At 38.8% G+C, this 288,358-nt stretch overlaps 9 protein-coding genes and 1 long non-coding RNA gene across 12 annotated transcripts in view; 6 read left to right on the forward strand and 4 right to left on the reverse strand.

Annotated features, from left to right (window-relative positions):
* Positions 1-3,017: 3,017 nt before the first annotated feature.
* ascc3 (activating signal cointegrator 1 complex subunit 3) lies at positions 3,018-151,902 on the forward strand. Its single transcript, XM_026926265.3, has 42 exons — positions 3,018-3,151; positions 7,524-7,669; positions 14,728-14,878; positions 17,001-17,578; positions 21,196-21,316; positions 30,757-30,955; positions 33,468-33,603; positions 34,131-34,256; positions 57,733-57,936; positions 59,117-59,257; positions 69,230-69,394; positions 76,389-76,565; positions 79,147-79,218; positions 96,583-96,717; positions 111,823-112,014; positions 112,154-112,378; positions 113,088-113,207; positions 113,430-113,594; positions 114,940-115,026; positions 115,168-115,344; positions 117,445-117,670; positions 118,401-118,555; positions 121,060-121,158; positions 122,733-122,901; positions 123,075-123,295; positions 124,821-124,906; positions 125,026-125,192; positions 125,395-125,540; positions 126,235-126,355; positions 126,886-127,028; positions 129,845-129,982; positions 130,218-130,338; positions 130,424-130,556; positions 130,644-130,769; positions 136,424-136,535; positions 137,199-137,333; positions 143,375-143,599; positions 146,483-146,634; positions 147,867-148,017; positions 149,715-149,921; positions 150,681-150,856; positions 150,942-151,902. The coding sequence occupies exons 2-42, from the start codon at positions 7,580-7,582 to the stop codon at positions 151,087-151,089; spliced, it is 6,618 nt and encodes a 2,205-aa protein (XP_026782066.3). The 5' UTR covers positions 3,018-3,151; positions 7,524-7,579; the 3' UTR covers positions 151,090-151,902.
* A 2,277-nt stretch (positions 151,903-154,179) lies between these two features.
* Positions 154,180-170,478, forward strand: sim1a (SIM bHLH transcription factor 1a). The gene is made up of 12 exons (XM_026926040.3): positions 154,180-154,688; positions 154,955-155,596; positions 160,430-160,512; positions 161,100-161,189; positions 161,299-161,407; positions 161,529-161,614; positions 162,013-162,212; positions 162,604-162,710; positions 163,664-163,811; positions 167,301-167,466; positions 167,585-167,990; positions 168,182-170,478. Exons 2-12 carry the CDS (start codon positions 155,422-155,424, stop codon positions 168,886-168,888), a joined length of 2,277 nt encoding a protein of 758 aa, XP_026781841.1. The 5' UTR covers positions 154,180-154,688; positions 154,955-155,421; the 3' UTR covers positions 168,889-170,478.
* A 31,764-nt stretch (positions 170,479-202,242) lies between these two features.
* LOC113534222 (cytochrome b5 reductase 4) lies at positions 202,243-209,842 on the forward strand. Its single transcript, XM_053237490.1, has 16 exons — positions 202,243-202,708; positions 202,963-203,116; positions 203,893-203,993; positions 204,238-204,322; positions 204,718-204,753; positions 204,920-204,992; positions 205,266-205,323; positions 205,500-205,593; positions 206,678-206,710; positions 207,086-207,208; positions 207,329-207,469; positions 207,614-207,763; positions 208,047-208,197; positions 208,643-208,729; positions 208,884-209,045; positions 209,330-209,842. The coding sequence occupies exons 1-16, from the start codon at positions 202,628-202,630 to the stop codon at positions 209,382-209,384; spliced, it is 1,584 nt and encodes a 527-aa protein (XP_053093465.1). The 5' UTR covers positions 202,243-202,627; the 3' UTR covers positions 209,385-209,842.
* Positions 209,843-212,538: 2,696 nt separating this feature from the next.
* LOC113534046 (ATP-dependent zinc metalloprotease YME1L1) lies at positions 212,539-223,779 on the forward strand. 2 transcript variants are annotated; one of them, XM_026926628.3, is made up of 18 exons: positions 212,539-212,698; positions 213,862-214,005; positions 216,806-216,989; positions 217,157-217,258; positions 217,449-217,558; positions 217,726-217,873; positions 218,117-218,224; positions 218,755-218,928; positions 219,021-219,173; positions 219,320-219,452; positions 219,543-219,605; positions 220,166-220,278; positions 220,371-220,526; positions 220,633-220,784; positions 221,025-221,151; positions 221,230-221,303; positions 222,391-222,477; positions 222,578-223,779. In XM_026926628.3, exons 1-18 carry the CDS (start codon positions 212,666-212,668, stop codon positions 222,719-222,721), a joined length of 2,205 nt encoding a protein of 734 aa, XP_026782429.1. In that variant the 5' UTR covers positions 212,539-212,665; the 3' UTR covers positions 222,722-223,779. The 2 variants fall into 2 exon arrangements, with proteins under 2 accessions (XP_026782429.1, XP_026782430.1); XM_026926629.3 differs by having other exon boundaries at positions 218,117-218,200.
* A 1,114-nt stretch (positions 223,780-224,893) lies between these two features.
* On the forward strand, positions 224,894-233,862 carry pks1 (polyketide synthase 1). Its single transcript, XM_053242335.1, has 6 exons — positions 224,894-224,942; positions 224,984-225,179; positions 226,025-226,185; positions 226,346-226,549; positions 227,221-227,402; positions 227,506-233,862. Exons 1-6 carry the CDS (start codon positions 224,894-224,896, stop codon positions 232,978-232,980), a joined length of 6,267 nt encoding a protein of 2,088 aa, XP_053098310.1. The 3' UTR covers positions 232,981-233,862.
* A 675-nt stretch (positions 233,863-234,537) lies between these two features.
* fasn2 (fatty acid synthase 2) lies at positions 234,538-244,604 on the reverse strand. The gene is given in 8 exon segments (XM_026926732.3): positions 234,538-235,952; positions 235,954-241,022; positions 241,119-241,300; positions 242,215-242,421; positions 242,567-242,727; positions 244,156-244,309; positions 244,416-244,496; positions 244,576-244,604. Coding segments are annotated over 7 exon segments (6,306 nt in total). The 5' UTR covers positions 244,474-244,496; positions 244,576-244,604; the 3' UTR covers positions 234,538-235,477.
* A 2,579-nt stretch (positions 244,605-247,183) lies between these two features.
* Positions 247,184-253,420, reverse strand: rdh12l (retinol dehydrogenase 12, like). 2 transcript variants are annotated; one of them, XM_053233315.1, is made up of 7 exons: positions 253,098-253,420; positions 252,285-252,397; positions 251,905-252,060; positions 249,111-249,215; positions 248,809-249,018; positions 248,492-248,684; positions 247,184-248,369 (listed from the first exon to the last, which is right to left on the reverse strand). In XM_053233315.1, exons 1-7 carry the CDS (start codon positions 253,115-253,117, stop codon positions 248,267-248,269), a joined length of 900 nt encoding a protein of 299 aa, XP_053089290.1. In that variant the 5' UTR covers positions 253,118-253,420; the 3' UTR covers positions 247,184-248,266. The 2 variants fall into 2 exon arrangements, with proteins under 2 accessions (XP_053089290.1, XP_026782364.1); XM_026926563.3 differs by lacking the exon at positions 253,098-253,420 and adding an exon at positions 252,639-253,066.
* Positions 253,143-253,934, forward strand: LOC117596900 (uncharacterized). Its single transcript, XR_004577891.2, has 2 exons — positions 253,143-253,274; positions 253,763-253,934. It is a non-coding gene; the product is annotated as an uncharacterized LOC117596900 (long non-coding RNA).
* Positions 253,935-254,727: 793 nt separating this feature from the next.
* ddx61 (DEAD (Asp-Glu-Ala-Asp) box helicase 61) lies at positions 254,728-268,530 on the reverse strand. The gene is made up of 14 exons (XM_026926832.3): positions 268,365-268,530; positions 265,728-266,594; positions 265,575-265,638; positions 262,827-262,931; positions 262,150-262,279; positions 261,612-261,758; positions 261,335-261,429; positions 260,996-261,118; positions 260,482-260,610; positions 259,453-259,569; positions 259,246-259,309; positions 259,045-259,146; positions 256,133-256,335; positions 254,728-255,724 (listed from the first exon to the last, which is right to left on the reverse strand). Exons 2-13 carry the CDS (start codon positions 265,886-265,888, stop codon positions 256,136-256,138), a joined length of 1,437 nt encoding a protein of 478 aa, XP_026782633.1. The 5' UTR covers positions 265,889-266,594; positions 268,365-268,530; the 3' UTR covers positions 254,728-255,724; positions 256,133-256,135.
* Positions 268,531-270,314: 1,784 nt separating this feature from the next.
* bcl3 (BCL3 transcription coactivator) overlaps positions 270,315-288,358 on the reverse strand; it is a 22,727-nt gene continuing 4,683 nt past the window's right edge. Inside the window, exons 3-9 of the mRNA XM_026925944.3 lie at positions 282,709-282,817; positions 278,648-278,864; positions 275,414-275,502; positions 275,076-275,153; positions 274,410-274,577; positions 273,965-274,031; positions 270,315-272,663 (exon numbers count right to left, since the gene is read on the reverse strand). Coding sequence (XP_026781745.3) covers positions 272,122-272,663; positions 273,965-274,031; positions 274,410-274,577; positions 275,076-275,153; positions 275,414-275,502; positions 278,648-278,864; positions 282,709-282,817 — 1,270 coding nt within the window. The 3' untranslated portion in view covers positions 270,315-272,121. The remainder of the gene's footprint in view (positions 272,664-273,964; positions 274,032-274,409; positions 274,578-275,075; positions 275,154-275,413; positions 275,503-278,647; positions 278,865-282,708; positions 282,818-288,358) is intronic.

Consider the following 288,358-nt stretch of genomic DNA (forward strand, 5'->3'; position numbering starts at 1 on the left):
TAATTACTTGAAATATAGACATCACAGAAAACATCTGATTTGCTTTGGACTATAAATTGTATTTGGTCCATATTTCATGAATTCATTGTTTCATTCATTTTCCTTCTACTTTTCCTGGTGTGAGTTGTGGTGACAACAGGCTGAGGTCAGCCCAGACTTCTCTATCCCCAGCCACAGATTCCGGGTCCTCCTGGGGGATCCCCAGACATTCCCAAGCCAAGTGTGATCTCCCCAGTGGATCCTGGTCCTTACAGCTCAGCTGGGAGCTATCCTTGTAACGTGCCCAAAACATCACAATTGGCTTCGCCTCTATCCCAAGGCTCTCATGGATTATAAACCTCCTAGTCCTATCATGGAGAGTAAGCCCTGCAACCTTGCAGTGGAACCTCATTTCCACTTTCTCGGCCACTACCCACAGCTCATGACTGCTGCTAAGGAAAGGGACATAAATTAACTAGAAAACAGAGAACGTTGTCTGCAAACTGAGCATCTGCTTCAACAACACAGAGCAGTACAGTGATGGCAGCACTGCTGCTTCAGACACAATCAGTTTGTCAATCTTATTTTTCCATCGCTAAGATCTCAAGGTACTTAAACTCCAGGGGCAAAGTCTTTCCCCTCACTTGAAGGGAGCATCCTACTCTTTTCTGGGACAGATGGTGCCATGTGAACATCATCATCTGCAAATTACAGGGATGATATTTATAGCCCCTCATGTTGGACACCTCTCCAACCTTAGCTGTCTTGATGTCCTGCCCATGAAAACCACAGGCATGAAGACAAGACAAACACTTGACAGAGTCTGACACCCAATTTAAATTATTTCTACTTAGGGATGCCAAAGATGCAGACACAACTCTCACTGCACTCATACAGAAAGCAGATGACACAAAGTAGCAATCCAGATACCCCGTACTCCTGCAGTACCTCCCACAATAAATGTTGAGGCTCACAATCATATGTCTTCTCCAAATCCACAAAACACATTCAGACTGGATTATCATACTCCCATGACACCTGCCAAATCCGTGCAACAGTAAACAGCTGGTGCACTGCTCCATAGCTTGTGCAGAACCTGCATTTTTCCTTTTGAATCCTAGGTTTAACTACCAGATGGAGTCTCCTCTACAAAACCCTGGCATAGACTTTTCCTGGGAAGCTGAGGAGTGTGATTCCCCTAAAACTGGAACACATCTGCTGGTCACTTTTTTTTTTTAAAATAGGTACCACTATCCCATTTTGCCAGTCCACAGGCATTCCCCCAGATCTCCAGTCAAAACTGAAGAGGTGAGTTACCCAACAACCTCAACACTGTCCAGTGCCATCAACATCTCGGACCCAATCTCATCCAACCAATGAAGCTGTCTAACTCCTATAGTAACATGAGCAAAAGACTACAAAATACCAGAGATTTCTGGCACTGGTACCTTAAAAGGGGATCGTTAGGATCTCTATTTATTTGACCTCTCCCCTCAGATACGTTCACCAAAAGTGGATCTACTGGGAGCGTTAATTTCTTGGTGACATAGCCTTACCGTTCACTAGACACATAAGCCCCTTCACCATGACATGATCTCGAGCCACAAAGGGGTTGGTCTGTGATTAAATACTAAAATACTGCCAGTTCCCTAGAGGATTACATCAATAAAAGGTAAAACCAATGATTTGAACATTTCACCCTACTGCACTAGTATAGCTAAAGCATGTGGACCTAGCCACTCTGGTGAAGGCTGTGACCTAGACTCAGAACTGAACCCAGGTTCTGTGATTTGTTGTTTAAACCAATAAATCTTATTTGTGATACATTTAGTTACAATAGCTTATATGTTAACCATTCACTGACTGTGTCTAATTTTGTCTTGTATTAACAGTATCCCTCATACTGTGCTCTTCGCTTTGTGCCAAAATTCAAATTCAGCAAATTCAATTCAATTCCACTTTCTGTGTTTCCCATGTACTGTCAGTTTTTAAATGACAAAGTAGAAATACAGATTATACAATATTTAGACATATCAAGACAAATCTGACTCTAGGACAATTTCTGTTTGCAATACATTTAAATCTTATAAACAAACCTTGTATATAAAAATCTCATATTCAGGGTCGAGGTGGATACGGAGCCTATCCTGGGAGCGAGCTGGGGACACACCTGGGATGGTACACCATTCCATCGCAGGACACCATGCACACACATTCACACACTCGTTCACAACTAGGGGCAGTTTAGCGTAGCCAATCCACCTAGTGTCACGCTTTTGGGAAGTGGGAGGAAACAGGAAAACCTGCAGGAAACCCACGTGGACACGGGAAGAGCATGTAAAACTCTGCACAGACATTAACCTGAGTTCAGGATTGAACTGGGGACCCTGGAGCTGTGAGTTAGCAATCTCATCCAATCTAATTTAATCCAATCCAATCTAATCTAATCAACACACATTTTTTATTTTATTGTTTTATCTCAGTTTATTTCATCATACCTGTGTATTATTCCTTAATATATTTGTATTATTAAACTGCTGGAAAAAAAACAAAACAATAGAAACCAATATAGAAATTCTAATGGTTTCCACTACGAATAGCATCACAAACATCAGCTAACCATTAAAACCATTACCATTACTGGTCCTTAATGGTATCTACTAGACATAACATGCCACCAATAGAAGGCAACAAATTACCAGTAGAGACCCACAGGGACCATTACAGCTTCCATTAAAACCAACACAATTCCCATTATAACCATTAAAATCCATTATAAATTCTATGAGGGTTTCTACTGTTTTTTTCAGCAGGGTATTATTATTATTATTATTATTATTATTATTATTATTTACAGTCATTTAAACGTATTTGAAGCGTTCGCCTTGCTGTCTCCAAACTTTTTAATTTTTTTAATTAAAAAGTTTTAATTCAGATTTTGCTTCTGGCGCACTATTTACTTTATGTTTCCGCATACGTCGTACGAATGGATATTGTAGTCAATAAAACCGAAACTGTCTGTTTCAAGTAACGTAGCTGGGAAGCCTAGAACACTACAATACCCACAAAACCTTGCGGCTCATGCGGTCTCTGAATACACGCAGCATTCGGCTAGCTGAGGCGCCTGCTGAAACTGACTGCACATTGGATTGATTGAGAACTGCTAAGTGAGGTCTGGATGGCTGAAATATCTTTCAGTTTTTCAGTGTATTTAAGAATTGACAAGCTTGCTGAAATGTCATTTAAGTTATGGAAAATTTTTAAGACATGAGAAAAACGCGGTATTGTTTATAGGCTTAGCTTTAGCTTTGGCTAAACAAGTACCTGGCTGACAAACTGCAATATGTTGTCATTCTGAAAGTCCATATGTAGCTATAGCTAATGTATAACATTAGCTAGCCAGCTGTAATGCCCTGTTGTATGCCCTATTTTTAGAAACTAGTTAGCTAGGAGGCTAAAGAGGCTAAAGAGGCGTTTATTAATAGTGTTTGGACTTTGATACCGGTGTTCTGACTGAACTAGTAGCTAGGTAGAAGGACAACTAGCTGACCTAAGTGTGGTGTAGGTGTTCAGTTAACACTAGTTTCAGTTCGAGCTGTGTAGAAGTTATATAAGCCAGTAGGGTACTTTAGAGTTTTGCCTCATTTTGTGCTGTTTTTTGCATTCATACAACTACACAATAACTGTGATGAAGGACTAGCTTTTTTGTGTGCACTTCATACATCTCATTTTAATACAACATTTGACCTCTGTCATAAACACTTGTTGTAAGGGTCATGGTTGTGCAAGTTGCACTTGATCATTAGTAGGCTTTATGTGTGATAGGGGCCCAATAACTTACCTTAAACCCCAGAAGATTTGCTTCTCTGCTGTTTTAAACGTCATCTGTATTTTATTGTGTTGCATTTTTCCCTCCTCTTTTCTCACAAGATAGAACAGAATCTTTGCCAACATGTCAATTCCAGTGGGATGTCTATGTACTCAGGTTATTTTCACTGGTAATAAGAGATATTTGAGAATGATCTTTCCATAAAATCTGTTACATTGTCGATTGGCTAGTTATGATATTATCATTATAAGCTGACAAAAGAGTAGCTGCAAGGAAAAGTGGCACTGACCCAAAATACACTGTACCAACCCAAGCTATGATGTGTAGTAATAATAAGTCAACTTTTTGAGTTTTTGAAGTTAGGATTAAATTCATGTGATCAGTCAAACAGGCGAACTGTAAGAACTCAATAATGAATAATAACTTTTGTAATGGGACTTGTAATTTGATGACTATAGTAACCCAACAAACAAAACAACAGTCGCCATAGCTATGCTTCCTGGACCCCACTTTGAGAATTAATACTCCAGAGAAATCCTAATCATTCAAAGAAAATTCTTCTTTTGGGGGAATGATGGGTGGACATCCACACCACAGTCTGTTGCAGAACATCCCATAAAACTTCAAGATGTTGGTGACTGGACAGCTAACTGAGGCATTGGGTTTCTTCTATTTGTTTAGCCTTTTGTTTGTAGCACAACGTGAAAAGGAGATAAAGATTTTCCGTGTAAAAATGTACATGCACGCATAATTAATCTAAAACAGTTCGGTTTGATTACTCAAACCAGCGCTGGAGGTCAGACGCATTTGAACCATTTTTAAAAAATACACATTCAGCTGTCCTTCCAATCCTGTCATAACTTACATTTTTCATGACTGCAGAAGATTACTAAGAAATGCCACAAACTCTTTTGAATAAAACAACCGAAAATGAAGAATGGTACAGGAAGTTGGTGGTCAAATGTTTTAAGATGATTTGCATATTAATGCATGACACAGCATCAGTTGTTCATCGGCCGAGTTGTAGTCAAGTGTAAATGCATATAGTTAAGATCTTATTAGATTATGATCCAGATAAACTGGGTCACTGATGTTGTGCTTAAATCTGCCAGATATTTCTGACACTTAAGTCATCTAGTGTTTAGCAGCAAGTGTCAGTTGCTTGCGGTGGAGCTTTGATACTGTTCCTCTTTGCATTGTGTCCATGTTATTCCGTAATTTCCCATGCTCGTTTTGCAGTTTTGCTGTGAGAGGTGTGTGCAATTTGGATATTGATTGTTCCCTCTTGGATTATTCTTTAGGTTAAATTAGTAAAATGTGTTAGGCCAAACTCCATTCTAAATTACGGCCTACTCTCTTTCTTTGTAAGACGACTAATTCAGACAAAGCCAAATAGTGAATTCTGTTGCTTACTAATCACGCTCACTCGGAGTAAGTACATTATTTACTCATGCAGTTTGCTCATCCAGGCAAACTCCATCCTGACTGATTAAAAATGCGTTTCAGATCTGCAGCTTTCTAATAGCTTTTCTGTGGACTCTTTCAAAGTTATTACACAGTTCTAGCTGGAGAATGGGTTTCCCTTTATGTCTCACTCCCTCTGACATGCACAGATACATGTTAATCTTCAAAATTCATAAATGCAGCTGTGAAAGCTCAATCCAGTGATCTAATGAACTATTAAATGCTTAATTTAATTAAAGATCAGACTTCAGTCATCTTATTTGTTGGAGTGCAATGCAAACAATATTTTGAGTATTTAAAGAAGTACTATTTTTTTTTCCTTTTGTTATTTTATGGTAATATACAAATTAGGGCTGTGTGATATGAAGATATTATACTATTTCCATCTCAGTGGTATTTTCTGATCTTTTGTTACTCATATTGTAACTCAAGTGTGTTTTGTTACTAGTTGTTTCTTTCCCCTCCTTTAAGTTACATTTTTTTACACATTAAATTAAAATATTGTGTTTCAGAATGTGGTACTGTAGGAATTTAAGATGGAAAAACATGTAGGCTAATATGAAGGTTCTGAGTTGCTGTGAGTTGCCCTGACATTCCTGTGATAGTGGCACTCAGTCAGTGTCATGTCAGGGGCGTTGGGACAAAATTAGTGAGAAAATTGTGTGTATATGTCATACACCAAATCGGATGCGTCAAATATCATCAGTCTCCAAATTCAAACACAAAAGAAGTATGACTACATAGTGACTGGCTGGAGCCTCAGGCAGTCAGAAAAGTGAGAGACTGATCAAGTCCAATATAATCAATAATAAGAAAATGGGTTTGGGTGAGATAAAATTTGAGCTTTTTTCTTGCTAAACAGGTAAGGTATTTATTTGTTCTATAACTTCATAGGAAGCTAGTGAATGCTAGTAAGGTGATTTATCCTTGATGTGAAATTTGTACCATTTGCCTAGTTCGAAAGTTGTTTTAGCTAAAGGGAGAACAATATTGAGTGGCGAGAGGGCATCTAGTTTGATCTGATGTTTTTTTTTCTGTGTGTTTTTACTCCAAAGTTGTTATATTGCCATCAATATATGTAGTATTTTAGTGATCAGGCATGATAGTTTCGCTCTCTCTGTATTTTATCCAGCTAGCTAATACCTCTGAGATGGAAGTAGCTTCAGGTAAAGCCCCTGTATTCACCTTGTGGTCTGACTTTGAGTGGTGTGCTGTGTGATTACAGCAGAGCAAATCCTTACCCTTTAACCAGGGTGTATATTTTAGCTAGATAACATTAGGTGCCTAGTTCTTTATGTAGGTTATGTGCTGTTTTTGATTCTGCACAATGGGCACAGTCACACCATGGTATCTGACAGTCATAGTAAGAGCTAACTGGCTGACTCTAGTTAAAAGATGAGCTCTTGTTGAAAGAAAGATTTGTTTTTTTATCTAATACTCAGTAAATGTTAGATACATCATTGTGCACATTTTACTGTAGCTATAATGAAAAAAAAGTTTTTACATCCATAAACATTCCAGTTATTTATTCCACACACATTTGATGATAAGCCGTTTGTGATCATCTTGTAGAGCAAGCTGTCAGTTGGTTTTTCGTCTTTTTAAACTCCATTTTGTGAGGTTCTCACACTAATGAAAGAACTCATTAAGCTTCCAGTACACCCGCCTTTCACTTTCTGTACTGACTTTTATTTCTATCCTGGGAATGTCCAGTTATCTACTGTTTCACTAAGAGAGCTGCTGTAATAATTAATAAGCTTTGGGGAGCAAAGGCAACAAACAGTGCTGTTGAGAGTAAAATAACTTGTTTTTCCTAATCAATCTGTACATAGATGAAGGAGTTTAGTTTTACATTACTGAAATTCCCTGTGAAATTGATTGATTTGACAGCATGCATGTGGTAATGGTGTAAACAAATAATCTGAACACTGTTGACCAAAAGCGCTTAAACCATGTTTAATTTTAAGCATGTTTTCGGTTACTAATAAAAGAGATGAATTTACATTAGGTATTTTACTTGGTAATGAGAAGTGTGGTAATCATGGGACTGATAGTTTCAATTATTAGTTTTTTTATTCATGGGTGTTCATAGCTCTCTAGTGACCAGCAAAGTTCTTGAAAGATAAGGCTTAAAAGGAAATAACACATAATACAGGATGTAACACAATCAGAGGTAACTCATGACTTGAGATGAATCCTGATCTGTAAAGCAGTCACATTAATATTCAGCATTGCTGGTTTTTCCTAACAGGCACTTTTACTGCATGACTACATCTTCCCGCCGATGGTTGACTGAGCGGCAGAGCTATGGCTCCTCCTCGGCTTACCGGTGCATTGCGCTCTTTCTCCACGGTTAGCAAGCAGGAGGACCTCTCACTCGAGCTGTGTGATTTAAAGGCAAGGCACAACTTGTTTTCAGAACAAATATTTCTGTTTTAATTACATTCTCATTTTCTGAAAACGCTATCTAAGTCGTGTATACATGGTTGAATGCTATTTGTTATGTTAATATATTGTCCCTGTTTTCACATACTGATAATCTTATATAATCTATATATGCAGTTCAGGGGCATAGGCATTTTGATATCTTAGTAGTTATTAGTAAAAGGCAGCAATTTTGCATAGCTTTAGACAGCAAAACAAGTCTTCCTAAAAAAAAAAAAAAAAGTTTGTCAGGTTAAGAAGCATGGATTTTCTTTTGTCACAATTTGCTCTGTTTGTCCCAATTTATCTAAAAAACTACAGTACAGAATAGTCCTGGTCGATTTTCGCGATTAATTTGGTTAATTCATATTAATGTTTTAATGCAATTTTCAAAAATGTTCTAATCACAATTGTACATGTTTATATATGTATGTGCAATACAAAATGAGATAATACAAAATACCAGTGTGAAATGAGAATTACAAAATGCTAGTAATACAAACTGAGGTAAATGCAAAATACTATTATGGATTAGGAAATGACCTCATATTTATCTGTGAAATATTAGAATGTAATAAATGAGATCATAACAAAAAATGAAATAGAAAATGAGATACTTGGGAAATACTAGTAAGTAATACAAAAAGAGAATTACAAAATACTAGTATGAAATGCAAAATAAGGTAATTATAACATACTATGATGGAGTAGAAAATGATAGTTACAAAATAATAGTATAAATACAAAATGAGATAATTACAAAATACTATGATGAAATAGAAAATAAGATAATTCCAAAACTATTGCAAACTATTTTATAGCAGCAATATTGGCGGCAAAAAGGAGTTCCATAATAAAGAGTGACTGATGCAGCTTTGTAATGTGCAGGTGTGCAATCTTTTTGAGTCATACTGGGTTAGGTGTTTGACTAGCCCAGGTGAGAGTTGGAAGGCAGCAGGGTGTTGAGTAATCTAACTGCCTCAGGGAAGAAACTGTTATGGAGTCTGCTGGTGGTGGCACGGATGCTCCTGTTCCTTCTGCCAGATGGCAGGAGGGTGAATAGTCCATCACAGGGGTGAGAGGGGTACTGGTGGGTTTACGGATACAGCGGTTGTTGTATGAGATTTCGATGGTGGGTAGAGAAACTCCAATGATCTTTTTAGCTGTTCTCACAATTTGCTGTAGGGTCTTGCGGTCAGAGGCTGTGCAGTTCGTGTACCACACGGTGATACAGCTGGTCAGTACGCTCTCTATCGTCTCTCTGTAGGTGGGTGAGGATGGGAGGGGGGAGTTTGGCTCTCTTCAGACTCCATAGAAAGTGGAGGTGCTGCTGGGCCTTTTTGGCTAGGCAGGTGGTGTTGAGAGTCCAGGGGAAGTCCTCCATCATGTGCACACCAAGAAACTTGGAGCTTTTGACTCTCTCCACAGTTGTTTTGTTGATGTGCAGTGGTGACTGGTCTACTCAGGTCCTTCTGAAGTAAACAATCATCTATTTAGTCTTCTCAGCATTAAGAGATAGACTGTTGTCTCTACACCATTCTGCGAGCAGGTTCACCTCCTCTCTGTACGCTGACTCATCATTGTTGCTGATGAGGCCCACAACTGTAGTGTCATCAGCATACTTGATGATGTGATTTGAACTGTACTTTGCAGCACAATTATGAGTCAGCAGGGTAAACAGCAGTGGACTGAGCACGCAGCCCTGGGGAGCACTGGTGATCAGTGTGGTGGTGCTCGAGGTGGAGTTGCCGATCCTGACGGACTGGGGTCTCCCAGTCAAAAAGTCCAGAATCTAGTTGCTGAGGGAGGTGTTCAAACCCAGCAGGCTCAGCTTTGTTATCCATTTCCGTTGGATGATTGTGTTGAATGCTGAACTGAAGTCTATGAACAGCATCCTTATATAGTCACAGCTATAAGGATGTCCAGACGGGTCAGAGAAAGGTGGGTGGTAGCAGATATAGCATCTTCTGTTGAGCAGTTGGGATGGTAGGTGTACTGAAAGGGGTCTATTGTGGGAAGACTGCTTTTTATGTGTTTCATGACTAGCTGCTCAAAGCACTTCATAATGATAGGTGTGAGTGCAACCGGCCTGCAGTCATTCAGGCAGGACACAGATGATTTCTTCGGTACAGGGGTGATGGTGGTCATCTTGAAGCACATAGGGACAACCACTTAGCTCAGGGAAATGTCAAAGATGTCTGTGAGTACAGCTGTAAGCTGATCAACACATTCTCTGAGCTCCCCGCCAGGTATGTTGTCAGGACCTGCAGCTTTCCTTGGGTTAACTCTGGTCTTACTGATGCCTACAGCAGACCAAGTACTTGGTTCCTGGGAGTTGGGGTGGTCTTCCCCGCTGGCATGTTGTTCAGTGCTTCAAACCGTGTGTAGAAATTGTTTAGTGCGTCTAGGAACGAGGCGTCACCATCACAGACAAGTGGTGTAGCTTTGTAGTCTGTGATGGCCTGAATTCCTTGTCACATGCGCTTTGTGTCCTTGGTATTTAGGAAGTGGCTGTCGATTCTTTCTGCATAGTTGTGCTTCACATCTTTGATAGCCCAGGACAGATTGGCCCTTGCTGTGCGGTGGGCTGCCTTGTCGACAGACCTGAAGGCAGTGTCTCGGGTATTCAGCAGCGAGCGCACTTCAGCAGTCATCCACGGTTTCTGATTTACATGTATGGTGATGGTCTTGAAGGAAGTCACATCATCTATGCACTTGCTGATGTAGCCAGTCACTGATGCTGTGTATTCCTCCAAGCCTGTGGTGTTGTGGTATGTAGCAGCCTCTCTGAACTTATTCCAGTCTCTGTGTTCAAAGCAGTCCTGAAGTGCTGAGATGGCTCCCTCAGACCAGATTCTCACTTGTTTCAGAACCCTTTGGCACGTTTCAAGAGTGGTCTGTATGCTGGGATTAGCATAACAGAGAGGTGGTTTGACCAACTGATTTGGGATCGGGGTGCAGCCTTGTAAGCACCATGAATGTTTGCGTAAACAAAGTCTAAAGTGTTTGTACCACGGATTGTGAAATCATCATGCTGATGGAATTTTAGTAGCACTTATTTCAGATTTGTGTGGTTAAAGTCTGACAGCAATGAAAAATCTGTCTGTAAGTTACTGATAGCCCCATAGAGGTCACTTAGCGCTTCCCTTGTGTTAGCACCAGGTAAAATATATACCGTGATGATGAGCATGATGTTAAAGTCTCTGGGTGGGTAGCATGGCTGACACTTAAGTCATAAACTCCACCAGCGATGAACAGTAGCTTGAGACCACAACAGCATTCCTGCACCATTCGTTGTTTGTGTAAACACACAGACCACCGCTGTGAGTTTTACCAGACAGTGCTGCTATCCTGTTGGCATGATGTGCGGTTAGCCTGACTAGCTGAATGGCTGTGTCCAGAATGCTGTCATTGAGCCATGTTTCCATAAAAACGCTGCAGTCCCTGACCTCACGCTGGGTAGTTAACTGTAGTCTGAGTAAGTCCAATTTATTGCTGAGGGAGAGAACATTTGGAGAATGGATGGTAGAGCCAGGCAGCTAGGGTTAGTCTTCCGCTGCATTGCACACCATTTCCAGTGCCCTCTATCCCAGCCAGCAGCATCAGGCAATACTGCAGTCCCAGGGCCTGGTTTGCGTAGCAGCCTGAGGTCACATAGCTCTTCCCGCAGTCCACTGTTTATTCTTCCTGAGCTTTGTTCTCCAATGTTCAGGAAAAGTTGGTGATGATAGACATGTTCACCAGTTCTTCTCGTGTACATCACTGGTAAAAGTTTCCCAAGTGGTGTAGATTACATGTAACATCCACCATATTTGTGGACACGTAGTGGCCACTGCATGCTACCGCGCCACCATCTTTGTCGTAAATATCTCAAAATAGTCGTGAAACACAAAATGGTAACAATGCCGAAATACTAATATGTAATTCAAAATGAGATAATTACAAAAGACTAATATGAAATGTAAAATGAGATAATTGCTAAATACCAGTTAGTACTACAAAATGAGATATTTATGAAATACTAGCATATAATACAAAATAAGACAAATACAACATAAAATAAGAAAATAAGATAATTGCAAAATACTAGTATGAAATATAAAATGAGAATTACAGAATCAAGCTAGCAACAATGACAAAATACTAGTAAGTAGTATAAAATGAAATAATTGTGAAAAAACTAGTAATTCTCATTTTATATTTCATACTACATACAAGTGTGTGACACAAAATGAGATCATTGCAAAATACTAGTATGTGATACAAAACAATTGTGAAATACTACTATGTAATAAATAAATAATTTCAGATTACTAGTATGAAACACAAAGTGAAACTAGTAATAATGACAAAATACTAGTCAGTAATACAAAATGAATCTAGTAACTATGACAAAATCCTAGTGTTTTACAAAATGAGACAGCTACAAAATACTAGTATGAAATACAAAATTAGATAGTTGAATACTAGTGTGTCGTACGAAATGAGCTAAACACATTATACTTGTGTGAAATTCAAAATGAGAATTACAAAATACTAATATGTAACAAAATGAGATAATTACAAAGTACTTGCATGAAATACAAGATAATCACAAAATACAAAATATTATCGAGTAATCGAGAATCGAGTAATGATTACAAAATACTAGTATGAAATACAAAATGAGACAATTGTGAAAGACTAGTAAAAACACAAAATGAAGTTAGTAACAATGACAGAATACTAGTATGTAATGCAAAATTACATACTTTAACTAACTAAATATAACTACATATGACTACATAACTAAATATATAAAAAATAACTACAAAATATTATTATAAAATTAAAAATTAGACAATTACAAAATGCTTGCATGTAATATAAAATGAGATAAATAAAAAATACTAGTATGTAATAAAAAATGAGAATTGTTAAATACTAGTATGAAACACAAAATGAAGCTAGTACCAGATTACTAATATGTAAAACAAAATGAGATAATTACAAAACTAGTATGATTGCAAAACACTAGTATGAAATATAAAGTGAGATAATTGTGAAATACTAGTTTGTAATACAAAATGAAATAATTGCAAAATACTAGTGTGTAATACAAAATGAGGCAATTACTAGTATGAAATATATAATTAGATAATGGCTAAATCCTCATGTGAGATGAGGATTACAAAATACTATTATGAAATGGAAAATGAGAATTACAAAATACTAGTATGTAATACAAAGTGAGATATTTACGAACAAAAAGTCTAGTATGAAGTATAAAATGATATATTGGTTTGTAATATAAAACGAGAGTTACGAAATACTAGTATGAAATACAAAATGAAACTAGTAAGGATGACAAAATACTAGTATGATATAAAGTGAGATAATTACAAAATTCTATTATGAAATAGGAAATGAGCTAATTGCAAAATTATAATGCAAAATAATATGTAAAGAGATCATAACAAAATACTAGTATGTAATACAAAATCCAAAGGTTTGAAACATATCATATAAAAATGATATACTTTCAAAATAGTAGTATATAATACAAAATGAAGCTAATAACAATGAGATAATACTAGTATGTAACACAAAATGAAGCTAGTAACAATGACAAAATACTAGTGTGTAATGCAAAATGAAGCTAGTAACAATGACAAAATACTATTATGAAATAGAAATTGAGATAATAGCAAAATACTAGTATGTACTACAATGAAATATTTGCAAAATATTAGTTTCATTCAATATGAAGCTAATATCAAATACAAAATACTAGTAGGTAATACAAAATGATAGAATTACAAAATACTAGAATGAAAAATAGCTAAATACTTGCATATGGTTAAAAAAATGCACCCTGAACTGCAGCCAGCTGCTATTTATATCTCCAATGTAATGTAAATTGAGCCAACAATTTACGTTTAAGGTGCAATATTTGTATATTAGGTACAATATTTGTATGTTAGGTGCAATATTTGTATATTAGGAAGGTAATTGTGTTGTATTGTTTGAGATGTGTGTGTTGAATGTATCGTGATCAAACACCAAGAAAAATTCCTAATACATGTAAATGGATATGACGAATAAAATGATTCTGATTCTAAAAATGAGGCTAGTACCAATTACGAAATACACATATGTAAAACAAAATGAGATATTTGCAAAATACTAGCATGTAATAAAAAATGAGGCTAGTAAGAATTACAAAATGCCAGTATGTCATACAAAATGAGAAGTACACAGTGCTAGTATGAAATAGGAAATGAGAGAATTGTAAAATACTAGTATGTAATACAGAATGAAGCTAGTAATAATTACGAAGTACAAGTATATAAAAAAGTGAGATAATTGCAAAATACTAGTATGTTATCCAAAATGAGATAATTATAAAATACTTGTATTTAATGCAAAATGAGACTAGTAACAATGTTGTTATATATGTTGTGTTCTTCATTTTTCCTTTGTTGTTCTGAGAAATTGAAACCAACCTTTTTTCAGAACGTGTCCACTAGTGAGTAGACTCACGGAAGACTCTTACAAAATTATGTCCTTGAAAATGTATCTCTATTAAACTAGTCCTCTGTTTCTCCTCCATTATTTATAACTTTGTGTTAGACACATTCTCAATCCTTCACTTCCCTCCCCATCTTGTTTTTCCTTAATCAGTCCATCTCCTGACTTCTGGATTTTTAGGAGGAGGTAGATTGTGCTTCTGATTATCTTATATCTGCAGCTTAGCACTAAATTGTTTAAAGTAGCAAACAGTCTTCTTTATGTAAGAGATAAAGACCGTGCTTTATTCTGAGCATACGCTATAACACTGAGATTTCGAAGGCACCATGATGCTTATACAGTGGCGTGGTGTTAAAGGAGTTTATTATCTAAACTTGATGCTAATTCAAAAAGGGCCTTGTCATTGCATTTATATATGAACATTTTACTTATATAAATAATTTGTAATATTCCCTCCAGCTTTAAGCAAAGACACGAAAAGACTTTTGTGATTTGTGATCACGAAAAGATTTCTTTGACAGGCCAAGCGTTTGAAGAGGCAAGAGCTGTTTGGCAGAGAGGGTCTGACCTGGGCAAAGGTTGTCCAGTTTTTCACACAACAACTAGAGAAGAAGGAACAACAGAGAGGATCACAGGAGCTAAAAAATCTTCTTCACGCGGCCAAGCAGATAGGTATAGTATTTAACTGATTTCTAGAAAATTCCTGCATCCTGTCTTATTCCTGACCGATATTGTGTGTTCATTATAAAAGAATTCTTTGGTTGTAAATTAAGACAGGACGTCTTAGATCGCATAATGCGACATGCTCACTGGAGGCCGATTTGGTGCCATTGCGACTTAAGACACAGATGATAGCAAAGTTCTGGCACTGTCAAGAATTTTTCATTAAAAGCTCATAGAGTGTCAGCTGCTACAATGAGTGTCTAAATCCAAACAATATGAGGACAGCATAGGATGACAAGAAACTCACAGGACATCTACAAAAAATACGATCGCGGTAATGGTGAAACTTAGACGAAACATGCTAATGGACCCAAAAATATCCTTATTACTGCAAGCTCACTGTTTATGTGACCTTACATGAGCCCAGATCATGCTGACTGATGAGTGTAGTAATTGTCTTTAATTACAGATATTTCCCTAGAGGATCTTCATAGTATAATCTGTCATTGAAAACATAGTCTGTTATAGAATTCAGTCAAGATAATAATTTTAAAACCAGCTTTAGCCAAATACAAGTGTTATAAACTATATATATTGTTAGAAAGCATGAAGTTAAGGTATACTACACACATCCATATTGAACGTAACCAGTCATAAAGGTGAATGTCAGAACACCGTTAGAGTTCAGCTTTCCTGATGTGTCTAATAATTAGATTAGATGCAAATCCCCCAGAATGCAGTCTTAGTCAAACTGAGCTGCATACTGCATCCTATCACACGACTCATATTACTCTTCTGATCCTGTTGTCAGGGGACAAGGGAGGTAGGTCGCAGGGAAAGCAGCAGGGCATGGATTGCAACATGGCAGGGCTCTCTCTTTTGCTAATCCCACTATAGCTGTTGTGAACGCAAGCAAGACTCTTCTCACAGCAGGCCTGGAGTATTTGCGATAGAAACCAAAGACAAAAGGATCTTTTTTTATTTTGTAACTAAATAGCTGATAAAAGTCTGTGATAAACAGCTCAGTGCTATATAGCAGGATGAAGCCTAGATGCTGCTGTAGCTTAATTAAAAAAAAAAAAACAATTATTTTCTCATTTAAATATCTTTAAAATGTGCTTTGGGGTGTGGTTAAAGATTATCTGTTTCTGAGCCGAAGTGTTACTATGTTCTGTAGAGTACAGGGAGATTGTACTGGAAACTGAAGGTGTATTATGTAAGGACATGCTAGTGTGATGGATGGTTCAGACTGTGTTAATTACTCTATTTTTAAAACCTAATCATGATTGAACAAAAATAACTTTTATTCATATTGTGACTGTTACACTGTAAGGTACTGTACAGTAGAAAAGTCTAACTCTGGGGGAAAAAATGCAATGAAATAACAATGAAGGGAGATTAAAGAGCTGATGAATTGTGGTGATTTTGCTTGAAATCTATTTAAACGCTAAACAGTGTGTGTGATATATCTAACAGGCTTAGGTATAAATCACATAGACAAAGGTTGGACCTAAATAACAAAGCTATTCTAAAATATTACATTTACCATTCCTAATTACAAGGACCAGTGTAAAGTCTAACATTTCTCCTGTACCAAAAGAAAAACCGTTTGCTACAGGTTCTTCAGTGCTGTGGTCTTTGAAAACAAATATTTCTTAGCTGACAAATGTTTGTTACATTATGTGTAGAAAGGTGTGTTTGCACATTCAATACAGCTCACACAGTATCCTCAGTTTGCAAACAGGCCATTCTGAAACATCCCCAACCAGAATAAAGTACTGTTCTCCAAGTTTACATATTTTAAAATGCACAGAAATGAGCAATTACTTATAGACAATGAACGGTATGTAGAAAGTGAACTGCATTCAGAGAATTTTAATTGGCCCGAATCCTTGTCTTCCCATCACTTGGTCATGTTCTCTCCTTTAATTGGACATTCAGCCCTTTTCTTCCCATTATTAAAGATTTCTGTGGCTAGCATTGGGTTTAGGCATTTCCTCAACAGCAAAAGCATGGGCAGTGTAGTGAAAGTGGTTCTAATTGTTCCATCACATCGTACAGAGGCACTTTCTCAATTTGTGGGTCCACAGAATAATCACTGTGCTTCCTATATTCTCTGTGAACTTTGCAGTGAGTACAGATTTCGGACAGGATGCCATTGAAAGTGCTGCAGTCTTCTTGTTCAAGACATTCCACAACAAAGAGCAGGTCAGCCATGAAGAGACCCGGGCCATTAAGCAGATGTTCGGACCTTTCCCGGCCTCAGCAGCTGAAACTGCCTGTGCTGCTGTCAGCCAGCTGGTAGCTCAGCATGGAGAGTCCCAGGTGGAAGCTTTCATCCAGACCCAGACGTTCAACAAGCCTGTAGATCATGGAAAGTCTTTTGGACAGAACATTGCCTTCTCTTTTGACACTTATGCCTTAGATAGTCTAGATATTTTTCCATGGGAGGAGGAAAATAGTGAGGGGCTGAGCCTGGACTTCAACAGCTTCTTGAGCAACCATGCTGGAGGGCGTAGCGCTGGTTTAGAGAGCACTGGAGCACATTCAGTGAGCCAGAGCAGCAGTGCTGACCGTTCCATCCTTAGAAGAGAGGTGGAGAAGTACCTGAGTGGAGGCAACATGGGTTCATCCAGTGTAGAGGAGCTCTGTACCTCACTGTTCGAGATGCTGGCTTCTACCAAGAGTGATGATGAACTTCAGAATGAGGTGAGAGCCAGTGTATATTTACTGTCCTAACTTTTGCTTCAGAGAACGCAGCTATGTAGAGAGCACAGCTCCCCCCACAAAAAAAAAAAAAAACAAACAAAAAAAACATAGTCATCTATTGTTTTAAGGAAAAAACACAATGGGTGTGCTGTTATAGGAAAGTAATCAGTGATAGGGTGGGCCATTACTACCCCAGAGTTGACTCCTTCCATAAATGTTAAACATCTCTTCACAGAAATTTGATTCAAGAATTCAACACCACTGTGGTATAAGCTGATAGTAACAGTTGTGGATTTTCCACAATTATATTAAAAAAATGAACATTGCAGATATTTTCTTATGCCGTCTTATGGCATGTGATTGGAAGGCTGTGGCTTTGGAATCATTATTATTTGAGGAAAATTTCAATCAAATAAAGTTCAAAAGAAAGCACATAACTGACCAGTCAATATCACTCCTTGTGAGAGATATGTATATGTTTGTGGATGTGTAACCATCAGACCCATATGTGGGCCTTCCCCAAACTGTTGCCACAATGTTGGAAGCACAGAACTGTATAGGATGGCTTTGTATGCTGTTAGGGGAGCTGAATCTGGAATGGGATGTTCAAAATGCACATATGGGTGTGATGGTCAGGTGTCCACAAACTTTTGGCCATATAGTGGATATTATAACACTATATAGTTCATTACATCATAATATGCATGGATGTTATTGGTTGCTGCCAAGTCAGATGAGCTAGCAGCAGTTTGGCTCCCCTTTATTGTAGGACATTGGAGAGCAGGGATGTTGGTGCCTGTGGAGATGGAAAGATTTTCTGGATTTGGCCAGTTGGATTTGATGACAGTGGTTAAACTTGGGCTGGACTCTCATCTGTTTGTCACAGACATTTCAGTTCAATATGAAATCAAATGTAATTTAACAAGGATGTGTTGTTCAGCCTCCCTAACTTATTCCTTAGTTTCTTTCTTTCTATATCCTTCTTAATTAGTTGTAATCAGCTGACTGTTGTGCCTCTTGCATTAAACCTCCATCATCTCCCAAGGTCTTAGTGTAGCACCTGAGATATTTTTAATGTTCCTCACGTATTTGACATTTGGAACCTAACTCTCCCACTGGCGTCTTCAGATGTAGAATGCCCTTTGTCTGTGAGCCCACCATGCTTCTCTTTGCAAGTGACTCCAAAGTTAATGGCAAAGTTGAAAGCATTTCCACTTACTGGCCTTAAACTTAACAGAGGTAGAGGGGAGGGCATACAAGTGGTAGAGCCCAGCTTTTTAATATTTTATATTTGTGCTTTAAAAATGACATTTGCTGCAAAAGCAAATGCTACATATTTGAAGTGGGAGAAGAGTAGAGGAGTGAGCCATTAGATGATAAGGATTAAAGGTAATTTACATTAGCATAGAACTGGAATTATGTAAACTGACAGCAGACTTTTTCAACTGATATCTTTGTACTTTATGTATGTTTGTTGTGCTGTAAAACTTTGTACTTTATTACAGTATGAAATGGTGGAATATAAATACAACTTAGGATACAATACAGTTTTCTTGAAATACAGTTTTCTTTTTTGTTGAAAATGCTTTTGTATTAGTAGGAAGAAATACACACACACACACACACACACATACATAAGTGTATATGTATTTTTTTTCAGCATTTTCAACATCATCTAATCTAATGGCTCAATTCAAAAGAAACAAGAAGACAAAGAAGATCTGTTTGTAAATTTATTCTAGTCATACTATTACTATTTAAATGAGTAGCTCACCTTTGGGCACTTTCCCTTTACTCACTGATAATTAATTGATGCTATTTTTCAAAGCTCTGCTTGTAGTTTGAAAGCAATTGTTTAGCTTAGTGTAATGATGGACAGCTCGTGGATTATCTGTCTGTTCTTCTCTTACTTTAAGAAAAACTGAGGAGCTGTTCTAAGGATTTCAGTACTTTTAATCCAGGAAATGGCATCTAGGTATTTCAGATGATCGGATGTTTTAAAAAGGATCAGTTCATAAAAGTACTTGTCTGTCTCACCCCACATTTTTGTTGTTTGGCCACATTTGAAATGAAATGTCTGTCTGTAAGGTTAAAATGTTGAAGGTTATCTTACATATGAGTCTTTTTCCATGAACAGTCAGCTCCAGAATTACTGGGTTTAAAACAGGGTGGGGAAAAAATGCCTTTTGTGGTTAAAAAGCTTGCTCTCTGAAAATATGAGCAAGTAATCTGAGGCCGCTCCTCAATACAGAAACTCTCCAGATCCTACAGTGTACTATATCCTCTGTTGTGGACTCTCCTCTTCAGCCCTGTGGGGTTTAAGTCCAGAGATTGGAATGGCCACATGACAAAAGCTTGGTTCTCTGGTCTTTTAACCATTTTTGTGTGGATTTGGACGTATGTTTTGAATCATTGTCCAGCTGGCAGATCCAATTGTCACTTCTTAGTAGAGGCAATATTTAAAATATTCTAGTACTTACATGGCATCATGGACTCCATGATCCTAACAAGGTTCCCAGGGCCTTTGGAGAAACAGCCCTACATCATCACAGATGCCCCACCATATTTAACAGTGGCGATTATTTTCTCTTGTATATAACCATTCTTCTCTTTAAGCCAAACCCACCTTGAGCGTTCATTGCCAAAAAAAAGCGCTATTTTTGTTTCACCTGACCATAGAATCTGGTTCCAATCAAAGTTCCAGTAGCGTCTGCTGAACTCCAGACCCTAATGTTTGTGGTTAGATGGAGGAAAATGTTTTCGTCTGGCATGCTTTTTGAGTAGATTGTTTGCCTGGAGGTGGTGTCTAATTGTAGATTTCGAAACTTCATGACCCCAGCATGCATTTGCAAATCTCCAAATGTGGTCTGCAGAGAAATTTTTGCCTCTCTAGCCATCTTCCTCACTGTGCGTGGGGGGAAAGTACATATGGTATGGCATGATATGGTCATTTTTCAGGCATGTATGTATTTTTATAGTCAGTGCCTGATTTATGAAAGGCAGCACACTTTTGTCTCATTTCATTTGTGTGTTCTTTAATCTTCCCCATGTTGATGAATGACTAAGGGAATTTAACCCCTGTATCACCTCATATTCCACACCAGTGAAACAGGAGGTTGTGGATGACTGCTTAAGAGCTCCTAAAGAGTTAAAAGTAATATATAAATGATTCAATTACATTTTGTTTATAAAAATATCTAGAGATGCCTATAATTGGGACACATGGTTTTCTTAGAGGGTTTTTAATTCCTCAGAATAAATTTACTTGAATCAAAGGTTTCTCTCATATTTTCAGTGTGGGCTTAAGACAATTAACCACAAAGACATTCTTTTAACCATTTTTTTTACCCATCTTTACCAAGGGTGACAGTAATTCTCAAGCTGACTGTATGTTTTGTTTTTTCTGGTGCTAAGTGCCAGGTGTCTGTGTTCAGCAGACTGTGCAGCAGATGAGATTCTGCTTCAGAATTAGAAATGTGGGAGATAATGACTACCAAGTGCTCATGTTTGGCATATAGAGAGGATGATGTTTTTGGTTGCAGTAAGAATTTATTTTTTCACACATATGTCCTGATGCCCTGATGACTCTATCTCTTTTCTGTGTCTCATACACTCAGCTGTTTGAGTTTCTTGGCCCTGAGGGATTTGAGATGATCTCAACGCTTCTCCAGAAAAGGTCTGATATTGTGGACTCTCTTCTGTCTGCGCCACCAGACAGCAGAGTCAGCTACCCACCCGGTAAGTCGTGTAGTCTGCTAGCTTCAAAACAACAAAGACAAAGCTCAACGAAAAAGACAAAGACAAATGTAATGCTGTTCTCCACAGCGTAATGACAGAACTGCCATACCATGCTCAGCTAATGATTTGATTATAGCATTTATATTGAATGATTAAGTGCACATGCCCCAAAGAAACACAAAAAGGATACTGACACACAAGGCTTTTTAAAAATGCATTTTAACCACAGTGCACTTTATATGGTTTAAGAATAGCAGAGAGTGCCAATAAGGGTGCTCTTACATATGCAGCATTAAGTCTGTTTAAATCCAGTACAGAGTACAGTTTCAGCCTCTTTCCTTCCTACATGCCCCTCAGCCAATGCGTTTGACTTTTTGATTTGTTTGATTTGGTTAGTTAGGTGCGATGTCCAACCAAACCAAATAGAAAAACAACTAAAATTAAAGCTGCAAGCAGCATTTTCAGGGGCCAAGCACCCAGACTCAATGAGCCGCACATTCATAGATTCACTACAATTGTTGCCTAAGCAGAGCCATAACGTTAGGCAAAGGGATTCAAGAGTGATTTGTAGTTTGACTCATGATGTGTATGTTTTGACTACGGACAATGGTGGAATTCTCTGACTGTAGGAGGAATCGTCTAGAACAAATAGGCAGTAGGGTGGCATTGCTGCTGCGGCTGCCGCTAATGCTGTGACCTGTGGTGTTGTCTGTTGCTACTTTGACCTGTGGTCATGATTGTTACTGCTCTGACCTGAAATTTTTTTCTTCTTGCAATTTAAAAACGTCTAAGGTATTTGTTTTTTTTCTCATCAGTCTGTGCCTTTTTTCACACTTCACACAAGAATCTGCACCAGACTTATATCTGTATTTTACTGAGTTTGTTTTTTTTTTAAATTGAAAATTGCTAAATAAAAATGCTATTTAATATTAAACCCTGTCAGTGATGTGTTGTGTGTATAATAGTACATTGAACAGCTAGAATGGCAGTGGACAGTTATTTAGACAGGTCTCAAGATGACGTGGGCCAAATTTGGTCAAGATTGGACAAAATTTGCAGGAGAAGCATTTTTGGCATGTTATTGTAGCTTTTGACCAGTAAGTGGCACTGTCTTGAAATTTGTTGCATAGTCTCAGGTAATGGTCCTGAAGATGCCTACCAAGGTTTGTGTCAGTGCGCAAGGTCATTACTGAGATACAGCCTCACTTCCTTTTTGGCAGCATCACCGTCAGATTTGTTGGCAAACCATTCTTTTGGTAACTTTTGTCCAGGTTGGTCAGACGATGATGTATGCCAAATTTGGTGTTGACTGGATATGTTTTGTAGGAGGAGTAGTGAAAAAAAAGTTTTATGACAAAATCCAAGATGGGTGGCAGGAAGTACACTTGAATTTCAGATGTTGGTGTGTTCACTTCAGCATACTCTAGGGAATTATAGGAAAAAAGAACTGTGAATTTAGCACAAATTCTTCAAATGTTATCAGGGAAAAAAATGAAAGTTGTTACAGTTCTTGACCACAAGGTGGCACAGTCACGGAACTTCTTGTATACATTCAGGGCGTGGCCCTGAAGATACTTAAGTTTTGTGATAATATGTAGATACATTGCTGATCTTCACATCCTGTTTTTTGCATTTGCCAGCACATTACATGAGAATAGTTTTGAATATCAGAATTCCTTTGATGACTTTTGTTCAGACAGATCTCAAGATGATGTGAGCCATATTTGGTGAAGATTGGATAAAATTTGTAGGAGGAATAGCAAAAATGGCAGTTAGATATAAGCATTTTTAGCATGTTATTGTAACTTTTGACCAGTAGGCGAGGCTGGCACTGGTCATGGTCCTGAAGATGCCTACCAGGTTTTGTGTCAGCGGGCAAAGTCGTTAACGAGATACAGCCTCACTTCCTGTTTGGCAGCTTCGCTGTCAGGTTCGTTGGCCCATTATGGAAAAACCATTTGGAATATTCAAAATTCTATCGATAATTTTTGTGAGGCTTACTCTGAAGATGACGTCTGCTAAATTTGGCGATCATCTGACAAAATTTGTCAGAGGAATAGCGAAAAAGAAAAGAAGAAGAAAAAGTAGAATAACAATAAGGTGCCTACGCACCTTCAGTTTTTGGCCCCATAAGTATCAGTTTTGCTCTGATTTGAAATGGACTAATAGATGTGATATTTTTTCCCTCTAATCCATCTACATACATGACTGTCATATTTTGCACAAACATGATATTAGACATTCATATGAAATACGAAGAATAGATTGATATAAATCTGTGTTTGCTTTGTAAAGGCTTTATAAAGTAGTTGCTTGATTCTGGCATCAGATTTTGCATTATTCAGTGTGCCAGGTTATCAGGACTGTGTGCAATATTAATGAACAGATGTATACTTTTCCTGCTGAAAACTCCGGCTTGGTCTGACCAGCTACCAGCTGCCAAAAGACAGAATGCACTGGTAAGAAGATGGAAAGAATTTGAGTTAGAAAATCTCAAACATTTATTAATCAGTTTAATCAAGTGATATGGAAGTTGGCAAAGCCACTGGCTTGACTGGCTAAGACTGTTTTTTGGCAGATGGATTGGGTATTTTAGGACAATTATTCTAAAAAAAAAAAAAAATTCCCAACTGCACAAATGAATAATAAGTATTTATCAAATTTGTGCTTGTCGAATTTTCCGTCCAGAGTCCTTGGAAGAAGCTTACCATTGAACCCTACTATGACATTTTCTTGTATTTCCTCCAGTATTTTATCCATTATCTAAAGAATAGGTCAACATTCAGTGATTTATTTTCAAGAATGTTAAATAGTGATAGAAATCCATTTTGCCTTCTTCCCACTTTAGGTAGGACAGCTTTCACAGTGTCTCTTGCTTCCAGATGATCATATTAATTGGTTCTTTGAGACTCAATGTACGTGATGTTTGCTGACTGCTATTAATGCATTAAGGGCACTTTGATTGTAAGACATTGTAAACCTTGTTGACGATGTGACTAACCTCATTCAGCACCTAGTGCTTAGGCAAGAAAAACCCAGTATAAAGGACTGGAGGTTAATATTGAATTTTTAAAGACTTATATATTGACTTTGCCACACAGGGGTGAATGTGGCAGTAAAACTTTAAAGAGCTCAACACTGCTCTCTTTCATTCCTCTGTCTAATTTTTCTTATATTTCTTTGTATCTCTCTTTCTTTCTGTGTTTCTGCATGTCTGACTTTCTTTCAAATTATCCAGTTTTCTGTTCTAATACTTACTCCAGTTCTATGGCTACAGGCCTGCACTGTCAAAAAGAGCTAATGGGCTCCTGGCTAGTCAAAAAGTTCACTTGCCAGATTGCTTGTGAGATGAGAGTTACCTTGACAACCATGGGTAGAGGTCAAAAGACAGGCTAAAAGCTGCTGATGAAATTGCCCACTCTTTGCATCCCATTAAGAGAGGTGGGTTTTCATTGTGTGGGCTTGTCAAGAGTTGATTAGCTGTAACAGTCCATGCTCTTTTGTAAGGGTCCAAGCATTAAATGTTATGATGCAAAACCTTAACCTTTAACTGAACTTTGTGCATAATTACTAAATAGCTAGATGCAAGGTCAGATTATTGCCTCTGATTTTTCGTTTGATTATCAGTAAACCATATGGACTTCTTCTAATTCAAAATTTCTGTATTTATTTTAATACAGAAGCAATAGACCTTCCGTATACACTGATCAGCTGTTTTCCCAAACCAGCAGTAATCTTTGTTTAGTCTCAGATGTGCTAGACAGATGAGCACCTCATTGAATTAATACTTCATATCCATTTCATCATTGTCATAAAGCCTGCTTACATCTGCAAGATTTTTGCCACAATGTGTTCTGCAGTTATCACTGAAGCTTAGGAAATACAGCAAGTAAGCACACAATCCTTCGCCAAGACTTGGCTCATGTTGTCTTCCTGGTGTTATAACAAGCGTTGGGAAATGTTTTTGCATTATCACTATTGAAGTGTTCAAATATTGTAGCTTTTGACATCAGGTTGTTGGAGGATTGATTCCTTTCCATGAGGGAGTCCATGCTGTAGTTGCTAAGGCAAAATGAATATACACATAGTTAAAAAAAAAAATCACTAATGCTTTTTCTAGGTAATTGCTCCGTAGGGGGTATAATAACTAATCCTGCAACAGAAACATGATGCAAAAATAGCCTCGGTCTCAGGCAGTGTAATGGAGAGCACATGCACTTGTACAGTGAAGCCAAAATCCAGGCAACAGAGGCACATCAAAGAGAGGAAGGAAGAAAAAGTGGTGCAGTTCCACACAAGCCTGGTGTCAGCACAGGACTGTGGAGATACAGATGTGACCATGTCCCAAATGCAGTGCTGACGAAAAGAGAAGAGTTGCCTTTGAGATGGAAATCGCAGGGTGGGCGAGAAGGTGTCAGAGACAGCATGAAAAATTCAAAAGATCCTTTTGAGTATTGATGGGCCATCGCTGTCAGTGAGAGGATGGACAAGCCTAGAACTAGAGTGCAAAGAAATGAGAATCGCAGACTGGAAATATTATTTGGGGGGAAAAAAAAGACGAACTGGCTTTTCCAGAGGAGGTGTAAGAACCAGACGGAAATTTATAATATGACGTGAAAAAGATTCAGATTGGGTTGTTAAAGAGGTAATGACCGACTGGAACTTGTTTTATGCGTTGATTAAAAAGTTAGGGCAATTACAGATTGAGTTTCATTTTACTGCATTTACAATTTTAAAATTGCAAGTAGTAGATTTTTTTTTCTTACTTAATAAGGGTTTCGTCGATTAAAAACTTACTAGCAGAGCATGATAATTTTTTTTAAGCTATGACCTCAGAACAGGTATATCATATTACTGAGAAAACCCATTTGGAGTGATTATCTGTATTTACTATCCTTTCAGTCATTTCAAAGACCCTCACCAACACCTCTTCACTCTGCCCCAATCTCAGTCTGTACGTAAAAAAACATACGTGCTCTGAGAAGAAAATGAAGAGAAATACAGTAAAACTAGAATAAACATTGGCAGGGCTTTGACAAGACAAGGTAATTTATTACTATTGAAGGGGTTGAAGCTAGACACTGAATTAGTGACAATTCTCTTTGACAGATATATAAATACAATCTGTATAGCTTTGAATTGTTTGAATAGATGGCTTTACATAAGCAGGTATATTTTTATCACTTAGAGAGCCAGGTAAGGCAATGCTTTGGATGACCCACCTTCATAAAATATGTATATAGTGCTAGATAACTGCATCAGCCTCTCATGTAGCTAACGATACTAGCAAGCTAACACTGGTAATGACCGTCAGCTGAAAGACTCTTTAAAACGAAGGAAAAAACATAGGACAGCGAAGTCACTCTTGTTCGTTCTTGCAACAGCAAGTCAGTATGCACCAAATTTCATGCATCTGTAGTGTTAGGTTAAAATGCTAACACTGCCCACACGCAGGTGTCAGTTTAATGAGTAAAAAAACGTTTGTCTATGTAACGTATTGTAAACTGATTTGCTGTTAGAAAATCCACACTCGATGTGCTGTTGAGATGTGGGTGATATCAGATTTTTGGTTCTCCTATCAAGCAACGTTAGCATAATGCTAGCTAGGTATTTATCTACTTGTGAGGTGTTATCTTCCTTAATGTAGTATAACAAACGCTGGTACTTTTAGATTCTGGGGGAAGAGCTTTCTGTGCATGAGGTGGAATGGGGCGGTCTGAAGGAGTAAAAATATCATTCCAATCTTGTTCAACTTTACCTTAGTCAAATTTTGACTCATCTTGGCTGATACACCTTTAACAATTAATTTGTGACATGAATGTACTGAGTTTGTGCTTAATAAGCTCTATGCCAAGCCAAAAGACATGTTTGTCATGTTTGTATTAAAAAAAACAATTGGATATGTAGGTACTATTTATAATGGAACACAAGTCTGTTCCATTTATAAACGTTAAAGTCATTAAAGTTAAAGTTCATTAGTATCACATCAATGAATCTAATGGTGAACAATGACTCTAACAGCGATACGTAGGGAAGGCTGGATAATGTAGGGGGAATTATGCTCACAGTAATAAACTAATAGCTTTGGGTCACTTGGAGGCACACAGCTGTTTATAGCCAGGCTGGGAACAGCATGTAAAGATGCAGTTTTCCTCAGTAGTCTGGATAATTAACCATTCTGTTAAATAATAAACCAACAAGCTGCACAGCTGGTGTGTGCTATTTCACCAAGCATATTCAGGATCTCTATATGTGGTTGTATAAATTATTATTAATTAGGTCATCTCCCTGTTCTGTTGATATGACAGCAGAACATGGAGGTTGCTTAATGAATTATGATGAAACCCTTGGTTTATTCATAAGTTAATGCCTGTTAGCTTGCAGCATGACAGAGCAGTTTTCCTGAAGTCTGGGTTGGCTCTTTGTTTTGGCAAAATGAATTAGCTCATAATCAGATTGATTGGTTTCTTTTAAACCTGATTTTTCTGATCACTGTGCACGCCTTGTGTAATTAAGCCTGTTATAAATGTGATAACGCAAATTTTATCTTTATCGCAATTGTTATGTCAAAGGATTGGACAAATCACTAGCCCACTTGCCCAGTACAAGCAGATTTCCAGGCTATTAGCTTTTTATTCATAGTTGCAGACAAGTAGGTTCAGTAGGTAGCTCTTATTTCAGCGCTTTTTTCATCCAGCAGCCAGGGGAAAAAGAAAAGAAAAAAGATACTTCTTGTTGACTTTCACAAATTTCAGTTGATTTTTTTTTTTGTGTGTATTACTTTTGCTAATTAACATCTAGCCACAGCATACTAACCACAAACACTATAGTTTCACACTAGCTACCGTTGACACCTCAGTTCTGAAGAGATTTTTATTATCCTCTTTTTGTCCCAATTTGGTCATTTTCCCTCGTCCCACCCACTAGCTAGCTCTCCTCATCACACAACATCTACCAACCAATGAGAGTGAATGCTAACACGTGCTTCCTCTGAGACACATGAAGCACAGCTGAACACACTCGGAGGAAAGAGCTGTCTACCCTCTTACACATACATGAGCTCACAAATGCCCACACTTGGCTCGTGTCACTCTGACTGACAGGAGAGAAAGTAACACCATCCCTCCTGCCCAGAGAGCATGGCCAGGTTTCTCTCTTGGACTTTGGTCATGGATGACCGTGATATCATCAGGATTTGAACTGGCTGTCTCCTGACGATAGGGCAAATGCTTTTCTGTTTTGCCACCTGGGTGTGAGGTATATCAGTGTTTTGTAATGTAAAACTGATATAGCACCATAATTGTGTTAATATTTTAGGTTTTATCCTGATATATCGTCATCCTGCTGTACCGTAACACCCATAACATAATAGCCTTTCTTCAACTATGTTTACTTTAGTGTTTTCTGTGAATTTGTGTCATATTCATGTGTTTTGTGTCTGAGCAGCTGATATTGCAGCAATATTGTTGACTGGGTTATATTTCATATCTCTCTTTCTCCTGTTACAGCAGTTGCTGTAGTTTTTTCTTACTGTCTTGGGGCCAGACTGCTACACCTGCATCTCCCAGAGAGTCAATGAGATTAGGGATTATTCCTTCCAGGCCTTCCATTCGAGCAGTGTCAACATATCACTGACGGTTTGGCTAATTTAATAGAAAATAAGTAGGCTTTCCTGCTCGCAGTCCTGGGTAATTTCACACTTTCATAAATCCTGTTATTGTCTGATATTTTTGGATATATACTTTCCTCAAATACATTTATCTACGAGAAAAAAATATATGAAAAAATTTAACTGTTTTCAGTCTCTTTAGTAGAGTTTTAGTGTTTGTTTCTCCCTGATATGAAGTGGCTTTATTAAGTTTATACCTGGTTGAATCTGTTGACTTGCATCTAGGCTTTGAATGCTCCGAGAATGAATGGAAGTGATTTTAAGTGGATAAGACAAAGATGTCATTGTGAGCAGGGACGAGCTAACAGTGTCAATTAGACCAAGGCCTGTGTACAATTAACACTGTTGCACTAAAATGTGTCTGGTTAGATCAGCCAGGTCAGTGACAACACATCTGGAAATATGTGGAACTGGAGGGGCTGGTGAATCACACACACACACACACACACACACACACACACACACACCGTTTCCTGTGACACCTTGAGGACACTGGCTGATCCGACCATCTGGCTTTGGGGATCATGTTGATCAGGAGTTTTCATACAGTTTTCTACGTTTCAATGCACAGCTGATGTTATGAATATGAAAAAAGAAAGATTTTGAAAGCTGAGTAAAATTCAGGCAGTAAACATTGGGTAGTGTGTGCGGTGCTTGACGAGTGTAACAAGCACAGCGGAGTTTTACTGCTGGGATGATGACAATCCATCAACCAAAAATAGTGTGCCTGCAGCAGTCCTGAGTATTTTTTGATGTGTTTGAGAGAAACTACTATTAAATAAAAAGTAGTTTTTAAGAATGATTTTCTTTGTTAAATAATTTCTGTTTGAGTGAGTATTAAAGTAATATCGCACAAGCAAGAGTGTGGTTATACTGAATATCAGCACGGCTGTGATTCGGCCATACGCACGAGCTCGCAGGGCAAGTGCCATCGCTAATCACAGCCGTGCTGGTATTCAGTATAACTGCACAATTGCAAGTGCAATATTGTTTTATGCAACAGTTCTATAAACAAGAAATATATGTATTATATATTATATTTATATAAATATAAATAATACTGAGTAAGTGACATTTTGGATACAATATGGCCAAATGTTCTGTTTATTTGTGCTCTGCTAGTGGAAATAGATCTCAAAGAAGCCACACTCACTTTACAGCACGTTGACTAGCTTGCTAGCCAGTTCAGGTTGTTTTGTACATTCCTGTTAAAGGTGCTTCGGGTAAAAATTGGCATCCCTTCTTCCTTTGCATTTTCATCTGACAAGCTTTCATATTTTAAATCAAAAGACGTAAATACTCCTGAAAAGGAGCGTTTGCCATGTCTGCTGATTATGTCGCAAACTCTACTGTAGTACCGGTTTCCAACTAGGAAGTGGAATTTTACGTGGTGAACGATGAGTGGAGTGATACACACAGTGAAAATGTCCCAGTGCGGTTATAGGAAGTATAGGCACTCTTGGAACGCCACTCGACTAATCAGATTAGATGGACTGGAACTAACTGTTGCATAATGAATATTAAAACATTTACACACGGTTATTACATTCTGAATAAGCAGACGTGGAACGAACAGTGAAGCTACCATTAACATAATAATATGTTTTACTGCAATGATGGCGCTATTACACTGTAACTACATTGTTGGTAATATGTTATAAGCAAGTCACTTTTGGCAGACAGTCGATTTTAAAAAGAGACAGTGCTTAAGAAAAGAATTGGCAATTGCATGATTTCATACTGTGTTTTGAACTAGCTTTTTGTTTTGCAGATGGGATGCTTAAAAATGTGGAGTCTGCTAAACCCGCATATGGCTGTCAGGTGACCATTCAGTCTGAGCAGGAGAGGCAGATGATGAAACTCTACCGTCGGGAGGAGAAAAGGGAGAGGAAGAGAGAGAAACGAGGAGATGAGGGTGAACCGTCAGAAGCAGTTTTTCATTTTGACCCTAAGGAGCTGAGACTGCAGAGGTAAACGTATGATCTCTTCCTCACTTTCTCTCTCTCTCTGTTTTTCTGTGGCCCCTCTGATCCTCCTTTTATATTAGAAACAGACACCTCTGTATATTTTTAATCAGAGTGTGGTGTGTTCATTGAAGAGGGGAAAATAAGTACACAATGCAATTTGAAGAGTATCAGTGTTTCATCTTTGCTTGGGTTTACATGCTATGTAGGTGTAGTTATTAGCTAGGTAAATTTCACTGTGCTATCCGAGAAGACACAATAGGCTTTTTTCCCCGGAAGATGTGATAAAGGGAGAAGAAACGGTTTTCTTTCTGTACCAGGTCTCTAAAGAGATTCACTTCCACCAAAGTGGCCCTGTTCTAAGTGAAGCTCATTGTAACTGCACAGATGAGAAGTTAAACCAAAGTGTTCAAAGGCTGTGTTGTGTCACTACACAACTCTGAGGTCAGCAGCATAATCCAGCAGGGTGTGTGTGTGTGTGTGTGTGTGTGTGTGTGTGTGTGTGTGTGTGTGTGTGTGTGTGTGAGAGAGAGAGAGAGAGAGAGAGTGTGAGTGAGGTTTCCAGTGGCAGCTGGAACAGGAACAGGTTAAAGATCTGTTTATTGAAGAAATAAAGGAGTTAACACTTCCAGCTTAGTTACTGTTGATCAGGGGATCTTTAGTAGATTTGCACAATCAATCACTGCGATGTTAGTGCACTTAGACAGAATGCATCGTGTTGGGGAGTAGTTAGCTAAAGCTACCCATGTCACTGTCACTTAGACAGAATGCATCGTGTTGGGGAGTAGTTAGCTAAAGCTACCCATGTCACTGTCACTTAGACAGAATGCATCGTGTTGGGGAGTAGTTAGCTAAAGCTACCCATGTCACTGTCACTTACACAGAATGCATCGTGTTGGGGAGTAGTTAGCTACAAATAGGGATGCTGCTAATACATATGGAGGATAGCACTGTCTGCCTCTTCCACACAGATGAAATCACAGACCCCTGTGATTGGCTGCTGACACTGTGATTGACAGGAGGGAGAGAGTATGTCATCCCGCGCACACAGAGGGCATGGCCGATTTAACTCTCTTGGCTTCTGGCCACGGGTAGCTTTAGCATTATTGTAATTTGAACCTGCGATCTTCGGACAATAGGGCAAAGGCTTTTCTATTTTCAAAATAATATAGCTTTTCCAGTCAAGTTCAGCCAAGCAGCTGTGTACCATGATAAAACGCTGCACTTTTTCACCCGAGTGATGCAACTGAAAAGTGTTTGAATCCAGAGCCATTCGTGGTCAGGAGCAAAAATTGTGTGTGCTTTCTTTATGTTTGTGCATCACTAATCAATTGTGGGGAATCTGTGAGCTCATGTATGCGGAATAGGGTAGATAGCACTTTCCTTCGAGTGGGTTACGTTGCCCTGTGATGCACCAGAGCAGTATTTCAGAAAGATTCGGTGGCTGGGTTCAAGTGTCTCAGAGGAAGCACGTTAGCTTTTGCGCTTCCTGGTTGGTAGTTGTTGTATGATAGGGGAGAGCTGGCTAGTGGGTGGGAATTGGCAGGTGACCGAATGGTGCAGCATATTTCCCTTAACCCATAACCAGTTCAACATTATTATTAAATTAAACAAATTATAATGTGCAAACTATTATATCCATTAGGACCTGAGTTTAGTACTTTTACTTAGTGTAGACTGTGTGTAGGTGCATACACTTCGGCTTGCACAGTCTTGTCTGGAAAATAACAGGATCTCATTACAGATACAGAGGATGCAATCCTGTAATGATGAAAACAAGACTCTTGAGCATCCATGGCCATTATCACTGTTTATGAGCATGCGGGATTCACAGGGCAACACATTACAAACATGTTTGTTTCTCACATACAGTATGTAAACTGGTAAAATGTAAAAAGGTGGGTTGTTTGTTTTGTTGATTTCCTGGCTGGTTAAGATAAGAAGGTGATCAGGAGTGATAACATTAGGCATTGAGTATTTTCTGTTGAATTAATGTGAATTATCGTATGTCCATTAATGTTAATAGTTAGCTAGATATATCTGTTGCTTTTCAGATGATTGCTGTTTTATAATTATGGAATGGTAACTGCTTTACACTGAGTGGTTTACAAATACAAATGCAAAATCTCTTTTTGGCATACCCTGTACAAAGCATTTAAATTTTATTTAGTGCAAGAAATTAGCTGCGAAGTAAAATGAAAATCTCACAGTGGCATTTCCTCACTTTGCCAAAGATACTTCAGTGTAGTTTGTAGTTTGTTTGTTGCTTAGCTCTTTTAAATCATGAATGCTTCTTGCTTGACAATTACAATTAATAGGTATGCATATCAAGAATGACATTATCAGTTTAGACCCTTTTTGGCGAGTGTGAAAGCTGTATTTATTAACCAGGAGCTATCAGTTAATTGTAATGTCAATTCCTGTCACAGTCACACCTATTTCATTATAATATCTTTTCCCTTTACTGTGTTTAGCTGGTCTCTGATGATCTTGTGTGTGTATGTGTGTGTGTCTCCAGAGAGCAGGCATTGCTGACCGCGCGGCGTTCCCCAGTGTTAGGACATCAGAGAGAATATGAGCGCATTCACTACCCTCATGTCTACGATGCTTATGCTGAAGCCAAAAAGACCTCTGCCTTCATCGGAGGCTCCAAGGTAAGGTGTAGCTTTAATTGCTTTAGAGGCTGAGAAAATTGAAACTTTAAATCCTCTATACAACTCTGAATCTTCCCTGAGTAGATTACCTGGATCCTGGTTTTATTAGTCTGTATCATGATATCTTCATTTTAGTTCCTTAAAGGGACTCTTGCAACATAAATGGTTTGCATAAACACTTTTTTCTGTTTGGGAAAACAGGTGTTATTTAGAGCAAGTAGCACTGAGAACATAGGTGTGTGTGTGTGTGTGTTTGTTTGTTTAAAATCTCTTTCAACAGCTTCCATCAGCTTATTTGACAGGAAAGGTAAAAGATGGCCCAGGCCAGCCTGACACATGCAGCTGCAGTGGTTTTGGAGGCTGATGGCTGGCCTTGGCTGCAGTTAGGAGTGTTTGAGTTTGTTGGGGTTGTGGGGAGCTAATGGATGCTAATGGTTCTGTCTCTTTCCCCGGTGGTAAATTGCAACTGGTTTTGGCTAATGCAGCCTGCTGTTGTACTTGTTTGTTGATTTTTGTTTTTGCTGCAGATGCTGCTGCCTGAGAGCATCCGGAGAGAGAATGATAAGATGTTTGAGCAGGTTGAGATCCCACCCAACGAGCCCATGCCTATCGGCTTCCAGGAGAAGCCTGTCTACATCACAGAGCTAGATGAGGTCTGTGTGTGTTTTTTTTTCACTCTTTCTCTCACTCCACACTTATCCATCTCTTTACTTCTCTCAGCAGCATGTTAACATGCAAAGATTTTCATGTATGAAAAAAGCATAAATTCATTTGGCTAGCAGATTCCAGGTGAATTGTTATGCACCCTGAACGTGGCACTCTGTTGAAAATCTCGGTTCAGATGTAACTTTCATGTGACGAGCGACTTGTAGCGTCAGCGTTACCATAGCAGCAAGGAGCATGAGTCCTGACTGTGTTAGTTTAGGATATTAGCTGAGTTTTCAGTCACCCCTTTTTTTTTTTTTGGACAATTTACATAATGATTGTCTAAAGTGAATGTCCTCTAAGTGAGGCAAAAAACATAACGGGGCACGCTGCTACAGGAAATAGCTCTGCTCAGACTCCTAGTGTGCCTCCTTCCGTAAATATTAAATAATCAAATGTCAAATGAACATTCAAATGAAAGTAGTGTAACGAAAGTGTATCATGTTTTTACATAATCTCCATTTTGCTCAATGCAAGCGTTCCAGTGCTTAACAAATGTCTGGATTCCTCTAGAAAAAGATTTATTCAATTCTAATGTATGTCACTCATTTAAGGTTTTTGTTTGTCTCACCCTCTATGTATGATAATTTTAACTTTTAAATAACAACACGTTTTTAATCTGTTTATTATTACTCTTAGATTATATGGCGCACCCTCTGTACAAATCCCTGTCAATGAGCTGTTATTATAGAAACAACAACCTATTAGAACAAGCGATTTGCCTTGGCGTCGGCACTACTGTCAGAGCCTTGCTGTTACGGAAAATTATTCCACACATTCTGACCAATCAGATGAGAGAATTCACCAGCACTGTGGTGTGAATGTCCTTATTAAACAGACAGCGAGAAGAATTGTGGCGGCAGTAAATTTTCATATTCGTCCACATTCATTCTGGTATAGAAAATGTACACTCTCCCAACCATTAAAGCTGATTTATTACCTTTATTATAAACATTAAAATGTATGGTCTAGGAATAAATGCATAAGAAATAAATTCCCTAAAGGGTTTTTTTTAAATCATTTATATGTCCCTTAAAAATCTGGGAAATATCCAACACATAGACAGCTTTATGAAATGATAGTCCGATGCCTGATGCCAGCATGTCATTTATTTTTAAATCATGTGTAACATGGATTGTTTGCTGTATTGGTTTGAGTGCATGACTCGGTACTCAAATGCACACGCATACATAATGGCACACAGATTCAGACTGGCCTCAGAATTCTAATCTTCTTAAAATGTACATATGAGATTTTCTATTTGGATTCTATCTTATCAGATTAGAACGCTGCGTGTAAAGGTAGCTTGTCTTGGCTTTTCAGATTCGTTGTAGTAAAAAGATGTTTCAGTCTTCTACTCATTAGCATCTCATGCTTTTTCCTGGTGTCTCATGCTGTGTAGTAGTAACACAATGACACTATCTATATCTGTTTAGTGCTTCAGATATCTGTATTTGAATTTGAACCAGAAATGGGAGTGGTCTGGAACACTATCACAATATCCCCAGAAATACTTGATAAAAACCAGGGCTGCTGGGAAGTCACAAATTTATTCACAAAATAATAATACTTTTGCAATTGCAGAACATGTGTTTATTTGTCTCCTGAACTTCTACAGTTCCTCGACAATCTTCGTAATTGGTCTCAACCAGACACCCTGTGGAGCTTTCTGGCAAGCTTTCTATGTACTGTGACTGAGTAAGCTAGGGAACTCTCTTTCAAAACAATTGTCTTTCCAAAATCAGGCAACTGATTATAGTTGACATTAATAGCCACCTGTTAATAACAGAATTACCTGGGTTTTTGGATTTGCTGTGTACACTATATGGCCAAATGTTTGTGGACAACTGACCATCACACCCATATTTCGACCTTTCTCAAACCGTTACCACAAAGTTTGAAGCACACAATTGTCTAGAATGTCTTTGTATGCCCTTTGCTGGAATTAAACATGTGCCAGCATGACAATGCCCCTGTGCACAAAGAGAGGTCCATGAGGACATGGTTTGCCAAGGGTGGTGTGGAAGAACTCAAATGGCCTACACAGAGCGCTGACCTCAACCCCAATGAACACCTTTGGGATGAATTGGAATGCCGACTGTGCTCCAGGCCTCCTCGCCTGATGTCAGTGCCTGACTTCACTAATGCTCTTGTGGATAAATGAGCAAATCCCCACAGCCACACTCCAAAATCTAGTGGAAAGCCTTCCCAGAAGAATGGTGAAGGAAGGGACTAAATCTGGAAGGGGCTGTTCAAAAAGCACATATGGGTGTGATGGTCAGGTGTCCACAAACTTTTGGCCATACAGTGTACCAGAAAGATCAGAAAATATTTCTGTGCACACAGTCAGAATCCAGACACAGTGCTGCTGGGGTGCTTGAAGCGCCATCATTATAATGCCCGTATGATTTTCCGGGTAGATTTTCTTTTAATAGTGATAGAGGATGTTCATGAAAAATGCAGAGAACATGCATGTTAATCTTTTTTTTTTATTAATTGAATGATTATTGGAGTCCCATCAGAGATATGCTGGTCTGTGCATAGTGAGTGGTCTGCATGGATCTATATGGAGCAGCAGCTCTATAAATAAAAGCAGGTTTCAGTTTGTATAGAAATAGGGTTTTATTTTGGTGCTCAGTAAGGTAGTGTTTAGATCAGGCTACTGAAGCAAATCACAGAAAATAATAAAAAAAAAATTCTGTGTCTCCTTTTTGTATCTGTTCATTCTGAATAGTATATTCCTATTCAGTTACGTCTCTAAACAATAAATGAATGAATGCTGTATCGTGTTTGCATCCTGTGGGACCTCTAGTACTAACCAGATGCTCTGTAAACCTTTCTGGCAAGCATCCGTAGGGATGAAAAAGAATAGTGCACCTCTTATTCATATCTGTATTTGTATCAGTCTAGGACACATTATCTGTTTAATCTGAATAATGTATTTGCATTTGGTTATGTCCCTATTCTGCAGCCCTATTTGCTTTTTGCCTGCCACTGTAAATGAGTATTTAAGCCACTGGAAAATTGTGTGAAAATAAGTATCTAAGGCTAAGCAGTATGGTTCCTGCACTCCATAGCGTTTAGAGATAATACCGGATTTTACACTCGTTTGTCTGAGGAGTGGGAGTCTGAGAGCAGAATGTATAATTGGAGTGGTACTAGTGAAAAATGTTTGCTCTAAATGGAACCATTCTTGCATTGTATTAGGTCAACCTGTCCTTTAGATCATCTGGTTGTTTAAAAAGTCTTAAAAAGCCTTAGCCTATAGGAGGCCACTGATTACAGAGTCTCAGCCTCCTTTGAGTCTCAGTGGGCGATGACCTTATGTGCCGCGTGTATCCTTTCCTTCCTCTGCGCACTGCTGCCCTTTTATTCTAATCTTAACGACAGGCTTATGTTGGTGGGTTTGTTACAGGATCACAGAGTGTGACGCAACGATCTGTGAAGATTGGGCTTTGAGTGGACTAATTAGTCATGCCTTTTACATGCTTGTTGTATCTGTGTGGTTTGTTGGTTGAGGCTCAGGTGCATATGTTTATGTGAGAGGAAGGAAAGACACAGGTCACCACACAGCCTGTCAGATACAATCTGCATTCAAAACAGTGCCTCAGCCATGAAATCCAGCAATTCCCTGTGTGAACATTGCACTCAGCTGTATGAGCAGACAAAGGCTTCTAGGGGTGGAATTTAGGAGCTCTTACTCAATGCCAAACATACAGCCGATTGCATATGTTTTGGACAGAAAAATGAAGAAGACAAACTAAAGGGTCAGAATTTGATTTGTTTTATATGTTCCTTCATTAGTATAAGTAACAAAATCCACTATTGCTTGGTAAGATATTTATATAATTGTATTTATAACTGCAAAGGTGAAAATATCCATCTATGGTTGATCTGTAGCATTTACAATCTTTAACCTGCTTGCTGCGGGACGCCTCGAACCTGCACTTTTCTGCTTCTTCAGCTAGAGCAGCAGTCAGGCCAAACACGGATAAAATTTTATAAAAGCTAACTCACTAAAGGAAAAAGGATTCAAGACAGGAAAGAGGCACACTTATTTTCGGTAAATGTTACTTTTACTTTGCACTGACTTCTATTTGGATGCGTCTGTCCGAGACTCTTGTTATCTCAGGGACGAGTGGCTGAATGTTTGTAGGATTTAGTTGAGATTGTCATTGTAGCCAACAAATGAACTGAGTAGATTTGTGGAATTGACCCAAACAGGGTCAAAGTCACAGCAAGGTCAAATGTCTAGAATAGTTTTTCTTGAATAGCTTCCTGTCTCTTTGTCATACAGAGATGTGTCCATACTCAGGAACTCAAGGCCAATTTTCTGGCTATTTTTCTGATTTTTGTCATCAGTCCATCTGTGTCCCCATCCATCCATCCAAGATTCTGGATAGTGTGATGTCTCAAGAGCGAGTGGTCGAATGTGGGATTTATATGGAGTTATAACTAGCAAATGAGTTGATTACATTTCCGATCCAAACAAAGTAAAGGTCACATCAGGGTCAAATGTCTGAAATAGTTTTTCTTCAATAGCTTCCTTCATGTTTGTATACAGTATTTTATATATGTATATATGCTTATATTTTATATAAGTGTATATGAAGTGTATTTCTTGCATGTATTAGGAAATACTACACTTGGTGGTGGTGGTGGCTTCTCTGTCGGTGGTGTTGGCATCGAGTTATACTGTTTTTTATTTATTTTTATTTATTTATTTATTTTATTTTATTTTTTTTGTGGACTCATATCTGGGTAGTGAGTATTTTGTATTCCTATTTGAGCAGGCAAGTTGCTTGATTTGTTTGAAATTTTCCTTGCATGCCAAGTCAGCAAATGTCCACAAAAAAGTGGATCAGTAAATACCTTTCACTAAAGATGTAGACAGTGAGTGAGATCGTATACAATATGCCATCGTTATATCATGCCCCTAACTTGCTGATTGATAGATAGTAGTACCGCTTTGGACGGGTGTAGGCTCCAACCAGCATGTGTGAGCAGGGTATTGCTGCAGCGATGCTCATTCAAGAAGAAGAAGTTCATTCAAGAAGAAGTTTTATTTATATAGTGCCTTTCCACAAGCTCAAGGACGCTTAACAGATTCAAAATTCAGGCGAAAAGAAAGGGGCATGGCCGGATATACGTACCATGTCATGTACATGTTCAGGAAAAAACAAAAAAATAAAGAAATAATAATAAAAAAAAAAAACCTGGAAGCTGGTTGCAAGTAGGCTGTAGCAGCTAGTCGCTAGCGTCAGCATTTAGTTAGGTTTTATTTAATTAATTACTTGTTAAAAGGTCAGTAATGCATGCAAAACTGCAGTTGGGACTGAAAATAAACCTAAAGAGTCATTAGCTATAACTACGCTCATTATAAATTTGACGTAAATTATATAAACTATGCTTGCACATGCTCTGTAGTGAACAGAAGCGGAGATACTTATTGAATTCTTGCATAGCAAAGTAGCCCTGATAAACATGTTCCATTTTCTTAATTTAACCCCCCCTTCTTTTGCAAGCGAGGAAGGCTAGCACAGCTTTATCTGTTCAGCAGCATGGACAAGGGAAGCTAGGATGTATCGGAGAAAGATGTTTTGTTGTTCTGCTCCATAGTCAGACAGCAGGCTATTAAGGTTCGGATAGGATACAAAATTGGAGAAAAGGAAACACGTACATATTAGGAGATACAACACAATTTATTTTTGTCAATCTTAAAGCTGCAGGCAGCACATTTCCTGACACACATTTAAATCGTCCAACTTGATAGCCATCATGATAGATGGAATCTGTCAGCGATTCACAAAACTATCCTCTCAAGCGTAATATGGACAGGAACTGGATTGCAGAGCTTTTATTAATTTTGCAACAATTGTATATAGTAATACACTCTGCTATTTGCTCATCAATCCAAACATTTCTGCAGAGTGCAGTTAAGGATCAGTTCAACAGCTACATGTTTTATCATTTATGCTGCTGTTAGCATGGAGCCGTCACCTTCTCCAACATATGCTAGGGTTTTCATGGTCACATACTGGGTTTTCTTTCTGCTTGCTAGGATTTTGTCCTGACTCTGTCCTGACTTTTCACTTGTCCTGACTCTGTTCAAGATCTCTCCAAGATTGCTTGTCAAATTTCTGCCCATTCCTCTTGACATATCTGTTATAAACTATATCATAAATTGCCTTGTTCAAATCCAGTCTGGCGACCAAAGCAAAACTTTTTTTTTCCTTTGAGCTCTTTTCTTTCTTTTTTTTTTTTCTGTTTTCAGTTAATCTTGCTGTATGTTTTAAATTGATTTTTTTTTGTTGCAAGATACCATGTTTTTTTTTTTTCCCCAAGAAATTGGAAAAGGTTTACCCTTCTCTATGAAAGAAGTATAAAATAGATGAAGTGTTAGCCAACATGAATATTCAGCTTTTCTTAAAACTGTGAGAATGTTCTGTTCTGCTATAGCGCAGTCTAAAATACGCCTTTGGCCCTGAACTTGGTGATACGGAAGTCATTTCCAGCAGAGTGGCAAAAAGACAAATCACGCCTGAAACTAGATTCTTGCTTAGGTTTCAACACTATATACTTATGCTTTTGAGAAGCTTTATCTTTGTGGTGATGTATTCGCCTGCAGCTTAAGCAGATTTGCTCTCCTCTTTGGGCCTGATGAAGATTGATATGGAGGCCCTTAAGCTGAGTTCTGCAAATTAACAGAAGAGGAGCAGCAGCTTCGTTCATTTGGTAAAGCTTCTGCAACTCTGAAACAAAGTGCCGTGTTCTTATAAAGTGTCACGGCGGAGCAACTAATAAGTCTTTACATGCTATTAGAGGCTTTCCAAAGGCAGACCAGAGAAGCCTCTCTGTTGTTCTTTTTAAGCGCAGCGTGATTGTCATTTATTGAAAGCTATAATGGGCAACAGGGACATGGTGGCTAGGCGTGCCTTTAATAGCTCTGTGGAACATTAAAAGTGGAGAATTTATTAGAGACCCTTTTTAACTAATGAATCACATGGACTACCATCCCCACATCACACCACTAAAAGCCTTCTTAATTTTGTGAATAAATATGTGGAAGAGTTCCTTCTGGGACTGATGGAGAATTCTCTGTGCACTTTTTTTTTTGACAGATACACATGCACACATATAGGGAAAAGTTATCTTTGTGGTTAATTTGGTGATAGCTGAATAATAATAATAATAATAATTATATTTATATATATATATATATATATATATATATATGTATATATATATATATATATATTTCAATCTGCTAATTTGCTCACTGTAAATATTTGTCATTTCCTAATCTGGACTGCAGAAATAGACAACGAAAAGTGGAATAACACTGTATGCGAGTCTCAGTATGCTTATTTTGCTTAACTGTCTAGATGTGAATACATGTAACACCATATGTGACATTTGTTGGATATAAATGATGATTTCTTTCAGCAGCATGGACAGAAGCAGACTGCTCCGCTCTAGGCTGTACGGCCTCTGCTTGCCCTAATGAAGTTTAATGACCTTAATGCATTTCCAGAAGCGCATATAAATGTTGTAAACGAGTGGATGTTATTTAAAACCTTGCGCATCAGGAGCGTTCACTGCCTGTCCTTTGTATCAGTAACAAGAGTCATTAACTCAAACTATGTGCTCATTTTACTGTAAAAGCTGCAGACAAAGAGCTCCCCGAGTCCGCTCGCACTCCGAGAACTCACAAAAATATGTACCTACTTTAAGAGACCTGTAGTGCTTTGAGGGTGCCGAAGCAGTTACAGAAGTTAGAATAAACTTAACATGAACAAGAGACTACACACTACCTATGTACTTCCACTTCAGAGTGTGTAGGCTGCTGTTGGCTCAATGCTCTGAAGCAAAAACACATCCATAATTAATCCTGCTTGATTGCCTTTTCTGATCCCTTTTTATTCACTGCCTGTGTGTGTGTGTGTGTGTGTGTGTGTGTGTGCGCATGTGTGAGAGAGAGTGAGTGAGATTTATTCAGACATGCAAGGCAGGTGTGTAAGAATAAGAATAGCATGTTAATCTGGCATAGAAATGAACAAACACAGCATATATAAATATAATACTGAGTGTAATGCTTTATTGTTTCAGTTTTCTGTGTTTTAGGAGTTAAATAAACATGAAAGGACACTCTGGTTAAAAAAAAAAATATCCACACACACTTACATCTGTTAAAAACTCTTGTTCTTGGTGATAGAATAATCTTTAGAACAAGCTTTTCCACTTTGAATACTGGGAAGTCTCCAGTCTGATGATCTTGGTGAAGTGGCTGTAACCTTTATTTTTACCTGAAACAATACCGAACCCTTGAGTGGCCGGTACAATGTTTTTTTTTAACTACTAAACTTGAACTTGAGCTAAAATGAGATCTTTTTCATTGTAGCAATCCACTTAACATAGCTATTTAAAATGACCACACTCCAACTGCTTAAATGCTCTTTCACTAGCACAATATGCACAGGAAATACATAGCCATCAATAACAATTAACACAAAATTACAGTGCAAATGTGAGAAAAATTGGACATTCTCTATGTTATGTTAACAGAGCTACAGAGTTAGCTACTACAGGACTCCAGACTAACATTTTTCAGAACCGTCCTGAAACTTTGCTTCTGCTCGAAGCAAAAAAAAAAAAAGTACTTACAAATCTGTGCAAAAAAAAAAAAAAGGCAAAATATGAAACTTTCAATGGTCTTAACAACAAATCATTGGTCAAGAAATTAGCAAGAATTAAACAAATGCACTCCTGTGCCACCATTTGCTCATTTACTTTTGGTGCAGTGAACTGTTTGGGTAAAAGCTAGAAACAGGGAAATTCATTTATATAGTCTTCTTGTACACAAAGGTAGAATCATGATAATGATTAAAATGTTTCATGTAAAATTCAACACATATCAGGGTGTAGAACATTTTCCAAGAATATCTACTGGGACTTTTTGTCCTTAAAAGTGATGCAGCCCATCAAGGGCCTGATAACAAGCTCAGGAATGGAACCAGGATTGATAGAGCAGGGAGAGATCTACAGTATGCAGTGTTGTGAGTCCCATGATAAAGGAGCGAGACGATCTGCTAAAAAAAAAATCTAAATATCATGCAGGGGTTGCAGTCAGAAACCACATAGTCTTTGTTCAGCCATCTGGAGCTATTCTGAAATTTACAAGACCCTAAAGGCAGAGGAACTCCCTATTTCTCTTTCAACTATTAAGAGAATAGGTCAGCGCTTTGAAACAGGTAACGTTGCCAGAAAGAAAGGATCTGGAATGCCCAAAGCCTCATCATGCAGATGACCACCTGCTGTCCCAAAGCCACATCAGCATTGTCTTAGCTGTATGCTTTGGGATGTTGTCATGCTGAAAGGTAAATTATTGCCCCATTCTGAGGTTGTCTGCACTCTGGAGCAAGTTTTCTTCAAGGACCTCTCTATATTTGGCTCCGTTCATCCTTCCCTTAATTCTGACTAGATTCCTAGACCCTCCGACTGAGAAGCACAGCCATAGCATGATGTTGGTACCACCCTTCTTCACTGTAGGTATTAGCCAGTTGATGAGCAGTACCTGGTTGTGCCAGATGTAGCACTTGGGGTTCGGCCCAAAGAGTTCATTTTTTTGTCTCATCAAACCAGAGAATATTTTTCCTCATACTCTGAGTCCTTTAAGTGCCTGACATATGACTTTTTACTCAGGAGCGCCTTCCGTCAAGACACTTTATCATAAAGGGCTGATTGCTGGAGTATTTCTGAAATGTCTTTCTGGCAGGTTCTCCCATCTCTGCAGTAGACTTCTGAAGCTCTGTTAGAGTGGCCATTGGGTTCTTGTTCACCTTCCTGACCGAAGCCCTTTTAACTTGTTTACTGAGTTTGGCCAGATGGTCCTGGTGGTTCTAAACTTCTTCCATTTCACAATGATAGAGACCACTGTGCTCTTGTAAACATTCAAAGCTTTATAAATGGCTTTATATCCTTGCCCAGATCTATGTCTCTACACAATTTGATCGTGGAGGTCTACAGAGAGTTCCTTGGATTTCATGGCCTGGTTTTTGGTCTGACATGCACTGTGAATTGTGAGACCTTACACACACAGGTGTGTGCCTTTCTAAATCATGCGCAATCAGTTGAATTTACCACCATTGGACGCCAGGCCAATACTAGAGACAATTCAAGATAATCAAAACAAACAGAAGGCACCTGCGCTCAAATTGGAGTGCCTTAGCCAAGGGTCTGAATACTTATTTAAATGAGATTTCAGTTTTGTGCTTTTAATAAACCTTGTTTCTTTTTGCTTATCATTGTGTTATTGTGTGTAGATTGAAGGCAAAAAAAGTCTATTTAATCCATAAATTAAATCTGTAACACAATAGAATGTGCAAAAACCGATAGGTTCTGAATACGCTTCAGCCAAACTGTAAGTGCCATGTAATTTACAATATGGTACTTTTATCTCACACTGCTCTGATATTATTACAGAGCTTGTTTTTCTCAATCACTTGTCTGCTCTATAGAAATTTATGTTGCTAATAGGGATCTTTGTATAGATACTACAGTGGTATTAGGGCATAAGTGGCACAACACCACTCTGAGTCTGAGTGTGTTATTCCTTACATTGTAAAATGGCTTCTGTTTTTAACATGCACATAGTAGGACACATTACTTAACTGTTTTGTTTAATAGCCATACGGTTTTTTTATATGGTGTCTTGAATGCTCCAACATGAACAAAGTAGCCAGCTAATTTCTCTCAGCTTAGAACACGCTATTACTGCTGTGGAATAGGTGCAGAGTGACATTTTACATGTGGTAGTCTCTTTTTTTAAATTATATTGCCCGTTTTCTCTCCAACTTGGTCACCAATTCGCACCCATCAGATAGCAATTCCCTATCATACAACAGGTACTGGGGAGGACGAAAGACATGAGGCATCTTTTCTAACTGCTGCATCACATGGTAGCTTAACACACATGGAGAAAACCTGCATGCAGGTGTTCACCGCTGCCCATGTTCAGTCACTGTTACTGACAGGAAAGAGAGAGTGTGTATTCTATCTCTTGCACCCAGAGAGCACAGACAATTCTACTCTCTTTACTGTGACTATAGCATCAGTAGGATTTGAATTTGCGATCTCCTGATGATAGGGTGAACGTTTTTCTGTTGCGCCACTCAGGAGACTCGGGTAATGAGGGCTACCTTAACCAGATCAGAATCTGATCAGTCTTAGCATAGACAATACCAGTCCACTAAAATATGCCTTTAATAGCTCTGATACTGACCAATAAGCAACATGTAATCCACCTATGCTGTTCTGCGTGGAATAAATAATAATGGGAGCAAGAACATAGAGGAGAGCTTGAGTCACGATTAGTAATGTGGCCTGAAAGTTGACACATTGATGTCCACTGTGGCACTTTTTAATAGTAACCCATTGGCACAGTTTTCTGTTTCCTAACTTTTATTTACCTTATATATTTTACAGAGATTAAATGTTATTGCCCTGAAAGCTTCCCAAAATAGATTTGACATCCTCCCTTGCACTATTTTTATCTTTCCCTGGACACCATTAGTCTGAAGCCTTGGCTGATATTATCCTGTGATTCACTTTGCGATGCTTTATGTTACACTGTGCTATAAGCAATTTATGATATTTCAGGTGGATTCAGTGCAGAATTAAATTGGATTTGGTCTTTTTTTTTTTTTTTTTTTTTTACTCTGATATTCGATACACCATTTTCTGCTGATATCTTGCCCGATACCATTACTGGATATCAGATTGGTGCCATCTCTAACTGTTTGATTCCCCCCACCCACCCTCTGGCATCCTAACTAATGCAGAAGCAAGCCAGAGATTAATGGTACAGAAGGCTACAGCTAGTAAGCTGCATATCTGAAAAATTGACCAGATCAGCATTACAGTGGGAGAATGAATTACTCCAGCAACAGAAATAACTCGTCAGATGAGAGGTATTTTGATTTACTGTTGCTCAGAGATATCCAGCTGTGCATTGCTTGACTGAGAGTACACTGTAGAAGAACTGTAGCATAGAGAAGTGCTTAAACTCAAACCTCATTAAACTTAAAAAGTAGCAGGAAGCCACTTAATAATAAGCAGCTCTTCCCAGATTAAGCCAAGCTGAGTAACAGCGTGTTTGTTGCTGGATAATTTTTAAGACGCTTTGGCAGCAGTTAGTCTGTTTGAATTGAGCCCTATGCTGTTTATCCACTTGCATGAAACCCATACATGAAATTAAATCATGTGTTTTAATCATTCATAAACTTAGAAAAAAAAGTTGTTGTTTTATATTGCTTACATATTATCAAGCTCTTGTAAGGATGTCTTGAGTATCGCAAGACATCCATGCATACGTGTCAACCTGACGGGTGGATCTGAGAGCTGGGTAGTCTGGGTGTAATGTGTCAAATAACAACACAAATTATCATAAAGCTAGCATGTTGATATGAATGATAAGAGCACTAGCTGTTTTATTACACTTATGAATGAGCATTCCAGGCCAAATTACTGTTCAAAATTCATTAATAAAAAAATTAAACAAAAATTTAAAATTAATTAATTTAAAAATTTAAAATTTTAAATAAAAATGGACCAAAAATTAGTAAAAGGGTATGCAAATAATAATAATGAATGTTTAAAAATGACATGTATGGCACACAACATTAAGATTTTATCGACTGCAATGTGGGTACGCATTGTTCTAGGCTGGATAAAGTACACACAATGACACTTTAAACTCGATATAACCATGTGCCATAGCATTCCACATTTAATCTTTCACAACGTTTCCTCAAGGCACAGAGTTAACTTACGGAATATGTGACTAACTAAGTTAACTGTCTCCTTTATTGTACCTCCATGCAGTTAGTCGGCTGCATACAGATAACGAGAGGAAAAAATTCTTTTTCCTCTGGCTAAACCGCCGTCTTCCCAAACCGCTGTATAAAACATGCCAAGAAGAGTGTAGTACATTTAGGGGCACAAGAACATTCACACACTTCCCTTGTCATAAATGCTCCAGAGCAAAATGTTAGCAGATACAATATGATATGCTAACGTAAGTGGTCCTATGTTTTAAATTGAGACATACATACCAACCGAAATTAGGCCTGTCACGATAATTACGCTATCGACTTATCATATGATATATGGACATGACCGCAATCATTTTTTGCTGACCTCAATATTGCCCATGGTGTTTACACACGTTTGTTGAATATCTCCAACATTTTAGACATTGATGCTGCTTCTGTCCTCTCATCTGCTCTTTGGCTGTCAAATTAAAATTTGAATTTAAGATAAAAATGCACATTCAAATGCAAAAACTGTGTGCATCCGAATTTAAGATGTGTAGCAAGCCCTAGCACTGATTTAAATTAAAACATACTGTTGAAAAAACGACACACGAGATATCAACAGTGCACTAAGATGTTTTTTGAAGAATAAAACTCTTTCCGTAACAACGCACTAAAACATGAACAATGAAGAACTAAAGCATAAAGACTTCACAATATTGTATGACAATAGTGTACTCATTGTAATAATGTTATTTCAGGAGATCAGGTTTTCACAACAAGGGGAGTTTTCACATGTTTTTGTTGATATATGTTTAAGTTAATATATAAAATGTGTGAATATTTGGTTTAATTTTTGCATTTTCTCGTCAACTAAAATGCCGTCGACTAATATTCTACGCCATTTTAGAGTGAAATTGACTAAATTAATAAATATGACATGATGAAATACTGACTAGATTTAAAGAATATTTTTGTCAGAAGACAAAAAACTATGACTAAAAACAGTGTGAAAATTAACACTGGAACAGGCCTGAGAGAGCCTAGGTTAAATCTTTGGATTTTGTAATTTTACAATTTTATGCACTTTAGTTTAAAAATAAATGCTAACAGCCAGGTTTGTTGTTTGCGATATACAATATAAAATGGCACTGTTTGGTTTGTATTTATTCGTTGTGCTCCCTTGTGGACTGTTGATTTTTTATTTTTTTTTGTACATTCCAATTCCAGTGTCTGAAGCTTCTTCTATTATATTATCATTATATTAGTGGCATTAAATGGTCTTAAAATGACAATAATATAGTTTATCGCAATTATTTCTGGGACAATATATCGTCCAACAAAAGTAGTTATTGTGACCTAACAGGAATGTATGAAAACTGTTGTGATTACAGCTAATATGCTGTTCAAATTTACTTCTACTAATGTACTGCTATTGAGTACTCTAATACGGGCTCATTTCTAGTGCTTTTACTCTGTTGTATATACACCTTCTAAAGTCTTCACTGGGTCACATTTCCTAATTGGTCACCTTGGCTGAAGTCACACATGAGTGCTTCAGCTATGAAACTAGTTTCTCTTTCACAGGGTGCTTGAGTGCACTGTGAATTTTTTTCCTAATTGTTTCACCTCTGGCTTTATTTTCCGAAGAAATTCAAACCCTTTTTTCTTATTCAAAATGTGTTCTTGTGTGGGGGATGGTGTGAAGCAGCTAAATGCCATCAACATTCATGCATATTTAAATATCAAGGAACACTGCAGTGTCCTGCTGTTTTGGCAGCTTTCATTTTGAGGGGGAAAAAAGGTGACAGTCTTCACATTTTAGCTAAATTTGGCCTTTGCTTTTTTTCAGCCATTTTCTAAAGTTAAGCTTGACAGCCAGGTTGTTAATTAATTGTTTTGATAAAAGGCTTATTTTTGCTTAAAATGTAGCTTTGTGTGGAGTTTGAAGGTGAGCGGTGTAGATTGCAGGCTAATGGACATTTATACTTAATTCTTGGGTGGCTTCAGGCTGCAGCGCTGCTCTCGTTTGGATTTGGGTCCTACTTGGACAATTGCCTGACGAAGGCGTGATAAATTGGTCTTCTCTTCCCCCTGCTTTTTACCTCTCTCCCTCGCTTCCTGCAGTTCTGCTGAAGGGAAATGAATGGACCTCCTGTTTGCTGCATCTGCATCTCCCAGCTTGTCAGATATGGCGCATCTGCTGTGTAGGTCTATGTTTTTTTCTGTGTGTGCGTGCGTGTGTATGTGTGTGTGAGTGTTTGTGTTTCAATAAAAAGGGAGTCAGTTTAAATTATGCGCAAGTGTGCATTCGTTTTCTGTGTTTGTGTGTTTGTCACTCAAGCAGGTCATTTTGTGCTGTGTGGGCTTGAGGCAAGCAGATAAGCTGTTTCCTAAAACTGGCAATTAAAACTTGATCAAGTTGTCAATTCAAATGGAATGAAACGGAACCAAAAAGTAATTAAAAGGATAGCATGCAAACGACAACAATTATATCTCTTAGTTTTCTATTACCAAATTTAATTATTTAGCAGCCGCTTATACATGAAAGTGCACTCTCTGTTTTATACACTAATTCCCACAAACGTTTGCACTATGTACACACTGTTAAGATAAGCATCCAAGTTGCTCGTACTATGTGTGTGAGGTTTTTCCTTCTTGTTCACAGTTATAAAACCAGGGTAATTAGAGGAAAAAGACAGAGGAGGTTGGGGTATTTGAGAATTCTTGTAAATTCTCTGCTAGGCTCTATGAGGGTCCAATTAGTGTGTTTAAAGTCACTGGTGAATTGATGGTGTATTCCCACTTCCCCCAGTAAGCACATATGGCCCGATGGCTGAGCATCCACACTGTTAATTAGACTGTCAGTTTGTTTTGGACTCACAGAAGATTGGAAGAAACCCCAAGTTCTCCTCTTAACACACTCACACACACGGGTGAGCTTTATATGGGTCATCAAATGATAGCAGCACAATGCCATTGCTAGCCAGGTGTGGTCATTTGTTAGGTCAGGATTTAGCACTGAGGGTTAATTTTTGTTTTTTAATGTGTGTTTTTGCTCTCTTTGAGAAGGCTAAATGATTAAAAATAGGGAGTTGTTCCACTTGAATGTGCCTCAAGTAAATACTAGAATGTTACTAGCCTATTTCAGTGTTTGTCATAGGTCTGAAATATACTCTGGGGATGGACGGCAGACAGGGCAGGTGGTGGTCTATTTTATGCACATTTTCAGACATTTTGAGTGCTGTGGATATTACTAATAACTGTGACTGTTTGTTTTAATGCCATGTCTTGTCCCTTGGCTCATCTGTACTGGGTTGTGTTAGCTGACCTTCACCCTCACCTTCTCACCTCTCTCCCACATCACTCAGTCAACCTGTCTCACTGCCTGATTCCTGGAACTGACTCAGTGTTAACCTCAATTGTAAACTCACATCAGAATAATATTTAATTAATAATTAATGGAGCTACTAATAGTAGGGTTGTAAAGGAAAAAGCTGTTTGAACCGGAAAAACGATCCAACAATCTCCAATTCGTCTCCAGCACATCGGTTTACAAGCCTAGATCTCCTTCAAAAAGGAAACTGATTAAATACAGATACTGTCATCAAAAATCAATGCTCACTGCCCTGTGTGCACTTAAGCGAGTGAGTAAGACTGTTGCCACTAAGTTGAAAGCACACGATTGTCTAGAATGTCTTTATATTCTGTAGCTTTATGATTTCCCTTCCTGAGACTAAGGGACCCAAACCTGTTTCAATAGTACGATGCCCCTGTGCACAAAGCAGGATCCATAAAGACATGGTTTGCCAAGGTTGATGTGGAAGAATGCGAGTGGCCTGCACATAGCCACTGTATATTTAGGCGGTTGTCAGTTTACCCTGCCGAGACGTCCAAGTGTCACCTATGGATGGAAAACACTTTCTTTTTTTAATCTCTGTAACTCATATTTTTTTACCATCACAGCTGATGTTGATTTCCAAGAAAAAAAATATATAAGTGTGATTAAAGATGTAGCATCAGCTTTCAGGCTTCTTATGTCAACTTCAGTGAATTTCATGAAATATGTAACAAAACATCATCTTAAGCTGTATAGTCTCTTCTTTGAGATGTTTCATTACTAGCATATTTAACAAAAAAGTTGCCCTTAGACATGAGTCGAGGACGGTGATGTCTGCATGCACTGGTGGGGACAGGCTTATTTGATTCACACAGTGTCAAAACACATTATTGTGCTGGTCTGTCTGACAAAAAACCTCCTCATCAATCCCACACTAGCAAGAGATCACTGCAGATCAGTCCTTGTAAATGTAGTTTTAGAGGCCAGATAGTGATGAGAGGTTTAAATCAAAATTTTTTAAATCTACTGTGGTACTAAAATATCTACAAGGAAACTGATGCATTTTTCTTTATACATAACTTGTTGCAAAACTGCTGACATTCGGCCTTGGTTTCTGAACTCCATAAAATGTTTTTTTTTTTTTTTTTTTTTTTTTTTTTTTTTTTGTGCTTTGGAATTGAGTGTCAAGTAAAACTTCTTCAAACATATTTAACATCATGCAAAATCAAGTGCCAAATAACAAAGCTAAATTCTTCTAGAAATGAAGCCCGATTCTTTATTAATTGTCCAGGTCAGTCTTTTTAATTGAGACTGATTGTGACGTTATTCATTCGTTGGTGATTTTTCATATCATTCATGCTAGGTGCTTTCTGTCTATGAAAGAGAAAATATATCATGCAAATTGTCAGTATTGGACTGTTAGATTATCATAAAAATGTGCTACCACTTGATCAAATTACATTTTTTTTATGCTTTTTTGGTTTTAGTTTTAGTTATAAACTTAGCGTATGAAGCCACTTTTTGTGTGTCAGGTTTAAACGGAGCTACTTTTGAAGCTGTTATCTTTTCAGAGTTCATCTAGTACAGTGTTCCATCGCCTCATGTTTAAACACATTGAGTGAAAATGATACTGCGAGATAGACAGCACAAGCTGGTATATAGAACAGCCAAAAACTTTAAGGCCATTAAGGGGACATGCAAAATAAGCTTTATATAGTCCTAATCAGCCCTTGTGAATTTAAACACATTTACCAGCAAATATGGAGCATCTTTTTATGGTTGACCCCTGACCCCGGTGATTATGTCAAGATGTGCAGTGGCTGCTGATGCAGATGGTGTCTGAACACAGGAACGTGACAACAGGGAAAAAGGCTGCTGGAGTTGCTATTTAAATGTATAATTTCTAATTTTGGATTTATTGGCTTTATCAATGGATTGTCAATGTATAATCTATTTTTTTTGTAATTATTGGTGGCTGCACTAACTCCATTTGTAATGTAGATTTGTTTTGATGTCACCTAAATATACACTATATGGCCAAAAGTTAGTGGACATCTGACCATCACACCCACAATTGTATAGAATGTCTTTGTACTGTATGCTGTAGCATTACAATTTGCCTTCACTGGAATTAAGGGACCCAAACCTGTTCTAGCATGACAGTGCTCCTGTGCACAAAGCAAGGTCCAGAAAGACTACAAAGAAAGAACTTGGAGTGGCCTGCGCAGAGCCCTGACCTCAACCCCACTGACCACCTTTAGGATGATTTGGAATGCTGACTGCACCCCAGGCCTCCTCACCCAGTGCGGAGGTGCCTGATCTCACTAATGATCTTGTGGCTAAATGTGCAAATCCCCACAGCCACACTTCAAAATCTTGTGGAAAGCTTTCCCAGAAGAGTGGAGGTTATTATAACAGCAAAACTGTGGGGGCAGTCGTGGCCTAATGGATAGAGAGTTGGATGGGCGCAGCAGCAAAAAAGGCTGTGTGTTCGCGGTGTGTGTGTGTGTGTTCACTACTGTGTGTGTGCACTTGGATGGGTTAAATGCAGAGCACAAATTCCGAGTATGGGTCACCATACTTGGCCACAAGTCACTTCACTTCAGAAGAGGACGAGATCTGGAATGGGATGTTAAACAAGCATATATGGGTGTGATCGGTCAGGTGTCCACATACTTTTGGCCACACATTGTAGTTCTGCGTGTTGCTACATTTGCTGCTTAACTGAATTCCTGGTGTGGTGATATTAGTTATTCTTTTCTTTAAGGGCAAACAAATGTTATCAGGAACAATGGCACACTCTATCCTCACCCAAGGGCATCTGATCAAATGCCTGTTGAGCACTGTGATTACATTCATGCTACCAGCTGGTGCAAGCCTCCTGTGGGTCAAGCTGTGAAAGGCTGCTTTAGGCATGTGCGTCTCTGCAGACCAGTTTCACATGGGTTAGATTTGTCAGTCTTACTATACAACAGGTATGGTATATGTGTGAGGAAATGGATTATCTGTACGTTCTAGATCATTACTCCTGCACCGGTTTTGTCTAAGGGAACGTGTGCATATATTAGCATGATAATACAGATGTGTTTTGGAAGGGCAGAAAACAGAGGGAGGGGAAGGAAGAAACTGAAACAATTTTTGAGATCATGACATAATACAGCGCTGAAGTTCCTCTATGGAAATTCTTCACCAGTGGCAAGTCGGTATTTACAACATGCTTGCATTACCTCAAGGTGAACATTTGGGGCATGCATACATTTGCATGCATTTGCATGTTTAAGGAATGCGAGGACCTCGACGCTTTGTTTCAAACAGACGAAGTCGATAAATCAAAACGAAGTGGGCTGTTAAAATGAGTGCAGCTGTTTGGTCGGCACGGTGACACAATGCTGCGCAGGAAGTGAAAGCGAGAGGACGAGAGCACCATATTCAGGGATGAATATTTATAAGTCAGCACTTTGAGCACCTCCCCTTAAGAAAAATTATTGGTGGGACTATAGAGGCTGGTAGCTCCAGGCTGCTAGGAGAAGTACAAGGATTCACCCTTGTCACTTGTTTACTGAGATGAACAATGAAAATCTCTGCTGCTAAGATCACTAAAGAGAAGCTTTAGAAATCCAGACACACCTGCTACCAGTCTGCTGACACTGGGCCTCATGTATCAGTCTTTTATTGAAGTTGTAAACGTTTTTGTAGGCCAAACCAAACTAAAAATTCCCGCCAGGTCTATAAAATGCTGGTTTTGCTGGTTTTCTTCGTACTCGTGTGTAAGTTGCTAAATAGGAATCAGCCATGAATGTCCAAGCGCAGGAAGCTGAAAAGAGCAAAATAATAAATGGTGAAAGAGTGCTTCTTAAGTGGGGCGTGTGCTAAATTCTAAACAACCCTCCTCCCTGCAGAACAAAAAAGTCAGTGGGGTGGAGTCTGACCTGGTCCAGCTCCTCCTACCTGAGTGGAGCTCAGCGGAGACAGTCCAGGGGTGGAGTTTGTTTCAAGCTGGATAAGTGAGTTTAAAGTATTGTTTCATGTTGTTGTGTGGGTTATGGTTAAGGTTAGGCCTGTAGGAGGAGTTGGATCTGATCCAGCTCCACCCCCTGGACTTTTGGTTCTGCTTTGAGGACTATCTCCTAAATTTTCCAGTAATGCAGTTCAACCATTGCAGCTACGACAGACACATACTAACTCTTCCTCCTTTTATATAAGGCAACATTTATTTTGTCATAATTGTTTGGCTAGTTTTATTTGTCATAATATATTGACTTGTTTAGGATTACTTTATTTCAGGTCATTATTATGGAACAAAATGATAATCATTAAATGTTCTATGTGTGTAATTGAAATATAAAATACAATTACAAATACAATTTGACAGTGTAGTAGATATAGAAAATTTGAGTAATTCAGCTAGTTACATGATTTGAACCCTACCGCTCACATTAGTGAGTCTCCTTATACGTAAATTTACACAAACTCAGTGGATCTGCAAAAGTTTTTATAAACGATTTACAAATAAATTTGTTCGTATTCAGTTTGATAAATGAGGAACAATGTTCTTTTTTTTATAATCATTCATTCTTATCATGCTGCTGCAGGTGATTATGACTACTTGACAGTTAAACAAGCATCAAAACCCATTTGCTCTGGCTTGTCTAGATGAAAATGTTTCTCTCAGTAATGTTGAAGCATACCACATTAGGTCTTCCCCACAAACTCAACCTCAGCGGCCCAGCTTGTCCACCCTACTCCCTCATTTACTCACCTCACAAGTGTTTTCAGCTTGCCTGGAATAAGTGGACACTAATAACGTTGCTCTTTGATGCATTAATAACCTTTTTTTTTTGCCTCTCAGTGTCTATTTCTGCCAGCTTCAAAAGGCGAGAGAGAGAGAGAGAGAATTTCTTCCTTTTTATGAGCATTGGACTGAAACGAGGGAAAGAGGAGAGCAATGACATATTTTTAATGAATTCTTAAATAAATGGCGGTGCCTCCTGAGCCGTAGACATTCCTGACCAGCTGTGTGAAAGAGAAGGGCAGAAAAAGACAGAAAGAGAGAGAAACTGCTGGGTATAGAATGTTAGTAGTTTACATTGTGGTCTTTATATATGGAGGAATTAACAAACTGTGAAATTCAGTGTCCTTCTATCCTACCATGATCTCTTCACATAAAATAAGTTAGACCTGTCTTGCAGGTTTCTCTCTGTAGTTTTGCTAGGAGACAGCGCAGACAGGTCCCGATGGCTTCACTGGTGGAATGATGAGTTATTAATTACAAATGTTATTGCTCTGGGTCACTGTTGGTCTCAGCCTACTGTTAGACTCTAAGGAGCAGAACATGGTGAGAAATATTTCCTCTCAGCAGTAGCTTAAATGTACCTTCTTGAAAGGCTTTTTTTTTTTTTAAATTTCATACCTCTCGTGAGATTAAAGGCTGTCATTTTTGGTGCGTTGTCATGGTGAGGCTGGTCAGCGTAGGAGGTTTGATTGACAGTTCCTAACACCACTCAGAGCAGACCCCTCCTCCACAGACTTGATGACTTTTTGACCTCATCCATTTACTACACCACTGAATGTTTCCGAGAAGCACACAGAGAAACACCAGCTGGAGTTTAATTGGTCCAACACAAGGCGTGGACATATTGCAGTGTACACCAGAGTTGCTTTTGGCTTGTACTTGACTTGGACTGAGAGTCTAGGTTGTTTTCTTGTTTAGAAGATTCGTTTGCAATTCATGACTGGAGATGACGTTGGCGATGAATAGAAGTGGAGAGTCGTTGGACTCTGCCAATACTATCCAGATAGAAGTCTAATTAGCTTTGGACTCGTGGCATAGTACTTGCGTTTTGGCTGATGCTGAAATTGGCCTGTTGCTTTCTCCCTCTCACCATATTTGTCTCACACATGTAGCTGCCCTCCAGCTGGTGGAATAAATAAGTTTAAGATTTGGAAAAGTTTCAACCTAAACAGACCTTACAGAATTTCTGTTTTTAACTGACTGTCAGATTGATGGCTGAACCATGCTGTCTATTAGGAATGGGCAATATGGCCTTCAAATAATTTCATAACAAATCGAGGGTTTATTACTTTGGCAGCATGGTGGCAGAGCACGAAGTTTTGCTGACTTACAGCTCCAGGGTCCTAAGTATGACCTTATGTTATTGTCTGTGTGTAGTTTCGCATGTTCTCCTCATGTCCACATGGGTTTCCTTATGCGATGAATGAATATTTATTATGTAGTGCAGCCATCTGTAACTGATTTGTCCTCAGTGTCAGAAATCAGCCTACTCTCCGTGCTCTTAGTCATGTTTGCTTCTGGTTATGTGCTTGAGGTCTAATTGCTTAACTACTATGTTAATTTCTTAACAGTTTTTCTGCCATGTTGTATTAGTAATTTGTAAATTCTTTCCTTTTGCTAGCACTCACCAACTTGGCCTGTCTTTACAGTAGGAAAAGTGTTCATTATCTAAGATTCTCAATCACCATCTCAATTATCAAAAATGCAAAAGTCTGCTGTCTGGCAAGAATTTCACAAGAATTTTATAAAGCCTGTTGCCTTAAGGGCAGAAAGTTTTTGGCAGAAAGTTTTTGGCAGTTGGATGTGTAGTCTGGCTGTTCTGCTTTCGCTGCGCACGTTGCGTTTAAATGTGAGGTGATGGTGGACTTTATTAGTTACATTAGTAGAATTGAAAGCAGACTGCAGTTTTAACAGAACCTCTTGCAATATGCTACTGTGTAAAGAGATTTTCACACTGGAGGCAACAATTGCTTGTCACATGTTCTCTTTTGATAAGAGGCTGTGGGCACGCAAAGAGAAACCAAAACCTTCTGAGATCTTGTCATGAATATTGCATCAGCTTTGGTCAACATTTCTTTGTTTAACAAACTTGGTTGCTACAGAAGCTGCTGTGACACAAGTGATTTTTCACCTGTTGTGAAATGAAAAGTTTCCTGAGCATGTCTCACGTGTGAAACGAATTTAATTAGTATAGACATTTTTAACCAAATCAATAATATTTAATCTGAAAATGAAGTCATGAATGTGTACTACTAAATTCCGTAAAAAAAAAACCTCACACTGTCAAGCCGTGCTTACGTCAGTATCCCAACATGATTAAATTGTATCATCTTTAAAATTATACTGGTATTATCATGAGCGATATTTTATTGCACACCCCTAATGTCTATCTATTGTCTGCTATTTTCATAGTCTGCTTTACCTACGTGTTTTATGTATACAACCTTCTGTCTGCCTTTCTCACTTCCTTCCTGGTCTAGATTGGACAGCTGGTGTTTAAAGGTATGAAGCGGCTGAACAGGATCCAGTCCATTGTTTTTGAGACGGCCTACAACACCAATGAAAACATGCTGGTGTGTGCTCCCACTGGAGCAGGTAAGACCAACATTGCCATGCTCACGGTTCTGCACGAGATCCGCCAGCACCTACAGCCGGGAGGCGTCATCCGCAAAGACCAGTTTAAGGTATATTACTGTTCCTATATCCCTGCATACAGCTCTAACATCATTCTTGTAGTATTATGGTTTCTCCTTACTCGCACTAACGGGCTTGGCCAAGACCTGTTCCAGCCCTTGTGTTGGAGTGGAATAACTTGAGGGGCCTGCAGAGAGCCCTGACCTCAACCCCACTGAACATCTTTGGGATGAGCTGGAATGCCGACTGCACCCCAGGCCTTCCCTACCTGACATCAGTGCCTGATCTCACTAATGCTTTTGTGGCTAAATGAGCAAATCCCCACAGCCACACTCCAAAATCTAGTGGCAAGCCTCCCTAGAAGAGTGGAGGTTATTATAACAGCAAAAGGGGAACCCACTCCATATTAATGTCCATGGATTTGGAATGGGCAAAACCAACAAGCACATGTGGGTGTGATGGTCAGGTGTGCACATCATTTTGGCCATGTAGTGTATGTTATGGTCATGTAACCTACTAATGATCAAGCATTATAACAATTTTGCCCAAGTATTATAACAAGCACTTATAATAAACATCAAATATTGTATTAAAATACATGTGTATGTAATACGCATTGGAATTTTTAGTGTGACAACCATGTGTACATGGTGAAGACACGCCCATGTCTGTGATTTATACAGAGCTTGTTTATGCTGTGCGAATTAATCAGGTCATCTGGTAACATTACTTGACAGACATATGTCTGGTAATCTTATCTTGGGTAGAGGAGAACAATTAGGCATTTGATATTTTTGTTTCCTTTTCGTTTTTGTTATATACTGTATACAAGGATGTGCAAAGAGACTTTTCCACAAAGAATTCCTAATAAATATTTCCTTTAATTTTCACAGCTGGAAAATTGGTTGATGAATATTGTGATACCATAAAACCATGATTATCCTACTTTGAAAATTTCAAACCATAGCACCCCTAGTTGAGACCTTAAACCAGGTGTAATGTTTCTCTGAAATTTTTTTCACACACACTTTTTCCTGCACACTTTTCCATGATGAGGATGATGATGATGGGTCATCTTTATACATCACCATTAAACTTTCCCCGGCTTCTTGCTCTACTTCATATTGCACTAAATGTTGTATTGTGCCCGTTGCCAAGGAACAAATGATTCCATGATGTTCACTCATTTATCATGGTGTCTTTCTTTTTCCCTCTTGCCTCTATCTATAGATAGTATATGTAGCTCCAATGAAGGCTTTAGCTGCTGAGATGACTAATTACTTCAGTAAGCGCTTGGAGCCACTGGGCATCGCTGTCAAAGAGCTGACAGGCGACATGCAGCTGACCAAAGGGGAAATTCTACGCACTCAGGTAACCCATAGGAAACTACTGCACAGAGAGAAAAGGAAATATTTTTATATTGTGCTTGACTGCTGGTGAGTTGTGCTTTTTACAGTTTTATAATGCTTTATAATTGCTGACATTTTAGATTGCTAACATCTATCTTTATAGACTCCCTCATTAATTTCTTCATTAATCCTCTTTATCTTGAGGATTTTAATGTTATTATTACAATCATTGTTTCAACATGAGGATATAGAACCTAAAGTTCTCATCTTCGGGAGCTGAGATACACAGAACCCAAGGATCTTTCCATTTTATACTGTATGTAAGGAGATTAAACACAATGGGGCATCCTCCTTACATGTTAAATAAATGTGTCCTTACAGAAGGCTTCACCATATTAAGAATTATCCATTTTCTTGGTTAAATAACATTTATTATTAGCCTTAGATTATGTGAAGAGTTACATATAGGCCATATACACTGTATAGCCAAAAGTTAGTGGACACCTGACCATCACACTCATATGTACCAAACTGTTGCCATTAAGCTGAAAGTACACATTGTATAGAATGTCTTTGTATTCTGTAGGTTTAAGATGTTCCCTTCACTGGCACTAAGAGGCCCAAACATTCACAAGCATGACAATGCCCCTGTGCACAAAGTGAGGTTCATGAAGACATGGTTTGCCAAAGTTGGTGTGGAAGAAGTTGAGTGACCTGCACAGAGCTTTGACCTCAACCATACTGAACACCTTTGGGATGAACTGGAATGCTGACTGCACGCGAGGCCTCCTCGCCTGACATCAGTGCCTGATCTCACTAATCCCTTTGAATGAACACAAATTCCCACAGCCATGCTCCAAAATCTAGTGGAAAGCCTTCCCAGAAGAGTGGAGGTTATTATAACAGCAAAGGTGGACTAAATCTAGAATAGGATGTTCAAAAAAGGGTGTGATTGTCAGGTGTCCACAAACTTTGGCTATATATATATATGTTAACTGTGCAGGTGTACAGGTGTTCCTATTAAAGTGGACAGTGAGGGTATATATATACACACCTCTGTTTTGCCATGCAGCTGTCACTGCCATCAGAGCCATGCTGTTATTGAAAATTATTCAACACCTTTATAATAACAAATAAGAATTTAACTATTATGGACTTATATGGTGGCTTGTTAACACAGGTTGTTGCAACAAAGCTTACTATTCTTAAAGCTAAGCAGCAACCTGATTTTTCTATCATGATTGTGTAGAAGGCTATGAAACAGATGCCTCACTGCCACCTGCTGCTGTTCTCTACAGGGCAACCGTGGAAGGAGCTCTGCACCATCAGTAGAGGCTTTTCTACATGACTGTCTCTTTTTCTTATTAGATTTCACCTTAATGATTACTGATTGTTTTCCTAATGGATATTTTAAGCTTTTTTTATTTAGAAATTGGCTTCCAGTCTGTTTAGGAGTTACTTTATAGAATCGTTGACCTCAGAATTAACAATCAATTCCCAGTCCTAGTCTGGCTAAATGAGAGTCAGAGAAAGATGAATGTTTGTATGGATGTAGCTGCGTGAGGGAGATTTTGTGTGTGTGTGTGTGTGTGTGTGTGTGTGTGCGCAATTGTGCATTTGCGCACGCACGCTAATGTATGCAGGTCATCAGGCTGGGTTTGTGTGGTGAGTAGCTGAGGGTATGGATGCTTTCATCAGGGTGAAGCTCCAAAGATAGCAGAAGACAGAAGTGGTAGACTGGTAAAGAGATCAGTTTGGCTTTAGATGCTCTCATGATCAAGAGCCTGACAAACAGGGCTCTTTAAACTCGCTCCGAGAAAATCGCTTTCTTTACAGACATGCTGGTCCTCAACAAAATATTACTTCTTCAACTTTCTCTGTTGTTCTGTCTGCAACCAGATGAAAAAAGATCCTTTTCCTATAGCTTGTGCCCTTACTGTTTAAACTGTTAGAACCCTAATTTTCTAATGTGTTTAAGCTTTTAGAACCAATGTTATAAAATATAATATATAATAAAATATTTTGTGTGTGTATTTTATATATATATATATATATATATATATATATATATATATATATATATATATATATATATATATATACACACACACACACACACACACATTATATATACATATATACAGCTCTGACCCATCGAGGCATGGACTCCACAAGACCTCTGAAGGTGTGCTGTGGTATCTGGCACCTGGCACCAAGACTTAAGCAGCAGATCCTTTAAGTCCTGTATGTTGCGAGGTGCAGTCTCCATGGATGAGACTTGTTTGTCCAGCACATCCCACGGATGCTCGATTGGATTGAGATCTCGGGAAATTGGAGACCAAGTCAACACCTTGAACTCTTTGTCATGTTCCTCAAACCATTCCTGAACAATTTTGCAGTGTGTCAGGACACATTATCCTGCTGCATGAGGTCACTGCCATTAGGGAATACCATTGCCATGAAGGGATGTACTTGTCTGCAGCAATGTTTAGGTAGGTGGTACGTGTCAAAGTAACATCCACATGAATACCAGGACCCAAGGTTTCCCAGCAGAACATTGCCCAGAGCATCACACTGCCTCCGCCAGCTTGCCTTCTTCCCATAGTGCATCCTGATGCCATCTCTTCCCCAGGTAAGCGACGCACCCAGCCATCCACATGATGTATAAGAAAATGTGATTCATCAGACCAGGCCACCTTTTTCCATTGCTCCATGGTCCAGTTCTGAAGCTCACGTTCCCATTGTAGGCGCTTTCGGCAATGGACAGGGGTCAGTATGGGCACTCTGACCAGACTGTGGCTGTGCAGCCCCATACGCAGCAAGCTGCAATGCACTGTACGTTCTGACACCTTTCTATCATAGCCAGCTTTAACTTGTTCAGCAATTTGTGCTACAATAGCTCTTCTGTGAGATTAGACCAGGCAGGCTAGCCTTCACTCCCCACACGCATCAGTGACCCTGTTGCCGTTTCACTGGTTGTCCTTCGTTCGACTTTGGTAGGTACTAACCACTGCATACCAGGAACACCCCACAAGACCTGCCGTTTTGCTCTGACCCAGTCATCTAGTCACCACAATTTGGCCCTTGTCAAAGTCACTGAGATCCTTATGCTTGCCCATTTTTCCTGCTACCAACACATCAAATTCGAGACCTGATTATTCAATTGCTGCCCAATATATCTCAGGTCAGTGGTTTTAATTTAGTGGCTGATCGGTGTGTATAAAATGTGTGCGTATGTGTAAAATTATATATAAGAAGAATAATTATGTGTGTGTAGGTCTGAAGAAAAATCCAGGAAGTAACTGCAGAGTGCTTCAGTATAGGTAGTAGATGTAGTTTTCAGAGGAACGGGGCTTTTCGGAAAAAAATTTCTTCATCAGCTGTGCAACTGAAGTACTTCTGAGGCTGTAAGATGTTAAAACCATTTACTCTACCACCACCAGCCTGAAATATTGACACAGGGCAGGCTGGGTCAGTGGATTCATGCTGTTGACGTTTAATTCCGACCCCGCTATCTGCATATTGCATCAGAAATCTAAATTTGGCAGACCATGCAGTGTTTTTCCAATATTCATCTGTCCTGTGCCTACTGTAGCATCAGATTCCTGTTCTTGGCCCAGAGGAGTGAAACCCATTCTGATCTTCTGCCGTTGTAGCCCTTCCACATTTGTTCGGCGTGTTGTGTGTTCTGAGATGCTTTGCCATTTAGCATGGTTGTAAAGAGTGGTTATTGAGAGAGAGATAGACAGATAGCTATATCTTTCTTGCTTGCTTGCTTTCTTGTTATCTTGTGTTCTGCTTGAAAGCAGTTTGTTTATCTGACAATTTTTAACTGTCAGCTTGTTTTAAACTGTAATTATTATGTAGATGTCACACCTTAAAATAAGTTGTCAGTCTGTGTGTAATTAGTGTGTACTTTTTTGTGAAAGTTGAGTATCCAAATAATAGTTTATGCATAATTTATGTGTAACTACACAGGTAATAAAGAACCTTTAATTTAACGTGGGACAAAAAACGAACAAAATAAAATGACGACGAGATACCAGATTTTTCAGATATAGTGGAGGTTCTTAGATTTTTGAAGCTGATAAAAAATATTGTCAGAACAATTGAATAATCCAGTAACAGTATACAATATGTGTGTCTAATAAAAGATAATATAATATAATACATATAATACAATGATATAGTCTAGTATAGTGTAGTATAGTAACATTCCCAAGGTGTGTTTTTTTTTTTTTGTGTGTGTGTGTTGTTTTTTTTTTTTTAACAGGGCAAGCTACATGTGTCAAAGCTTTAAACAAATCTGAAAACAAAGATAAAATTTCACCACATGATTTCATTAATGAGTTTAGCTCCTTTTCAAAAATAGGCTCTATAATGCCTGTACTATTACAGCCTTTATATATATATATATATATATATATATATATATATATATATATATATATATATATATATATATATATATATATATATATTCATATTCTCCATCTTAGCAACTTTTCCAAGCAAGAAGATGAAAACCGATGAGACTCTCAGGCTTTTGATTGCTCGCTCACTCAGGCATTCTCCCACACTGAACTGATATATCACGGGTGGCAGTGAAGAGTCTGAAACGAGCCCTTATCTTTGTTCGCGAGCTGCATAGCTGAGTGGTGACAGGCCCAGTGAAAGGCCATGTAAAGGATGAGGGTGGCTCCTCTGCAATGAGCAGCTGGGAGAATACAGAGCAATTGGCAGCTGTGCTCTGTGTGCCGTACCCTGGAGAAAGCTCACAGGAGCCCTGTGGAAGCAGATCAGGAAAGAGGCAGGCGTGAGCTACTCACTTGCGCACACACACTGCTCTGTGATGAGACTCTACATAGCCCCCACACAGTGTGACATTATTTAAAGCAGCGTTTCATAAACCCAAGGGGGCGCTAGAGGGGAAAATGCATAAGAAAAGGTCTGGGTCTGTGGAGCTCACTAGCCGATTTAGTGAAGATTCACTTTCGACTGAATTATACCATCGCTGAATGTGGTGAAGGTTGAGCTTATTGGATTGGCATTTCTGAGAGTCAGTATAAGCAGTTATGATAAGAGACATTAATGCTACTCTGAGTGGCCAATTATTTAATGGGCAGGATGAAAAGGTTTGAGTCACTTCTCACTTACATGAGTGTTTCAAACACAGGCAGCAGCGATGTGCCAACCTTCCTCTCTGCATTTTAACGTCAGAGCACACTGCAACAAATTATTGCCCAGAATGACACTTTTTTCATAATAAAAAACTGTGATCAGCCAATTGATATATATTCTGTTTTTCAGCCGAAAGACAAAGCAAGCTGAAGATTTTGACAGAAGCCATACAGCAAGTGTCAAATCTAACACTTTGCACATAACATTAATTAGAATTAGACAGTGATTAAAAATGCTACTTGTTTGCATTGCTCTCAGATGTGCTCAGACAGTTTGATCATCATTTCATGGTTTCTACGAAGGATGAGACAACCTATTTTTGTAAAAAGTTTTTCTGAAATGCGCTGTTTTTTTTTTTTTTTTTTTTTTTTTTTGAAATGTTGTTTACTACATTTAAACCACCCTGCCCCCCTCCCCTTAGAGAGCAGGGCTACTCATTTATCTTCTTTGGGATTGTCAGTTCTGCATCAGTCTGTGTGTGTGTGTGTGTGTGTGTGTGTGTGTGTGTGTGTGTGCGTGCTTCAGATTACCTGCTAGAATAGGCAAGGATATTTCTTATTGAACTTAAAAAGTATGCTGTTGTGGTCATGTCTATGCAGTCACAAAGTGTTTGTTTATAGTGTGCATTTTCCTATGGGTCACTTAACTGTTTATTTGGGCATTAATCGGTCCTATTGTAATGGATAGCTAAAAAAAAACATGTTTAATCACGGCACTTGTACTGCATATGATGACATATCTTTTTTTTAATGGTGCTTAGGGTGCTTTTTAGAGGAAAAAAATAGCTGCTTTAGTTTTGGACTAACAGCATCTGCATCACATGTTGCTTTGCTTAATTAATCAGAAGGGCATCGGAAACATCAGGCATGAGTCATGCCTTATTGAGCTGATGAAGGTGATCATTAGATATTGATCAGTGGAGATCATCATCCCGCTTCACTGAGGACAAGTAGCAGGTTACAGCCTAACAGCGCTTCCATAGACTGTGTCCTTTCTTTAACTTCCACTGTTCTTTTTTTTTTTTTTTTTTTTTTTTTTTTTTTTTAAATATATATCCGTCCTTGTCTCTCTTTCCCCATCTCTGTCTCTCTCTCTCAATCTCACCCCCCACCTCTCTCTCTCTCTCTCTCTTCCCTCCCTTCCTCTCTCTCTCCTCTCTCTCCTCTCTCTCTCTGTCTGTCTGTCTGTCTTCCTCCCTGAGAGCTTGTCACTCTCCAGCACTTGGATTTCAGCACATTGCCTTTTCTCTCATTTTCTTGTTACCATAGAAACTGTTCTACTGTAAAATGCCTCATACAGTGGACACATGGTGATACAAATGTCTTGCCTATTTGACGACTGAGTTTGTGCTGTCAAAGAGACAGGATTGCATTTAGATTGAAATATAATCAAGTCTAAAAAAAAAAAAAAAGGAAGGGTTTCTTCTAAGCAATTAAATTACAAGATGTCATACAAATATGAATTAATGTGGAAGTGGTCTGTTAGGAAATTGAAATAGTGGGATGGCTAAAATAACATGTACCATCAAATGTACAGTATAATGGATGATGGAAAGAAAAACAGCAGAAATTGATGCTCAGTCTCAAGCATTCATCTTGAATCCCTTAAGATGAGATTACATCTGAGACTGAGAAGGTTATGTCCCAATCACAAAGCCTGCGTAAGCATCAAAATGCAGAGAATGGTCTCAGAAACAGTTCTCTCTTAGTCTCTGGTACTACAAGGGAAAAATCTCTTCTACTTCATAACTGTATGATGAAAGAAAAAAAGCCATATATTGCTTGCTTCCATTATTCTGTGAGTGCTGCAAGGATATGAGTCAGTGTAGGCTGACCTTGCCCAGCAAGCCTTTTCTTTTTTCTTTTTCTTCTTTTTTTTTTTTTGCTTGCTGTATTCATACACTCTATCTGTAATGAGTCTCAGAGTTAGGGCATGAACAGTAACCTTCTGTCTCCTTTGCTCACTGTTTTGCTCTTGAGCCCTACTCCCTCCCCCACCTGCTCTGTGGAGCCAGTAAACAATGCTTCTCTGTGTAGAAGGAGGACACATGCAGCATGCAGAGCTGTGCGCTTTGCATCAGCCATTTCCAATGGAGGAAATTGGACATGGTTTTCACATCAAATTTGATGTGATAGAGAAACAGTGAGAATGCTCTGCCTCGCACCTGCCACCAGTGCTGCTGTGCTCACATGCACATGCATGTGTGTGTGTGGGTGTGTGTGTGTGTTTTGTGTGTGTATCTATATATATATTTGACCTGCAGGCTCAGGAAGCAACACGTTCGTGTGCAGGTTCAGCTCAGAGAGCAGCTCTCTCCAGGACTGAAGCTGCTCTCTGGATCGAGCGTGTTTTGAACAGCTGCCAGACTGGCTTTCGAAAGCCCTGGGCCACATTCGCTTCTCTGAAGTTGAGACAGAGGTGAAACATTTCTGAGCTGAACTGTACTTGACTCCGCTGTTTTAAAAAAAAAAATTGCATTGATTCGTTCTTTCTTCCCCATTTCATGTGAACTCATGGGAGTAGTTTGGTTGCTTAATGCAAAATACAACAATCCATAAGCTGACTAAAAGAAGAGACCACAATCTTTGAACTCTAAGGGGCTGTATGTCAAGCTGCAGGAATAAGGAAGATGGTGTGGGTGAAGGGAAAGGAAAGGAAATGGTCTCAGAATGGCTGGAGGAAAAGTAATGGAAAAGATGGAGTGTGCCAGTGAAGCAATGAATGCCTGCCATCTGTGATGTGGAAGATTCATTGTACATCTGATAGCTTGATTAGTACCATGAGTGCTAAATCGAGTGAAAGGGTTGGAGCGTGGCCTGCTCGGAACGACAAAGGGCTTTTAGTGATGAAGCAAGAATTACCATGCAGCTCATGTGAGAGAATATCTTGTGAATGCCATGGATACTCCCAAACAAAAACAAGATTACAAGATAGCGATGTGTAATTCAGGTTTCAGATGTTGGTTTGCTTGCCTCTCTTTTCTCCTCTCTTCTGCTATCTATCTCTCTGATGTTGTAGTCTTTTTTCCCCACAAAGACAGTTAATCTATCGGTTGAATGGGTTTTTCCCTTTTTGCTTATACATTGTCTTTACAAAACATCAGTGCATTGCTACCAGCAAAACAACTCCCTGTTTTTCGCTCTCTCTGCCCACTCTAAAGGCTGATTATGGTTGCCATGGAAACAGTGGGCAGGCTGGGCAAGCATTTGGCAGCAGTGTCAGGTGTGTGTGTGTGTGTGTGTGTGTGTGTATGTGTATGTGTGCACATGTCTTCCTCCGGCCCAGGGTAAATATTTGGCGTTTGCGGGGTAACAGAGTGGCAGGTTTCTTGTGGTGGCAGCTCCACAGAGGGAGTGTTAATTAAGAGATGTAATGTTGTGTTATGGTGTTGTGCTGGGGGAGACCCGGGCACACAGAGCTTTACACATACCTGCACACGTCACTGCCTCTGATGGAGATTCCTCCACAAGCCCTGTAGTGGACACACCCCCAGATCTACCAACCTTCAAGCCATATGAATCTGGAATGACTGACAGTTGTTTCAGTCTTCACGTTTAAACAGAATGTCAAGACTGTTGCGGTGGAGACTGTACTGTGCATATATACAGGGTTTTACGGTAACCACCAGGCACTTGGGGAAAGAGGTGTCACTTATCAGTTTTACTTAAGTAGATGAAGATGCAAGAAAGCACACACTTTCTTTAAATTCTGGACATTTTCCATCCCCCCAACCCCCCACAAAAAAAAAAAAGAAGAAAGAAGCAACAAAAACCTGGCAGATACCATACAACCCTGTATACTGTATGTGCATACTACAGTTTCTATCTTAGACAAGTGATTTGTGAATGAGCTATATCGAAAACGTACTGCTCCCCCTCCCCTTGGTGGGACTAAGTGTCATTCCTCCTCAGGATTGGTAGGTCAGCACACCCAGTCCCCAGACCACCTCTTTGCTGTAATGTTTGGCGATTACTTTTGGATAAAAGCAGAGCATCTACCTCATTGTTCCTTGTGTGTTTTTCCTCATGCCAAGAAAACTCAGACTCCATCGGGCAAAGTGCTTCAATGCCAGCTTACTGGATAAAAACAATCCTTAGCCTTTATAAAGTCCTATACATTCTCTTTCTTTGGCTTTGTACTGTAATTAAAGTGAGCACTTTGGCACGGCTACCTGGGTGCCAGGGCTTCCATTTAGATTAGCGGCAGTCTAATTAACGGCAGAGGCGCACTTTCTGTTCCGGCGCCAGTCTCTAATGGCCAGGCAGATTGATTTAAATGCAAACTAGAGAGGATTTAATGAACTGCTTTTAGTGAAAGTGTTTAACAGGGATTTCCACACTCTCTGACATGTTGGCAAACTCGTGGGCTATAAATTAGGAATTGTTGTGCTTTTCTGCCTAAAATGTTGTTTAATTGCCTTGCAATAACTGTAGGAGATGGGTATTAAATGCTTGTGCTTTGCTAAGATGCATGACATTAGTGTGAAACCATTGTAGATGTTAAAATTCTTGAGATAAAGCTTTGAATATACTTAATTTACTTCTGATGTGCTTGAGAAAATTTGCCTCATATGGTATCGTATGGTTTTGTGGGTCTCTAATTCAGAAGCCATTTCCAACAACCTTGCATGATTAGCTTCAGGCTTATTTGTAGCAGTCCTCAAGGTGTTTCTCAAAAGCCCTATTCAAATCCAACATCCTGCTGATAATTTTAGCATGAAACAATAGCATGAAAGCTCTGTTGGACAGGATCCAGCATGCTCCCCAATCCTTGGTCAGCATAGTTTGAATGACGTTCTGCTTATCTCTTGCAGATGTTGGTGACAACTCCGGAGAAGTGGGATGTGGTGACAAGAAAAAGTGTGGGAGATGTGGCTCTGTCCCAAATTGTTCGCTTGCTTATCTTGGATGAGGTACACCTGCTGCATGAGGACAGAGGACCCGTCTTGGAGAGTCTGGTGGCCAGGACACTGCGGCAGGTGAGCATCCGTAATGCCATCTATGTAATGCTGCACTCACACTGCCAGCAGTTTCATTTTGCCAAACGTCGGCTATCTTTGAGTGATGTAATAATACACAAAAAATCTAACTTTATACGATACACTGGTGTCTCAGTACGAGGTTTCAGTTTTCACTTGATTAAAACATTCAAACATATAAAATTAATAATGACTGTTTGGGTGATCCGTCCAGACTCTTAGAAGCATATAACAAAACAAGGGATGTGCATTAGAATATAAAAAAACAAATGAACATTGCTAATTAAACATTGTTACATTAAATCTATGTCTAAGCTTTGACTGGTGTGCAGGGTTACCAGGTCTGAGCAAAACTGCAGTTCAAAAACCTCACAAGTACACCTGAAATTAACCCAAAAAATTCAGGCATTGGGAAGGAAAAATACATTTTCTCTTTCTAAGTGTTTGCACCTTAATCAACTTAATTTGACCATGCGTACCTTTGTTTCAAAATAATTTCATTTAGCTTTAAAACCATGACATTGGCAATGCTGCTGGTGTGACTTTCAAGGGGGCGTGTCTTAAATCACACAGCTCTCTGTAGCTCAAATGTGTTTTTGAATCCTGTGTTCTCCACTATATCGAATAGTCTCATATCTGCTGCTGTGAACTTCCCAATTGCCGTGCTGATTTCCTGTAACCTGCATTGAATTGTCTGGGAAATGCTGTCTTGAAGCAACAGAGAGAGAGAGGATGAGAGAGAGAGAGAGAGAGAGAGAGAGAGAATGTGTGTGTTTTCATGTTTTCATCTATGTGATGTTGGCACAGGTGCAATGGTATTAGCAATAGCTAGTATTCTAGCATATTAGCATGTGAAAAATGGGGTGCTGTAGCCTTTCCTGATTTGAGATAAAGGAGAAGTTACTTTTCAGAGGGGGAATGTGGGATTGGTTAAGTTTAACTGTTTACTGCAGTCTGGTGAATGTACTGATCAATATGGAAATGTATCGAATCGAGTCTTCGATTATCGATTAATACGATATGTATATATAAATATATAATAATGGTTAAATAATTTTATTTGTCCATGATATTTTATTATGATCGTGATGTTATGAATCAGATCATGAGTTTGAGAATCTATTATACACCATGTTTACTGAATAGTTCACTAGTTCTTGTTTGGTCCATGTTTCGCGTTTGGTTGCCTGTGTGTGTGTGTGTGTCTGGTTGTTTGTGCACTCTCTCCTGCACGATTATGCTGTGTGAGTGACAGAGCTGCACTGATGATGATTGGCAGGCCCCCTTACAGGAATCAGTCTGGCCGTTTGGGATATTAGTATGATTATGCAAATCCTGACAGGTAGAGAGATGTGAGCCTGCGTTCCTGACTATCCCATATCCGTGTTCCGTTCCGCCGAGCTGCAGTCAGGTGTCAATCTCAAGGAGGAAATTAATAAATGAGCTAAAGAGGTATTGTGAAAGGAGACAACCCTCTTGGCGACAGAGTTCCTCAGCAGAGCCTTGTCCTTCCTTTTCCTCTGTTCAAAGTACAAAATAACTCTTTTGTAATTCCGGAGGGTTTTTTATGACGGAAGGAGAGATAAACAGATGAGGACAATGGGAATGAAAGAGACCAACATGAATGAACATACAAGAACTGTAGCTCTTGATAGAGGTGATAAGCTAAACAGTGAAGTACACAATTAGTTGAGCTGAAAAAGTGTAGTAAGTTTGAGATTGTGCAGTTAGCTTTTTATTAATTTGCCCTGACATACATAGTTAACAGAATAAAAGTAAGAAAACCATAAGCATAGCATTATTCCACAAGTATTGGAACAGCAAGGCCAATTCTTTTGTTTTTGCTATACACTGAAGGCATTTGAGTTTGAGATCAAAAGATGTATATGAGACGGTAGATCAGAATTTCAGCTTTCATTTTCTGATTTTCATTTTCTGCATTTCTTTGTAAACTGGCAGATAGAATGTTTGTGTAGACTTCTGAATTCGTTCTGCTGCTACCATGACGAGTTACAACATCAATAAAGATTATTGTGCTTATTGAGATTATTGAAGCATCAGTGCAAGCCAAAGCCATGACACTACCTCTACCGTGCTTGACTGATGAACTGACGTGTTTTGGATCATGAGCAGATCCTTTCTTTCTCCACACTTTGGCCTTTCCATCACTTTGGTAGAGGTTAATCTTGGTTCCAGAACTTTTTAGGGTCATCTTTGTATTTCTTTATGAATTCCAATCTGGACATCCGATTCTTACTGCTGAAGAGCGGTTTGCATCTGGTAGTATGGCCTCTATATTTCTGCTTTCGAAGTCTTCTTTACATGGTGGATTGTGATACCTTCAACCCTGGCCTGCGAAGGTTGTTGGTGATGTCACTGACTGTTGTTTTGTGGTTTTCCTTCACAGTTCTCAGATTGTTTTTGTCATCAACTGCTGCTGTTTTCCTTGGCTGACTTGTTTTATCTCTGGTCATTAGTACACCAGTGATTCCTTCTTTTTCAGGACATTCCAATTGTTAGCTATGCCCAATGCTTGTGCAATGTCTTTGATGGATTTTCCCACTTTTCTCAGCATCAAAATGCCTTGCTTTTCTCCTATAGACAGCTCTCTGGTCTTCATGTAGGTTTATCCTTTTTAACAACAAATGCAGCCTTCACAGGTGAAACCCAGGTGTCAAACCAAGAGTAGACATTCAGAGCTATTAATTATTTAAACAATCAATCTGCTTGCAAAATGGGTGGGTTCAAACAAAAGGGGCCATTTTCTAATTTAACACATCCAGATGTAAAAATAAGGAAATGAAGGCTGAAGTTCGGATCTGTCGTTTTGATCTTCTGATCTCAAACCCATATGTCTTCAGTGTATAGCAGAAACAAAAGAATTGGCCTTGTCATTGCCACCTTTCAGCCGACGGAGCAAATCCCCACAGCCATGCCCCAAAATCTAGTGGAAAGCCTTTCCAGAAGAGTGAAGATTTTTATAACAGCAAAAGGGGACTAAATCTGGAATGGGATGTTCAACAAGCACAAATGGGTGTGATGGTCAGGTGTCCCCAAACTTTTGGCCATATAGTATATGCTATAAGCTAATACCTAGTGAATTTTTAGAGTAACTGTGTAATAGGCTATTGAGAGGGAGCAATATACAGTTGTCCAGCATACAGTCTAGCAGCTTCTTTTGGGCTTTCAGGATTTTAGACCTACTTTTGTAAGACCTGAAACTAGCCAAAAAAATCGGGAAAAGGGACGTATTTTTCTTCTTTTTTTCCTCAGCCTTTGTGTGGGGAAACATGGTCACCATAGTGACCATGATGTACAGACATTACCTACTGCATAATCCCCACTTCCCTCTCCAAATCTTTGCAGAAAGTCTAGGTGGGTTTAAAAAGTTAATAAAGCATTTTCTCATTGGATTGGTGAAATATATTTGTGTTTTCTTAAAGTCAAGGTGTCATCATCTCTTGTAGGCAGCAAAAATCTATTTTGGTTAAAACCCGATTTATCATTATTTTTATCTATTTTCCAGAATTCACGGTTTTCCCAAACATGCACCTATTTGTTGCTTCAGGTTGGGAAACAATTGGGCTTCCCATGTTTTACAATGTGCATGTGTGCAGAATCAAATCCAAAACCAAAAACTTTTTTTTTTTTTTTAAATCTTTGAATTATTGAGATCATGCTTACTAAGCAAGACTTTTGGCTGCAGAAGCAGAAAAATGAGTGGCATTACAAATAAAAGATGGATGAGAGGGGAAACTGCACTAGGTGAAGAGTGGCTTTTTACCTTTAAGGACAGAAAACAAACCTGATGTATAATGCTTGTAGTATCTCTTAAAATCTAGATGATTCTCTGTGCTGGAATTCATTTAGATCAGTGTGGCAACTCAATCTTATTGTAGATCTCTATCTGTTTTAGAGTCAGTGAAGCATGGCACTTATTTTGGCTGTGCTAGCTGAAGCTGCTGGAGACTGTCATTCATAGTGCCCACTCCTCTAGCCCAGCATGCACACTCTGAAACTGTCACAAGCATTAATGATATTTGCCACTTTAGCAGACCCACCTACCTTCTTGGTCCACTAGTAGGTGATGTAGAAGGTGCTTGTTGTTGTAAAACTGCTGTTCTAATGATATATTCTAGTTTTTTCCAATGGCAAGACTCAGCTTTGTCTGTGTGGGCAGTAGTTGGTTGGAGTGGTTTGCATTTCATAGCTCAGGCTGTCAAACTTTTGAGACTTTGCATTTTGCCTCACTTTAGCGATGTTCCCCACTGATTCAGTGACACAGAAACAGATACTCAGAGTATATCTGGAGAAAATGTTCTAATAATTAGAATGCATATTTTTCCAACAGAAGTGGTTTGTTCTTCTTTAGATGTCACATTCACAACATGTAGTCTGATATGCAGTTTGTGTGCTTTTGACCAGAAATATCCAAGTGTCTGAGTATGAAACTAACCTCACTGCAGTAATAGAGACATTATGCCACCATCTTGGCTGAATCAAACCTCTGTGTAGCACACACAACACGCTGTACTATACACAGATTTATGAACAGACAGCGATGTGGCCCATCAAACAACAGCCTCAATAAAGCTAGTGCAAATAAAACCCTTAAAATAAAATACAAAGGTAGGTCTTTACCTTTCAGAAGTTACGTTATCAGGATTTTTTGCAGCAAAGTCCTTGATCAGGTCAGTAACTTTTTTTTTTTTTTTTTTTGGTGCTGACATTGACAATTAGCTAACTCATGTGACTGCACCAAGCCCATGTGACTGCACCATTGTCAAAACTTAGACCAGTAAACACAAGCCAAACATGACAACATGCAAATATATATTTCTTAAAATTAAATATTTAGTCACAGATTTTGGGTAATTTGGGTTTAGCCCATGCATAAGTCCAACCACAACCACTACTGTCAGTAACTGTTTACTACAGAGTGCATCTAGATAGTTGGTTTTCCTGAAAAAACGGTCCATGAGTGTAGATAAATGGTAGATGTAGCTTATAAAGTTGTCACTGAGCATAAATTTTTAGGCTATTTGCAAACTTCAGCATCAGTAAATCTGATTAATACTTATGCTGTAATGCCCATTTAATCTTCTTGACAGGATACGTCTAATTATTTCAATTATTTCTTGAGAAAATAGCATTCTCCATTCTCTCTTCTGTGTCCCCCTCACTACAGCGCAATATTACAAGATACACTACACTGTGGTCAATTTGACAACAGTCAAACACCCCATGCTTTGCAGTGCGACCTTCTTTCTCTTCCTTTTTAACTTGTCGCAGTTATTCTTGTCGCAGTCTTCTTCTTACTAACTGACTTGCCAGTCTTATAGCTAATAATAGGCTAAATCTATTACAGTCACATTGCTGTTTACAGTAACACTTAACTGAAGAGACAGTGATATTTGCAGCAGATAGTGACATTTTGCTCTCTAATTGGGAATATTCGAATAGTCCTTGAATATGTGCTGACTTGCCATTTGTAATCATCAGATCCGCGAGAGGAGCATTTCAAAATGATTTTCAGCAAGTTTAGAGGACCAAAGTTACAGAGTCCTGTTTTAAAGTGAACTTGCACACCTTGGCATCAGCGTCCATGTTTGGCAGAAGTTGATAATACCAGATTGGGGCGAATAATTAATATGTAAATTAGTGGTTAACAGGCAATTAGTGTTAATCGGGCAATAAGCATACTTTATTTTACACCCTGCCCTTTTTCAAATCCTCAGCAGGGGCAAGATCACAAATTTCCTCTGAGGATCATTAATGCTTCCTTTCAGACATAAAAATGCTTTCAGGGAGGCTGTTTATGAAGACAAGCCGCACACTTTTTTTTTTTTTTTTTTTTTAAATAGAGGACACACTGTAAAAGTGTCCTTCATTTTGTGCCAAGGTAAAATACATTAAATGGATCTGGAATGATAGTTTGAGCTGGCTGGTAATATTCTAAATATGAAAACAACATCCAAGGGACAGGTTTTTATAGAAAGCACATTTGAGTGCTAGCAAATAGGAATTGTTATCTTGCATCAGACGGCTTGAGTGGAATAAAGAACGTGACACTTGAAAAATCCCTTGGTCAGGTATGAGTTGCTTGATAAGCTACTGTCTACTCTTAGTCAGTGCAGATGTCTTAATAAGGATTTCTACTGTCAGTCTGACATTGATGAGAAAGCATTACACCTTAAATCAGTGTTGAAACACACCTGATGCTTGAAAACGGATAAAGTGTAGGTATTTGTGTTTGAGGCAGTAAAGGTGAATGGTGCTCTTAGCTGATAGGTAGATGATCAGGAGTGATAAGAAGAATCTAGTGAAAATGGCCTGTGCTGTATTGTTACAGTGGCCTGTGTTATTGTGATATTTCTCACTCTTACTGCCAGATAGGAAGAACTTGTGAGAGTGGTTTAGCTTTGCTTTGTACCTTCAGGCAGTGATTCGGTGTGAGATATCTAGATTACTAAGACAGCTAGTGCATCATATTAAAAGTCTAACCAATCTCCTATGTCAAGTACACAACAAGAGGGACAGCGCTCTCTCTCTGATACACATGTTCTGTCTCTTTCTCTCCATTTCCCTCTTTTATATCTATGAGTGTCCATTTTCTCTTTCTCTCATTCATTACTGTAGAATGCTGTACTTGATGTGACAGTCTGTGCTGTTTGCTTCGTTGGGTCAATCACTGAATAAAATAAATTTGTTGATGAGTGAGTGGCTCAATAAATTCTGACTTTTGTGTGCTTTTCATATTCATAATTAGATCTGTAATGACGGAGTAAGATATTTTATTAAAATGTAAAGCACGTAATGAGCCACTCAACAGTCAAAATAAAGCTGTAGGCTATTTCATCATTCTTGGGCTATATTGAGTAACAGCGTGTTCATTGCTTCACCTGTCTGTATTGGAATACAGTGTAAATCCCATTGTTTTCAAAAAATCTGTCTTTCCATTGGGAGACTGGTGCTACATTGTTTATTTGTGCAGGTGGAGTCAACTCAGAGCATGATTCGCATCCTGGGCCTGTCTGCCACGCTGCCTAATTACTTGGACGTGGCATCATTCCTGCATGTGAATCCGTACATTGGCCTGTTCTTCTTCGACAGCCGCTTTCGCCCTGTTCCCCTTGGACAAACCTTTGTGGGAATTAAGACGACAAATAAGGTAACCTATCTTTTCACCTAATCATTTACTACCATCCTAATGAAACACAGTGTCATGACAGGAGACCTGCCAGCCTTCACACATAGGTGCTCTGCATTTTAACATCAGAGTACACGCTAGTATGAGTTATCACTCAAATATATGACAAAAATTCTTTTTCTCCCCAATGAAAATGGCAAATGAGCTACTCAACATAGGACTCTGCAATGATTGACAGTTGCATAGGTGTTTTGAACTCTCTGATGTTAACTGAAGCCCTGCCACATACACTATGGAAGCCCTGCCACACTCCCCTCACCTAACATTATTATTATTGTTTTGGGCGGTGGTCTTGTTGTGACCCAGTTTTCCAGCTTCAACGATGCGTAGAAGTGGCAAAGAATGTTTTGAGTTCATTAATGTGAAATAAAATCTAGCAATCTATGTTCTACTTAGCTGACATTAGACAAAAATATTGGATAAAAATATTTGATGAAATTTGTCAAAAATGGCACTTTCGGTATCTGTTCGAAAGATAAAAAATGGCTGAAAATTTTGAGCCAAAAAAAAAAAAAACAACCTGACTGGAAAGGCCAGTCAGATATAACACTTTACAAATAATTTTAATGATGATTAGAAAGTGATTAAAAAAGCTGTTTGTTTGCTTTGCTCTCCTGCAACTATTTGAGCAGCAGATCAACTGTGAAAATAACAGCCAAGAGGATTTTACAGTTTTATATATAGATATTAAAAAAATATATAGATTTCACAGTTTTATATATAGATATAAAATAATTTTATGGTTTTATTTATTTACATATATATGGATAGTGACAATTTTTGTAATTTTGCCTCTGTACACCACCACAATGAATCTGAAATGAAGCAATCAAGATGTGATTGAAGTGTAGACTTTCAGCTTTAATTCAAGACTTTTAACAGAAATATTGCATTAACTGTTTAGGAATTACTGCCATTTTTTTTTTTAAGAGTCCCAGGCTCAAAAGTAATTGGACTGATAAGCAGTTTCATGGCCAAGTGTGGCTTGTTTCCTCCTTATTTCATGACAAATTAAGGGTCTAGAGTTGATTCCAAGCATTGAATTTACATTTGATAAAAAAAAAAAAAAAGCCTGCCCAGTTCTGGAACAAGATTAACTTGTACCAGAATGATGGGAAGAGAAGAGTATGGAGAAGGAAAGGAAGGGCTCATGTTCCAAAGCATATCACATCATCTGTCAAACATGGTGGAGGAAGTGTTATGGCATGGGCATGCACGCACTGGGTCACTGGTGTTTATTGATGATGTGATGTGACTGCTGATAGAAGTAACAAGATGAATTCTGAAGCATATAGAGTTATACTTTCTTTTCATATGCACTCAAATGCTGCAAAACTGTTAGGACAGAGCTTTACAGTACAGATGGGTAATGACCCAAAACGTACCACAAAAGGTGACTGACCTCAACCCTATTGAACATGCTTTTCACTTAATGAAGACAAAACTGAAGGTTGAAAGGCCCACAAACAAGCAGCAACTGAAGGCTGGCAAAGCGTCACGCGTTTCCTCAAGGGAGGAAAATCAGCATTTGGTGATGCTCATGGGTCCCAGATTTCAGGCAGTAAATGACTACAAAGGATTTGCATCCAAGTATTAAAAATAATCCTAATATTTATGATTGTTAGTTTGTCCAATTACTTTTGAGTCTGTGTCAGTACTTATAATTAAATTTGTGCCGGAAGTATTGAGTATAACTTTTCAAGAAACAAACACAAATATACAATGAGAAAGAAGAAAAACACTCTGAAACTGGAAACAATGAACTCAGTAGCAAAAATGTAACATGGTCTTCAAACAAACTACACTCTGTGTGAACAGTGTTCTAGGCTTCCTTATTACTGTTCATGATTAATGAATACACTGCCAGAGTTTTCATTTACGGTTTCAAAGTTTCCGTTTATGCTTTGCAAGTTTACGTTCCCCATTCTGGCACAAACCTCTTGTGTGGGTGGACTTAACAGCGATTTACTGTCATTGGCTAGTGACATTTGGATCAACAGCTCCCTCACCTGGAAGTAGAGACTTCAGTGGCGCGAATTTTGGAGAAAATTCTGTATGTGGTTCTCTGTATAGTTATAGTGTTTGCAACGCTATAGAGAGCTCTCAGGAGCGTCTCTACTTCCAGGTCAGGGAGCTGTCTATCCAAATCTCACTAGCCAATGAGAGTAAATCGCTGTTAAGCCCACCCACACGAGTTGTTTGTGCCAGAATGGTAAACGAAAACTTTGAAAGCATAAATGAAAACTCATGGCAGCGCATTCATAAACCATAATTTAGGAAAAGGAAGCTTAGAAAAACTAGAAAAAGAATCCTGTTTATTTGAAGAACATGTTCAATTTTTGCTTAGTTCATAGTCTTCAGTTTCAGAGTGTTTTTATTCTTTCTCATTTTATATTTTTGCTCATTTCTTGAAGTTATGTTCAATACCTTTGGCACATATTTAATTCCATAATTACTCCTCTTCAGGGTTGTCAGGTCTGTGACAGATTTTACAGTGCAGTGCAAACATCCAACATCTGTGTATTCTGTGTGCCATGTTCAGATTCAGCAGCTGCATGACATGGAAGAGGTTTGCTACGACAAAGTGCTGGAGCAAGTTAAAGCTGGACATCAGGTATTGTGTGCGTTCGTTCCCTCTAGTGTCATCATTAACAACAGCTTGAAAGTCACATGTCCTAAAGACTGTTTATTCATGCACAGGTTTCCCTGAAGAGAATAGGGAAAAAAAAATCCACACAAAGTCCATCTCTTGGCAGCTTAATGTAGTTTTATTGAAAAGAATAAAAAGCCCTGGAGTCTGAATATGTCCATTGTAAGAGTCCAAATTCTGATAATGACTTATTAAATCAGATCCAGAGTGGCTCAGTCTGTTCTGTAGCATCTCACAGACTTCTCCACTCCAGGGCAGTTTGTGACTCATGCTTTTTTGCTGAACTCAATTTCAGAGATGCACAAACCACTAAACTAAAAGACACTTACCCACCACATCCATGCCCAGAGAATTATAATTGCTGCTTACTCACTTATTCCTCCTGCTTGATCGAAGATGTTTTTCTTTGATTTCTCAGATTTCTCTCCAGTGTCAATCATTGTCATTTCATGTCCACCCAAACTGTAATCATGAAGTTTGATTGTTGTGAAATGAATGGTGGGCTGCAATAAAGGCGAGTTTTTAGTTTATGGTTTGAAAACAGGTGACCTGTGAGAAACGTAACAATTCAGCCTGCAAGTAAATTATGTCAGTGAGTGATGGGATGACATAAACATAGTCCATATCTCTGTAGAACAGCAGTACACAGTAAGGGTGTCTATTCTGGTCATTCTGACAGCTTGAGTACTCAGGAGATAAAATAAATAATGGCTCCATTTCCAAGGTACAGGCTTTATTCTATATTGTCTAGCATGCTTGTGCACAATATAGATTTGGCTAAAAATAAAGAAATTGACCACATGTGTATAGCAGCCTGGGAAAATCCTTCCACTCCTATATATACTTTCCTATTATATAGTTCTGAAGGCTACAGGCATTCCCGAACTGAAATATTTCTCTTGTGACTCATAGCCAGTATCTAATTACAAAAGAGCTGACTAGGTTTAGGATTGGGCAGTGGTTATTCAGGGGTTAAGGCATTTGGCTACTGATCGAAAGGTCATGAGTTCAAATCCCAGCACCACCAAGCTGCCACTACTGGGCTCTTGAGCAAGGCCCTTAACCCTCAACTGCTCAGGTGAATAAATTAGATAAAATTGAAATATAATGTCCTTTCATGTCTATAAGTCACTCTGGATAAGGGCATCTGCCAAATGCCATAAATGTGACTTAGGCTCATCTTCATTTTTGCTATGGCACATAACTATCAAAGCATGACATTCGTTCTGTGAGGAAATCACACGTAGCTAGCAAGGTTTTAGGCAGACCACCGAGTACTATTTTTACCACTGTGCTTGTTAAACTGACTTCTTACCCAGTGTTATCTTTGCAGGAAAAGCCTAGGCAAGATGAAAAAAGTAAATAAAAACATTTCCACATTGTTATGCTGAAATATAGTTATGGTTTCTTAAAATTGACTTGTCAAACAATATAATAGGCAGAAAAACCCAAATTTGGCCCAAACCTGATTTTTTTTTTTTTTTTTTAATCTTTTTGGCTGTTTGCAACAGCAACATTTGACAGGTTTTTTCCAGACCACCACACATATACTTAAATAATGTTATTTGACTGGCTGGGTTCTTTGGTTTGATCTTTGGTTAATTGAGAGAGGAGGCTGTGTTGTTGTAGTAGTAGAAGTAGAGGTATAAAACAGTTTTCTCTATACTGTTTAAATAGTGCACGATATAGGTTCTGCAACAATTGTGATGTTTTGTATATCAGTGCATTAGTGGTTAGCACGCTTGCATATTCTCCCCGTGCTTCCAGGGTTTCCTTCAGGTACTCCTCTACCAGTCCAAAGACATGTTGTAGGCTGATTGGCATCTCTAAATTGTCTGTAGTGTGTGTGAATAGGTGTGTGTGTGTGTGTGTGTGTGTGTGTGTGTGTGATAGTGCCCTACGATGGATTGGCACCATGTCCAGGGTGTCCCCTGCCTTGTGCCTTCCAGGCTCCAGGCTCCCTGCCACGCTGTGTAGGATAAGCAATACAGAAAATGGATGGATGGATGGAGCAAACATTGCTGTCACTTGACAGTACTTGTGTTAGAAACGCTCAGCATGCACTTCAACAAACATAAAATATAGCTAATCATTATTAACTGTGGAATACGAAAAGATGAGATACAACTTAAAATGCTAAATCGCATGACTGTGTGTGTGTGCGTGTGTTATTTGCTTGCTTGTGTGTACATGCATGTCTGCTTGGCCCTTATGTCTTTTTATCTCCCACACTCACAAACTCAAAAGGGACAGGAAAAGCTGTGAATTCAGCCCTCTCTTATTCTGCCCATCTGCTCACAGTAATGAGCTTCCTGTGTCCCCGTCCACACACACACGCACGTGCACACGCGCACACACACATGCAGACGCTTGGCACATTAGCCGCTTGCATGACAGTCAATACTCAATCATTTTTCTATTTTAAAAATGCTCAATAGTCTGTAGTGATAAAAACTTGTGATAATACAGCCACAACAATCATACTGTGAGGGTTTCACCTGAAGAATGTTTTAAAACTCACTTCATTTCTATGCAGGGCTTATGAAAAAGGAAAGTCCAGTCCTTTAGGTTATAGGATTAAAGTGCTTTTGAATTACAATCTTCTGGCCACAGAGCATGCATCGGCACATCATCACGTAAATCCTTAATAACTCTGAAACTGCATATTGCATCCTTGACTCTTGGCCTGTAGCTATTAAAAGGGAATGATTGCCAATATGAAGTAATGAACATTTGCTTTCAGCACTATGGCTTCACAACGGAGTGATCACTGTTGCAGTTAATTCATTTAATTAGCATTAACGCTACCTGAATACCATTGTCTAAAAAAATCAGTGGAGAGGAAAGATGAAGATGGTAAAAAAGCCAGAGAGGCTAAGCTGAGTGGGCAAGTGAGCATGTGAATTTCTCACCATCTAACAAAATCTGCACTACAATTACAGCCTGCTTATTTATACCATCTGTTTCAAAAAGTTCATACTTTTCGCGACCACGGCCAACATGTTATGCCCACCAACACTCAATAAATAACTCCCAGCCGTAATGCTGGCATTGTAGAATTAGTCTAAATGTTTAATGTGATGATGTTTTTTATGGTTATGTAATTATTCTATGGCAGTGGTGTCAAACACAAATTCTGCCCAGGTAAAATCAGCCTTTAAAGGGCCATAAACTAGCTATTAATTTTTTAGCTTATTATTTATTGTCAGTTAACACTAATAACCTCACAGAAGCTAACAGAAACTCTTCAGCTGTATGCACTATAAGGTGATATCATTTAATAAAGGATTATTAATATATAGTAGGGTTTCCTTCGCTGTGGGGATGTTGACTAGTCAGGGAGATGGAAAAAGCAGTGAGGCAAATGGTAAAGGGATACAGACAGATGGTTAAAAAGCAGTCTCGATGTAATATTTCAGACAAGATGAAACACGTTCTACAGTCAGCTTCACACTGTGTAAGACTACTCTGGGAAAGCAGGCTTTTGCTTTCAAACTACTTTGATATAAATTTGTTTGAAGTATTCTGCACCCATTCGTTTTTCGTTTCGTTTTTAAAAAAAAAAAAAAGACGATTAGTCGGCTAGTCCACTACTTTTTTTTCATTTGGACTGCTACTCTACTACTAAAAATTAACAGTTGTGCAACTTCATATATAGGCTATATCTGTTTTACATATATTGAAAACATATAACGATAAGAAAGAGAATTAAACACTCGCACAGAATTGTATAGTGTATGCTAAGAACGTACACTGATAAGCCATAAGATTAAAACCACCTGCCTAATATTGTGTAGGTCCTCCTTGTGACACCAAAACAGCTCTGACCTGTCGAGGCATGGACTCCACAAGACCTCTGAAGGTGTGCTGTGGTATCTGGCACCTGGCACCAAGACTTTAGCAGCAGATCCTTTAAGTCCTGTATGTTGCGAGGTGCAGCCTCCATGGATGAGACTTGTTTGTCCAGCATATCCCTCAGATGCTCGATCGGATTGAGATCTGGGGAATTTGGAGGCCAAGTCAACACCTTGAACTCTTTATCATGTTCCTCAAACCATTCCTGAACAATTTTGCAGTGTGTCAGGGCGCATTATCCTGCTGAATGAGGCCACTGCCATTAGGGAATACCGTTGCCATGAAGGGATGTACTTGGTCTGCAACAATGTTTAGGTAGGTGGTACGTGTCAAAGTAACATCCACATGAATGCAAGGACCCAAAGTTTCCCAGCAGAACATTGCCCAGAGCATCACACTGCCTCCGCCAGCTTGCCTTCTTCCCATAGTGCATCCTGATGCCATCTCTTCCCCAGGTAAGTGACGCACACACACCTGGCCATCCAAATGATGGAAAAGAAAATGTGATTCATCAGACCCGGCCACCTTCTTCCATTGCTCCATGGTCCAGTTCTGAAGCTCACATGCCTACTGTAGGTGATTTCAGTGGTGGACAGAGGTCAGCATGGGCACTCTGACCAGGCTGCGGCTACTCAGTCCCATACTCAGCAAGCTGTGATGCACTGTGTGTTTTGACACTTTTCTAGCCTGCTTTAACTTTATCAGCAATTTGTGCTACAGTAGCTCTTCTATGGGAACAGACCAAACGGGCTAGCCTTCACTCCCCACACGCATCAGTGAGCATCATGACCTTGTCGTCGATTTACCAGTTTTCTTTCCTTGGATCATTTTTGGTAGGTACTAACCACTGCATACCATGAACACCCCACAAGACCTGCCATTTTGAAGATGCTCTGACCCTGACCTCAAACCATCACAATTTGCCCTTGTCAAAGTCGCTCAGATCCTTACCCATTTTTCCTGCTTCCAACACATCAACTTCGAGAACTGACTGTTCTCTTGCTGTAATGTATCCAACTCCTTGACAGGTGCCATTGTAACGAGATAATCAATGTTATTCATGTTGCCTGTCAGTGGTTTTAATATTATGGCTGATTGGTGTTGTACAGATCCTAAGTCTCCCATCTCTCTTGTCTTTGTGCTCCATCAGCTTTTGTTTTTTCAACGTATCTGTAGGTAGCTACACTGGGCAATGCATTTCGTGATTTGGAGTCAATCACTAAATCAGACTAAAGGCCAAAACCCAATGTATTTCTATATCATTTTTAGACACAAGGCTGATTGCACCAGATGTGCTAATGCTAACCGACATTTCAGCACTGTCATATGCGAGCCCACCCAAACTGTGCAGTGGCTTGAGTGGGAATGAGGGAAGACACTATGCTATGGATCTGCTAGGAATACAATATAGTGTGAAAATGTTAAGCAGTAGTGTACTACGGGCCATCTCAATATTATTTTCTGCAAATTTCTGCAGACCGAATGAAACGAGGCAGTGGGCCGCATTTGGCTCGTGGGCCTTGAGTTTGACATGTGCCATAAATCTACAATATGTAAGCTATAGGAATTCCTTTCTGGTGCAAAAACACTATTGTGAGCTACTCGTTAAGGATTAATCTCATGACTGAGAGGGTACTAAATAAAAGAATAAGCTCTCCTTTCCCTTTAGCAAGGGCTTGTCTTTTATCTAGCATGCTATTGTTAGCTAGGACTGTTTGTGCTTTATTGTGATCTTGGAGCTCTGTGATTGTGACCTGACTGCTGATGCCACAGCCTAACCTTGTTTGTTGAACGGGATCAGAACACAGAGATATTCAGTGTGCTGATGACGCCTATGGCTCTCTGTTAAGCAGTACTAGAAATTAAGGGACGGGTATTTGGCCATAATTCTTTTGGGTATGACGATGCAAGATGTATCTGAGCTGGCGTACGACGTGTGCTTCAAAATTTCCGGCTAATTCAAACCCAACATCTCTGTCTCTCTACATAGAACAGTATTTCCTGGGCAACTCAAGAACATGATGTCTTAGAGTATTTTTTTCTTTCATAAAAAAAAAAAGCACACAGTACTTTTTAAAAGGAAGCTCCGTATGGTTAACTGATTTCTTGTCACTATTTAAAAATCAGTAAATTTTATTAAGCTTGACATAAGATGACCATGTACAGCAAGCCACATTATACCTGTAAAATAAAGCAAACATTTCAGCCTGTTGCTGGCTTTATAAGCCAGGGTCAAGGGAGCTTTTAAAGAGAATGTGCATTTTCACTACACATGCACAGCTGAACTGCTTTTTCATGTGTATTCTGATTAGGACAGTTATGACCATGTGTGAAGTGGGGAAATCTTTTAGAATTTCACTGAATTCAGTATTCAGCCATGTACACTATGCCACCATAACTGGATATATCTATTCATTTTTTTTCTACCAAAGAAGACACTGATTGAGTTCTGTTTTAAGCAGCTGGGGCTGTTATGTGTATCTGCAGTATATTCGTGATTTCTAGGCATGCTGCCATAGCGCCATAGAGAGGAGCTACTCTCTCAGCTTGATATTAAATTGTCAGAACTGCCGGTGACATATATTAATTTCATCTGGGCACATGATGGATGGAATTTTCTTTATGAAATACCCCCTTTAGCTCCTCTGTTGAGACCTGGGCAGGCAGACAGAACATTAATAAGCTTAAGATTTCAGTAACAGCTTGAGCCTTTACTCCCTCAAGGCTTCGACATGATAAAAACAACCCACTAAATAACATTTGTTGCAGAGGTCCCTGGACCTTCTGTAGCTATTTTTTTAAATACAAAAAAAAGAAACATTAGAAGGGGTAAGCGGTAAATATTTTGTTTCTTGAATTTGTTACATTGCTCAATCTTGAAAGAGCTTAGCTATTAGCTGGAAAGCGATTTAGCTGTTTTTGTCAGATTTTATTTTCTAACCCACTTTTTTAAGCTGTGAAGTCATTCAGGATGTTTTGCAAATCTATGGTAACTCAAATAACCACTCTTGACAACCATGGTGACCAGAAAACATATCACAATGCACAACATGTTGAACCTTCAGGCAGATAGGCTACAACAGCAGAAGACCATGTCAGATTCCATGCCTGTCAGGTAAGGATAGGAATCTGGGGCTACAGAGAGCACTGGCTCTCCAAAATTGGACAGTTGAAGATTGGAAAAATTCGCCTGGTCTGATGACTTGATTAGTATAGCCATATGCAGACGGCAGGAGAGTTTGGCTTCAACAGCATGAATCCACTGACCCACCCTGCCTTGTGTCTACAGTTCAGGCTGGCAGTGGTGGTGAACTGATGTGGGGAATGTTTTCTTGGCACACACTGTGTGCCACACAAGCATTGTTTGAATGACACAGTTTATTGGAGTATTCTGCTGTCCACATACATTCCCTTTATGGCCACAGATTACCCATCTTATCCATGCCACAAAGAACTGGCTATTCAGAGAGCAAACGGATTACTATGGTGTTTCTAACACATTTTGGTTCATCAGATTCATGTGCTCAAGCCCACCTTTATCTTGTATCAGAGAGAAACTTTACACAGTGGAAGTCATCTCATAAGCAGTTAGGAGATAATACAGAATCTTATATAAGCGTTTCTCTGCACGATCTAATGTTTAATTGACTTAGAATCCAAGCATCTTCATTTTATACGTAGATGAATACCGTAAATAAATTGCTCATTACTCTAGATCTGGAGTAAGTATCTGTTCATTTTTGCTTCTTAGAGCCTGGGAGTGACTCAGTTTGGTATTATGTTGTGTTTCAGGGCACTGAGTGTCCTCAAGTAGACTGTGGTAGTCCCATATTCTCCTGTGACTTCTAGGCCTTTTCATCAGCAAAAGACACAGTCCATTATATCAGCATGCAGCACCCGGGCTTTTTGGAAATTGAGAAAACCAAGGTGATCTGACCTCCTTATTCTGCTGCAGTTTCACACTGCTGACTGCAAACGGAGTAAATACTGGTGTGGCTGGTGTGGTATACTATACAACATTACATAAAGCTGGAAAGCTGTAGAGACAAGTATAAGAGTGAAATGATTATAGTTAGGGGTATTCATTTACATTTATGGCATTTGGCAGACGCCCTTATCCAGAGCGACTTATGATTATCTCATTTATACAACTGAGCAGTTGAGGGTTAAGGGCCTTGCTCAAGGGCCCAGCAGTGGCAGCTTGGTGGTGCTGGGATTTGAACTCTCAACCTTCCAATCAGAAGTCCAACGTCCAAAGTGCAACTTAAATGGTTCACTTTGGAAATTACAAATATAGTTACTTTTTTCTACCAAACATAATTCTTATACTCCATTTTATTTAGCATGATTTCAGGATAGTGAGAGCATATAAAGCATTTGTCCAAAAAAAAAATAATAATTTTTTTTTCATGCCAATTCATCACAAGAGATTTGACTTCCTTGTTTAGTCACAACTGGCTATCTACTCTCTCAGTTCTGTGGACTACACAGGTAGAAAATGTTTTCTTCTACAACATAAGCAGTGCACTATATGAACAATGGGGAGCAATTTGGGATTCAGACTCATCATTTTCTTAAAGGCTTAGTGATCGGTAATGTGCAGCTATTCTCTATGGCAGCTTCATTACAGTATCACAGATAAGAGACACTAAATAATGCACGTTTTCATCCTTAAGTTTCAAATAGTATTATGAGCTGCTACACAATCCTCCCTGCATTCCATATAATGCAATTATATTATTATCTAATAAGGCTTTGTTAGCTCTGAAAATATTGTGGGTCTTCTTGTTAATTAGCACAAAACACTGGAAAAACAAATTCAGTGATAAATAGCATTAGTATTGTTAAAGAAAAATTCTCTCTAGTGAAATTACAACTTTTTGACATTCATGGAAACAGATTTGTGATTGAAAATCAAACTAGATTAATTAAAAACAGGGTACTTTCGAAGTTTGGTTAACATTTACATGTCATATTATGATATTTGAATAGCCTTGTGTGTCCTGAAAGAGCAACACAATGACACATGACACCATGTCTTGTAATTACAGTATCACAGGGTCAATCACTGCGCATAAACTTGGTGCATATATCGTACATACTTCTACTTATATGTACGAAACTCAGTACACATATTGTTCTCATCGACCTAAACAACTTTCAACTTTCATTAGCTCCGCCCTCGGCCATTTTGGATTTTGTGAAAAGTGCATGCGGTGAACTTTCAAATACTCCTCTTAGGAGATTCAAATGATTGTCACCAAACTTGGTCAGCATTATGCGAAGACATTGAGGATTCCAAACTTGGCGAGGCAATAAATTTATGGTGAAAAAGGGAAACAGGAAGTGTCTCATATCTTCTGAGTGCATTGAGTGATTTAGATGAAACTTGGGCAGTATGTTTGGGACTGGGGGCTGATCACAGGGATGTGCCTATTTTGAGTCAGTCATAACACCACCAGGAAGTGTGTGACTTACAACAGACTTTTCAGTAATCCTCTTATATTTACCCAAATCGCCTCAAACTTGGTCAGAATAATGTCAAAAATGGCTGATATAAAATTGTGAAAGGATTTTTGATATCTTAAATAGTGTTGCGATGGTAACACATCAAACATTAATACTCCTTTTAGGTGTTTTTGATGCTCTTGGCATGCTTAAAATTTCATGAAAGTCATTGTTGGCTGTTAGGTGTAGGCAAAAGCTAAGACATGGGTGTAGAGATTTGTCTAAAGTGGTGTGGTCAGTTTTACCTACTGTCACCAAACTTGGTACATATATTGTTCTCATCAAGCTGGACAACTTTCAAAATAACAGTCATTAGCTCCACCCAACAGGAAGTAGGTCATTTTGGATTTAATGTGAAAAGCACATGTGGTGAACTTTTAAATACTCCTCCTAGAGGATTCATGTGATTGTCACCAAACTTGGTCAACATTATGCCAAGACATTTAAGGTCCTAAACTGCGAAGGGATTTTTGATAGCTCGAACATTTTTGCCGTTGGGAGGCAATACATTTATGGCAAAAAAGGGGAAGCAGGAAGTGTCTCATATCCTCTGCATGCACTGAGTGATTTAGATCATTTGGTATGTTTGGTACTGGGGGTTGAGCACATGGATGTGTCTATAGTGAGTCACGGTCATAGTGCCACCAACTGACAGCAGGAAGTGAGCCACTTAAAACAGGCTTTTAAATAGTCTTCTTATTTTTACCTGAATTGCTTCAAACGTGGTCAGAATAATGTTGAGGCGTGGCTGATGTAAAATTGCGAACACATTACACATACTTTACTTCACTACACTTTACTTCACTACAGTAAACTGATGGCTAATAAGGACAACAACATGTATCTGTTATCTTCTTCATGCATTTTATCACCAAATATTAGCTGTATGTTTGGAAATGGAAGCTGTCGTAAAGCTTTAGACTTGGGCTTAACCTAACACATCAGTGTAAAACAAGTTACACTATAGCACTTGCTTCACTAAACATTGTTTTCATACCTCCACCGGGTGGCGATGGCACCGTAGTGCTTGGGCCCGTCATCGCTGCTTGGAGCTATATTTTCAAGCTTGGAATTCTATTGTTATATAATTTTGCTCAATTCAAGAATTTATTTCTAGAAAGAAGCAAAATTATCTGTCAAAGGAATGAGACCATTTAAAACTTGAAATTAGAAAGTAATATTTGTTATAATAATGACATGATGAGAAATATTAGATAACTTTTCCTTTTTTCACAATAGCTTCACTCATTTTTGGCAGCGTTCCAGCTGTGTATGCTTGTCTTCTGCAAACAATACAATCATTGTCTATTGCTCATTCGGTAACACTTCATTTTAAGGTTGTAGATCACTTTATGCTACCTTGAACCTAAAAGTCTTACATGGAGAATTAAGTCTAATAACTGAGGTGAGTTTAGATGATCAGTTCATGCTTGTTTGTATAATAATGTTTTAATAATGTGTTTATTCCACAAGATCATATCTACTAAAGAAATGATTAGTCATTTTCATACTGCACATCTCCAGTTATGTGAGCAGTACAGGTATTTATTAAGTAAGAAATAACACAGTCCAGCCCAGGATGTTATATAATGTTTATTTTGTTAATGAATGACACATCACACATTTTAACTGTTTATAGTTATATTTAATAGTCATTCTCTCACCAGCCTCTCTCACACGCGCACGCACACACACACACACACAGTCTCTGCCTGTCATTTTACAGAGAAACCGGAAAGTGTAACAGAGACCGAGAGTGCTTTCAACTGAGGATCCTTCCATAAATCCTTCCAAGTTAAATAAACATCTCCTAACAAAAAGAAAAAAAAAAACAGCAACCTGTTTTATATCTATTTATTATCCGTCTTTGTTTATTTGGAGCGTCAGCCATACAAGTCACTGTATATGAGCTGTTATCATAGAAACAATAATGTATTAGAACGAGCATATTAATATTAACCTGTCGTTCATTGCAGCCAGAACTACCTGTGCTGTTATACGAAAGTTACGCACAGCTACTGACCAATCAGATTCGAGCATTCAACCACACTGTGGTATAATAAAGACTGATACTTTGTTGAAAAAAAAACAAGACCTTATTTAGCCCTTTATGTGAGTTAAAATAAAGTCCTTAAAATAAAGTGTTACCACTCATTTGAAGTACAGATATTTATACAGCCCTCATGATGTTTATTTATCAGTCCTAAGTTCTAAGTAACTTATACATCACGCCTTTTATTTAACTGGTTCATCCTGTGCAAAGTGAAGGACTTGTGGTCTGAGTGGTGTTGCTCATTATGCAGTGATGGAGCATGGAGAGTCTCGTATGGGTCATCTTTCCACTGAGCTGCTCCTCCAGACATCTGTTATCTCACACGCACTCTCACTGCCTCAGCTATACATCCACGCTTAGATAAAAGCTCCGTGTCAGATTGTGTATGTGGGCTGGTGACAACTGCCCCTTCACTTAGCATTAAAACAGTTGTTATATCAAGCCTTTAGTGCTAACGTCCAGAATTATATTGGTGAATTCATTAGGTGGGACATCTTGAGTATGGAAAGTAAATATATCAGCTTGTGCTAGAAATCACAGCAATAAAGAAAACAACAGATTTGTTTGGTAAGACTCTTGTTTACTGCAGCCTGAAGGCTGAAAAATACAGACTTTTCATGGTTGTGAAGATATTAAACATCATTGCAGGCAGAAGTGTTCATGGTCATGGAGCATACTGTCTCAAAGCATTGGTTTTTATGATCTTATGATAAATAAATATTGTTACACTAGCAAAGCAGCTTGTTGAACAGCTGTTTAGGATTCTCTCTTCAGGTGAGCGTTTCTCTCTGTCTCCCACTTTCTTTCTGGCACAGTGAGGAAATTCAGATTACTCTGGGTAGTGGTGGAAAACACATTGGCAGGTGTTCAAGGATGTGTCTTTTTTTTTAACTAATTTATTTATTTTGGGAGGCTGTCCTTAAATTAGCAATTATGGTTTAATTAGCTGGCAATTATCTGTAGGACCTCATTATTGTGATAAACACCGAAGGGTCTGTTTCCGGGTAGTGTCAGAGGGAAAGGCACGTAAAAAAACAGCATCCCCTCTAAGATCTCCCCTTCCACCCCCATCCCCTAAGTAACATTGCTGAAGTTAAAGTAAAATAGGTTAAATTAAAACATAGTGAGACATTATTGTCCTGGTGAGTCACATTATTTAAGCTATCATTGGAAGTAGCAGTCTATTTACTGTATGTTGCACATTATGCTAGGGATGGTGCAGTGGATATTGTTGCCGCATCGCAGCTCCAGGGTCCTCGGTTCAGTCCTGAGCTACTATCTATAAAGCCTTTCGCATGTATTCTCTATGGCTGTGTGGATTTCTTCTGGGTTTTCTGGTTTCCTCCCATTGTTCAAAATCATATAACTAGGCAGACTGACTATGCTAAATTGTCTCTACATGCAAATGAGTGTGTGAATACGTGTGTGTGCATGGTGTCCTGTGATGAATTGGCGAGAACTGTCGGATGAGTTCACCGCAGCACTGACAACTGACTTATTGAAGAAGAATGAATGAATTAGGGATGTAATTCAAATATATGCAAGATATATATGCACACCATTAAGATACACATTAATGTATATTCACGCAGCCAGTCATTAAGCAAATCTCTTGTTTAATGTTCATGTTATTTATTTGGAGTGTATGTGAGGCTGAACTATGAGTTTTCTTTCTTTCTAAACAATACCGCTCTAGTCTTCAGGTTCTCTGTAGACCACTTTGCCGAAAATGCCTTTCTTCTCCTCAAATACACTCAAATAAAAGTATGTGGACAGCTGACCATTACAGCCATTTGGGAATCTGTTTGGGAAAGCACAGAATTGTCTAGAATGTCTTTGTATTCTGTAGCCTTGCAATTTCCCTTCACTGGAACGAAGGGGCCCAAGCCTGTTCTTGCATGACAGTGCCCCTGTCCACAAAGCAAGGTCCATAACGACATAGTTTGCCAAGGTTGATGTGGAAGCTCCCGAATGGACTGCTCTTCAAATGCTCTTGTGGCTGACTGAGCAAATCCCCACGGCCACACTCCAAAATTTAGTGGAAATTCTTCCCAGAAGAGTGGAAGTTATTATAACAACAAAGGGGGACTAAATCTGGAAAGGGATTTTCAAAAAACACATATGGGTGTGATGGTCAGGTATCCAAAAACTTTTGGCCCTATAGTATAGATGACAGTGACCCAGTCACATGAAATGCTGGGATGATCCACCACATTTAAAAGGTTATTAGTCAGAGGGATATTGTAGCAGACTTTTATGGACTTAACAATAATTAACAAAACTTTTGATGCAGAAGATGTTCAATTCAACTTTCAGTGTCTTCAAACCTGATAGAACTTGAGGTGGATTTTGAAGTTCCCTTTTTACACTTTCGACCTATTATTCTAAACAATGCTAACAACACTTTCTGCAAATATTCATTCTTTCTTCTTCAGTAGTCAGCGGGGATCCATAGCCTATACTGGGAACACTGGGCATGAGGCAGGAATATACTCTGAGTGGGATGCCAGTCCATCTCAGGGCACCATGCACACGCACACATTTACACACTCATTCACACCCAGGGGTAATTTAACTTAGCCAATACACCTACAGACATGTGTTTGGGAGGTGGGCGGACCCCAGAGAAGCCGTAGGAAGCCCACACAGACACAGGGAGAAGATCCGCCCAGACTGTAACTCGAGCTCAGGAGCGAACTGTGGACCCTGGAGCTGTGAAATGGCAACGCTACCCACTGCGCCGCCATGCCGCCCATTTCTGCAAATATCTGTGACATAATTCTCTGTGTACGACACTACATTCATTGTCTTTTAGTTATTTCCTGTAATATTATTGTGAATCAGGCCTGCTTCTGGAGGAACGCTGGTCATTTCTTCTACAGAGTCATAGCCATGTAGGTCAGGATTGAAAACTGATCAGAGATTCAAACAGAGATACGTATGTATTTGGTACATGGCACACTTGTGCACTTGTAGTTTGTAGCAACATAATCAAAGTGTGGCTCATGTCTGATGGATCCAATATATTCAGTACATCTCATCTAGAAAAAAAGGAACCTTTACTTTTATATTCTGTATAGTTCAAATGACCCATTTTAATGTTCTACTTTTTCACCAGTAAGCACATTTAACATAAGACTTGACATAGCTTGGCTGGATTTCTCTAATGAACACAAGGGAACCAAAGCATAAAGATATATTTCACAGACCTGACTGAGGTCTTTTTTTAGAGAATAATAAGGTGAAATAAGTATTAGAATGGCTGGTCTGGTGAATATGAAACAAAAGATGTTTGACAGTTCTACTTTTCTGGCAATAAAATAGAAAGAAATGGCCTGGCTCAGTGGGAAATCCATTGCAAAGTGAACAGAACATGAGCGTTAAACAAAGATGCTGACCAAGAGATTGAGATGAGATTGAGATCAGAAAGGGTAGACACAAATACAAATTAATCCTTTAATTCCCAATCTTATAAAGACGTATTAAATATCTAGTCTTAAATGTGACTGCTAAACACACAAAAAAAAAAAAAACACCTGATAAATTATACAACAGTTAGCCAGGGACAAAATAATGTCTCACATAAATATACAATTAATCAATTGTGGAAGTTGCACTATTTTTACTTCCTGTAAGGACCAAAATGTGGATGGAATTCAGCAATTCAGCAGTGATATGGTCAGAGTGAGTTAGGATGTGTTAAAGAAAGCTGACTGCAATATTTTTTTTTCCCTCAAACAGAATCAGTAGCTGAGAAAAGTGCAGAGGTGTTCTGTATGTGCTCTGAGAGAGTGAGTCAGATGGAGAATGTGTGCAAGGAGAAACACACTTACTGTCTCTCTTACACACACACACAGAGGTGGAGAAAAGCAGGCACATAGTGTGCATGCTTTTCTCCCTACTGTCAGTACATTATAGTGTCCTCAAAGGACAAGCAGGAGAGGAGGGGTAAAGAGGTCTTTTGCTACCATCTCATAACTGTCTTGTATTTCTGTTATTGATTGTTTTTGTCTAGGGTATTGACTGATTTGCAAGGGCAGTCTGAGTATAATAGAAAAATTACACTCCTTTGTCCTTTCACAAAAGATGCTGCTGTATGCTGCTGTGTTCCCCTGTGGCTATGGACGTCCTGCAGGATGCAGGCTTCTTTATTTGCAGGGAGAGGAAGAAAGTTCTGGCTGTTGCAGTGTCAACAGAGACATGAATCTAGCTTTGTCTTGTGCTTGTGGCATGGCGGAATCACTTTCTAGATTGATTCTATTGATAGAGGCATACACTCACTGAGCACTCTTTAGGAACACTATATTAATACTGGGTAGGGCCTCACTTTGCTCTCAAAAGAGCTTCAATTCTTCATGGCATGGATTCCACAAGATGTTGGAAACATTCCTTTGAGATTCTGGTCCACGGTGTCATGATTGCATCACACAATTCCTGTAGATTTTTCAGGTGCACTTTCATGCTGTGAATCTCCTGTTCTACCACATCCCAAAGGCATTCGATTGGATTCAAACTGAGTGACTGGGAAGGCCACTGAAGAACTCATTGTCATGTTCATCAAACCAGTTTGAGATGAGTTTTGCTTTGGTGCATTATCATGCTGGAAGTAGCCATTAGAAGGTGGATAAATTGTGGCCATGAAGGGATGCACATGGTCAGCTACAATACTCAAATAGGCTGTGGCATTCAAGTGATGGTTGATTGGTATTAACGGGTTCAAAGTGTGCCAAGAAAACATTCCCCACACCATTACACTACTTCCACCAACCTGGACTGTTGACACAAGGCAGGTTGGGTCCATGGATTCATGCCGTTGGTGCCAAATTCTGACCCTACCGTCTGTGTGCATCAGCAGAAATTGAGATTCAACAGACCAAGCTACATTTTTTACTGGACAAACTGCCCAGTATTGGTGAGCCTGTGCCCACTGCAGCCTCAGCTTTCTGTTTTTGGCTGACAGAAGTAGAACCTGACGTGGTCTTCTGCTGTTGTAGCCCATCTGCCTCAATGTTTAACGTGTTGTGAATTCTGAGATGCTTTTCTGCTCACCACAATTGTACGGAGTTGTTATCTGAGGTAGTTTAGACTTTGTCAGCTCAAACCAGTCTGGCCATTCTCTGTTGACCTCTCTCATCATCAAGGCATTTCTGTCTGCAGAACTGCCACTCACTAGATTTTTTTTTTCCTTATTGCAACATTCTGAGTAAAGTCTAGAGACTGTTTGTGTGAAAATCCCAAGAGATCAGCTGGCACCAACAATCATGCCACAAACAAAATCACAGATCACATTTTTCCCCATTCTAATGGTTGATGTGAATATTACCCAAAACTACTGGCTCGTATCTGCACGATTTTATGCATTTCACTACTCACACGATTGGCTGATTAGATAATTGCATGAATGAATAGTTGTTTTTTTTTTTTTTTTTTTTTTTTTAACTTTATTTACAGAGATTGGGGGGGGGTATCTTCTATGTATCTTCTATGTATAAAGAAGATACATATCACAATGAGTTGTGGATTTTTAACCATTTTTTAAACACATAGACCTTAATAACCAGGATAATAATGAGCATACCCACATGAGCAATTCAATCTGACTCTTCCCTTCCCTTCTTGCCAACTTTTGTTTTACATTTTTGTGAATTTGGTACTGTTTACTAATTATAGGGATGGTGCATTACAGATGTTATTTTGTCTTCTGTTTTGATAGAAACCTAGAAAAGCGAGTGATAACTTATAAAACCCAGAATAACAGGAAAGGAATTATAGTAAAATACAGTAACTACCTCTAGCCATGAGAATCATTCATCGGTCACAAAAATGATTGAGTGATCGTTACTTTGAATTACTTTACTACATGTGCCCATGTAATAAGCCATGATGTGTAACCCCTTGTATGTGTGTTTCAGGTGATGGTTTTCGTCCATGCCCGGAACTCCACTGTGCGCACGGCCATGTCTCTGATTGAGATGGCCAAGAACCGAGGAGAGTCATCGTTCTTCCAGCCAGAGCAGGGACCAGATTATGGCCACTGTGAGAAGCAGGTACGCAACACCACTGACCTTACTTCGGTGTTAAATTAATGAACATAAATGTAACTGTACAGTAAGTGTGTGTACATGTGTGTAAATTTCAAAGGGAAAAAAAAGCTGTCTGGTGCACAAAATGTCAACCACAATGTGCTTTTTCAGAAAGTAAACAATATATCTTGTGATAGTTCACTATTCTGAGTATACAGCGGTAAGGCAAAGTGATAAGTGTGTGTTTAATTTGTAATAGCCTCCCTCTGGCAATGGCTCGGCCACTCTCTCTTCTTCTTTTTCCGCATGGATCGGTGGTCAACTCACGGCGTGATTCTGTGGAGCTTCGCCGTGGAGAAACGGAGTGAAAGTTATTTATGAACACTTATTCATGAGCTCTAAAGCAGAGGAAAGGGAGAGAAATTGAGGTCAGTCACCTTCGCAAGCTCCGCTCCTCAGGGGGAGAGCGGTAAACAGTCTGAGGGAGGCCAAGTGGTCGCGGCCTCGTTGGAAATGAAGCCTGAAGACGCAGTGCTAAACTTTTCCCACACTGCTGCATTAGAGACTGAGCTGAGACAATTAGAAATCTGCTGAGGGCACAACCTTCAGCTCAGGTGTAGAGGCCAGCTGCTTAGTCTAACAGAATGCCCTCCTACTGCATGGACCATGCACCACTTCAGCTGCCGTGAGCCAGGCTGTCTGAACAAGTGCTCTGCTTATTCAGAGTTAATCAAGAAGGCTTTAGACCCAAAGGCTTATGCATTCATTATTGACCACATTAACAAGAATGTTAGCCTCTCTAGCTGTTGGTCTTAGAGCTACTGTGTGATCTCTGTGCCCTGTTACTTTTTTCTGTTGCAGTAGATTCCTTTTATTTTTTAGATAAAATATTCATTTCTTTCGATGGACCGATTCATTTCCTGAATGTTCATTTTCATCAGTCGCTCCAATCATTCCAAAAATGCTCTGTTCTTTCTAAGTGACCGTAATAAGTGTGAAGTGGCCTGGCACTGTGTTTAATTTAGAAACATTTTTGTGTTACATAGCGCTGATCTCTGAGTGAAGGAGTGCTGTGGTTGCAGTTGAAATAGCATCAGTTTTTGTGCATGACTTTCCCAGACAGCAAATTTTGGATTTAGAAAGGATTTCATTGCTCGATCCAAGACAATAGTGAAACTCCAAACCAGTTTGCACTCTGCATGCAGATGTCTTTACAGAACTCGTACCGGTTCTCTTCAGCCTGTTGAAAGCACAAAATCTAACAGAAAAGTTATTTGAAATGGAGTTTAATGCTGAAAATTGTCTTGAAGTACTCACTTGTGATCATTAAAGGATTTGTCAAAAGTGTCTAAAAGCTGCTAGTGTTTTCCCTCCAGTACAGAACATACTGTTCAATAATACCACAACTAAAATGTGACTTCTCTCTTCAGTTCCCCCCATCTGTCATCTCGCGGTTGTGCTCCATCAGGAGCAAAGACATGTGGGTCTGTTGGTTAGGAGTGGCAGCTGTGAGAAGGTTGGAGAGTGTGTGTGCACGTGTGTGTGTGTGTGTGTGTGTGTGTGTGTGTGTGTGTATGTGCGTGCTAAGAACAGCATTTGTCCCCCGCAGCACTAGCTGGGCTGGGGTGGTAGTGGAGAGAGAGAGAGAAAGATGCTGTGCAGTAGAGAGTGAGCTCTGGCTTCATTAGGATCTGTCCGCGGAGGCGCAGGCAGAAGCGGCCCATGATGGATTAGACTCATCCTGACTGCACGCAGGCAGAGGGGATCAATAAGCAGCTGGAGAGGCAGCTCCTCGCTTCTGTTCTCCTCTCTCTAGGTTAATGCTGCTCACTGGACAAACATGAAAACGCCTCCATCCAGGACCAGCCCGGTGTCTGTGTGGGTGTGTGTGTGTGTGTGTGTGTGTGTGTGTGTGTGTGTGTGTGTGTGTGTGTGTTATAACACTGGAGTCTGGGTGATGAAAATGTCAGGGTGCATGTTGATGAAAATAGCTAATCATGTGAGAGAGCCATGTGATATGTGTGTGGACTTTTGTGTTGTTAATGGGGAAATGTGAATGTACAGCTGGGTGAGATTTCTGGTTAATTAGCTTAAACTCACACTGAAAATATGAGGGAAATCTAACCTTTAATTGAAGTAAAAACTTGCTCAATACTCAATACTCGAACATAATCAATAATTAGACCCTACTTTGGACAAAATGTAACTGAAGAACAGTGCCCTTTATATTTCATACCTTAGGAACTCTTAAGCTGTCATCCATGACTCCCTGTTTCACCAAATATGAGGATGGAAATGCCAATGAAAATGACCATATCCACTGGAATTTGCAATAATAGAGAAGTTTAAAGCATCCAGAGCTGTAATGAACCTGCCTGGAAGAGGATGCAAGTGTATTTTGCTCCCACGCTCAGTGAGAAAGATGATTAGAGAGGCAAACATTTTTCCAAAGATCATGGTTAGAGAGTTGCAGAAGCATTTTGAGGTCACCAAATCTCCAACTCTAAGCACCAAACATAAGCACCTGGGGTTTGCTAGATGCTACTGGAACTGGAACTGGAACTGAACCCAGGTTCTATGGTCAGATAAGATAAAAGTAGAGCTGTTTTGCCAAGGTGGTATGGCGGAGGATCTGTGAGGATGTGGGCCTGTTTTTCATCCAAAGGAGCAGTTAGGATACATGGCATCATAGACTCTATGACATGACATATTAAATGAAAATCTGGCTGCCTCTTCCAAGAAACAAAAATCAAGCTTGTAACTCCAGATGTGAACCTATGGGGTGAGCCGGGTGAGAGTGTACAAGAGAAGACTGTGGAGGATCTGAGAGTCTGTACTGAGGAGTCTCGGCTTCATTGCTCTCCGTTCTCCGATTTCATCAGGCATTATGGCAGACGACTCATTGCTGTTATGTTGGCAAAGAAGATTGCACAGAATACTAAAGGCAGGGGTGCCATAATTGTTACACATTTTTTGACACGAGTTTTCTTGTTTGTTTGTTTAATTAATAGAATACATTCAATTAAAGGTTCGATTTTTTCCTCATATTTTCAGTGTGAAATGAAGTTAATTAACCACGAAAACACGTTTTCATAATCGTTTAAAACCACATTTACCAAGGGTGCCAATAATTCTGGAGCTGTGTGTGTGTGTGTTTAGATAAGATCTGGGATGTATAAACACTCAGGGGTGGAGCTGGTTCTCTCTTAGGAGAGTGCTGCACACTAACTTTATATTTAAATCTCCCAGCACAAGGCAGAGTGATGCATTTAATAACCTTTACCTTGATCCCAGGGGCTTTGCCAAGATAAATGCTTCTTTCAGTGTCTTCTCTAATCCGCTTTCTATTTATAAGGGCCAGGTATAAATAAACGTAATGCATCTCATTGCTCTCATTTCTGCTACTGAACGCAGAGCTGGAGCCGCAAGGTTATGTTTTTACATACAACAAACATGATAAACTTCATATCATTCAGCTGTCGAAATCAGTCTGCGTGTTTGCGCGTGTTGATGAATATGTCATAATATGTCATGTTATACTGTCTGAAAACTATGGTTATGATTTGGACTGTTTGAGAGACCAGGCTGAAAGTGAGCCCAGGTGATTCTGTGAAATGCATTTTGGGTTGTAGGTGTTTCTGTGGACGTGTTGAGCTTTTCATGCTAAAGTAGAGGTTCATAAAGGTTGAGACGGATTAAACACTTTGGTCAGCTCACAGCTCCGACCTCTCTGGCCTCAATCACGTGGGTGAGCCTATCTCAGTAGCACTTATCCTCTGATATTCCACTGCTTGTTTGCTTATGAAAATTTCCCCTTATTATTATTTATGTTTTTAATCCTCTGTATGCATGTGCAGTACAAATCCAGCAGCTATAAGGTCAATTATATAATTTGGCCCTATTTATTCTGCTTTAAAAGTTAGAAGTGAGCCCACTACATATCTCCCTCGCACTGTTCATTAATTTGCTCCATCACTTAGCTTGAAGAGGCTGTCAATCAGGCTTAAATATCTTAATGCACTCACTTGAATAAGCGATAGTGGGAAATAGCAGTAATAATGGCGGTTTATCATGCTGCTGTCTATGCAGAGCACTCTCTGTTAAATAGCAAAAGTTTCTAATTGAGTGGGGATGTGCATGGGTGTTTAAGTGGATGTTGAAATGAGGGATGTGTGTGCATGGGGGAGAGAGTGAGTGAGAGAGAGATAGATAGAGGGATAGTAGGAAAGGGATAGAAAGAGGTTGTCTAAGACAAATATATTTTGATTATTAAATCAACAGGAACACAGAGCCCCCATACAGTAAATAGTCTGATTAATAAGTCTATATAATTATTCCCCTCCATAGAGGATTAACGAACTACCTCTTCAGACAGTATCTGGGACAGCACTTGTTTGTATTATTTGTGTTATCTACACTGGCATTTATTGTTTATGCACGTGCTTGGGTTTGAATTAGGATTGTGCAGTGTCACAGTTAGTCCCAGTGTATGATCAGACAGTTACCTCTCTGCTGACATTTTCAAAATACTGATTAAAATGCATTTCCGTCTATCTCGCTCTACCTGTTCATTTTTTCTACCTGATTTTTTTTTTTCTGTACACCAGCGGTTCCCACCTCATTTGTGTCCACAACCTGCTCCTACCGGACTCGCCCTAAATCATACTACAGCATCCTCCATTTCTCTGCGCAGGGGTTGCGGACCACACTGAAAACCCTTTGGCTGCGTAATCCACTACTGTTATAAACACATTACATTGCTACGTCTGCTGGCACTCCTAGCATATTCGTAACGTTATCATACTCAACAGCTATAAAAGGCACAGACGAACATGGCCTTGCTGACCAGAACTAAACAAACCTCCTGTCTATTTTTGGCTAAGCAGAGCTGGACACTGCCACACTTTTTTTCCCAACTCGGTGCACTGCCTTTCCTCGTAGACAATCTTTCTTTCAGCTTAGAATGCCAACATCAGAAGTACTGACAGTGTGAGAGATTATGGAAAAGATGTTCTCAAAATACCTCTCTAAGAAAGAACAACAACGATTAGACTGTCACAATTTTGTTACCTGCCAATTCTTACCCACCAGCCACCTCTCCCCTGTCTTCTAGGAAGGGGGTAATCTAACACGTGCTTCCTCCAAGACACAAGGCAACCAAAAGCATCTTTTCTAACTGCTGCCCATGCTGCATCATAGGACAGCATTAAACACTTAGAGGTCTTTTGCGTACATGAGCTCAAAGATGCACAACAAATGGCTAGTGTTGCTGTGATTGACAGAGGAGAGAGAGTACGGCATCCCTCCAACCCAGAGAACATAGCCGATTAATACCATGATAGCAGTTATCATAACGAGAAATACATGAAAACCACGCCTTATTTCAAAATTGTATTTTCTGTTACTGATTAGATCCTTCTAATACTTGAACAAACCAGCATCTTTTCAGCTCATGTAAGTGCTTTGTATCGTTGCTTTCTCAGCTGTTTGCACAGGATAAAAGCATCTACCAAATTACGAAAGCTAAAAGTAATGTAAATCTAATAAGTGTATAAATAAATGTATATAGTCAAAGTGCACAAGGTTGATGAGTAGATGTTATGTCATTTTTTTCACCCAGCACCGGACATGGCTCTGTACAGAATCCTGAGCACGAGCCACTTGAAGGACTTGAGTCTATAAATAGAAATGATGGATGGGGATTCCAGGCCGAGTCTCTGCCACAACTCCTACCCCATTTATTCTGCTTAGCACACAGCGACCTATTATCGCTAACGCACTGCATATGCCACAACACTGCTTAAATCCAGAGTGCAGCTGCAGTTATATAGCAAAACAGTAAAGTGTTGCTCTGAAGCAGCAGAGCCATGGCTGGTGTTTGTACCTTCACTGTAGCCTATAGTGACAGGCTTTGTGTAGAACATTAAGTCCTCTGTATAAGAGCAGACCACATTTTGTTGCAGGTGAAAATTGCCCCTACACAAGTTTCCTCTGTGCTGCACATGCTTCCTGCTCCCCCTTGAGCTGTTTGGAATCACTAAAGCCTGTTAAAGGGACCTTGTACTGGCAAGAAGGAGTGTGTAGGTTACACTAGAAATGCAGCTTACAGCAGGGTCATTGATCTGGTGAGAGGGAGGATGAGTCTGCGCTGTGTGTTGTGGGCATGTAGCTGAAAAAGCGGGCTGAAATTGTGAGGGGGTTGAAAAAAACATGCCCCTGGTTTGCCCCTCTCTCAGGGACCTGGCTGATATGGCAACCATGACCACAGCCGTGTTCAAAGCCAGACTGTGTTTCCTGCCTGTTCTACAGTAGCCTTCCTGATCCCTAATTCAGCAGCCGCCTTCCTGGAGTAAAGCCCTGGCTTTCAGCCCTCTGCCCCAGTCATGTCTCTCAGCACTCACTCATAGCCTTCCAGTCATCTGTCCAAAGATGGAGGACAGGAGACATCTAGTGATCAGATACGGTGCCTGCAGCCAGTTTGGCTATTAAGGTTATATTGAAAGCTGTAGTAGTCAAAACAGCTGAAGAGGACATTTTATTTCAGAAAGCTCTAGCTGTATTCATTTTTTTTCTTTGTCAGTCTTTGTGTATCAATCAGGAGGCAAAATTTGATTCTTACAGAGAGACAGGTTTTAGGTGAGACTGATGATTAGAAGATGCCTTTCCTGCAGTAGTGACTCACTGGTCCCTAGAAGGGGATGAGCTTTTTGAGACAGCATCTTGTCACTGTTGTTTTTTGCAGTAATGAACATGTGTTGATGTGGATGAAAGTTGGGCCTGCTGTCTGCGATTGGACTGCTCGGGTGGAGTTCTGATGGAGATTTTTAATGGATGGTGGAGACGGCAGGTGCTGCCGGCAGGCTGACAGTCTTCCTCTGTGATGCTCAAGTCACTGTGTACTCAAACACGCTTGTCAGCTTCCGTCCATTCGCTCAGCCCCCCACCGCCTGGGACGGGTCTGCAGTACAGGATTTAGCTCATTAATTTATATTGCCTGGAGTTTTTTTTTTCATCTATTTTTACATCACCACCTGAGGCTGTCTTTATCAGCTGCCGTCGAGGTGAGCTACGTTCTTGTCTCTGCAGCTTCCGAAGACCAAAGTATGACCCAAGTAGAGAGGAATGGTGTGTTGCATGCGCTTACACATCCAGAAATAAACTCCTCTCAGACACCGACTGTTTACCTTGCCTAGTTTTTTTTTTAATCAAATGAGTGTGGATAATTTGATTTTGATTGCTTCCTCATTATTCTCAGAAAGCTGTCAAGACTCACGCTTTAATCAAAGTTAATATATCTAAAGTGCCCTAAGGTTCTTTTAACGATGCAATAGCATGTATAAAATTTTATGTATTTATTTTCCAGTTCCTAAACAACCTCAGGTGGTAGGGCTGTAGTTAAGACTGCCATTCTCGAGTCCAAGGCTAGGACTAGCCAAGATTGAGTCAAGAGCGAGTATTAAAGAGTTCAAGGCCTGGTCAAGATCGAGTCCATATGAAAGCAAGGCGGAGTCAAGATCAAGACTGAAAACCATCAAGTCTTTACATCACCATCTATGTTCAAGTCAAGTGCAGTTTTGAAACCAGGCTCGAGTTCTATAACCCTAACCTCAGCTAACAATGTTACACCTTTTCAAAACTTATGTTTATGTCTATATTGTCTGTTATGTCTGTATATGTCTATATTGTTTACGAAGATGTTTAGAATTTTTTGTGATTTTTTTTTTTTTTTGCAATGCACATGGAAACACTAGAAAAATAAACCATGAGGAAAGTATGAATAAATGCTTAGAACATTAAAGTCAGTATTGTGCAGCTGCTGAAGGTTTGTGTTGGGGCCTGAGTGAGAGAGAGTGGGAGAAAGAGAGGAGAGAGAGTGTGTGAGCGTGTTTGAGTGGCAGCCCTTCATGCTCACCCACTCCTCTCATGCAATGTTAATGACTCTGTCAAACCATCAGTAGAAATATTATGACTATCAGCAGTCCCCAAATCAGTGCTGAGCTGCTTCCTCTCTGCTAATTTAAGAATGAGATGAGTTCTTTGGTGTGTGAATTCTTTTATTCTGAGTGATTAGAAGTCAGAAGGATGGTGCTGAAGGAGGCCGTTGTGATGCAGGCTGCAGCCCGATGGTGCTGAACGCTAGACATGCTCTGTGTCTTTGTAGTGTCCCTCTGCAGTGTAGTGGGTGTCTTTTCTGCTCTAGACTGAGGAACAGGTAATCAGCAGTGTCTGCTGTGGACTGCTATGCCCCGGCGTAGCGCATAGGGAGATGATCTCTCTACGGCAAGGCGTAATCAGGGTTGATCACAGAGCTGATGCGCTGCCACCTTGAATCCAGCCTGTGAATAGAGGAGGCTGTCCCTGCCTCGCTTTAACGGAGGATCCCATAACATAGCCTTAATGCTCCCTGACACCTCAAAGTAAACCTTATCTTAAGCATTTCCATTAGTGTGTGCAGCCTCCTGCCTGTGCATACCAGCACACTGTTTACAAAACAGACAAACAGATAGATAGATAGATGGCAATTATAATTAAAATGTAATTAAAAAATTTATGTCCTCGTAATTTTACTATATATAAAGTAGCAGTTCACTACTTAATACTTAATCTCATTCTAACACAATTATGGCACACAAAATGTGTTTAGAGCAAGGCTATTCATCTTTGTTTATACAGCCCTTTTCATTTTGAGTTTTAAATCTTAAACTGCTTGATATAGTAAGGTCAAAAAATCTATTTATGATAAGGCACAGAAAAAAGAGTTAATGACAACATTAATGAGAATTAATCACGAATTAATTAACTGGAAAGGTATGAGAATTACTCTGTGTCATGAAAACTTAATTGAACAAAGACCCAAGGCTAGGAATAGGCCAAGGTAAACAAGTATGTTTTTAATCTGGATTTAAAAGCAATTACTGAGCTAGCATGCCTACTGTTCTCTGGAACAATCTTCTAGAGTTTAGGGGGCGACCTAAGAAAATAGTCTTGGGGCTTGAGCTTTGAGATTAGGCTTGCCTCAGCTGAGCGAAGTCCTTGGGATGGGTCATACACAGGGCACTTTCTTTTTCTTTTTCTTTTTTGATGCCTATTCAGCTTCTCCCTCAGAAAAGATGAATCATGCTGTGTCTGATCGTGGCTCCTCACATATATTCACATTATATTTCATAACGAACAACTTTATAGAGCAATCACGTCAGGTTGACACAGGTTGAATATGGCTAAACAAACGAATATCCATTAGTCCATTCGTGTTTGACTTACCGGTTTTAATCAGTTTTTATTAATCAATTTTTTCTTAACTTTGAGAAAGACATTTGGGTTTTAATAATGTTGGCTGACTCAGCTCGAAAACTGTCATGCCTTGGTATCTCACCAGCAAAGCTTTAAATAATAATTTGAATGTTGGCTTTTCTTGCAGTGAATAATAGGAGTGGTACACCAAAAATTTCATATAGTGAATGTTCACTGTTTAATATAAATATCAGCGCTAATTTACATTACACTGTGTGCACAATTATTAGGCAAGTTGTATTTTTGAGGATAAATTTTGTTATTGTACAACTACAGTGCTCTTGGTCAATCCAAAATGTTAACAAACCCTCAAACCTGAACATGTAAGTAGTAAAAGTGAAGTTTTGGCTTTCTTAAGAGAATATCTACATGTACACCAGTATTAGGCAACTATTAGTGTGCAGAATTATTATGCAACTAAATGACAAAGATTTACCCATCTCACTTGTTTATTTTCACCTGTCAAAGTCAGAATAATAAACAAACTCAAAATTTACAAATAAACATTTCTGAAATTTCAAAAAGAAAACCTCAGTGACCAGTATAGCCACCCTTCTTTTCAATAACAGTCACAAGCCTTCCATTCACAGAGTCAGTCAGTTTCTTGATCTGCTCAGAATCAACTTTTTGTGCAGCCGCAACCACAGCCTCCCAGGCACTGTTCAGAGAGGTGTACTGTTTACCCTCACTATAAATTTCCTGCTTAAGAAGGGCCCAAAAGTTCTCAATAGGGTTTAAGTCAGGTGAAGAAGGGGGCCATGTCATTAGTTTTTCATCTTTAAGGCCTTTACTGGCCAGCCACGCAGTGGAGTACTTTGATGCATGTGATGGAGCGTTGTCTTGCATAAAAATCAAAGTCTTCTTGAAAGATGCAGACTTTTTCCTGTACCACTGCTTGAAGAAAGTGTTTTCTAAAAATTGGCAGTAGGTCTGAGAGTTGATTTTGAGTCCATTTTCAACCCAAAAAGGTCCAACTAGTTCATCTTTAATAATACCTGCCCATACCAGTACCCCACCTCCACCTTGCTGGCGTCTGAGTCGAAGCGGAGCTCTGTGTCCGTTACTGATCCAACCACGGGCCCATCCATCTGGTCCGTCAAGAGTCACTCTCATCTCATCAGTCCACAAAACCTTCGAAAAATCTGTCTTCAGATATTTCTTGGCCCATTCTTAACGTTTCAACTTATGTGTCTTGTTCAGAGGTGGTCAGGTTTCAGCTTTTCTTACCTTGGCCATGTCTCTGAGAACTGAACACCTCATACTTCTTGACACTCCAGGTAGGTTGCAGTTGTGGAATATGGCAGCACTGGAGGATAATGGGTTCCTGGTAGCTTCATGTTTGATTCTTCTCAAATCTTTGGTGGTTAACTTGCGTCTTCTCGACACGTTTCTTGCGACCCTGTTGACTATTTGCTACAAAACGTTTGATGGTTCTATGATCACGCCCCAATATCTTAGATATTTCAAGAGTGCTGCATCCCTGTGAAAGACTTTTTACAATTTTTGACTTTTCAGAGTCAGTTAAATCTCTTTTTTGGCCCATTTTTCCTGAGGAGAAGAATCTGCCTAATAATTATGCACACCTTGATATAGGGTGTTGATCTCCTTAGGCCACACCCTACACCATACAAACAAATACTATCACCTGATATGCATTAATTCCAATAAGCATTCAAGTTTATACAGCTTGGAGTTGGAAATTATGGATAAAATGATGATATGGTCAAAATACTCACTTGCCTAATAATTGTGCACACAGTGTATGTGTTTAGTGAAGAGGTCTTCCTTGTACAATGTATACATACACTGTACAAGGAAGACCTCTTCACTAAACACGTAATGTAAATTAGCACTGATTTTCTAAAATAATAATAATAATAATAATTTAGTGCTGTTTTTGTTGCTGTACTAATTTGTTGTATTAACTCCTCTCTAACTTGATTCTAGCTTGATAATATTTTAGACTGATCTGTTTGTACTAGCATGAGAATATGTTTTTGATAAAGACTACAAAGCACTTGTTAAAGTGTCAATGATTATGTTGGAAATGTAAATGTACAGAGGGTTGTGTGCAAACACAGTAGGCCAGGTTAGGAATATGAAACTGCCTAGATTCTCCTATTCATGCCTACTCTACACTCACCGGCCTCTTAGGAATATTAGGAATTCCTTAATAATTCTGATTAGGACCCCCTTTGCTCTCAGAACAGCCTCAATTCTTTTTGGCATGGATTCCACAAGGTGTTGCAAACATTCGTTTGAGATTGTGGTCAATGTTGGCATGATTACATCACGTAATTGCTGTGGATTTGTCAGCTGCACATTCATTCTGTGAATCTCCTGTTCTAACAGTTTGAGATAACTTGTGCTTTGTGACTGCAAATTATCATGCTTGAAGTAGCTGTAATAAAATGGGTAAATTGTGTCCAAAAAGGGATGCACATGGTCAGCAACAATATTCAGAGAGCCTGTGGCATTCAAACAATCCTCGATTAGTATTAAGCAGCCTAGTGTGTGCCAAGAAAATATTCCACACACCATTACACTTCCACCAGCAGCCTGATTGGTTGACACAAGGCAGTTTGGCTCCATGGATTCATGCTGTTGAAGCCAAATTCTGACTCTACCATCTGCATGTCACAATAGAAATCGAGATTCATCAGATCAGGCCAATTTTTCTGATCTTCAGCTGTTTTGGTGAGCCTGTGCCCATTGTACCCTCAGATTCCTGGTCTTGCCTGATAGGAGTGGAACCTGAGTTGGTTGTCTGCTGTTGTAGCCCATTGACCTCAATGTGTTGTGCTTTCTGAAATGCTTTTCTGCTCATCATGGTTGTAAAGAGTAGTCATGAGTTACTGTAGCCTTCCTACCAGTTTGAACCAGTCTGGCCATTCTCCTCTCACCTCTCTCATCAACAAGGGGTTTCCTCCTGCATAACTGATGCTCACTGGATGTTTTTAATTTTTTTGCGCCATTCTGTGTAACCCAAAAAGGCCTAAAAATTAACCAGCCCATCTGGTATCAACAACCATGCCATGATCAATTCTGATTCCCCATTCTGATGCTCGATGTGAACATTAACTGGAGCTCTTGCCCTGTATATGCATGATTGTATGCATTGCGCTGCTACCACATGATTGGCTGATTATATAATTGTATGAATGTGCAGAGAGAGACGGGTGTGTATGTGTACAGGAGTGTATGTCTGCGTTTAGGGCACAAACCAGATGAAATTTAAGATTTTTGTATATGTTTTTTATCTAAATAGTGGTGTTTATTTTCGCCTTGCAGTAGCATCTCCACATCTGAAAGGAAGGCATGCAGTTGGAGTATGGATGAGCTTGGCTTTCCTGAGCTGGAATTGGCCCACTGTGTTTATGCCCATTGGCTATGTTCTTCTCTGCAGTGCCCTGACTGTGTCTAAGGCCAATTGAAAGCAGAATGAAGCACCCTCATTACGCTGTAAGAAGGAGCCTTGGGATAAAGACACAGGCAGATAAACAGGTCCTGAGAGACCAACTTGTTAGAAAACAAAAGGTCCAACAAGTAAGCAACAAAAGTAAAGGAGAATCTGTAACCAGGATAAACATCTTACAATGGAGCAATTAATTAACAAGCTAAAAACAGAAGCAACAGTCAGTGATCTGCGAGAGGTCAGAGCTTTAAAGGAGAGAAAATAGTGTGAATGGCACCCTGGAACCTTTCATTAAAAAGCAGAAATAAAATGCTTGACTCCCCATTGGCAAAGAGCTGCTCATTACAGACAGCTTTTTGATTGAAGGTGGATCAGCACATTGATTATCAGGAAGGAACATATCCTTGAGGAATAGGGAATAGTCCTCATTAAAGGACAGAGAGGAGAAAATCTTAAAGCAACACCACACATAACAAAGAGGATTTTTTTGTTGCGGCTCATGGAAACACAGACACACACTAGGTGCATGAATGCACACGGACACGTGAGTGCAGCGAGATTGCCTTCTGATAGGTCTGCGTTAGTTGGTATTCTGTGTGTGAGCTGATGAAGAAGGAGAAAGAGATTCTGTCTGCAGTTTTTTTTTTCTCGGAAAGCCAGTGGGGCCTGGTTGCCATTGACCTCTATTTAGAGTGAGGCAGAAAGAGATAAAACCTTTTGATGGGGAGGCCATTACTGTCAGCAGAGGTCATGACTCATGCTGCCAGTCAACACAACACACACAACACATCTCAATCACCTCACTGATTAATGCATCCTGTGTGTGAGGATGTGCTAGGTATTGGTGCACATAAACATGTTACAAGCAGCATTGGTGATGTTACTACTGGATGTGGAAATGTACTGTGTGGTCCCCCAACACCTGGGGAAAGAATCATACAAAAACGTACAGTTAAGGTTTTTATGTCAGCATTTCTTTTTATCAATATCAACAAATGTTGCCTTGAGCTGAGTGGCTTGTCTAATTCGGGGGTATTCGAATAAGTAGCTAACATGACTGAATAGTGACAGCAGTTACCTTTTAATGCATTAATGATTAAATTATCTATAGCCATAAATTAAAGTGGTTATGTTTTGCATTATGTTTCATTTTTATAGTTTTATTTTTGTTTTGTAGTGACAATAACAATAGCCGACTTTAAAAATAATAGATTTAATACAGTTTCTGTCACACTTTGATGTCTAATAGTTGGTTTAAACTATTCAGGTACAGTCCTAAATCTTTTTATATAAAATGTTTACACCTGTCTAATATTGTGTAGGTCCGCCTTGTGCCGTCAAAACAGCTCTGATCTGTCGAGGCATAGACTTCACAAGACCTCTGAAGGTGTGCTGTGGTATCTGGCACCAAGACGTTAACAGCAGATCCTTTAAGTCCTATAAGTTGCAGTGTGGGGCCTCCATAGATCGGACTTGTTTGCCCAATCGGATTGAGATCTGTGAAATGTGGAGGCCAAGTCAACACCTTGAACTCTCTGTCATGTTCCTCGGACCATTCCTGAACAACTTTGCAGTGTGTCAGGGCGCATTATCCTGCTGAAAGAGACCACTGCCATTAGGGAATACCATTGCCATGAAGGGGTGTACTTGGTCTGCAACAATTTTCAGGTAGGTGGTACGTGTCAAAGTAACATCCACATGAATGCAAGGACCCAAGGCTTCCCAGCAGAACATTGCCCAGAGCATCACACTGCCTCCGCCAGCTTGCCTTCTTCCCATAGTGCATCCTGATGCCATCTCTTCCCCAGGTAAGTGACGCACACACACCTGGCCATCCAAATGAAGTAAAAGAAAACATGATTCATCAGACCAGGCCACCATCTTCCATTGCTCCATGGTCCAGTTCTGATGTTCACGTTCCCATTGTAGGCGCTTTCAGCGGTGGACAGGGGGCTATGCAGCCCCATACGCAGCAAGCTGCGATGCACTCTGCGTTCTGACACTTTTGTTCAGCAAGTTGTTCTACAGTAGGTCTTCTGTGAGATTGAACCAGATGGGCTAGCCTTCTCTCCCCACATGCATCAGTGAGCCTCGGGCACCCATGACCCTGTTGCCAGTTCACTGATTGTTCTTCCTTGGACCACTTTTAACAGGTACTAACTGCATACCAGGAACACCCCACAAGACCTGCCATTTTGGAGATGTCTGACCCAGTCATCTAGCCATCAAAATTTGGCTCTTGTCAAAGTCAGTCAGAAGGAAAAATGGGCAAGCGTAAGGATCTATCAACACACCAACTTTGAAAACTGTCTGTTCATTTGCTGCCTAATATATCCCACCCCTTGACAGGTGCCAATGTAATGAGATAATCAATGTTATTTACTTCACCTATCAGTGGATAAATCTGTTTGTGCACTCTACAGGTGCAGCGCTCGCGGAATAAGCAGATGAGGGAGATGTTTCCAGATGGATTTGGGATCCACCATGCTGGGATGCTGAGGCAGGACCGTACGCTCATGGAGAACATGTTCTCCAGAGGCTACCTAAAGGTCCTGGTGTGCACAGCCACTCTGGCCTGGGGTGTCAACCTGCCTGCTCATGCAGTCATCATTAAGGTGAGAAATATCACTGAATTTAGCCCAAGCGCCAACTGAAATATAAAAAAATCCAGACAGGATCTCTCTCTCTCTCTCTCTCTCTCTCTCTCTCTCTCTCTCTCTGACATGAGGTTCTGTGTGTTTCTGTGTGCTATAGGGTACTCAGATCTACGATGCGAAGAGGGGCACCATGGTGGATCTTGGCATCCTGGATGTGATGCAGATTTTTGGACGTGCTGGCCGTCCACAATTTGATAAATATGGAGAGGGCACCATCATCACTTCACACGACAAGCTGAGCCACTACCTCACCCTCCTCACACAACAGAACCCCATCGAGAGTCAGTTCCATGCCAGCCTGGCTGATAATCTCAATGCTGAGGTACATGCCTAATCATTCCCATAAACAAATTTAAAAAATCAACTAGATATCAGCTGATGGCCATTTTGATTCAGAACTAGGAACCTCAAACCATTATCAAGTTTCATTCAGTGGTTCTCAAGTCATGGGGATAGCCAGGGGATCCATGTTTGTTTGGGTTTTTTTTTCCCCACAATAAGTGACTATTATTGGGGCTCTTATAGTTATTAGATCGTTTGACTGATTATTTGAATTAAATTGGTTTAATCTAAACCTCAGTAGTTTAAAAACAAGTCTATAAGTAGTATCAACTTGGACCCGATATGTGCAAAATTCAGGAATTAAAAGGTTTATGGCTACAGGAATACACCCAGAATATCACTGTACACAGCTGCATGATGTGTGTAATGCCTGAATAGTTGAATGATGTTGAATAGAAAAAGTAAAAGCTTAATCTCTGTAGAAAAGTTCCTCATCTCCCCACATGATGGCAGCATCTTCTAATAACAATAAAATATCTAAGCGCTAGAAATATCAAAAATGTCCACCAGGTGGTGCAATTGAACAATAAGCTACAGCGCTCTGCCATTCCCTTCACAAAAGAGATGAAGTGTCTGTCTCTACTCTGCATCTTACTGGCTGGTAAATATGCATTTCTATCCCATGCTTGCTTGTCATATCAGTATTTTCTTATGCGTATGCCCCCACTCTGTTTTACCCCTCCTACCAGGTGGCTTTGGGAACTGTGACCAACGTTGAAGAAGCAGTCAAGTGGTTGAGCTACACCTACCTCTATGTACGAATGAGAGCGAATCCGCTTGCTTACGGCATCAGTCACAAGGCCTACCAGGTACACATCAGTACCTTCCTCAGATTCATCTGGGTCTACCTCAATGCTCCTCTCTTCCTGTTTATCAAGTGGCAGCTCCTTGAGACATTTCTGTCTGCTCTTTTTTGTATTTTACTTACTATATTCTGAGTTGTCCCAAGACTCTGTTGGTGCTGTATTTCTCTGTACAATAGTTCCCACTTGAATCCCTCTTACTTATGAACACTTTTAACTCCTTTATAGATGGATCCAGGGCTGGAGCTCTACAGGAAAGAGTTAGTAGTGGAAGCTGGGCGGAAGCTGGATAAAGCTCGGATGATCCGTTTTGATGAGAGAACTGGTTATTTTGCTTCTACAGACCTTGGCAGAACAGCCAGCCACTACTACATAAAGTATAACACAATTGAGGTATAGTGGTAAATTGGGCTGTTTCTCTACATCCTCCTTACCTTGTGTTCACACTAGCAGGCAACAAGTCTCTTGTGTCACTTGTAGCAGCCAGTACTGTTGTCCTTTGTGGCCATGCACTGTCCAGCAGTTTTTTAAGGTCTAATGAGAAATGGTAGTAGCTATAATATAGCTTTTAAAGCATACTAATTAAACAGGAAATAAATAATGCACTAATCAGTGTAAAAAAATTGGTTGTGTGACTTCACATCATGTGCTAGGCTTCATACTAGCTTTGTTGATGAAGTACACTCACCAAAGGCATCAGCAATCTCTGCTACTTCCTTCCAAGCGTTAATTTTTATTTGTAATGTTTTTATACACATATAATGAGAGGTTATATATCACAGGATAAGAAGAAGCAACGGTTATAAGATTTTCTTCCATTTTTGCGTGTCAAACAGTAAATGGGAACTAATAGGAACTTAAGGTTGTGAGTAGCCATGGGATTGGTCTGAGGAATCGTTCGAGCCAGTCACTTTGATTTGTCCCTTTACTGTGTCATACCTAATTTTTAATGGAGTTGAGGAAATCTTAATTCAGATGCTTGCTTTGTTGCTTGCCAGTGTGAATGTAGGGTTTTTTATTTTTTTAAATGATCAAAGATCAAGGATCGAAGAAGGTTATGTTACATGTCTAACATGTGGCTGTTTCTTTATTAATTTTAAAAAAATGAAAGCAAGTAGAACTCAATTCCACTGTCATGGATGGGAATGCCTTCACCTCCATCAATTCTAGTCCTTCCTGATGCAAATTTATGTGCCTGAAATACCCTTAAAAGGAAGGAAGGAAGCTGTTGAAGAAAAACTATTTCAGACACTTGACTTTGCTGTCTTACAGAGATGTTACTTATACATGTATGCTCAGGAACTCGTGGTCCATTTTTTGGTCCATCTAAGATTTCTGTCCAAGATTCTTATTAGTGCATTATCTCAAGAACGAGTGGTTGAATGTTTGTAGGCTTTGTATGGAGATATCATTGTAACCAGCAGGTGAATTGATTAGATTTTAAAATTTTTGATCCAAACAAGGTCAAAGTAAGGCCAAATCTATGGAATATTTTTTCTTTAATAGCTTTCTTCCTGTTTGAAATCTATTTTAAGGGTATATTTTGAACCAATTATCAAAGTAACAATAAGGACTAGATGTGTTGGCAGTGGAGACATCTTTGTTGCATCGAATTCTACTTGTTTTGTGATATTTTAATGTCATTGTATTACTTGTATGAATTGATACCATGTTTTGTTTAGAATTGCAAAAGGATTTATTTTTAAATGATTATGCCAAATGATAAATGTTTTCACAGACGTTCAATGAGATGTTCAACGCTCAGAAAACCGAAGCCGACATTCTGAGCATTGTCTCTAAAGCAGAGGAATTTGAGCAGGTTAAGGTAAGAGGCCACATTGCACTTATAGCTGGAGGGATTTGATTTAAGAGAACGTGTCTGAAGTACAGCTTTCACTCATGCCTTATGTGCCCTCACGTGAAAGTGTGCAAAGCGTTGTGGCTAATGGCCTTTTGCTGTGTGCAGGTGCGAGATGAGGAGCTGGAGGAACTGGAGCAGTTGCTGTGTAGCTTTTGTGAACTGCCAGCAGCTGGAGGAGTAGAGAACGGCTACGGCAAGATCAACATACTGCTGCAGACCTACATCGGGCGCGGCGAGGTGGACAGCTTCTCCCTCATCTCCGACTTGGCTTACGTGGCCCAGGTAACACACACACACACACACACACACCCACATACACACACACATACATGCAGATGTGGACGGATGGGGAAGTATATCATCCTTGAATACCTGAAATTTCTGGTAAAAACTAAACAGTTTCTGGGGCAGTTTTGAGCATATTATTTTGATCACTCCTGTTTTTACTTTTATTGGGAGCCCATATTTCTCACATTTATATGCATCCCAGTAATCTGATTGATGCCTTTATGTGAACAATGGAGCTAAGATAAGTGAATCTGACTGAAAAACACTGGATTATCCATGTAATAATCTCTTAAAGTTACAGGAGATAAGTGCCCTGTGAAAGACTGGCATTACATCCAGGGAGTATTTCCACCTCGCGTTCAGTGTTTTACTGAAGATGAATGAATGGATTATGAACAGTGGGTCACTGAACATGAATGAGTGAATAAACATTATCAATTTTTGGTCAAAATAATGTTTTAAGCAGTAATATTTATATATTTATTGGATAAATAAAAAAAAATAAAAAATCATTTATAATGACGGGGACTTTACTTATTTGTGTCATGAGATTGTTCTGTTGTACACAAACTGTTAAAATAGTGTATTATTATTATTATTATTATTGTCTTTACAATACAATATACATTAACAGTGATTGAGAGAGCTTTGTGTACTGTGTCTGCTTCCCATTCTATGTCTTCACATCCTCTGCTGAAGCCATCTCTCTAGCTCTTTTCTGCTGTAACTGGTTCCATGTGGCCGAATAGTTGAAATAGTTCAAGCAAATTCCCTCTTTGCTCCTAATTCGGCTGATTTCAGATGAACAGCCGGGGATCCTGCAAAAGCCGTCACTGTTGACTAAAACATATCTAATTTTAAATCCAGGTCCTCCCTGATGTTTCTGCCTGTGACTACACCCACATCCACATGGGCAAGAGATAAATTTGTGGGGGGAAAAAAATTGAAAGCAAAAACTTGAGCCCTATTTATATTAGTGAATGAAATAGCTCCTGAATGTGAGTTGTGATGTACAGTAATAAATAGACGGTCACGTTTAACACATAGACAGTGCCTTGACTTTTTCAACAGATGTTACTGCACAATGAATACACAGAGTAATTGATGGAATGGTAATTGAATTCTTATGCTGTGGAATTATAGGAACTTCCTGTATTGGCCCTCATTTCACGGAATGCTTGCTGTTTCTCATCTCACAAAATGCGTACCGCTGTCGAAAATATTTCCGTAATGATTTTGTAAATAATTGCAAGTTGCTCGGGTACAGTAAAGCAGCCCCAAGCAGTCCTTCCATGTTTTTTCCCCTCTCTGATAATCTTCCTCTGTTGTTAAGTGTTTTCATATTATAGGCATGGGTAGAGATTCTCAAAAAACAACAGCAAACATGAATGCTTAAAAAAGATGTTAAGTTGTGGTTGTCAGATCACATTTTTTATGCAGAAATCCAGATAATAAAAGGGAGTGCAAGTTTTCTCTTACAGCTTCACTCTAAATAATCTTATAAACTGTACAAAAAGAAAGCAAAAAAACATCTCCGATGAATTAGTGCAAGCACATCACACAAATTTTAGGATTGTTCTGAATTCAAAATCTGTGACATTACTATCCAGGATTATCCAAAGATCCTACCTGGCTTTCCTTTGAGTGTTTGAAGTTCTTATCATTTTAGAAAATGCTAAAAACTTTTGGTGGAAGCTTAGGCAGGAGTTTGGTGGAGGATGAACATCTGGACCCCCAACACACATGCCCACCCACACACACACACACACACACACACACACAACAGCTGGTCTGGCCTGTCGATCAAAGCAAATTCTGGTCAGTCAGTTTGACCAGAAATATTAATTACACTTTCTATTGGACTATACACATTATTTATAGATCACCTCTTATAATCGATATGAACTTTCTGGCTAACATGGCTCATAACAATAAGCAGCTTGGCATAAGTGGTTGTGTACTGGATTGCTAAAGACTTAAAGTTTCATGAAAAAGTTCAAGAACCCCTATTTTGACCTCTCCATGCAGCACATTGTTGGTTTATCTATAGAATTGCCTTACGTAGTAAAGTGGTTGTTTATGTGTTGTGTTTAGAATGCTGCACGTATCATGAGGGCTCTGTTTGAGATCGCTCTGAGGAAGCGCTGGCCAGCCATGACGTACAGGCTGCTCAATCTATGTAAGGTAATTGATAAGCGCCTGTGGGGATGGGCACACCCCCTGCGTCAGTTTGCCACGCTGCCTCCCACTGTGCTGTCCAGGCTGGAGGAGAAGAATCTCACTGTGGACAAGCTTAAAGATATGCGCAAAGACGAGATAGGTGAGTGGGCTCAATGATTTTGTACGATCTGAGTGCTCTTAGGGATTTTTCCCACACTTTTTTTTCCTCCTGAACCCTGCTTTTGTGAGTATCAAAGTTGTTTTTGGACACAGGTGCAGTCTGAGACATGATCACAGCTTTACTTGAAAATGCTGCTCTGGGATTCACTTCAAGTGAACTCTGGTTAGGCCAGCACCATGTGTGAAAGTGATTCACTCCCAGGGCTGGGCATCAAATTGCGTGACTGGTTCAGCTCATCACTTTATTTTCTGTTTCACAGTGTTGGGGAGGGGCATTGTATGGTCTGCAGATAAAATCATATGCCTTTTTGGAGCATATATGGAGGGGAAAAAAAGGACATTCAACTGAAGTGACTCATAAAAAACACTGAATCATTTTTGTGTCAAGCAAGCAGCTTTGACTGAAGTGTTGACCAGTGTTGACTAAATGAAAAGAAACACTAATTAAATACATAATCACAATGTAAATAAACAGTAAGTGTTACAAACCTATTATCACCCACTTTGCAAGCAGTGTCTTATGAAATTCCAGTCAATCTGTGGTTCAGGAGGAATTTGTTTGTGTGAAAACAGTGATCCTTGAGTGTTGACAAGTGTGAAACCACTCTTAAACATGTGATTGATCATTTCTGACTTGTGCTGTTTCAAATAAAAGCATTATAAAGTGTAAGGGAAAGACCTAAAGAGCTGCCGTGTGTTTATGGCTGCAGGTCACATGTTACACCACGTGAATATTGGCTTGAAGGTAAAGCAGTGTGTCCACCAGATTCCTGCAATACTGATGGAAGCTACCATTCAGCCGATCACACGAACCGTCCTGCGCGTGCGCCTCACCATCACCCCCGACTTCAGGTGGAATGACCAGGTAACTATAGCAACCACAGCCCAGTTGAAAAATAATGGCTCCTTTGTCTTTGACGTGTGTACTGTATTCCACAGAGATGCAGGTAGAAAATGCTGAAACATTTTAAGCATTACTAGAAATGAGGTGCAGGTATAAACGCGAACACACAAGCGTACACACGCACACACATACATCCTGGCTTAGGGAAGCTTAAGAGAAGCTTAATCTGTCCATTCCTCTCCTGTGTGTAAGATCACAGGGGCTTGAATGGCTGAAACCTGCTGCTATTGTTCTGTGGAGTGGGAAGGAGGGGGAATAAGGGGGAGGGTGAGAGGGAGGTAGTGAGCCCCAGATGGACCCCGTGTGTCCTCCTTGTGCTGCAGTCTCACTCCTCCACCTTATAGAAGCTTTCTTCAACTCGATGGCCAGCATCTGGGCCCTGCTTCAGTCCCTCTGTCTGATTTCTCCTGCCTCTCCAGTGCAGCACACAAGCATGATGGCTCTTTCTCTGTTAAATCATACTGCTCTGATTAAAATAAAGTTATTATATTCACTTTATTAGCTTTGGTTCTACTTTTTTTTAAATTATTTTTTTTCTCTGACTGTTGGGGTGAGCAGTAATATTATCACGATAATTGGTAAATATTATCACGATAATTGATTTTTAACTAAAATAAAACATATGGTGCCACAAAGACTAATGTGACACTGTGTCACAAATACGAGATCATCTCCTGGAAATGGAAGTGTTACAGGAGATTAGATGACAGTGTGGCTGAATGTGCTTGTTCTAATATATTATCATTGTTTATAGTAACATCTAAATTTTTAGGGACTTGTGTGGCGGAAGCATCACATAATATAAGACTAATAACGTAAGAATTATTTTAAATATATATATACTTTGATAAAGTAAAGCTTTCTGTAAAGATACGTTTATTTACATTTGTAGAAAGAATCTCGGGTGTCACTGTTTTGTAACAAAGCCTTCAGGACAGAGTACTTTGTGTTTTCCGGGTTCTCAGTACCATGATAATCTGTGTCTTATTTGTCTTATTAACTTCAAGAGAGTTAAAAGAGAGGCTGATGACAGCATGACTGTTTATAGCTACTTGAACGTAAGTGATAACAGCAGTTAAATTGCGGATATTCCACAACATTAAATGTAACAATAAAAGTTTACAAAAGTATATTGTGTTTTTATGTAAGCCATTACACCAGGCCTTCACTGACTGTTTTCCTATAACGCAACGCCCGTCATATTTATATTTCTGATTTTACTGGGACATTGCTTCTTTTTGCTTCATTGCTCTCTTTAATTTTTACTTCTTCAATGTTCTTCTCTCTTACTTAGTTCTAACTCCCTTTTCTAATGGCCATTAATCAGAAACGGCTGATGGTTGACATGGCTGTCATAATAGTAGTTCTTTATTTGCAAAAGCAACTCGAAGCGAACAGCATGTGCATCTGAACTGTCTGTGTGGCACGCCTGAACTCTCTGCTTTTGGCCGACACCAGACGTATGTGTGAATCCCGCTGCAGCAAGTCTGTTGCTTTTGAAAACAAACACACTTCATTAAGTAGCAGCTGCTCAGGACTTCACTTCTCCTGTGAGTTCAGAGTCTCCTGAGTCTTTTTCACACTCGCAAACTTTCCATCTGACCCCATGCAGACCTCTTAATAGTGCTGCCATAGATCTTATTTTCTATCTTTAATTTTCGCCCTGAGAATACAGTCTGTTAACTTGGAAGTGGATTTGTGTCATGATACTAGACTCTTCTGACATTTTCCAAACAAGCATATGCACACTGCTAGTGGTGTCCAAGTCAGACTGCTGAAATTGGGGACTGATATTTTCAAATTAAGCAATCCGGATCTGTCTAATCAATCACCAAAACTTAACCCCATGCCATCGCCATACCTGCTTATTTTCAACATGACTTACAATGTCTCAGTGCAGGAACTGATAGAAAGGCCCAGAAGAGGATTAGGACCAGATTAGTGCTGAGCTTTAGCCGAGCCCCAGATGGAATAGGAGGCCTTTGTAGCACCATTGAGAAGGGATGACTGAATCAGGAAGATGAACGCTTGTGTCCGATTAGCGGTGCATGCTTGGCTCTTGGGAGAGTTGTAACAGAACACCCCAAGCTTAGCGGTGATCCCAGTGCAAACGTACACACAGCAGCTCTGCAAACCTCTTCAGACACAAAGCACTCCGTTTGCTGCGTGTACTCTGGGATTCTAATAAGAGTGTTTTTGCAGAGGCTTGTAATTCTTCCCAAATGGATGGATGTCATCCACAAACTCATTACAGGGTTATCTATGTATTCCATAGTGTTTTCACTCAGCTCTCATTAGCGACAACTGCCCCATGGTTTCTGTGCAGGAAGACAGCACACACACAGTCACACTAACTCTTTCTGCAGAAGTGGCCTTGGCTCCCAGTGAAACAAAGAATACTGTCATATTGCTGAGATTTTTCCAAAGCTAATGACATTCCTTATCGTTATGTGTCCGTCCCTCAGGTGCATGGCTCGGTTGGAGAGCCGTGGTGGCTGTGGGTGGAGGACCCCATCAACGACCACATTTATCACTCAGAGTATTTCCTCCTTCAGAAGAAACAGGTAGGTATTCACAGTGTTATCTACATTTATATTTTCCTCTTTACTCATTTGGCAGATGCTTTTACCAAAAGTAACTTACACTTAAACCTATCAGCTGAGCCACTTCTGCCCAGTTTAAAATCTTACTTGGGTTCTGTAGATTTGTACCTTCAATGAACAGCTGCTATGATCATAAAGACTGTCCCATGCCTATTCCAGAGCTCTTCGTACTATTTTCTTTTACTACAGCTGTATGCTAGCATTTCAATCACATGATTTTTCTCTTGTGGTCACCATATTTGGGACCAGATTTCTGTCTTTGCTGCATAACACCATGCTAGTGGTGAAAGATGGCTAAAATTACTCACATAACTTCAGAAGAGAATAAATGGTAATGGTACGACAAAGTTGTTAAAATATGCTGCATTCGACTTAACATGGAAGTCAAATGATGGCATTTTCGTCCTCTGTGCGTTCGAGGTGCAAAGTGGTGAAAAAAATCTGGACGCCTCCATGTTTGTCTTTTGTTACCAAACAGCTAGCCAGCTAACTGTGATGAGTGATGTATATTTTCCTCCTCAAAACAGTGAACTGTACAGTCAGTGTTAAAGACTGAACAAGCGAATGTGTCTGTATGTTGACTGATCTAAAGCAAATACTTGTGTATAACTCATTTAAAGGTAAGAAGTGCTACTTTGCTTACTTCTGATGCTGTGCGCAGCCATGTTTATTTGATGCCTCTCCCTGAACTCGGGGGAACTTGTAAGGTTTCTCTTGTCGAGTTTCGTTTTCTTTGGCTTTTCCTGGTCGGAGGTCTGGAATTACAATTTACGACCGCTACTCGAATGCAGCAGTAGACTCTGATCCTTATGTACTTCTCCCCAAAATTCTGACTCCATTAAACTGGCAGAAAAAAATACACCAAATGTGCGTTTTACTAATATAGTTATCTCATATATACATGAAAATCTGAAAATGAAGCACAGACACAGTAAGATTGATGCGGTCGGTTCCCTATCTGGCCCTCAAAATGGCAGTGATTATACTGTACAGTGAAACACATGAAATGCAAGGATACTCTAATGATCTATATTCTCACTATCCGGTGTCACCTAGCAGAGGTTCCCTTTTGGGTCTGGTTCCTCTCAAGGTTTCTTCCTCATGTTGTCTCAGGGGGTTTTTCCTTGCCACTGCCACCTCCGGCTTACTCATTAGGGAAGTAAATCTACATCTGGATTTCTGTAAAGCTGTCTTTTGATGATATCTATTGTTACAAGCACTATACAAGTTAAAAATGCATTGAAATTGATTTGAATTGTTAAAGCTTAAGTACAATTTTTTTGTAACATTGGAATATTAATTTTAGTGACTGTCAATGTAGAGGACTCCTGACAATTGAAAAGTTATATAGCATGATATATAGGTGGGAGGGGAATTCATTTTTAATTTCTTAGTAGAGTTTTATGTAATTATTGTTATTGCAGAATAATATTGTCTTACCTTAATGATTCGACCCATGTTTTCAAAGCCAAAGTACATGTAACACTGAAGTTACATATACAGTTCTCATTTCTCTGTCTCTCTTCCTCTCTCAGGTGGTGAGTGACGAGCCTCAGCAGGTGGTGTTCACCATCCCGATCTTCGAGCCCATGCCATCACAGTACTACATCCGTGCTGTGTCAGACCGCTGGCTAGGCTCTGAAGCTGTGTGTGTCATCAACTTCCAGCACCTCATTCTACCTGAAAGACACCCCCCACACACAGGTGTGTATCCTGTAGATGCAGAGATACACACATGGCACACACTGATAGAGTAAAGCACTTGAGAGCAGTCATACAAATATTAACAGTAAATTTCTATGTTCACCAGCGTTGGCGTTTATTTTTATCATTAATGTTTGGAATAATTTTGTTCTTCTATACACGGGTTTGTACAGAGCTCCTGGACCTACAGCCGCTGCCCGTGACCGCATTGGGCAACAGGGAGTATGAGAGTCTATATAAGTTCACCCATTTCAATCCCATTCAGACGCAAATCTTCCACACACTCTACCACACTGACACCAACGTGCTGCTCGGAGCACCAACCGGCTCAGGAAAAACCATTGCAGCAGAGATGGCTATCTTCCGAGTTTTCAACAAGTATCCTACCGCAAAGGTCTGTGTTTCCTGTACTGCTGATTCCTTTCATTTGACACCTGTCTGTGTTTCTGAGTGTGTCAGCGCCAGAATTATTGGCGGATGAAAAAGGTTGTGAAATATGTCTCCAAGGATTAATCTCACACTGAAAATATGAAAGGGATCTTTCCAGATAGCACACATACATCAAAACATGCGTGATTTACATCCCAATAATGTCACAACAACCTTGTTTGCTAATTGTCAAGTTAATCTTCTACTTATAGCCATCCTTGAGGATAATGTGTGATTTACGCCAATCAGTGTTGTTAGACAGCATCCCATTTTGGTGATGGGTTACTTTGATTGAAGTAAATTTATTCTAAGAAGAAAAAAAAAAAAAACTTTTTGAATAATGTCAGTGTAATCAAAATGGTTGGTAATATTGCCAAACATGTAATGAGTCTGACAGCTTTCTCTAGCCACAAAGGTTTATTGTTAGAATATATACTTAGCTAAGCAGAGACAGGTTTGGAGTCTAACAGCGCATGTGTCAAATAGTGAAAAAAATGTGAGCAAATAGTGTGCAGCGTGCCCTAATTAATTCCCTTGTACTTGCAAATACTAATACTGCAAAGTGAGTGCCTTTATTTATTTATGAGTGTCATTCAAATGCTTCTGACAGTTATCTCTTGTTTTTATTCATTGAGGAAAATGTGATTACGTTTCATCACATACTTTGAGCAGTAGGGTAAATTATTATTATTATTTATTATTATTATTATTATTATTATTTAATTATCGTTTAGTTTTTGTCATGGGGAAATGTTGATGAACATTTTTCGTCTTAGTGTGTTAAGAAAGTAAAGTAACACTGGTGAGATTAAGCTACTTCAGGACAAACTCATTGTTCCTAATGTTTTTTAAACCTATCTTTACCAAGGGTGCCAGTAATTCTGGAGCTTACTGCAGGCATGGGCAGTCAAAGGTTTTTCAACATATGGAGTTTATGTTTTAGTACAGTTTACCCGCGATTGGCAACTATTAAACTAATAAAACTATTAAACAACTATTCCATCAAATATCTAAATCCTTGTATTTCACTCTGTCCACTTTCAGATTGTAATGGGACTCTAAATGAGTGCTTTATTAAAGACAGGTTTACTTGTGTGGTAAAGCAGTTACTGTAGGAATATAAGTTATAAGCAAGTCTTCATTCGTCTTAGAATTTATATTAATGTTATTATCAAGTGTAAGATGTGTATTTTGTGCTTTAAGTGCCTACTCAGAGTGATCGACATCAGCCTTTTCCAGTTAGCGCTAATTTTTTTTTCCACTACAATAAAAAGGTTTTACTAGTTTTACATTTACTAGTCTAATTCTAGACTATTTAACCTGAATCCATTTCTTGAAATTGAACCAAAAATGCTAATACAGGGTGTTCAAAAAATTTCAACTGGTAAAAGGTGTGTAAATATCATGATATCATGTATACTGTATATAATAATACATGAAAATTGCCGGTTCTGACACAATGCTTTTGCCATATATATTTTACATTATAGGTGGTGTACATTGCTCCTCTGAAAGCACTGGTCAGGGAGAGGATTGAAGACTGGAAAGTCAGGATAGAGGAGAAGCTTGGGCGGAAGTGAGTTATGAGACCGCTATCCATAGACGAAAATACCTGATGGTCTGGGGTTTTTTTTTTTTTTTTTTTTTTTTTTCTTTCTTTCTTTCATCTCTGTTACTTCCTGTGCCTCTCTGTAGGGTGGTAGAGCTGACGGGTGATGTGACACCGGACATGCGGGCCATAGCGCAGGCTGATTTGATTGTCACCACTCCAGAGAAGTGGGATGGAGTCAGCCGCAGCTGGCAGAATCGCAGCTATGTTCAGAAAGTGGCCATCCTTATTATTGATGAAATCCACCTGCTCGGTAAATACACACAGAGTTCTCACAACCTTCTGCTCCATAGCTTTTAGAATGTAATAAAAAAAAATCTGTTTCAGTATCAATATAAAAATGTTCTGTTTGTGAATTTTATTTATGATACTTTTGCACTTGACTTAATACTGGTACTTTTCAAACCCACACAGCTTCTTTATTTTTTGTAAGTGTACATCTTGTTTTTGCATAGGGGAGGACAGAGGGCCTGTTCTGGAGGTCATTGTATCTAGGACAAATTTCATCTCATCCCACACCTCCAAGCCTGTGCGAGTGGTTGGGCTGTCCACAGCGCTCGCCAACGCACGAGACCTCGCAGACTGGCTGGGCATCGGACAGGTGAGCTCTCTAGAGCAAGTACCACATCCATTCGTTGCCTTTGTTTCACTCTATCCATTAATGAAATGGCCATATTTTTGCCTTTTTTTCTACCAACACACAAGACTAGTAAAAATAGGAAAGCCTGAAAGTTTCTTTATTAAGTGTTCTTGTTTATCTGTGTAGTTTTTTTATATAGTTTTTGATTGACATTCCAACTCCATAGTGTTAATATAGTGTTAGCAACCCTCCATAGTGTTCAAACTGTTGTTCTTGTCCAGCTTCCACCACAACCTGTGTGTGCATGCAGGCACTTGTGTGTGCATTTCTGAATTCACGACCTAATGTATCAGGACTCTGGGTGAGCCAGGGCAGGCAGCAGTAGTTATGTAAACGTTGTTTGACAGTTAGTGGCAGGAGGGGGGCAAAGGCTCTCTATAAATCTGCCTGCTGCTGTTTGGACTGGGTCACAGCATTACCTGACCAATCCATTATCCAGCCCTTTAAATATGTGCGCACACGCACCCAGGCCTGTGCCACTTGTGGGAGAGCAGGGCTCTGGGACAGGAGACAATGACGAGCTGTAATTACCCAGATGGGCCACACGGTCAGGCACACAGCCAGCTGCTCACTCCATCTCTCTTCTTTCTCTCTTTCATTCTCTCTCTCTCTCTCTCTCTCTCTCTCTGTCTCTCTCTCTCTGTCACTCCCTCAGGTGGGATTGTTTAATTTCCGGCCTTCGGTTCGTCCAGTCCCATTGGAGGTACACATACAAGGCTTCCCTGGGCAGCACTACTGTCCTCGCATGGCCAGCATGAACAAACCCACCTTTCAAGGTACAGTACAGCAGTCCTTCTAACTGCCACACACAAACAAAAAGCAATATCAGCTTTAGAGCTCCTGAGTGGTGCAGAAAAGTGATTGCCCTATCATTAGGAGATCGCAAGTTTGAATCCCAGTGATGTCACAGACATCCATGGCCAGGAGCCATGGGAGCAAAAATTGGCATACTCTCTCTCCCCTGTCAATCACAGTGACGCTAGCCAATCAAGGGCATCTGTAAGCTCATGTATGCAGAAGAGAGTAGATAGCACTTTCCTCCAATTGCATGAGCAGAAGCTCAAAATATTGGCAGCGGTTGGCTTCACATATTGTAGAGGAATGTCACCCTCCTTGGTTGGTAGCTGTTGTATGATAGGGGAGAGCTGGCTGGTGAGTGGGAAATTGACAGATGACCAAATTGGCCAGACAATGAAGGGAAAAGCAGTATCAGGTTTGTTTCTAATCACTGTTACTGTGATGTAATGTGCCACACACACACACACACACACACTCATCCTTTCAACTATAAATTTGTCCTCTTTAGCCATCCGCAGCCATTCCCCTGCCAAGCCTGTCCTGATATTTGTGTCATCTCGACGGCAGACGCGTCTCACTGCGCTCGACCTGATCGCCTTTTTGGCTACAGAGGATGACCCGAAACAGTGGTTACACCAGGATGAGAGAGAGGTCAGAATGATCTGTAGTACTAAAGTGGGACTGTTCTTAAAGGAAAGACTTTACCATATGAGCTTCACTGTGTTCCATAAACCCTTTTACCCATTACTGACATCATTAAACGTTCTGCAAAGGTAATGTACACATTAAATATAAGGAGGTCCACTGACAAAAAAAGGACAGCCCTACCTCAGCTTCTCAATTCTTTTTACTTTACTTTTTTCATCACATAATGTCTTCCTCTGCTTACTAAACCCTCATTTCTCCATCCCTGATCTCCTGAGGCTAGATATGATGGAAGTTCCTTGTGTTTTCCTAAAGCTGTGGTTTTACTATGATTACATAGTCAGCTCAGACCGACATTAGCTGAGAAAAGCTGGTGTCATCTCCAAGTAAATTTCTTGTGCATACTTTTGGATCTGCTTGAGATGTGAGCAAACAGCTTCTTTGGGTCTCTGAGTACAAATGTATGCTAATATTGTCATAGCACTCAATTATAGACCTGTTGGAAAAATGTTGCACTGGTCTTCTAGCAATCAGCCTCTCGCAGACAAAACAGGGAAGCAACTTCTGGCGAGATGTCTGTGATATGCTCAGCCACGTACGAACTCGTAAACATCCTCACATACCCTCATACAGTTGGGTTTATGTGTGTTTGATTATTAGTGTGTTTAAAGTTACAGCATGCACACTAAAGTATGTGATGCTAGAATTATTTTTAGCACTGTATTATCTTACTGGCGATTTCATTAGCCACACCTACTTTGTTAGTTAACCTTGTGGGTGTAGAGTGAGAGACTGTAACCCACAGAACAGCTGCTGTCTGGATATTTTTGGTTGGCGATCTGCGAGTGTTGCAGTGACACTGTGCCACTGCAGATCTCACTAACATATTACTATGTCAGTGTCACTGCAGTGCTGAGAATGGTCCACTACACAAATATTATCTGATCAGCAGTGGTTTTGTGGTGGTTCCATTGATGGACAGTGTCAGGATGGGATAGCACACTGCATAGCAACAAGTCATTACAGAGTGCCCATATATGGTAGGTGTACCTGATAAAATGGCCAATAAATGTGTGCAGTACCTAATTAACTGTTGTCTAAGCATACTGCTCTTTTCTTCATGCTTACCTGCTGATGTTATAAAAGACGTATTTTTCGTTGAAACCAGGATCTTGTTAAACAATGTGGCAAACAAGGAGCCTTTTTGTGTTTTCCTCTTTTCTCTGAACTTCAGTTGGTTATATTGAATTCTCTATCTCTGGACTGCTTTTGTTTTTTTTTTCTGTAATATGTGAATATTTTCATGTCAAACAACAAAATGACAAGTGACAACTGGCTGATTCAATACACTATTTCAGTTGCCGTCTATGTGTGAGACATTGCAGCATTTACAAGGGTGGTGTGCTGCCAACTGTGTGTGTGTCCATTCTCTAACTCCTACAGTGTAAAAGACGAGTCACCCTATAAAGCTTTATTATGAGTACAATTCTGCTTCCTTTTAAAAGCTCAAGCAGGAATAGAACACAGGGACGTTTGACCGTATTAGCAGATATTTTCCTTGAATGTGATGAATATCTTCCAAGGTCTGAGGAAGGACAGAGTAGCAAATGTAAGAATGGACACTACCAACAATGTAGCATTGCAGGTTTTGAATAAGACTAAATAAGTATTATGGTGGTTGTGGTTCAAAATAAAGAATAACCACAAAAATATTGGATTGGGTGAATCTGCGTGAGCAGCATTGTCAAATACATAAAGACCTAAGAATCAGGATATCTATAGTAACGTAAAAAAAGCCTCAGCCAAGAAGCAGCACGCTGCCTGAGCTGTGTGTGTGTGTGTGTGTGCGTGTGTGTGTGTGTGTGTGTGTGTTCCAGTGATATATGCTGCACCCCGCTGTGGCAGCTCTGCACTGGGCCGTATAGCGGCTGGAGATCCTGCTGTTTGAGTGACAGGCGGCTGGCGCAAGCTGTCTGTCTCCCAGCAGGGGTCCCCCTGCCTCTTCCTCTACCGGCTCACCCATTATCCATCCATCCATCCATATCACTCTCTCTCTCTCCACTGTTCTCCACATCTTCTTTTCTATCTCATCAGATACTCAGCTTTTATGATCAAATACAGCTATTTATATATATAGTTTTATATTAATGTATGTAATACAATTTACGGAAACTGCTTTTGTCCGTTTGTAATCTTATCTCTACCTTGTGACGCAGTGACACATCAAACTGCAAGGTTTTATGAATTATTCATGAGATCTGTAGGTAGAGGCTCAGTAACATAATCACAGAGGTTAACTGATTGTGTCATCACAAGGGGACAGAATGAACACATTTACTGGGACTCAGAGCATTTTAGAGGCCCAGAGGACAGGATTCACAAAAGAAGTTTGACAATTGGGTATTTATTGATTTTTTCTTCACTGGGAAATTAGTATATTTGTCTGGTATGTCAAAGCTAGGAGTAAAAGTCATGATTAAAATTAGAAAATATTTGAGAAGCTATGGGTTTTGGAGATTTATTTATGAAGGTGATGATCTGAGACCAGTGTTTTCTTACGGTCAGTCACTGATTGGTGTAAACCTGTTATATTTTGGAGGCAAGTCAGATCCCAGCTAATCAGAATTACATATCAATAATATAATACAAATATTTTTGTAAGTCTAAATTCTACTCTATAGACCACTGTGCTGTCCTCTCATATCTTCTCTTTCTTCCCTAATGACTTATTTCCTTGTGGACTGCAGTGCTGATAAGGTTTACTATAATGTTTGAGACTGTTATTTTTCTGATTTGTGATAATTGTCTGTTCTTTGGTTTAGATGACAGATATCATTGCCACAGTGAGGGATTCAAATCTCAAGCTGACCCTTGCCTTTGGCATTGGTTTGCATCACGCTGGTCTGCACGAGAGAGACAGGAAGACTGTGGAAGAGCTGTTCGTCAACTGCAAGATTCAGGTACTTTCACAAGGCACCTCAGTTGTTTTCACCGGTTGTGTGCCAATGTGATTAGGTAAATGTACAAAAGCCTATGAGCACCAGAGCCTTTACCTCTCCAAAGCACCATTTTAAAGGAACAACTGTCTATAACAACATTGACATCTGTTGTTTCAGGTGTTTTATTCAGCATAGAATGAAAAGTACTATTGTGTTGTATCAAAGCACTTCTTAATGGTTTAACTCTCTCTTGAAGGTGTTAATCGCCACTAGTACACTGGCCTGGGGTGTGAATTTTCCAGCCCATTTGGTGATTGTGAAAGGAACGGAGTACTATGATGGGAAAACACACCGTTATGTGGATTACCCAATTACAGGTAACAACTGCTCCTGGGTTTGTATGCCTGTGTTGCTGCTAACACACAGATGTACTGGACCTCCTGTGTGTCATTGCTTCTGCAGATGTTCTACAGATGATGGGGAGGGCAGGTAGACCGCAATTTGATGACCAGGGCAAAGCGGTCATCCTTGTACATGACATCAAGAAAGATTTCTACAAGAAGTTCCTCTATGAGCCCTTCCCTGTCGAGTCCAGGTTAGTGTAACGAGCGCAATATTTTTTTTATTATAATCATTGAGAAAGTTTCATTTAATGTTGATATATGCCATCATCCTTTTGTAGCTTGCTTGGTGTTCTGGCTGATCACTTGAATGCAGAGGTAGCTGCAGGAACTATTGCTTCCAAGCAGGATGCCATGGATTACATCACCTGGACCTACTTCTTCCGCCGGCTGGTCATGAACCCCAGGTATGTACTGATTTAGTCCATTTCTCTGCCATACGCTGGATTTCTTGTATTCTATCTGCTGTCACAACCTGTTTAAATCCAGAAAATACAAAATACATTGTGAACTACACAAATGCTTGTTCTCGTAACGGTGTAGGTAATAATCACATTAGATAACATTTAAAATTTTAGCCTGAACTCTTGTTTCTGCATATGGAGACAGCTAGTAGTGATACCAAGCCAGTAACTGTATACTGTATATACACTCACTGAGCACATTATTAGGAACACTATACTAATACTGGGTAGGGCCCCACTTTGCTCTCAAAACAGCCTCAATTCTTCATGGCATGGATTTTACAAGATGTTGGATACATTCTTTTGAGATTCTGGTCCATGTTGACATGATTGCATTACGCAAGTCCTGCAGATTTTTCAGGTGCACTTTCATGCTTCATATTTCCCGTTCTACCACATCCCAAATGTGTTCTATTAGATTTAGATCCGGTGACTGGGAAGACCACTGAAGAACACTGAACTCATTGTCATGTTCATGAAACCAGTTTGCGACGACTTCTGCTTTGTGACATGGTGCATTATCATGCTGGAAGTAGCCATTAGAAGACGGGTAAATTGTGGCCATGAAGGGATCCACATGGTCAGCAACAATACTCAAATAGGCTATGACATTCAAGCGATGATTGATTGGTATTAACGGCCCAAACTGTGCCAAGAAACCATTCCCCACACCATTACACTACTTCCACCAGCCTGGACTGTTGACACAAGGCAGATTGGGTCCATGAAGTCCCATCTGTGTGCCTTAGCAGAAATTGTGATGCATCATAGGCTATGTTTTTAATGTTTAAAAAAAAAAAAAAAAAAAAAAAAAAACATAAAACCGTTTCTATGTAAAAAAAAAAAACAAAACAGTTTTGGTGAACCTGTGCCCACTGCAGCCTCAGCTTTGTGTTCCTGGCTGACAGAAGTGGAACCTGATGTAGTCTTCTGCTGTTGTAGCCCATCTGCCTCAGGGTTTGACATGTTGTACGTTCTGAGATGCTTTTTTGTTGTAATTGTACAGAGTGGTTATCTGAGTTACTGTAGCCTTTCCGTCAGCTGGCACCAGTCTGACCATTCTCCGTTGACCTCTCTCATCAGCAACGCGTTTCCATTCGCAGACCTGCTGTTCACTGGATGTTTTTTCTTTATTGCACCATTCTGAGTAAACTCTAGAGACTGTTGTGCATGAAAATCCCAAGAGATCAATAGTTATAGAAATACAGTTATGAAAATAACTGAGATCACTTTTTTTTCGCCATTCTGATGGTTGATGTGAACATTACCTGCTGCCATACAATTGGCCGATAATTGCATAAATGGGTAGCTGTACAGGTGTTCCTAATAAAGTGCTCCGTGAGTGTATGTTTACGTTCTTTGCAACTTCTTTGCAGTTTCTCTTTGTATGATGCTAATTTTGATGTCTAAGCTGTAGCTTGTTATACTGATACTAACAAAAACACAGCCAACACCAGCTAAATGTCATAACAATTTATTGATTGTTTATTTATTGATTTACTGAATTTATTGATAGCTTGGTAAGGTTAACCAGTCCCTCATTTTTAAACGATCTCCACCAGCAGGATGAGCAGAGCATGAGAGCGCACTTTTCCATTCAGATGGATAATTTGCCGCATCAGTTGTGTTGAATGTAAATATTGACTGCTGTCTGCTAGTATATTTTCAGTTCCTATGAATGTACTTGTGAAAATTATACAAATACAATTTAGCTAAGACCTTTTATTTATTAATTATTAATGCTGTACTAGCCACTTGAGTTAGCCGATGCGCCATATTAAGGTATACTTCAAGTAATATCCCGACACGAGCAAGTAGTGTTCATCACCAGCATGGGTCTGCGAGATGGGGAACCATTGTCCGACTGGCCATGTCTTCTACACAGTCTCTGGCTCCAATTTTCACAAGATGGCAACTCCCACGGCTTCAAAACCACACAATGGAAGTAAATGGTGCCATGTTGTCCACTTATATATACAGTCATTGCATGAAGCATATAATCTGTAACCAAATCACAGCTCTAGAGTAAAACCAATGTAACAGGTAATGACTTGATTGAGCGATTAATTGCTTGTTGGTTGTAGCACGTTATCAGATTTTTGCTGTGTGGTTGAAATGGCACCAGAGACAAGGGAACATCTTCACTCTGACTTATTACTGATTGCGTTGCCATGGCAACCTCCTGCCAGCGCATAGAGCCAAGTCCACCCCATAGTTCACTCTGACATCACGAACCATGATCTAAAACATCATACATGCACACACACACAAACCCATCCCTGGCTGCAGAGGTCATATAGGGCGACATAGACATCTGCTGTGAATTGTCAATGACGATTCCAGAACATTCCACAGTGCTGGCATTTGCACGCCTGTCAGACCACATTAAACATTTAGGAAGAACCGTGCCCTTAGTGGTGTAGTGAGCACTGTCCGAGCTCATGCTATAGCATAATATGAGCAGCTACGTTCCACCTAAGCTGTTTTATTTAACTTGAATTGTATTTTGCGTGTTCTATGTGCTGACGTAATCTGTTAACTTTAGGTAACTTTAGTACCTATAGCGCATTTCTTGCACTTATTTCCTGCCTGTGTTCTAATGGTTACTATTTATTTTTAATATTGTCTTTGATTACAAAATGTAAGAGATCTGTCCAGCATAAGAGTTGGAAAAGATGCACTGTGGCAGCTATTGGTACAGAAGGAAGATGGATAACTTCAAAATATTTCACTAAGTATCAGGATACTTTAGCCCCAAACCTGGATGCTTGACTTGGTTGTCAGCCCGTAATGGTCACATGACACAAAGTAATGTTTTGCAGTGGCCACCTCAGTGCCTTTATTCTTTCCAAGGAAGGTGTCACCAAATTGTGGAAACAATGTAGTGTTTTGCAGGAAAAAAAAAATCACTATTTAATAACACTTATTGCATATGTTATTCATTTTATATATTTAGTTTTGCCTTTTTCCATGAAGCGTACCAGTAACTGTTTTCAGAATAAGATGTATTAGTCAGATCCTGGATTATTTAATATAGAATACAATATGAGGACTTTGTGTGCCCATTTGAAAATTTGAAAAATATATGTTCAATATGTCTTGTTTATAAACGCATACCAAGACAACACTACAATTTTTTTTAAGCCTTGGTGCTGATATTTTTGTTTATGAGAGGACTATGTGTATGTGTGTGCATGAAAATGTGAGTGTGTGAGTGGGAAGCCATTATTTGTGTGAGTGAGAACAGGAAGTCATGTTCCCCATCCCCATCTTTCTCTCTGTCCGGTACGCTTTTAAAGCTGCAGTTTGAATCGGTCACCTTGACACCAGCCATTGCTCATCAGCAATGATTCAGTGGCGTAGACAGAGCTGCACGCTCTCTCTCTAGGCGGGAGAGGCGTGGGCCCCCGGGGGTCTCATAAAGATTGCTGCTTAGCGCCTCACCACCATCAGGGGCCACATGTCTATAATGATAATGGCAATAGCTTAATCACATCAAGTCATGTTCACAGCAACCACACGCTGAATGCTGCCTATTACTCATTCACTCACTACACATCCCTTAAACCAAGTCTGTGGACATGAAGAGAATTGATAATTATCCGTCACGTTAATGTTAAACATTCTTTAGGACTAGGGACTGACTGTAGTAGTTGTGTATATATATATATATATATATATATATATATATATATATATATATATATATATATATATATATATATATATATATGTATATGTAAGAGATTCTGCTGATTGCTTTCTGTCTTTGGAGAAGGGTCTGGAGTGCAGTCTGACTTTTTTGTTGAGGAAAGACGTCTTGTCAGGCATGACATTTTACCATGCTGATTGGCTAAATAGCCCAAGCTGTGCTGGAAGCAAAGCCAAACATTTTAGGATGGTTATTATTCAGCCAGGGATTATTTTTTTTCTTTATTAGACTATTGCAAAAGGATTATTTAGATATGATTATTAGACTGACATTGGTCAATGCATATGTGCTTCAGGAGAAAATATTTCATGGTAATCATCATTGGAACTTTAATAGCGCTGCAAACATTCTGTATCCTTTTGCAATTGCTAAATCGGAACCAGAACATTTCCCGCTTCTACAAGTTCCTACTATACTTGAGTATTCTTATCTTCGGTAACTTTACTTATGGCATTGCTAATTGTAAGGTACTCATAAGTGTAATAATTTAAAGCTTATTTGCTTTTCTCATTTTTCTATGAAATTAGTAACTGTTATTTGCAAAATGTACATGGTACACAGGAACTTGATCAGACAAATCTGTGCACAGTTTGTGAGGCGACATGCACACAAACATCATATTTGCCCATACAAAGTAGTACAATCTAAAAAAAAAATACTCTCAGAATTGATTATTGATGACTGTGATGCAGGTGTAAATAATAAGTAAAATTGTTCCTGTTGCATAGTGGCAGTATTAGTGTATTGTACATGCATAACTAATTTTACAATGTTGCATGCTGGGACTGGGGGGTGGAGGGGTGAATCAGTGTTTGCCAAGTACATGTTTCTTTAATTTGCTCTCTGTCTCACAGACTCCTGCACGCACACACACACACACACACACACACACACACACACACACACACACACACAAACACTTTCTTAGATGTTTGCTGTAAAATTAAGCGCATTGTTGTATGCAGTTCTGCTGGCTCATGTGGTAACTTTCACATGCTAAGCAAAACATGGAAGTGATTTTAGCTCCACTGTGTCTGCCAGCCTGCATCCTGTAAGCTGGTAGTTATTTTGCTGTAGGGGAAAATTTAGAAGTTATGTTTCACTGAGAACAAGTTGTAATAAAATTATATTACAGTGATGTTTATTGACCCAGAAATGACTACACTGTCAAAGCAGATATTTCATATATATATAGCGTATATACTATCCAACATCGTTTGTGGACTCTTGGCCTTATTGTGAAATTTTCTAAATAGTGTTTAAGGTTCAACAGTTCCTAACTCAAAGCTGTAAAGAGATATTTCTCCAGAATGCATGGGGAAAAAGACTATAAGAAGAAATGTGTAAAGCAGTACAGGTCCTGAGAGAGGGGTTTTGATGGGCATATGCACTCACCGTCCACTTTATTAGAAACACCTGTACACTTGCTCATTTATGCAGTTATCTAATCAGCCAGTCATGTGGCAGCAGTGCTGTACATAAAATCATGCAGATACAGGTCAAGAGCTTCAGTTAATTCAGTTAATCAAACATCAGAATGGGGAAAAAGTGTGATCTCTGTGACTTCAATCGTGGCATGGTTGTTGGTGCCAGACGGCTGCTGATCTCCTGGGATTTTTACACACAACAGTCTCTATAGTAGAATGGTGCGATATAGATGGGTAGAAATGCAATGGGGGAAAAAAATTGTTTTTTTGTTTTTTTTTTTTAAATTTGCTTAATCTCATACTGAAAATTAAATTGAAGTTAGTTCAGCCTTTAGTTGAAATTTATTCTAAGAAAATTGTTTTTAAAAAAATCTTTTTTCTTGTAACAATTTTACACATTTTTACCAAGGGTGCCAATAATTTTGGAACTGAATGTACATCCCTTCTTTTATTCTTAGCTACTACAATTTAGATGACATCACCCATGAGACTATAAACAAGTACCTGTCCAATTTGGTGGAAAGAAGCCTCAGAGATCTGGAATGTTCTTACTGTATGGAAATACAAGAGGTATGTGTGCTTAGTATATTAAAGTAATAATTAATGGAATGCATTACCCAAATTTGCTAATGATCTCATTTATGTAGTACGTGATCTACTACCTTTTTCTCATCATTAGCAACTTAGGATGTACCAGAAGTTTTTTTTGTGTGTGTGTGTGATTTTTTTTTTTCCATTTAGACTTTTCACTTATTAGTGATGTGAAGTAAATTTCTTAATTTTTCTTTTAGGGTTTTCATCCACTGTTTCACCTGAAGTGCTATAATTCGTGTCTTGACATTTTGGTTCATTTTAAAAGACAGATTATAAATGTCCAAGTAGAACAAGCAATCCTGGACAAAAATAAATGAAAAAACAATGAAAATAACAAAAGTGTTGAAAATAACAAAAAATAATAAAAGTGTAAATTAAATATAAAGTAAAACAGTGACAGACTAGGAACAAAAATCTGTGGACAAATCAATGTTTGTGAGCATATTTTTTAATTCTCTGGGACTCAATGTCATCTACCCAGCAGAGTAATATCAGGCTGCTCCATCTTTTGTTTAGTGCATATATTATCAATAAAAATTGCAACAGACCTGGAATAACCTGGAGTACAGGAAGAGCAGGGAACCTGGCAGTCCTCAGTTTAACCCTATAGGTTAATCATAAATCTGTGTTCATGTGCAGGATGAGCGCACCATCGAACCTCTCACGTATGGCCGCATTGCCTCATATTATTACCTGAGACACCAGACTGTTCGCATGTTCAAGGAGAGACTAAAGCCGGAGCTTCCCATCCAGGAGCTGCTGTCCATCCTCACAGTGAGTACACACACACTCTCAGAATATGGAGAAAGAGATTCCCATGCATCATTCAAGGGTTCATATACCTAGCCCTGTTAGCCCTTTTCCACAGATGAGGTGCCAGTGCGTAATCTGGAACAGTTTCTCCCCTGCTAAAGCATCAGTACTTAGTCAGCTAAATATGTTTGTCCAGAGTACCAAATCTCTACGAGGTTGGAAATGGTCAGTAGCATCAGTGGCTTGAGCACAGCAATTTAGATTATTTACATGCACACTGTTAAAAAAAACATAGCAAAATTAATATTGCAGTGTTACATAAAAGGTTTACCAAACTATTTTACCAGAAATTCCAGCAAATTGTTCATGGGAGCCAAAGGAAAAAAAAAAGGTTGACTGTGACAGTGTCTCTGTACTGTGTGTAGATGCTGAATGATTTGACTTAGGATGAGAAAATATGTTCTGAAAGCCAAAATTGCAAAATCCTCCATCGTTGTCATTATTTTTATGCAGTGCATTGTTAAACTTCCATACCTAATTAGGTAACTGAAGGCTCCTAAACCAGTGAAAAAGGCTCGGTTATTTTCATTACACAAAAACAAAGAACATACAGTACTGTGCAAAAGTTTTAGGAGCTTTAAAAATAATCTTTTCTTCACCGATTTTCTTTACACATGCCTAAGGCTACGTTCACATTACAAGGTTAAAGTGGCACAAATATGCTTTTAGGTCTTAATGTGTCACAGATCAGATTTTTTTTTCAGGTTTCAGTGTGTACCAAAAAAATCTGATCTTTTCAAATCACCCTTGAGCCACTTTCGTATGTGGTCCTAGATCAGATACATGTCTGATTCGTGGCCATGTGACATGAGTAATAATGGCCAAATCGGAATTCATGTAACTTTCACCCAATGAGCATGCGCATGTCACTGTCATCATCATTATCATCATCATCATCATCATCATCATCATCCATTGTCAGCAGTGCAGCAAAACAACAATGGAGGACAGCAACAGTGGTGACTATATTCAGTGAAAGGAAAAAAGAAATTGAAGCAAAACTAGAAGGAACCTAATGAAAACGAATAGTGTAGTGAAACAATTGCACAAGAAATCGATGTGCTCATGCAGGGAGCTTCAGGGCACAGGTGCATTCAAATTAAAAACAGATATGAGTCACTTTGCGCAGTTGCGAATGTTCCTGTCTGAGCAAAAAATCAGAATTGTGCAAAGAAGGCTGTGATGTGAACATAGCCTAAGACTTTTGCACAGTATTGTATGTTATGTTCTTGTGTTATGGAAAATAAAAAGAAATTTAAAAATGAAATGTTTATATTTAACAAATAATTTAAATTAAGATCAAATAAAATAGCAGTAAACAGTAAAAGAAAAGAAAAAAAAACTTTTTTGGCGTGAGTTTTAAAAATGTATCAGTTCCCTTATCAGTTTGCTGGAAGGTTTTTCCGCACATCTTAAAGAACATATCCGCAAATTCTGTGTAGACTTTACTTGCCTCACTTGTTTCTGTTTCTGCAGGTAATGCCCTGATTATGTTCCTATGTTTATTAGGAGTATGATTCCTATGATTGTTATGTTCCTGAAAAGTGCTCTGTTACTTAATGTCCTAGTTTCCTAATGAGATGCAAATATTCTTTGTAATATTTAATGTTTGGAAAAGGAAAATTTGAAAATTAAAATTTTCCACTGACATGCAGAAAAATGAAATGAACATTTTAGACAAAACAAAAAGAATTAATGGGTGCCTAAGACTGTTGTGCAGTGCTGTGTGTGCAACAACACACACACATCCTATAACAGATTACTCTACAGTTAGATCAGTGCATTATCACTGCAACCAGGCTGTCAGCTGATTACCAGCTAGTATCTTGCTTTTAACTTAGAACGTCCCAACACACCAGCCTCACTGAGGACAGTGAGCACAGCCAACAACACACACAGACACAGTTGCAGCTCTCCAGGCTAGTGGGACAATTAGCACCTCTTTATTTTCGCTCTGTTAGAGGGCTGGTTTCACATCGGGCTGGTTCTCTCGGGGCTCGCAAACTCTGACCTCCTCCCCTCTTCTGATAGCTGACATAATTGGGACATAAAGCTCTTTTACACTTCAGTGGTGACCAGTGACATCACATCTGTTCATCACATCATCATCACATCTCTCCCCCCCACACACACACACACACTCACATTCTGCATAGTCAGAGTCCTGTTGCAAGTGGACGCAGACAGCCGGCAGACAAGCTGTTGAAGCCTTTCACAAATTACACCATTATGTTGCTTTAATTTTATAGACATTTATACAGATATATTTGCTGAATATTGAAGACTTGTTTCTTTTTTTTTTTTCCTCTGTGTTAGTCAAGCTATAGCCTCTTACATGACAAATTGTAAATTATTGGTCCCATAAGGTTAATTAGATTTTTACAGCATCTACACAAAGCACAGTGCATAAAAGAAGAGTAGAATAAATGGAGAGCAGTTACAGATAAAATAGCAATAAAATTGGAAGACAGATAGAAGACTCGAGCTCTGTTTTAGGATGTTTTCTTTTTTGTGGCCTGTTGACTAATTAGGGAGTGCTTGTCATCTGTTAAGCTTTAAGTTTATGTGGTGATGCTGTTGTAATGGGATTTTTTCATGCACGATAATGATGATCTAACCCAGTGGTTCTTTAACTCTTCAATACAGTATTTTTTCGTGAACTATTCAAATACTAGGCTCATTATTCAAACGCGGAGAATAACATTCTGGCTATTTATTCCTGAACTTTTCACCAGTGTAACAAATAAAAAAATCACAGACCACCTGGCTATGCCTGACGGATCCCCAGACCGGACTTTGAGAAGCCCTGGTCTAACACATTTAATATTTTTGTAACTCTAGATTTTATTACATGCAGCTTTTTGCAGTGTTTGGCTAATGTGGATTTAATTCACTTTCGGAGTGTGATTTTTTTTTTTTTTTTTTTGGTATAGACTAGGTATAAAAGTTTTAGAGAATTGTTTGTGGCCTTCTGTGAAATTTTGGAGCTCTATAATAGTCCTGCTGTCTGTCTGTGTCTGTCCATCAATAAATGTAATGGTTCTTCTATCCTGATCCTGGAGTTTCGCAATCTATAATGTTTATTGATGGACAGATAAAGACAGACAAAGCAGTTACTATAGACGTGAATTTCACACTGGGCCCTTTTTTTTTTTTGTTAAATGTCATTTCCATACATTTTTACAAGCTCTTACAGAATAGAATTTTATATCACCTGATTATACTGTCCTATTTTAATGACTGTGGCTGCTTTTTTTTGTTTTTGTTTTTTTTAATCATCACATGGTTGTTTTTTTTATTGCACAATTTCAACCACTAATAGGAGCTGGTTCTTTCATCTATTATTATGTTTAGTTTCTGTGAAAAAGGGGTGTAACTGGAGTAGTAATGTCTGGTCAAATGCAAATTGAAAATATACCGAATTTTCAATAACAGTCCTGTGTCAGTAAATTGATGTACTGATGTTTGAATATAATGTCTATATTTTTGAATCAGTCATTTCTTAATAGAATGAACAAAACTATTTTGGACATTTCCATATATGTATCTAGTGTGAATTTATGTACTTTTTTTGTGTGAATTTTTAGGCGTGATTATATATAGTGTTTTCACAGCTATTTTACTCACTGAGGCATTCAGAACTGCTGAAGTCATGGAGAGTTGATTAAAACTTATTAGCAGCGTTTAGCACAGTGTGTGTGGTTGGTGTTAATGAGCTGGTACAGTAGCCATTGCAGTGCCGTGAGCAGTAAGACACTGTTTTTGGCAGTTATGGTGTGCATGTTTTCCAGTGACAGCGGGAGTGCACATGTTGCTGTGCTAATTGTTGGCTGGGTTACACACAGAGGTCCCAATCTTCCTATTAACGTGCACACTACTTTATTATCCTTTAACATGTCTCAGTGTTTAAATCCCCACAGATTGGCTAACAAAAGCATGACATGAGGCAGGCTGGACCCATGCCAACCCCCTACTCCACCCCAGCTTGAGGTTGAAAACCCTCAAATCACTCCCCCTGTCAGGGACACAAAGACCCCCCATCCCCTCAATGGCCTCTAATTACTGTGGCGTGGTCATAATGAGGCACCCAGTCGATTGCTTTCTTCTACCCATTCTCTATTTTGTTCTCTCTCTTTCTCCCTCCTTCTTTCTCACCTCCTGCTATTAAATCCTATGTTTCACTCCTTTAAATATCATTGAATGCTTGTAGAGTTGAATGATGCTGTTAAAGCCATCAAAATGTTATTTCCAAAAGACTAGTCACGTGAGCAGTCATTCTGTTACGGATGTCAAAGAATCTGCACTTTGGTGAAGAATCAAAAGCACTCAGTCAGCCTCTCTAAAGTGCCGTGGTCGCGCTCTGTGTATGTAAATGTCAGCTGAGACAGAGAATATTGTACGAGAGCTTGGTGTCGGTGCTTCTGTTTACAGATCAGCTGTCGTCTTTTATCCTCTGTAGACCTGTATGCTGACTCGGTGCCCTCAGAAATAATAAATCATGTACTGATATGCTCTTTTGTTCTTCTGGTATTTCTCACTTTTCTGGCTCAGAGGTGTTTAAGTGCAGTGCTATAGCACTGATGGGTAGAGGTTGGGTGAAGCACAAAGCTGTGACTAATATGCTCACTGCCTCCTCTTACAAGTGTATGTTAAAAACGTGTACAAGAATGGCCTTAGACAAGAACTCGTGCCTCTGCATATATGCTTCACAGCAGTCATCAGGCACACTGTACCCATGCTGAGCTTAGACCTGATATCAAGATCAGCTAGGATTTTCTGTGTTTATTTTACCAGTCTGTGCAAAGGAAAAACTGTAATCAGTCAAGATATGTTTGGTGTCACACGTTTCATGACCTTCTAAGTATTCTAAGTTTCTACCTGGATTAAGATTGAATAGTAGATAGAACCTTATAATATTAAGATTGTGATTTATTTAGTTTTGCACTTGAGCTATGAACCTAATTTAACTAACAGGTATAAAAATAGACAAACACATATCGCATAACAGGAGTGGCAGCCTTCATAATGCAGGAATCACTTTCTTTCTTGACAGTTTGGTGTCACTCCAGGCAAGCATCAGACTGTATACATTTAATTTTAGGATGCTGTTTATGTAAAAATGGTATTACTTATTTTACTATTACAGTGTATTTTGAAGTGTGATAATTAAAACTAAACTGGTAGCTATAAGCATTTCCTACTTGGCTCATGGCTCCGGTGCAAAACTAAAGAAACAAGCTTCAGACAGCAAACACGTCCTGTGTTTTCGATAAGGGTAAATGGTTTCATTTTTGGTGGAACTGGGGCATGCATTTGCTCAGTGGTTAAGGCTCCAGGCTACTGATCAAAAGGTTGTGAGTTCAAGCCCAAGCACTGTCAAACTCCCACAGGTGGCAAAGCCTTTAACCCTTTCTGCTCCAGGTGTATGAAGAAAAGAATTTCACTGTACTGTACTTCTACTTGTAACGTTTAAGGTTGTCTTTTTGTTCTTTTCTTTCTTTAGATGTAATCATCTTAAGCATTGTTTTAACTGTGTAGTTTTTCCAATTACTTTATTCCTCTGCTTTTGAAAATTACAGTTTTTTTTTCTTTTTTTTTTCTCCACAAGATCTCCCTGCACACAGTTTTAACCCAAAGGTCATCTAACTAGTACTTGCCAGGAAAACCTGCCTTTTACATTAGATATAAAAGCATTGTCAAGCGCTTATATGGTAAAACCAGAGAGATTTAATCCAGGTGATGCAGCTGTTCCCACCAACACAGTCATTCGTTTTTTTAAACCAAGGGCTTTATGAAAAAAATGCTAGAATTCACATCTAGCTACTGAGCAGAATGTTAGCCTTTTTTAAAATATGTCCCATACACAGAGTGTGCTCTAAAAAGTCTTCTTAATTCATTACTTTAGAGAGTTTATGCAGTGTAGTCTCAATGACAGAGGAGTGAATTTTTACTGAGAGCGTCCATCCCAAATAAGCTCAGACCTCTGTCTGCACTGTGTTCAGGATGCAGAAGAATATGCCGAACTGCCAGTGCGCCATAACGAAGATCAGCTGAACAGCGAGCTAGCCCAGCGGCTTCCCCTGCAGGTCAATCCGCACTCGTACGACAGCGCCCACACCAAGACCAACCTGCTGTTGCAGGCCCACTTCAGCCGAGCCCAGCTGCCCTGCAGTGATTACAGCACAGACACAAAGACCGTCCTGGACAACGCCATCCGCATCTGTCAGGTTAGTGCACATCTGTGTGTGTGCGTGTTGATCTTCATGATGTATGTGCATCAGATCTGCTTTCCATTGTTGCTGGGCCTTCATGTTCTCTTGGCGTACGCTGCATTAGAGTGGAGGCCATCCAACCCCTATACATTTTACTACGGCCTCCCTTTCCATCATCTGGGGGGTTTTCATTGCCATCAAAGCGAATTGCTTGTCTTCATACATCATAAAATCGATGCGAAGGCCTGTGTATGGTATAGCTGAGCACATTTCCATGTGTCAGTGAAGACCTCTCGGATGTTCCTTCGGAAAAAAAAAAAGGGAAATTCATCGCTTCCAATGTGACAACTGAGACCTGACCTAAGGCTTGGTTTATGCAGACTTAAGGCTTTGCACTGTTACACAGCATTGTGTGAACTGTACTTACCAATCACTCCAAAGTCAGCTATATAGAGTTACAGGGGAATCCATAAAACATATGTTTCAGAATTTTATGTTCATATTCCGTTCTTCCCTACACAGGGAGATTCCTATTATGTCTTATGACATTTAAAGAATCATGCAAGACTAAAGACTTTGAAAAAGACCTAAGCTTGATTTTATTTAGGAAGATGAGCAATGTTTTTTTTCTCTCCTGTGCATTTACTGTGTATGTCCAGGTTTGTTGTTAAACTGGCAGTTTTTCATGTGACTGGTTCATGATGTTGTTAGTATGCCTGGGTCGGGAGGCCTATAAATACAGTGTGAGCGCAGACAGTTACAGCACCTTAGAGACAGCACAGCATTTAACATCCCTCCACAGATCAAATGCATTAAAACAACAGTGCAGCTCATTGCCTTCTCCCGCTAAAGCAAATGTCAACGTGTGTCTTCACATAGAGTGTGACGTGAAGTCATTTTACATTTCAGATCTTTTTCTATTAATTCTGTGTAGCACATAAAAGTATCTTTGCACTAAATTTAGGCTGTTGTCATTCTATAAGCATTTTTTTTTTTTTTACCTTTATGCCATGAAAGACTAACTTTTTTTCCATCATGCAAAAACGCCAATAAAATCTTGGAACATCACCCACACAACAAACAACCTCTTTGAATTCTACACTGAGCCAGAGGCAAAATGGCGGAGGTGTGGAGATGATTTATTGCCGCACGGTTGTGGGGTTTCTGGCTGCGTCATAAAAGCATCCGAAGCTGGCTAGATAACCTGTCGTTGATTGTTCATGCCTGATGGCACGCCTGTGGATCTGTTTGCGATTGGCTATGCCTGCTCCGAGGATGTGCGCTGTGCTGATTGTTCACGCTGGCAGCCCGGCTTTGGGAATGGATCTTTCTGCGGATCTGTAAGCCATTGTCCATGCCTGTGGATGCACTTGATTCTCTACAGCCGGTGTGTGTGTGTGTGTGTGTGTGTGTGCGTGTGTGTGTGTGTGTGTGTGTGTGTGTGTCTATGTACGTGTGTGTGTATGTGCACGTGTGTGGGAGTGATTGGCCATGCTTGTCCATGTGGTTACTTTTTCAGGTTCCTGCTGTGCCAGGTTGTAGCTCCTCTGCCAACAGCTGCCTGTCTTCTCAGCATGGATCCAAAGCTAGCCTTTCCTAGCAAACAGCTGAGCTAACTGCAGAGTGCTGTCTGAGGCTTAATCAGCAGAGTCCACTAGGCTGTCCAGCCAATTTCATATCAGCAAGTCTTAATTCAGAGTCTTAATTCGCACCCACTCCATTTGTTGGGATTATCTTGATTCATCAGAGTATCAGAGTGTGATGTTGGTATTCAGGGTGCATAGAGAGCCACCCAATGTAAACTGCTAAGTATTTCCATTACACTTTCACATCAACATATTAAAGAATAATTATCTTAGTCTGTATATCTAGACTTCAAGCATTACTGAGGAAATTTTATATATATATATATATATATATATATATATATATATATATATATATATATATATACATACACACACACACACACATATATATATATATATATATATATATATATATATATATATATATATATATATATATATATATATGTTTTTTTTTTCTTTATTTTTCATTTTTCTTTTCTTTATTTTTCCCCACACCCAAGCACATACGTACACACACACACACACACACACACACACACACACACAGAGCACACAACACACAGTCATGGATTAGGTCTGGCTTTGAGAAGATCTCTGATGGTTAGATAAATAATTCCTGTCATCTCTGTGCTAATGAGGTACTTTATAGCTGTGCTCGTGCTCCGAGCACTGGAAGAGCTACAAATTTCTGGCTGTTTTCTCCAGCGGCAGTGGAGAGCAATTTTAGTAGACAGGTTAAATGAGACATAGTGCTTGTGTGATCATCTCTCCTCACCGTTTATTTTCTCGATCTCACTCCCTCTGCCTTTCTCCATCCCTCCTTCGCAGGGGCTCCGGTGACATCAGCCCGTTGCTGTCTTCAGTTTGCTCAAGCAGCTACTGTGAAATGTTAATCACAACTTTAATTTGTACTGCATTAGCATTTTGATTAACTCGCTAGGCTTGCCGCTGCACTCAAGGTGCTTTTTAGTCATAGTTACCGAAGAAATGACTTTTTGATTAATTAAGTTTGTTAGCGCAGCTGAGCTCAGCAAACTTTAACCTTATGTTGAAGACGAGCAGCAGACAGGAGAGAGACTTGGTCTGAGTCGTAGATAAGCAATCAATTGCATAAAGAGCTTCTACATTTTTAATGTTATGAATCATAAATTTATGTGCTTAAAACATTTCATGCAATTTCAATATTTAAATAAATGAATATTTAAATCTATCTGATAGTCACCTTACAGCTATCTTAATTGCACCAGAAAACAGCTGTGTTACATCTCAGTCTGTTGTGTGACAGATTTCTGTCTTGTTTCTGCAGGCCATGTTGGACGTGGTGGCAAATGAGGGCTGGCTGGTGTCTGCTCTGAGCATCTGTAATCTGGTACAGATGATTGTTCAGGCTAGATGGCTTCACGACTCCTCTCTGCTCACCCTGCCTCATATATCCCAGCAGAACCTCTACCTCTTTGGGTATGTAGACTATGGCTCTTGTTTATCTAGAGCCAAACTCAAGGCCCTGAATCCAAACATGATTATTATTAATGATTTATTAAATGACCAATTCGATTTCAGTTCCATTTTAAGTGCTTTTAACAAATCTGGATTTAGATTCCTAATGAGCGAGCGAGAAGCTACGGTGTAAAGAAAATCTCCCTGAGACAGCTTGAGAAAGAAACCTTGAGAGGAACCAGACTCAAAAGGGAACCCATCCTATCCTGGGTGACACCAGAGAGTGGGATTATAAATCATTACTCTTCTACGACTGTATACTATAAAGTAAAACAGTACGAAGTGTGTTGAAAGGATGTTCAGTGAACTTATACTGTGATTATTGAGCATACTGTGAATAAGAGTCCTGGGATGAGGACAGGACAGTCTTTATGATTACAGCAGCAGTTCTTAAGTACAAATCTACAGTATCCGGGTGAGATTTGGGCGTTGTCATCATTGTCTTCAGATACATTTCGAACCATACATTCTTTTGAACTGATCATAGCCAACTGTATTTATGATAAACAGTGTTTTCCTTCAGAAGATAATGAATTAGTATGATTAATGCATTTTTAATCCTTGTTTACTATACTTACTGTAATTGCTCCTTGTAAAAATAATAGCTTCTTTCATAAACTGGAAATAAACGAAAACCACCTGTCACAGTCTGACCTTAAATTCCTTTCTGGCCATATAAATTATACTTGAATGTGGGAATTTAGCATTACTCACAGAGTTGTCTGCATCCTGCTCATGTCTGAGGGAAGAGAGCATGTTCGCTTCCTGTCAGCAGTGTCCTGAGAGGGGTGCCTCTCACCTGTGGTGCTTTGATTATAGCTCAGTCACATGGTGTCATGCCTAATCCATCTACCACCTCTGTTCAAACTCGGCAAACACCATTAGCATTGCTTATCTGACTGCACTGTCCTCTGGACGGCCTCAAACACAGCCCCAGTGCACCTTTTCTCTCTCACACACACAAAGCTGTGGTTGGCATCGGATTTTCTTCTACCCGTATAATTCATTTCAGTGTGGTTACATCCCGGCGTGAAGTGTAATTTGGTAGAAAGACAATAAAAATGGTAAGAAGAGGATAAGGAAAGGCTGGATGTCCTGCCATGCTGAGACAGCAGGAAGAGCTCAGCTCAACCATCAAAATGGGCATGAAGATGGTTACACGACTGCCTTTTTCTCCTCGCTGTTTACAACAGGAAATGGCGCTCCAAAGGTGGGAAGGGTGGAACCAGAGGTTATCAAGGCCCAATCGAAGGGCTTCCTGAGCTCATAGCTGCCTGTGATGGAAGAGAGGAGATCTTTACAGCCATGGTGAAGGAGGAGTTTGAGCCCCATCAGATCACTCAGGTAACACACTTTTACACACATTGCAGAACTCAAAAATAACATGTTCACTGAGCTATAACCCAACATTTAGTAAAGTCGAGTACTGCGACTTTCAGTAAAATGATGGACAGTATCTTAACAGATTGTAGGATTTTAGACAAAGCGTGTCTCTTGTAACGGTAAGAATAATTGAATGAATTCAACTTAGTCCTGGATGATTGTGGCATACACACACATCAGAGAGCACACATACACACTCACAAACATGTGATTTGCAGAAAGCGGCAGACGGTCACGGTGGTCTCAGGTAGCACCAGGATCCCCAATTACCTCCCAAATGAGAGGGTTTATCGCTCCAATCTAAGTGCTAATTGCGACGGTAATGAGAGCGTCCGGGCAGTGCGGCGAGCCCAGCGCCCGTTCCCCATCAGTATTCCAGCCACCCCCACCTTCCACAACACACCCCCCTAGCAGCCTCGGCCCTGCTAATTAAATAAGCACATGCACCGCCGCGTTCTCGTCTCATTCGCTGAGGAAATGTAATCCTCGCATAAATAGCTTTGGCAGGGTGAATCTGTGCTGTTTTCCCCCCTTTCATGGCTCTAATACTCACGGAGCTGCAGCAGCCGAGCTCTGTCATTCTCTATCAGTCTGTCACTCACACATGCACGCACTGCACATGTTCTTAATATTTTATTATACCACTCCTTCCTCATGTTGGTGCTAGCGTATGTACATAAAGCATAGATGACATAGGAATGTGATATATGTGTAAAATTTTGTTTGGCATGCGCTTGTTATAGCGGACATGGAAATGAACTTGCGGTTTTCTTATTCTACCAGAAAAATATGTATGCTGTTAACTAGTTCAGTCTCCTTCTAGTAACACTGTTGTTATATAAATAAGGATAAAACACGATGGGGTATGCTCTTATAAGAAAATAATCCACGACGGGGTGGTGTGATGAAGCCAGTCACAAACCAGAGTTACTGTTACTGCCATGAAGTGGATTATTTCCTTATAACATATCACAAAGTGACTTATTACTCTTATGCAACAGCAGTTTGCCAGTGTTTACAGTTTTTAATTTAATAATAAACAACTTTACTTTCTATCCATATATAGTTACATTTAACCTCGCGGAACTTCCACGACACAAGTTGTTTCCTGTTATCCTTTACATTATAGCAGCTACAAACAATAATTCCCTCATCAGCCTCACTTTTTTTTCTCTCTGTTGTAGTTAATATGACAAAAAAAAAATACATCTTGTTATGTTACTGAGAATCTGGAAAGCATAAACTCCTCTGTCCTGTAGACTTTCCCTGTAGCAGAAAACTTACTGACCGCTACAAAGCTCTGACTCCCAAGACTCCTTCCATGAATGTTAAAAAAAATATATATATATCGCATCCCTACAGAAAGCTTCACCATATCAACAGTTATATGTTTGACTTTGTTAAATAACAAAACAGCTATTTAATCCATTTATTATTAAGCTTAGATTATGTAGATCATCTGCCACAGAAGTCTCTGCAAGTTAACAGTTTTTTTTTTATAGAAACAAGAAATGCGTTACAGCCAGCACTGCTTTCAGAGCTGCTGTTATAGAAACTGATCAGCACCTTCTGACCAGTCAGACTTGAGAATTTGACAGCACTGTGGTATAAACTCTATCATCCTTATTTATCTCTTATTTTCCCTCCCCTTCTTACAGATATGGGCTTTTTTAAGTCACTTGCCCGTACTGGAGGTCAGTTTGAGTGTGAAGGGCTGGTGGGAAGGCTGTAAGGAACAGACTGAGCGTGCTCTGTCCACCAGGGTAACCAACATCAGGGAGCAGAGCAGCTGGCTGCCCGTGCACGCTGACCAGGAATATGTGCTCCAAGTGTCCCTGCAGCGTCTCAATGCCGGCCAGCAGAGAGTGAGAATACATGCACACACACACCATTTTCACACTTGCACGGTTCCCACACATGCTGGAAGACCTGGACATTTTTCAGTTAGTTTTGCAGTGATGGAAAACACCTGAAAATGAGAAAATGGATGAAGTCAGTTTGGGAAAATCTAAGGTTTTGCTGTGAAGCCACTAATATTGGATATTTAGCAATTTCAGCACTAAAATATGGGGCAATATACTAGCCATTAATACCCCATTTAAGCATCCATTCATACTCCTAGTTGTTTGTTTGCGACACTCCAGTGTCACATGTAAACAGAAAGCTGTATCTGAACGCATAGTATAGTGATCTTACATGAACACATGCCAACCTCTCACAGCGTGTAACGTTCCTAATGAGGATGTAAGTCACTATTTATAAAGTCATTGAATGACTCTACTTAAATCTTTTATATAAGCTTTCCTCTTTTGTGTTGTTTATCAGTTTAATAGCATTAGCCTATTTGTTTTCTTGCGAGCTAACACAATAAGGTGTGTCCAGCTATATCTGTCATTCTCAACTCAATGAGAAATATCTAATAATAATCTAATAAATGGAGAATTTAAGGCCCTATTTTTGCAAGATGGGATTCATTCTCGGATGACATTCCATCTGTTATGAAAGGTTTAGGGAAATGATTTCCTAAAATAAGTGTGAACCCTGATTTGGTTGCTTTTGGCTGTTTAATTATTAAATGACAGTCTGAAGCTGTTTGCCTGACTGAGTTTTGTGAATGCTCACAGAGGAGGCAGGACAGCAAGGCTCAGGCCCCGCGTTTCCCCAAGCCCAAAGATGAGGGTTGGTTCCTGGTGCTGGGCGAGGTAGACAAGAGGGAGCTTCTGGCCATCAAACGAGTGGGATACATCCGCAACCGGAACGTGACATCAGTAGCCTTCTACACACCTGAACAGACTGGGAAGTAAGTGAAAGTCGCACATCCTCAGAGCTGTAGGACATCTCCCATCCAGCAGCATGTTAGTGTAATGTTCCTCTGTGTCCCGCAGGTGTATCTACACACTCTATCTGATGAGCGACAGTTACCTGGGCTTGGATCAGCAGTACGACATCCACCTGAATGTGATTCCTGCCAGCATCGCTGCCCAGGTCAATGCCGAGGTCACTGATGGCATGAGCAACATGAACTTGAAGTGACCTCTTATCCAGTGATGCTACACACATGCTGGATGGCCCTGTGTTTGTGAGTGTGTGTGTGTGCGCGTGATGGTTGCGCAGCCTAAGACAGGCCAGTTGTTCCTGGGAAGATGCTGTAGAGATCAGCACAGGTGTGGCAGCATGAGAAAGTGGCCTTGAAAGAGAAATGTATGAGCCTGCTTGGTAATAAGATTCTAATAATAATAGCATTGCTTAGATTTAAAGCACATTATGGTGGGATTAAAATGCTTGCTGAATTGACTAGAGTGTGTGAGCCACGTTTGTTTGTACATGTGTGAAGTGTGTAAGCTCACATAGACTGAAACTTGCTCGAGCAGGAGGTTAGGAATTCTGTGCAGGTGTGTGAAACATGCTCCTCTGTGAAGGTCTGGGTTCCGCCAGACTGTCCCATCTGGTTTGTGAAATTCTCTCTCTCTCTCTCTCTCTCTCTCTCTCTCTCTCTCTCTCTCTCTCTGTCTCACTCACTCACACCCCCCACCTGTCTTCAACACCCTGCACTGGAAAGCCTCAGGGATATACGGGTGCCAAATACATTTAGGACAGTTTACACTAAGTCATGGAAAAAATAATTTATTTATGACAAAAGAAAGAAATTGGTTTAAGAACTTACATGTGTTTATGTATTATGTTTTGTTGCTTCACAGCTTAGCTACCAAACAGAGCTCATTCTCTTTCTTTTTTTTTTTTTTTTTTGTTTTGTTTTTTTGTTTTGTTCTTTTTTCCGGATGATGTCTGCCCCTTGAAAATTGTGTTTGCCTTCAGGAAAAATAAAAGGATGTGATTGCAACTGAATGTGTTTAATGGTATTCTTTTGACTTTTTCTCTGTTGCATTTCAAAATAACACACTGAGCAGATGTTCATATGGTTTTACTTTCTTTCTTTTTTCCCCATGCATAGCCATTTTTCTTGTTATTTGTGCATGGGTTTGTTGGAATGCTGATGTTAAGTGGACAGAACATGTTTATTATACACAATTAAAAACTTCCATATTATCCTCCTGCTCTGTTGTGCATGAGGCTTTACAATTATTCTCTTTAGATTTACAGTATATAATCACTTTTTTACAGTATATAATCTTTTTTCCAGCGTATAATCACTTTTTTACAGTATATAATCACTTTTTTACAGTATATAATCACTTTTTTTTATCACAGCACTATTTTTACTCTCTTCTGTTCAGCTTTGCTTTATCTTACTAATACTGTATAATCTGTCTAACCTATAACTGTATAAGCATCGATTCTTGTTGAATTACTGATGTATTTGTTTCAATAAAACTGAGAATAACGTGGAACTTCGTGTGGTGGGGTTTAAAGTGTGCGCTTTTTCTCCTGCGCGGTGTTAATAGTCTGATTCTCTCTGCCTTCAGCTGAAGCTAGTGTCCTGCAGTCTGCCCTTCACTTTCCTTCCTGCTGTGAGGTGTGTGTGAGTGTGTGTGTGTGTCACCCTGATCAGAAGCATGGCGTGTGTGTGTCACGTGCGCGAGTGAACATATTTATGAATCTGTAGCATTTTATCCTGCATCACAAATAATAATAATAATAATAATAATAATAATAATAATAAAGAGACATGTTTAATGCAATAAAGGATTTCTGGAGCCTCTAATTGCCACATTGGACTAATGTGCTAAATATTTTCAATCGTGTGTAGGTGAGCTGGGTTTTATGTTAATTTGAAATTACAATGTTACGCCATTGGATGCTGTGTTTTGGTGTCTTGTGGTAATGAATGCAAATGCTCCAGTCTCGTTAAGAGTAATTAAAGCATTCCGAAAACGCGCTTTAAAACTATCACCATCATTTAATTCCTGATTCTCTCTCTCTCTCTCTCTCTCTCTCTCTCTCTCTCTCTCTCTCTCTCTCTCTCTCTCTGAACGGTGATATGTGTCCAATCTCTTCTGAACACCTCCATATTTTGGACTATTTTGGCTTGTTCTGCTTCTCCGCCGACGCTGTTTAATTAGCAGTAAATTGGGGCTTTAGGAAAAGGTGAAGGCGGCGCGGTGAGCTCCGTGCTCAGCGCGCTCGCGCCCTCATTTCCTCCGCGCGCTCCCTGCAGGTGATTTCCTATTAAAGAGCCATCCGTATCCAAACAGCACAAAGAGCACGGGTGAGGAGGAGAGGAAGCTCCAATTTATTCCCATAATCACTGCTTCTGAACTGCCTCCTCAAACACGGCTATTGATGACATGAGGAGAATGCACAAATTAAATACTCCTTCATGTAACCCTTTTTTCTTAAGCATTTACCAAGAGAAAAAGGGGTTTCTTGCTAAACGATCTTTCTTTGTTTTTTGTGCATTGAAACTCTAAAATACACTAAATTTCACTCCACTTATATGCATAAATTGTCTACACACACACACACATATATATGTGTATATATATATATGTGTGTGTGTGTATATATATATATATATATATATATATATGTGTGTGTGTGTGTGTGTGTGTGTGTGTGTGTGTGTATAATTACCTTATGACCAGGATTTTAATGTAACAATATAGCCTACAATATACACATTTATACTGGAAATATATAATATAATTGATATATATATATATATATATATATATATATATATATATATATATATATATATATATATATAATTAATCAGCAATAACCTTAAATCATTTTTCAGTTTGTTAACAGTTTATTAGGCTACATGTACTTATTTATTTTAGTTCTTTCCTGTAATAGACTTTAAAGAAATAGTGTGGTTGTTGGAGTTTGTAAACACAACCTATTCTCATTTATTTTTAAAGAAGAACATTTAGCTGAGTTATCAGAAATATGCTTCACTAAACAGGGAAAAAGGTAGGCCTTAGAATTATCAATTGATTTTAAATGAATAACCTTCGTAAATAAGCAAGCTTTTTTTTAAAAAAAAATCTGAATTTTTTAAGATTTGAATAAGCTCCTACTCTTGAAACTTTAATCTAACCTGACTGAAAGGTGAAAGGTTTATACTTGGAGTAGCCTATTCAAACTTTACAGCATTAATATTTTTTATCAGTAGGCTTTTTTTCTTGATGAAGGCCTAAGAAATATTTACTGATTATTTTTAATAGCCTACATAAACAGGCCAGCCTATTGCTGAAAATATTAGGAAGGTTTGAGTTAAGTAAAATTTCCGGGGTTAATATTAGCATAGTGGCCTATAGGCTATTCTCCACACCCAAATATATTTCACTAGTTGCTCCATGTTATTATCTGTAAGGGTCAAAGGTTAGCATTTCTCCCAAATCCACATTTCACTTCAGCCATCGAGATGCGACTGTCCAATAGGAGCGCAGGCTCGAGCTCGAGCTGGCCAATGAGAGCAGGGGCGGCAGCAGGACAACAGTGGAGGCGGGGCTTCCCGAGGCTCAACTAGAGAGTTTGGAATAGTGCATGAAAGCAAACTCTGCCACTCGCATCCTTCCAGCAGAAATCTGTGGATAAAATTCTCGCACTGGGTTTATTTTCTGCGTGTGCTGTGGACTTTCAGCTGTAACCCTGCACGAGACTGAGTCTGGATATTTCATGTTGTGGAATGATACAAAAATCAAAGTTTGGCTTGTGATGCAAAGGTGAAGAGGCATGTTTTACTCTCTGAGTGTGGCTGTCATTCCAGTGTGATAGTGTGTGTGTGTGTGTGTGTGCTGGTTTAGTGGCTGTCCACTGCTTTAACTGTGTTTTCTAAATAATGTGTCACCATGAGGTTAATGGGTAACACAGTAAGCATTCCCTCTCACTCTCCAGGTGCTATCACAATGGTTGTGCTTATTTCAGAAATGCAAATATTTCATGTTTAAAAGCTTGTGTTAACTGGACTGCTGTGATTGTGTTGTTTCAGGGACGTGCACTTTTCCTTCTGGATGTTATTCCTGTGTGAAGAAGTGCTCCAGTGGATTTGGTGCTGAATGAAGAAGGGAGAAAGAAGCTGCTCAGTGCGGATAAAGCTCAGCGTGTTTTATGCGAGATGAAGTGTGAGAGTCATGGTGCTGAGTGTGTGTCATTATGAAGTGTCAGTGTCACTGTGCTGTGCCTGGAAGACGCTCCGCAGTCGTTAGGCTTTTCTGTGGGAAACGCTGAGGAATGTGTGCGACTGACGCGCTGCATCAGAGCGAAGGCCAGCTCCAGGCTCCGAGTACAAGCGCCCTGAGGATGGTCCAACTCCGCTGAAGTCAGAGCGTGTGTGTGTGTGTGCGTGTGCGTGTGTGTGAGTGTGTGTGTGGGTGATCATTTTTTTGTTGCTCTTGGTTCCTGGAAGTGCGATCCAAACGCTGGCGGGGTGTCGAGCACCGTGCAGCTCTGAAGATAATGAAAGAGAAGTCGAAAAATGCGGCCCGGACTCGGCGGGAGAAGGAGAACAGTGAGTTTTATGAGCTGGCCAAGCTGCTGCCGCTGCCCTCCGCCATCACATCTCAGCTCGACAAAGCCTCCATCATCCGCCTGACCACCAGCTACCTGAAAATGAGACTGGTGTTTCCCGAAGGTGAGAGAAGACTAAGCAGCAGCCTTCACCTTCAGCTCTTACCTCACACTTCATACTTTACTGCATTCTCTTCTATTCTTCTTCTTCTACTTATTATTATTATTATTATTACCACTACCCTATCCTTCTTCTTCTTCTTCTTCTTCTTAGTATTATTATTATTATTATTACCACTACCCTATTCTTCTTCTTCTTCTTCTTCTACTTAGTATTATTATTATTATTACCACTACCCTATTCTTCTTCTTCTTCTTCTTCTTCTTCTTCTACTTAGTATTATTATTATTATTACCACTACCCTATTCTTCTTCTTCTTCTTCTTCTTCTTCTACTTAGTATTATTATTATTACCACTACCCTATTCTTCTTCTTCTTCTTCTTCTTCTACTTAGTATTATTATTATTACCACTACCCTATTCTTCTTCTTCTTCTTCTTCTACTTAGTATTATTATTATTATTACCACTACCCTATTCTTCTTCTTCTTCTTCTTCTTCTTCTACTTAGTATTATTATTATTACCACTACCCTATTCTTCTTCTTCTTCTTCTTCTACTTAGTATTATTATTATTATTACCACTACCCTATTCTTCTTCTTCTTCTTCTACTTATTATTATTATTATTATTATTATTACCACTACCCTATTCTTCTTCTTCTTCTTCTTCTTCTTCTTATTATTATTATTATTATTATTATTATCACTACCCTATTCTTCTTCTTCTTCTTATTATTATTATTATTATTATTATTATTATTATTATTATTATTATTATCACTACACTATTATTATTATTATTATTATTATTATTATTATTATTATTATTATAACTACCTTCTTCTTCTTATTATTATTATTATTAATTAGTCTTATTTATCATAGTCTTAATTAATATTATTACTAGCCCATTGTTGTTGTTGTAGTTGTTATTGTAGTTATTATTATTATTATTATTATTGTTATTATTATTATTATTTTAGCCCATCATCATCATCATCATCATCATCATCATTATTATTATTTTTATTATTTTTGTTGTAGTTGTTGTTTCTATTTAACTTCTTTTCCCTATTTTCCTATATAAAAAAATTAAATATATCTAATTAACTCAATTATTTCTCACCTAAATTCAGGCCTATTTACAGCTTATATTTATAAATTGCTCTAAACCTGGTGTGCGCCTGTGTTGTATTCTTGTCTTACTCCAAATCTGATAAATTGTGAATTTTCGTGGCTAATTTCTTCAAAATATAAATATAACATAAATATATGTTTAACGTACAAATATATGTTTCTGTTACTTCCTTGCAATTTAATTATTTCATTATTTAATTATTATAACTTTTAGCAGCACCATCTTTTTTGCCCGACTAGGTGAGGAATAGGTGACTAATAAAAGCGGGCATTCTGTCCCTTTCTGAAAATTATTATTATTATTATTATTATTATTATTATTATTATTATTGTTATTATTGATGATGATTTATTTTCCTCTCGTTTATACTTGGGGCAGGTTTTGCGCTGATGTGCTGGTGTTGTATGTATATAGATGTAGTGTTTTCAGAGGCAGGCAGGCGTGGAGCTGCTAAAGGGGATTAGTCTTTCTTCTCTCTCAGCTTTGGGCCGTGAGTGAAGGAGCGCCGCGCCAATTAGCGCTGATCTTCTCCAGCACATGCCGCTCTGCACAGCGCTTCCAGCAGCAGCAGCAGCAGCCACAGGCGTCAGACCTGTACAGAGCTGTAGAGAGCTGTAGAAAGCTGTACAGAGCTGTAGAGAGCTGTAGAAAGCTGTACAGAGCTGGCCATGAGGATGGAGAGAGTGGCGGAGTGCTTGGGCCAGTCCCTCCCAGCACTCAGGCTTCAGAGTCGCATATCAGAGTGAGATGTTAGCAGTGAGGCGGCTGTTGCAGGGGCTGTTGCAGTAGCTGTTGCAGGGGCTGTTGCAGGGGCTGTTGCAGGGGCTGTTGCAGTAGCTGTTGCAGTGGCTGTTGCAGGGGCTGTTGCAGTAGCTGTTGCAGTAGCTGTTGCATTGGCTGTTGCAGTAGCTGTTGCAGGGGCTGTTGCAGTAGCTGTTGCAGTAGCTGTTGCAGGGGCTGTTGCAGTAGCTGTTGCAGGGGCTGTTGCAGGGGCTGTAGTGGGGAAATGTCGATCGTCAGGGTCGCTGTTGACCCTCAGTGCTTTCACATGCGGGTGGAGAAGCAAGAACATGAGGACGTGAAGCGATCATTAATCCTCAGGTTGTGCATGGAGAGTCTGCAACATCAGCTTTCTGCAGCCAGAGTTTAGGAAATAAGCTTATAAAGTGGAAACCTCCATCTTTCTTCTCTTTTCCTGATGCCTAAGCTCGTGCTGGAGCTTACATATCTGCTCCAAAAGTATTTAATAGTGATTTTAACACGTTCTTCATCCTGCAGTTTGTTACGTGCTTGTTTCAGGTGTAGTTTAAATATCTGGGCAATCTGTGTAAATTAATACAAATTTACACATTAAAAAAAAATAATAGACAAGAGTATAAATTCAGTTCATTATTGTGCGCGTGAGGATCATGTGTTGATTATTTCTCAGTTATGAAAGTAGATTTTGATCATGTGGCAGGTTTGACCTGAGCTAACAGTTAATACAGTCCACTAGCTGCATGGAGATATTTAGTGTTAGGTGGAGACTATAAGGCGGGTTATAAATGCAGACATTAGTAGTGCCTGGTAAAGAGGCTGGAAGGTAATTGAAGAGAGTGTTGAGAGTGAGCTGCTGTGCTGCCTTTCACACTGGAGAGCTGCATCAGAGGCGCACATGTGCTTCAGCCATCATCTTCTCGCCATCCTCTTCCTCAGCGTTGCGCTTGGCGCTGTGTGCAGTGAACACAACCTCTGCTCCAAAACTAACCAAAGTGCAGTGCTCTTACGCGCCTGATTTACGGCCTGGTGTGGAAATGTTTACCTTTCCTACCCTTCATCTCCAATAGTTTCCCCAATGCCACTAACTAAACAACAAGCCAAAATGACCTTTTTCATTTTTAAAGTCTTTTTTATTAACAAATGAAAATAATAATAATAATAATAATAATAATAATAATAACAATAACAATAACAATAACAATAAAATTACTATTTTGTGCAGGTTTAGTTGCCATCTAGTCGAATAATCTTGTATTATCTTGTAGCATTATTATTATTATTATTATTATTATTATTATTATTATTGAATTGTCATTTGCATGAAATGTGCTGTATAAATACATTTGCCTTTACTTATTATTATTATTATTATTATTATTATTATTATTATTGTTGAATTGTCATTTGCATGAAATGTGCTGTATAAATACATTTGCATTTAATAATAATAATAATAATAATAATAATAATAATAATAATAGTAATAATAATAATAATAATAATGATGATGATGATGTAAAATGACAGGCATGTAGCGGGGTATTTGTAGAAGCAGAGACTTTTCTCCAGCTTGCTCAGGTTATGAGGCGCTGTGGCCAGTGCTGGAGAGAGTCCAGTGGAGTGTGGAGTGTGTAGGATGGAGGTGATTTTCTCGCCTGCCAGCAGCTGGAAGGTTTCTGGAGCGCTTCAGTGGATTACTCTTTTATCAGCACAAACGAGCGCTTTTGTCTGAAAGCCGCTTAGCTCGCTGCGAACTCCTCAAGCCGCCCGAGTACAGATCTCATTTCTCCTGCCTAGCAAAGTTCCGTTTGTAATGATCTTAAACTACAGATTAGCTTTTCTTTTCCCCTGCGGTAGGTCAAGTGCAAAAAAAAAAAAGGAAAAAAAAAGAAAAAAAAAGAAACTTCAAAGCTTTGATGCATTAAGTGTGCAATATCATTAGTTCAGATTTGCACAAATGTCCAACACATCGAATATTTTTAAACATCTGAATCCGAGCTGTTTGTTGGGAACAAGCTACAGATTTTCCAATCGACCTCGAAAAGCACGGGATTAAAAAAAATCATTTTAGTGTTCATCTGACTTCAGTATTATTGTTATTATTATTATTATTATTATTATTATTATTATTATTATTATTATTGTCATTATTATTATTATTATTATTATTATTATTATTATTGTTGTTGTTGCTAGCTCGTGTTTAAAGCAGCCATGTGCATGTTGGAGCTCTAGCAGAGCAGCAGGAGTGCTCCACACAGGGACTCAGGGCTGGAGAGTTGAGGAAAGCCAGACACAGTTCCCAGTGAATGAGGATGTGCAGGCTGTCTGTGTTTGAGTTGTGCTTCAGCAATGATTTGATTGTTTCTGTTGTGTAAACCCGAAGTGTATATTTGGTTAATATTAAAATGGGACTCGGAGCTTTGCTGTGATCCCTGTTTGTTTTGGCAGATTTGCATATCAATAGGGGATTGCGTCAGGACTGAGAGCAGCCTGCACCTCCGCACTGCTCTTAGCATGCTCTGTCCTGTGTGCATCTGCATCCCACTGACATCTCCACTGCATTCATCCCCTGATCCTCCCTCTCTCCCACACCATACTGACAATAATAGTAATAATTACGATATTTTTAATTACAATATTACAAAATTACAATAATAGTAATAATAGCAATAATAGTAATAACAATAATACTAGCAGCAACAACAATAACAACAACAATAATAGCAGTAATAATAATAACAATAATACTAACAATAAATATACTAGCAGCAGCAACAACAACAACAACAACAACAACAACAATAATAATAATAATAATAATAATAACAACAATAATAATAATAATAATAATAATAATAATAATAATAATTATTATTATTATTATTATTATTATTATGTATTGGCTGAAATTGTATAACATGTATTTATTGTGCAGGTTTGGGGGAATCATGGGGCCATGTGAGCAGAGCCAGCTCTCTGGACAATGTGGGCCGTGAGCTCGGATCCCATTTACTACAGGTAGGACTACATTTCATACTATTACTATACTATTAATAATAATAATAATAATAATAATAATAATACACTAAGAATAATGTAGCCTAGAAATAATAATCTAATCTAATAGTTGTTGAATAGTTTGTAGTGTGTGGTTGAGCAGATAATTGCTGTGGGCTTCTTCTTCTTCTGAGTTTATTTATTTGGGCTTTTCAGGATAAAGGGTTTATATGTGGAGTATTTCTCTCTGTAATATTCTGTATGAGCCGCAGAAAATATCCGCAGAAATCCGCGCTGTAACTGCGCCAATGCAACACACATTTCTGATGCTGACCCTGAATCTATATTAATAAATAAATCATTTACCTCAGTAAAAGTGGTGAGGGTTTGAGTGTTTAATCAGGCAGGGGTGTGAATATCTGGGAGCACTTATGCAGTGTTACTGAAGAGCTCATGAGCGGAGCAGGAAACCACACGCGCGTTAAAGGAACGAAATCAGACTCAGGCGGGTTTTAGCTTCACGTGCTGGACTCTTCATTAATCCGACAAAAGGCGTGTGCATTGTTATATAAACATTTCTCCATATGTATAACTCTGTCTATTTTCAGACTTTGGACGGGTTTATTTTCGTAGTCGCCCCGGATGGGAAGATCATGTACATTTCGGAGACTGCGTCAGTGCATTTAGGCCTGTCCCAGGTACAGTGCATGTCACCATGTTTGCCCAGATCTGCTTCCTGCGTGTGTGTCGCGAGCCTCACGGCTCCTTGCTGTGTTTGAGCAGGATGACAGAGGTTCATTTTAACAGGTAGAGCTGACGGGGAACAGTATTTATGAGTACATCCACCCCGCTGATCATGATGAGATGACCGCAGTGCTCACCGCGCACCAGCCTTACCATTCCCACTTCGTGCAGGGTACAGAGCACACACACACACACACACACACACACACACACACACGCACTGCCGAGCTCATACACACATTCACACTGCAGAAGCGTTTATACGATTTGTAATTTATCCTCTTGATCTCTAGAATATGAAATGGAGCGCTCTTTCTTTTTGAGAATGAAATGCGTCCTGGCCAAAAGAAACGCAGGACTGACATGCGGCGGCTATAAGGTTAGTTAATCTGAGCTCATTTCTTTTTCACCTGCAAAACCTTCATGTACCGAAAAATATAAAGAAATATAAATATTAATTCAATTTTTGCTGAATTTTTTGAAAATTTAAATGGATTAATTTGCCACTACAGTGCCTGCATGTGGCTCAACAAGGAGACATCTCTGCACCAATCCTTTCTTTCTTTCTTTCTTTCTTTCTTTCTTTCAGTTAATACTCCTTAAGCCTCTAGCTGTGAAAAACCTAATGATTATGAAATATTATACACAGAATATCTATTTTAAAAAGTGTACATGAGGGTTTGTGAATATTTTGTATGCATGTATGTGTGTTCATATTTCTGCTCATTCCTTTGTGCTCTTGTTTCTTTCTTTTTTTTTTTTTTTTAATGCACTAAGGTGATTCATTGCAGTGGCTACCTAAAAATCCGGCAGTACAGCTTAGACATGTCTCTGTTCGACGGCTGCTATCAGAACGTGGGTCTGGTGGCTGTGGGTCACTCATTGCCCCCCAGTGCGGTGACGGAGATCAAGCTCCACAGCAACATGTTCATGTTCAGAGCCAGCCTGGACATGAAGCTCATCTTCCTCGACTCCAGGTAGTCTGCATCCTCGTCCTCTGTAGGATGGATGGTGCACCTTTCTACAGTGAGAATGTACTGTGTTAATAGGCACGTTGGTGTCACATAATAGTTAAGGCCACCAAACACTCACCCCTGCTTATGTATGTATGTATGTATTTATATATTTATGTATATGTGTGTGTTCCTTTGTTTGTGTGTTAAGTTTTGTTTGTATATTCATGTTCCTTCATGAACACGCATATGCACCTGTTATTCTGTGCAGCATGCATGTTTGCATGTTAGGCTCATATTTGTACAAATTCTCTTTGTGTGCGTGTGTGTGTATGTGTGTTGGGTGGGTGTGTGTGCACAGGTGTTTGTGTGCACATTGGCAATGTAATTATTCTCCTCCATGTTGGTTTGCCAGGGTGGCGGAGCTTACTGGCTATGAGCCACAGGATTTAATAGAGAAGACTCTTTACCATCACGTCCACAGCTGTGACACCTTTCACCTACGCTGCGCACACCACTTGTGTGAGTTAGCTTTGTTTTTGCTCATTCCTCTGGTTATCTTCCTCCCCTGACATGGCCAGTCACACTGTAGCCACAGGAATAATCACAACACCATTACCCACGATGAACACAGCACTTCACTTTTCATTTAATGTGCTATTAATATATTAATGCCTTACAGCTATACGGCATGAAGAGAGAGTTGTAACTAAATTATAAATCCATACATGTGATGAATAATAAAAACACACTCTTGACCTGATTGTCAATATAGTGAACTTCGAGATACTTCATAATTAATTGATTTCAAGACAGTATACTTCAGATTTGATTAAAAAAAATCAAGCTAGATTAAAAAAAAAATCCAAGTGATAAAAAGTGTCATTAGGGAGATCAAATTCACGTTTTCTGTTTATTTTTTTTCCTAACTGTAATAAACTCATCTTTAATAAAATTCATATCATACTGATAAGCACAAGCTTGCCTATTGTCTATAAAGATTGTAAATGTGTATAAAATACTACTGTTTTTAATATGTATATTAAATTTAATATAAGTGTAATTTAGGGAACTGTAAGTTGTATAATGTTGCTATTTTATTGACATCTGCAACAATTATGGTATTTACAGTATATTAAGAGATGCTGGTTAAGTACAATAAACATAGTTGCAAAAAGAGTGCTTTAATCATAGCAATATTACAGCAAATTAGTGCTGATTAGACATAGAGAATGAATACATGGCAAGGAGGGGGGTGCATAGGGTTGGGGGTGGGGAGCAGATTATCCAACTCTGAAACTATATTAGAGCTCAACTAAAGTACATCATTATTTAACAACAACAATTCAAAAATGAATAAAAGTTTCAGGGATATGTTTTTCTTTATAAGATTAACAGATAATTAGACACCTAAAGCCCTCTGATCTGAGATCTGTTCTCTCTTTTTCTTTCTCGGTCTCGCTGTGTGTATGCAGTGTTGGTGAAGGGGCAGGTCACTACAAAGTACTACAGGTTTTTGGCTAAGGAAGGTGGCTGGGTGTGGGTGCAGAGCTATGCAACCATTGTGCACAACAGCAGATCCTCCAGACCTCACTGTATTGTCAGTGTGAACTATGTCCTCACGTGAGTAGGCTATTCATTATTTATTCATTTCTTTTCTATTTTCGTCACATATATGATGTAAGAATGATGTCTATTAGCTTGTGTGGTCTGAACCCTATTTATAAAGCAATTATAAAGATGTCAGGCAGGTTGACATGCATATAATCTTCAGTTTGATGGTAATATGGTTCATTATTTAGGTGGCAATAAAGAATTAAGTAAAATGTATATATATATATATATATATATATATATATATATTCTTACAGTTGAAATATAATGATCCATTATCCATTATATGTAACTAAACACAGAAAGATATAGAGTGAATTAGTTTTGTTATATGTTAGGCTACTATGATAGCATATATATGTTATCATCAATTAAATTAAAATTAAAAAATTAAAAAAAAATGTAAATCTGATTAGGAATAATCATCATGTTAAATAAACCTGACAGCTTTACTGTTGTTATCTGGGACATGTCTATTTAACCATTGCTCAAAAGGTAGCTGAATGACTAGCAAGAATAATGCTGTGTACAAATACCATCAATCTAATGGCCAAATAAACCCTTCTGTGATAGGTTTAACTGAATATTTATGAAAATATTTATCAAATACATACATTTTGCACATACAAATCACTGCACATTTGCATAGTTTAGAAGGTAAAAATTCCATTTCCATAAAGTATTGTACTCACACAATTTATTCGGAAACAACAAAACAAATCCTGTGCACATTTAGGTGTTTCTTGTCTCTAAAGGCCTGAATTAACTAATAAAGTAATAATCAAGAATTATTGCAATACAAAAAAAGCTAAGAAAAAGGTTTATTTTAAGGTTTATGAATTTACTGGGAGCTTATTTATTTGATAAGCCTAGTGCTTTACTATCCCGTTCTCACAGCTAACTCCTACAATTACACCCATGTATGGTGAAAGCGATGCTGACCCCAGTAACCCCAGACGTGCTCTCGCTTCTGCTCAGCTAATCGCACAGTGCACCGCTCTGAAACATGTCTGTAGCTTAAAAAAATTGCACAGCGTGCACCTGTCGAGTACCGTAAATGGGCACTTCCGTTTTGTCCATGTCATTCTGCTTGTGCAACCTTTCGTGCTCATGGTGGCGTGAGAAGCAGAAATTAGTATGCAGCGGCACGTTTATACGCATCGGAGAAGGTGTGCTGGTCTTTACCCTGGAGGTTAGTGCTGCTTGTGTGAAAGGAAAGAGGCTTACTACACAGCAAATAAAAAAAAAAATCTTAAAATACATACGCTGTAATCATTCAAGACATAATAATGAACAAATTACATATTTTATCAAATCCTAGTAATTTCATGAGTGCTCGGTTTTTGTGATGTGACAATATGACTTCACGTATAATTTCAAATGATAGCAAATGTGCTATAATTCACTATAAACACAGTTCCTATATTAAATATAAGCTGTTATGAATGACCACTGGCTTAGGGGATCCTTGTCATGGCTGCTGTAGTGCTCTTCAGGTGGGAAGTCTGTGTGAAAACAACACTCTCAGCTGTGTCTCTGCTCACTACATGAATTATATGGGTGGCTGATTCAAGCCTGATTTATTTGTCATGCATTCGGATGCATTATCACTATTTCCCTGGAACTCCCTGTAAAGAATGAAGCGACTCTGGCTGAGAAGCCATCCGTTATGTTGTGGCTGGGAGTGGAGGCTGCACAGATGAGCGAAATGAGTTTCTATGTGTCTTTGCACGTCCAGAACGTCCTGTGGAAGCAGTGCCAGTGCCTGACATCCGTGCCTTAGCTCTCATTTAGCCTGCCTGTTGCAGATGTGAATGATTCGGCGCCATAACAGCCTCCATTAAGCAAAAGAGGTGCTGCATGCTCATGCTAATGTGAAGCTGGGAGCAGCTTCACGCAGCTCCCTGAGCTCAAAGTCATAAAAAGAAGTGTTTATGAGCCTTAATTAATAGGCTGTAAAGATGATGAGTGTTTATAGCGCACAGCTTGCTAAGTGTGTTGCTAAGAGTTCTGTTCCTCCCTGTTATGACAGGCATGTGTTTGATCCACAGTTTAATGCACTTATAGCTTAAAAAATTGAATTTAGGTGCAGAGACTTGCTCCCTGTTTGACCCCGCACTCTGTGTGTGTGTGTGTGTGTGTGTTGTCTCATAATTGCAAAGCTAATCTTTGTTCACAGCAGAACCAGGTGAATGTGTCTGGCCTCTTATCCTAGCTGTTATCAGAATGTCTGCTTGTTCACTACACTATGCAGTGTAAAGTATAACTCTGTGTGTGTGTGTGTGTGTGTGTGTGTGTGTGTGTGTGTGCTGCACATTTTAGCCATTTGTGATGACCAAAAATGTCCTGATAATCACCAGCTCCTCATAAAATAATCTTTGTTTTACAGAAAAAGCTTTTATTTGTAAAACTAAAAAAATCCAAAATATTTCCTTTTGGTTTCTGGGGTTTGGGATTTTTTAGGTATAGACCTAAATTTTTTGCTAGACCGATAATTGTCACTGGAAGCTCCTTAGAAGGAGAGTAACATGTGTGTGTATGGTTGTGGGGGGGGCTTGGGTTTTTTATATCCTGGTGGGGACCAAATAGGATAGGAATATCTGACAGTTTTGATACTGTGGGGGCACTTGGTTGGCTACTGAGTTTAAGGTCAGAGTTGGATTATAAGTAATGAATAATTAATATAAATAATTAAATAATTATGTCAGTGGAAGCTCCTCACAAGGATAATAAGACAAATGTGTGTATGTGTGTAAAATGGCACTGAGGCTGCTCACATTCTGCTTGTTTTGGCTTCTGTCTACAACCTATAACCTTAGATATAGATTCCTGTTTACCCAGTGACTTTGACTTAGATTAAGATCCTTGCATAAGTGCATAAGCGTGTGTGTCTATATGTGTCCTTCTGTGTGGCTTGATCTTTGGCTGACATGTTCTGGACTCTCCAGACACAATTTTCTTGATTTGAAAGTTGAATCATCATAGGGAAGAAAAATCCATACCGCACTTTACTTAGAAATCAATTTCCATTTCCTAGTTACGCCTCATGCAGGATCTGCGTGTGAGTTTGGTTTAGCCAGACATAGCTCTTAATCTCAGTGCGTATTTGAACGAAGACGCTTCCCCTCTGTCGTGTGTTTGTAAAAGCCTTGCTCCAATCTCCAGGAGAAACAATGGCTACCAACTGTACCTCCTCCTTTCTTATGCATACACACTGTTTCTCTCCCACACACATAAACACTTTCACACCGGGCTCTTCTAAATGAGCAACTGCGTCTTAATTACCAAACAGATGTTAGCTTGCATTTACAGCATTGAGAGAATTGAAATAAAAATCTCTAGTACACAAACACACCAGAGACGCACTTATACAAACAGCCTCACACCACTCTGCTAGAGAGCTTGTCTTTGTGTAATGAAAGTATTGATTTTAAGCCTGCTGAGTGCAATACCTGTTGGACTTCAGCTGTAACTTCAGCTTTAGCTTTTTCTCTACAGGGAAACTGAGTATAAAGGTCTACAGCTGTCCTTAGACCAAGCGGCATCCAACAAACCATCGTTCACCTACAGTAGCCCCTCCAACCCGGTCAGTGACAGCAGGAAGGCGAGTAAAAGCAGGGTGTCCCGCACTAAACCCAAAACACGACTCTCTCCTTACCCACACGTGAGTGTGTTTGTTCAATCAAGCAACTATATGCCCCTCCTATTGGAAGCATATGTATGGTCCAAATTTAATATCCAGAGACAGTGGTTAATGGATATGTGTGTGTGTTTTTGTGCAGTATCCAGGCTTCCACACTGAGCGCTCCGAGTCTGATCAGGACAGCAGCCCGTGGGGTGGGAGTCCTCTGACTGACTCTGCCTCCCCACAGCTATTAGAGCAAAGTGAAAGCATGGATGCATCCTGTGTGTACCGCCAGTTCCCAGAGCCCCGCCCTCTGTGCTACAGCCTGCCTCTGTCTGAGGAGCATCACACATCCAGCGATCACCAAGGTCACAGTCATTCACAGGCCTGCGAGCGTGGCCGCTGTGAGGCTGGCAGATACTTCCTGGGTACTCCACAGACCGGGCGTGAGGCGTGGTGGGGTGCCGCCCGCTCGCTCTTGCCTCTACCCAAGTCCCCAGCTGAGAATGGAGATGGGTACGAGTGTGCCATGCCCCACATCACCTCCATCCACAGCCTACATGGTGAGTCTCACTTTGAGTATTGAATGATGCATTGAATAGCTGCAGATATGGATTTTCTAATCCACAATTAAAAACTGTGAATATGACTAAGGAATGAAAAGTTGTAGGCACACCACCTCTGTGTGGATAAGATCGGAGACTCCTGATCTAACACTTTGGCTATGGTGGCTTTCTTTGACTTTTGTTTGCAGTGAGAGGCCACTGGGATGAGGACAGCACGGTCAGCTCTCCAGATGCTGGCTCAGCCAGTGACTCAGGCGACCGATACCGAATTGAGCACTTCCGCTCCAGCCCACAGGAGCCCAGCAAGATCGAGACACTAATTCGGGCCACGCAGCAGATGATAAAAGAGGAAGAGAGCCGGCTGCAGCTGAGGAAGAGTGGTACCGAACTAAATCTAGGGCCCGCTAATGGTCTAGCTAAGAGCACCAGCTCCTGCTTCAGTAATGAGTTTGCCCAGTCAGCGCTGCAGGGAGTTGTGTGTCGGGGTTCAGCTCAGGTGACCAGCCCCGCCCCCAGCCCCACCCCTCTGTCTCGCCTCAGCAGCCCCAGTTCTGAGCGGTTGGCCAAAGCCAAAGACTTCCTGCAAACTGAGCTTTCATCTCCGCAGCAGCAACAGCAGCAACAGCAGCAACAACTGGGCCTTGCGGGCTCCTGCGCCGTCTCTCCCACCCCCGCACTCTACCCCTCTCATCCACGCCAGTATCTGGACAAACACACTGCCTACTCACTCAGCGGCTACACACTGGAGCACCTCTATGAGGCGGACAGCTTCAGAGGGTATGCGCTAGGCTGCGCAAGCTCCTCCCACTACGACATGGCCTCTCACCTGCGCATGCAAGCCGAGCAAACCACCAGCCATAAAGGGACCTCCGTCATCATCTCCAACGGCAGCTGACGCTCAGACCCTGACTTTGTCTCCCAGAAGAGAAAAAACATTCAATAGTTCTGTAGTTTCCTGTTCTGAGAGCTTTTATGTTTATATTTGCATTGCTTAGAAGGATTCTAGACCTCAGTATTAAGGTAACTCCATTCATGCATTTAAAGTACCGATGAGTCAGAGAAACAATATTTTAAAAGTCACTATTTTACAAGAGTAGCTGTTGAAGGAGGTTTTTATGTCACAAATTACACTACAGTTTGGAAAAGGAAGTGACTGGACAAGGGGAAAGACTAATATTATAAACAGGGCTATGTCCCAATGAAGAAAAAGAAAAAAAATCATAGTTATTGATAAATACACATTGAGATTATCTCCACAAAAATGTAAGTGCATCAAATATGTTTTTGCAATCAGTATTTTTTATGTTTGTTTGTTTTTTTTTCAAACTTATACAATGGATTGAATGATCGAATTGTCTATAATGATTATGGTGATTTGAGTGACATTAGTCACTTTTGACCTTTTGCATTTGAGTGCTCTCATTCCCATTTCATGTCCCATTCATTGTTTTCCACAAGCAAATGAATTAGTGTTTTCAATACAGCCCACCTTCCATGTACGAAAAAAAGATGAGACATTACATTTTATTATTGTACAAACAAATATCTGACACATCTTACCAAATCAAGTAGTAAACAGACCTTAAAATAAAGATTTACAATAATTAATTGGTTTTTATTGGTGGGTTCTGTCACAAGTTTGATTTAACAGCTGCCATAATGTCACTATCACTACGTCTGACAGTTATAAAAGATTGCAATGATTCTAACACTAGTCCAAGAAACCTATAATTTTTTTTGTTTAAGATCCTAAATACCTAATTAAATTTTAATGTTTCGATGTGTCAGAGTATTTGTCTTATAACAGCATTTGACTTCAACAAACAAACAGTCCACAACACTAGTACAAACCAAACCAAGCCAAGCTGTGCTGTGGAAATCAGTGAGGATGTTTACTGAGAATCGCAGCTGCAGGGAACTTCTGACTTTTTAGCAGTATAACTAAATTATCCCGATTTTTCAATTCTAATGACCTCAGTTTGATATATTTCACACACGTGGCATGATGGGGAAATGGTGTGGCTGCAGGCTGTAACTGGTAAAGAAGGATGTGTAATTCTTTATGCTATTGTGAACTGAGTGAATGTGGAGTGATGGATGTGGAAGATGGAGGTACAGTAATAGGAGGTGTGATATGTCTGGTGGTCTGTGAGATGAAACTCTAACTGATACAGACTGACAGAGACAGAGCTGTCTGAGCCTCAGCTCATCCGTCTCCTCTGCTCTCAGGCTGCTTTCTGACCGGGAGAAACCGGCTCTCTTTGAGACTGCAGTGTTTTCTTACAGTGAGGAAAATCCTTCTCTAAATTTATTTATGATGTAAATAAGCTCAAATATGTTTTGATGCACAAGTGGCAAATGTATTTATTATGTGAATTAAAAAAAAAAGTTTTCATTTCGGTTTTAAATATAGTTCCAGTCAAACCAGTGTCTCCTCTTTAATTTGTACTTCAGTCTTTTTGAAATTACAATTACACACTTCAGTAAACAAACACAATCAGCAGTACATTATAGCACATTATGCATTGTAATAACTTATTAAGGGATGCATTTTGTTTATTTATTTGAATAAGATTACTTTTTAAAATGAGATTCGTTATATAGTTTTATAAACAATCAATCCAGTGATAAAATAGACAAGTGTTTCCTGACACGTTCTGTTTTTTTAATCTTAACCTGCGTAAATAAAATTTATTTGAATGTTTAAAAAGTTTAGACTGAATGACAACCCATTTCCCTTCATTCAAATACAAAAACAAGGTAATTTACCATGCACCTAATGCTTTAATTAATTAATTAATTTATTTATTTTTGCATTTATCATCAGCGCTTTAGTTTATAAATTAATCATTTCATAATGAATAATTATTAAATCATATACTTTGTAGTTTATAATCATTTATAATCATTTTCAGTAAATTAGCATGCCTATCATATAATTTCAAATGCTGAATTGCCTTCACAGCAAAAATAATAAATGTTAGCTGAAAGACAGTTTTATTTCTAAAAGACACAAAATTAATACATAAAAATATACTATAAGCTGTAATTTTGGAATGCATTATGTATTGAATAACTGCAGTTGATTTATAAACATGAATGGTCTGGAGTTGCAGATTTTCTGAATGTATAAATAAGAGAATGGCTCTCAATATTAAAATTTAATATTAAGTAATACTTTGCAATAAGTAATTATGAATAATAAAGTTATATTTAAATGTTGAATCAATTTCTATAGACAGAAACAAACATGCTGTTTTTTTTTTTTTTTTTTTTTTTTTTTTGCGCCATCAAGAAACTCCTTTTTCTGAAGTGAAAATAGATTTTTAGAGAAAATAGAAAAGCGTTCAACTCAAAATAACAATACCTCCGACTCCACTGCAACTGGAAATGATATAGAGTGTTTGCTCTAATCATTTTTGGGCAAACAATTTGAAAAGATTCAGACCTAGCCATTTCAGCTAGAAGTCCAATAAATGTCCTCCGCTCATGTGTGGCTGCTTTTTCAAATAAAAGAACAGATGAAAATCGATAGGGAAGGATCTCCAATTAGTCTTGACTAAACTGGGGATCAGAGAGGTCAACAAAGCAGGGTGGCTTTCCTCCTGACCACTGATAGATGTTTACTGTTTGCTGTAGTGATTTTTTTTTTTTTAACCAAGCCCATGACACGAATCCGCACTCCTCCAGTACACCCATCACAAGGACATTTTTGAGGGAAAGCTCTCCACAGAAGTCTGACTGGTTATTGTTGACTCTGATCTGTTGTAGCCTGTCTGGGTTTTCTTCCATATTTTATGTGCAGTGTGAACGGAGCAATGGTAACCGGTGCCGTCGTAACAGATGTGTTGCCAGGCAACTGTGAGTAACACAGACAGAGTTAACACACACCTCTGACCTATCTCCTCTCACAGCTGGTGGAGTCAAAGTGTCTTTCTGCTCTCTGCCTTTCATGTCTCATTTTATTCGCCTTCACATCATGTCCCACAATTACTGCTTATTTAAATATAGATGCAGTGCTTTGCTTAAATATAGCAAAGCCTTGAATATTTCTCTCATTTCACTCAACTGCTGGTTACAAAGTGTACTCAGTTGTGGTTAGCATGGCTTACATATTCTATATCATACTACATTCTACACTGAAAGACCATAATGATTTTATAAACAGATATAGACAACATGAAATAATTCTTTATATTATTTAGCTCCTTAAGGCTTGCAGTCATTCACCAACAGCTGCCGTAACTGCTGTATGAGCAGGAAATCTAAATGACCTGAGGAAAAGTCTGCAGAGAGCCTGACTTAACAACCCTGCAAATATACACATGTTTTGGCAGAACCCTAGCGTGTTATGAGGTACTTTACATTTCGTATGCAGTCTCATCAGTTTTAATTTAGATTTATGGGGACCAAGCATGATTTATTTCACACTAGCTATGAAAATACCATTGTGATAATGCTCTTTCTTATCCAGCAGCCTTTCGATTAGTTAATGTGGAAAGACATTAAGTCTAAGTCTTGCTGTCTGAGACATAGTGTCATGTTGAAAAGCAGAATGACCACTAAAACGCGTCAAAGGGGAAAAGTTTATGATTTTTGTTGCTGCTTGCTACAACAGAGACAGGACTGTGTGATTGCCATCTGGCACAAAATGTTTTCCTGTTGAAATGGAAATTTGGGTGTCTGGGTATTAGCTAGAATCACTATTACATTACTTATTTTTAGGCATATGGTGAGATTAAACTTTTTTTTCCGTGTGGCAACCAGATTATGCTATACAATAAATCCAGGTAAACTAACAGAGGGCGACATGTTGTCTTTCTCAGCCACCTAAACAGATTGTGTTCAGTTACAAAACACTTTTCCTCCTCCTTCCAATGCCTGGCTGCTTGTATACTCATGCAGATGTTCTAACTGAATGAAGCAGGAGATTGTAATCTTGAAGAAGGAATCCACAGGAGGAAATTGTTCACCGTTCCCATCCAGCGCTGGTGGGAGAGGCAGCAGTGCGGATCAGCAGCGCGTTAAAGCTCTCACTACAGACACTGGATTCTCTTCCTCTCTCTCACCTCGGCTTGAAAAACTGCGGCCGAGGTGCATTACAATCTCACTCTGCACTCAGTCATCCATTACACAAACCTGTAATCATTCACAGAGTGGCTTTAATCATGACCTGTTAGAATGCCTCTCAACACTAACTTGTCTTTCTAAACTTAATTCCCCTTTTGCCCAATAAGAGAGCTATTCTATCTAATCCCTGACTGAGAAATATGCAAAATTATGTTAAGATATGTGAATTATTGCAAGGTTCTATGTAGGTGAAAAATGAATGACAGATAGAACCACATAATACTAAGGTCAGGATGTAGAGAAAGTGTGAATGTGAGTAAGACACAGGAAATCATACACACTGATTTAATCCCATGCAAACATAAAGCCTTATCGTCTCTCTCTTTCTTGACTTCTAGAAGTGCAAACAGGAATTGGCAACAGCCCAGAATGACCAAACAGAAGGCGTACATTTCTGTACTGTCGCCCCTAAGGAAAGACAAGAAGGCGCGAATGAAGATTGACTAATCCCACGCTGTTTACCACCAGGCTTAGGAGCACACTGTGTTCCGAAACAGGAGAGTCTCGTTGTAGCTCAGCCCAGACAGGTGAACCCCTGCTGCCAGTCTTAATAATGTGTATTTGTGCGTGTTTGGTTGTGTGTATGTGTAGCGGCATCATAGTGGGGGGAAATAGTGGACAACCCGGAGACTCTAGGTGTTGGGGGCTCTTACGGGACTAAAAGAGATTGAAAGAGGCCCACGGAGACTGCACAGGGCCTAGAACTTAGTGCAACACTCTTTTGTGTGTGTGTGTATGTGAGAGTGAGAGAGAGAGAGAGAGAGAGAGAGAGTGAGAGAAATGGGGGAACTGTGTGAATTTGTGTCCACTGTATGTTTGTGTTGTGAATTAACACAGAATTAATACACAACCTGAGGAATTAGTGATTGATTTTCTGCACTATTGTATCTGTACACAATTCTTCACAAATAGAAATCTAATATATGCACTTCTAATGCCAAAAACATGTGAGCTGTTTCTTTAAGGATGGATAGATGGGTTCAAAACATTCACGTGGCAAGCAGAGAAGTACACAGCAGTCTGAACTCTATATCTAGGCCATAACATTAACACACATAGATGCCTGATTTCTATAACAATCTCTCAACTAATTATCTCATCGTTTCTGTTATTGTGCTGTAATTATCAACTGGGGGACAAAATTTCCACACCTTTCCATCTCTGCTTTTTATTTCCCTCAAAAGTTTTAACTCCTGAATAAAGACCACCCTGAGCCTTTTTTGTGCTACAGTGTTTTAGGCTCATGAATACCTGTGTGTGTGTGTGTGTGTGTGTGTGTGTGTGACTTAAATGCTCTTTTTACAGTCCCATTAATCCCCCTGTTCCCAATTTCACGCACGATTTCTGAACAGCTTGTGCTTGGGTGTTATTTTCACAACCTTTTCTCTCTAATACCGGCTGATCCTGAAACGTTACACCTTTCTTCTTTTCCCGCAGTGTGCGTGTATGTGTGAGTGTGTGCGTGTGTGCTGTTTTCTCTAGTCTCGTCTCTCTGTGTCTCGCTGATCGCATCAAATTCAAGCTTATGTCTGACAGCACAGGCAGAGCCTTGCCCTTCTGAGTGAGCCCCTGAGGATGAGATGAGCGCAATGCTGTTGCTGCAAATATACACCAGTTACAGAAGACCACTTGCGTGAATCTGATCCAAATCACGCATGGTTCCTCTTACTTGCACTCTCATGCAGATTTCCACCCAAATGCCAGAAGTTCACAAAGACCTTTCAGACACATGTAGTGGAAAGACAGTCTGTATAAAATGTCAGATGGTGTTGCTGTCCTGTTTATAGCCTAATTACATCAAACTCAAAGAAAGCTTTGGCACTGGCACACACCATATGCAGTGGGTTCTGTATAATGTCACTACACACCAATTAACCTCTGCTGTTACAACGAGTTGATGGATATAAAAGCATTGATTGTGACATTGATGACTCGCTAATCTACTACTGTGCGGCTGTTGTGTAAAAGTGTTGTCGTCTGTCTTGGCTGTTATATCTGTTCTTGGGTGAGGTCTGGCTGCAAACTTCCTCATGGTGAGAGATCACTTCTTAATTACTATGACACGTACACGGGTTTAGTTTCAGTTAAAGCTATATTAGCACAGGATTGCTTTGCTTAAAACATCACGGACTAGGCATATGACCAACAGAGAAAAGTCACCTTTCTCCTCTTGCCCTGAAAAAGAATCGATCAAAACATGCCAGAAAATGAACAAAAACATGATCAGGTCAAGCCATTTTCAAAGCTAATTAAAGTTAGCACTGCAGGGTTACGCAAAGCTAATTTCATACATACGGCAAGCACTGAGAAAGTTGGCTCATACATCAGGGCATTTGTCTTTTCTTTTAATTGTATTGGGCTCCATTGGGTAATGCTTCAATTAAAAGAGAAGCGTATGGATATGTATGTTGGGGTGCAATCACAGTGATAATATATTTTTTATTCAGATTCATTATTATTCATACACAAAAAAGAAAGATTTCTTTGATGAAGTGATATGAGAGAGATTTTCATTGCATAGTAGATGTATTTAAGATGCAGTTCCTGGAATCCAGTTACCAAAATCACATTGATAATTTGCAAGAATTTTGTCTCATCAGCTACAAAGAGGAATAGACTCCAATGTTTTGAAATGCTTCAGAGCAGTGTAAAATTATTTCCCTTTGTTTTATTCACTCATTCAAAGCTGTAATTCCAATTTGTTCATTTAAATTTGCAGGCCTCTGTAGTGTGTGTTAAGAGTGAGGGAGAGGGTGGAGGGGTCCTTGTGGCCATCTGTCTGTACACACACCATGAGAGCGCAATAGGTGACAGCAGTCAGAGCTTGTATAAGGAGAAAGAAGATAGTGGATGACAAAAGCAAGAGAGAGAAAGAGAGAGAGAGAGAGGTTCCTCTTCCTCCCCAACTGAGACAGCCGCTTCTTAGTGTTCATCCAGCACATGGTGCCTTATTAAAGGCAGGCAACAGATTGGCGCTGAGGGTACCTGGGGGTCATCCCTTGAGTCTTACCAGTACTGGTGGCCCACTACTCCCATTCTTTAACATACAAATTGCTTTTTTGTGTTGGAGAATCTGAGATTAATTGCACACACCATTTGGTGCTTCTTGTTCAAAGCTCTTAGTCTTTTTTTCTCTCCTCCCCTCCCCACCCCACACTTTGATTATGGTTAGAGATTAGCTCTACAGAGATCGCATCACATTAAGAGCTTTTTTTCACTGACCACCATAGAGACCTTTGTGGTTTACATTTTAATGTCAACAGCAAGTGGATTTCCAACCGGGAGGCACACTTTACTTTTTTCCACCCATCCATTAGAGGCTCCAGCCTCCCTGTTCACTCTCAAAATGTTCTCATTTTCTTCTCTTCTGCTAGATAACAAGCTGATTGCTTTCTACCCTTCTAACCTTTAGAAAGGCAACAATTACATTAAAAAGTCAACAAGCTGTGAGTCTCTAATTCTCTAATTATAGTAGAATTTAATTAATAATGTGCAGTAGCAAAATTCAACTATAACCTATAACAGTAATTATATTATTATTACATTTTTCATTTACAGTAATTGGTTATGTATAGAAATTTTTTGAGTAGACAGTAGTGCCATAGATGCCATTACCTTTTTTAACTACTGCTGATAACTTCAGGCAAATCGAGACCTTATGTGGTTCTATCTGATTTTTTTTTATTTTCAAAATGAGTTACAGTAATAAATATGTTAATTGCACTGAATATATATACAGTATGTAAAATATTTTACACCAGATATTGCTTAAATGTACAAAGTATGCAGTGTTGAATGTTTGTAACTGCATTTCCCTTAGGGAGGGACACATATTAAGGCTCAATATCTTATAAGTACAGACTTCTCAGATAGAATACAATTCTAAGCTTCCAAGATTACAATTCCAAGATTTTAAATTATTGTGGTATCCATTACAGTATAAATATAATGTATATACACTGAACTACATGTTATACACAAGCCTTATATAAACTAACTCTTGAAATTTGTACATCTGTTTTTTTACTGGGCTTTGGAGCTCTCTACTACTTGAGCTGAAGTATCAGTATTATTATAAGCAGTAGTAAAAACTAGTACACCTTACACTTCAAGCTCACTGTCCCATGAAGTGTCTCATGTTTCCAGTGTTAATGTCCTTATCAGTGTCTAGTCTAGGATTTTATTGTTGATTTTCCTCAAGAATGAAGAGTTATCAGTTATCTGATACTGTATGGTCTATACACACACTCTGACTGAATACAACTGGCAAATATTTAGTTCTTTGTTCTCCTTTCTCTTTCAGCAGTGTGCTTTGGGTGTATGTGGAGCAAAGTAATGGTGGGGTTACTTGAAGAAAATAAACAGGCTTGCTGCAAGTCTATTAAGGTTCTTAGCAGAGCCCTTCCAGATGTGGGACCATCTGCTTGTCTTGCTTTGTTAGCACTGGACAAGAAAGGTAAGACAGAGGAGGTGAGGTGCCCCATGCTGGCCTTGTTTACTCTAGCTACGTCCTCACAGCTGCCTTACACACACCTTGCAACCAGCTGCGTGTATATGGAGAGACACACACACTTAAAAATTAGCAAACACCTCGCCTCAATGCACAGAGAGTACGCAGAAAGCGCCTATTGTGTTCTGCAGTGAGCACCCAGGGCAGTCTACAGAGACATTCCCAATATTTTGTCACGTGCAACCATAAAAGTCTAGCCATAAAGGTGTTCTAACCTCACTGACCAACACGTCCTAAAACATATCAGCATTGGAATGGACAAGAACAAGCCTGTTTAAGTGCCTGTTATTGGATGTTAATATGTAGAGTTAGGCATTAGTGAGACCAGGAAGTGTGTAAATGGGTTTTACAGCTTGCCCTGAGTGTGGGGGTTTATTGACTGCATAACCTAAGGTCGCTCGCACTGCAGGGTATTTCCACCTCCAACTTTTCTCAGTCCCCAGCAGCAAAAGTGAGAATAAATCGCAGTAAATTGACAGAGAAAACTTACAGCTTACAACCTGGGAGGGTCATGAACAACAGAAAGTGTTCAACTGGCCTCAGACCTGGACTAAGCAAATAATGACCTCTATACAGGCATGATGGAACCTTCCAGAAACCTAGCAGAGTTAAAGCTATAATTTCAAGCAGGTTTATAAAAAGAAAAAAGAACCAACTAAAACCTTAGTTGTGAATGAGTACACAAAGCACAAGCAGGAGGTCAGGCAGTAGCAATGGTTTTTAACTGACCCTCTGAGGTGGGTATGCATATGGACCCAAAAGTGGCAGATTTACGTCTGCGATGACACTAGAAGCCCCCACCTGCGTAAATACTGTCCCCATGATACTGCTGCTTACTGTGCTAACAAAAGCAGACAATCTGCACATCCTCATTCAACTCCAGCCAAGAGAGCTTTCTCCTAATGTCTCTCCCTTACATCCTCTATTTGTTGATCAGGGAATACACCATGGCTTGGTATATTTGGCATCAGGACATTCACAATGTGGTATATATGACATCAGGATGCTGGGGATGTTACTAGTGATAGCTGCGTTCCCATCTATCAATCGAGGCAAAATCAGTGAAGTTCTCTAGAAGATTTCTAAAGGCATTAGTCATGTGCCAGAGATGTAAGCGTGATGGACATGAGAGGTGTGAAGAGCGAGTGGAGGAGGATACCAGAATTTAAGGTTACATTTAATGCCCTGATATGTTCACAGAGTTCAGCATAGTGTTAGGTTTCTAGTATTCATTTCCTTTAGATGTCAATGTTACATGCCTATTACCATGCCTCATAAAATGGATGTACTCCATGACCTCTCAGTGACATTATTTGTTTTTGAAGAATATTGCTATTAAATATTTCAGAAGTACTCCTGGGCTCCAGTCATTATAAAATTAGGAATGTCCCATCTGCAAATTACCAAACTAGTAATTAAGTAAATAAATAAATAAATAAATAAATACATGAATCGTTATTTGTTAATAGGTTTAGACAGTTTGCATATTTATTACACATTTAAATATCAGGTAACCTTAGATATACTATAATATAGTGTTAGGCAATGAGGCATTTATTGTTATCTACAATATTACTTTCACCTGGTTTGAGGTGCCCTAGTTATGTCAAAGACAACATTTCATGGAAGGAGATAAAGATAGGATGGCGAGATAGTGGGATGGAAGATGATAACTGTGAGCTCCAGCATGGGGTTATGGGGAGAAGTGCAGAATCACTGAGAGGCTGAACTTGCCTGGGAGATTGTTAAGATGATCAGAATTTCCCCATGTGTCAGTCTCTGTGTGTACACTTTGAGAAAAGTGACTTTTGTTGGGGAGGTCATAAGGTGCTGAAAAGGTCATGAGGGGATATTCACCCTTCTGAATCTGACATGCTGCATTCTAGACAGGATGTCTGCATTGCAGGGAGAACTGACGAGACAGGAGCTGAGGATCATATACCACTTATACCCCCTCACACACACAGATTACATATATGTTTCTGGCAAATATAGATTAGGTTTGCAGATGCATTAACTGTTTAAAGAAACATTTATGCACATAAATGCAAAAATATTTAAACCTAAAGCCACACATATTCTAGACATGAGTGTAAAATGTATTGGATGCAGTTAGGCATAACTATTTTGATTAAGTGCTGTTGTTTATGGAGAGTGCTGAGAGATTAGACATATTTCAGTGTCGGGTGTGTAGAATGCTCTGAGACATAGATATATAGACTCATTTTGGTATTCCATATTTTTCCCCCTCTATTCTTTTGTGCAGTAGATTAGCAAATATGATTGATATGCGATCTGTTAGCATGCATGATAAAATTAGGTGCTAAGGTTTGAAAAAGGTCGATTTTGGTCAACTCGATTTTTGGCCATAGTCATGAATATATAACATCAAGATAGATTTTGAATAAAGGATGTATTAAAAAGAAAAGAATTAGGTCAAAGTGACAGTTTTGAATAGCTTCATCTAACAGTATGATTAAACCGACTTGTGTGAGTATCTGACTCAGTATCTGAGTTTGAACCTTATGTTGACATTTGGCTGGTGCCCATGAAGAACTCCTTTATTTTTTTTGTTTACAAGAAAATTTTAATAAAAAACTAAAAGCGAAAGAGCAAAAAGTTTTTCTTGTTGGTTACTCAAGTTAAGGTTAGCGTTAAATTTAGGTGTAGGCATAGCATTAATTAGCTTAATAATTTTGTCAGCAGAAGGCCCTCACAAGGATAATGAGAAAAATGTGTGTGTGTCTGTGTGTGTGTGTGTTTTAATTAGCTGCTTATTGCAGTAGTTATTTAGAAAAATCCATCTGTGTTAATTATTTGTATTGATCAAAGCTACAGTTGTTATATGTTAGCGAGACAAGTGTTTGTGTTACTGCCATGAATAAGTTAAAGTGTTTAGAATATCTTTATGAGATTCTTAACTGAAAGGAGAGTGATTTAATAGCCAGGGCTCTGTAATAAGTAACTGCTGGTGGCTATGTATCTTTTGGGTGTAGATTGCAGGAGCATTCCATCGCCGACCCTTCACATGGTCCTCCATCTCCAGCTCTCCCTGCTTGGCTTATTGACATGGGGAGCATATAGGCCAGGCATGTCAGTGACACCCATACTGTCACACAGCTATCAGACAGTATAGAGCCCCCCTCCACCATCCCACCAACACCTTCCTTCCCCCCACCCTCCAGCCTTGTGCCAGCGTCTCAATCCGAACCTCATTCCAAGCGCATTGATCGGCACCGTCTGCTGTCTGGATCTGCCACCACCTCTAGAGAGGCCAGATCACTCCAACCCTGCTCTGGAGGCACCCTGTTTCAATTGATTCCTTGTTTGCAGTGTGAAGGAACACATGGCGTGTATGTCTTTCATAGCCGTACAGAACTGATTGCTTCATATCAACATGCTCTTATAACACCATCACCAAAATGATTGATTCTGAGGTGGCAATAAAATAAGGTGAAGTAAACCTTTTGAAAATTGTGTGCACATGGTGGCTGGGATGGTGAGACTAAGCCATGTAGTTAGCATTGTACAAACCACAACTATGCAACAGCTCACAGTTCCAAATATCTTGTGAATATGTTCGACTTATGAGAATTCAAAACGAGCAGGTAGGATGGGCCCACACAGAGCTATTTAATCCTTAACGACTACTTGGTATAGGAATGTGACACTGAAGCAACAAAAGAAGAAATAGTAAGTGCAAGATAAATTATTACTTCTTAATCTTGACTTCCACACTAGTATGCAAACATTGGGGTATGTCTGAATTTGCACACTATGAGGTAAATTGTTGCATGACTATATAGTAGCTGAATTTCTTCCTGTTCAAAGAATGATCATAATCTCACTATCTGGTGTCACCTAGAAGAGGATGGGTTCCCTTCTGAGTCTGGTTCCTCTCAAGGTTTCTTCCTCAGGTCATCCGAGGGAGCTTTTCCCTTGATAATGTCACCTCTGGTTTGCTCATTAGGGATCTAAATCTGAATCAGATATTTTGTGAACCTGCTTCGAGAAGATGTCTATGTTAAATGCACTATTCAAATGAAGATATTTTTTATATTATGGTATTCTCATCCAGGGTGTATTCCCTCCTTACGCCCAGGGTTCCAGCAGAGGCTTCAGATTCACTGCGACCATGACCAGGATAAAGCAGTTACTCAAAGTGAGTGAGAGAGAGTGAGTGTATTGTGGTAACATCCCAAATCAAAGAGGAACATTTTGCGCTAAACAGAAACGATAGGTTACAGTACATACTTCACATTTCTGAACAACACCAGAAGAATCTCCACTGGAACAACCACCAATTAAAATGCAAAATGTGGACCCTAACGGTTTTTTAAAATTTATTTATTTATTTTTTGCTTCTAATTTGTGGCTACAGTGTAGTCCTGTTTTCACTTAGTTTGTCAGATATTCAGAAAAATTCCTTCTCTTTTACTAAACAGTGATCAGAGGTCCACAATTTGAAAAATGTTTTAATATGTCATAGTATTCCTAGTACTTTACATTTTGTACTAGGAATTTCCCAGTGTACAGGCTACTTGCAGTGTGTAAAGTACTCAAAGCTCACTATGTGAGGTGTAACTATTCTGCAGTAGCTTGTGTACTATCTTTCATGTTGAATTATTTGAATTATCTGTCTTTTACTTGAGTTTTCTTTTACCATTTAACTTTTAATTAGTACATTTCAGAAGAAACATTTTAGCATCACACAGCTTCAAGGAGTTTTTAACAGATGTGACAACAAGAATAAGACCTAACACATATCACTGTAATCCATCTGTTGCTACTGTTTCTTTCTATTTATCAAATCAGCTTGAATTGTGACAGCAAGCTAGTAGCATTCAACCAGTTTGTATACTCAGAGTATGCATGCTAGCTAACATTAGACAGATTAGCCCTATGTAATTTTTTCCCACATTCCTCGGTTCCTTGGTGAGAGAGGCACTGATTTACCATCAGTAGCTAAAATCAGTGTGTGATTTGAACTTACGTGAAGAATTTGAAGTTGGACTTCAGCTTTTACTAGATGAGTAACTGTACTTTTAGTTAAGTAAAGAATTTGTGTACTTTTTTTTACTACCTCTGCTATGAAACCTAGCATTATCATTTTGGCAAATTTTCTTTTTCCTTTGGTTCCTAATATATAAACACATATTAATATTGCCATTACATCATCCTTCACTGAGTTTATTTGTCAATCCCAGTACTTGTTGGCTTTTGTGGCATTTTTCCTTCAGTATATGGAGAAACGTCTGTACTGTATGATTAGCTGACTTTTATACCTGTAATGGAGCACTATTGTTTCACCCAGGCCACTGCCGTGAGTGACTTGGCAGATGTAAAGACTATGCACAAGAGTTATTAAAACCAGCGGGCTCATTAAACACCGTTATTTATGTTCTGATCCCCTCTCAGGGAGACATATCAAATCACCCGCGCCATGTGACCATCCGTTAATTGCTACCATAATAACAGCTGCATGGTTTACTCAGCCTGGTGAGGGATATGTGGGATCAGGATGCTCCTGGATCACAATAAAACTGACACTGACATTTTATATCAGATCTGATTCCAGGGGTATGTTTCTGCACAATCTAAATCCCATGAACATGCTACATGAACCAGCAAGATAGTCTTCAAGTGCAGTGTCTTTCTGTAGTACCCTTCTTTTTCTTCTACTTCTTCTTCTTAGCTTTTATTTCACACAGAGGGATATACTGTGTCTCATGACCACCCAAATAGATGCAATAATATGTGTACAAAAAAAACTGAATGGAAAGGAAGACATTAAACAACACTTTATTAAAAGTGGGACTAATAAAGACATTCTGTCAAACAATTTGCCAAACATTTTGTATTTGTGCAATGATGTTCATAAATGTACTGAATTGTGCTGTTGTGTTTAAGCATTTACATACAGGCAAAAATAGACAAATGAATTGAACGATGTGTAAGAAAGTCCATAACTATCCATAAAATTCACAAATATATGATATATATTGAACATCAAAATGATGGTTTTGAATATGCAGAAAAATATATTTTGCACAAATGATTTTTAATGTGTGGAAGTGTGAAACTATAAGAAAAAACATGATATCAAAGTATAAGCATGAATCTCACTTCTGTTTATATAAACTCCTATTTAGCAAGGTAAAGTAAGTCTCTGTGCCAAATAATTCCTCTATTAGTAAGCAATATGTATGACAAGATCTTTCATAGTGCCAGTGTCATCACAGTCTTCTAAGGGAGCTGCCTTCTAATACTAGAGAAGACTGTGGTTTAGGCACATGGTTGAAGCTTGCTCTTTTGCTTTTATGACTGCTGGTGGCAGAAGTGAGAAGGATGATGAGAGCAGTGAGAACTTGGTGGTGTGGGATCGTTTTGTTGTCATCGACCTGGGTGGGCGAGACGGGCCCTGACTGACTGGACTTAGTCCTGAGACAAACCAGCCCTTTGTTCAGCATCAAAGGAGACACAAGTTGGAGCAGCACAGAGCTGGTTTTACAGTGTACGGTTAACCTCCAGTTTCACAGGTCTTAGACTAGTCTCATCAGCCATGGACTAAAAACCCAGCAGCCATTAAACTGGAGACATGCTCTTAGTCATTGTTTGATTTTTACGCTTTGATGTCTCATTCTGATTTGGCTCTAATGCAGGAAAAGCAACAGGTGTGTGAGTGTGTGTGTGTGTGTGTGTGTGTTTGTGTGTGTGTGTGTGTGTGTGGGCATGTTTTTACATCTTGGTGGGGACCAAATGTCCCCACATGGATAGGAATATGTGAGGATGTTGACCTCGTGGGGATATTTGGCTGGTGCCCATAAGGAAAAATGCATTTCTACGAAAACTGCTCTTATTTAAAAAGTAAAATGCCTTAACTGAGCTTAAGGTTAGGGTTAGATGTAGGTGTAGCATAGCATTAATTAGCAGTGTTAATAATTATGTCAATGGAAGGTCCTCACAATGATAGTAAGACAAATGCGTGTGTGTGTATGTGTGTGTGTGTGTGTGTGTGTGTGTGTGTGTGTGTGTGTGTGAAAAACAGACAGACAGGGTGAGAGTCTGAGAGGCAGTGGGTGTCAGAGAAAATAGATGCTGTGATAAGTGATAAGGGAAAGTGAGTGAGTAAATAAATGTCTGTGTGTATTGTCATGGTGGCCGTTTGTCTTATCGTGGTATGTAGGTTTACCTCTTTCAGCTCCTACAAGGTAGACGGTAAACAAAGTTGACCATCCGAGGCCACAAAGACAATAAAGGTGGAGAAACACAAATACAAATGCAAACAAAGACCTTTGTTACTGACCCACAACCTCTGACCCTTCAACTACCTGACTGTGACTAAGGTTTCTGCAGGGAGAAAAAGTTCACATGTATGTGAGAGGCATCTTGTTCTTCGATTCATCAGTTATATTTATCTTGTGATGATCATTATTAACCACAAATTACAAAAAAACAGTTGTGTAAATGAAATATGGCTTTCAGGTTGTAATTCCATGGTATCTTGACCCTGAAAAAAATTCTAATCTTCACTACAACAATATATATATATTATAGCCATAAATACTATAAAATAAAATATAGCAAAATAAAAAAGTAATGAAAATGCAGTAACTATATTATGTTTTATTTTACACTGCTAAATGTTATCTTCACCTGTACAAACAGAAAAATATGATCTTTGTTATCCAAGTTACTTTTTTTTTAAACAATTTTTTCATTTTCTTACTTCTTGAAGAATTTTCTAACAGTGTAACAGGACTGGTCAATTCATGAGCTAATTATCAAGCTCAAATTAAAATAAGTAACATTAACAGAGAAACTCTTTCCTGTCAACAAACTGTGATTTGTGATCATAGAAATCCACAGTTACTACACCGTACACAGACATGAACCACACCGCGCTGGCTTTATGCGCCTGCAAGGAGCCTTCTGGGTCTAAAACATTTGCTGTAGGCAGGTGATATGATGGCAGAAGGCTTATAGTTGAGACTTGTTGGACATCATTATAGACACTCTGCATCGGAGTCATGTTACTGTTACACAGACACGCTGGGATCCTCTATCACACTGGAAACTACAGGTCCATTTACAAGCTGTGAGTTATTGCATGGTGGCAGGAAGGACAAACAGAGCAGCGGGGGGGGTTGGAAGCCTGATCTGTGGGACGAAAGAAGAGTGTGTGGATTAGAGATGAAGATGACTGGCCAGGCCGAGGTTACCTGTGTGTATTTGATTGTGTGTGTGTGTGTGTGAGAGAGAGAGAGAGACAGAGAGTATGTTTTTGTGTGTGTTTGAGCAGAAGAGCCAGTATGGTCCTGGCACCTCTGACCCTCTACTCCGCTACATCTTTATTTCATGGCTGACAGAGCGCATGCCAACGCCACATATGGAATTCTGCCTGCACCTGATTTATGGCCCTCAGCTGCTCCAGCCACTCCAGCTGCCAGCTGCACATCACATGGAGCTCTTAGAGAAGAAGAGAAGGAGTGAAGTAGTGAAAAGGGAGGAGCAGTAGAGGTGAAGGAGAAGGAGAAGAGGATAAGACAGAGATATGCGAGATGATGATATGAAATGGGATGTAACCTGAGAAGCAGAACCTGGAAAGATATTCGAATTTATTTTTTAAAAAATGGCAAGACTGAGAGAGAGAGAGAGAGAGAGAGAGAGAGAGACAGGGACAGACCCCAATGGTTAAGAAAGTCATCTAAATGCAGCGCCCATGCTCGCCATTGATCCGAGCCCTGCTAGAGAAAGCAAAATGTTTGGCTTATTTTAGCCAATTAGCTGTGAGAGAGCCTATTGTGTGTGCACTATTGAGCAGTGCTCTGCTGAAAGTGCTTATTGTTGGCACGCTCAATGAGGGATCAATGGCATGCCTGTGATTGGATTAGCCAAGTAATCGATTCAGTGCACTAATATATTAACAGGGTAATTACCACTCTCTCTGAGGGAGAGCGATGTGCCATCATGTTATACTGTTATATTGTAGACAGTACAATCAACACTTACTGCTTAATACGAGGATATGTGAGGAATACTGCTGAGTTGACATGGGTTGTGCTTGAAATGATCTTACCCTAGCTGCGTGTTGATATAGTGTGCTGTTTTCATTAAAAAAAAAGGTAAATCCTTCTTACATTAAGGAGATGTTTCAGCTCTAATAAGATGCAGAAATTAGAACATAGAGCAGAAAAAAGTCTTCATTTAGCTATAAATCTTAATATTCTCCCAGTCTCTCTCTATATTTAACGCCATATTGCAAAAGAGGGAACATAAAACAGAACATGTCCTGAATAGAAAAGAAGCTTGACTGCAGAAACTTGAATATCTTATACACCAGTTAGGGATTAAAGCATCTCCCATGAACTGTCACAACCAAACAGAGAATGGGCAATATTAATCAATATTAATCAATTTAAATGCACCACACATGTACACACACACACACACACACACACACATATGAACACTTTCAATATTTTTACATATTTGGCTGGTAGAAAAAAATAGATGGTTGCATATTGTGCATATTGTGCATTCACTGTCCAACTTGTTGGATAAATTTATTTATTTTCATATAAATTACTGATTTTATATAATGAATGACAATCATGTGCATATTAAGTGAGACAGAAGAAAATCTGCAACAGAATTCTGCCTGCGCATCTTAAGCTACTAATCACTATATACAGAAGGTAAAAAATTAATAAAGGCAAAAAAGAATAAATTATAAAATATTTTGCTCCAAACAAAAATAATCATTCCAATATCCAGTAATAATTTTAGATTTATATTTCCTTGGGTGCCTTTCCTTATAGATGGACAGTTAAGAGAGGTGAAAACTATTTAATGTAGTTTTAAAAAGATAAATTATTTAACACTGTGCACCACTTGATGAAAACAGACTGATATGTTTTCATCATTGGATATGTGTTTTTAAACCCTTGTCTACAGTAAAGATGAAAATTTACCTTTTAAAGAAATAATTCAAATTTAAAGAAGTCAGAGAATTAACCTTGTTTCTGTGTATTCAGTTTTGCAGTATCATATTTCAGCATGGTACGTCAGTAGCAATATTTTAGTTATTTACCCTAAACTAGACACTTTGACACTTTATATCAGGTATAAATGTGTTATTTCAGCATCCCAAGCCATTTTGGAAGGAACAAAAGAACCCATTGTGATGTCTCTTCTCTTCCACTAATTCAGTCAAGCGAGATTCTGAGCTAAGAGGAATTGAGCGAGCTTCTGGGTGTTTTTTTTTTTTAATTCAGCAAATCATTCTCAAACACTGTCACGTTTTGGAGCTTCAGCACTCCTGTTAACTGTTTAAAGGGACTTTGCTCCTTTGAAGAGCTGTGTCTTTTGTGTGGGGGTGGAGACTGGCTTAGCTGAGCTGCTTTGTGTTTTCTCTGGGCCTTGTGCTTTTGGCCACCATATGGGGAGAAAAAACAGCCATATAAGTACTTAAGCAAAGTTTATATTTGCCCAGGAATTTTCAAGGCTTTATTTTACTTTAGTGGAAAAACAATAACCACGCAGACGGGATGCTGCGATTATAAGCACTTATGCAAAGTTCATATTAGCAATGGAAATTTTAACCTTGGCATGTCCACGAAGCTGTAGTCCTACATAAAGCTTGATGGTTTAGAAATCAACATTCCCCTCCTTGCAATCCCCCCCCCCCCCCCCCCCCCATCTGCTTTGTGCTTCTGTGCTTCAACATTTGGAAACTTGTGTGCTGCAGAGCTGGAGAAAAGCTAAACCACAATGACTGTTTTCATCTCTTACCCAGACTGCTATCAGTTTGTTCTTTTTAAACTCAGTCATTGCCCAGAAAACAAGTCAGTCAACAAGTATGTTCAGATGTAAAATTTCAGACGCGGATGTGCCTGATTTTTCATTTCCATTTTTGTAAAATGAACTACAAATCTGATCTTGTTACAGATGTCCATTAATAATCTATTGTTAAAAGAAGACAGCTCTAAACAAGTGTTCTGTTGTGCGTTTATTTGGAGAATGGGTCTGGTTTGCGGTTCTCAACTCTATTTCCTCTTGGCCTATAAGCCACAAGTGCTCTGCTTCTCTGTTATGTAGAACACTGGTAGAACTAAACCATAATTTTCTTTTATCTTAGAAAAAGCATCAATTATCTCAATATTAGAATTGGAAGACACTGAATATATCTGGTGCTTTTAGTCATCAATACGACATTAATGGTAATGACTGAATGTCGTGTTTCTCAAGTCATAAGTCTGATGTTTAACAGCACTGATGCTAAAGCCACATTTTGGCAACATTCACCAACATTTCCAAACTAAAACTGTTGCTGGGATTTTTGTTTCTGTGTTTGTTTCCAGAAAAACCCCGTTCACCTTAACTTCTTCTTGCTTGACCAGTTGACCAAATCGTTAGATTGATCAGGATGCTCTCTGTCAGAAACATGTCTATTCCTACTCTTCTATCATATACATTTAACAAAACATAATTTTTCTCCTTACTTGAAATTAAATATATAAATTGAGCAGTCTAAAGGGCTACATTTCAAAAGTCTAAAGAAAGCAGTCTCCATGTTTTCAGACTTCTGTTTAATTTCTAAAATACATAGATTAAGGTATAGATATGAAATTGAAAATATTTGTTGAATTATCAGTTCTTTGAAAATGCTTATATTGTTAAAAAAGTTATTATTGACTGTATTGAATTCTTTAAGTTATTATGGACACTGTACATTTGTGTGTAATATTCAGGTATTTCTGTATTTTTTTTTTTTTATTTCTGACTGAGATTATAGGGGTGAATTTGCATCAAGAGACTACTAGTACATCTGCCCAAGCATATTTATTTCCTAGTAGTAACGCTTCAAATAAAGTCATTTATAACATAAAACACATTTGGAAATGACTACAAACAAATTCGTATTTTAAAAAATGATCTGACAACAGTACTTTTATTACACAGTCAACAGTCTGCAAACAAACTGGTGTTCTAGTGTTCTGTGGAGATGCACATTATAATATGTAATATAATGAATCTGGGAGGAATTTCCATATTATGCTTTGTTGTCCCTATTTCTTTTCATATTATGTGTGGTAAATGTGGTGCAACTTGCTGTTCTCCTCCAACAAAACCTGATAATTAGATTTTGTGGGCCTCCTGTTTTGATTTACTTACACTGAACATTTTTTATATTGTTCATACTTGAGCCAATTAGCTGCCTGCTTACATCATTAAGTTGCTTTGATAAGAGTGCCAGTGTAAACATGTGGCATGATTTGAATGAGCAAATCTTATTTGAGATTAGAGAAGAGAACAGATATTTTATACAATTACAATTAAACAACTGCTCATTGTGGTTATTTGCAGATAAAATATGGAATGCTGAATCTTTTTCTATATAGAAAATATATTGGATGTCTATTATTGGAACTTTTATCTTTTTATTAAACAAGTGTGTGTGTGTGTGTGTGTGTGTGTGTGCGCGCGGGCAGCACAGCGGTGATAAGAGGGGGTGCCGGCTTTTCATGTCAGTCTACAAATTCTCACAGACGTATTCCTTTCACACCACGATCTCCCAATTCTCTACTATTATGTCCTCCAACATTAATGAGAGAAAAAAGCGCACATTATGGCCATTGATGCTCTTCAAATGAATGCTTGTTTTCTGTGTTCTGGACCATCTGTCTGGCACCAGACACAGAGAGCCATGGCCACGGCCATCCTCCCTCCTACATCTATCTATTCATGGGGCTTAACCAGGCGTGTGATGGGCCCAGAATACCAACTACTGGGCCTTCAGTGATCTTCACTGAGAGAGTGGGACCTGTGTGTCTCATCCCCACATCCTGCCCATGGAGGGACACCGAGACATGTTGCCACGGTGACTTGGGAGGTCAGAGGGCCCGCGTGAGAGGTGAAGGAGACACAAAGGGACGAGCAAGGGTCCATCTGGATGAGTGACCTGACATAATTAGATATTAATCCTGGACCAAAGTGTTGCGTGTGTGTGTGTGTGTGTGTAGAGTTGGGTACTTGGGGGGCGGGTGGAGAGAGAAAAAGGGAGAGTGTCAGCGCTAAATGCTAAGCTGATTAGCCAGGCATGTGTTTGCTGTTGGGCTGAAGTGGGCTTGGTGCACTGAGGCGTTGGATGAGTGTGTGTGTATGTGTGTGTGGGGCGGGGGTGAGCAGTGTCTCTGGTATCATCTGTCTACTTGTTTCAATTGACATTTGTTAAAGGGGAGACCTGAAGAGATGGATGAAGGAAGAGAGGGATGAAGAAGCAGAAGAAGGAGTGACACTCTGAAATGCCAGGCCGGACAGATGGTGGTATGTGGCTGAGTGGGCTTTATGCCAACCTGGCACACAGATGTCCAACAATCACAATGTCCTTTAAGCAGGTACAAGACTTGTGACTGGTGGCACTGGTTGCCATCTGTGTCCTTAATTCAGCTCACTAATGGTAGTTATGCCATAAATTATCCATCTATCACTTCATGCCTCATTTATCCACTCACTTCTACTCTAGGTAGTTTTCCTCAAATCATATTTACCTATATAATTAGACTGAGAATAAAGACTAGAGATGGAGTTTAGATGTCCTGTAGGGTGCCATTAGTGATATTAAGTTTATTAACACCATAGCAACGAGTCACAAGCCACTGTCTGTGATGAACAGATTAAGTGTCTTGATCCAATTTGGTGACCCTAATGTTTGGGGAAAGATATTTGTATAGCTAGCAACAGCAACAGGTCACAGGAACAAGCATTTTAAATCTGTTTTCTAAAATTTTTGTCCAAATAATGTTGCTGTTTGCAATACATATCTGTAGTTGTTTCTTCAGATTTCACTGACTTTAGTATTTACACTAACTGGTAGTATTTCAGATTCTAAGGACATTTTAGAAAAAAAAAAAGAAAAAAAAATACACAGAAAGGGACAAATAACTAGTGTGTGTGTGTGTGTGTGTGTGTGTGTGTGTGTGTGTGTGTGTGGCATGTTTTTATATCTTGGATAGATATAAAAACATAAGATATATCTGACAGCTTTGACCTTATGAAATGAGGGACATTCGGCTGGTTCCCATGAGGAAAACTGATTTTTTTTTTTTTTTTTTTTACAAAAAATTAAACTTTAATTTCAAACAATAAATAAATAAATAAATAAATGAACCAAGTGTTTACTTTTGGTTACCGAGGTTAAGGCAAGGGTTAGAAATATGTGTACACATAGCATTAATTAGCTGCATTAATAATTATGTCATTGGAAGTTCCTCACAAGGATTGTATGATAAGTGTGTGTGTGTGTGTGTGTGCGTGTGTGTGTGTGTTTATTTGTTGGTGTGCTTTTTGGTACCTCATGTAGTGAAATGAGGTTTAATTTTCATAAGGAAAACAGCCACAGGCATCACTGCTGAACAATAGTGAGCCTGTTACAGAGAGCAAGGGCTGAGTTAAGCGCTCTCAGCTGTGCTTACAGTGTCAACCTGTTTACCTGCACATTCACACTTGCAGCCTGGGAGCCTCCGCATTTATCGTCGAGGTGTGAAATTTCACTCCTACTTGTTACTACACATAAATCATGTACTCATCAGAGACAATGATTTTATTACGGGCTGTAGTAGGGGTGTGTTTTTCTGTGAATGAGGCTGATGGAGAGGTGCGCAGTGACAGAGTGGAGTCTATTTGAGAGAAAGCTGCAAGTTATTTAGGATGCTCATGCAAAGATAAAACAAACAGAGATGAAGAGGTGGAAGTGTCACTTTACAGAGAACAGCCCTGTTTCAATGGGGAGGTTTTTTCAGTGAATATCTTTCAGAAGGTAACGGCCAAATCTCATTACACACACTTTTTGCTAAGTTGTAGAAAATGCAGGGAATTGTTAATTACATCATTGTGTGCTGCAGGCTGTGATACAGCGCTGCTGTTTTTACTGATCAGTAGAGGAGATGGAGGGATGTTTCTTTCATAGTAAGAGTGCCTGCCAGCTGTACTCCTGCTCTGCTCACATTAACACTCAGCTTGACTCTGTGCCCAGTAGGCATAAATCTCAGCCTTAGTGTACACTCAGTGCAGTTTCAGTTGTATTTTCTGGGACAAAAAAAAGTTCACTATTTTAAATAATACATTCTTGCCACAGTGTAAGGCTGTAGAAGTATTGTATGTAGTACGTGGAAGAGGTGAGGAAAAAAATCTTAACATGAGGCAAACCCCCCAAACCCCCCATCCCCCCCGTCCCCCCCAACCCAAAATATGCCACATGCAAAGTAAAATTTGAAACAGTGTGTTCGCTGCTTTAGTACATGCAAGCACTTCCAGCTGTGTGCATTTATTGCACTTAAATGTAAATGATTTACATTTCACCCAGAACGTCTGGGCAGATGACTGTGCTGCGGTTTTAACTTGGTTTAGGAAAATCCAGTGGGAGTAATTTGGAGAGAGTGGGCACCAAATGATTAATCACATAATTAATTGAAGAGAATATGATCTTCTTCTGCTTTCTCTGCAGTTCTGAGAAGAAGTAAAGGACAGTTGCTGTGTTTTTGTTGAACTAATTATAGTATTAATGGTAGTGTATATATTAGTTCAATATTCATTTACACCTGAGCTAACTGTTTAGCTTAATGATATTGGAAGAAGATACATGCATTCTTAATTGGAAATCAATTTACTTTATTCTATTCTTTCAAAAATGTTCATTCATGCAATTATTTAGACTATTTTAGATTAATTTATATACAATGCTATCTTTTTTTTAACATACTTAGATATATTCTAAACATATGTATAAATACAGTATTTATAGTTAATTTATCTTGTAGTGATCATTCTTAAAGGAATAACTTATTAAAAATCCTAACATGGCTACCAATTGTTTTTTATCATGGACAGTGTGTGCTAATTGATCAGTATCACAAAAGAAATTTAAGAAATTGGCCTAATTTTTGACTCATATTTGGCTTTCTCTTCTAGAATTGGCTGGTATAGTTCCTTTATTTTCTTTCTAACTTAAAGATTTAAAAACTTTCTAACTTGAAAATGATGTAATACAAATTTCATGTCCAGTCTGAAGAGCAACATGTGTGATTTTGATTCATGCACATGTATAGTATAACTAAGAGTCAAGCACTGCACAAGTTTTCAGGATTATTCCAGCTTTTCAGTTTGCTCCATCCTTTTTTTTTTGAAAATGCTAGCAAAAATAGGTCCAACAATTATATTAAATAGCTGTATGCTTCTGCTTTATTATCAGTCGACAAATCAAGATTTTTTTTTTTTAATTTTGCCCCTTTATTGCTTATGCCCTGAAAGACATCTCTCATTTCCAAAGTTAGGTTAATGAGGAAGAGTGTGTGGGAGAGCTAATGACATTTGCTCCACTGATTATTTTGCCCTGTGCTCTTGATAAAGCCTGTCAGCCAGCTTGCACGTTCCACACTAAACAACTGAGTTCGCCAAAGGCACCTAATTACTACAAGAGTTGAATATTTAAGGTGGGCCATTCTGTTTAACCCATGACATTGTAGACTATTTACCGTCAATAAGAAAACACACACACACACACAAACTTTCTTCTGAACATGACACTAACATTATGTATTATAGCGCACATGGAGAATACAATGACCAATTAAAACAATTAAACTTAATATGATCACTGATTTTTTTAGTTTCTATTAATTAAAAGTAAAGTGCCTCCATGTGTTTTTGTAGGATTTTCAAAAAAAGCATGCAGTGTTTAAGTTCAAAGAAAGTTCCAGTAAATAAAAACACATTATGCCAACATTTTCCAAGGCTGATGGAGCAGCTTTTCATCTTCCTCAGGGGCCAGTGTCAATCTGTTGTTTCAGAACATGTGCCTTAACCCTTGCGGTTCTCCCACACACAGCAGAATCAAAGTTAGTTCAACATGAAGCGAGGCCCCTATTCATCTCTCATAACTACTACCAGACCAGACACACACCAGGACACTATATACACAATGCAGGAATATTAGAAAATAACCAGTCCATGTCACTAGTAGTATGGTCATTGTTCATATGTGATCACTACAAATAGCAGTAGGATGCAATTTATTAGTTGTCAGTGTAAACTGACATGTGAGCAAACATGTTAATAGGATTCCTGCCTAACACCAACAAAGAGACAAAGGGTTATATTGACAATATGGACAACATTACTATGGATTTTTCATATTAGATTCAGATTCGGATTTAAATATATACACATTCATATACACATGCATACATGCACACATACACGTATATATGTATTAAACACAATAAAAGATAATAATAATAATAAATAATAAGAATAGAATAAAATAAAATAAAATAGAAAAATCAAATATGTATAATGTGCAGTAATTGTTTTGTGCAAATATGACTTATGCTACCAGTACGAGAAGTGAGGAAACAATATAGATGTGTGAAAACCATGTGAAAGTGCATTTCTACATTCATGCCCTGAAAAAGTAAACACTCATCATGTGAACAGTACCTGATCACGTGTGAAAAAGAAATCCTTTTTCAGATGTGAGAAAATCATATCTGAAAAAAGAAACCACATGAAATATTACCATGTGATAATAAATGAATTGTGTGAGGGATCACAGGTGGAAAATAAGTCACATGTCCTATACGTGAAACATTAACACATGAAAATAAAAGATTAATGTGTAAAAATCACAATGAGAAAATTAAAAAACAAAACATACACTACATGTGATAAATTTGTGAAGCACAACATTTCAAAAACACATAAATTTCACATGTGAATCAGGTGACTGATCTGTAATGGATTTTTTAATGTTCTATCTCCCAGGAAAACAACATGGCAAGTCTGGGTTTTTATTGTATATGAAAGAAATTGCATGTTGCATTCTGTACATTAATTTTAACACTCTGCAAATACGTTTCTTACCTCCCTCTGCTCTACCCAACACAAATACACACAAACACAAACACACACACAAAGAAAATTAGCCGCATCAGAAAGCGGATCAGCCGAAGGTGGTGGAGAGAAAAAGATTACAGCTGTGAGTGACAGCTCTCATCTCTACATAGCGAATAGTCTGGACGTGGGCTTACAGGGATTACAACAAAACATAACTGTTTATTCAACCTATCTAACCCCACAACACACTCAAATAACCAGTTTTGTTGAAGTCTGTGCCTGTGTGTGTGCATGTATATCTGTCACAGCTCTTAAATCAGCACAGCACTGCTTCTAAATGTTCAAACATGCTAGAGAAATTTAAAAAAGTTTAAGGAATCTTGTGCAATGATGCGAATGTTGTGATACGTCCTATTATACAGATAATAAATTCTATTCTATGACAGCCAATGTTAAAGGGGTCATAAACATTTATTATACATGGCATGAACTGTTGTAAAAGCAGCATTCTGATCCTAATTCTGAAAAATGAATAAAGAAGGAAGATTTATTTGTCTTTAGTGTACATTCTTACCGCAGTAATATGTTCTTTGCTGTTTTGCCTCAATTCATTTAGCTTGAGCTTTGCAGCTGCAGCATGCTTCAATACATAATTTGTTGAGATATATTATGGGATATGGTCTAGTCTTCTGGGGGCTGACTACGGTTATGAATCTGGATGTAGGAGATCCCACTGCATCAATTTTACTATGGCTCAAGATTTTCTTTGTGATTAACACACATTCCATTCATGCAGCACTCTCTTTGGAAGAATACAACATTCCACCACATCAGTCTCCAGTTTTGTACACATCTATCATCAGTGTGAGTGTGGTGAGTGTCAAAGTAACGCAATTCGACCATGAGAAAACATTCACTATAATATATCGATTGCTTTCAAAAAATCATTTCCTCAGCCAGGACCAGACGCCATAAACAAATCAGAGCTAGAAGTAAAGGTGGATGGTAAGAGCTGTGGGACAGCATCATGGGCTGTGTCATTGATCTCCCTTTTTCTCCTCTCTGAACTTTAGGTCACAAGTCAGACATGATTTATTGAGTTCTGACCTACTCATCTGCAAGGTCTGCTATGCCCTTTTGGACTAAAGCCATCCGTTTCAAAGGACCTGTGCAGCCATGGCGGCGACACTGGCCTGGTCTGTGTGGTCACTCAGTACGAGGTCAAGAGGTCAAAGTGGAGGCTAGTGAAACATGGGCTGTTGATGTGAGAGGCAAGAAAAAAAAACCTCAATAAACTCCCCTATGTGAATTTCTAGCTCATTATATTTGTGACAAATTACCATGCTGATACAGATATTATATTTAAAAGGAATTGGAGCATATTTGTAGTTATTTTTCTTTGATTATATACCATAGAATTGAGTCCATGTAATATAATTTAATTTAATTTACTCAATGTATGATATAAAAATATATAAAAAAAAACAGTAATGCTGTTAATGAATAATTGTTTAGCATGATATAATTTTCCAACTGTTGTTGCCTATTTTTTAGGGAAGATGCATAACTTATCTTGAATTGTGAAAAAAAACTTAATGCTGTGTTCTTTATAGTCAATAATGAATACCTGGCTCTTGCAAATACCTCTTACAGTCTTTCACTGGCATGGACTTTCTCAGGTCAAACAATATAAATGTATCAGGAATATTACCAATGCTGTAAAGTTCTGAAAAGACAATAGAAAATATTTTTCAACAATATTTGGACACGGGGTAGTGAAAATCAGCCAGTCCGTTTATCAATTCAGTGTGCTCAGTACTGTTGCTATGGTGATCTAGTCTATGCTTACCACATGGTGGGCTGAACGCACGTGAAAGATTAAGTTAACCTTACATTTAATTGTCTCTGATTTGGTTAGAAGAAATCTCTTTGTAGATGCTACCAAATGATCAAGAGAGAAAGTATTAAAGCAGTGTTATAATTTAAATTCAATTTGAATGGAAATAGAAGGAGAACAACTCAAGCACTTAAATATAGTTATCATTAAATCTTGGTTATGATTTATTTATGAAGAAAATAAATGGTTTGCAAATAAGTGCTTAGCAGACAAATGCTTAAAGTATATACTCTGAAATTACTTTAAATGAGCAAAAACAAACAAAAAATGGCAAATCATCAAACTAGTTGGAGTATGAAAGAGACAATAGAAAAGCTTGTCTTTCTTGATCTATAGTTTTTTAATGTGGATGTGCATGTGTGTGTACTCTTGCTGCCCTCGTGGCCCTCTTGGGCCGGAAAACCAAGGGACAGTGATGTTTATGAAAAGAAAAAAAAAAAGAACTCTGAGCTGTCCAGCACCATGCTAAATGAGACGCGTGACTCATCAGATGAAACAGGGGATTAGGTGGTAATGATCTGGCAAATGGTTTTGAAATTGTAATTATCTACCCTGTGCCGTTGTGCTTAGATTTACTGTGTGGGTGGGGGACATGGGTGTGAGAGAGAGAGAGAGAGAGAGAGAGAGATGAAGGTTAAAATGTAAAGGATTTTATCCAAGCAAGTGCTTCTTGCCTAAAAAAAAAAAAAAGCATGAAAGTTCCCCGCTATGGAGTGGTGTTATCAGTATTGTCGCGATGAATATAGCAGGCTTCGTCATTGAGCCATTGATCTTCACTAAGTGTAGACAAAGAGGATGCTGAGCAAAGATTGCTCTCGCTCTGCTCTCTCTAGCGTAAACACTTGACCTGACCAATCACTATGTTACCTGTGCTACTCCCCTCAGCAGTGCTTGAGCACTTTAGAATGTGCTAAAGAAGAGCCTCAGAAAGCCCTCTAAAGCCTCCCAGGTGTATTATATTTCAAATATGGCACAACACTATGAAGTAATGCATATTCATTATCTCACTGGCCAAGTCCAGGCCCTGCAACACACTTTAAAGAACATTCAGGTGGTTATCTCTAGAAGGTTGTTGCTTTTTGTGAAGAAATTATCTGAGCTCTTATGTGAGCTCCTTGATTTTTAAAAAATTTCTTTATTTATTTTACATGTTTGCCTCCTACTTACTCCCATCTTCAGTGGTATGTCACGGTTAAGTCAGCTGTGCACCAATCATAGAAATCCCTTCTCAAAACAATTGCAGAAATCTCACATTCTTAGGAGAAATGATTCCCAAAATGAGTTGGCTAAGAAGAGGATATAAAAATCAACTCATGCATGAAATGAAGTGTTGCTTTATTTTAATGGTTGACTGCCACCTCATGCATAGTGTAAAACTGCACGGAGACTGGAGACTGGAGGACTACTACCATCTTGTGGATGACTGTCTGAAAACAATGGTTGTGTGTCGATGCAAAACTAGTTAGTGTCCAGAAAAATAAGCACATACAAAATAGATGTTTGGACACTTGTTTTAAATGTATTATTTAAGTGGAATCTGATCAGTTTGTGTGTATTATTTTTTGAGAGTGTGATCATTTTGTCTTAAAGGGAAGATTTGGTGATGGCTTGTGTCTAGTTTTGGCCTCCCTAGCTCCTTGCTGTGAACAGGTGCTTCTCTCATCATTGTCGTGTATGTGTATGTGTGTGTGTGTATGTGTGTGTGTGTGTGTGTGTCAAGAGAGGGTCTTCCAATAATAATAATCCTCTAATAATATCTTCACTGGTTTAAGCTTTTATAAGAACAGTTTAAGGGAGAAATTATTAAAATGTCATTTTTAATATGTCCCTGTATAACACTAGACTGAAGAACCTACATCAAATTACTCATCTGGGTGTATATATATATATATATATATATATATATATATATATATATATATATATATATAAATGCTATCTACCCTATATATATGAATCAGTATATTTACTAACAATAACAGAGATATTTGCTTAGTACTTAATGATTTCTTTCAGTCTTTATAGTACAGTTGTCATAACCCTGCTAAAAAAAAAAACAATAGAAACCATCACAGAAATACTAATGGATTCCACTACAAATACCATTACTCATATCAGCTCACCATTAAAACCATTACCATTACCATTACTGGTCCTTAACGGTATCCACTAGACGTGACATGCCACCAATAGAGGCAACAAATTACCAGTAGAGACCCACAGGGACCATTACAGTTTCCATTAAAACCAATACAATTCCCATTATAACCATTAAAATCCATTATAAATTCTATAAGGGTTTCTATTGTTTTTTTCAGCAGGGACGTTTTGCAAAACAGTAAATGTGTGCTGAGAACTGGTACATGCAGTAGTACTGTAGAATTGTGTAGCATGTCACATATTTTTATAGTGAAACAAGATTATAGAGAAACAATTAAATAGGGATGTATCTATTATGTAAATGTCGCAACTATTGCACTTGAATTGCAAATGTTTTAACAAGTTTACTTAGGACTTTTACATTGACATTTCTCTTAAAGGCTTTCTTTCCCAGATCTTATTGGTGACATAAGCAGATTAGCCATGAAGAAAAGCCCTACAAGATCTACAAATGTCCCCTCTACAGTCTCATGAAAGTACTGTTCACGTGCCATACTGGCTGACTTTTAATTAAAATGTGACTCTGCAACTAGAACGATAATTAACCTCACACTGATAATCTTCCCGAAATTAACAAACAGACAGGGTTTGAGTAAAATCTAGGATTCCTGACTGATGAGTAACATCCTAATGAATGCAGGCCTAGAAAAGGTGATTTGATGGAATAATAAAAGAAGAAGTGGAGAAAAATGGAAAATATGAAGATGGAGAATGAGACATGTTGTCAGTCTTTACTTTCATCTTTGACTGAAGGTCAGACTATTTTACTTTATTTTTTCACTTCGATACAAAACATACTGATGTCAGAATGCTGATTATCAAGTGTACATTACAAAACAGTAGCATCAGTATAAACTCTTTTCTGGATAAGAATTTCTCCATCCTATTGCAATACATCCACATGTTTTTCCTGCTCCAAACACAATCAGTCCATTGGGATTATGGAACAGAACTTCACAACAGTACTGACCTACAGGAAATAAGGAACAGTCAGTAGTGCTGAAAGATAGCAGACTACGTTTACATGGCACATCAAATTCCATTTAAGGTCTATATTCAGGTTGCAGCCATATTCCAAATACAGTGTTTATATGAGTACAGGCATCAGAATATACGTCTGTTGTAAGTATGCCCAAGTTACCATTCCTTACTAAGCATCTGTTAGCACGCACAATTCCTTGTGGACTGAGCATGCACATATATCTGCTTTCAGTGGATTTTCTGAATAAGATGTTTACATGCAACAAGTTTCAGCAATCAGATTGTGGCATTTACATGACTCAGTACTAATCAGAATATCACCAGATTCCGATTAATATCAGAATATTGATGTGCATGTAAACATAGCCAGTGTTGGCACTTGTTACATGTTAAGAAATAGGGTGAAATATTTGAACTGAAATTTGACTGCATTTTTTTTCTTAGATTTGTTCTCCACAGAAAAAAAGATGAATTATGATATTCAAGTAAATCAACTCACTTCAAAGCTTATTTCTTCTTATTTCTTCATTTCATTTCAATCAAGTCTATTGTCATTCCTCTATATAGCTTGTATACAGTACGAAATGTATACAGTACGAAATGTTTCTTGGTGTAACTCATAATTTAAAGTACACATACAGGACTACATAGTGCAAATACACAATGTCACTGTTTTGCTTGTGAATATCTGTTTGTAATTGTGAATTATCTGTTGAATTGTCTGTTTCCAGTGCAAAGGTCAAAAATCCATCCATTTCCTGTACCACTTATCCTACACAGGGTCACAGGGATCCTATCCCAGGGCACAAGGCAGGGGACACCCCATTGCAGGGCACAATTGTGCACACACACACACACACACCTCAGACAATTTATAGATGCCAATCAGCCTACAATGCATGTCTTTGAACTAGGGGAGGAAACCAGAATACCCAGAGGAAACCCCAAACATGCAAACTCCACCCACACACCCACACCCACCCACACCCACACCCACACACACACACACACACCCACAGTGGAGGTGACACTCAAACCCACAACCCTAGAGGTGTGAGGTAACAGTGCTAGCCACTAAGCCACTAAACCACCATGCCCCTGAGGTCAAAAATATAAAGGCACATTATGGACAGTGTTGTGGAGGGCAGATTGTCTCTTGTAGTCAGTAATCCCACAGAATGTCTTCATCTATTATACAATGAATCCAGTGAGCAAAATAGATTAGTTGAAAGATATAACACTCCTAAGCAGCATCATAATCAGGCTATTAGTGATATTTCTTACAGTCTAGACTATATTTAGACTATATTTTACACTGCAATTCCCAGTGTATTACGTGTTACATGAGAAATGGAATTGCTATACTATATATATATATATATATATATATATATATATATATATATATATATAAACTATGTTATGTTATATTCATTTGAATGCAACATAAATCAATCTATAAAGATTTAAATAACAAAGAAAAAAATTATATGACGTTCAAAAAAGCGATATAAATTGTTAAGAGTTTTTAGGCTTTTCTCAATATTTAGTAAAAGTGCATTATAAGTGATTTTAGAGAAATCTAGCAAAATCTAGTAAAACTGTAGCTTTACGCTAGAGGGCGCGTTACAAAATGTCATGTCGTCATATCTCTGCGACGTTTATTTGGAAACAGCAAAATAGTGACGCGAGATTGGCGCGCCCGCGGTAGGTGCGTCTTAGCCGGTGTTTATGTTATAGAGTTAGGCATAAGTTACAAGAATGATGTTCACAAAACAGGTTCATTTGTATGCAGTGTGTGTTTCCTGTAGCTGTTTATTTGGATGAAAAACACTTGGCCGGTCTGAGAGAAGTGGCGAGTAGCTTTAAGTGTTCAGAATGGTGACTGTACGATGGGGAAATGTTCCAACTTTTCTGCCTTTGAGGAAGAAACATTTCGTCATCCTGAGCTTGACATTTCCGCTTGAGTAGAGTTGTTGCCGCAGCTTGCTGGGAAGTACGTCATCTAACGTTGTAATTGCAGTGTTTGTTCGGCGTTTGAGCTGTTTTAGAGGAGCAGAGATGCTGAATGTGCCCTCGCAGTCATTCCCCGCAGTCAGCTCTCAGCAGAGAGTCGCTTCAGCCGGCCAGCCCAGGAACAAGGTCTGGATCTCTTCCTCTAATGACTGTGCTGCCTGTTTAATCAAAGATCAGCCTCCTTTCAAACAATCTGCCTCCTAATCTAGATGATTTTGTTTCTATTCTATGATTCTGTTCTCTGATTTTGTTGCTTGTATTCAATCAACCTGTACAAATTAGAGAGATCTTGCAGTTTACTCAGGTTTTTTTCACCCTTGTTCCTGAATTCATATCAGTTTCATATAGTGCCATCACTGAGAATGCTGTTGTATATCTAGGTGGCTCTGAAGCCGGGTCACAGTCTTATGGACTGGATTCGGCTCACTAAAAGTGGCCGTGATCTGACTGGACTGAAGGGGAGACTGATCGAGGTAACAGAAGAGGAACTAAAGAAACACAACACAAGAAATGACTGTTGGACATGTATAAGAGGTGAGACCTTAAACACACAAAGGAAACACGAATGTTAGACAGGCATTCTTCTTTAAAAAAAAAACAAAAAAACATTTGGTTTGTTTGTGATACTCATTTTTCTTGTTGTCCGCCTCACTCCTGTCTTCTCACTGTTGATTTTCTGGATTTCGGAGGTTGTTTATGGCACAATAACAGATTGTAGCTTTTAGAGATTACTGGATTTTGTAGAACTCTGATCACAGAAAGGAGATTATTTTTTATTGAAGAGGGTTGTGTACAATGCTTTTAAAATAGTACTTTATATATTTTAATTAAATCCAGCTTGGTCTGACCCGCTACTTAGCTGTTGAAACTCAGGCTTAGCTGGTCTAACTGGTAGACCATAATTTCCACCTATTAAGTTATTTTCCAGCTTCCTTATTACGTGAATAAATTAATCAATAAATATTTGAAAACTATATTTATAATTTATAATCAAATAAACATTTGAAAATTTCAAATTTTTTCTGTTGTGTTATTTTCTTAATAAAAAAAAACTTGTCTGTGATGTCGCATTAGTAGCAGGAATTCAGAAAGTCTTTGCTTTATCAGCTGGTCCAGCTCAGGCTGTGTATGAGCAGCTGATTGTGGGTCAGATTAAGCTGGATTTTTCAGCTGGGTCTTCCTGCTGTGTTCAGTGTTTCGGTGTTTAGATGTGCTCCCAGCTGTGAGCTGTCACCAGACTTCATCACCAGCCATTTGGTAAATACTAATGATCAGACTTAGCCCTGTTAACTGTGTGTGTTCTTCTGCAGGTATGGTGTATAATGTGAGTGCATACATGGATTTCCACCCTGGTGGGGAAGAGGAGCTGATGAAGGCAGCTGGTACTGATGGCACTGACTTGTTTGACCAGGTAAATAACGAACTTGCAAAATGTTTACAACACAAAATGTACATATTCTCCAAAGTGATTTTGTGTATTGTGCTGTGATAAGCTGTTTAGCAGCTGGAATGCGTATATATTAATCGAGTAGCAATATTGCTTACACAAAGCTTAACACTTAAAGGTGCAGCAGTGATTCATGATTGTGTACTATTTTTATCTGAGTATATTTTATAAATATGGTTGACACAGTGTCCTTCATGTCCATTGACAGGTCCACCGTTGGGTGAATTATGAGTCCATGTTGAAAGAGTGTCTGGTGGGCAGGATGGTGGTAAAGGCCAGCACAGCCATTAAAGGTATAGACCAAGTCCTTATAAAAATGTCCATTAGCTAAATGATCAACATTACAGTACATAAGGACAAGGATACTGTATAACTATCCAAATGTATGTGGACATCTGACCGTTACAACCAAGTGTGGGCTTTTCCTGAACTGTTGCCACAAAGTTGGAAGAGCAGAATTGTATAGAATGTCTTTGTATTCCGTACCATTACAGTTTCACCTCACTAGAACTGAGGCCCAACTGCGCCCTCAGTGCCTGACCTCACTAACGCTCTTGTGGATAAATGGGCAAATCTCCACAGATACACATAGACATATTGCTAAAACAAGGAGTAACAAATGACATTTTGTTGCAACATGTGCAACAGTTGTATCAGCAGCCCATGAGATGTTTGTTTGCTCCCACAGCGCAGCCACTGAAACCTGAGAACACCCACGTGAATGGTAGGAATGCAAACATGCATTTAAGGAATATTAAGTATTTATGTGTATATATTAGTTGTGAGGGCTCGATAACAAATGGAGGTGTATGGCATCCTAAAAAAAGTTTTAAAATGTCAAAATATTCATCCAGTTGCTCTGTAATGAGAGCATATTATCTACCTTTTAGGTCTTGCTCCTCCTGCCACATTGTTGTTGGATTCAGCAGGAGCTGCTCCAGCGCTGAAAGACAATCACCCTCGGTATGCTTAAGTTTCATTAATAAGAATTTAGACAGGTTGATTATGCTTCTGTTTGTTTTTACTTGCAAAAAATACTTGCAGAAAATCTTGTATTGCCTATACACAGGTGACTGTGCATGCTATTGATTCCAATGAGGCTTTTTAGCTTTATTAAACACTTGAATTAGTATTATTAGCTGTAGGTAATGAATGTGTTAAATGAAGGATTCTAGATTTATCAGCAAGGTCCAGAAAAAAAGTTGTGAAAATGTATTTTCCCCCCTCTTTTCATAGATATGACTGGTTCCAGACAGAGGAAACTGTTAATATTGTTATTTACACCAAGCGTAAGGTGAGACTGTTTTCATCATGTCAGTTCACTATAACAAGTTTGTTATGCTGCGAAAGAGAGATATTTAGATTCGTCTCCTCACTTCTCATGTTTTAACCTGCTGTCTTTCATTCTCTATGACTTCTCCCTCTTCCTCTCGCCCTGTCTCTCTCCTTCCTTCCTTCTTTCTGTGTCAGATTCCGAGATCTGGCTGTTCAGTAGTGGACCTTCAAGGAAACATTCTGCGGATAGAGGTGCTCTTAGGACACTGGTCATATCTACTTCATTGGAGTGAGTAGTGTGATGTTCATTTTTGCATTCCATATGTACACAAAGCTTACCTTCATTCAGGGTGATGTCTCGCTTATAGGAAAACTCCACCCTGAAACACATTAACTATGTTTATATTGAAATGATGTGATGTGATTCTGGTGCTAATTTTATTGGTTGGTGCTGTATTTTATTTATTCCTACGAGAGACATTGATGGCTGTGTGTTGCACTGACATTATAGGGTTACATTCTTAGCACAGTTTGTTGTTGTTGTTGTTGTTCTTTTGGCTGCTCCCGTTATGGGTTGCCAGAGCTGATCATTGGTCTGCATATCTGATTTGGCACAGTTTTTAACACCAGATGCCCTTCCTGACGCAAACCTCCCCAATTTTATCCAGGCTTGGGACCGGCACTGGGAGTGCACTATTGTGTGCCCTTGCCAGTAATCGAACCCGGGCTGTGGTGATGAGAGCGCCAAGGCCTAACCAGTAGCCCTCCAGGGACCATCCCTACCATGGTTTAATAGGATATAAAAAATTCAAATAATATCAAACATAAGTAATAAGTAATTTTTGCTGTTAGCTCCTAAAAACAGAGGAGCAAGAGCTTCTTTGCAGTTGCTCCGAGTTACGGCAAATATTTGGCATCCAGTTAGTGATCTATGAGATGGTGTTGATGGCAGTATTAGCATGAAAGGTGATGCTTTGGAACCTGATTTGTTTGAGCAGAGTGAACAAGATGAGGAGGTGAGAGAGCTGGACAGACTAAAGGATTAAAGAGCTGCTGCACTGATCTGTTAAGATACAGTTTATTGGCCCCTGACACCACTGTCAGCAGGTAGTCAAAAGGCAATGTAGGAAATGATTAACCAACATGAAAGGAGGTCAACATGTCGATGAAAAAATGTAAAATTAAAAAAAAATTTAAAAAATCAACTCAAAATTTTATTACAGAATGAATTGAATGCCACTGAAGATCACATGGTACTTACAAAGATTAATATGCAAGTTTTTCCAGGGTGGATTTTTTTTCTTTACGTCCAGCATTGTTAAGACCAACTGCTTGTATTATATATTTATATACAGTATTAAATGTGTTTTTAGGTCTTTCTCATGAAGTAGAAGAAAATGTTATAGGTAAGTGATTTTCTTATTTTTATGTTACTTATCTGTGAGATGCAGGTGTTTATCTACTGAAGCAAAAATGGTTACTGAAGACTGCGTTTGTCTGCAGTGTCATTGGCAGCAGGCTTTATGCCCGTGTCTGAAGTTTGTCACTGCAGAGCTCAGTTAAAGACAGAGTATGGGCAGTGAAGACCAGCCTGAAAGAGTCTCATTAGCATGCGGATTTTCTTGCTCACTAGTAGCTTGTACAAACCCTGTCCAGAGTTAAAACATTCACAATGAAATTCATAAGCTCATAACAATGCATACTCAAATTAATATCAGTACTTGAAGTTAGATTTGATGTGTCCTAACAGTGTCCTTTTCTCTCCTCTCATGTCATGGCAGTTCAGACAGTGAGTTCGGTTGGGAAGGTTGAGGTGTGCCTGCGCAAAAGCCTCAAAGCCAAGTGGGCACAAGTGGGTCAACCCCTAGAATCCCATGATTCATTTATTCAGAGTAAACACCGGGGTAAGTCAACTGCCTGGCTTTTATTCTATGTCTGAATGACGAACCTATGTAATTAATCATTAACTGTGGGTATAGATCAGTTAAGTGAAAGCAGCTGTGCAATTTGTTTTGGGAATTCAGGGCTGTTCTACAGAGATTGTGTATTGGTTTCAAAGAAAGAAGTTACACATGACACACAGCTCTTCTGTTTCCGGTTACCTCCTGGAGCACACATGCACATCCCTGTGGGGAGACATGTCTACCTCAAAGCTTCCTTTCAGGGTAATTCCTCAATTACTATCTCAACTTAAAGCTAAGCATAGCAAATATATCTGCACTTCAGAATTACAACTATTCTTATACAAACCCTACTTCATCAAGTACTGTGCTCAAATGTAGCTTAAATGTATGTTTTCTTATGAACAGGCAATGATGTTGTAAAGCCCTACACACCAGTAGACCAGGTGCTCATGCCCCACATTCACTCCAGCAACACACTGGGCTCTGAAATCTATCTGATGATTAAAGTCTATCCTGATGGAGTGTTCACACAACATTTGGACAACCTTGACATCGGTGTGTGTGTGTGTGTGTGTGTGTGTTGTTAATCCTGGTGGTTTTACTGTACATATTTGAGGACATGCATGGCAGAATTCATGATGTAGATATTTTCTATTAAAGAACATTCATACACTTTATTACAAGCATTTGATTGTGCTAGTTCTGAAAGTCATTCATTCATTTACAGTTAATTGTCCACTCACTCAAGACTTCTTTACTTCTACAAATAAAATGTAAATTTACAGTTGTATGTATTTATGATTGTCCATTCACCTGTAAATGGTTTGTTCTTTGTCAGGAGCCTCTATGTCCATGAGCGGTCCAGAGGGTCCTTTTACACTCAGGAGTCTGCGTGATGTCACTCATTTGTACCTCTTAGCTGCTGGCACTGGTTTCACACCCATGGCTCGCCTCCTCTGCCTTGCCTTACAGGACCTGCCCTCTGTCAGGTTACATGCTACACACACGCTACACACACCCACACGCAGTTACCTAACTGTGCAGCACTTGCAGGAATAACTGGTGCAATTATAAAACAATCTTTTATAGAGCTTAATTCATCTTTTATAATATATTATTTTATTATATAAATTTAATCTACCATGGAACAACACTAGGCCTAATACATTACCATTAAGTGTCCTGTTATAAGAAAATAACAAACTTACATATTTTAAAATGACAGTCTCATCTGTTTTAATAACAGGACATGTCCTTGAGCATATATCTCTTATGCAGTGATGCAGAATCTTTGAGAGGCTGTTATGATACATCTAAGAATTTATGTTTCCAATATTATGTTTCAAACTGTTTCCATATTAGAGATGTTACTGTATTGGCCTTTTTTTTTTGGTTTGGCTTTTTCTGTTTATGATGATTTCATTGCCCCCTCAGGAAGACCAAGCTGATGTTCTTCAATCGTCAAGAGAGAGACATCCTGTGGTACTCTCAGCTGGAGCACCTGTGTGCAGAGGAAGAGAGGTATAGGCCTTTAACTCCAGTTAATATCTCAGAAATAAGCGACTTGTTGCATGTTTCATTTACTGGCTAAACATAATGACTTATAAGCTGTGCACACACCACTCATACTAACATTTGCTTCAGCACAGAAGCGCTTAATCCTGCCTTTTGTCAGATTTCAGGTTGAATATGTTCTCTCAGAGCCTGTGGGCTCATGGACAGGCAAAAGAGGACGAATAGATGCCACAATGCTGCAGGCATTCATGGAAAGACCAGGAGACTCCAAGTGCTTAGTGTGTGTGTGTGGACCAACTGGTTTCACCGAGCTGGCAGTGCAGTACGTATTTCATTCTATTCCTGTGTCTACACCTTCTTTCACTCACACAGATGCACACTGTATCTGTAGTCCTTTGTGTGTGAAGTTTTAACACTGAACTACATATTATTCTATTAAAGTATTAGGCATAATCTTAGAAATCAACAGCTTCTTCATGAGGTCCTGCTATAACACAAAATAAACAGACTTTAACTGCTGTCAAGAAATTTTAAAAAGAGTTTGTCTCTTAGGTTTTCTAACCACCATGCATCTGTCATATCTTTCTGTGGTTTATCTTCTTACAGGCTGGTCAAGCAGCAGGGATTCAGTGAAAAGGAGATTCATGCTTTCAAGAGTTGAGCCGTAAGAATTAGTACTAGAGATTTCTATGCATCACAGACAGCAAAGATCTTCAGTAACTCCCAGTGATTGATTTGAGGTTGGCTTTCAGTAAATAGCAATGGTCGTGTCTGACATGTATGATCATCTGGAAATCCTATGCACTTACTTCATCTAAGCATTTCCAGGTCACCCATCCTTCTGTCATGGGCCACTCTTATTTCACGTGTAAACTCTTGAAGGAGATATAGCACTGCCACTGTAAATTCAAATTTTATCCATCAAATGCATTTTTGTTATGTTTTGTTATATGGAATGGTCATTTTTGTCTTGACAAAATTTATATATGAACCAATCAGCTAAACCATGTAGCCAGGGAATGCTAATTGTAAAAGTAAATGAGTCTTTAAAAGTGTAGATTCTCTCCACATGCTCGCAGTTGGTGATCTGAAATAAAACTAAAGAACTCATTTGGAAAATATATCCCCGGTTTGAGTATTTATGGCTTCTGTATAGTTTGGACTTATTCAGCAAGGCTTAATTTATTATTTATTATTTTAACTCAACCACACCGTTATAGCAGAAAAGGTCTAACTGTTAACCAGGATCTTGAGAGTGAAAGAGGTTTCTGAGATGCAGGGATATTTGTTAGACACGGTTTAAATGCAGCTAGCATTAAACACTGAAGTGATAGTACCACTAAGGCAGGGACAACAAATGTCAGTGTTTTGTCTTTTTCTTATGTTTGTTGCCTAGCCGACTGACTCAGGCTTGCCTCGCTAGTCTTACCTGAGTCTCCAGATTAGTCTCATGTCAGCTGAGCCAGTAATATGAAAATTATTAATTAGACTGATAGGAGTATCTCTCTGATCTAGCCGAGCTCTGATGTTGGTGCAAGAAATATGGAATTGTAAACAAAATGAATAAAATGTACAAAAAAATCACAATAAAATTATACAAAAATAACAAATGGTGACATGATTTTTTTTTTAAACAAAGAAGTGGGATGGCAGTCAAACTAGCTGTCATTATGTTGGGGCTACAGTGACATTAGGTTTATGTTAGGGCTAAGATTATGCAAGGCTTAGGGCTATGTTTAAGGTTAGGGTTGGGTTGAGGGTATGGTTGGACTAAGGATAACTACAGTCAGTGTCTGCTTAGAATTAGGTTTGGGCTATGGTCAGGGTTTGCCTAGGGTTACAGTTTTGCCAAGTGTTAGGACTGTGCAATGTCCAAGTTTTGCCCATGGGTAGGGTTTGGCTAGGGCTAGGGTTTTTCCTACAGGGATTTTACACTTTCCAAACAGGGTGTGCAAAAGGCAGGACAAGAGGGAGACAACACGTCCCACAGGCTAAATATATACACTATATGCCCAAACGTTATTGGACACATGACCATTACAACCATGTGTGTTTGTTGAACATCTCATTCCACATTTAGTCACCACATTGCTGTTATAATAATCTCCACTCTTCTGAGAAGGGTTTCCACTAGATTTTGGAGTGTGGCTGTGGGGATCTGCTCATTTAGCCACAAGAGCATTAGTGAGATCAGGCTCTGATGTCGGGTGAGAAGACCTGGAGCACAGTCAGGGTTTCAGTTCATCTTAATGGTGTTCAGTGGGGTTGAGGTCAGGGTTCTCAAGTTCTTCCACTCCAACTTTGGCAAATCACGTCTTACTGGACCTCACTTTGTGCACAGGGGCATTGTCATACTGGAACAGGTTTGGGCCCTTTAATTCTAGTGAAGGTAAATTATAATGTAAAGACATCCTATAAAATTGTACGCATCCTATCCAACTTTACAGCAACAGTCTGGGGAAGAACAGCATACTGTATGTGTGTGATGGTCTGGTGTCACTGTATAGTGTATCTTCACCAGCAGCACATCATTCTGAAAATATCAAATCACTGTAACACAAATTAAAACATTTTTAAAAAGTATAACTTGAACCTCTCGGGAGCTTTGCGATAACCATCAGTGGTCTACACAATATGGCCAAAAGTTTGTGAACACCTGACCATAACATTCATGCAGCATGTGCTTGTTGAACATCCCATTCCAGATTTAGTCCCAATTTGCCGTTGTTCTCCACTCCTCTGCGAAGGCTTTCGACTCCTTTTTGGAGCATGGCTGTGGTGATTTGTGTTCATTAAGCCACAAGAGCATTAGTGAGGTCAGGTACTGATTTGGGAGAGGAGGCCTGGGGTGCAGTCACTATTCCAGTTCATCCCAAAGGTGTTCAGTGGGGTTGAGGTCAGGGCTCTGTACAGGCCACTCGAGTTCTTCCACTCCAGCCTTGGCAAACCATGTCTTCATGTGATAATGACAATGTGCACAGGGGCACTGTCATGCTAGAACAGGTTTGTTCCCCTTAAGTTGCAGTGAAGGGAAATTGTAATGTCAGTCTACAGAGACATTCTGTACAACTATGTGCTTCCAAATTTGTGGGACCAGTTTGGGGAAGAACTACATATGGGTGTGATGGTCAGGTGTGTACAAACTGTTGGCTATATAGTGTAGATGGAGAACTTTCCCCTACAGCCTATTGTGACAGCAATCTTCATTTCCACTAGATGGCAGTGTGGATTAATTTATTTAATACTGACAGGACAGCTGAGGAAGAAGCCAGTAGCCGGTGTTGCCAGATCAGTGGTATTGCACTTTGAACTGCTGGTCGATATGAATGAATAATCAGTTTATTGTAATAACATGATGCAGGTTAAGTAAATAAACAAAATATATTAAAATATAAAGAGTAAAGTGACATGTATGCCATTACCACTATATGTACTGATTATAATAATAATAACATTACCACTATATGTACTGATTATATTATTATAAGGTAGACTTTCAAATTTCCAGTACATACTAAAGGTATAAAAGATGTTTGCTTGATGATACCACCCCAGTGACAAGCAACAGTACAGATTAGTAGCTTTATTTATGTCAATATCTGTAATAACACAATACAACAAAAAATGCAAAAAATCATTTTAAGACTTTGGTGAAAGAAATTGCTTGGTTCTTATTATCTGAATCTACCTTGTAAAAAAAATACATTTTCCAATAGTAATCATAATTTTAAAATGTAAAATTTTAATTAAAAAGACGGTTTGGTGGAAGAAGTGTTGATATTAGTCTGGCTTACCTAACCACTGCCTGTTTTTATCTCGTAGAACTGGCAACCCTGGCTGAGGCTAATTTACTAGCTAGCTAGTTTAGAGGGGAAAACAAAAGGACAGAGGATTGAATTTGTATTAAATTGTTTCAGAGAACTTCTCCGGTGTTTGTAAACGATGTTCTCTCTGACTACATCTTTTCAGCCTCAGGTATGATGAGACTGGGTGTGTTTTGCCTGTTGTGAGCTGACACTGTGTGAAAATGGTGAAGCCTGTAGGTGATCCGTCAGCTGCTAGCTGCTGGGAGTTCTGTGGAGTTGTGTTTCTGAGTAGTTTAATTAGATAGGAGCATTAAAAGTAATTTCGTGGTTAGGTTTTAGTTCAAGCACTTTAAGTAAATGTGACATTGAGTTGTCTTTAACAGACAGGGTATCTCTGGGGAAGTTAGCAAAGTTCACCGGGCACCTGGTGTGAGCAAGCTAGTCAGCAATTATGCAACATCTGCCGGTGTTGCCGGTTAGCTAAGCTAGCATTTCTGAATAAAACTGTAAGATATACATATAGTTATAAATGACTACACATATCTATTGTATTTGGTAATTTGTATAGCCAATATTAGCTCGCTGGCTGTGTGGAGACATTGAACTTCTAGACGAGTTGTTTGCTAGCTAGCTAATCATGAAACAGCTCTGACAGCGTGCTAGCAATGTGCTGCCAGTTCAGCAGCAGTAACGTCGGTGTGTGTGACCTGAAGCTAATCCACCATGGCCTTAATGTGGAGCTATTTCTTTTCTTCTTTTTTGAGTTTTTTTTAACGGAATTTGTTTTCTGATATATTTCACCCAGCGGATTAACGTCATATTAAGATTTCTTTCACACACTGTCTCTTCCACTATGAGTTCTCAGGCTTGTTGCTGTTAGTGAGCCCTTTAACTGTGAAAACATAATTTACAGAAACCAAATATATTGGAAATAATCCAACTGTTTAAATACTTGGAACATTTCTTTAAATGTGTACAATTTGGCTTTGTATATTTATTAGAACCTTTCACTGACAGATGACATTTTATTAAAAGTTTGCTCATAATCAAATTGGCATTATTTATAAGCCTTGCTTTTGTATAAACTGTTAAGGTTTGGCTTAAACCCACTCAAGTGGCCAGTTAAACACAATCATAAGAAAAAATTTTTTAAAAATAAATAAATAACGTTGATAATGAGCGCTTATGATTTTCATCACTGGAACAGAGTTATAAAATGGCAGATCCCCTGGCTATTCTTCACAAACTCCACTTTGAGAAGCACGGTCTTGCACAGATCAAGTGTAGTCTGAATTCCTGACCATTTTGTTCTATTTGTATTTTGTCCTTCAGGTAACTGTGCCACTGAGCCATATTATCAATGCTGTGCACTCGCTGAAAGCGTCAGCCAGCTCCACTGCCACTGCTGCAGTTCAGAGTCTACACCGAGAGCTTTCGGCTGATCACCACATAGTGCCCCACACCCCTGACACACAGGTACACATCAGCACTATACACTACACATGATTCTCTTACCTAACTTAATATCAGTCATGGCACACTGCAAAGAATAATAATGGTATGGAAAAATACGGCTGTAACTGTACAAGCCGATCATGGATCCGTTTCCAGGTTCCTGTTATCGTAGAGGACAACGTTAAAATTTCATCTCGGCAGTTCACCTATTACAACTTGGGGAAGCTGCTAGAATCTTATTTTAAACGGGCAATGCAACTCTTGTCTTTTAGGTTAGGAATCCGTGCAGATGTGTTTGCACTGCTTGCACATTTTATAAGTCGCTCATGGTAAGAGCGTCTGCTACGTGACAATGTTAAATGTAAAAAGTTAAGCTATAGTCTTTAGAAGGACACTTGCCATGTGGACCAGCAGTGTGGTGTGTCTAATAAAGTAGTCAGGAAGTGCTATTTAAAGCCCCTGTGAACTTATTTTCATAATTAACTTCTTACTGTTAGCAATAGCTTGTGGAAGATTTAACACCCAACTGCAAAAGATGTTTGTATTTTTATAAACAGTTGTGAAATTTCTCAAGTTTTTTCTGGATGATTCAAATTTGATATTATTATATTTGGTAGAGGTGATGCCAAGTCTACATGCTAGGTGCATAAATAATCAAATAATTGAATAAAAAATTAATACAGGTGTGCAGGCATGTAGGTTGAACCTGGGTGCATTAAAGTAATGCGGTGCAGAGCCCTTTGACACCTGGAATGCAAAGACGAGATTTGATTTTGATTCTTGCTGCAACAGGAAGCCAGTAGATTGACCTCAGTTTGGGGCCACAAGAGAGGAGTTTAGGAGCTTATGAAGCAGGCATGCAGCAGCATTCTGAATGCTCAGTAGAGGAGATACAGGATATGAAGGGAGACCAGCAATAAGAGTTTGTAGAAGAAGTTGAGCAAGCTCAGTAGTCATGAAAAACCATATTCTTCTGATGTTATGAAGATGTCTGCAAGACCTGGTGGTTAATGAGATTGGAAAAGTTAAGTGCATTGTCTAAAATCACACCAGGAGTGTTAGCCATGTGTGCTGGATGGAGTGTGAGGGAGACGGTGACTGACAGGTCTAGGAGAGGGGAGTTCGCTGGGAGGTATATCAGTTCAGGTTTATCAGGGCTGTGTTTCAGATGATGGATCTTCATCACAGAGCAGATGTCAGGAAGGCATTCTGATATCCTCTGAGAGATGTGGGAGGTAAAAGGAAAAAAGATAAATTGTGTGATTATTGGTAAAGCCATGATAGGAAACGATAGGATAAATAAAAATAAAGTTATTAAAAAATAATAAAACCTCACAATTTAGTGAGGGTTGAATAGCAACAAGTTTTATAACAACAAGAATAACAACTATTTTTATTATTGATCAAAAAACACAGACTATTACATGAAGTCGACCTGTTTAAATTGTTTATTTATACTACTTTATTTAGCTGCCAAGTGCATTTTATACCACTGAGATTATGTCTGCATTAACAAAGATGAACAAAAAATATGGAAATAATGAACGCCAGGACAAATAAAAAAAATATTTTATGATATTTAATATTTTATTTTATATTTTACTGCATTCAGAAAGTATTCAGACCCCTTCATTTTTTTCACATTTTTTATGTTGCAGCCTTATGCTAAAATGCTTTAAATTATTTTTTTCACATGAATCGACACTCCATACCCCATAATGACAACGCAAAAACGAAATTTGTGATAACGTTGCAAATTTGTTAAAAAGAAAAAACTGAAATATCACATTGACATAAGTATTCAGACCCTTTGCTATGACACTTGAAATTTAGCTCAGGTGCATCCCATTTCTCTGGATCATCTTTGAGATGTTTCTACACTCTGATTGTCAAACTGTGGCAAATCCAGTTGATTGGACATGATTTCGAACGGCATGTACCTGTCTATATCAGGTCAGCTGAAAATGCGTAAGGTCAAAGGAACGGCCCTTCTCCACCGATTGCTCAGTTTGGCTGGGAGGCCAGCTCTAGGAAGAATCCTGGTTGTTCCAAACTTCTTCCATTTAAGAAGATGCCAGAGGTGGCAATTTGTGGCACCTCTGTGAGGTGGTGAAAATGAACTTCTCCAAGCTATGTAGTAGGATAGATAGATTCTGTAGGTATGATGAAGGACAGTTCAGAATGTAGCTCGAAGTTCCCAAGTCAGTGAGAGTGGAAAGGAGAATCTGGTGATTTACAGTGTAAATCAAACTAAAGCAGCAGACAGGTGAAGAAGGATGATGACAGACGTTCTCTTTGGCTTTGTTTAAAGCCTCAGTGACTGATAAGAGTAGAATTCAACAGCCTTGTAACCCGACAGGGCAGCATCCAGGAGGTCATTAAGTTGAAGGCATGAAACAGCTGACCAAGCACATTTTTTGTTAATCCCACTGTCACTGGATATTGGTTAACTCTTCTCACATTCTTAACTTAGCAGTGATATACATTATCACACTCCAGTAAGATACCTTTTAATAATAGGCAATCTTCTAGCTTTTACTAATAGGTATCGTATTTTTAGTCACAAGGCCAAGAACAATATATTTTCACAGGAAGAGGCATCTGCCAACCATGTTTACCTGCTGCTAACTGTTTCAAGCAAGAATCTGAAGCACAGGCATAGTCTTCGCTTAGATAGAGATAAACTTCTAATTATGTTTAAGCTCCTTACTGATGAACGCAGCTGTTTCCTTAGAACATTTCTTCTGGCATGTTTATAACCAAACATTTCCATATTTGTATAATATTTTGGTGATCCTGGTTGTCAATGACTATCCTGCAGCTTAAGCAAATTCATAAAGACCTGGGGATCTCAGAGCTAAGGCTAAGTGGAGTCAATGAGCTGTTAAACAGGCTGCTGCCCACACCAGTTCCCAAAGAGAGCTTGGACCTTAGGGTCTGTCTTCGATCTTCAAGATGGAGAACATCACACATCTCCACAGATTCCTTCTTTCACAACAAACATGGTAAGAGGTTCTACAGTACATAGTGTTTTTTTTTCAGATTTTGCTCTGGTTTTAAAATTTTAGTGGAAAAACATGTTGCAGTGACAGCCATTTGTTCATGATGTGCTGGATTGTTTATTTTGGTTTTGACAAGAAAATAATTAGTTTTTTACTACTTGCTTTACCAGGTTTCTCTCAGAGAATGCCAGGACTCTTTGGCTATCCAATATTCCATAGACAAAACACCCATCCTCTTCAGGTTCTTTGCTCAGATCTTCAGCACTTGAAAGGTAATGCAGAGAACCTAAATTTATTCATAAATTTTTGACCTATAGTGTCCAGTGAAAGTAAATTTTTTGCTGTAATTTAATACAGTTCAGCTATTTGTACTCAGTACATTGTTTTCATTGTACTCTATGCATTTTTTTCCATACAGTGCAATTGTATATGTATTGTGTGTATGTGTGTGTTTCTCTGTAGTGTGTGTCCAAAGCCGAGGTTTTAAGACTCTGAGGTCCAAAACCAGGCGCCTTCAGTCCAGCTATGAGAGTCCAGCAGAATCGGAGAGCTATACTCCACTATTTATGAAGGTTAGGAAGCAGTCTTGTGGTGTATAATTAAGCGATATCGCACGAGCTAGAGTGTTACACTGAATTGTTAAATGACTAATCATAATCGATTTGTGAACGTCTAAGTGTGTGCCTCTCTCTTTTGTATACCCTTTGTTGTCTCTTTCTACATTCTTCCTGCTTTGCAGGGTCTTCTCTTGAGGGATAAAGCTGATGCTGAGAGCCTTGACCAGTTAATGAAACAGAGGAATCTTCCAGAGAATCAGCAGGATGCCTTTAAGACTGGTTTTACAGAGGGCTTCATGAAATCTCAAGCCCTAATGCAGAAGACACAAGGCATAACCCTTTAAATAGTCTTTGAGACACTGAAACATATTGAACATTTATAAAGTGTTGCTTTAAATACTTACTTCTGTGCTTAAGTCCAGCATTAATACGCATTTATCAGGACTAGCGTTAACAAGACATTTTCATTTTTAACATATGTAATTACACAGGAATTTTTATGTGCCATGTGTAGATGAAATGCTTTTGTGAAAATGAGGTGTGTATCACAAGAAATACTGTTGTTTTTGACAGATTCACTTAAGAGGACTCGTCTGATTTTACTTGTCCTCCTACTTGTTGGCATCTATGGTTTGTCAAGAACCCCATTTCTCTCGGGTAAAGGCTCGTTTTCTGATACTGGTTTGTTTCCCATCTTACTTATTCTCAACGTTTGCATGCATGGCACAAACCCTGTTTTCTTACAGTGAATAGTGCTCAAAATTTGTATTGCATGTTCAAGTTTGGTCTATACAAATTTGCTGACAAAGCTGAACTCTTTCAGCTTGATACAACTTTAGTGTTGTACTGAAAATGATTTTGAGTCTTGTCTAGTATTTACAGTGCACATAATATGACTGATATTAGTTAAATGTTTAATAAATGTATACATAAAATCTGTAAATAAGATACAACAAGTTGCCAAGTTTTTAACCTCTATTTAGTAGCTAACTAATTGGCAAATCGCTGTATTATACCAACCTGTGCCATTCCTATAAAATAACTGGCAGGCAGTTTATCTTGTGTTGCCTCCTTCCACTAATTATTTCTTAAGCCATTTCTATGAAGTGATTTTTTTTAAAACTTGTCTGCCTGTAGGTCAACACTTTTACCGCAATGTTAAACAAGACATAATTACTAAAGTCCATTAATTATATGTTTCATCAATACAGTCCGATTCCGTACTACATCTGGCCTGGATGCCGCACTGGATCCAATCCAAATGAAGAACGTCACCTTTGAGCATGTGAAAGGTGTGGAGGAGGCGAAGAGTGAGCTTCAGGACATTGTTGAGTTCTTGAGGAATCCACAGAAATTCACTGCACTTGGTGGAAAGCTACCCAAAGGTATACATATAGAATTTAAAAAAATCCCCCAGTCAATAAAATGAATGCATTGTGCATTGAAGGCTTTGACTGTGTTAACACCATGTTTGCAGGTGTCCTCCTGGTCGGTCCTCCTGGTACTGGAAAGACTCTTCTTGCCAGAGCTGTGGCAGGGGAGGCAGATGTGCCATTCTACTATGCGTCAGGGTCAGAGTTTGACGAGATGTTTGTGGGCGTTGGAGCAAGTCGCATCCGGAACCTATTCAGTGAGTATGAAGTGCTTTTAGGATGGTACAGCCCTGCCTCTGTTGCATAGTTATGTCTATGAAGATTATTGTTATACAGTCTGAATTCTTGTTCATTCATACAGTAAGATTTTTTTTTTTTTACTTTTGTTTTCGTTTTCCTGCAGAAGAGGCAAAAGCTAATGCCCCTTGTGTGATCTTTATTGATGAGTTGGACAGTGTGGGTGGAAAGCGCATAGAGTCACCCATGCATCCATATTCACGTCAGACTATTAACCAGCTCCTTGCAGAAATGGATGGGTTAGTAGTTTTTGCTGTTGTCAAAGTAATTACAAAAATAAGCAAGGGTTCTTATTCTAATTGTTTTTATTATTTCTTGTATAATTTCAGGTTTAAACCAAATGAAGGGGTTATTGTTATTGGGGCAACAAATTTTGCAGAAGCTTTGGACAAGTAAGTGCATTGTTTAAATAGTAAAATAGGTTTAAATCATGATGTATGTATATATATATTTTGTTTTACTGAGAGGAAGCCTACCTCTGGAGCCTGAAAGGGTCTTGCACAAGAACGGACTAATATGGGATTTCGGAAACATTTTGAGTATGAATGGTCTGTTGTCCAACTAAGATGCAGGACTCTAATGTTCTAAATGCATTATATCGTTAAACGTCACCTTATTTTCTTCACTAACACACTAATGCACATTTAATCAAATTTAATATTTTTCCCTTTTTGTTATTATATTTAATGGTGAAAAGAGGAAACTGAACATAGAAGGTCTGGAAGGTTAAAAAAATCTGTCTGTAAAAAGTCTGAAAAAGGTTTGGATTTCTTTTTTAAGGGGAAACATCAAGAACCTAGTGTGTCTTTTAAAGTGTGTTTAAATGAAGAACTTCCTACTCACCTCATGAACCAAGAAAAGTGTAATGAGAGTATAGTACAACCTGTTTAGCCTTTTTTTTTATGCCTTGACTTATTTTCTTTCTTGTGCATGTGTCCGTGTGTGTATTAAGTGCTCTTGTGAGACCTGGGAGGTTTGACATGCAAGTCACAGTCCCCAGACCTGATGTAAAAGGACGTACTGAGATCCTCAACTGGTACTTGAAGAAAATCAAAGTGGACCCTGGTGAGAAAGTATTGGTAATATTTTTGTATCTGAGGAAAAATACAAATTTGTATAATAGTTTTTTAATAACTTTTTTTTTTCATAATATCTAGATGTGGATGCAGAAATTATTGCCAGGGGAACAGTGGGCTTCTCTGGAGCAGAGCTGGAGAACTTGGTGAATCAGGCTGCACTAAAGGCTGCCGTAGATGGAAAGGAGATGGTGACAATAAAGGAACTAGAGTTCGCTAAAGACAAGATCCTTATGGGTGAGGCTTCAAGCTGTGTGAACATGAGAGAGGCTTTACAGATAGAGGACCTGACTGCAAAAAAAAAAAAAATGCCATCAACTAATTTCTGACAATTTCTCCCCAGGCCCAGAGCGCAGAAGTGTGGAGATCGACAAGAAAAACAAGACGATCACTGCATATCATGAATCTGGGCACGCTATTGTGGCATATTATACTAAAGACGCCATGCCCATAAATAAAGCTACTATCATGCCACGAGGACCCACCCTTGGTCATGTAATTATCAATAACATTCAATTCAATTCTATTTTATTTTTAACGATGGACATTGTCTCAAAGCAGTTTTACAGAAATATATAAATTCATTCAGGATATAAATTTTAAATTGAGAAATTTATCCCTATTGACCAAGCCAGAGGCGATAACAGTTTTTGTTATTGTCAATGCTAAAGTAATGTTTCACAAAAACAGTTTCAGAAGAATACTGCATTTATGTACTTGCTTCTTCGCGCTCAGGTGTCTATGCTCCCAGAAAATGATCGGTGGAGTGAGACTCGTGCTCAGCTGTTGGCTCAGATGGATGTCAGTATGGGTGGCAGGGTGGCAGAGGAGCTCATCTTTGGGGATGAAAACATCACTACAGGTCAGCATCCGTACTGATGGCAAATTGGTTTCTTAAGTTTAGTTAGGTCAGTCCTAAAATATTGTTCATTCTTTTCAGGAGCGTCAAGTGATTTCGATGGAGCCACTAAGATTGCAAAGATGATGGTTACACGCTTTGGAATGAGTGACAAGGTATGATTACTGATTAAGTGCTTGATAAAGTTTCATGATTAGCCTGTGTTTTATGAATTTTTGGTTTTATGACATATTGCATGTTTTCTGTTTTTCTGAAAATGTATTTAATGTTTATGATGCAAGACAATTTTCTATTGTTTAGAGACATAAGGTTTATGTAATGGGTAGCTGGTAGGCTTTAAATTACATCAGGACTTTTTAAACACTTGATTGCATTTTAACTGAAAGCAAAGGGAGAAAAGTCATGCTCTTCTATGGTACCTATACTTCTTAGCCCGGATGAAGCTCTAATATGTCATTTACATCATGACTTCATGTGTGGACACTGGCAGAGGGATCAGATTTCTTACTAAACGTGTGTGTACACTAGGGGGCAGTGCTGCACTAAATCAGAATTAAAGGGACAGTGAAAACACAGCAAAAGCAAAGACAAGTTCTGTATTTTATTGTAGGAATAACAAATTGAAGGCAACATAGACGTAACTTTGTTTTGAAAAGTACCATAATGTGATCACATCCTGTGTGTCATTCAAACACTTTTACACAGAGGGATAAAAAAAAAAACTGATCTACTTGCTCACTGGGGCAGCACCTCCCTAGCCTCTGGAAGATAGAAATTTGATTGGATTTGATTTTTATTGTTTAACATTTTACCATTTGCACTTGAGATATATTTGGTACAATATTACTCTAAAACCCTTGATAATCCCAGAGGAAGAAAGGTCACAACGTCTCATCACAATGATTCCGGGTACGCAACAGGACACACCTCCAACCAGTCAGCATTCACGTAAAGACCAGTTGATGAACAGCACCATAGACACACACAGCGCACAGTTAGCTCCCTGGAGGAGAGCAAGCCAGAGCATCAAAGCATGTCTGCATAAACCAGTAAACCCTCTCTGTGGAGTGATGTGCACTTCTGTCAACGCAAAAGTATAAACCAGGCCTTACTTAACTAATTCTAAGAAGTGGGCTAGATTAGTGATATTTACTGTTTGTTTGAAGTAGTCTGTGTTGCTAAAATGGCAGATTTGTTGCCAGTTTTTCCACTCTCGTTTAATGTTTTTTCTGCCGTTTACAGCTGGGTGTCATGACCTACTCTGACCTGTCCAAACATAGCCCAGAAACACAAGCTGCTGTGGACCAGGAAGTCAGAACGCTGCTACAGGTACCTTTCAGTCTCATGGTCTCTCATTAAAGCATGCTCATAGTCTTAAGGAGTACACATGCTGATACTGTCCGTGTTCTGTTCTTGTACTTTTCATCAGGATTCATATGAGCGTGCTAAGAAACTCCTCAAGACATACAGCAAAGAGCACAAAAAACTGGCAGATGCTCTGCTCACCTATGAGACTCTGGATGCAAAAGAAATTCAGATGGTTCTTGAGGGCAAATCTCTAGACCCCAGATGATATTGTTCTCAAGAATGTCAAAAAGAGCTGAAGACATTCATTCATATTCATTTAAACAGAGGTAATGGGGAATGAGGAAGGACACTAATATAATTTCAGTTCTTCCACTATCAATCAGCAGAAACAAATATACTGAGTAATGCTTCTATTTAACATTTAGTTCTATAATGTTCCGTAATTGGAAGGCCAAACCAATTTCATAGAGCTATTTGAGCTATTCTAATTTCCCAAGCCGGTTTTTAAAAAATACCCGCAATTTCAACTTCTTTGTAGCCTATATGTACGAGTGCAGTTTATTATGTATTTCCATTTTTGCACACCAGCTACTCTTCTGACAAATGAACTCTGCCAGTGTGTATTGGAAAGTAGTGGTCAATGAACATTCTTGACCATCTTGTGTGTGCAGAAAGGTGAGGTTACGCCATTCCACCTTTTTCACTTTTTGCAAGTTTTACCCTCGGGGATCAAGCCATGACTGACACAGTCGCGAATTTGCATTCCACAGAAACAGACCTATATATTTCAATATAGCCAGTAAACATGCCAGATCTTATTGATCTAATGTAACAGTATCACATGGCTGTACTATGGCAGCCTGTTAATGGAAGCAAAGCACATTTCTGGTTAAAAAAAATAAATAAATAAAATAATAACTTTCTATTAACCATAGTCTTTCTAGATGAACTCAAGCTGCAGCTTGAAAAATATTTCACATAACAGAAAAATTTGCTTTGCAAAAGAATTGTGACCTCAGTTGTAGTGTACTTGAAGTTATTCTTGAATCTGGCAGAGTGGCACATACCAGCTGAATATTTTGTGTGTCTTGTTGAACAAATAGATAAACCTTGGATGCAGTCTTGGAAGTAAAGGTTTTTTACTCGTCATTCATTCACCCATCTCATTAAATATGAACCAAGAATGTAACATCAGTATTACTTCAGTAATAGGCTAAAGATCTAAGTATTGTTTTTTTTAAAGGAGCAACTTCCACCTCTGAAACATTTTTGGAAAATGAGGAAACCATTTATATTGTGAATATTTGTCCTACTTTCCATGAATAAGAAATTTTCAGACATTTTTTCCTGCAAGAAAGTAAAGGCTGAAGTGATGAGCATCGACGAAGTTGCAGGATTACGTACCAAAAGTTTTCTTCTGTCTTTTATATCAGCTGGTAGGTTATTTAGTTGTATGAATAAAATCAGATTTTTTAGTGATGTATTTATTTGTCTAATATTAGTTTGAGATGGTGTTGATGGAAGTTTTCTGTATTTGCCTGATAAACTGTGGCCAATTTTGTGGCTGCAAAGGAACTGTGATGGCAACCCTGTATATAAGAGTCTATGTAATGTCTGTGTCTGCTCTGTGAAATAGTCCTCACTGAGAATGATTTGCCAAGTTAAAAATGAGCAATGCTGAATAACTAATAAAGTGTGCTGGAAATGGACAAAATAAGAAGTGTGGGATTATTTATTTATTTATTTATTTTTACAGAGAAGGTAAATGTACCATATTCTACTAAGATTTAGAGAAATAACTTAGAGATGCCCTTTAATGGAACTGTTGGCCATACTTTAGTGATTTAGCATAATTGTTAGAAATTTAATAAAAATAAATAATCCAAGATATCCCCTTACCTCAAAATAATAAGAGGTAACTACGTTAAATGATCACTGCCCATACTGTCTTTAAAGAACAAACACAGAGGAAACCGATCTGTTTTTTTGGGGGGTAATTTTCTGCTTGGTGATTTTCTCATCAATGATGCATAATAACATAAAAGCTCTTCTAACTGAACAGAATTCTATAATGCCACTGTATTATTGGAGGTTGGAGAAAATGCCTCCATTATGTCTCCCTTATAGGAAGTGCCCCTAAATGCCTTTTTTTTTTTATCTTTGCCCAGCCATGCAATTAATGGCTTTTGTTTCAAACCACCTTAATTGTGGGCTACATGAAGAACCTGCATGTAACCCAATATCCCTCTCTTGAAAGAGACTTTAGTTTAAACAATTCCCGTTGATGAGGAAGCTTTATAAAGGCCCTGGGATGTAGTGCAGGCATGGATATGGACACATGCACTCTGATTTGTAACAGGAACAGTGATGATGATGCTGTATATAGTGTGGTGCCAAAGCTTTTATGTGCTAAAGAATTGTTGATGAGACAACCAGCATGGATGAAGATATTGCTGTTGTTGGCATTGGGTGTAGCTTCCCAGGGGGTGAGTGCCAGTGCTTTCCACACAGAGTATTCTCCCCTGAGTATTGTACATAAATACTTATGATGTTTGTGGCATCCTTGCAGGTGATGGACTTGACAATTTCTGGAAGGTTCTTGTTGATGGGAAAAATTGTGCTGTGGATATTCCAGAGCAGAGATTTGATGTAACGCAGTGGTATGATCCTGATGACACCATTCTTGGAAAAATACAAACTACTAAAGCTGCTTTCATAGATGGGTAAATCATTTTTCTTCTTCTTCTTAGTCTTTGTCTTATTTTCCTTTTTCTTGCTCTCTTGCTTATTAAAAATTATTTGCTTTTAAGACTGTTTTGTCCATTTTAAAAGTGCTATCTGTAAAGATAATTAATCTATTGTTAAATCTGTTTTTATTTTTTGCTGTACAATCTTGTAAGTTGTCAATGAACAGGCTTTTGTTATTTCAACAAACTGAACTTGAATTCATACAGTGACTATGAGCTTAACATGCAGAGTGGCAGCTTTAATTGTAGGTTATTTATACCTGTATAACAATGTGTGCTTTATTTAGTATTTTTGGCCTGCATGGATCTTGGCTAATCAGACAAAGGCCCTTTAATCTAATTATCATGTCTGTCTGTTGGCTGTAAATAAATGGCAGAAGTCTGTGATCAATGAACAACACCAAATCTGCTGCAAGTTGAAGCTCTGTGCTCTTAAGTTTGAATTCAGTTGGATTTCAGTTTCAGTATTTCTGGTCCCATAAAATGGGAGGATTATTTATAAATAGGAGTGTAATTTTTACACAGTTTACCTAATTTGGATGTACATGAATCAGTCTGCGCTTCTTCACAGCCTTTGTAGTATTTTAAATTCTGCTTTAGGTCAGAGCCGCAAAAACCCTAAGAATTTATTTACTTACTTACTTACTAATTTATTTATTTACTTAGCTTTCTTTGGAATAATGAGTAGAAAAATATGAGAAATAAAAAGTCAACTGTTGCATATAGTAATAATACATGATTTTCTGGGTTACAATAATTTGATTCTCTCAGCTGCAGAAATTAAAAGATTAATTATGATTATTATACTTCTTTTCTACCAGGTTCAATGAGTTTGATCACAGGTTTTTTGGCATCTCTGAAGCCGAGGCTAATTGTATGGACCCCCAGCAGAAGCTTCTTCTGCAGTGTTCCTATAGAGCGCTGGAGGATTCTGGCATTCCCATGGAAAAAGTCAGTGGCTCCAGAACAGGTGTTTATATAGGTAATAATAACAACAGTATTTCAAGATATTTTAGTATTTAGACTATCAGTGGAAAGAAAGCTTCATGGAGCCACCACAGAACAAATATTATTTCGTTGGTGAACAACTCTTAGTACAGCAGTGTCACATATACATATATTCTGGTCATGCTGTTTTTCAGGGCTCATGAATAGAGACTATGAGACACTACTGAACAACAGCCCGAGTACAATAACACATTATAATGGCACAGGGACAGCTATGAGTATAGCAGCCAACAGGATCTCCTACACATTCAACCTCACTGGGCCTTCATTTGCCATTGACAGTGCCTGCTCCTCCTCCTTAGTTGCAATCCACTCTGCTTGTCAAGCAATCAGGCAAGGTAAGGCTTTTCTTAACTTAAGGTCCCGCAAGGCTACAGCCCCCTTGGAGAAAATGTGTGACTGTAGTTCCTGGAGATAATAATTAAAAAAAAAAAAACCTCAAACTCTGGACATTGAACAGTTCTGTCTGTGGTGATGAGGTTTTTGCAGCACAACAGAGCAATCTGTTGTTTCCAAGACAACTTTACTATCTTGTTATGTGTGTGTGTCTGTGTATGTGTGTTTGTAATACAAATTCTTATGCTATCTGGTCTCTGCAATAAAAGCAAATAGCTTGATAACCACTGATAACCTGCATAGGTTGATTTTTCCATAACCGCTATAGTACTATAATTAGTGTGTCTGACTATTGTCTTCTTTCATGATGACTCAGTTGGAGGTATTTATTAGGGAGGGTATGGGATGTGCTTGAGGAATAGGAAGTCCTTTAGAAATTAGTAATAGAAAAATAGAAATTAGTTGGTGGGTCTGATTATTTTGGAGATCATGGAGATATATCATGGAGATCTTTTGTACTTTCCTGAAATGTATTGTATGAACTGCAGGATTTGCCATGATATGAATTAACTAGATATGGTTGTACGACACAAATAATTTTTAAATAATTTTAGAACATTCAGGCCACAAGCTGTGAGGTAACCAGTGGTAGGAAATTTTTTCTTCCCACTAGGTGACTGTGAGATGGCACTTTGTGGAGGTGTTAGCTGTATTCTTGAGCCACGGGTCTTTGTGGCTCTCAGCAAAGCTAAAATGATTTCACCTGAAGGCACCAGTAAACCTTTCTCCAAAAGAGCAGATGGATATGGTAGAGGGGAAGGCTGTGGAATAGTTCTTCTAAAGCCTTTGAAAAAAGTAAGTTATTTTTATTGATGTTGGTATGATAGCTATACAATATAATACATTCAGATTGCATGTTCAACTTTCATGTTTAAAATTTTGTGTTTTTTTTTTTAAGGCTCTTCAGGACTTTGACCATATTTGGGGCATTGTATGCAAAACAGCAGTAAATCAAGATGGCCACACTGTCACTCCAATCACGAAGCCATCTATGGTCCAGCAGGAGGAGCTGCTCAATAGAATCTATTCTACAGGCACCTACCTGTCTGATATCCAGTACATAGAGGCTCATGGGACTGGGACTCCAGTGGGAGATTCAGTAGAAGCAGACAGCATCTCTAAAGTCATTGCCAAGGCACGACCCTCAGAGGTAGGGCCACTCCCTATTGGCTCAGTTAAGAGTAACATTGGACACACAGAATCTGCAGCAGGAGTGGCAGGACTAATTAAAGTACTTCTGATGATGAAGCATGAAACCATTGTACCTTCAGTGTTCTACTCAGAGGAAAATTCTAGCATAGATGTTCAAGCTCTCAATCTAAAAATTCCCACCAAAGCTGAAACATGGCATTGCACTGGTTCCATGGAGAGGGTGGCTGGAATTAATAGTTTTGGTTTTGGAGGAACTAATGCACATGCTATCATCAGAGAATATAAACATGCTATGTCCTCTAACTTAGAAAGGTTTGGTTCAAGGAAATTGTTCCCATTGTCTGCTGCCACAAGTAAATCCCTTGAGATGTGTATTGCTGACACTTATCAAAGAATCAGCACAGAAAAGAATGTTGACCTAACAACTCTTTTGTATACATCAGCATGCCGAAGAAGTCACATGAAACACAAATATAGGAAGGTGTATGTTACAACATCTCTTTCAGATTTAGAGGAACAGCTGAAAACTACCGTAAACAACAAGTTTGATGCTATTAAACCAGACCCCAAGGTAGTCTTCGTCTTCTGTGGGAATGGGGTTACGTACAGAGGAATGTGCAAGCAGCTGCTGAAAGAGGAGCCTGTATTCAGAGAAAAGATCAGAGAGGTAGAAAACTACTTTCAGAATTACAGAAGTACAAGCATTTTACAGAAGATAGCAAGCAGCTATGACAATGATGATTTCTCAAAGCCAGAAACTGTCCAGCCCCTCCTTTTTGCCACTCAGGTTGCCATAGCTCACTTGCTAAAGCACTGGGGCATCAGACCCACTGCTGTACTTGGACACTCTGTTGGAGAGGTTGCTGCAGCCCATTGCTCTGGGCTTTTGTCTTTAGAGGACGCAGTGAAAGTAGTCTATTATCGGAGTGTTCTGCAAAGCAAAGTCACTGGAGGGAAGATGCTTGTTGTTGGTAATATAACTGTGTCAGACATTTTGAAAATTCTTCCAGCATACACAGGGAAAGTGTGTCTAGCTGCATTGAACAGTCCCCTGTCATGTGTACTATCAGGTGAGAAGGATGCTATTGAAAGTGTGCAGCAACTATTAAAGAACTCGTTTAAGGCAAAGAATTTGTTCCTTCATGTCTTGGAGGTTCCCGCTGCCTACCATAGTCATATGATGGATCCAGTACTGACTCAAATTAGAGACAGCATTGGGTCTTTAAATCAACATGAAATGGAATGTGAGGTATTTTCCACAGTAACAGGAAGGATGTGTTGTCTAGGGGATTTTGTAACTGGTGAGTACTGGGCAAGAAATATCAGAAATCCAGTTGCATTTGAACAAGCAGTAAGAGCAGTGGCCAGTAATAGGAAGAACATAATCTTTGTTGAGATTGGCCCGAGAAGGGCTCTGCAGAGGAACATTATGGAGACATTAGGAAATGACACAGTGGTGCTCTCCTCAATCCAACCAGACAAAGATCATGATGCACTACTTACTGTTGTATCCAAACTCTTTGAGCTTGGAGTCAATATAGACTGGGATCAGTTCTATAATGGGTTTCAGTCACCGCCAGCATCGTACCCAGTTTATCAGTTTGATTGCCATAAAACTGATGTATACTTTGAGGAAGTAAGGCAAGGTAATGAGGTGATGGCTGTCTGCCCCCATCCCCTGATAATTCCATATAAACGTAATAACAGAATGTTCAAATGCAATCTGTCATTAGAAGCCTCCCCCTACCTTTGGGAGCACAAGAGCAATGGTATAGTCATTGCTCCAGGTGCCCTGTACACTGAACTGGCTTTGGCTTCTGTCATGGAATCTATGATCCCAAAGATACCCCTCACTTCACTTCAACTTACAATAAACTTTCAGAATTTGTTTGTTCTTAGTAAGAGCTCACACTGTCTGAAAGTGCAACTTGAGCCACATGAGGACAAGACTTTGTTTCAGATACAGTCCTCTGCTACAACACATGCATCAGGCACCATTGCTTATAGAAAAGGACCATCTGTGACTGACCACCAAGACATTCTATTGGACATTATTTCAAAGAGATGTCTATCAGTCATACCAGGGGAACAGGTATATGTTATGCTTAACCAGGCAGGGTTTGAGTATGGGCCCATCTTTCAACAGCTGGGTGACATCCAGTATGGAGAGGATTTCAAAGAAGCAGTAGCCAATGTCAGGATACCAGATCAATTGCTAACCCAGTTATACAAGTACTGCTTGCACCCTGTTGTATTAGATTATTTTCTGCAGATGACCTCTGTTTTAGCGCTGAGTAACAGCACTATTAGACATGGATTTCCTTCTGCAATTGGCAGCATGGTGATAACTGCACCTCTGTGTAAGGAAATGGTCATATATATGAGGCTTACTCAGGAGATGCCAGAATACTTTGAGGTATGTGGTTGCTTCACAGACAGAAAAGGACACACCCTGATTGAACTGAAGGATGTCAGAATCACACTTGTCGGAGACAGTGCAAAAGTGACTGACTTTTACTTCTTTCATAATGAAAGAGTCGCTGTCCCTGCTATTACTAGTGTACACAGCAAACCAAAAGCTGTGGTCTTTGAGGATACTTTAGGTATCAGTAATGCACTGAAGACATACTTACACCCATCTTCTGTATTTTTCTCTCCTGCTGATGCAGGTTTGTCTTCTTTGCAAGTTCCAGACTTTCTATTGCACTTGGATCATTGTACAGCTGATATGGAGAAAATTCTCTTTATCTGGAGCTGTCAAAACCTCAGTTTTCTTAAAGCGCAGACAGTTCTGGAGCACTTGGCTGACATTTGTGAGCTTTACCGTCACATTGTTTTGACTCTGAGGAAGTGCAAGCACTTGCGCACACTTCATGTCATAACTTACAGATCCTCTGAAAACACTGTTGATCACATTAATCCAGGATTTGTGCTATCAGGCATGACAAGGGCCTGTGCTGCTGAGTTGTCGGAAATTTCTTTTCAGTTGATAGATCTTGCCACAGTGTCAAGTGAGGACATAAAAGCCCTGGGTTATGTAATTTGCTCCTATAAAAGCCACGAGTACCCAGAGGTTTTGATAAGTCAAGGGCAGGTCCAATCAACAGTGATAACACGAACAGCCCTTAATAAAATAACCAAAGGTGTAAACTCTCCATGGTCTGAGTGCTTCACCCTGCAGACAGCCAACCCATATGAAATGGCTTGCTTGTCAGCCATACCAAATAATGATGTACTTGATTTTACTGACGGAAAAAATGTGGAGGTCAAGCTCTGTAAAATTTGCATGCACTCCTCAGACTATTTTCCAGTCAGTCTGTCTGACCTTAAATTTGGTCAGACACTATATTGGAACAAACACACATCTCAGAACCACAAACTTTTAGCCCTTGATTTTAGTGGGACTGTCACAGCTGTGGGAAAAGATGTAAGAAAACTGAAAGTGGGAGACCATATAGTCTCCTGTTACCCCACTATAGCAGCCTCCAAGGTTACCATTCCAGAAGATGCTTGCTATAAAACAAAGAGACTTCAATTTTTGAAGGACACTCCTTGTGTCTCTTACCTTATACTTGCTTGGGAGATTTTGCACAGTGCATTACCTAAGGTCAAACAAAACAAAACATTGGGTATTTTCTCCACAACTCCAGACTCCGCTCTGATGAAGGTGTTAACGGTCACAGCGAACAAGTCAGGATGGAATGTTGTTACAGAAATGGAATTGAATGCACTTGGCCAACATTTAGACCAGTGTCCTGTTTTTGTCCTCATACCTCCTTATGATCAGGCATGCTTGGCACAGTTAAGCAGTGAGGCTAGTGTAAAGCACATTTTTCTTGTCTGTGACAATAATGCACCTCCAACAAGCGTTCTTCCAAATGATAGTGAGAATATGTGCTTCCACTTTGTTAAACTGTGCAACATATTTCAGAAATCCCATCTCAAAACACAGAGTTCTGTTGTACATAGATGGCTAAAAATGATGCACTTGGATAGCAAATTTTTATCTTTACAAAGCAAGGCTTTCCAGCATACCCAAGCTGAAACAGTGAAAGTTGGATCATATTTCACTGCTAAAGCTGTATCCTTGATTGTTCTGGACAACAATGGGTCTATGGCTGATAAGTCTCAGATATATCTACAACCCAGACCAGTGCAGCTTTTCTCAAAAACTGCAGTATACATAGTTTCGGGTGGTTTATCTGGATTGGGACTTGAAACAGTCAAGTTCATTTCTCACTGGGGTGGGAAGTGCATTGCTACACTCTCAAGGAGTGCTCCATCTGAGGAGACACAGCTGCATATCAACAACCTTAAAAAGAGATATAGGGTAAGAGTAATCACTCTCCAGTGTGATGTGTCTGTGGCAGATGAGGTATTGGAAGCAGTCACTGTCATTGGACAAAACTTCCCTTCTTTTCCAATAAAAGGAGTTTTTCACAGTGCTGCTGTGCTGCATGATGGGCTGCTTGAAACGCTTAATAAGTCTCTCTTTGAAAAAGTCTTCCGTCCAAAGGTCAGTGGTGCACTGAACCTTCACTACGCTACTTTAAACAGCAAAGTTGATTATTTTGTATGTTATTCATCCATCTCCTCTTTTATTGGCAATGCGTCCCAGGCTAATTATGCAGCAGCCAACTCATTTCTAGACACTTTGTGCCACTACCGGCGTAATGTCGGACTTGCAGGACAGTCCATCAATTGGGGACCTCTTAAATTAGGTCTTCTGTTCAACAAAGCAGATTTTCAAAAATTCTTAGAAGCCAAAGGTTTGATGACAATGGAGGTGCCAGAAATCCATGAAGCTTTAAAGCACTGCTTATTGGAAAACAAGCCTCAACAAGTTGTGTGTAAATTCAACTTCAGAAACTTGAGGAACAACGTTCTCTCTCAGAATGCTTCTCTAAAAGTCCGACTAGCAGCCTTAATTGAGAAAGAGTTTGAAGTCAAAACAGTGAATGAGTCCAGGAAGGATCTACACTCATCTTTTGATGATTACATTAGAGGCATTGTAGGTGACATTTGCAATGTTGATGCAGATGAGTTTGAAGCTGAAACCTGCCTTGCTGCACTTGGCATTGATTCAATGTTGGCCATGACATTGCAGAATCAAATGTTTCAGGATATTGGTGTGAATATTCCACTTGCTACTTTACTCGATCCTAAAATCACTCTGAACTCACTGACTACACTTCTGAAAGAAAGCAATGATGAAAAATAAACAGCATAAAGAAAATGCATCTTTGTATCTTAAATCTATGCCGATTATATGATCAATTATAGAAAAATGTATAAGGTTGATAATGTTGGCATGGGATCAAGACATATATGTTGAAAATATTGGTAATTTTTTTATTTGTTTATAAGACTTGTATGTAAAGAAAACATACTACTAATTTTTGCTATGTATTTTGCACAGCCAAAATCAACTTTGAACTTGGCAGCTGTATGTTGTATGACAACTAATAAAACTATGATAATTAATAAAAATGTGTTGTTTCTTTGTACACAAAACGTCAAATGACAGCGTCCTTTTATGGATCTTCCAAAGTCACAAATGTATGAGAGGTGCAGTATTAATCCAACTAGAAATTTTGCCAAAGTTTGTATATACAAACATGCTGTCCTTCAATTTAGAACTATTTTAATGCATCTGATGCATCTATTTTTTATATGTATGTACATGTACAAACTTTAATTGCAGTGTAAGTTATAATTAACCATTAGAAAATACCAATAATGTATTTGAAATCAATTCATTGTATTCAGAAATAAACACAGCCAACCAAGGTAAAGCCCCTGTAAACAGTGTTAGCTGTCCTAGTTAAATTGTGCCAGCAAAGGAGCCCAATTAAAGCCTCACTTTAAAGACTCTCCATCCAAATACATTCAAAGGGAAAAAAAGAAAAAAGAGAGCAGCTATGCTTTTGTTCCACATGAACTACAACCAAGCAAATCTCTCACAGCTACACATCCTGAGCTAGTTATATATTTAGATACTTACAGACATGGATATAACAAGCAGCCGAAGGAAAAAATAGAGGAATTGGGCTACATTTGACCTCCCGCTGCTGGCACACACACAAAAAACGAAACAGGGAAAGGACAGCAAGTGGGAGTTTCTCTGTTATTTTGGATGGATGGATGGATACAGATTTTTATCCAAAAGAATGGGGCTACCTGTGTAAAAAAAGGAGTTTTTTTTTTTCATTGAATCATCACAGTCTAAATAATGATTAATATTAGATAAAAAAAAATAAGGAACACAACCCAGGCATGAGTATTCTGAAGAAAAATGCTCAAGTGTCAGGAGTTAAAATCTATCAGATGCTACTTTTACTTTGTTTGACCTTTAAAACAATAAAAATAGAAAAAATTAAAGGAAAGATTAAAAATCACTAATATCATTTTATTATATATTGCACTTTTTATAATTAAGGGAAGAAAGCTGTGAGATATTGAATGGACATGATCTGTTGATAAGAATGATGATAGATAAAGAGTAGATCCTTAAAAAAGAATATTTAGGTAATTTGTTTGTTTGTTTGTTTGTTTATTTGTTTTGTGTAGGACCCAGAATTATGTGAAAGGAAATCTCCAATTATGGGATTGAAATGCAGTCACAGAATAGTTTTGAAGTGGTGGGTGAAGTTGTTGGCCTCTCGCTGCACTCATAGAAATGGAAAAAAAAAACCAGACAAATATTTTTTTAAATAGTCCATAATTCACATAAATGATTTATTGAGAAACAAAAATACAGAGTTAATACAAAGTTGTAAAAATAGATAATTAATTCTGTTACAAGTGTAATCAGCATAATTGAATGTATGAGTAATTGAATTTAACTGAATATAACTAAACACTGTTTAGTCAAATGCGAAACAGTTTGGTCAAATTATGTTAATAAAAAGATTAGGTGCGGTGAGACCTATATTTCCCCTATATTTTCATTTCTGATGAAGGATTTCTGCTAAATACACCTACCTACCATTTAAAACATTTTAATAAATGATGTAAATAAATAAATCATGTTCTTTGTTTTCATTTTCTTTCCATTTTCATCAACTTAGCATGTTGAAGACCAACTAGGAATAATTTATGGAGAAAAATATCACAGTTGTGGAGCTGGCTCTCTCAAACCTCTCAGTTAGTTGAGTTAACCCCTTAAACTCCTGGCTTATTGTTCAGATATTAATCTTAATGCATATTATTTAGTGACTGCTATGAATTATTTAGTAACTACAGAGTAATAAATAAAATGTAGTATGTGAGATGTGACTGACACAGCTTCACAGCTTTAAGATTATTTGGAAAAATACACATCAGTCAAAAGATAATTTTAAAAAAATAGCAAAAAGGTTTGACGATGTATAGAAAATGTATATTTTGCTATACAACACCCAGCTATTAGCTACCAACTGCAAATAACTATATAAAATTTTCTAGTGTATAGCTAACAAAATGATATCAGCTCATAACATAATCACAAAATATACAGTATATATTACAGCCACAGCATTGTGCAGAGAACATTTACCAACATAACTGCAATATCAACATAAACATTAACATTAGTTAGGTATATGCACAATAGTTTGATAATTGTCCAATGAATACAAATCCAGACTGGTGCATAAATGACACCAATACCAGCATCAGAATTGAAACCGTAAGCTGCACATCAACATTTGCTCATATAAATCTACCTTCTGTGAAAACTAGAATCCTGTCATCTCCAGAATAGGGAGGAGGTCATTGCTACTCTCTTGATTTCCCCCATTTTCAGTTTCCACCAGTAGTTTAACCAAGTCTGACAGTGTCTTCTCTGGATCAAGGAGTATTACCAGAGGCACATTCACTCCTTTATCTTGGAAGATGAGGTTCTGCAGTGTCATGGCTAACATGGAATCAATGCCCAGTGATGACAGATGAATATCATCACTCAGCTCATCTTGCTCAATGTGAATATTTTCACTTATCAATGATTTGATATATTCATTAGGTGAAGCGACTGTGTTAGTCTGTTCAAGTTTTGAGTTGATCATTTTAGCCTTTTTGAGCTCTTCCTCTACCAGTGCTGATAACCGCATGGTGAGGGATTTGTTTTGAGACAGAACATTATATCTAATGTTCTTGAAATGGAATTTGCACACAACCTGTTGAGGTTTGTTGATTACAAGGCACTGCTCAAGACTCATGAATTTCTGTCACTTCCAGGATCATCATTCCTTTTGACTCCAGAAATCTTTGGAAATGGTGTTGGTTTAACAGGAGACCCAAATTTAAAGCTCCCCAGTTAATTGCCTGCCCAGGAAGTCCCATGTTTCTGCGGTACTGGCAGAAGGCATCCATAAATGAGTTGGCAGAAGCATAGTTTGTCTGTGAAGCATTGCCAAGGAAGGCTGAGATGGAGGAGTAGCACACAAAATAATCCAGATCACAGTCTTTGGTGGCATAGTGAAGGTTAATTACACCATTCACTTTCGGCCTCATGACTTTCTCATAGAGGGATTTGTTTAGGCTTTCAATTAGTCCATCATGAAGGATTACTGCACTGTGGAACACTCCTTTGATTGGATTGGTTGGGAACAGTTTACTGATCTGGGCAACTGCTTGGTGAACTTGCTCTGAGACTGAAACATCACATTGTAATCTTGTGATTAAACACTGACACTGATTTTTTACATTATTTATCTCCTGTTCTATCTGATCATTTGCACCACTCCTAGACAGGATAACAATATTCCCTCCACCTCTCTGAGCAATGAACTTCACAGTCTGAAAGCCAAGTCCTGATAGACCACCTGTCACAATGTACACAGAATGCTTCTGGAACAGCTTTTTGGCTTTTGGTATCAGTGGGATATCTGAAGGTTTATCCTTGGTGTCATGACTCAAGACCACCACTGGCATGGTCTGACACCTGAAGTATGATTCTGAGGTCAAGCAATCAATGTTTTCTCTTTTTGAATTCTGAAAGGTGTTTTTTTCAAAAGCCGCATATCTTCTCTCCAAATGCATGTTTTTTAGCCAGTGAAACACGTGCAATTTCCGTGCTCTAATTGACTGCTTTTGCATGAGGCTTGATGTAAAAAGGATTTTCATATGAACCTCATTATTTTGACCTCTAAAAGCAAGCTGACTGACACATGTGTTTGGCTGATTGTCAGCAACAAGAATAATGTCTCTAACACATGTAATTTGACTTGCTTTTGTAATGACAGTTTCATCATATGGAGGCAGAAGCACAATTCCTGCCATCTCACTGAAATCATGAGACAGTTGATCAGTGTTTTTGGCCACAGTGACACTCCAACCTGATTTGACTGCGGTGAGAGTTAAGACTTTTACCAGAACTGAGTCTGGGATAGCAGAGAAAATGCCTAACTTCTGGTGTCTGGCCTTAGGTAGGGCACAGTGTAAGATCTCCCAAGCAAGTATAATGTAAGATACACAGGGAGTGTCCTTCAAAAATGGAAGTCTCTTTGTTTTGTAGCATGCATCTGCTGGAATAACAACTTTGCTACAGGCAGCAACAGGGTAGCAGGAAACTATATGGTCTCCCACTTTCAGTTCTTTCACATCTTTTCCCACAGCTGTGACAATTCCGCTGAAGTCAAGCGCTAAAAGTTTGTGGTTCTGGGAGGTATGTTTATTCCAGTATAGTGTCTGACCAAATTTAAGGTCAGACACACTCACTGGAAAATAGTCTGAGGAGTGCATGCATATTTTACAGAGCTGGACCTCCACATTTTTCCCTTGAATAGGTTCAGTACATTCATCAGAAACAACTGCTGAAAGGCTTGTTGCTCTGTAGGGATCAGAGGTTTGCAAGATAAAGCTTTCACACTGTGATTTGTGGACACTTTGATGTGAGCCCTCTAAAATGGGTGTGTGAATAATCTGAGGCTTAAGAATCTGGCCATTTTTTATGACTAGCTCTGGGTATTTGCTGCAAGGGTATGATCTGATGATCTCAGCCAAGGCTTTAATGTCTTTAGTAGAATCAATGTCTATCAACTGAAAGGAGAGGTCTGATAATTCAGCTGCACATGCTCTTGTCATTCCAGACAGTACAAAACCAGGATTGATGTGGTCTACTGCTCCTCCTGAAGACCGGTAGGTTACTACTCTGATGGAGTTTTGGAAATGCATTGACTTAAGGCCTGCAACAATTTTCCGGAAAATCTCACAACAACTTGCCATGCATTCTAACACATTCTCTGTTTTGTGTGAGTTTAAACTTGCATCACCCCACATGAACAACACTTCCTGAAAATTTGTATTGACGTTTTGGATGTTCAGGTCAGACAGAAAAACTTCAAATCCATGTTCTGTCAGTACTTTGGTATGTGTGGAGGAAATGTATTTTGACGCTGGGTCTAAGTATTGTTGTAGGCCTGTAGAAATTCCTAACTGATCAGCAAAAACCATTGATTTCGGTGTTGAGAAGTTGTCATTCTCTGAAACAACGCTGTAACTGTTGTGATAAAAATACTCCTCTGCAACACGAGAGCGATTCCCTAGGTAGGTAATGATTACATTCTTGAGTTCAACCAAAACCCTGCCATCTTTGTCAGCAAAACAACCACAAATGATAAGTTCCTCATTTCCCTTATGTGTTGCTCTCAAATACACAACCATCTCCTTCTGCAATGGTTCAAATACAGTTAGGCTGCCTATTTGTGAAGGAAATCCTGGCATTCCCAAGAAATGATATGTTCCTGTGACAGGAACAAGTTGCATGAGATAGTCTAAGACTACAGGATGAATGTAGTAGTCATGCAGTTGGGGCAATATTTCATCAGGAACAGTAACAATTGAGTATGTTTCTCCAAGTTCCTCTCCATAATAAACATTTCCCTTGTTTTTGAAAACGGGACCATACTGAAATCCACCCAAAGATAGGTTCTTATAGAACTCTTCAGAACTCACAACAGACTGGCATCTTTTAGAGATACAGTTCAGTGAAATATATGACTCTTCAGGCACTGTTGCCTGTGTTAACTCAACTTTCCCTGATGCATAGTTTACTGACAAAGAGTGCACCTTGAACTGAAAGTTATGCCCTGCTGTACTTTCAGTTGGATCCAATCGTACTTTCACATCGGGTGTATTCTGTGACAAAACACATGGAGTGTGAAACTTTATACTGAGCTGCAGAGAGTTGAGAGGCATTTTTGGTTTTACACTTGTCATGACAGCTGCTAAGCCTAATTCAACGTAAAATGCCCCAGGGACAATGGCAACACCTTGGTGTTTATGATCATAAAGATAGGATAGTGCCCCAGAGGAGAGGTCACAGCTGAAATCCAAGCCATTTTTACTTAACTGTGTAATTACAGGATGGATGCTACTGTCACCAGAGAGGGTTGCTTCAGTAAGTACATCTTTCCTCACACTGTCAAACTGATACCTTGGAAAAGGAATTGGTTCCATCTCACAGCCTTTGTAGAACTGGTCCCAATCTATATTGACTCCCACTTCAAACAGTTTGGATACAACTGTCAGCATTGTCTCAACATCTTTATCTGGCTGCACTGAGGAGAGCACCACTGTGTCACTCCCTAGAGTCTCAATGATGTTTCTCTGCAAAGCCCTTCTGGGGCCAATCTCAACGAATATTGCATTCTTGGTCTGTTTCACTGATTTTAGCGCTTGTTCAAAAGCAACTGGTTCTCGGATGTTTCTTGCCCAGTATTTACCATTAACAAAATCAGTTGGGCACACCTTGTCTCCTGACACTGTTGAGAATAATTCTGTTTTCATGTTCTGCGCATGCAATTGGCCTATACTATTCTCTACTTCTTCCACGATAGGATCCATCATATGACTATGATAAGCAGCAGGCACATCCAAAACATGCAGGAACAAATTTTTGCCGTCGTGTGAATTGCTCAAGCTCTTGTGCAAATGAGTAATAGCATCTTCATCTCCTGAAAGTGTGCATGACTGAGGGCTGTTTTGTGCTGCCAAGCAAATCCTCCCAGAGTAAGAAGGGAGGATTTTCAACACATCTGATACAGGCATGTTGCTTACAACTAGCATTTTCCCTCCAGTTACTCTACTCTGCGAACTACTGCGATAGTAGATCACCTTTACTGCATCCTCAAGTGACAACAGACCAGAGCAATGAGCTGCTGCAACCTCTCCAACAGAATGTCCAAGAACAGCATCTGGTCTAATCCCCCAGTGCATTAGTAGATTAGCAATGGCGACTTGTATGGCAAAGAGGAGAGGCTGAATAATTTCTGGTTTTGAGAAACCAACTTCAGGTTCAGACTCACTCTCCAGTGTCTCTACTAGCCCAGTTTTCATGTATTTTTGGAAAAGATCCTCAATCTCTCTCACCTTCTCCCTGAAAATAGATTCCTCTTTTAGGAGCTGTTTGCACATACCTCTGTAAGTAACACCATTTCCACAAAACACAAACACTAATCTTGGATGTTGCTTTGCTGGGACACTCTTTTTGTCTTGAACATGCATAAGTTTCTCTTTCAAATCAGTCAAAGATAATATGTGAAATGCTTTCCTGTATTTATGTTTCCAGTGACTCCTCCTACAGCCAGAAGTATATGCCAGGCTTTGTAGATCTGTTATATTCTTTGCATTGATATTTTCTACAGTGTCTTCTATCATCATTGTCAATGATTTCTCTGATGCTGCAGAAAGTACAAGAAAATTGTGTTGTTTCTTGACAGCTTTTTTTGGTGATTTTGTCTGAAGATATTGCTTTACAACTGCATGTGCATTTGTGCCTCCAAATCCAAAGTTATTTATCCCAGCAACTCTCACTGAACCTCTGCTGAGGACCCATTTCTCAGCTTTGGTGGGAATTTTTAGATTGAGAGCTTGAACATCTATGCTAGAATTTTCCTCTGAGTAGAACACTGAAGGTACAATGGTTTCATGCTTCATCATCAGAAGTACTTTAATTAGTCCTGCCACTCCTGCTGCAGATTCTGTGTGTCCAATGTTACTCTTAACTGAGCCAATAGGGAGTGGCCCTACCTCTGAGGGTCGTGCCTTGGCAATGACTTTAGAGATGCTGTCTGCTTCTACTGAATCTCCCACTGGAGTCCCAGTCCCATGAGCCTCTACATACTGGATATCAGACAGGTAGGTGCCTGTAGAATAGATTCTGTTGAGCAGCTCCTCCTGCTGGACCATAGATGGCTTCGTGATTGGAGTGACAGTGTGGCCATCTTGATTTACTGCTGTTTTGCATACAATGCCCCAAATATGGTCATGGTCTTGTAGAGCCTGTCAGATTATGTACATAATTTTTATTATTATCTACAATGAAAAATCATTGTTGAATACATATGTAATAAAATATTTTTTAATGCAATGAAATACTTTTTCCAGAGGCTTCAGCAGAATGACACCACAACCTTCTCCTCTGCCATAGCCATCTGCTGTGTTGGAGAATGGTTTGCTGGTTCCATCAGGTGAGATCATCTTTGCCTTGCTTAGAGCGACAAATACTCTTGGCTGAAAAATGCAGTTAACACCACCAAATACAGCCATATCGCAGTCTCCTGTTAAATAAAGCACAGTCAAACTAACTTTAATAAAGAATAATAGCCAAATAACTCATTCTAACTCTAAATATTAGTAGAACACATACACAGTACTTTGTGACCTCCAATATTATTGACAAAACCATGCTTTATCACATCCTTTAATTATAATTTTAAAAAAAAAATGCTTGCCATCCCTAAAATTGATTAAAACAATAAAATAAATTGTCATCCTTGAAAATATTTTTTTCTCAGTCTTCAGGAATTGCCTTTGACCAAGCCCTGTTTTGCTGGGGCATAAATACGAATGATAGACAAAACAAAGAAAAGCAACTGACAGTCCACCACTGGTAGGCTATTAGTGCTTTGGGTCTGTTTTGCGGCTAGTGGTGAAGAGCCTCTTGTGAAGATTGTTGGCATTATGCATGTCAACAACCTCTACCAAGAAGTTAAGACTTGGTCATTAGATGATGTTTCAACAAGATTATGACCCCAAAACATTCAAATCAACACATTAATGGTTTCAGGACACAACATCAGTTTATTGCAATGAGCTCTCTTTCTTTAGATTTAAACTCTGTTTCTAACCTGAGGCCTGAATTGAAGAGGATGGGCCGCATGCACAAACAAAAGACTAAAAAGCAGCTTGAAATATTGTTGGAAGAGGTTTAGTGCTGTTCTCTCATGGGATGCTTAATCAAATTTTAATTGTTACAAAAACTAGACTATGTTTTATGTTTAAAAATATGCTAAAATAGCATTTTACAGCTACCCCATCCATTAAAGCATAAGTTATTCAGTCATACAGCTATCCTATCTATTAAAGCTTACATAATGTAAGTTATTGAGTTTAAATATTTATGCAAATGTTCATGAATGGTGTCATGAATAATTCTGGAGATGACTGTATATTCATTTTTGAGTTATTTTACCTTGTCTCATGGCTTGACAGGCTAAATGAAGGGCAACAAGTGATGAGGAGCAGGCGCAGTCAATGGATAAAGAAGGTCCAGTAAAGTTGAAGGTATAGGAGATTCTGTTGGCGGCTATACTCATGGCTATACCAGTACCAGTGCAGTGGTTAATGATGACAGGATTGACATTAGCCATGGTGAGTTCATAGTCTCGGTTCATCAGGCCTGAAACAACATGTAGAAGTATTACGTTTTTCCTACATAGTTTTTCTTAATAAAAGCAAGTTATACTTATGTAACTTATACCTAACTACTACTATATTGCAGAAAATACATCACTGTTAATAATCAAATCATGTTTGGTCATTACCCAGAAAAACTCCTGTTCTGCTCCCAGTGGCCTTCTCCATGGGCATCCCAGCATTCTCCAGTGCCCTGTAAGTACACTGCAGAAGCATCTTGTGCTGTGGATCCATCTGCTCCATCTCAGCATCGGTGATGCCAAAGAATCTCTGATCAAACTCATTGAATCTGTATATCAAATGTAGTTCAATATTAAGTGGCTGCAAATGAATATCTATACATAGTATGAGCAGATCGGTCAGCCATAACATTAAAACCAGCTGCCTAATATTGTGTAGGTCTTGTTTGTCCAGCACATCCCACAGATGCTTGATCGGATTCAGATCTGGGGAATTTGGAGGCCAAGTCAGCACCATGAACTCTTTGTCATGTTCATCAAACCATTCCTGAATATTTTTTTGCAGTGTGGCATGGCACATTATCCTGCTGAACATTCAGTTTGGTTTCCCAGCAGAACATTGCCCAGAGCATCACACTGCCTCCGCTGGCTTGCGTTCTTCCCATAGTGCATCCTGATGCCATCTCTTCCCCAGGTAAGCGATGCACATGGACTCAGCTGTCCACATGATATAATGGAAAATGTAATTCATCATAACAGGCCACCTTCTTCTATTGCTCCATGGTCCAGTTCTGATGTGCTTTCAGTGGTGGACAGGGGTCAGCATGGGCACTCTGACTGGTCTGCAGCTAAGCAGCCCCAAAGGCAGCAAGCTGCGATGCACTGTGTTATGACACCTTTCTATCATAGCCAGCTTTAACTTTGTCAGCAATTTGTGCCACAGTAGCTCTTCTGTGGGATCGGAAAAGACGGCCTAGCATTCGCTCCTCACGCCCATCAGTGAGCCTTGGACTCCCTTGACCCTGTCGCTGGTTCACCAATTGTTCTTCCTTGGACCACGTTTGTTAGGTACTACCCACTGCTTACCAGGAACACCCCACAAGACATTTTGGAGATGCACAGACCGAGTGGTCTAGCCATCTCAATTTGGCCCTTATCAAAGTCGCTCAGATCTTTATGCTTGCCCATTTCTTCTGCTTCCAACACATCAACTTTAAGAACTGACTGTTCACTTGCGGCCTAATATATCCGACCCCTTCACAGGTGCCACTGTGACGAGATAATCAGTGTTATTCACTTCACTGCTCAGTGGTTTTAATGTTATGGCTGATTGGTGTATATGATGTTGTAGAATATGACATTAAGGGCAGTTAATTAGTTTCTGATAGATTGTGTTGTTTTGTCAGTATGAAACAATTTCAAAACAATTGTAACTAACAGGAAGCTTTATTCATATAACAGCTTACTAAAAGACAGCATAATAGAGACACCAGCAACATTTACCTTCTTGAAAAAGAAAACAGCTGTTAATTCATAGTTTAAATGAAAGATATTATATGGTCAGTATCTAAAGTCACTATAGCTGTACTGTGTAGATGCTCGTTTACTTTACATTTTAGGGTGATAAGAAATGAAGCAGTCCATAAAGAAACCATATTATAATTGATCAGAGACCTGTTAAATAACTGCAGTTTATTGCCTCTTAAAAATTTCAACATAAAAAAATTTATATCTTTTTGCCAGACTGCAAGGCTTACCCATCAGCAAATGCAGCTTTTGCTGTCCGTGACTTTCCTGCCTTATTGTCATCTTGATCACACCACTCGTTCTGGTCAAACCTTTCAAATGGTATCGGCACTGCACAGTTCTTTCCCTCAAGCAAGACATTCCAGAAATTATCAAGCCCCTCACCTAGAATAGGCAGATTTCATTTGTGTACCCAAAACGCAAAACATAAGCAAACATTTGCATGCTGAATGTTTGGAGTAAATGAATGTTTTCAGTTTAATATGCTTACCTCCAGGGAAATTACATCCTATGCCAACAATAGCAATCTCGGAATCATTATCTTTCATGATGAAAGGAATCGGACATAAATCTAATAAAAGCAAAAGTATTTTACAAGCTGAACATCAATAGAATATTTAAATATGAGTGCCCAACAGTGACAGGTTTACCTGCAGTGTCATGACAAATCCTTGTTGTAAAAATCATCAGACAGTTGCTTCTGTTATAAGCATTTATACAAGTGCTATAGATAATTTTTACCAAACCAAGGACAAGGTGCTTAGATAAGATAATTTATAGTCAGATAAGATATACTAATATTAACAATTAGCGTCACTGTATCACACCTGGAAGCAGAGGCAGTTGGATGAAGCTGCTGAATGTGTGTTAAGGGTAGAGATAGCGATAATCAGTAATAAAGAAGCATTTAAGCAAAGGTACTGGGCAGAAGCATAGAATGGAAACAAAAGTAGGAAATACAGTATTCAGTGTTATTATATTCAATATTATAGTATTCAGTATTTACAGCTGAATACTGATTACTGAACAGTAACATTCAAATTACACATTTAAGTGGAGCATGTAGTCTTATCCAGACAAACAGGCATGGGATAGTCCATAGTTCAGTATGGTGCAAAGGTTTTTCAGTTTGTCACTTTGGGTGAATCCTTAGTGGCAGGAGGTTTAGTAACAGAGCCTAGTGCAACCGGATAATTGAAACAAGCTGGAAGAACTAGGATGTCATCAAGATGATGGAACTGCAAGAGGATGGGCTTGCACAATAGAGATGCTGATGTGTGAAGCTAAAAGAGAAGAGCAACTGTGTGCCATAAGTACAGTGGGGAAACAAAGGCTCTCAAGACAGCGGCTGATAGCAAGGCTAAAGCTGGAGTGGTTGGCATGTCTAATACTGCCACTATTCAAAAGGTTCCTCCTTCTTCCTAGACAGACTCATTCTCAGGCTCTGTCTGTAGACTAAGGGGGCTCTCCGGGTTTTTGTAGCCAGTGACTCCATTTTAAGGGCCCAAAAACTTGCAAAATTCTTACAATCTTGCAATCTCACAACTACCTGCATCTTTTTGGTAGGAAACCAGAGAACCTGGAGTAAACCCGTGTAAAAAATGGGTAGAACATGTGAAACTCCACACACATCAATGTAAAAAACACATAAAACATAAAAATAAAAGTACATACATACATACTTATATACATACTTATATACATACATACATACTTACTTACATATACACTTGTGTAATTGTTTAGACTTGTGGATAATGCTATGATAAAAATTAAGATATTTATCAATAAAGAACTTATGTCAAGTCTAACCCACTGCCTAATGTGGTATTGGCAAAGTTTTGTGTAATCCGTCTGAGCTGGAATTAAGTTTTATACAAATCAAAACCACTTAAAGGGAGTTCAGAAAACAAATACCTTGTGTTAGCAATTCTACAAAAAGTAACTATCAAAAAACAACCAAACACAAGAAAAACAAGAACCATTCAAGTAAACACGAGCTAAATATTGCAAAGAACAATGGATCAGACTAAAACTGTAAATATGTATATATATTTTTATTATGGCCTGCTAGTTTAATATTATGTTTTTGGGTTCAATATTAGAAGGTGGGTGAAATTAAACATTTCAATAGGACTTCTTTTTGTCCTGTAGAACATGGTTGGTTTAAACAGCACTGTTTGAATTGAATTGGAATTGGTTTATGACTTGTTTGTGCATGTAAATACTTTCTTTCCTTGGCACTTAAACATGAGCAAAGGTTTTTAAAAAAGTGTTACAATATTTAGTGCATACAATGTACAATATGTGTATAGTAGTGTTAGTGTGGAATAACAAGAATAATGGAATGGTGTTGGTATAATGCATAGCAGTGTCGCAAGAGAGGGAACTTTACTGCAGATCAAGGATGATGTCATTCAGTTTTTATAATGTTAGCAATATAATTACAATATAGTCATTCATTTGTCTTCAGTAACCAATTTATCCTGAGCAGGATCACGGTTTGTCCACAGGCAGCCCCTGTAACACTGGGCACAGGGAGACGGAATTCACCCAGCATGCAATGCTATCAGTTGCAGGGTACCATTCACACACATTCACCATGCTTCCCGTAATTGCAGTACACAGGTACCTATATAGTATAGATAGAATTTTTAATATTTAGACAGTAAAATTTTAGACGAATGTCATGGCAAAACACTGCAAAACCCAAACCTCTTCTGGCAAATTCTGTATAAGACTGTGCTCAGAAGAAGTAAGCTATGGGTTATGACTGTATAAAAAATAAAAAATATTATTACTATGAACTCCACAATCTGTGGGCATGAAGGCTATAACGAGTTAGGAACCAAATGTGAAGCAGCTCATTACTGTAGATGATCTTCAGAAAGCCAGTGAACTGGATGTTAATGTTTAAAACTTAGGATTTGTAGTTAGCTGCATATAGTTTCTGTTACATTCCTGAGACAGGAATTTACTCAGATAACAGAAACTAAATGTTTGATTTTATGTAACTATTGACCAAGCTGGTGGCAGTCATTAAGTCATCCTCAGTAACTGCCTGGACAGGGTCACATTTAGGCTATTAGTTTGTTTATATTTTGGGAAATAGACCCAACTAAATTCTTAGAAAATATCACAGGAAGTTAAGAATTTGTGTGAGTGGAACTAAAAACAGTCTTGCACATGAATCTCTAGTTGAGACCAAATATGAACTCAAGTGATGTTGCCGAGGCTGAAGAAATGCCAGAGCCAGAATTCAAGATTCAAGAGTTTATCGTCATATGTACAGGGAACAGTCTGTTACACCATACAATGAAATTCTTACTCTGTGAATCCTCCAGCAGCCTATTACATATATTAAGGACATAAGAAAATAATACACACAATACAAAATTACTAATAGTGCAATTCATGGACCATAGTGACAGTTCCAATGTTGTCCAGTGTTTCCATAGGCATGGTGGTAGGATTCATATTTAATTAGGTTTACGCCACTTTGTATTCAAATACAGATATGAATATTGGGAGCACTAAACAGATACAGGTATAAATACAGATAGTGGTACTGTATTACACCCAAGTATGTGTGTATGTTTAATATTTTGTTTTGCTGTCTAAATGCAGCCATGTTAAGTTCAAGAAAAAAAATCCCAGAGGAGACAAAAAAGCATTGCAATAAAACAATACTTAAGAGAATACAGATCAAGACTAATTTTTTTTTTTCCATTTTCATTATTTACAGACACTGCATGGTTACAGATGTTGCACAATTAATAGGTCACTATTTAAATTTAAGCAAATTTGTGATATTGACCATGTTAACTGCTTTGTTAGAAAAGGACAGATTTTCCGAGTCTTATCCCTTCCACTGAAGCACGTGTTCAGATGACATGCTGATGGATTTGGTCTGTGGTCTGTGTGCACACTGTCAAGGGACGTACCAAATACTAAGAAACTCTGAAATTTATGTAAATACGTGTAAGATTCTACTTTTCACTCAAATTATTGCTGATAATATCATTACATAGATCCTGCACTGTCATGTCTATGCATTTCAATCAGAACTATCAAGAGCATGTCTTCAACTTCAATATTATATAAGAAACCCTACTATTTGATTAGTGGTCATTAATAAGCGATACGTTAAGAGTAAGGAGATGTAGTGTACAAGTCAAGCCCATCGACATACTCCCACCCTGATCTCCTGTTTTACAAGAAAATGTCAATATAAAAACAAATGCAATCAAATCATGGTCATGAAGCCATTTCTTGGGCACTTTAAGACTCTACTGGGAAACTGCACTGAGCTATTTGCTTTACAAAAACCAGTCAGAAGATTTAATCCCATGTTATCTTGAGCATCTGGCAGCTAAGGTCCCAAAGTCGCTGTGCCATGTCATCATCCATAGCAGCACTAGAGCAGCTTGCAGGTGCACAGTCACTGCAACAAAGACAGGAGAAAGTCACTATAGGAATGAATTTTATAGTCTCAGGATGAAAATATGACCCTGAAATTATCTACATAAAATATATTATGCTAAGATGTGCCAGTTTTAGCCTTACCTGTAATAGTTGCCACTCTCTGTCTCCAGCTCAGGAGCTACTGCACAGTAGATAGTGGTTTGAGCTCCCTGCACTGCTGTCTTGGTAAAGGGCTTGACCAACCACACAGCTGCCTGTTGGGGTCGACTCAGGTGCCTCCACAGTTCTGTCTGCACAACACCAGGGTGAAGGACATATGTCGTCACACCTGTACCTGTCAGACACAACACAGACATGACTGAGTCGAGCAGACCAAATTAGCATGTGCGCCAAAATAACGCAAACTCATGTTCAGGCTCATACAGGAAACTGCCTGATGAGCTTGTCTTGGCACTCACCCTGTAGTTTTTTGGCTAAGCAGCGAGTGAAGAGCACATTGGCCAGTTTGCTCTGGCTGTAAGCTTTTGATTTATCATAACTCTTCTCACTGTTTATGTCATCCAGATTGATGGTCCCCCACTTATGCGCCATGGATGACACAGTGACGATCCGAGCTGGAGCTGATCTTTTAAGCAGGTCAATTAATAGAAATGTCAGGAGGAAGTGACCTACAAAAGCATGTGGGTCATGAGTGTCAACATATTTGCGGAGTTTATGCCAAATACTAAGGCTTTCCAGCATACAATTCCATTAAACTTACCCATGTGGTTGACTCCGATTTGCATCTCAAAACCATCTGCTGTTTTACCATATGGACATGCCATCACTCCAGCATTGTTAATCAGGATATTGAGCTGCTTCTCCTCTTGGGAAGGAAACATTAAGTCATGATATGGAATATGACAAGCTACAACATTTTATTTAATATAAGATTTAACAAGATATTTATGTCTGGTCATATTTTTGAATCTAAACCTTATATGTAATTTATGTTTTAAAAACAGTATGTTGATTGACATGACAAAGATTGTGAACACAAGACAGAAAATGTTTTGAAGCCTGCAACCGGCAAATCTTTGACATGTTGCATAACATGGTAACAGAAGCTCCAGAAAATCAGCACCTGAATATTGGGTATCATTTGATATTCTGAGCTCTGTTATTGGTAGAGTTTATAAATATTACTTTTCATGGTACAAGTTATTATAAGCATATATTCAATTCTAAAGTATTTCATGTTTATCTGACACTTCCCAAATGTATGTATTATACTGTATTATATTATTCATGCGAGAAGCACATGCCAATGGATTGTGGCACACTTCCGGTGTGTATAACCAATAAAATGCCCTCAATCGCTGTCACGTGAATCTCTCTTCCAAAATAAATAAATAAATAAATAAATAAATAATTTTTAAAAAATTAAAAATGGCACAGACATTCTCCTTCAGGCACCTCTCAGAGGTGAATTTATTGTACAGTGTCCAAAATCCAAAAGATTTTGAGAATAAGAACAAAATATTAGTGGGTAAAAATAATTATTTTTATTATAAATAATAATTTATAATGAATATACAGAGCTGCTCACAATGTCACAACCAACCCTCAACTCATTCTCCTTCAGTTATCAGTCAGAGTAACCATAAAAAAATCAATTAAATCCCATAACATGTATAGACTCAATACCACCATACAGGAAATATGCAAATAATTTATTTCCTTTTTTTAAAAAAATAATAGTATCACTGTAATGATGTATTGTTCAAGGTGTTAGTGGGAATGTGGTCATCGCTAGTTGACTAGTGCGTACACCCATGTAGCCATCTAATGCTACCCCACAAACTCAACTAATGTGTTCGAGTGACAGGGTGGTGAGATTCTTCTCAGATCTTCATTTTGATCGTACTAGAACCCAAGTACCAGACGGTATGATGGCTCATTTATTACTCTGAATACAGAAGTGAAAAACATTGGTGTCACTACAGATTCCGATATATACATATGCAGTGTGGTTATGATAACCTTACTTTATCTAAGAAACTAGGAAATGTACTATTTTCACATGATGGAGGCAAGTTAGGTCATGCCTTCAGTGTCTCTAGGTTTGACCATTGTAATATCCTTCTGGCTGGATGTTAGAGTAGGTGCCTAAACAAGCTCCAGTTAGTCCTAAATGCAGCAGCCAGAGGTTTTATTAGAACTAAATAATTAACCTTATTAGCTGTATCTTATCACTACCAGATGCTATGTCAATGAACCAGCTGGCAATAAAATTTCAAACTGATTACAAACTACTACAGCTGAATTAAAGCCTAAGAAGGTCTTGCCCCATTGTATATGAGTGAACTAATTGCCCATTATGACCTGTTACAGTTAATTTGATCACAAACTGCTGGCTAGATCAGTACCTAGAGCTCTGGTGCTCTGGTTTCCCACACAATCTCAATAGATTTGAGAGATTTGGGAAAAAACATTACTGGTTTGCTCTAGTCTTTGGTACTTGGTAGTAACTGGTGGCGATCTAGTGGTTCGTGGACATAGAATCTGGTGCAGTGACAGTGACAGTGCAGGATCTGCCATCCCAGCAGGGATTGTTGTATCTGTCCTACCTTTAGGCTCTCCCTTTTTAGTTAAGCTGTTAAGTGACCTGACTGAAACCAAACTGAATTTAGCAATCTGTTTGAGATATTTGCTCCTAATTTCTTTGCCTTATTACATACACAATCATGACCTCCTATTTAACTCCTGAATGTTACTATTTGTAATTTGCTAAAAAATTAGCTTGATTGTCAATCCCTGCATGAAATTTTGACTGAACTTTTCTGAACTATTGATGTCCATGTTTTCACATTCAATTATCTGAATATGTTGAACAGTTTTTCTGGGCTTTCAGATAGACTTGAATCCTCATTGCATCTCAAATTTTGAAACAACTCCCTCTGTTAGTCACACTTGTACTCTTCCTACTGTAATCCCACTATCTGATGTCAACCACAGGAAGACTGGTTCCTCTTTTTTTGTATCAGTTCCTCTCAATGTTTTCTTTCTAATGTTATTAAGGAACATTTGTAGCCACTGTTGTCTTCAGCCCCTGATTTATGTGAATCAGACTGACTGTTGTTAAAAGCACTACATATAATTACATTTGAATTAAATACATTTGCTGCTGATTCAGCTGGACCGTTTGCTGCAACGGAAGGTAATAGCACAACAGTGCAGTAAAATCCCCAGGATTATATCAGATCTGGATTGCAGGCACCACCTTTGCCACAGTATTGCTGTGTAGGAGTCCGCTGCTATCAACTGACAAATATAAAACTGACCAAATGCTTCTGAAAATAAGAACCTAAAGCCTGCTGTTAGGAACATTACTGTATGTTCTGCCATATAGAATGAAGAGAAAAATATTTATGTGCAAATATTTAGGGGTGGTGCTTACTTCCTTGCATTACTGGAGGCTTTATAGTTAATTGTGTTAATTGTAACAGAAGTGTTTTAATATGCATACACTCAGAGAGAATACTCGGGATGTCCGATTAATCTAGTTGTCTTACCGCTATTGATATTCTGGGCAAACTCTCTGATGGAGTTGGAATCAGCCAGGTCAAGTTTTTTGCAGACAACATTCGGATTCCCAGAAACTTCAATGATCTCTTTCAGAGCTGCATCAGCTTTCTCCATATCTCTGCAGGCTACGATGACCCGCATACCTGCAAACAGAGACAGAATCGACTTTTAATAACTAGTTTCTACAACTTATTAGTAAAACTTTACTTGAGTGCAAAATACTCGCACACAGATATTTATTAATAGCATTTTAATCATAAGTCTAAAAATCTGCAGATTTCAAATCAGTGATCCACCACTGGGTAAACTCCAACTGCTGCTAAGCTTCAACTGGCACGAGGGAAAAGCACTCCAGTAAATTATAAACCTCTTTTGGCCAAATCAATGGCAGTCTCCTTTCCAATCCCAGTATTAGCGCCAGTAATCACTACAGTCTTGCCATCCAACTTCACAGCAGATGACCATGGTCTAAAAAAGTTCCTGTGAGAAAAAGAAAAGAAAAGAAAAGAAAAAGAAAAGAAAAAAAAGGGGGGGGGGGGAGGTGGGAGGGGGGGTTAAACAGGCTAAATTATGTATTGGAATAAAAAGGTAGATGTATTCGCTGAACAGCTACAATATATTTGTTATAAGGAGCCACTCCCTTCCTGCTTTAAAAGAATTTCTTAATGTCAACAGGGTCTAATAGTCTACAGCCTGAAACTGCCCAGATTTATCACCATACCTCAAGGCTTGCATGATCACGATGACGAGAACGCCGAAAGCGATGAGAGAAGTCAAGCAAGGAAGCAAGCAAACAAACAAACAAACAAACAACAAGCAGTACACTAACTTCTTCGGACTGGGCTGTAAACACTGCGGTTAATGATTGGAGAGGAATTTAGGACGTAATCAGGAAACTAAACGATTCCGTCCCTCTGATTGGCTACTGCGGTTCTCCGGAAATCCAATCATTTTCCTCAAAATTCTCACATGTTAATATCATAGAAATGTAGACTTCTGGGTCTTTGTGTCAAAGATCATGTAAATCACTGGTAAAATACTTGAGTGAAGTTAAGCTAAGGTTTAGTCCACTACCAACAAGGAAGAACGAGCTAAAAGGTTGCGCAACGGACACTTGATTTAAATATCTGAATTCGACAAATCACATTAACAAGAGATTAATGAGAGAGATTCATCTTAAATGGAGGCAATGAAGCGCATGGTTAACTCTCAAAGCACGAGCTGGACTTTGACACACACTCAGGCTGGAATCTGGATCATTTGGATCAGCTTTCGGCTCCCAAACGACTCTTTCGGCTTCTAAACGACTCGTTGGCATTTTTTTCTAAACCGGACAAAGTTTCCGATATTACGACAGGTGATTGTTCTTCTTTGTTTGACTATGGCTGCCTCATATACAGAAATACACTTCTCACCCTTCACTCTAATGAACGGTTCAGATAGATTCACCTAAAAGAGTTGGTTCATAGAGCCGACTCTTTGGCGAACGACACATCACTAGTCCATGTTCCAAGCAGAAACCAAATCAGGAGTCTGAAATCCGAAATGTGGTTGGATTTATTTATTTATTTTTCTTAACTAAAGGCACGGGAGTAGAACTTTAACATGCTGATGTTTGTTTATAAATGGTGTCAATGTTGATCTAATGACTTAAGTTAACTGTAAAAACAGCTAAAAAATAGGAAGATAAAGTCTCAATCTCACTGACACCTTCTATGAGGATTATCTGGGTACTTCCCCTTTTAGCCGCAAGAGGCCAGTAGAGGATTCATTTTTGCTTTTCTTGCCTTTATCCAGTGTTCCCAGGATAACTTTTAACTACAAATTGTTTTGACTTCTCCCCAGTCACTCCAGACAAATCAGAACACCACCATATTCTTCATTCACCTCAGTTATTCAACTGTCAAGAGGAGGCCTCAATTCCAGCATGACTTAAATGAGCAGACCAGCCCTCTCCCTCTCCATTGCAATATAGACTATAGCATTCCATCTTTCTTAAATAAATAAATACAGCTGAGTCTGAAGCTTATAAAATACAAAGTCCAGTGCTGCCAGAAGAATATGCAGTGTATAGGAAATACTTTGTACAGTGTTGACATAATATACACATTATATAGAATGTTTATGTACAGTAATGGAATGTAAGAGATGAAGTACAGTAGAAAGGATAGATGTCCCAATATTCATAAATGAATTGTGTAGTTCTGCAGGGTGAAATATTTTACACAATTGTTGACTTATGTGGAAAAGAAACCAGGCATATATTTATCTAAACACCATTTCATTCATGTTTTTGTAAATTCTGGAAATTTCAATTTCCTTTTCCTGCCTTTATACTTTCTCAATTTTTCTTAAAGTTACAATGAAATGCAACTAGTATAGCTGGAAAACAACAACAACCTTTTCTAAAATGGAAAGTTTTTAAGCATACAAGACTATCCTCTGTAACATTAGACATGGGCAAATGGCATAAGACACTGCCTTGATCTGTACCATACCCTTGCAGCAAATGGTCTAGCTGAATCAGTAGCAAATGTATTTAATTTATACAATTCTGCTCTCCAGAGCATGCATGAGATGACTGCTTGGTTTTTAGGTAGGTTTTGAGGGAAATTTGAGGGAATCTGAGTGCCTCAAGTCTTTGATGTCAAGTATAAATGTGTAGCCTATAAATAGCATTTCCATATTGCATATCCCAATATTCACACAGTTCCAGACAGATCGCTTTAAGTATGCTTATGTATATGAATAATGTAAAATTGTTAGAAGAATTTCCATTAAGCAATGAAAAAAGAAACTGCACGTGAAAATATGGGAAAATATGCTGGATACTTTATTTCTCTTCAAAGAAAATGAGAGTGTAGATGCTGGCAGTGACATCTGGAACAAAAGCTTTGGACAGTCTCCCTTTTACAGGGCAAAGTAAAAGCACAACTTCTACTCACAATGCATCAAAGATAGTAAAATTTAAATTTAAATATAAACAAGGAAAAAGTGGGCTTGAATTGGCTCAGATTGGCATCAAACAGCTTTGAAAAAACTACACACAGGCGAGTCCTTTTTTTTTTTTTTTTTTTTTTTTTTAAACAGTAGCACTTGTCAGTCTGTATTATTACATCAAAACACAGAGATGAACAAAAAACCTGCATTGGGCAAACTGGTTAAAAAAAAAAAAAAAAAAAAAGCTGGCTCAGACATACAATAATGTCTTATAGGAATGCATGCCATATTAAAAAAATCTAATTTGCAAATAGAGCAAATTCGAAAAACCTGATTAATTTTGTGCTTTTTAAAAATATATTCAGGCCACTTAATCCTGAACCAGGGGTCCCACTGAGTGTTCATAAAGCACTAAAGGCACTTAGGTTATGCATAACTGTGTAAGCAAGTGCTCATGTAAGATCACATGGAACTATACAAATCTACAAATCACTTTCAACTATACTAGCACTTTTTTTTTTTTTTAGGGGGCAGGGTTGCCGAGGTAGGTTTTACACATGACCATACTGAGCTGAAGTATGCTTTCATGTTTGGTAACAAAGCAAAAGTGATGGGCAAATGTAACATTTGGGAAACGGTGATACAAAAAAAAAAAAAAAAAAAGACATTCTTTTAGAGCAGTGTTAGTAACATGCAGGGTGGTATTTAGGAGTCTGATAGCTTTGCAGAGCCAGTGAAACAGTGGAAACAACAAATCTGAAAGAAAAAAAAGGCCAAATGAAGTAAAGGGGACTTCACCCTTGTGCCCATGTTCAACAGAAGATGTGCAAATGCCAGGCACCATCCATCTATTCTCCAGCGGAGAATCTGACAAAAGAAAACAATTAAGCTGAATTAGAATCAACATATTTGTATTGATGTTTATATAATATTAATTACATTTACATTAATAATATCTGTTTGCCTATAATTATATATTTGTTATTATATATTTATATATAATATTTGGTTACCTATATATTAACAATATGTATATTTCCCTGTGTTAAATATTGTGGTTTCAGCTTTGATAGTCTATATTAATTTTAATGATGAACCAAAAGTACTGTTTTTGCCACTGTTTATTAAGTATTTCACTTGTAAATAATTTGTATTCATAAAAAGAAGGTAAAAGATTTGTACCTAACAGAATACTTCTGTTCCTTTAACACAGATGTGCAACAATAATCACTACAAGTACAAGCAGTTTGATATCCTGTGAGTTCAGTCTCTCACCAGTTAAGATGCACTGAGTGCAGCCTCTTTCTCTTCCTCTTCCTCGTGGTTAATGGAGTGGAACTCTGCCACATACAGGCTCTTATCAATGCTACCAGGAATGGGCTTAATGTCGGTCACTAGCTGGTCCTCAATGGCCTTCAGATTGAAACGATCATCTGAAGTGATCAGATTAATGGCCAGACCCAGGTGCCCAAACCTGCCTAGTAAAATACAAAGAACATCAGAACATTCTTTAACAAAAAAAAAAAAAAAAAAAAAAAAAAACTCAAAGCATATAAATTCAGTTTCCTATATACGATGTGTAAAAAAAATCACCAGTGAATCTAAACTTAATTAGATTCTTAATCTTAATTATTAATCTTAATTACTTACTCAATTGGTTTGCCCATTTTATTTTAATATGCATTATGTTATCTAATTAAGTCTTGACAGTCAAATGGCATTAAGACCACAGATACAACCCATAAAACCTTCAAAAAAGCCAGAGAATCAAAGATATTTTGTCAAATCAATAAAATCGCAAACATTCTATTCAACTGTTGGACATGTGCAATACTAAAGAAGTGTAAAGCTGAGCTCAAGGTGAGGTGCTAATGTTAAAGGAGCAGTTGGTAATTTTAAAACCCCCCGATGCCTGTGAGCTAAACTGAAACGAAAAACAGGTTTTTCCACTATATATAAAACAGCAAGAAGGCAATGTGCACAGCCCAAATTCCACCAAATCTAAAAAAATAAAAACAATAATTATTTAAACAAAACACTGGGCAGTTTTAATTACATGTCTCATCATGTATAGTGTAAGCAAATAAATGAGTCTTTAATCAACGTCCAGTCTTTAACTGATTCATTCAGTGAATTTTGTTCTGTTGCATTCAAACATGAAAACTTCGCCCACTGCCATCTGTACAATGTAAACAATGGCATGTGTGCATAATGAATAGTTTGACAACTGGTAATTAAGCTGTTTACAAATTGAATCTATTAAGCTTATGTCTGTTTTGCTATGGCCCGTAACTACCAATCAAACCATGACTCAGAGCGTGAGGAAAGCACACTTCTTTAGACACTTCTTTAACATCAGACTGTTTTTGAAGTTATATTTATTAAATTGGCCCAATAATTTAACCAACATGATCTTTGCAGAAAAGCCAAAATGAAGGCAAGAGGAAATACACTCACCAAGCACTTTATTAGGAACACCTGTACACCTACTCATTCATGCAATTATCAAATCAGACAATCATGTGAGCAGTGCAATGCATGAAAATCATGCACATATGGGCCAGCAGCTTTGGGTAATGTTCACATCAACCATCAGAATGGGGGAAAAATGTGATCTCAGTGATTTTGACCATGGCATGATTGTTGGTGCCAGACAGGCTGGTTTGAGTATTTCTGTAACTGCTGATCTCCTGGGATTTTCATGCACAACAGTTTCTAGTTTACTCAGAAAAAACATTCAGTTCTGCGGACAGAAACACTTTGTTGATGAGAGGGGTCAACGGAGAATGGTCAGACTGGTTTGAGCTGAAAGAAAGGCTACAGTAACTCAGATAACCACTCTGTACAACTGTGGTGAGCAGAAAAGCATCTCAAAATGCACAACACTTCGAACATTGAGGCAGATGGGCTACAACAGCAGGAGACCACATCGGGTTCCACTTCTGTCGGCCAGGAAATGAAAAATAAGGCTGCAGTGGGCACAGGTTCACCAAAACTGGACAGTTACATAAAAACATAGCCTGTAATGAATCATGATTTCTGCTGAGGCACACAGATGGCAGTGTCAGAATTTGGCACCAACAGCATGAATCTATGGATGCAGTCTGCCTTGTGTCAACAGTCCAGGCTGGTGGAAGTAGTGTAATGGTGTGGGAAATGGTTTCTTGGCACACTTTGGGTTAGGGTTAGGGTTAGGGTTGATCAATCATCGCTTGAATGCCACAACCTATTAGAGTATTGTTGCTGACCATGTGCATCCCTTCATGGCCACAATTTACCTGTCTTCTAATGGCTACTTCCAGCATGATAATGCACCATGTCACAAAGCAAAAGTCATCTCAAACTGGTTTCATTAACATGACAATGAGTTCAGTGTTCTTTAGTGGCCTTCCCATTAACCGGCTCTAAATCCAATACAGGGTGTCCTAAACGTCTCCGTACACAGGGGAAATTAACACTTCTTAGCAAAATGTAACTTTATTTACAAACCATCCTCTACATGATTTCCATTTCTTTATAAACACACACGGAGTCGTCTCTCCCAACTTTGGCTTCCACTTGTCAAAGGCATTCTTAAAGGCTATCTGACAAAAAAATATATAATAAACTAAGTATGAAAATTTTGGAAGACATTTTGCTAAAAAGTGTTAACTTCCCCTATGTATGGAGACTTTTGGGACACCGTGAAGAACGCCTTTGGGATGTGGTAGAATAGGAGATTCGCAGTATGAAAGTGCACCTGAAAAATCTGCAGGAATTGTGTGATGCAGTCATGTCAACATGGACCAGAATCTCAAAGGAATTTTTCCAACATCTTGTGGAATCCATGCCACGAAGAATTGAGGCTGTTTTGAGAGCAAAGATAGGCACTATTCCTGTATTACCATAGTGTTCCTAATAAAGTGCTGTGTGAAGGTACATTTATTCACTTAAATTAGGAGGTATTGAAAAATTTACAACAAAATCTGGCTTTTTCTCCCTCATTGTGGGCTGACTGCCAGAATTCAGGTGCAGCAACAAATGACATGTTTTCCCAAGCCGCCACAATTATATTGCTTCCCTTCCACGTGGTAAAATAAACTATAAGAAAGGTTTGGATCCAGGAACTTAGAAGTTCTTCTATTTTGTGGGTCTTTACACTTGCGACAAAGAATTATATACAAGTAATGCAGATCTAGGGTATTTACCTGATCTACCGATGCGGTGTAGATAGGTCTCCGCATTTTTGGGAAAGTCAAAGTTGATGACCACATTGACAGCCTGAATGTCAATTCCTCTTGTGAAAAGATCTGTTAAAAAAAAAAAAAAATCTCATTACAATGCTGAATATACGGTAAAATGAAGCACAACTGTGGATAAGATTAGTGTGAAGAGCAAAATATACTGACCTGTGCAAACCAGGTTTCTACACAGACCATTTCTGAAGTCATGGAACACACGATTTCTGTATTCCTGCAATATTGCAATACATGCATTTATATTTAATGAGTTAGCAGTCTAACAATGTGCTGCTGCTGAAGAGAGAGGAATAACAACATTTTCAAAGAAATAGCTAAAACAGTCATTTTAATGATTATCATGTACTGAAAATTTACCTGCATCATTTTTGCATGGATGTAAAAACAAGAGTAGCCCAGTTGTGTGATCTTCTTAGCCAAAAGTTCCACCCTCTGGGTTGAGTTACAGAAGATTATAGACTGGTTGATCTGGAGCTAAATAAGAGAGCATGAGAATAAATCATGAAGGATATATAATTATGAATTAACAGTAACTCAACTTATCCTAAACTTCCACTGTGTTTTCATATATGTAGAGTCTGTTTCCAAATAAAGCCAAATTCTCACTTTGTGTTTTGATCAACGTAACTGAATGCTTATGGGTCACTGCATACGTGTATTAATTATGGCTGCTCACATTATAAGCAAAAGTGTTTAGGATGTTAAAATTTAATTTTCCAGCAGAATTAAATCTCAGTTCCCAAGAGTTTTATCTAACTAACACTTCACATCAGCTATCAGGGAAAAAACTGCCTTAAATGTAAACATTTTAGTGTTAATAACGTAAGCAGAAGACTCAATGGAGCTAAACTGTTTGAGAGTGGGATGGAAGTTTGTCTGAGAGAAAAAAGTCAAAGTAACTCTTAACTCAGGAGATGCAATCCTGCCCAGGGCAACAAACCTAGCCATGCAAACAAACCTAGCCACTAAATTCAAATATTTTTAAATCTACTTAGCTCAGAAAACTATTGGTATCCTAAAAGCACTGATATTGTTGACTGCTATGTATACAAGACGTATTGATGATTTCAACTGAATACTGTTATTACTTATTTTTATCTCAAGAGGTATGTTTATTCCCATGAGATTCTATTTTTTCTAATATTGCATTTTGTCAAAAGAAATTTTGTCTGGATACAAAAATTTGTCTGTAATATATTAACATGAATGTATGCATAATTTCAAATGTCCATGCTTAAATATATATTATGATATGGAATACACCTTGAATTGGCCTAATTCTGAAAAAATGGCCAAAAATGGGAATACTGTGTATTGGAATAAAAATCTTGATGTAAAAGTAATAAGAAGAAATTAGAATAAAAACCACTCAGTTTGGTATCCTACCCTGGAGAAAAGAGTGTTGAGGCAGTGTACTTTCTGTCTCTCTGTTACATATGCATAGTACTGAGTAATGCCCTTCAGAGTCAGCTCATCCATCAGGTTAATCTCGTAGGGCTTTCTTAGGTGTTTTGACTGTACAGAAAAAGAAAATTAAAATTAAAAAAAAAAAAAAAAAACAGGAAGGTAAAAACAAATGTAGGAGAAATATACAGGTTAAAGACATCTAGATTTCAGTACAAATCCAATATTTATTTAGATTAAATTTATAATCTTATTTACATGAGAGGAAAGCAAAAACACTAATCTATGTAAAAAGGCAAAAAAGATTCAAAATAATGCACATTCAGAACTCAGCTGGAAGCTTAAATATAAGGAAATAAAACTTTATGACCAAATTTTAATTTCAAGAGTAAAGGTTAAACCATATGCAAATTAAATTCCTAAAATAAAATACTTCACAGCCCCCTGTAACTGACCCCCACCCTCTTTATGATGTTTTCGTGATTGCTCCTCTCACCATGAATTTTTGTACAGTGATGGGGAAGGTGGCAGAATAAAGCAGAATCTGACGATTCTTGTCCAAAAATCCAATAATATCCTCAATGAGGATGACAAAGTCTTGAGAGAGCAACTTGTCTGCCTAAAGAAAGAAAATGACAATGAGATAAAGACACTCGCATGACAGAGCATTCATTCTGTGTATGGAGTAATTTACATCAGATATAAACTTTAGTAAAGAGCAGATGACATTTTCTACTCAGTTCTCATTCTCTGTGTTTCTCAGTAAGGCTGTCGCATCATCCTGACATCTCCATCCTCATAATTTAAGATTTTACATGCAAGTAAACAGACCTACCTCATCCATCACCATCATGTGGACTTTGTCAGCTTTGGCCACACCTTTCTTCATAAGGTCCAGCAGCCTACCTGGGGTGGCTATCACCACATGCACTAAAGAAAGGCAAAGAAATAAAGAAAAAAAAAATTTGACAAATTTGGAGTGGGCGGAACATCTAAATATATGTTCATCATCCCAAATATATTCAGACAATGCAGATAAGCTTTTCTGCATTTTATTGTGACATTTTTTAATACAGCCTTCTCAAACTGTTGGGTCATCTGTGCAGGCTTACCCGTCTCATCCAGGCGCATGATGTCATCCTTTAGATTGGTTCCTCCAGTGGTGGCCATGACCTTCACTCCCCCCATGTGCCTGCTCATGTTGATACAGATTTGGCTCACCTGCAGAGCCAATTCACGAGTTGGCACCATTACTATGGCTAGGGAGAGAGAGAGTGCGAGAAAGCATTATTCTGGTGCATAATGTTTCAACACAATAGCAAACTGTTGAACTAGTCACATGCTACCTGGAAATCCAGGACAGACTACAGTATATGCAAGGGCTATGTGACAAAAGCACTCTGAGATTTCAGAGGTAATCACAATGATGTTTGTCTCAAAAAAATGTCTCAATTTGTCTTGTTTGCCTACCACAGATAACACACACATTGATTTAATGTATTTATTGTATTATTGTGTCGTCTAGAAAAGATACAGAATCTAAACTGAAAAGTCTATTGACAGCACTTGACAAATGGTACGTTTAAAAAGACAATGTACAGACCAAAATGATTTTGAACCATATTAAGGATAGCATAAAAGTCATTTTACCTTGAATATGACCCTTTTTTAAGTCAATCCTCTCCAGGAGAGGGATGAGGTAGGCTCCGCTCTTCCCCGTGCCATTTTTGGCCCGAGCTAGAATGTCCCTTCCTGATAGGGCAATGGGAATGCTCTCCTCCTTCAAAATATAGGCAGAATTGGAAAACAGTCATAAGTTAATATTCACATGATCTGTCTTTTTTCACCCAAAAAAATAACTAGTGGCAGAGGCATTAAAACCCCTGTTTTTTTAAAAAAAACACTTCCACTGTAATGGCAACTGTGCTATTTTATCCCCAGAGTGTGCAGGAGCTCCCAAAAATAAACGTCAACAGTGTGCTCATTTTAATTAGCTGGAGAAAGACGTCAGACTGTATTCTTTGTCATACATAAACAACTATGAAGGAGAGAAAACACCTATTACTAGAAACAAGCACCCAAGCTAATGTGAGCCCAACACTATGACTTTATTGTAAGACTGCGGGAAAAAAAAAAAAAAAAAAAAGACGTTGTTGTCTCGCTGTACCGACGGATGTAATCAGTGCTACTGGAGACGCGAGATTTGCGCAATTTCAACATGGAAATACGTCATAGCCTTGAGTGTACGTATCCCATTCTGCAGGAAAAACAGACCTGCCAACACTGAAGCTGACCTGTGTCACTTACTTCTGATAGCTTCACAATACCTGAATAGGAGATGGCTTCTCCCAACCCATTTCGAAGATGCCCATTAACAATTCACGTTTAAGGCAATAGTCTTCAAACTCATTCCCCTTGGTTGCGGTCACATCCTGAAAAAGAAAAGTATTTGGGGTTTAGGTTATTATTCATCTACAAACATTTTACAAAGTCTTCAGGGATAACAAAAAAGAATGAAAAAAATAGCACATTTGTGCTAAGTCAATTCAACAACACTGAATGGACTGGAGAACTATGGCTGAGAACAAAGTAGTTTTCTGTGAAAACATACAATAAACAAATGCAAATACCACACTAGTACAGTGAAAATCTATAAGGGAATAATTGCATTTTTATAAAGTATAAAAAAATTCACAAAGTAAATGCCACATATAGAGGAAAATCACACAGAATCTATTTAAAGGCCCTGCTTGCAATTTTGTTGCAAACACAGCATCAAATTTTTCACTTGCTTACAAAGGAAGTATACACTCCATGGAAGCCAGTCACTCACATATTTCTACATTCTCTATGATGTGATATGAAAGCTACAAATGTTTGCATGAATATGACCAAACAAACACACATATGCTGGTTGTTCACTGTGTTTACGGTGGTGTGATGCTCCTCGATGCTGTAATTATATATTATCCGAATCCCACCGTCCACTGAACCACACACATCTGGTTGTTGGTTGGATAGTTTATAAAAGGTGGATTAATTAGTGATGACAGAACTTTTCTCAATCGGGAAGACACGGGCATGGAGAAATACTAATGACACCGAGCAAATAAAGTGCAGTCCCCTAAGCATGTTTAAGTCCCCTCTTTAAAAAAAAGCCGCTAGCCAGACTTATTAAACTTTCGCATGTTATGAGAGGACAGAAAATCTCATTGCCAAAATGTGGGCCAACAGCTTGCTGACATTTTGTTGAGGGTGCAAACATGATGCCCTACATTAGAAACTATGATGTTATATTATGTAAGCTACTACTTATCCCTATTCGTCAACATGTAAAAAAGGGTATTAAAAAAAAAAAAAGAGAAGAAGAAAAAAATCCAAATCAAAAATTAAAATAACCCCAGATTTGATCCTGATTGTGCTGCTAAGCTAGAGAATGATATCTCTATTGAAGAGGTTAAAGAGGGCATTAGGAGTATGCCAAGTGGCAAATCCCCAAGACCTGATGGTTATCCATTTGAGTTCTTTAAGACATTTTCAGAATTACTTGCCCCTCTTCTTCTCTCCGTTTTTAAAGAATCATTTTTCTCAAATTCTCTTCCCCCTACTATGCGTGAAGCTATCATCTCTCTAATCTTAAAAAAAAGATAAGAATCCTCTTCAGTGTAACTCATACCGCCCGATATCTCTTCTGAACACTGATGTAAAGATACTCGTGAAGCTCCTGGCCAGTTGTCGTGAGGTCTCCCTCCCTTCAATCATATCAGCAGACCAAACAGGTTTCAAGTTTCAGGTTTCAAGGTTTCAAGTACTGGCACTCATTCTTTAACATCAGAAGCCTTTTAAATATTCTTTATGGTCCCACTCCACCAGACATTCCAGAGATTTTACTATCACTTGATGCTGAGAAAGCGTTTGATCGGGTGGGGGTTTTTTTTTTCCCTGGAAAAATTTGGTTTTGGTCCAAAGTTTGTAACCTGGGTCAAAATTCTTTATTCGTCCCCAATGGCTGCGGTGCGTACCAATAATAACCTTCTCTGCCTATTTTAACCTACAAAGAGGTACAAGACAAGGTTGTCCGATGTCCCGCTATTGTTTGCGATTGCACCGTTAGCGTTAGCAATACGAAGGGATAGTAATATTAAAGGAATTTGTAGAGGTGATCAGGAGTGTAAAGTATCACTTTATGTAGACGATTTATTATTGTTCCTGTCAGACCCTTTATCAAGTCTCCCTAGACTACTGGATATGTTAAAGAAATTTGGTAAGATATCTGGCTACAAAGGGAATCTTCAAAAAGTGAACTATCTAAGACTGTCTAGAATTAGAGCTGAGCTAGATCCCACATGTTGCAGATGTAAACAAGGTCCTGCAAACTTAATACATATGTTTTGGACATGTCCAAGACAGCATCATTTCTGGCAGTCTATCTTTAATACTTTTTCTAAAATATTAAAGGAGTCCATCAGTCCATCCCCTCTTATTGCCCTATTCGGTGTTATACCACAGGATATGCATCTAAGCAATAAAAAGTGCAATATGCTGGCCTTTTGCACTTTGTTGGCCAGGTGACTCATCCTTTTCTGATGGAAAGACCCTCTTCCCCCTGTGTATTCTCACTGGATTAAAGAGGTCATGCAATATCTTAAACTAGAGAAGATATTCTCTTCAAGGGTCTGTTCTGAAAACTGGCAGCCTTTCTTGACATTTGTAGAAAAAATGGAAGCAAATAATGTAATCCCATAATATGTTGTAAATTCCTGTATCTTTATTTATTTATTTGTTACTAATTTATTTCATTTACTTTATCTTTTTTCAGGTAACTGTGTAAGGTGAATGGTTTAACTTAGTCTGGTGGGAGTTGGTCTGGTAGGTGGGTGGCTTGATATGCGGGATTAATGTTGGTTGTTTGTATTTTGTTTGTTCTTTATATACACTCTGAAAATGTTCAATAAACAGACCTTGATCAAAAATTAAAATAAGGCAGATTTCATGGGGAAAAAAAAAAAAAAAAAGAACACAGTGATGTCTTGACTCTAGGCAAAAGTATGCATGTACGCAATTTTCGAACTTACTGAGGTTTTCACTCTCATATCTTTTTGTGGTAGCTGCAGGGACTTCTTCCAGTCATCTCCAAATCTGAACAAAAGATTAAATATATCCTATTTCAAAACAGACATAGAAAGACATTCAAGTGTACACACTATGTACATATTTTTGAGGTGTACCTGATACCACCACTGGTGTGTGGTATGCTGCTTCCTTTCTGGGAGGCACTGAGCACTGTTGCTGGTTGTGATCCCGACTGGAGGTCTGCTGGCCTGGGCTGCCCATTCTGCTTGGTGACTCCCATGACTGAGGCGAGGATCTGTGTTCTTGCAGTGGCCATTGCTATAGGAATAACTTCTCACAGTTGTTGGCTTCTTGCAGATTTCTCTTCTAGGATGCTTATGCTAATGTCCTGTTCTTTCACTGCTTCTGTCAATCCCAATGCCCTACTGTGTAAACAGTTGTTTTGTACTACTCTCACTTGTACGTGCAGACCTCTTGAAAAGAAGAGGTGTTGCCGTATGAAAATAGTTTCTAAGAAAACTCTCCCAAAAGAGGAGAAAATTGTATTTATAAGAATAAATATAGCCTGCTGCCACTATTAAAATACACGATTGGCAAGCATGTATTTTTGAATCACTCAAATCTAGCCTTTGGACATTTATATGTAAAAGCACAAATATGCTATTTTTTCTGTCACTTTTGTTACACCTGAAGATTTTGTAAAAAATTGACTTCCAGTATTTTGTCTTACTCTGAGGTACAATACCTTTTATACTGTTTTTGGACCCAAGGGCTTAAGAACATATGAAATTCAAAAATGTTAATTTCAGGTTATGATCTACAAAGATTTTTGGTGTTTCTTTATCTTTATGTGAAATGTTATACCAATATGTCCCTAATGAACCTAATGGCACTATATTTAATTTGGAAAGTCAATACAGAACTACTTCAATTCTGCATTCATTGGCTGCTTCTTTTCTCTCTGGCTTGTCGTCCCTTTGAACACCTTGGTGAAGAAAAATCTGGATTCTGCAGTGTGCCACCTTTAAAATATAAAATAAATTATTAGACAATGTTTAAAGTAGATTTATTAAGTCTACTAGCCAGGTCATAGTGAGTAAAAAAGAAAATTAGGACATACTTTTAGTTTCTCACAAATAAATACTTTTTTTTAATAGGTTGTCTTTCTGAATCATTGTGTCTTCAGGTGTGGAAATTTGAGTGGAGTGAAAAATTGTTTATTTAAAAGAAGTGTACAGTATCCAGCTCTGGGGGGGTTTACTGCATAACACTACATCTGTATATAAAATGTGCTTAAGTAGTTTTTAAAATCATTATAGGACATTATAAGACAAGACATCTTTTTGTCATGTAATCAGACATACATGGAAGTGGAAATGGAGGTGGGGGAAGACCGGGATGGAGTGGGAGACAGGGACGGGGCATGTAGGGATGGGATGGAGAGAGTATGGTACGTTATTGTTATGTAACGACAGCGGTAATGATCAATACAAGACAACGATCCAACATTCTTGAGCTCATCTATCAAACACAAGGTAGGGAGAGAGTAGCAAAAAATTCTGCCTCATAGCTTAAAAAAAAAAAAAAAATTAGGTTCTCCTGTTCCGCTTTTGTCAAGACGTCACCATCGAGACTAGCCCTGAGAAGTCCCAAACTAGCTAATTTTCTCTGTAAATTACACATGTGGCAAAAATGATCAAACTACACATTCCTATCATCTGGCAGCAAGTAGGTGTTCTACTGAAGAGCACTCTTCTACTCTTCTGTGTTTAATGCACCAGAGATTATTAGTCACCGTGTCCAGCAGCAGTGACCTGAAGAATTAAGGAGGAGGATGTGATGATAAGAATACAAGCCGCTGGAGTTTCTCCTTAAAACACAAGACGAAGAGCGAGTATTTTTAAAAGAATTTCTAAGAATCTAGAAAAGCTGTGTGAATCTTGGACATATTTATAAAAAAAATTAATAAGCTGATAAGCTGTCTTGAGCCAGTATAGTAAACACACTGACAGGACAAACATTTTCCAGTCTAAATTTTAGTGGGGGAAAATCAGGAACTGTCTGAGATGTTGATGTCTATGAGCTAGTATTTATTTAGCTACGAAAAGAAGTTTTACCAACTTGGAAGGACAGTGAAATGAGTTATGTTTAGGGGGAAACAGGGAAAGCTCGGCCGAAACTGAAAAAAAAGAGAAAAAACCTTGTAATAAATTTTGCTTGTAATCCACTGCTGAAAAAAATGTCTCACTCCAGCTATGACAGTACAACACTGTTCAATAGCACTGAGCCCAGGTAGAGAGTGATAGCTAGTTAATATTATGTTAACTTCAACTATTTTATTTGCAGCAAAGCAGCGTGCCACTTAAGCTGCAGTCTCAATGTTTAACTCTCTACACATTCTGGTCAAGCTAACTGCTAGCAAATGACGAGCTAATTAGCGTCGATAGCATCAACATTCAGCTGGCTCAAAAGTAGTACACAAGTGCTAGTTATTTGGCTAACGTTGCTAGTTAGCTTCATGGCGGTCAAAATGTAGGTAGCTAACGATAGCTAACAGTTTGATACATATCAGGGAGTCGACTACTCTTTGTCGAACACTGGACAAGTTATGCTTTATACACACACAGTTAATATTAAAACGGTATAAGTTCATATTAAACATTAAAAAACCACTCGAATTAAGTTATTTATCTAGCTAGCTAACCTAACTAGCTAGCGAGCTCGGGAGAACCATACTGTAAATGAACGCGTTGAAGACTTCTCAAAATTTCAACCGAGTTCAAATATGTTACCTTTTTAACCTCAAGGATTTTAAATCTTCGCTGAGCTCTTAAACATAAGTATCCGCTTCTGTGTTGAGAAACTCCTTGCTGCTGTAGCTCGCATTAACACTATCCCTTTGTCTCTTCAGACTTCAGTCAACATGGCCGCGCGTGCACAAGTTCTCACACACATGACGCAGCGCCTGAAAGGACCAATCACAGAGCGAAGTTTGAATTTAGAGGGCGGAGCCTCCACAATGCCATGCTGCAGGTGTGTACACTACGCATCACGGAAAATCAGCAAGCGGAGCTTGGAAAGTCTGAGAAGCACCTGGACAGCTTATTGAGCGCGTGCACGGGCATGCCGAGACCCTTCAGCAAAGTCACGTAGTGACGTATAAAACAGTATTTGCAATAAATCCTGCTGTCATACAGCAATCTTTCCCCTTTTTTCTAGTTGCCTCACATACAGTAAGAGTAATTTGAATACGTTTTGGAGTCATTCTCTCCAAACTATGGTTGAGTCACCAATGAGCTGCTAGTCAACATTAGTCAACATTAATTCCCTCTGTGCATACTGATGCATATTCATTCATCCTTGCATACTGTATCAGGAGAAATGTATATTTACATCTACATGCATTAAACAACTTAGAGCATGACACCTTTGGTGGCAGACCATCCACTTGTTTGGTGGGCAAAAGTATAGGAACAGATAGTCTTAATGTAAATTAAAGTAAATAACACTTAATATCTGGTTGCATATCCCTTGACTGCAATAACTGTATCAAGCTGGCGACCCACTGACATCACCAAACTGTTGCATTCTTCTTTTGTGATGCTTTTCCAGAAATGTACCACAGCTTCTTTCAGTCGTGGTTAGTTTTGGGGGGGTTCTCCCTTCAGTCTCCTCTTCAGGAGGTGAAATGCATAGTGAATTGGTTTAAGGTCTGGTGACTGACTTGGCCAGTCTAAAACCTTCCACTTTTTTCCCCTGATGAAGTCTTTTGCTGTGTTGTCAGTGTGTTTTGGATCATTGTCTTGCTACAACATTTTTGATCACTTGAAAAATGAGTGAGTTCAAACAAAAGGTGCCATATTCTAAGTTGTTTAACAAATCTGTAAATATCAGGAAATGAAAGCTGAAATTCAGATCAGTTGGCTCATATTTATCTTTTGATCTCTAACCCAAATGTCTTCAGTGTATAGAAAAAACAAAAATATACCCTCACCGAGCACTTTATTAGGAACACTATACTAATACTTGGTAGGGCCTACCTTAGCTCTCAAAACAGCCTCAGTTCTTCATGGCAGGGATTCCACAAGATGTTGGAAACATTCCTTTGAGATTCTGGTCCATGTTGACATGATTGCATCACCAAATTCCTGCAGATTTTTCAGGTGCACTTTCATGCTTGAAATCTCCTGTTCTACCACATCCCAGGTGTTCTATTGGATTCAGATCCGGGGACTGGGAAGGACACTGAAGAACACTGAACTCATTGTCATGTTAATGAAACCAGTTTGAGACGACTTCTGCTTTGTGACATGGTGCATTATCATGCTGGAAGTAGCCATTAGAAAACGGGTAAATTGTGGCCATGAAGGGATGCAAATGGTTAGTAACTATACTCAAATAGGCTGCGGCATTCAAGCGATGATTGATTGGTATTAATGAGCCCAAAGCGTGCCAAGAAAACATTTCCCACACTATTATACTACCTCAACCAGCCTGGACTGTTGACACAAGGCAGGTTGGGTCCATGGATTCATGCATTTGGCATCAAGTTCTGACCCTACCACCTGTGTGCTTCAGCAGAAATCGAGATTCAACAGAGCAGGCTAGATTTTTCTAGTCTTCAATTGTTCAGTTTTGGTGAACCTGTGCCCACTGCAGCCTCATTTTTCATTTCCTGACTGACAGAAGTGGAACCAGATGTGGTCTTCTGCTGTTCTGCTGGTCTTAGCCCATCTGCCTCAAGGTTCGAAGTGTTGTGCATTTTGAGATGCTTTTCTGCTCACCACAGTTGTACAGAGTGGTTATCTGAGTTACTGTAGCCTTTCTGTCAGCTCAAACCAGTCTGACCATTCTCCATTGACCTCTCTCATCAACAAAGTGTTTCTGTCCGCAGAACTGAATGTTTTTTCTTTATTGCACCATTCTGAGTAAACTCTAGAGACTGTTGTGCATGAAAATCCCAGGAGATCAGCAGTTACAGAAATACTCAAACCAGCACCAACAATCATGCCATGGTCAAAATCACTGAGATCACATTTTTCCCCATTCTGATGGTTGATGTGAACATTACCCAAAGCTGCTGGCCCGTATGTGCATGATTTTATGTATTGTACTGCTGCTACACAATTAGCCGATTAGATAATTGCATGAATGAGTAGGTGCACAGGTGTTCCTAATAAAGTGCTCAGCGAGTGTATATATTATATAGGCAGTTTTATTAATGGCAAAAGATAGGCATGTATGTTATTAGAGAATAATTCTATAACATTCAGATGGGGGATTCAAACTTATAAGGAAAAATCTATTTCTTTCTACAGTCACAATTAATACCTATACACTACTTATCTTACCTGTTAACTTGTTATAATGAGGGAACGTCTATGAAACCAAACACCATAAAAGTTTTTTTCATATTGTCTTGTGTATGCAAACTTTTGCACTTAAATGTATGTCTAGAGAAAATTTCCTGTATGTGTGTACTTTTTATGGTAGGTTTTATGGTGCTACTTTTTATTCCTCTACAGTAATATGGGAAACTCCACATACTCCAGTAAATAAACCCAGAACTATAAAAAAATCTGATTCTGATTGGTCTTTAGGTATTTTTACCAACCAGAGTTAATAAAGGACAAATCAGGGTAAGGAAAGTACAACTGAGGAACAGAAAAGACAAAAACAATAGAGTCCCATTTATTGACATTAAAGTCTGAGACCATTAGTGAAAATGCTTCTATTTTGCATTCATTTCTAATTTAATACAACAATTTTAATTACAAATTATATTATTGACAGGAACTTGAGTGAAAGGTAGAATCTTTAAAATATTTACATGAATTTCAGAGTATTTGTATTTCTTAGTATTTGGTATGTCTCTTTTTTAATGACAGTGTGCACTTGAGCTGGCATGGACTCCACAAGTTTGTGCAAAACCTTATGATCCATTTTAGATCAAATCCATCGGAGTGTCGTCTCAGCACATGCTTCAGTAGAAGAGATTAGGAGATGTGGAAAATCTGACCTTTTGTTCAAAGCAATAAACATGGTAAATATCACAAATTTGCTTCCATTTAAATAGGGACATAGAAATAGTGCAGGATCTTGAATATTAAATATTCAAGATATTGAACACTTACTTTCTTTGTTTTAATCATTTTAAAATTCTAAAACATACTGTTTATTTCCAATTTTAAATGAAAAAAATATCCCAGATTTTCAATATGGTCTCAGACTTTTGGACCCCACTTTGTGTATAAATATATATAACATGTATAAATAATGGAGGTTTCAGTGATTCCTAATATCACATAGAGTATCATTACAACGGCTAAAAAACTATACTTTTGAATGAAACTACATTTCTCATCTCAGATAGAATAAGACTGTTTCAAAATACAACCATAATAAATCATATGCAATTAAGACACTAATCTATCTGATCATAAATTATAGGCTACATTTAAAAAAATACATCTTGTAAGATGGGCCCGCCATTCTCCTTGTTCAATATTCAGTAAAAACATGTGCAAGTATAGACATTTCACAGTCAGCTTATGTCTTTTCCCCAGTGCTCGCACTTAAGTTAGATATGTCAGATTGATCACTGTTATGGCTGGACGGCCGTGACTGCGTGCCTGTGGGATGGGATGGTGATCGACGAGAGACAGGTGGCCCATTCCTGGTTGGAATGAGGATGAACTGTGTGTCTGAGGGATAGAGACGTCTAATGGAGATGTCTGAGGGTTGAGAATGTACAACATTTGGATAGTAAGGAGAGTGACCTGACATTAAATGTATATGAGGACCAGAGGGCATAAATGTGTCATAACAGGGTGCTTGGAAAAAGGGAAAAGGATGAATTGACACCAAATAGTCTGCATTGTTAACTGCTACCACATCATGAAATGTCCTGGATGGCATTTGCAGATCCTCTGCTTCCTGCATTTCCACTGGCGACAGGTTTCCTGACCTACTTTCACCAGATTGACTGTGTGGTGAGTATGTGCGTGGAACTGTTGGAGAGAGAGATGCACTGCGAAGAGGGTTGGGAGTGGCCAGTGGGGAAAGGCTCAAGTTATTTGGAGATGGGGTACCTGAAAAGATTAGAAATTTTTTAGCCAGTTGTTAAAACTGTCATAAAATGTTTAAAAGACCAGTTTAAAAGACCAGAAATTGTAGTGAATGTATTAGTTTAACTACAGAAGCATTGTTCTTTTTAAGCAGCTCCTAAATAGTAAAATTATCTGATGACTGAGTAGCAGAGACAAATGCTACTAAATGCGTATTTTACAGCTAGCGACATTTTAAAATTAGGTTTCCCATTCAAGCTTAAATTGTAATAGGGGACAAGTTGGAGAAGAGTCATAAAAATGAGCAGTTTAATGAATCTCTGAGAAGAGTTCAAAAGCCTTGAATCATGCTTTCAAATACACGTTTTCCACTACATTTGATTCTGTATAATCTACCTCAGATAAAGACACAGCAAAAAAGTAACGTTCTCATCTCATTTGAAGTGCCTATTTTATCTGAACAGACAACAATAAAACATGCTCTTTAACAAATCATGCCTTGCTGTTTACTACCTGCCCCCTTGTTCCTCTTGTTTGATGGACAGCTACTGTTCCGAAAGACTATGAAAGCTTGGGGCTTTCCAAAGTTAGTTTGGTTCAGCTCTCAGACATAGTTCTGAGAAAGCATAACATCTGTTCAAAATCTCTTATTGATAATAAAGTGGCTAGTGTTTACATATTTATGGAGATGAGCTTTAAGTATAGAAGTAATGTACGTGAAAAAGTGTGTCAGTTTGAAAATTCCTAAAAGCCATTTTATTGACTTTCATGTGAATTGAGTCACATAACAAGTCATAACTTTTTACCATTTCTTGGTTTGTTATGGTACCAAATAACATGTTTTGTTATGGTACCAAATTTGCAGTTTTAAGAATGTGTTCATATGAATATATAAGTGTAGCAAAAAAGATCGCTATTTTCATATCTTATGCCCCATGACAATATGTCACATTTAATTTTGACATAATGCTTTTAACGATCATGTATTAGGGATGTAACATAATGGCATTATATTTATCTGTATATTTATATTTATATTAATATTTTTTTCATATTTGGATTAAAACCCAAAGTGGGGAGTTTTTAAGATGTAGTTGGGGTGTAGATTTTGCTGAAAAAAATTGCAGTCTTGATGCGCACACCTAGTCTGAAGCATTCTGGTAGGCTTTCTTAAAAAAAAAAAAAACAAAACAAATACTTCGCCTATTGTTCATATCTGTATTTGTATTCTTTTAGGACACATTATCTGTTCAATCTGAATAATGTCTACCTATTCGGTTACATACTGTTACATCTCCAGCATTAATATTGCATGAGTATCTTACCATTGAAGCTGTTCTGAGTTTTCAGACTGTGGCCTCGTGTAGGCTTTCCACGTAAAACATCAGATACCTGATCAGAAAATTGAGAAATAATAACATAAACTGCACTGTTCACCTAATCATTTCATAATTAATATGCTGTGTTACATAGCACAAATTGGAATTCCCTAAACCTGAAATATACAAAAAAGGCAGTAACATGTAAATACTGGTATTCACCACTAATGGGCAGCATTAACATCCCAATGACATGATGCAAAATCAGTTTAATTTTTCCATCTTTCCAAAATATGTACAATAGAAAAAATGAGACAAGAAGTTATTTCAGTTCATTAAAATGGTGATGTAATAGTAAACCATTGTTAAAATTTATTTTACTTATTCTTCAAAGTTCTCTACTTTAATACCTTTACCAGCATTTCATCTTAATTCCCCCTCAATTTAGTACCTTCTTGTTCTTGGCCACCATGACAGCAGTGTCATTGTGATAATTCTTTAGACTGCTGTCAGCACCATTTTTCAGGAGAACTCTGACAGCCTCTACCTCTCCACGGCCACAGGCAATGTGAAGAGCTGTGTTACCGCTGTATGACTGTGCGTTCACATTACAGCCATTCTGAGAAAGAGAGCAAGACAAAAAGAGAACAGTCAGAGTAGTCACAGACTTTGCCATGGCAGGACTAAATGTCCCATCAACAAATTGAAATACTAATATAATGCACAATTTAACTTAATCTTAACTTAAAGTTCTACTTAATCTTTTCTAATCTTTATCTTGTAATTTTATCAGAGGAAGGGATAAACTGTTATTAAACAGACATCACTACAATTAACAGGCACATTTTTGTACAGCTACAAATAGGTATGTATAACAGTAATAATATATATATATATATATATATATATATATATATATATATATATATATATATATATATATGTATGTATGTTACAGGTCAGATATACGAAAGAGTGAGTGGAGATTATGACTGTGTGACTTCAATTAGATGGTAAAAGGCCTAGATAGTAGCTGAGTCATAAGCTGTTGAGGAAATACAACTGAAAACACGCAAAGCAAATAAAACAGAAAACAGACACAGAAATATAACCATACCTCAACAAGGAAGTTGATCATCTCCATACAGCTCTTCTCAACAGCATATATCAGTGGGCTGCGACCACTCTTAATATCCTGTGTTGTAAAGAACAACAGAGATGACTATACATGTATTTTAATTTTTTTCTACATTAATGGTGACACAGAGCATTACATGTACACTGGACCACTGCCTTTGAGATAACGATACCGGTACAATGGGGGGATCTCATAAAGTGAATAACCCAAAAGCTGTTTAATATTAAAAAGAAATAATGTACATAATATGTGAATGATGATGAGAAATGTATGATTTGTGGTGGTAGATGATGAGGTAGGGTAGAGATTTTACTCACTACAGCATTAATGTCAGCTCCACTGTCCAGTAGCATTTTTGCCAGCTTCTTATTTCCATCCTGAACAGCTAGGTGGAGGGGTGTTAAGCCTAAAATTGAATACATTGTAATATATTATAAACAGCTATCTAAAAACAAATATTATTTTCACAACCTACTCAAGCTTGAACTTCCATGGCTGGGCACAATACCAACGCACAAAAATACATATGATTGACTGTGTATGCTCAGTGTGTGATTTCAGGGGCTTTCTGTACCTAAATTAAGACGCCTTCCTCTTCTCACAAAAGTGAAAAATGTAAAAATCTAAAGTGGACAAAATCACCTTTCTTTTCTCCTACCTTACTGTCTGATTTTAATAGACATAACATGCTTATGAACGATGCAGAGACTGAAATGTGCTGTATTCAACAGAGCATGGTGTATTCTCCTCCTAAATGTTGGTGTTATTTCTTCAGTTATGATTAGGCATGTAATTTGAGAATGAATAGGCCACCATCGTTCTCCAAAACCCACCATCTAATAAATAGAACCACATACAATATAGAGACGCTGCTTTATTATTTCCTGAAATTCAGGCCTGCATACATGTTAGCTTATAGATCATGCTTAGAAGGTACACGCTTTGAAATGACCTATTAATAATAATTTGCCTCATTAATAATTTCATAGAAAAAGATTAGTTCTAGGGATCTGGGGCTATACGGAAAAGATGGTAATGGTAAAGAATACAGTATATGGCCAAAAGTATGTGGACACCTGATCATCACACCTATATGTGAGCCTTCCCTATACTGCTGTCACAAACTTGGAAGCAGACAATTGTCTAGAATTTCTTTTAATGCTGTAGCATTACAATTTCCCTTCACTGAAACTAAGGGGCCCAAACATATTCCAGTATGAGATTGCCCCTGAGCACAAAGTGAGGTCCATGAAGACATAGTTTGCCAAGGCTGGTGGGGAAGATTTCAAATTCAATTCAATTTTATTTGTATAGCGCATTTAACATGGTGTAATATGGTTCGAATGACCTGCAGAAATCTCTGACCACCTCAATCCCACTGAACACCTTTGGGATGAACCCCAGGCCTCTTCACCCGACATCAGTGCCTGATCTCACAATGCTCTTATGGCTGACTGGGCAAATCCCCACAGCCTCATTCCAAAATCTAGTGGAAAGACTTCCCAGAAGAGTGGAGGCTGGAAAGCAGGAAAGGGGGGATAACTCCATATTAATGCCCATAGTTTTGGAATGGGATGTTCAAAAAACACATATTGGTGTGATGGTCAGGTGTCCAGATACAATGGATATAAAAAGTCTACACACCCCTGTAAAAATGGCAGGTTTTTGTGAAGTAAACGAATGACACTATGATAAATAATGTCAGATCTTTTTTCATCTTTAATTTGAAATTACAAATGTATACAAATAAATTTAGGGAAAAAAAGAAAAAGAAAAAACTTATAATAACCTAGTTGCATAAGTGTGCACACCCATAAACTAATACTTTGTTAAAGCACCTTTTGATTTTATTATACCACTCAGTCTTTTTGGGTAAGTGTCTAACAGCATGACACAGCTTGACTTGGTAATATTTTCCCACTTTTTCTTGCAAAAACATTCTAGATCCTTCAAATTGTGAGGGCATCTCCAGTGCAAGGCCCACTTCAGGTCATCCCACAGATTTTTAGTTGGATTCAGGTCTGGACTCTGGCTCGGCGATTCAAAGACATTGAGCTTCTTTTGGTTAAAACTTACTTGCAGACACCTGAAGGTTTTGTACTAAAATTGACTGGTATTTGTAGCTATTCGTGATTCCAACCACCTTGATAAAAGCCCCAGTTCTGGCTGAAGAAAAGCAGCCCTAAAGCACGATGCTGCCACCACCATGCTTCACCATGGGTATGGTGTTCTTTTGGTGATGTGTTTTTTTTTCCGCCAAACATATCTTTTGGAATTATGGAAATATTGTAACCTTTGGAATTGTTCTCTTAAGACCATAATACATTGTCACTGTGGTGCTCCATTTTCTCCATTTGTCGATGATGGCCTTCACGGTGTTCCATGGTACATCTAATGTTTTGGAAAGTCTTTTATACCCCTCTCCTGATCGGTACCTTTCAACAAGTGAGACACCATGCATGCTTTATAAACTTTTTTCGGACCATGGCTTGAGCAGTCGGATGAAACCAGGAAGATGTCAACAAAATCCTACAGAAACAGCTGATCTTTATTTGGGGTTATTCAGAATAAATTCATTGATGACAACTGTATGGTAATTACTTTTGAACATGAGACTGAATGTGATTGGTTCATTCTGAACACAGCCACATCCACAATTATAAAAGAGTTTGCACACTTAAGCATCCTAGTCATTGTAACTTTCTAAAAAAAAATTCCTATTTTGCCCTAAAATGTTTCTGATTATTTTTCACTTATTTTTAATCCTTGTAATTTCACAGTGAGGGTGGCAAAAGTTCTGACATGATTTATCTTACTTTCATTTTTTTTCATCACAAAAACCTGCCATTTTTACAGGGGTGTGTAGACTTTTTTTATCCATTGTCCCTTTGGCTACATATTGTATTTATATGGATAAACGTACGATATACCAGTATAGACAATGTCATCATATTAATGGTAATTTAAGGTACAGCATTTCCTTCTCTATATTGTTTTGAAAATCCACTAAAAGTTAAAAGCAATCCTTATATACTCATTTAGTCCTTCCCCCCCCAATTTTTTCCCAGTTGGGTCTTGTCAATTCTCACCCACTAGATAACTCTCGGCTATCACACAACAGCTGCCAACCGGGGAGGGTGAAGTCTAACACATATTTCCTCTGAGACATGTGAAGCCAACCTCCGCAGCTATTTCAAACTACTGCTCATGCTGCATCACAGGGCAGTGTAACACACTTGGAGGAAAGTGCTATTTTGTGTACTATCAGAAGCTATCAGCAATTGGTTTTGTCATTTAATCTAATCCTCTTTGAAAATCATCATATTGGTTTGTATGTTTTGAATTGTTAATTTATTCATTCATCTTCAGTAATGGATTTGGAGCCTATCCTGGGCATTAGAAAGGAACACACCATGGATGGGACCCCAGTCTGTCACTGGGCACCATGCACACACATTTTCACACACTTATTCAATCAAGAGACAAGAATCTTCTGAATGAGGTTTCTAGGACATTGCATTTGACCTGGGTCAGTAATGCTTAGCACTCACCTTCAAAGTTCCTGCTGTTTAGGCAGGCCGAAGGACAGCATGGTAATCGGGAGAGATGGGAGAGTATTACACGGAGACAAGCATCCTGTTGGTGCTCACAGCAGAGATGTAATGCCGTCTGTCCATTACGATCCAGTGCTTCAGGGTCCGCTCCTCCCTGAAGAAGAGCCTCCACCACACCAGGCTGATGTGTAATGACTGCCAAGTGGAGAGGAGTCTGAGGGCCAGAAAGAGGAGGGAGAGTGTTAGTTTAGCTGAGTCACAGACAAAAATGAATATTAAGTTTTTCCATCCTCATTTATACTTCACACTACCATCCACTTTTACAGGAACACATGTACACCTGCGCATTTATGCAATTATTCAATCAACCAATCAGGTGACAGCAGCACAATGCATAAAATCATGCAGATACTGGTCAAAAGCTTCAGTTAATGTACAAAAATGTGATTTCTGTGACTTTGATTGTAGCATGGTTGTTGGTGCTATGTGTTGTTGGACTTATCTTCTGGGATTTTCAACACAACAGTATCTAGAGTTTACACAGAGTGGTGCAAAAAACAAAACACATTGAGCGACGGTTCTGTGGGTGGAAAAGACAGGTCAGAGGAAAATGGCCAAACTGTGGTGAGCAGAAAAGCATTTCAGAATGCGCAAAACATTTACCCTTGAGGTGGATGGGCTACAACAGCAGAAGACCACATCAGTTTCCACTCCTGTCAGCCAAGAACAAGAATATGAGGCTATCATGGGCACAGACTGACCGAAACTAGACAGTTGAAGACTGGAAAAAGACCAGGTGTTTTTTTGTTTTTTTTTTCTAATCCAGTTTCAGTGGGCCTGTGTAGCTCATCCGGCTCCAGATTCGACATGTTGCACGCTCTGAGACGCTTTTCTGCCCACCATGGCTGTAAAGAGTGATTATTTGAGTTACTATATCCGTCCTGGCAGCTCGAACCAATCTGGCCATTTTCCTCTGATCTCTCTTATCAACAAGGCATTTTCACCCACAGAACTGTCACTCACTCAGTGTTTTTTGTTTTTCACACCATTCTGTGCAAACTCTAGTAACTGTTGTGTGAACTTCCCAGGAAATCAGCAGTTTCTGAAATACTCAAACCAGCCCATGCCACTGTTAAAGTCACAGAGATCACACTTTTTCTTCATTCTGATGTTTGATGTGAACATTAACTGAAGCTCTTGACCAGTATTTGCATGATGTTATGCATTGTGCTGCTGTCCCACAATTGGCTGATTGGATTAATGCATAAATGAGCAGGTGTACCTATGTGTTCCTATTAAAGTGGACGGTGAGTGTAAATATACTTTACATTACATTACTGCAGCAGAACCTTTACAGCGAGAACTGGCCATGCTGGATTATTTAGACTGTAAATGTGAATCATATCCTGGTACATTCCCATAAGTGCAAACTCTGACTTAGAACACATTCAACAGGTTAAAGGTCAATGCCATTACCAACAAGATAAGGCACAAACACACTTCAATACACATAAGCATGCACCCACACAAACATGTGCACTCACACATACCTTTCTTTTAAACCACACACACACACACACACACACACACACACACACACACAGTACCCTTAACCCTCCTGTTATCTTTTATGTTGACAGGTCTGTCTAAAAGTTTCACTTTTCCATTCCTCTCTGATTTCTAATTATATGCTGATAAATGAGCTTAGTTTCAGTGCCAAATTTCCCAGTTGCCTGGCTCACCTCAAGCTATAAAGGGGAAAAGAACAGACAGGGAAAAGTACAGAGAAATGTATTACAATAGAAATTCCTCTGGTGTCACAATGCCTGTGGCACTCCTTTCCTGTGGAAATGATCCAATATCTGAGAATCAGTTCTGAGTCATCAGACGTCATACAATCCTCCACTTGTCTGTGTATGTGTATGATCACACATGTACTTTTTCTTAATTGTGTGAACATAGTAATCCACACCAGTAAAAATAGCATAAGCATATGAGAACAGTCATTCTTATATACTGTTTTTTTTTTTTTATCTGGAATTGGGGGCATGTGTAAATATAAGTGATAAGCTTATCATTATTCAACAGCCAAACTAAAGCTGCAGATCAGCCCAACAAATTAAACATTGTAGCTTTAAAGCAAATATAGAAACAGAAAGAAAGAAAGGGAGAAGGGAGGGCAAGCCGGAAGCAAATGAGTGGAAGGGGAGAGAGAACGGAAGAATTGGATTAAAGAGGGAAAATCCCTTTCCTCTCCCCGGCATTGTATCTTTAGAATCACATTTCTGCCTGAAAAGGTATTTAAAAAAAGGGATAAGTGAATGTTCTGGGGGAAAATATTTACATAAGATAAATTCCAATGACAGAGCAAAGTGTAACTGGGCAAAGTATTAGGAGTGTTACTGAAAGCAAAAGTACAGGCAACAAACAATGTTTGATACAGTATATCCAAAATAATCCTTCACATGAATGTTGATAGTGAAATCTGTATTGAATTATTTGTACTTTGATTAGAATGTGCACATATACATATACATATACATAGAGATACAATAAATGCATAGCTGTTAGAAGTTGGCCTGTTAATGCTTTTCAAATAATAATAATAATGATAATGATAATAATAATAGTAATGATAATAATAATAATAAAATCAGAGGCTCAATTAAAGAGAGAGCGAGAGAGAGAGAGAGAGAGAGAGAGAGAGAGAGAGAGAGAGAGAGAGAGAGAGAGAGCTCTAGGGGAAGTCCCTTGTTCCACCCTGTGAACTACAAGAAGGTATGTTGAGAAACAGACAAAATGTGAAAGGCATCATGTGACTTCTCGGAATGAGGATACTTAAGTTCATGCACGCACACTCACACGCACACACAGCAGCTGCTTTAACCAAGCACACATTTACAACTCACACTTACTCACTATGCTTACATTCTCCTGCAGCTCATGTTCAAAGATTTGGACTGAAAACAAAATGCAACAGAACTAGAAAAAATGCACAGACAGGCCATGCACCATTTATTTGCATAACAAAACATAGTAATAAAAGAACACTTCCTTTTCCCCCCTTTTTATTTTGTATATCTTTGTTAGAGATATTCCTAGAGCTATAGAGTTGTCACTCATCAAGACAGGATGGTCCAGAATCTTTATAGCATTTTGAATGTCAGTGAGTGATAGTCATGACAGGTTCACAAGTATACAAATGCTATATAAGTAGCAAGAAAAGCTAATACAGAGAGCCTAATACTAGTATTAATACTTTCCTAATTACAGCAGTCAGCTGTACTTAGTTTTGAAAACATAACTTCTCTGTATTCCAGATAAAGGTTTTGACAAATGTTTTTTTTTTTTTTGGTCCAAAAAAAAAAAAAAAAGGCTTTTCAATGTCAGCATAAAAGATCTTAAAAGACTGCTATAACATTTTCTTTTACACATCTCTTACATTCACACAGAGTTCACTAGTGCACACACACATGAATACGTGCTCTTAAATGGAATGTACAATCGTTCAGTTTTGGGGAACTGATGTGAATGAAGACAGGATATCACACAAGACATATTGACAGTTCACAGACACGACTAAGGCGCAGCTTCTGGTAACTGGCTTGCAGTATGTATGCTGAGTGAAACCTCAGCATGAAGTATGGTGATTTCTGAGGTTTGGGTAAACATGAAGTGGCTAGCTCAGATGATGAGAATGGTGGAAATGCTGCTTTAATGAGAGAAAGAGAGAGAGAGAGAGAGAGAGAGAGAGAAGAGAACAGAATGTGAAAGCTTGGGGACACTCCACTGAGTGTGAGCCGTAATCATAGAGCAATGTGGGAAGTTGGAAAGGCAGTTCCCAGCCAAAGGAAGACTGGTGTACAATATACACGGTGCTCATGAAGGTGCTCATTTAAAAACAGAAGTGAGGTGGCACTGAGTCAGGGATTGATAACTTACCAGAAAGTCATGTGCTTCCTCTTCTTTTCTATTACAGTCCCAAGGTGCAATATAATCTGTATGTGTTACTATGTTGTTTATTGTTTTGTATGCATATCTAAGTCCACGTATCCTACCTGTCTTAGGTTATTATATAAGTCCAGGTCTTTGCGTGCCTGGCGTAAAATGTGGATCAGCCAGTGCACTACTGCCTCTTTCTCCTGTGCCACAGCAATGTGTAGAGCCCTGCAATAACAACACACACACACACACACACACACACTGGCTTTAATATCTTTTTAAGGACCTTACACTGACATAATTATTAATACAGATAATTAATGCTATGCCTACACATAAATCTAACCCTAACCTTAAGTTCCGTAACCAAAAGGAAATCTTTTGGCTCTTTTAGGTTTTTTTAAATAAAAGCTGCAGTTTTTGAGAAAAAAACTGCTTTCTTTGTGACCAAATGCCCCCACCTGGTCAACAAAAGTCAGATACTTCTATCCTTGTGGGGATTTTTGGTCCTTGCCCATATATAAAAATCATGCCCCCAGCACACAGAAGTTGAAATACCCACCCAAAACACACGTTACTTTTAATATTGGACATTGTGGGTTTGACAGCTGGGAGAATGATGGACTGATTAGCATAGTGATCCATCACCTGAATGTGTGACTCATGGCTTGTGAAAAACATAAACGTACATGAGTCATTTTGCAAACAATGTCCACATATGCAACCAACTTCAGTAAATGCAGGGAAATCCTTATCTCCCATCATCTCACAGAAAAGCTCCACCTCTAAGTGTAAAACAGCATGAGGTACATCGATGTGAAAATGATGGAAGGATGCAAACTTTTTTTTGGTCTGTGTGCTTTTTTCTAGAGAGGCTTCCAGTAATAGCTACTTTGGTTTGAGGTCATTTCCTGACATCTGGGACAATGGCACTGTTCTGTCTGTTTTGAATAATAATCACTACAATTAATGTTAATTTATAAGAACTTTCATTGGCAGTCAACTTTCCCCATGAACATTTGAATAACGCTCACAGAACAACTGGAAACAAAGTCAACACCTGTCTGTGAATTCAGTCTTACTGTCTTGAAAAAAAAAAATAGTAGTAATATTTTCATGCAGAAAATTGGGTTCCTAATCTTAAGTTACTGTATTAACCTAAATACATTGTATAAGAAAAAAAAATAATAGTAAAAGGGCCCACTGTAAAAGGCCTTATGGTGCCCCACCAAGAAATAAAAAAAAGAGCAGGATTTTTTGAGACCACATTTCCTTAGTGTAAGTGTACAAATTATATAAGGAAATAAAACGTCACTTTTCACTTTAAACCTTTCATCTCTCAATGTTGTAAAGTGTCTTCATATTTTACAAGTCCATAAAATAGTACTTGGGATTTTAAGCATAGAAGAATGCTAACTTCCCCTTCAGGGTTCTTAGAGAAAGCATCAAATCTGAGCAGATTCGACAAAATCTGGCCATTAATATTTTCTTTCATATTTGTACAAGTTTAGAAAACTGAATGAGCACACATCCCCAGGGAGATAAGACGAGCTGACTCGCATTCCTGAAATGGAAAATGGATGGTGAAGTGCCATGATTGCTTCATGTTGGCCATTCCACACAAAGTACTCAACAAGGAAGGATAGCAGCACCCTACTATCACAATGATACACAAGCACACACATTTTCCCTTCTTTTTTCTCTTCTTTTATTACATCCATGCACTATAATCTTAAAAACATACAGCAGAGTATTCTTTGTATACCTCTGCTGTATGTTTTTAAGATTATATGAACAGCCAGCCAGTTACCGCTCGTACTACACTGTGACAGTCTGTGTGATGCAATCACTTCAGAGCCTTTACACATAACTATACCATCTATGTTCCTGAAATATATTTTTTTCTTCATTTATTATGCCAAAACAGCAACTATAAAATCCAAATGCTACAGCAAGGATCAAACTGAAAGAGGAAGCTGGACTTAATGACTGTTTTAGCTAGCCATGACTCAGACGTACAGACGTAGCCTGTAAAAAATTGCAATGTCACACATTCTCTGTTCCCTGGTTCTCAGTTTAAAAAGCAGAACAGGCCAAAAAAAAGGTGTTGGCCTTCTCTTGACTTACTGTCTTTCCCATAAGTGACTTCACCACGCTTGACACGTTGCTACAGAAATACACATTTCCATCACAGGCCTACTTATCTTAGAGGAATTATTCATTTTATTTTTATCATATTAATTAAGACCATTAATTATTGCTAATGATGAAGAATAAACAATTTCTTCATCTCTCCTACAATATAGGCATTTACAAAACTGATATACCAGAAGCTTGCAGTATGCAAAAGGCCACTTTAACGAACAACATTTTTATTGTGTTCTGACAAATCTTAGATTCTTATCTCAGAGTTTTGTAGGTTTTCTGTTAGTGGGCTGATAAATTGTGGTAGTGGTATTATGCAAAAATCAGCCTGACACAGTGACAGCTATGTTGTTTTAATATATTTCAATTACAATTGATTATATACTTTGTCCATTTTTTGGCCCTACCTGAAACTGTGTCAAAAGGCAAAATGGTAATATTTAACCTCTGACCACTGCAATTGTTCCAGCAATGAACGAGCATCTGGATTCCTCTAGAAAAAAAATCTTCCGGATCAGCGTGCAGCAACCGATCCACCATCTGGTGCACTTCATCCGAAGGTCTTTCTTCTCCTTTAGTGATCTAAAAACATGAAAATCACTGGCAAGAAAATTTGGTGAGTATTGAGGATTTTGCGGATGCTCATTACGGGGCTGTGTCCTGCAACGAAGCACCAGTACGCATACGTCCAGTCTGTATTGACCTGATTGCGGGTCATAAATAATTTCTTGAGGAGATTCAAATATGTGGCACTGGTGATGCTGATACCCCCGGATGTGTTATTAATTTATTTATGTCACACTTTTAAGATTTTCATTTGACTTAAATAACTAAGTTATTTATTCATTTATTATTGAAATTTTAATAGTGATGGATGGCATTTAATGGAAAAGGGTCACATTAGACCCATGACACTGCTTATGGCTTAACATCTGTGTTTCAGATTTAATCCAAATATCTATTTTACTCCACACTTGTTTGGCAACAAACTACAGGCTGATCTATAGTCAATAATGGAAACATAGATTTACATTTATGGGCTTTGGCAGATTCTATCTAGGGGAACGTACATTTCTCATTTATACAACTGAGCAGTTAAGGGTCTTGCTCAAGGGCCCAGTAGTGGCAGCATGGCAATGCTGGGATTTGAACGCACAGCCTTCATGACCAGTAGTCCAATGGCTTAACAACTGAACCACTATTGAGCACTGGTATTCCAAAGTAGATTAAGCTAAACTGGTAATGCTTAGATCTATGTAGTGTACTTTGTTTCTGCTGTTCAGCGTTTGCAAACTCCAAATCTGTTGTGTATTCGAGTTCACATGGGACACTTTCATCATATAATGTAAATAATACAAAATTATTCTAAAGCCTTAGGAAGTAAACTGCATTAGGTTGAATAGCATACAAAATATTGGAACTGCATAAATATGTATATTATTTTAGGTTAATATCTAAAATATAGTTAATATAGCAACAAATAATATACCATGTACATACACCTGAAATAGTGTTAAACAAAGTTTGACCTTTGACCCTTGGTACTATGTATTAAGTAATTTTTAACACACTGCATTTTTAATACACTCCACTATGAGGTTTTGAGGAATTATGGTCACAGTTATGGTAACTTCTTGTTCTGTATTTTCATGAAATACAATTGAAGTTTGGCTGTACTTAACAAAGAACTGTTTTGCCTTTACTCTTCATTGCTGATCCACTCATTCTCACAATCTCATGCTCTCTCTTACTCTGTACTCTACAGATGAAACTTTAGGTTCCTGGAAGTGAGTGAGAGTTAGTTAGACCGCAGCCCAGATAAAGCCAGTGCTGCGTATGTGCGGCATCCTGTACAGGCCAGAGACACAGAAACCTCACATCCCCTGTGGCATGGCTCGCTGTGGCAGTAAACAAAGACAGAAGGGAAGCTGAATATGGCACAAAAAGTCTGAGCCAAGCACTGTGTGGAACTGTTTACCAGAAACCAGCCAGACAGCTGACAGAGTTTCAGCAACAGTACAAAGGACTGAGGAGAACACAATGTCAGAAGAGGAGTCTTGGTTTATTTTTTGCAGCATGCAGCCATAATGGCTAGGCAACAGGCAAAATGAATCAAAATTGCCAACATAGATAGACTTTCTTTGCACACCTCTATCATACTTTATTTGGTATCAGTATCAGCTTAAAAACATGAAGCCAGATAAACGTCAGTTACAGTAATACTCAAGTCACTCCCTGCATGCAGAGAAGTAGAGCTATTCTGGCCTGGGATGATTTAACATAAGAAAAACCCAAAGTAGGAAGCAAACAAAAACGTGCTATTAAAACACACACTTAAAGTAAAGTATGTCTGGCTACTATCTGACTCTAAAATTCCCTTTCATTGCGCCAGAACTTACCTGACCCATGCACATCAAACATATGTCAGCAACTTCAAACATTAAGGCGCATCCAATGAATGTTGCAACCTGCTGCATGTAAATGAAGTTGTTTCATTCAGCTTACTTGAATGCTTGCTGTGGTATGTGTGCTTAGTGCAGCCATAGTGCACACAAAAAGAAGGTATACCTCAGAGGTACTGTGTGTCTTAAATTACAACAATAACATTGCCTGACAGGATACTTGCTACACTGTGCTTTTCTCTATACTGTGGCTATAGACCTATTTTAACACCCGGCACACAAGAATATGTTTAAATGTTTACTGCATGTTGTGTATATTTATGGCACAGCACAGGGGCTCAGTGGCTTGTGTGCATGTAACCATATCAGCCACATCATTCCACATCAGATTGTATAGCCACAGTAAACAATTGATGAATTATATCCAGTATCAGATGGCTCAAAGCAGTGCAATGTAGCCAAGTTAAACATTTTTTCACTGGATTTCAATGATGTAGTTCTCTTGTACAGGCTAACGGTAATAACAGACAGGGACCGAAACACCAACAAACACGTTAAGGATAGCCTACCTGCTATAGGTGCTGACTAAACAAAAACTAACTGCACAACACTAGGCGTAGTCTTGGAGTAACCTGGAGTGGCGGGATTCAGGATCGTCGTTGTTTTCATCCTAGTCCTTGATAACCTTAGAATTTGTGTCATTAATTTTAGTCTTCATTGAAAGATTACTTGAAAAAAAAAATCTGATATTTTTCTGCTTCCTGTTTGCCATTTTTGCTTGTAAAATGTATGGGTGGCATTTCTGTTTTAGAGACTTTAGTGTGATGTCCTTGATATTATTTTCATCACTTTACTCATTAACTAATTAATGAGTTATTAATGAGAATTAATTAATCTCTGTTTTGAGCAGGTACAACAGTGCAACATTTGGCTGAAATATCCTGTTTCAAGATACAATGGCAGTGAGCAGAGGTAGCTTGTTTAAGCTCTAGTTCATTATCATTCCTAGTCACTACCTGAAGATTAAGCTAAAAACCTCTCTCCTTTTCATAGGATCACTAACCAAAAGCATCTTGCCAAGAATATGTCAGGTTCCTACAACATCCTACACACTCAACTCTTATCCATGTGTGGTGGAGCAGAGGTGGCTAGATCAAGAGAGGACAAAGGAAGCAATGTAATGAAAGAGAGACAACTAGATAATTATTATATTATTACA

Source organism: Pangasianodon hypophthalmus, chromosome 1, assembly GCF_027358585.1.
Source record: "Pangasianodon hypophthalmus isolate fPanHyp1 chromosome 1, fPanHyp1.pri, whole genome shotgun sequence".
In the NCBI taxonomy this organism is placed as follows: domain Eukaryota; kingdom Metazoa; phylum Chordata; class Actinopteri; order Siluriformes; family Pangasiidae; genus Pangasianodon; species Pangasianodon hypophthalmus.

What these genes read in the sequence shown, in the direction of transcription:
- ascc3 (XM_026926265.3), top strand. Translation starts at nt 7,580, where the DNA reads ATGGCTCCTCCTCGGCTTACCGGTGCATTGCGCTCTTTCTCCACGGTT. An exon ending in TCAGTCACAAGGCCTACCAG is followed by an intron (nt 113,208 to 113,429) that starts GTACACATCAGT and finishes ACTCCTTTATAG; the next exon opens with ATGGATCCAGGGCTGGAGCT. An exon ending in CGGCTGGTCATGAACCCCAG is followed by an intron (nt 130,770 to 136,423) that starts GTATGTACTGAT and finishes TTTTATTCTTAG; the next exon opens with CTACTACAATTTAGATGACA.
- sim1a (XM_026926040.3), top strand. Translation starts at nt 155,422, where the DNA reads ATGAAAGAGAAGTCGAAAAATGCGGCCCGGACTCGGCGGGAGAAGGAG. An exon ending in TGCATTTAGGCCTGTCCCAG is followed by an intron (nt 161,190 to 161,298) that starts GTACAGTGCATG and finishes TCATTTTAACAG; the next exon opens with GTAGAGCTGACGGGGAACAG. An exon ending in CTCCATCCACAGCCTACATG is followed by an intron (nt 167,991 to 168,181) that starts GTGAGTCTCACT and finishes TTTTGTTTGCAG; the next exon opens with TGAGAGGCCACTGGGATGAG.
- LOC113534222 (XM_053237490.1), top strand. Translation starts at nt 202,628, where the DNA reads ATGCTGAATGTGCCCTCGCAGTCATTCCCCGCAGTCAGCTCTCAGCAG. An exon ending in GTCATATCTACTTCATTGGA is followed by an intron (nt 205,594 to 206,677) that starts GTGAGTAGTGTG and finishes ATGTGTTTTTAG; the next exon opens with GTCTTTCTCATGAAGTAGAA. An exon ending in TTCACCGAGCTGGCAGTGCA is followed by an intron (nt 209,046 to 209,329) that starts GTACGTATTTCA and finishes ATCTTCTTACAG; the next exon opens with GCTGGTCAAGCAGCAGGGAT.
- LOC113534046 (XM_026926628.3), top strand. Translation starts at nt 212,666, where the DNA reads ATGTTCTCTCTGACTACATCTTTTCAGCCTCAG. An exon ending in GAGGACCCACCCTTGGTCAT is followed by an intron (nt 220,785 to 221,024) that starts GTAATTATCAAT and finishes CTTCGCGCTCAG; the next exon opens with GTGTCTATGCTCCCAGAAAA. An exon ending in GGATGAAAACATCACTACAG is followed by an intron (nt 221,152 to 221,229) that starts GTCAGCATCCGT and finishes CATTCTTTTCAG; the next exon opens with GAGCGTCAAGTGATTTCGAT.
- pks1 (XM_053242335.1), top strand. Translation starts at nt 224,894, where the DNA reads ATGGATGAAGATATTGCTGTTGTTGGCATTGGGTGTAGCTTCCCAGGG. An exon ending in AAAGCTGCTTTCATAGATGG is followed by an intron (nt 225,180 to 226,024) that starts GTAAATCATTTT and finishes CTTTTCTACCAG; the next exon opens with GTTCAATGAGTTTGATCACA. An exon ending in TTGTCAAGCAATCAGGCAAG is followed by an intron (nt 226,550 to 227,220) that starts GTAAGGCTTTTC and finishes TCTTCCCACTAG; the next exon opens with GTGACTGTGAGATGGCACTT.
- rdh12l (XM_053233315.1), bottom strand. Translation starts at nt 253,117, where the DNA reads ATGCGCTTCATTGCCTCCAT. An exon ending in ATGCGCTTCATTGCCTCCAT is followed by an intron (nt 252,398 to 253,097) that starts TTAAGATGAATC and finishes TTTTTCTCACAG; the next exon opens with GAACTTTTTTAGACCATGGT. An exon ending in AATCGGAGTCAACCACATGG is followed by an intron (nt 249,019 to 249,110) that starts GTAAGTTTAATG and finishes ATGCTTTTGTAG; the next exon opens with GTCACTTCCTCCTGACATTT.
- ddx61 (XM_026926832.3), bottom strand. Translation starts at nt 265,888, where the DNA reads ATGGCCACTGCAAGAACACAGATCCTCGCCTCAGTCATGGGAGTCACC. An exon ending in CATGCGCCTGGATGAGACGG is followed by an intron (nt 261,430 to 261,611) that starts GTAAGCCTGCAC and finishes GCCTTTCTTTAG; the next exon opens with TGCATGTGGTGATAGCCACC. An exon ending in ACACCGCATCGGTAGATCAG is followed by an intron (nt 256,336 to 259,044) that starts GTAAATACCCTA and finishes GTATTTTACTAG; the next exon opens with GCAGGTTTGGGCACCTGGGT.